Genomic DNA, 236,687 nt, shown 5'->3' on the forward strand with positions numbered 1-236,687 from the left:
CCTACACGTGTAGACAGACACGTCAGTGACAGGGTACAGAGCGGAGGCCTGCACATGTAGACAGACACGTCAGTGACAGGGTACAGAGCGGAGGCCTACACGTGTAGACAGACACGTCAGGGACAGGGTACAGAGCGGAGGCCTGCACATGTAGACAGACACGTCAGTGACAGGGTACAGAGCGGAGGCCTGCACATGTAGACAGACACGTCAGTGACAGGGTACAGAGCAGAGGCCTACACATGTAGACAGACACGTCAGTGACAGGGTACAGAGCGGAGGCCTGCACATGTAGACAGACACGTCAGTGACAGGGTACAGAGCGGAGGCCTGCACATGTAGACAAACACGTCAGTGACAGGGTACAGAGCGGAGGCCTGCATATGTAGACAGACACGTCAGGGACAGGGTACAGAGCGGAGGCCTGCACATGTAGACAGACACGTCAGTGACAGGGTACAGAGCGGAGGCCTGCACATGTAGACAGACACGTCAGTGACAGGGTACAGAGCGGAGGCCTGCACGTGTAAAGAGACACGTCAGTGACAGGGTACAGAGCGGAGGCCTGCACATGTAGACAAACACGTCAGTGACAGGGTACAGAGCGGAGGCCTGCATATGTAGACAGACACGTCAGGGACAGGGTACAGAGCGGAGGCCTGCACATGTAGACAGACACGTCAGTGACAGGGTACAGAGCGGAGGCCTGCACATGTAGACAGACACGTCAGTGACAGGGTACAGAGCGGAGGCCTGCACATGTAGACAAACACGTCAGTGACAGGGTACAGAGCGGAGGCCTGCACGTGTAAAGAGACACGTCAGTGACAGGGTACAGAGCGGAGGCCTGCACATGTAGACAGACACGTCAGTGACAGGGTACAGAGCGGAGGCCTGCACGTGTAAAGAGACACGTCAGTGACAGGGTACAGAGCGGAGGCCTGCACGTGTAGAGAGACAAGTCAGTGACAGGGTACAGAGCGGAGGCCTGCACATGTAGACAAACACGTCAGTGACAGGGTACAGAGCGGAGGCCTGCACGTGTAAAGAGACACGTCAGTGACAGGGTACAGAGCGGAGGCCTGCACGTGTAGACAGACACGTCAGTGACAGGGTACAGAGCGGAGGCCTGCACATGTAGACAGACACGTCAGGGACAGGGTACAGAGCGGAGGCCTGCACGTGTAGACAGACACGTCAGTGACAGGGTACAGAGCGGAGGCCTGCACGTGTAGACAGACACGTCAGTGACAGGGTACAGAGCGGAGGCCTGCACATGTAGACAGACACGTCAGGGACAGGGTACAGAGCGGAGGCCTGCACGTGTAGACAGACACGTCAGTGACAGGGTACAGAGCGGAGGCCTGCACATGTAGACAGACACGTCAGGGACAGGGCACAGAACGGAGACCTGCACGTGTAGACAGACACGTCAGTGACAGGGTACAGAGCGGAGGCCTGCACGTGTAGACAGACACGTCAGGGACAGGGTACAGAGCGGAGGCCTGCACGTGTAGACAGACACGTCAGTGACAGGGTACAGAGCGGAGGCCTGCACATGTAGACAGACACGTCAGTGACAGGGTACAGAGCGGAGGCCTACACATGTAGACAGACACGTCAGTGACAGGGTACAGAGCGGAGGCCTGCACATGTAGACAGACACGTCAGTGACAGGGTACAGAGCGGAGGCCTGCACATGTAGATAGACACGTCAGTGACAGGGTACAGAGCGGAGGCCTGCACATGTAGATAGACACGTCAGTGACAGGGTACAGAGCGGAGGCCTGCACATGTAGACAAACACGTCAGTGACAGGGTACAGAGCGGAGACCTGCACATGTAGATAGACACGTCAGTGACAGGGTACAGAGCGGAGGCCTGCACATGTAGATAGACACGTCAGTGACAGGGTACAGAGCGGAGGCCTGCACGTGTAGACAGACACGTCAGGGACAGGGTACAGAGCGGAGGCCTGCACGTGTAGACAGACACGTCAGTGACAGGGTACAGAGCGGAGGCCTACACATGTAGACAGACACGTCAGTGACAGGGTACAGAGCGGAGGCCTACACATGTAGACAGACATGTCAGGGACAGGGTACAGAGCGGAGGCCTGCACATGTAGACAGACACGTCAGGGACAGGGTACAGAGCGGAGGCCTGCACATGTAGACAGACACGTCAGTGACAGGGTACAGAGCGGAGGCCTGCACATGTAGACAGACACGTCAGTGACAGGGTACAGAGCGGAGGCCTGCACATATAGACAGACACGTCAGGGACAGGGTACAGAGCGGAGGCCTGCACATGTAGACAGACACGTCAGTGACAGGGTACAGAGCGGAGGCCTACACGTGTAGACAGACACGTCAGTGACAGGGTACAGAGCGGAGGCCTACACATGTAGACAGACACGTCAGTGACAGGGTACAGAGCGGAGGCCTACACGTGTAGACAGACACGTCAGGGACAGGGTACAGAGCGGAGGCCTGCACGTGTAGACAGACACGTCAGGGACAGGGTACAGAGCGGAGGCCTACACGTGTAGAGAGACACGTCAGTGACAGGGTACAGAGCGGAGGCCTGCACGTGTCGACAGACACGTCAGTGACAGGGTACAGAGCGGAGGCCTGCACATGTAGACAGACACGTCAGTGACAGGGTACATAGCGGAGGCCTGCACGTGTAGACAGACACGTCAGTGACAGGGTACAGAGCGGAGGCCTACACGTGTAGACAGACACGTCAGTGACAGGGTACAGAGCGGAGGCCTGCACATGTAGACAGACATGTCAGTGACAGGGTACAGAGCGGAGGCCTACACATGTAGACAGACACGTCAGTGACAGGGTACAGAGCGGAGGCCTACATGTGTAGACAGACACGTCAGGGACAGGGTACAGAGCGGAGGCCTACACGTGTAGACAGACACGTCAGTGACAGGGTACAGAGCGGAGGCCTGCACATGTAGACAGACACGTCAGTGACAGGGTACAGAGCGGAGGCCTGCACATGTAGATAGACACGTCAGTGACAGGGTACAGAGCGGAGGCCTGCACATGTAGACAGACACGTCAGTGACAGGGTACAGAGCGGAGGCCTGCACATGTAGACAGACACGTCAGTGACAGGGTACAGAGCGGAGGCCTGCACATGTAGACAGACACGTCAGTGACAGGGTACAGAGCGGAGACCTGCACATGTAGACAGACACGTCAGGGACAGGGTACAGAGCGGAGGCCTGCACATGTAGAGAGACACGTCAGGGACAGGGTACAGAGCGGAGGCCTACACATGTAGACAGACACGTCAGGGACAGGGTACAGAGCGGAGGCCTGCACATGTAGAGAGACACGTCAGGGACAGGGTACAGAGCGGAGGCCTGCACATGTAGATAGACACGTCAGTGACAGGGTACAGAGCGGAGGCCTGCACATGTAGACAGACACGTCAGTGACAGGGTACAGAGCGGAGGCCTACACATGTAGACAGACACGTCAGTGACAGGGTACAGAGCGGAGGCCTGCACATGTAGACAGACACGTCAGTGACAGGGTACAGAGCGGAGGCCTGCACATGTAGACAGACACGTCAGTGACAGGGTACAGAGCGGAGGCCTGCACATGTAGACAGACACGTCAGTGACAGGGTACAGAGCGGAGGCCTGCACGTGTAGACAGACACGTCAGTGACAGGGTACAGAGCGGAGGCCTACACGTGTAGACAGACACGTCAGTGACAGGGTACAGAGCGGAGGCCTGCACATGTAGACAGACACGTCAGGGACAGGGTACAGAGCGGAGGCCTGCACATGTAGACAGACACGTCAGTGACAGGGTACAGAGCGGAGGCCTACACATGTAGACAGACACGTCAGTGACAGGGTACAGAGCGGAGGCCTGCACATGTAGACAGACACGTCAGTGACAGGGTACAGAGCGGAGGCCTGCACATGTAGATAGACACGTCAGGGACAGGGTACAGAGCGGAGGCCTGCACATGTAGACAGACACGTCAGTGACAGGGTACAGAGCGGAGGCCTGCACGTGTAAAGAGACACGTCAGTGACAGGGTACAGAGCGGAGGCCTGCACATGTAGACAAACACGTCAGTGACAGGGTACAGAGCGGAGGCCTGCACATGTAGACAGACACGTCAGTGACAGGGTACAGAGCGGAGGCCTGCACATGTAGACAGACACGTCAGTGACAGGGTACAGAGCGGAGGCCTGCACATGTAGACAGACACGTCAGTGACAGGGTACAGAGCGGAGGCCTGCACGTGTAAAGAGACACGTCAGTGACAGGGTACAGAGCGGAGGCCTGCACATGTAGACAGACACGTCAGTGACATGGTACAGAGCGGAGGCCTGCACATGTACACAGACACGTCAGTGACAGGGTACAGAGCGGAGGCCTACACATGTAGATAGACACGTCAGTGACAGGGTACAGAGCGGAGGCCTGCACGTGTAAAGAGACACGTCAGTGACAGGGTACAGAGCGGAGGCCTACACATGTAGACAAACACGTCAGTGACAGGGTACAGAGCGGAGGCCTGCATATGTAGACAGACACGTCAGGGACAGGGTACAGAGCGGAGGCCTGCACGTGTAAAGAGACACGTCAGTGACAGGGTACAGAGCGGACGCCTGCACGTGTAGACAGACACGTCAGTGACAGGGTACAGAGCGGAGGCCTGCACATGTAGACAAACACGTCAGTGACAGGGTACAGAGCGGAGGCCTGCACATGTAGACAAACACGTCAGTGACAGGGTACAGAGCGGAGGCCTGCATATGTAGACAGACACGTCAGGGACAGGGTACAGAGCGGAGGCCTGCACATGTAGACAGACACGTCAGTGACAGGGTACAGAGCGGAGGCCTGCACATGTAGACAGACACGTCAGTGACAGGGTACAGAGCGGAGGCCTGCACATGTAGACAGACACGTCAGTGACAGGGTACAGAGCGGAGGCCTGCACGTGTAAAGAGACACGTCAGTGACAGGGTACAGAGCGGAGGCCTGCACATGTAGACAAACACGTCAGTGACAGGGTACAGAGCGGAGGCCTGCACGTGTAAAGAGACACGTCAGTGACAGGGTACAGAGCGGAGGCCTGCACGTGTAGACAGACACGTCAGTGACAGGGTACAGAGCGGAGGCCTGCACATGTAGACAGACACGTCAGTGACAGGGTACAGAGCGGAGGCCTGCACATGTAGACAGACACGTCAGTGACAGGGTACAGAGCGGAGGCCTGCACATGTAGACAGACACGTCAGTGACAGGGTACAGAGCGGAGGCCTGCACATGTAGACAGACACGTCAGTGACAGGGTACAGAGCGGAGGCCTGCACGTGTAGACAGACACGTCAGTGACAGGGTACAGAGCGGAGGCCTGCACATGTAGACAGACACGTCAGGGACAGGGTACAGAGCGGAGGCCTGCACATGTAGACAGACACGTCAGTGACAGGGTACAGAGCGGAGGCCTGCACATGTAGACAGACACGTCAGTGACAGGGTACAGAGCGGAGGCCTGCACATGTAGATAGACACGTCAGTGACAGGGTACAGAGCGGAGGCCTACACATGTAGACAGACACGTCAGGGACAGGGTACAGAGCGGAGGCCTGCACATGTAGACAGACACGTCAGGGACAGGGTACAGAGCAGAGGCCTGCACGTGTAGACAGACACGTCAGTGACAGGGTACAGAGCGGAGGCCTGCACATGTAGACAAACACGTCAGTGACAGGGTACAGAGCGGAGGCCTGCACGTGTAAAGAGACACGTCAGTGACAGGGTACAGAGCGGAGGCCTGCACGTGTAGACAGACACGTCAGTGACAGGGTACAGAGTGGAGGCCTGCACATGTAGAGAGACACGTCAGTGACAGGGTACAGAGCGGAGGCCTGCACGTGTAGACAGACACGTCAGTGACAGGGTACAGAGCGGAGGCCTACACGTGTAGACAGACACGTCAGTGACAGGGTACAGAGCGGAGGCCTGCACATGTAGAGAGACACGTCAGTGACAGGGTACAGAGCGGAGGCCTGCACATGTAGACAGACACGTCAGTGACAGGGTACAGAGCGGAGGCCTACACATGTAGACAGACACGTCAGTGACAGGGTACAGAGCGGAGGCCTGCACATGTAGACAGACACGTCAGTGACAGGGTACAGAGCGGAGGCCTGCACATGTAGACAGACACGTCAGTGACAGGGTACAGAGCGGAGGCCTGCACGTGTAAAGAGACACGTCAGTGACAGGGTACAGAGCGGAGGCCTGCACATGTAGACAAACACGTCAGTGACAGGGTTCAGAGCGGAGGCCTGCACATGTAGACAGACACGTCAGGGACAGGGTACAGAGCGGAGGCCTACACGTGTAAAGAGACACGTCAGTGACAGGGTACAGAGCGGAGGCCTGCACATGTAGACAAACACGTCAGTGACAGGGTACAGAGCGGAGGCCTGCACATGTAGATAGACACGTCAGTGACAGGGTACAGAGCGGAGGCGTACACATGTAGACAGACACGTCAGGGACAGGGTACAGAGCGGAGGCCTGCACATGTAGACAGACACGTCAGTGACAGGGTACAGAGCGGAGGCCTGCACATGTAGACAGACACGTCAGTGACAGGGTACAGAGCGGAGGCCTGCACGTGTAGACAGACACGTCAGGGACAGGGTACAGAGCGGAGGCCTGCACATGTAGACAGACACGTCAGTGACAGGGTACAGAGCGGAGGCCTGCACATGTAGATAGACACGTCAGTGACAGGGTACAGAGCGGAGGCCTGCACATGTAGACAGACACGTCAGTGACAGGGTACAGAGCGGAGGCCTACACGTGTAGACAGACACGTCAGTGACAGGGTACAGAGCGGAGGCCTGCACATGTAGACAGACACGTCAGTGACAGGGTACAGAGCGGAGGCCTGCACATGTAGAGAGACACGTCAGTGACAGGGTACAGAGCGGAGGCCTACACATGTAGACAGACACGTCAGTGACAGGGTACAGAGCGGAGGCCTGCACGTGTAGATAGACACGTCAGTGACAGGGTACAGAGCGGAGGCCTGCACATGTAGACAGACACGTCAGTGACAGGGTACAGAGCGGAGGCCTACACGTGTAGACAGACACGTCAGTGACAGGGTACAGAGCGGAGGCCTACACGTGTAGACAGACACGTCAGTGACAGGGTACAGAGCGGAGGCCTACACGTGTAGACAGACACGTCAGTGACAGGGTACAGAGCGGAGGCCTGCACGTGTAGACAGACACGTCAGTGACAGGGTACAGAGCGGAGGCCTGCACATGTAGACAGACACGTCAGTGACAGGGTACAGAGCGGAGGCCTGCACATGTAGAGAGACACGTCAGTGACAGGGTACAGAGCGGAGGCCTACACATGTAGACAGACACGTCAGTGACAGGGTACAGAGCGGAGGCCTGCACGTGTAGATAGACACGTCAGTGACAGGGTACAGAGCGGAGGCCTGCACATGTAGACAGACACGTCAGTGACAGGGTACAGAGCGGAGGCCTACACGTGTAGACAGACACGTCAGTGACAGGGTACAGAGCGGAGGCCTGCACATGTAGATAGACACGTCAGTGACAGGGTACAGAGCGGAGGCCTGCACATGTAGACAGACACGTCAGTGACAGGGTACAGAGCGGAGGCCTACACGTGTAGACAGACACGTCAGTGACAGGGTACAGAGCGGAGGCCTACACGTGTAGACAGACACGTCAGTGACAGGGTACAGAGCGGAGGCCTACACGTGTAGACAGACACGTCAGTGACAGGGTACAGAGCGGAGGCCTGCACATGTAGACAGACACGTCAGTGACAGGGTACAGAGCGGAGGCCTGCACATGTAGAGAGACACGTCTGTGACGAACAGCCCACCGCCGTTCGTCTACTTACGGGCGACGACTAACGGGAGTCCCGCTGCCACCAAAACTCGACGGACAGCGGACCCTGTGTCACCACTATGTCACGATCCCACCACTGACACCGGTGTATCAGCGGACGGAGGGACGTGACACAATGCCGGCACACGGCTATCACAGGCGCAGTGGGGCTTATCTTAGTTATCCCACCACTGGCACCATGTGACAAAAGTATCCAGCAAGCTAATCTCGCTCTACAATTTGCCGCAGGGGGAGTTTAATTTGGATGCCCCACCACTGCTATCAATCTTCCAAGTACTGTGGGGATTTATGTATATCCCACTTTCTCAGTTCCACTTTGGAACTCGCAGCTCTCCGGCGCCCCCCTTACCCTCAGGTCAGTCAGGGAACTGCACCTAGGATAATTAGTCGCCGGACGGGCTGCCTGTTGTGAACCGGCAATTAGGCTTCTGCAGTAAGGGAATTATCAATGCTGTGGCTGAAGCCCCTTACTCAGCAATATAAGACCCTTCTAGACTGCCAGCAAGCCGTAATAGCCGTACACAACGCGCTGCCACCAGTCACGGTTACTTAATTCACAGTGTTAAATTAAGAGGGTCCGTGGCAAACCCCTTGAATTAGTAGCGATTATCTATCAAAGGCGTATAGTTCGATTCTTAGAGCATGGAGACAGATCTAAATAATTTCATTTATTTTCCGAAAGAGGACAGTGATTACAGATAAAAGTTGCTATAAAATTGAGACATAAAATATGTACAGTACAGGTATAAAATAAAAGTGGAGAAAACAAAGAGATTACACTCACAGTTCCATATTGTTCCTTAGGCAGACCATGCGGCTTTAAGGGGGGAGGAGCCACACGTCTCCACTCATCTGGAGTTCTTGTCAGCACGGATTCTGCAGCTGTTCTGACCTGGTTTGCCCAGGAAATGCCTTATAGACTTTCCTATGTGACATCACGGAGAGGTGCATTCTGGGTTGATCCCACCTCTCTTATCCAAGTTATGTTTTGGCTACAAAACTTAGATTAGCTATAACTTTATGGGAGAAGCTGGTATGGACTCATCAGTGGTATCATGTTTCCCAGCGTAATGAGCCCATCAAGAAAACATCAAACATCTATGCGATATGACCGTCCATTTGGGCGCAAATCATATCTCATGTTCTGGGCAGGGTGGAACTTCGAAACATACGCGGTCTCGAAGCTGGGACCGCTCAGGTTACAAAAATATGATTTTCATATCTCTAGGGTATTTGGTTCTTATGGTATAGGCTCTCATAGTTTTATTCGTTTCAAACAAAGAAGTTTTTCCCGCACTTTTTTCTTCTCTTTCAGCCGAGGCACATGAGAAGCCAAATGGGGTGACAGGAAATTGGTTTATGGCACTCGGGGGAAGGGAAGCTGCTGTAGTGTGCAATGTAACTGAGACACTGGCAGGCAGCTTCTCAAAAGAAAATGGAGGGTTTGTTAGCACATTGCAACAGAAAACATATCTTGCACACATTGTACATCACAACGTCAGTGACAGGGTACAGAGCGGAGGCCTACACATGTAGACAGACACGTCAGTGACAGGGTACAGAGCGGAGGCCTGCACGTGTAGATAGACACGTCAGTGACAGGGTACAGAGCGGAGGCCTGCACATGTAGACAGACACGTCAGTGACAGGGTACAGAGCGGAGGCCTACACGTGTAGACAGACACGTCAGTGACAGGGTACAGAGCGGAGGCCTGCACATGTAGACAGACACGTCAGTGACAGGGTACAGAGCGGAGGCCTGCACATGTAGACAGACACGTCAGTGACAGGGTACAGAGCGGAGGCCTGCACATGTAGACAGACACGTCAGTGGCAGGGTACAGAGCGGAGGCCTGCACATGTAGATAGACACGTCAGTGACAGGGTACAGAGCGGAGGCCTGCACATGTAGACAGACACGTCAGTGACAGGGTACAGAGCGGAGGCCTGCACATGTAGACAGACACGTCAGTGTGTAAAATAATGCATATCCTGTAAAATACTCAGGACTAGTTACCAGATAAAAATATAGTGGTTTATTTGGTTTCTTCCATCAAAGAAAGGTTATTACAGAAAAACAGGTGAATAAAAATAGGTGAAAGAGAAATTGTCCATTAGATCATGCTCTGAGATCCCAAATGGCAAAAGCAACATGTATTCTTCTTCTCTCCGAGATCCTGAATAGCAAATGGCTGCTGTGTCTCAGTTCGGCTTCTCACATCGCCGTCAAGTAATATACCAGCTGTTATGTCATGTCATCTTGCGTCTGTTTCTCATGATGGTGAGGGAAGAAGAGGAGCGACCTCTACAGTTAGCCATGAATTATATATGTCTCCTAAAGTACGTGGTCTCTACATATATGGAGCTGTCTTTCTACCAATAGCCTATGTCATGTAAGCTAAAGCATTCTACAGAACTGGGTCTTATAAGAAATTAACGGATTATTAATATTTAACAATTCCCCCTTTTGAGGGAGACAGACATTAATTGGAACCCTCAAATATAACGATCTTTTTTCTTCTTTTCTTCTTCTTTGACAAAATAATTTAATATCAATAATAATAATAATAATAATAATATCAGATTACCGTTATAAGTACTCAATGACATAATTGATGTGAATTCATGTTATGGTAAGTCGTGAACAATATTCATATAAAATATGTATAATTATACTTCCCTAAGTCTAAATTGAAGCATCTCAGGTCCAGTCATCATCATCTGATGTCATCTGGTCTTCATTTTGATGTCTTCTGTCTTCTTCTTGGTTCTTTTAAAAATACAGTTTTCTTATAGCATATAGATGTTGTAGGAATTGTGTGGTGTATCAAATCAAAGTCCATAAATTCAAATGTTGATAAGAAACAAAGTCTATAGATGAAATGCAGCTTTAATATCTGTGCAGTGTCATCTTTAAAAACCTGGGCTTACATTGGCTCGCCTTGGATATTCTGGAATCCTCCATCGGCACTGGTCTTTGAACAGGTGTGACGTCTTTGGTCAGCAAAGCAAGGGTTAAAATGACTCTTCCTTGCTAAACATAGCACCATAACCAGTCCTTGTCCTAATGCACAGGACATATGTCAGGGTTGTAGCTTCCTGACAATTACCTTCATTGTTCACCAGCTTTCATCGAAGCTTTTCAGGTGATTGAAAACCTCTGGAACTTGATAAGAACGTGATAACACCGTTCATCTCAGCATCATAGGATCATCGTCCTCTGGTTGTCAGGTTAGACACTTTAATTGTGACTGTCGGTGGTGGATACTGCACTTGTGACTGTCAGTGGTGGATACTGCATTTGTGACTGTCGGTGGTGGATACTGCACTTGTGACTGTCAGTGGTGGATACTGCACTTGTGACTGTCAGTGGTGGATACTGCATTTGTAATTAACACAGTCTATTACTCAGTAATCACAGCTTTGTTACCTTCTGGGATTTCTGGATCGCGGCATTCTTCTTCTTGCAACTGATAAAAATCAATGAAGTTTATAAATGTGAAAAGTCTTTATTAACATAATTTCAGTATCTTGCTTGAAGTCTTCATTCCCTATTCTATACCAAATCTGGTAATTTCCTATCCTATAATATCACAGCGTACCATAGCAATCAGTAATATCCATATAATTATTATCAGAATTTGTACTGTATATGGATTTCAATGTTTGAAATAATAAACCAATAATAAGTGATAATACATTATTATCCATTTTTTTCATGTGATAGAACATTTTTATGTCATAGGTGTAATTACCTTTTTCAACCCATAGGTGTCACTGTGTTTTATGTAACCAGTGTTTTCATCTTTATTAATAAGGAATATATTTATTATCCTAATAATATGTAGGAATGTATAGCCATGAACCAAAATAAGAATATATGAGTGAGCGAATGAATGAATAAAAGAATTGTTGCATATAACTCAGAAGTGAAACATTTTCCTTAGTAATAGAACCATATAATTGCTATATTTAATGAAGCAATATTCTCAGTAGATATTACTTTACTAAATATTGGTGAAAGAATTAAAAATAATGAAAAATAAGAATAAAAATAAAAATAAGAATAAGGCCTTTATGTTGATGCAGTGTAGTTATGTCTTCAGTAACATACACCCTTAATATTTCCATGATCTGGATTATTTCATAATTGTCATAAACTTGTGTTATCAAAATATTCAAATCATGCAACTTTGCATGTAATTCCTCTTAGTGTAAAGAAATGACTCTTTATAATACTTGTTATTATACCCAATACTTATACCATTGTACCTTATTAATATTTTTTTTTATTAAAATGTGTGAAGAAGAGGTATTAATCAAATGTGACGATGTAGTCAGGATCAAAAACATATTTTCCCCCTTAATACCAAAAAATATTGTTTCATGAAATAATTCATTTATCAAAACCAAAATTAAAAATAATTAATTAATAAATTGTGTAAATATTATACTTGCTTATACCATTATTTGTCTGAAGATGTGTAACCATCAAAATTAATTTGAATATCATAAAATTATCCTTTGGAAAAATTAATTTAAATGTAGTTTAAGATTAACACACTTGGACAGAGAAGGAAGGTCCACTATTCCCAGATGCAGCTGGTGAATACCAGGCTCTGTGCTGGTGCCTGTTTAAAAGAGCTAAAGCTGATAAGGAAAGAATAGATTTTCTTCCTAAACTATTTTCTATTTTGTTGTGCGATTGCACTTATCCACAATTAACTAAATCAAGAAATAATAATTACTATAGAAATATAGAAATATATGTTTGTATAGATAATATTTCATTATGTATCTTAATATTCTAATAATTTCCTAAAGATAAAAGCTTTGGGGGTTTTTTTTTTTTTCTTTCTCTCATGCATTCAGGATCCTGAGGTCTCACAAACGTATCACATTACTCGCTCAGCAGCTGCTCATACACTCAGTCACTGTCACTCAGACTGTGTCACATATTAACTTTATACCTCACATATGAAAGTGTGATGAATACACGTATTTTAACCCAAATTATCCTAATTATCAATGCATTGTAAACTATTTCAATTTAGTCTCTTAATATTTCTTTGAATATTCCCCAAATACACATGACATAAATATATGTATAGCTATACTTGACATTTAGGCCTGGAAAAAAATTCCATTGCTTTGCAAAAGTTGAGACCCCCTTTAAAATTCTTTTCCTAAGGAACAGGGACATAGTATACTGGTATACTTGTATTATTAGAACAAGGTTCAAATTCCCCTGCTGTGGTAGTCATTCAAACCATGCAGTAAAAAAGCACACACCCAGAACATTTTAAAAAGCAATTGGTTATTTCCTTTTAAGGGTTAGATATATAAAATCATGCAATTATTGCAACATCCTGTGTAAATAAAGGCATAAATCCTTGGAAGAGAATTTTCCTCGATTAAGTCCTGCTTTGAAATGAAAATTCTAAGGAAACATAAAAAAAATAAGGTTAATATCATATTCATATTCTAAATATTATTACTGATGTAGATTTTAATTTTCATTAAAAAATACAGTTCTACTATTTCTACTTCTACAAACACTCTATATATATACTGTATGACTATGTATATATCCACAAACCATAAAACTACAGGATTATACTCTATAAAATAATTACATATAACTCACTAATTGTATAACACTGTTACACAATATATATTACTTTTTCTAACCAATTCCTACACCCATACTTATTTCTCTGCAAAAAATATCCTGAAAGGTTCTTGCCATTTTAAAGCTGATAGATTCTTGGAGCAGAGTATTCAGTTTACAGGCCATGATGTCACTCACCACCTGTTTCTGTCTGTTAAATTCGGCCATCTTTGTTACAGAAAGAAAATCAGAACTCATCATTTTTCTTAATTCAATTTGTGTCTTTTCGGTGTTCTTTTGCATCATTCCATATGGTTTATAACAAACATGTGATTTTCTTTGTACTTCATATATTTGGGGAAAACTCATTTTAGAAGGTTTTGCTAATACAGGCTTCTGATAAGATTTTACTCTGCCTGTCTTTCCAAAATTAGCACAATTTACTTTCCTTTCACGATTCTCGTGTTTCCTGGCAAAATCAAGAAATTGCGCACATTCAAATAAAGAATCTTTTTGTGACGCAATAACACGAGATGCAGGATTTAGAAACCAAAATTTGCTTACAAAACTCCTTATGAGGGACGGTGTTTTGACATTCTCACTCAGCATTTTGTACAAACGTTCATATATGGACATGAACGTAAAAATACATTCCTTCCGACCAATCCTTAATTTTTGAAGAATATCAATATCTGGATGATTTTCATTTGATGAACAAAAAATGAGAATTTTTAATCTGTCCTTATCAGTTAAATTCTCATGTGTTTCACCAGATAACTTTAAAGACAATCTCCTTGCAAAATTTACAGGGATCCACATTTTGAACAACTGATTCTTCTCCTCGTTAGATAAATCAAATTTTCCAGAACAACTTTCAAAGATCTCAGAGTTTCTATAAACATCTATTTTGTTGTCATAAGCAGGAATTATTTGGCATATCTTTATCAAATCCTTCCTCACGCTACTTCGGATTTGGGCCTGTGAGTCTTCTATTTTTAGTGGTACGTCTTTCCCTTGTACGTCCTCTACGTCAGTTCTGAAGTCTCCTCCTACTTCTCCATCTTGTTCCACATCTGCAAGGTCACCTTCAATAGCTGCTACTACTTGTAACTGTTTCTCCACATTACAGTGAATCTCGGGAATATCACTATCCTCTACACAATCATTTTTAGATTTCTCTGACACAGATCTATGAAATATATCTACCATCTGTAGAATATTTTTTAATCTCTCTCTTTCTCTATTGAAAAACTTAGAATCTAACCTCTGATTCTCGAGTTCACACTCGGCATATAAACTTAACCATAAAACTTCTGAATTAGAATTGTCTACAGACTTAAATTTCAATTTACTCTGCTTAGCAAGACAATTAATGACATCCATTTTATCTTACCTTGAAATGTCTCAGCTCCTTTGATGGACAACGCTGGGTTCCTGTCTTCACACGTCTGGCTTAGGTCTGGTACTTTTGGCACTTGTAGTACTTCTCAATCTATCTGGTACTTCTTACTTCTAGGTTCTATGTGATTCTTGTAAGTAGTGGAATTCCCGATAACTTGCACATATGATTTGACGTTAGCAAAGTCCAATCCCCCGTGTGTGCAAGTTGAGGGAAATCCGCAAAAAAGTACAAAAATTCAGATCTGGCTGGCTCTCCAATGTAAAATAATGCATATCCTGTAAAATACTCAGGACTAGTTACCAGATAAAAATATAGTGGTTTATTTGGTTTCTTCCATCAAAGAAAGGTTATTACAGAAAAACAGGTGAATAAAAATAGGTGAAAGAGAAATTGTCCATTAGATCATGCTCTGAGATCCCAAATGGCAAAAGCAACATGTATTCTTCTTCTCTCCGAGATCCTGAATAGCAAATGGCTGCTGTGTCTCAGTTCGGCTTCTCACATCGCCGTCAAGTAATATACCAGCTGTTATGTCATGTCATCTTGCGTCTGTTTCTCATGATGGTGAGGGAAGAAGAGGAGCGACCTCTACAGTTAGCCATGAATTATATATGTCTCCTAAAGCACGTGGTCTCTACATATATGGAGCTGTCTTTCTACCATGAGCCAAGCTTAAAAATAGCCTATGTCATGTAAGCTAAAGCATTCTACAGAACTGGGTCTTATAAGAAATTAACGGATTATTAATATTTAACACAGTGACAGGGTACAGAGCGGAGGCCTGCACATGTAGATAGACACGTCAGTGACAGGGTACAGAGCGGAGGCCTACACATGTAGACAGACACGTCAGTGACAGGGTACAGAGCGGAGGCCTGCACATGTAGACAGACACGTCAGTGACAGGGTACAGAGCGGAGGCCTACACGTGTAGACAGACATGTCAGTGACAGGGTACAGAGCGGAGGCCTGCACGTGTAGACAGACACGTCAGTGACAGGGTACAGAGCGGAGGCCTGCACATGTAGATAGACACGTCAGTGACGGTACAGAGCGGAGGCCTGCACATGTAGACAGACACGTCAGTGGCAGGGTACAGAGCGGAGGCCTGCACGTGTAGACAGACACGTCAGGGACAGGGTACAGAGCGGAGGCCTACACATGTAGACAGACACGTCAGTGACAGGGTACAGAGCGGAGGCCTGCACATGTAGACAGACACGTCAGTGACAGGGTACAGAGCGGAGGCCTGCACATGTAGACAGACACGTCAGTGACAGGGTACAGAGCGGAGGCCTGCACATGTAGACAGACACGTCAGTGACAGGGTACAGAGCGGAGGCCTGCACATGTAGACAGACACGTCAGTGACAGGGTACAGAGCGGAGGCCTACACATGTAGACAGACACGTCAGTGACAGGGTACAGAGCGGAGGCCTGCACATGTAGACAGACACGTCAGTGACAGGGTACAGAGCGGAGGCCTGCACGTGTAGACAGACACGTCAGGGACAGGGTACAGAGCGGAGGCCTGCACATGTAGACAGACACGTCAGGGACAGGGTACAGAGCGGAGGCCTACACATGTAGACAGACACGTCAGTGACAGGGTACAGAGCGGAGGCCTGCACATGTAGACAGACACGTCAGTGACGGTACAGAGCGGAGGCCTACACATGTAGACAGACACGTCAGTGACAGGGTACAGAGCGGAGGCCTGCATGCGTAGACAGACACGTCAGGGACAGGGTACAGAGCGGAGGCCTGCACATGTAGACAGACACGTCAGTGACAGGGTACAGAGCGGAGGCCTGCACATGTAGACAGACACGTCAGTGACAGGGTACAGAGCGGAGGCCTGCACATGTAGATAGACACGTCAGTGACAGGGTACAGAGCGGAGGCCTACACATGTAGACAGACAAGTCAGTGACAGGGTACAGAGCAGAGGCCTACACGTGTAGACAGACATGTCAGTGACAGGGTACAGAGCGGAGGCCTGCACGTGTAGACAGACACGTCAGTGACAGGGTACAGAGCGGAGGCCTGCACATGTAGACAGACACGTCAGGGACAGGGTACAGAGCGGAGGCCTGCACATGTAGATAGACACGTCAGTGACAGGGTACAGAGCGGAGGCCTACACATGTAGACAGACACGTCAGGGACAGGGTACAGAGCGGAGGCCTACACGTGTAGACAGACTCGTCAGTGACAGGGTACAGAGCGGAGGCCTGCACGTGTAGACAGACACGTCAGTGACATGGTACAGAGCGGAGGCCTGCACATGTAGACAGACACGTCAGTGACAGGGTACAGAGCGGAGGCCTGCACATGTAGATAGACACGTCAGTGACAGGGTACAGAGCGGAGGCCTGCACATGTAGACAGACACGTCAGTGACAGGGTACAGAGCGGAGGCCTACACGTGTAGACAGACACGTCAGTGACAGGGTACAGAGCGGAGGCCTGCACATGTAGACAGACACGTCAGTGACAGGGTACAGAGCGGAGGCCTGCACATGTAGATAGACACGTCAGTGACAGGGTACAGAGCGGAGGCCTGCACATGTAGACAGACACGTCAGTGACAGGGTACAGAGCGGAGGCCTGCACATGTAGACAGACACGTCAGTGACAGGGTACAGAGCGGAGGCCTGCACATGTAGACAGACACGTCAGTGACAGGGTACAGAGCGGAGGCCTGCACATGTAGACAGACACGTCAGTGACAGGGTACAGAGCGGATGCCTACACATGTAGATAGACACGTCAGTGACAGGGTACAGAGCGGAGGCCTGCACATGTAGACAGACACGTCAGTGACAGGGTACAGAGCGGAGGCTTGCACATGTAGATAGACACGTCAGTGACAGGGTACAGAGCGGAGGCCTGCACATGTAGACAGACACGTCAGTGACAGGGTACAGAGCGGAGGCCTGCACATGTAGATAGACACGTCAGTGACAGGGTACAGAGCGGAGGCCTACACGTGTAGACAGACTCGTCAGTGACAGGGTACAGAGCGGAGGCCTGCACATGTAGACAAACACGTCAGTGACAGGGTACAGAGCGGAGGCCTACACATGTAGACAGACACGTCAGGGACAGGGTACAGATCGGAGGCCTGCACATGTAGACAGACACGTCAGTGACAGGGTACAGAGCGGAGGCCTGCACATGTAGACAGACATGTCAGGGACAGGGTACAGAGCGGAGGCCTGCACATGTAGACAGACACGTCAGTGACATGGTACAGAGCGGAGGCCTACACATGTAGACAGACACGTCAGTGACATGGTACAGAGCGGAGGCCTACACATGTAGACAGACACGTCAGTGACATGGTACAGAGCGGAGGCCTACACATGTAGACAGACACGTCAGTGACATGGTACAGAGCAGAGGCCTGCACGTGTAGACAGACACGTCAGTGACATGGTACAGAGCGGAGGCCTACACGTGTAGACAGACACGTCAGTGACAGGGTGTGACGAACAGCCCACGGCCGTTCGTCCACTTACGGGCGACGACTAACGGGGGTCCCGCTGCCACCAAAACGCGACGGACAGCGGACCCTGTGTCACCACTATGTCACAATCCCACCACTGACACCGGTGTATCAGCGGACGGAGGGACGTGACACAATGCCGGCACACGGCTATCACAGGCGCAGTGGGGCTTATCTTAGTTATCCCACCACTGGCACCATGTGACAAAAATATCCAGCAAGCTAATCTCGCTCTACAATTTGCCGCAGGGGGAGTTTAATTTGGATGCCCCACCACTGCTATCAATCTTCCAAGTACTGCGGGGATTTGTGTATATCCCACTTTCTCAGTTCCACCTTGGAACGCGCAGCTCTCCGGCGCCCCCCTTACCCTCAGGTCAGTCAGGGAACTGCACCTAGGATAATTGGTCGCCGGACGGGCTGCCTGTTGTGAACCGGCAATTAGGCTTCTGCAGTAAGGGAATTATCAATGCTGTGGCCGCAGACCCTTATTCAGCAATATAAGACCCTTCTGTACTGCCAGCAAGCCGTAATAGCCGTACACAACGCGCTGCCACCAGTCACGGTTACTTAATTCACAGTGTTAAATTAAGAGGGTCCGTGGCAAACCCCTTGAATTAGTAGCGATTATCTATCAAAGGCGTATAGTTTGATTCTTAGAGCATGGAGACAGATCTAAATAATTTCATTTATTTTCCGAAAGAGGACAGTGATTACAGATAAAAGTTGCTATAAAATTGAGACATAAAATATGTACAGTACAGGTATAAAATAAAAGTGGAGAAAACAAAGAGATTACACTCACAGTTCCATATTGTTCCTTAGGCAGACCATGCGGCTAAGGTGGGTGGAGGCGGAGCTGCACTTCTCCGCTCATCTGGATCTTTCTAGCACGACGACTTGAGCTGTTCTGAGCTGGTTCTGCCAGGGAATGCCTTATAGACTTTCCTATGTGACATCACAGAGAGGGGCATTCTGGGTTGATCCCACCTCTCTTATCCAAGTTATGTTTTGGCTACAAAACTTAGATTAGAGAAAACCAAAAGCAAAACACAAAACAAATATCCTGGAATAAAAAAGTAAAAAAATTATATTGCAAAAATTGCATGAAGGTAGTAATAATAGTAATAATAAGGGTATTTAGTTAACATAATTTTGATCAAAATAATGTAGAAGCCATCCCGCCACGTCACGGCAACCCTTGTGGGACAGTCCTAACTCTTGTATTTTAAACCTTTCCACTTGTCAAGTGACGTAAATGTGAACGAGGGCAGAGGGACTGAACCACCAGTAATAGTATAGGCCAGACAGGATGGATTTTCCAACTCAGAAACAGGGCGGTCACACCCTTATATGCACAGAATGCACAATGAAACAAATGAGAAACTGGGTCTGAGCAGAAAAAGTAAATTAATGTGCATGCAAAATGTAATTGCATATGAACACATGACCTTTACACAGAGAAAACCAAAAACAAAACACAAAACAAATATCCTGGAATAAAAAAGTAAAAAAATATATTGCAAAAATTGCATGAAGGTAGTAATAATAGTAATAATAAGGGTATTTAGTTAACATAATTTTGATCAAAATAATGTAGAAGCCATCCCGCCACGTCACGGCAACCCTTGTGGGACAGTCCTAACTCTTGTATTTAAAACCTTTCCACTTGTCAAGTGACGTAAATGTGAACGAGGGCAGAGGGACTGAACCACCAGTAATAGTATAGGCCAGACAGGATGGATTTTCCAACTCAGAAACAGGGCGGTCACACCCTTATATGCACAGAATGCGCAATGAAACAAATGAGAAACTGGGTCTGAGCAGAAAAAGTAAATTAATGTGCATGCAAAATGTAATTGCATATGAACACATGACCTTTACACAGAGAAAACCAAAAGCAAAACACAAAACAAATATCCTGGAATAAAAAAGTAAAAAAATTAGATTAGCTATAACTTTATAGGAGAAGCTGGTATGGACTCATCAGTGGTATCATGTTTCCCAGCGTAATGAGCCCATCAAGAAAACATCAAACATCTATGCGATATGACCATCCATTTGGGCGCAAATCCTATCTCATGTTCTGGACAGGGTAGAACTTTGAAACATACGCGGTCTCGAAGCTGGGACCGCTCAGGTTACAAAAATATGATTTTCATATCTCTACTTGGTACGGTTTTCGCAGGGCAGGCTCTTAAAGTTTTATTTCAAACAAAGACCTTTTTACCGCATTTTCTCTTTCAGCTGAGAGAAGCCAAATGGTGTGAGGAAGATGGTCTAGCTAATTAACATTCCTGCTCTTCCAGAGGAAGTGGCAGGGTTGATAAAACCTGGGGGGGAAGGAATTCCTACTACTGACAGTTTACAATGTCCTAGGATGGAGGATTTGTTAGCACATTGCAACAGAAAACATATCTTGCCGACATTATACATCACACCTCCCCCCTTAAGAGGGCGCTAAGGAGGCATTACCTCTCGGTAATCGGCCATGCGCACCTCAGCGGGTTCGCCCCGGCGGGACAACCCATCGGCATTGCCGTTTTCACTGCCCTTCCTGTGTTTTACAGTAAAATCGTACTGTTGAAGGGCAAGGCTCCAGCGGAGCAATCTTCCATTGGTTCCGGACACTGTGTGCAACCAGCTCAGAGGGTTGTGGTCGGTTACCACCGTGAAGGCGCGCCCATACAGGTAGGGCTGCAAACGCTGCAGTGCCCACACCATGGCCAGACACTCCTTCTCGATGGTCGAGTATGCCACTTCCCTCGGCAAAAGTTTCCGGCTCAGGTACAACACGGGGTGCTCTTGGTCCCCCGAGTCGACCTGGCTAAGCACAGCACCGAGGCCAAACTCGCTGGCGTCGGTCTGTACCAGAAACGGGCGACTGCTGTCGACTGCTCTCAACACTGGAGAGTTGCACAGGGCTGCTTTCAAAGCTTGGAAAGCCGCCTCACAGTCATCTGTCCAGTTGACTGTTTGGGGTAGCCTCTGCTTGGTGAGGTCAGTCAAGGGTTTGGCAAGGGCGCTATAGTCCTGTACGAACCGCCTATAGTACCCTGCAGTGCCCAAGAAGGACTTCACCTGTTTCTTGGTCCTGGGGGTGGGCCAGGACACGATTGCGTCCACTTTTCCTGGCTCCGGACTCATGGAACCCCCGCCTACCCGGTGCCCCAGGTAGTGGACCTTGCGCATGCCTATCTGGCACTTCCCCGGCTTGATGGTCAGGCCTGCCTGGTGAAGACGCTTGAGCACCTCCTGGAGGTGCTGAAGGTGTTCCTCCCAGGTGGAACTGAAGACGGCAATATCGTCTAAGTACGCCACGGCGTACTCCTCCAGTCCCCGAAGCAGGTGGTTGACCATCCGCTGGAAAGTGGCAGGGGCATTCTTCATGCCGAAGGGCATGACCGTGGACTCGTACAGTCCAAAGGGGGTGATAAAGGCGGATTTCTCCTGCGCCTCAGGGCTCAGGGGAATCTGCCAGTATCCCCGACTCAAATCCATGATGGATATGTAGTTGGCGTTTGTCAACCGCTCGAGCAGATCCTCGATGCGCGGCATTGGGTGGGCATCAGAGGTTGTGATGGCGTTGAGCCCCCTGTAGTCCACGCAGAACCGGGTGGTTCGATCCTTTTTAGGCACGAGGACTACAGGTGAAGCCCACTCACCTTTTGACCGTCGAATCACTCCCAGCCTTAACATCTCATCGACCTCTTGGCGCATGACTTGTTGCACCGTTTCAGAGATCCGATAAGGTGTTCGCCGTAATGGGGCATGATTCCCGGTGTCCACCTCATGAACCGCTAACTCCGTCCTCCCAGGACGGTTGGTGAACACGGGCCGGAAGAGTTCCAGGGTGGCCATCAACTGCAACCGCTGGGACACGGTGAGCGAACCACTTATCTCCATGTCCTCAATGGACCCATTGGCCTTGGCCTGGGCCAGCATGTCCAGGAGGGAATCTTCCTCCCCATCCTCTGGCAGATTGCAGACCGGTAGGATGCAAGCTTCACGTTCGTAGTGCGCCTTCAGCATGTTGACGTGAAAGGCCTTGCGCCTACCCCGAGCATGGTCAAGCGTGACCACGTAGGTGACCGGGTTGAGCTGTTGGTGGACGACGTACGGGCCTTCCCAGGCTGCCTGAAGCTTATCCGTTGGTACAGGGACCAGCGCCCACACCTTTTGACCCACCTGGTAGGTCCGCTCCCGGGCGTTCTGGTCGTACCAGTGCTTCTGGTCAGCCTGAGCCTGCGTCATGTTGTCATGCACCAACTGCGTCAAGGTCTGCATCTTGTCACGGAAGCGCATGACATAATCCACGATGGACACTTCTGTGGGGTTTGGCTCATCTTCCCAGGATTCTCTTATCAACCCAAGGGGTCCCCGGACTCGCCTGCCATACAGGAGCTCGAAGGGGGAGAACCCGGTCGAGGCCTGCGGAACTTCTCTGTAAGCGAACAGCAGGTGTGGGAGGTACCGCTCCCAGTCGCGCCCTTGGGTCTCAACCAGTATGCGGAGCATCTGTTTGAGGGTACCGTTGAAGCGTTCACACAAACCATTAGTCTGTGGGTGATACGGACTCGATACCAGGTGCGTCACCTGCATTTTCTCACAGAGAGCCTCCATTAGGCGAGACATGAATTGGGGCCCTTGATCGGTAAGCATCTCCCTGGGAAATCCTACTCTTGAAAAGATGGTCACCAGTGCGTCAGCCACCTTATCTGCCCTGGTTGAAGACAGAGCTACTGCCTCTGGGTACCGGGTAGCGTAGTCTACCACGGTGAGAATGTATCGCTTTCCGGAGCTGCTGGGGACGGACAGCGGTCCTACAAGGTCCACCGCGATTCTCTGGAAAGGCTCCTCTATCACCGGCAAAGGAATAAGGGGAGCCTTAAGAGCAGGCCCCGCCTTACCCACTTTTTGACAGGTGGCACAGGAGCGGCAGTAGTGTGTTACATCTGTCCCCATCTGGGGCCAATAGAAGTGTTGAGACAGCCGTGCCTTTGTTTTGCTGATCCCCAAGTGTCCAGCGAGTGGAATCTCATGGGCAATCCGCAACAACTCAGTTCTGAACTGATAGGGGACGACCAGCTGTCTTTCCCTCAACCACTCCTTTTTAGGATCTCCGGGTACTGTCTCCCGGTACAACCTTCCTCGTTCCCAGAACACCCTCTCCTTATCAGACTTGGAGGTGGGCGTCTCGGCGAGACCTCTCAATTTCTCCAGGCTGGCATCTGAGTGCAGAGCAGCCTGGAACTCCATGCTGGAGGCTGCCAGAAGTGACATCAGGGTCCCCTCTTTACTGGGACCCTCTGGAACCGGCTCTGGGTTCACCTCTGGTTCAGTCTCTCCTGTAGCAGCAGAGGGTCCAGAAGACAGTGCGTTACCTGCGATCTGGGCACTCTGACTGCGTGTGACAGCTGCTATGTATGCTGTCTCCCTGGGGATTTCTACAGACCCACCAGCCGGTGCTGCCCTGGGCTCTCCCTCCCCATCCACCCCCAACACTTCAGGAGCAGTGCTACTTATGGGCCAGTTACCTTCCTCGGTGGCACTGGTCAGCTGCATGGCATTACCTTCCTCATGGTCCCCATGCACCTCCCCATTCTCTTGAGCACCGTTGCTTGCTCCTGCCAGGGGTTCCTCAGCCGTCTCACTCCGCAGAGTGACGGGGCTGAGCACCTCGGTACCTGTGGACACATCTACCGTTTCAAAGAAAGGGTTAACGGGTTCAGTCGGCACAGATACATCAACATCATCATTCCTAGGAAAAGAATGGTTATCAGTTTGCTTTGGTACATTCACATCAGCATCAGCATCATACCTGGGGAAAGAATGGTTGTTAGTTGCATCATTACTCATCAAGGCATTAGCAGGTAACACATTCAGTTTCCCATCATCATCATCATCAGGGTTAACGTTACCCTTATTATCAGTTTGGGGAAGGGTGTCAGGGACGTAGTATGCAACCATCCTCCCCAAGTCAGTCCCCAATAAAACATCAGTGGGCAAATTTTCAGACACTCCCACCTCCCTCAACCCGCTCCCGGCACCCCAATCAAGAAAAACTCGTGCCACTGGCAAGGGACAACGGGTGCCTCCAATCCCGGTGACAGTCAGGGTTTTCCCCTCAACAAACTCTTCAGGGGCCGCCAGTCCAGGACGGATGAGGGTTCGTTCAGCCCCGGTGTCCTTGAGGCCTGTAGCAAGACGGGCCCCCACCTGAACAGGTTGAACGTTGTCGTCAGCCCTCCCAACCACACCTCCCACCAAAAGAACAGAGGCGTTGGGCCCGGGGGCCTTGGCTGGGGGGTTCTTCGGCCTATCCGGACAGGTGTAAGAGAAGTGACCAGGCCGCTTGCAGTGGTGACACAGGCGACTGTCAGTAGCCGGCCTGTTGTTGGCAACAGGGACAGGTCCTCCGGAGGGACGGCTAGCTGGGGCATTGGGGTTGGTTGCTGGCTTACCCCCTTTCCAGCTGGTGGCGACTGGCCTCCGCGTCTCGGGCTTCCGGTTGGCCTCGTGGTTGTCGGCGATCTGCGCCGCTTTGTCCGCGTTCGTTGGTTCGCGGTCCAGGATGAACTGTCGGACCTCAGCTGGGCAGAGATGCAGGAACTGGTCTTTGATCATCAGGTCCCGTAGCTGCTCAAAGGTTTCAACGGACAGTCCATGGATCCACTGGTCAAAGTGGGTCCTGAGTCCTTGCACCACATCACTGTAGCTATCGTGTGGGCCACGTTGGAGGTGCCGGAACTTCTTTCGGTATACCTCAGGTGTCAGCCGGTATTTGGCGATCAGCGCCTGCTTTATGGCATCATAGTCGTCATCGGCTTCTGGCGGAAGAGAAGCAAATGCCTCCAGGGCTTTGCCTTTTAGCCCTGGGGTCAAATACCTTGCCCATTGGTCTCTAGGCAGCTGGTACTGTCTGCAGGCTTTCTCAAAGGCTCGCAGAAATGTGTCCAAGTCCCCATCCTTTTCCATCACGGGAAAATGCTCTGGCCGGGGTTTAGGAGTCTGGACGCTGCTGGGCTCACTGCTTCGGGCTGTGGGGGCATTCCCACCCCGCTGGAGTACCTCCAGTTCATGGGCCCTCTGCGCCTGGCGCTCGGCTCTCTCAGCCTCAGCTTGGCGCTCACGTTCGGCTTGGGCCTCCTGCCGATATTGCTGGATCAGCCTCACCCGCCCATCCTTGTCTTCGGCGGGGAGTTCGTCCAAGGCCATTTGCAGATAGGGGTCCACCCCGTTCCGGTTGAATGTGGGGCCAGCGCTCAGGAGTGGAGCCTCTGCTGCAGCCCCATGGCAACTTGGGCCAACTTCTGCGCTCGCTGGATTCTGGTCGTTGTCCAGCTGCACTAGAGCCGCGATCATTTGATCTTTGGTTCCGCCTGCGGCGTCTATGCCTCGGTACGTGCATAACCCAGCAAGGGTGTCCTTTTTCTGCTTCTGATACCACTCCACTGTCATCGCCGCCATGGTTGCCAAATAAAAGATAGAAAAAGAAAAACGAAGAAACGGGAGGGGGATACTTGCAAGTACACACTAATGTCTCAGGACTAGTAACCACTGAGTCTGTTCTCCAAAACCTATGATGCAGGATTCCCGCAGGAACCGTGCAGGTCTTTAGTGAGAGGAATGATTGCTCAAACCAAATCACTAATGCTCTAGGATTATCCCACCGCTCTGCCACCAATATGTGACGAACAGCCCACCGCCGTTCGTCTACTTACGGGCGACACTAACGGGGGTCCCGCTGCCACCAAAACGCGACGGACAGCGGACCCTGTGTCACCACTATGCCACAATCCCACCGCTGCCACCAATATGTGACGAACAGCCCACGGCCGTTCGTCCACTTACGGGCGACGACTAACGGGGGTCCCGCTGCCACCAAAACGCGACGGACAGCGGACCCTGTGTCACCACTATGTCACAATCCCACCACTGACACCGGTGTATCAGCGGACGGAGGGACGTGACACAATGCCGGCACACGGCTATCACAGGCGCAGTGGGGCTTATCTTAGTTATCCCACCACTGGCACCATGTGACAAAAATATCCAGCAAGCTAATCTCGCTCTACAATTTGCCGCAGGGGGAGTTTAATTTGGATGCCCCACCACTGCTATCAATCTTCCAAGTACTGCGGGGATTTGTGTATATCCCACTTTCTCAGTTCCACCTTGGAACGCACAGCTCTCCGGCGCCCCCCTTACCCTCAGGTCAGTCAGGGAACTGCACCTAGGATAATTGGTCGCCGGACGGGCTGCCTGTTGTGAACCGGCAATTAGGCTTCTGCAGTAAGGGAATTATCAATGCTGTGGCCGCAGACCCTTATTCAGCAATATAAGACCCTTCTGTACTGCCAGCAAGCCGTAATAGCCGTACACAACGCGCTGCCACCAGTCACGGTTACTTAATTCACAGTGTTAAATTAAGAGGGTCCGTGGCAAACCCCTTGAATTAGTAGCGATTATCTATCAAAGGCGTATAGTTCGATTCTTAGAGCATGGAGACAGATCTAAATAATTTCATTTATTTTCCGAAAGAGGACAGTGATTACAGATAAAAGTTGCTATAAAATTGAGACATAAAATATGTACAGTACAGGTATAAAATAAAAGTGGAGAAAACAAAGAGATTACACTCACAGTTCCATATTGTTCCTTAGGCAGACCATGCGGCTAAGGTGGGTGGAGGCGGAGCTGCACTTCTCCGCTCATCTGGATCTTTCTAGCACGACGACTTGAGCTGTTCTGAGCTGGTTCTGCCAGGGAATGCCTTATAGACTTTCCTATGTGACATCACAGAGAGGGGCATTCTGGGTTGATCCCACCTCTCTTATCCAAGTTATGTTTTGGCTACAAAACTTAGATTAGCTATAACTTTATAGGAGAAGCTGGTATGGACTCATCAGTGGTATCATGTTTCCCAGCGTAATGAGCCCATCAAGAAAACATCAAACATCTATGCGATATGACCATCCATTTGGGCGCAAATCCTATCTCATGTTCTGGACAGGGTAGAACTTTGAAACATACGCGGTCTCGAAGCTGGGACCGCTCAGGTTACAAAAATATGATTTTCATATCTCTACTTGGTACGGTTTTCGCAGGGCAGGCTCTTAAAGTTTTATTTCAAACAAAGACCTTTTTCCCGCATTTTCTCTTTCAGCTGAGAGAAGCCAAATGGTGTGAGGAAGATGGTCTAGCTAATTAACATTCCTGCTCTTCCAGAGGAAGTGGCAGGGTTGATAAAACCTGGGGGGGAAGGAATTCCTACTACTGACAGTTTACAATGTCCTAGGATGGAGGATTTGTTAGCACATTGCAACAGAAAACATATCTTGCCGACATTATACATCACACAGGGTACAGAGCGGAGGCCTACACATGTAGACAGACACGTCAGTGACAGGGTACAGAGCGGAGGCCTGCACGTGTAGACAGACACGTCAGTGACAGGGTACAGAGCGGAGGCCTGCACGTGTAGACAGACACGTCAGGGACAGGGTACAGAGCGGAGGCCTGCACGTGTAGACAGACACGTCAGTGACAGGGTACAGAGCGGAGGCCTGCACGTGTAGATAGACACGTCAGTGACAGGGTACAGAGCGGAGGCCTGCACATGTAGACAGACACGTCAGTGACAGGGTACAGAGCGGAGGCCTACACATGTAGACAGACATGTCAGTGACAGGGTACAGAGCGGAGGCCTGCACATGTAGACAGACACGTCAGGGACAGGGTACAGAGCGGAGGCTTACACATGTAGACAGACATGTCAGTGACAGGGTACAGAGCGGAGGCCTGCACATGTAGACAGACACGTCAGTGACAGGGTACAGAGCGGAGGCCTGCACATGTAGACAGACACGTCAGTGACAGGGTACAGAGCGGAGGCCTACACATGTAGACAGACACGTCAGTGACAGGGTACAGAGCGGAGGCCTGCACATGTAGACAGACACGTCAGGGACATGGTACAGAGCGGAGGCCTGCACATGTAGACAGACACGTCAGTGACAGGGTACAGAGCGGAGGCCTGCACATGTAGACAGACACGTCAGTGACAGGGTACAGAGCGGAGGCCTGCACATGTAGATAGACACGTCAGTGACAGGGTACAGAGCTGAGGCCTGCACATGTAGACAGACACGTCAGTGACAGGGTACAGAGCGGAGGCCTGCACGTGTCGACAGACACGTCAGGGACAGGGTACAGAGCGGAGGCCTACACATGTAGACAGACACGTCAGGGACAGGGTACAGAGCGGAGGCCTGCACGTGTAGACAGACACGTCAGTGACAGGGTACAGAGCGGAGGCCTACACGTGTAGACAGACACGTCAGTGACAGGGTACAGAGCGGAGGCCTGCACATGTAGACAGACACGTCAGGGACAGGGTACAGAGCGGAGGCCTACACGTGTAGACAGACACGTCAGTGACAGGGTACAGAGCGGAGGCCTACACGTGTAGACAGACACGTCAGTGACAGGGTACAGAGCGGAGGCCTGCACATGTAGACAGACACGTCAGGGACAGGGTACAGAGCGGAGGCCTACACGTGTAGACAGACACGTCAGGGACAGGGTACAGAGCGGAGGCCTACACGTGTAGACAGACACGTCAGGGACAGGGTACAGAGCGGAGGCCTGCACATGTAGACAAACACGTCAGTGACAGGGTACAGAGCGGAGGCCTGCACATGTAGATAGACACGTCAGGGACAGGGTACAGAGCGGAGGCCTGAACATGTAGACAAACACGTCAGTGACAGGGTACAGAGCGGAGGCCTGCACATGTAGATAGACACGTCAGTGACAGGGTACAGAGCGGAGGCCTGCACATGTAGACAGACACGTCAGTGACAGGGTACAGAGCGGAGGCCTACACATGTAGATAGACACGTCAGTGACAGGGTACAGAGCGGAGGCCTGCACATGTAGACAGACACGTCAGTGACAGGGTACAGAGCGGAGGCCTGCACATGTAGACAAACACGTCAGTGACAGGGTACAGAGCGGAGGCCTGCACATGTAGATAGACACGTCAGTGACAGGGTACAGAGCGGAGGCCTGCACATGTAGACAAACACGTCAGTGACAGGGTACAGAGCGGAGGCCTGCACATGTAGATAGACACGTCAGTGACAGGGTACAGAGCGGAGGCCTGCACATGTAGACAGACACGTCAGTGACAGGGTACAGAGCGGAGGCCTACACATGTAGATAGACACGTCAGTGACAGGGTACAGAGCGGAGGCCTGCACATGTAGACAGACACGTCAGTGACAGGGTACAGAGCGGAGGCCTACACGTGTAGACAGACACGTCAGTGACAGGGTACAGAGCGGAGGCCTGCACATGTAGACAGACACGTCAGGGACAGGGTACAGAGCGGAGGCCTGCACATGTAGACAGACACGTCAGTGACAGGGTACAGAGCGGAGGCCTGCACATGTAGACAGACGCGTCAGTGACATGGTACAGAGCGGAGGCCTACACATGTAGACAGACACGTCAGTGACATGGTACAGAGCGGAGGCCTACACATGTAGACAGACACGTCAGTGACATGGTACAGAGCGGAGGCCTACACATGTAGACAGACACGTCAGTGACAGGGTACAGAGCGGAGGCCTGCACATGTAGACAGACACGTCAGTGACAGGGTACAGAGCGGAGGCCTGCACATGTAGACAAAAACGTCAGTGACAGGGTACAGAGCGGAGGCCTGCACATGTAGACAAACACGTCAGTGACAGGGTACAGAGCGGAGGCCTGCACATGTAGACAGACACGTCAGTGACAGGGTACAGAGCGGAGGCCTGCACATGTAGACAGACGCGTCAGTGACATGGTACAGAGCGGAGGCCTACACATGTAGACAGACACGTCAGTGACATGGTACAGAGCGGAGGCCTACACATGTAGACAGACACGTCAGTGACATGGTACAGAGCGGAGGCCTACACATGTAGACAGACACGTCAGTGACATGGTACAGAGCGGAGGCCTGCACGTGTAGACAGACATGTCAGGGACAGGGTACAGAGCGGAGGCCTGCACGTGTAGACAGACACGTCAGTGACAGGGTACAGAGCGGAGGCCTGCACATGTAGACAGACACGTCAGGGACAGGGTACAGAGCGGAGGCCTGCACATGTAGATAGACACGTCAGTGACAGGGTACAGAGCGGAGGCGTACACGTGTAGACAGACACGTCAGGGACAGGGTACAGAGCGGAGGCCTACACGTGTAGACAGACACGTCAGTGACAGGGTACAGAGCGGAGGCCTGCACATGTAGATAGACACGTCAGTGACAGGGTACATAGCGGAGGCCTGCACATGTAGACAGACACGTCAGTGACAGGGTACATAGCGGAGGCCTGCACATGTAGACAGACACGTCAGTGACAGGGTACAGAGCGGAGGCCTACACATGTAGACAGACACGTCAGTGACATGGTACAGAGCGGAGGCCTACACATGTAGATAGACACGTCAGTGACAGGGTACAGAGCGGAGGCCTGCACATGTAGACAGACACGTCAGTGACAGGGTACAGAGCGGAGGCCTGCACATGTAGACAGACACGTCAGGGACAGGGTACAGAGCGGAGGCCTACACATGTAGACAGACACGTCAGTGACATGGTACAGAGCGGAGGCCTACACATGTAGACAGACACGTCAGTGACAGGGTACAGAGCGGAGGCCTACACATGTAGACAGACACGTCAGTGACAGGGTACAGAGCGGAGGCCTACACGTGTAGACAGACACGTCAGTGACAGGGTACAGAGCGGAGGCCTGCACATGTAGACAGACATGTCAGGGACAGGGTACAGAGCGGAGGCCTGCACGTGTAAAGAGACATGTCAGTGACAGGGTACAGAGCGGAGGCCTGCACGTGTAGACAGACACGTCAGTGACAGGGTACAGAGCGGAGGCCTGCACATGTAGACAGACACGTCAGTGACAGGGTACAGAGCGGAGGCCTGCACGTGTAGACAGACACGTCAGTGACAGGGTACAGAGCGGAGGCCTACACATGTAGACAGACACGTCAGTGACAGGGTACAGAGCGGAGGCCTGCACATGTAGACAGACACGTCAGTGACAGGGTACAGAGCGGAGGCCTGCACATGTAGACAGACACGTCAGTGACAGGGTACAGAGCGGAGGCCTGCACGTGTAGACAGACACGTCAGTGACAGGGTACAGAGCGGAGGCCTGCACATGTAGACAGACACGTCAGTGACAGGGTACATAGCGGAGGCCTGCACATGTAGACAGACACGTCAGTGACAGGGTACATAGCGGAGGCCTGCACATGTAGACAGACACGTCAGTGACAGGGTACAGAGCGGAGGCCTACACATGTAGACAGACACGTCAGTGACATGGTACAGAGCGGAGGCCTACACATGTAGACAGACACGTCAGTGACAGGGTACAGAGCGGAGGCCTACACATGTAGACAGACATGTCAGTGACAGGGTACAGAGCGGAGGCCTGCACATGTAGACAGACACGTCAGGGACAGGGTACAGAGCGGAGGCCTACACATGTAGACAGACACGTCAGTGACAGGGTACAGAGCGGAGGCCTGCACATGTAGATAGACACGTCAGTGACAGGGTACAGAGCGGAGGCCTGCACATGTAGACAGACACGTCAGTGACAGGGTACAGAGCGGAGGCCTGCACATGTAGACAGACACGTCAGGGACAGGGTACAGAGCGGAGGCCTGCACGTGTAGACAGACACGTCAGTGACAGGGTACAGAGCGGAGGCCTGCACATGTAGACAGACACGTCAGTGACAGGGTACAGAGCGGAGGCCTACACATGTAGACAGACACGTGAGTGACAGGGTACAGAGCGGAGGCCTGCACATGTAGACAGACACGTCAGTGACAGGGTACAGAGCGGAGGCCTGCACATGTAGACAGACACGTCAGTGACAGGGTACAGAGCGGAGGCCTGCACATGTAGACAGACACGTCAGTGACAGGGTACAGAGCGGAGGCCTGCACGTGTAGACAGACACGTCAGGGACAGGGTACAGAGCGGAGGCCTGCACATGTAGACAGACACGTCAGTGACAGGGTACAGAGCGGAGGCCTACACATGTAGACAGACACGTCAGTGACAGGGTACAGAGCGGAGGCCTGCACATGTAGACAGACACGTCAGTGACAGGGTACAGAGCGGAGGCCTGCACATGTAGATAGACACGTCAGTGACAGGGTACAGAGCGGAGGCCTGCACATGTAGACAGACACGTCAGTGACAGGGTACAGAGCGGAGGCCTACACGTGTAGACAGACATGTCAGTGACAGGGTACAGAGCGGAGGCCTGCACGTGTAGACAGACACGTCAGTGACAGGGTACAGAGCGGAGGCCTACACGTGTAGACAGACACGTCAGTGACAGGGTACAGAGCGGAGGCCTGCACGTGTAGACAGACACGTCAGGGACAGGGTACAGAGCGGAGGCCTGCACGTGTAGACAGACACGTCAGTGACAGGGTACAGAGCGGAGGCCTGCACGTGTAGACAGACACGTCAGTGACAGGGTACAGAGCGGAGGCCTGCACATGTAGACAGACACGTCAGTGACAGGGTACAGAGCGGAGGCCTGCACATGTAGACAGACACGTCAGTGACAGGGTACAGAGCGGAGGCCTACACGTGTAGACAGACACGTCAGTGACAGGGTACAGAGCGGAGGCCTACACGTGTAGACAGACATGTCAGTGACAGGGTACAGAGCGGAGGCCTGCACATGTAGACAGACACGTCAGGGACAGGGTACAGAGCGGAGGCCTACACGTGTAGACAGACATGTCAGTGACAGGGTACAGAGCGGAGGCCTACACGTGTAGACAGACATGTCAGTGACAGGGTACAGAGCGGAGGCCTGCACGTGTAGACAGACACGTCAGTGACAGGGTACAGAGCGGAGGCCTGCACATGTAGACAGACACGTCAGTGACAGGGTACAGAGCGGAGGCCTACACGTGTAGACAGACACGTCAGTGACAGGGTACAGAGCGGAGGCCTACACGTGTAGACAGACACGTCAGTGACAGGGTACAGAGCGGAGGCCTACACGTGTAGACAGACACGTCAGTGACAGGTTACAGAGCGGAGGCCTACACGTGTAGACAGACACGTCAGTGACAGGGTACAGAGCGGAGGCCTGCACATGTAGACAGACACGTCAGTGACAGGGTACAGAGCGGAGGCCTACACGTGTAGACAGACATGTCAGTGACAGGGTACAGAGCGGAGGCCTACACGTGTAGACAGACATGTCAGTGACAGGGTACAGAGCGGAGGCCTGCACGTGTAGACAGACACGTCAGTGACAGGGTACAGAGCGGAGGCCTGCACATGTAGATAGACACGTCAGTGACAGGGTACAGAGCGGAGGCCTACACGTGTAGACAGACACGTCAGTGACAGGGTACAGAGCGGAGGCCTACACGTGTAGACAGACACGTCAGTGACAGGGTACAGAGCGGAGGCCTGCACGTGTAGACAGACACGTCAGTGACAGGGTACAGAGCGGAGGCCTACACGTGTAGACAGACATGTCAGTGACAGGGTACAGAGCGGAGGCCTGCACGTGTAGACAGACACGTCAGGGACAGGGTACAGAGCGGAGGCCTGCACATGTAGATAGACACGTCAGTGACAGGGTACAGAGCGGAGGCGTACACGTGTAGACAGACACGTCAGGGACAGGGTACAGAGCGGAGGCCTACACGTGTAGACAGACTCGTCAGTGACAGGGTACAGAGCGGAGGCCTGCACGTGTACACAGACACGTCAGTGACAGGGTACAGAGCGGAGGCCTGCACGTGTAGACAGACACGTCATGGACAGGGTACAGAGCGGAGGCCTGCACGTGTAGACAGACACGTCAGGGACAGGGTACAGAGCGGAGGCCTGCACATGTAGACAGACACGTCAGTGACAGGGTACAGAGCGGAGGCCTGCACGTGTAGACAGACTCGTCAGTGACAGGGTACAGAGCGGAGGCCTGCACATGTAGATAGACACGTCAGTGACAGGGTACAGAGCGGAGGCCTGCACGTGTAGACAGACACGTCAGGGACAGGGTACAGAGCGGAGGCCTGCACATGTAGACAGACACGTCAGTGACAGGGTACAGAGCGGAGGCCTGCACGTGTAGACAGACTCGTCAGTGACAGGGTACAGAGCGGAGGCCTGCACATGTAGACAGACACGTCAGTGACAGGGTACAGAGCGGAGGCCTACACGTGTAGACAGACACATCAGGGACAGGGTACAGAGCGGAGGCCTACACGTGTAGATAGACACGTCAGTGACAGGGTACAGAGCGGAGGCCTGCACATGTAGATAGACACGTCAGTGACAGGGTACAGAGCGGAGGCCTGCACATGTAGACAGACACGTCAGTGACAGGGTACAGAGCGGAGGCCTGCACATGTAGATAGACACGTCAGTGACAGGGTACAGAGCGGAGGCCTGCACATGTAGATAGACACGTCAGTGACAGGGTACAGAGCGGAGGCCTGCACATGTAGATAGACACGTCAGGGACAGGGTACAGAGCGGAGGCCTGCACTTGTAGACAGACACGTCAGTGACAGGGTACAGAGCGGAGGCCTGCACATGTAGACAGACACGTCAGTGACAGGGTACAGAGCGGAGGCCTGCACATGTAGACAGACACGTCAGTGACAGGGTACAGAGCGGAGGCCTACACGTGTAGACAGACACGTCAGTGACAGGGTACAGAGCGGAGGCCTGCACGTGTAGACAGACACGTCAGTGACAGGGTACAGAGCGGAGGCCTGCACATGTAGACAGACACGTCAGTGACAGGGTACAGAGCGGAGGCCTACACGTGTAGACAGACACGTCAGTGACAGGGTACAGAGCGGAGGCCTACACGTGTAGACAGACACGTCAGTGACAGGGTACAGAGCGGAGGCCTGCACGTGTAGACAGACACGTCAGTGACAGGGTACAGAGCGGAGGCCTGCACGTGTAGACAGACACGTCAGTGACAGGGTACAGAGCGGAGGCCTACACGTGTAGACAGACATGTCAGTGACAGGGTACAGAGCGGAGGCCTGCACGTGTAGACAGACACGTCAGGGACAGGGTACAGAGCGGAGGCCTGCACATGTAGATAGACACGTCAGTGACAGGGTACAGAGCGGAGGCGTACACGTGTAGACAGACACGTCAGGGACAGGGTACAGAGCGGAGGCCTACACGTGTAGACAGACTCGTCAGTGACAGGGTACAGAGCGGAGGCCTGCACGTGTAGACAGACACGTCAGTGACAGGGTACAGAGCGGAGGCCTGCACGTGTAGACAGACACGTCAGTGACAGGGTACAGAGCGGAGGCGTACACGTGTAGACAGACACGTCAGGGACAGGGTACAGAGCGGAGGCCTACACGTGTAGACAGACTCGTCAGTGACAGGGTACAGAGCGGAGGCCTGCACATGTAGACAGACACGTCAGTGACAGGGTACAGAGCGGAGGCCTACACGTGTAGACAGACACATCAGGGACAGGGTACAGAGCGGAGGCCTACACGTGTAGATAGACACGTCAGTGACAGGGTACAGAGCGGAGGCCTGCACATGTAGATAGACACGTCAGTGACAGGGTACAGAGCGGAGGCCTACACGTGTAGACAGACACGTCAGGGACAGGGTACAGAGCGGAGGCCTGCACATGTAGACAGACACGTCAGTGACAGGGTACAGAGCGGAGGCCTGCACATGTAGATAGACACGTCAGTGACAGGGTACAGAGCGGAGGCCTGCACATGTAGATAGACACGTCAGTGACAGGGTACAGAGCGGAGGCCTGCACATGTAGATAGACACGTCAGTGACAGGGTACAGAGCGGAGGCCTGCACATGTAGACAGACACGTCAGTGACAGGGTACAGAGCGGAGGCCTGCACATGTAGACTGACACGTCAGTGACAGGGTACAGAGCGGAGGCCTGCACGTGTAGACAGACACGTCAGGGACAGGGTACAGAGCGGAGGCCTGCACGTGTAGACAGACACGTCAGGGACAGGGTACAGAGCGGAGGCCTACACGTGTAGACAGACACGTCAGTGACAGGGTACAGAGCGGAGGCCTACACGTGTAGACAGACACGTCAGTGACAGGGTACAGAGCGGAGGCCTGCACGTGTAGACAGACACGTCAGTGACAGGGTACAGAGCGGAGGCCTGCACATGTAGACAGACACGTCAGGGACAGGGTACAGAGCGGAGGCCTGCACATGTAGATAGACACGTCAGTGACAGGGTACAGAGCGGAGGCCTACACGTGTAGACAGACACGTCAGTGACAGGGTACAGAGCGGAGGCCTACACATGTAGACAGACACGTCAGTGACAGGGTACAGAGCGGAGGCCTGCACGTGTAGACAGACACGTCAGTGACAGGGTACAGAGCGGAGGCCTGCACATGTAGACAGACACGTCAGTGACAGGGTACAGAGCGGAGGCCTACACGTGTAGACAGACACGTCAGTGACAGGGTACAGAGTGGAGGCCTGCACATGAAGACAGACACGTCAGTGACAGGGTACAGAGCGGAGGCCTGCACGTGTAGACAGACACATCAGTGACAGGGTACAGAGCGGAGGCCTGCACATGTAGACAGACACGTCAGTGACAGGGTACAGAGCGGAGGCCTACACATGTAGACAGACACGTCAGTGACAGGGTACAGAGCGGAGGCCTGCACGTGTAGACAGACACGTCAGTGACAGGGTACAAAGCGGAGGCCTACACATGTAGACAGACACGTCAGTGACAGGGTACAGAGCGGAGGCCTGCACATGTAGATAGACACGTCAGTGACAGGGTACAAAGCGGAGGCCTACACATGTAGACAGACACGTCAGTGACAGGGTACAGAGCGGAGGCCTGCACGTGTAGACAGACACGTCAGTGACAGGGTACAGAGCGGAGGCCTGCACATGTAGACAGACACGTCAGTGACAGGGTACAGAGCGGAGGCCTACACATGTAGACAGACACGTCAGTGACAGGGTACAGAGCGGAGACCTGCACGTGTAGACAGACACGTCAGTGACAGGGTACAGAGCGGAGGCCTGCACATGTAGATAGACACGTCAGTGACAGGGTACAAAGCGGAGGCCTACACATGTAGACAGACACGTCAGTGACAGGGTACAGAGCGGAGGCCTGCACGTGTAGACAGACACGTCAGTGACAGGGTACAGAGCGGAGGCCTGCACATGTAGACAGACACGTCAGTGACAGGGTACAGAGCGGAGGCCTACACATGTAGACAGACACGTCAGTGACAGGGTACAGAGCGGAGGCCTGCACATGTAGATAGACACGTCAGTGACAGGGTACAGAGCGGAGGCCTACACATGTAGACAGACACGTCAGTGACAGGGTACAGAGCGGAGGCCTGCACATGTAGATAGACACGTCAGTGACAGGGTACAGAGCGGAGGCCTACACGTGTAGACAGACACGTCAGTGACAGGGTACAGAGCGGAGGCCTACACATGTAGACAGACACGTCAGTGACAGGGTACAGAGCGGAGGCCTGCACGTGTAGACAGACACGTCAGTGACAGGGTACAGAGCGGAGGCCTGCACATGTAGACAGACACGTCAGGGACAGGGTACAGAGCGGAGGCCTGCACATGTAGATAGACACGTCAGTGACAGGGTACAGAGCGGAGGCCTACACGTGTAGACAGACACGTCAGTGACAGGGTACAGAGCGGAGGCCTACACATGTAGACAGACACGTCAGTGACAGGGTACAGAGCGGAGGCCTGCACGTGTAGACAGACACGTCAGTGACAGGGTACAGAGCGGAGGCCTGCACATGTAGACAGACACGTCAGTGACAGGGTACAGAGCGGAGGCCTACACGTGTAGACAGACACGTCAGTGACAGGGTACAGAGTGGAGGCCTGCACATGAAGACAGACACGTCAGTGACAGGGTACAGAGCGGAGGCCTGCACGTGTAGACAGACACGTCAGTGACAGGGTACAGAGCGGAGGCCTGCACATGTAGACAGACACGTCAGTGACAGGGTACAGAGCGGAGGCCTACACATGTAGACAGACACGTCAGTGACAGGGTACAGAGCGGAGGCCTGCACGTGTAGACAGACACGTCAGTGACAGGGTACAGAGCGGAGGCCTGCACATGTAGATAGACACGTCAGTGACAGGGTACAAAGCGGAGGCCTACACATGTAGACAGACACGTCAGTGACAGGGTACAGAGCGGAGGCCTGCACGTGTAGACAGACACGTCAGTGACAGGGTACAGAGCGGAGGCCTGCACATGTAGACAGACACGTCAGTGACAGGGTACAGAGCGGAGGCCTACACATGTAGACAGACACGTCAGTGACAGGGTACAGAGCGGAGGCCTGCACATGTAGATAGACACGTCAGTGACAGGGTACAGAGCGGAGGCCTACACATGTAGACAGACATGTCAGTGACAGGGTACAGAGCGGAGGCCTGCACATGTAGACAGACACGTCAGTGACAGGGTACAGAGCGGAGGCCTGCACATGTAGATAGACACGTCAGTGACAGGGTACAGAGCGGAGGCCTACACGTGTAGACAGACACGTCAGTGACAGGGTACAGAGCGGAGGCCTGCACATGTAGACAGACACGTCAGTGACAGGGTACAGAGCGGAGGCCTACACGTGTAGACAGACACGTCAGTGACAGGGTACAGAGCGGAGGCCTGCACATGTAGATAGACACGTCAGTGACAGGGTACAGAGCGGAGGCCTGCACATGTAGACAGACACGTCAGTGACAGGGTACAGAGCGGAGGCCTACACGTGTAGACAGACACGTCAGTGACAGGGTACAGAGCGGAGGCCTGCACATGTAGACAGACACGTCAGGGACAGGGTACAGAGCGGAGGCCTGCACATGTAGACAGACACGTCAGTGACAGGGTACAGAGCGGAGGCCTGCACATGTAGACAAACACGTCAGTGACAGGGTACAGAGCGGAGGCCTGCACATGTAGATAGACACGTCAGGGACAGGGTACAGAGCGGAGGCCTGCACATGTAGATAGACACGTCAGTGACAGGGTACAGAGCGGAGGCCTACACATGTAGACAGACTCGTCAGTGACAGGGTACAGAGCGGAGGCCTACACGTGTAGATAGACACGTCAGGGACAGGGTACAGAGCGGAGGCCTGCACATGTAGATAGACTCGTCAGTGACAGGGTACAGAGCGGAGGCCTACACGTGTAGACAGACTCGTCAGTGACAGGGTACAGAGCGGAGGCCTACACGTGTAGACAGACACGTCAGTGACAGGGTACAGAGCGGAGGCCTGCACATGTAGACAGACACGTCAGTGACAGGGTACAGAGCGGAGGCCTGCACATGTAGACAGACACGTCAGTGACAGGGTACAGAGCGGAGGCCTGCACATGTAGACAGACATGTCAGGGACAGGGTACAGAGCGGAGGCCTGCACATGTAGACAGACACGTCAGTGACGGTACAGAGCGGAGGCCTGCACATGTAGACAGACACGTCAGTGACAGGGTACAGAGCGGAGGCCTGCACATGTAGACAGACATGTCAGGGACAGGGTACAGAGCGGAGGACTGCACATGTAGACAGACACGTCAGTGACATGGTACAGAGCGGAGGCCTACACATGTAGACAGACACGTCAGTGACATGGTACAGAGCGGAGGCCTACACATGTAGACAGACACGTCAGTGACATGGTACAGAGCGGAGGCCTACACATGTAGACAGACACGTCAGTGACATGGTACAGAGCGGAGGCCTGCACGTGTAGACAGACACGTCAGTGACATGGTACAGAGCGGAGGCCTACACGTGTAGACAGACACGTCAGTGACAGGGTACAGAGCGGAGGCCTGCACGTGTAGACAGACACGTCAGTGACAGGGTACAGAGCGGAGGCCTGCACGTGTAGACAGACACGTCAGGGACAGGGTACAGAGCGGAGGCCTGCACATGTAGACAGACACGTCAGGGACAGGGTACAGAGCGGAGGCCTACACGTGTAGATAGACACGTCAGTGACAGGGTACAGAGCGGAGGCCTACACGTGTAGACAGACACGTCAGGGACAGGGTACAGATCGGAGGCCTGCACGTGTAGATAGACACGTCAGTGACAGGGTACAGAGCGGAGGCCTGCACATGTAGACAGACACGTCAGGGACAGGGTACAGAGCGGAGGCCTGCACATGTAGACAGACACGTCAGGGACAGGGTACAGAGCGGAGGCCTACACGTGTAGATAGACACGTCAGTGACAGGGTACAGAGCGGAGGCCTGCACATGTAGACAGACACGTCAGGGACAGGGTACAGATCGGAGGCCTGCACATGTAGACAGACACGTCAGTGACAGGGTACAGAGCGGAGGCCTACACGTGTAGATAGACACGTCAGTGACAGGGTACAGAGCGGAGGCCTGCACATGTAGACAGACACGTCAGGGACAGGGTACAGATCGGAGGCCTGCACATGTAGACAGACACGTCAGTGACAGGGTACAGAGCGGAGGCCTGCACATGTAGACAGACATGTCAGGGACAGGGTACAGAGCGGAGGCCTGCACATGTAGACAGACACGTCAGTGACATGGTACAGAGCGGAGGCCTGCACATGTAGACAGACACGTCAGTGACATGGTACAGAGCGGAGGCCTACACATGTAGACAGACACGTCAGTGACATGGTACAGAGCGGAGGCCTGCACGTGTAGACAGACACGTCAGTGACATGGTACAGAGCGGAGGCCTACACGTGTAGACAGACACGTCAGTGACAGGGTACAGAGCGGAGGCCTGCACGTGTAGACAGACACGTCAGTGACAGGGTACAGAGCGGAGGCCTGCACATGTAGACAGACACGTCAGGGACAGGGTACAGAGCGGAGGCCTACACGTGTAGACAGACACGTCAGTGACAGGGTACAGAGCGGAGGCCTGCACATGTAGACAGACACGTCAGTGACAGGGTACAGAGCGGAGGCCTACACATGTAGACAGACACGTCAGTGACAGGGTACAGAGCGGAGGCCTGCACATGTAGACAGACACGTCAGGGACAGGGTACAGAGCGGAGGCCTGCACATGTAGACAGACACGTCAGTGACAGGGTACAGAGCGGAGGCCTGCACATGTAGACAGACACGTCAGTGACAGGGTACAGAGCGGAGGCCTGCACATGTAGACAGACACGTCAGGGACAGGGTACAGAGCGGAGGCCTGCACATGTAGACAGACATGTCAGTGACAGGGTACAGAGCGGAGGCCTGCACATGTAGACAGACACGTCAGTGACAGGGTACAGAGCGGAGGCCTACACGTGTAGACAGACACGTCAGTGACAGGGTACAGAGCGGAGGCCTGCACATGTAGACAGACATGTCAGTGACAGGGTACAGAGCGGAGGCCTGCACATGTAGACAGACACGTCAGGGACAGGGTACAGAGCGGAGGCCTACACATGTAGACAGACACGTCAGTGACATGGTACAGAGCGGAGGCCTACACGTGTAGACAGACACGTCAGTGACAGGGTACAGAGCGGAGGCCTGCACATGTAGACAGACACGTCAGTGACAGGGTACAGAGCGGAGGCCTACACATGTAGACAGACACGTCAGGGACAGGGTACAGAGCGGAGGCCTACACATGTAGACAGACACGTCAGGGACAGGGTACAGAGCGGAGGCCTGCACATGTAGACAGACACGTCAGTGACAGGGTACAGAGCGGAGGCCTACACATGTAGACAGACACGTCAGGGACAGGGTACAGAGCGGAGGCCTACACGTGTAGACAGACACGTCAGTGACAGGGTACAGAGCGGAGGCCTGCACATGTAGACAGACACGTCAGGGACAGGGTACAGAGCGGAGGCCTACACATGTAGACAGACACGTCAGGGACAGGGTACAGAGCGGAGGCCTACACGTGTAGACAGACACGTCAGTGACAGGGTACAGAGCGGAGGCCTGCACATGTAGACAGACACGTCAGTGACAGGGTACAGAGCGGAGGCCTACACATGTAGACAGACACGTCAGTGACAGGGTACAGAGCGGAGGCCTACACATGTAGACAGACACGTCAGTGACAGGGTACAGAGCGGAGGCCTGCACATGTAGACAGACATGTCAGTGACATGGTACAGAGCGGAGGCCTGCACATGTAGACAGACATGTCAGTGACAGGGTACAGAGCGGAGGCCTGCACATGTAGACAGACACGTCAGGGACAGGGTACAGAGCGGAGGCCTACACATGTAGACAGACACGTCAGGGACAGGGTACAGAGCGGAGGCCTACACGTGTAGACAGACACGTCAGTGACAGGGTACAGAGCGGAGGCCTGCACATGTAGACAGACACGTCAGTGACAGGGTACAGAGCGGAGGCCTACACATGTAGACAGACACGTCAGTGACAGGGTACAGAGCGGAGGCCTACACATGTAGACAGACACGTCAGTGACAGGGTACAGAGCGGAGGCCTGCACATGTAGACAGACATGTCAGTGACAGGGTACAGAGCGGAGGCCTGCACATGTAGACAGACACGTCAGGGACAGGGTACAGAGCGGAGGCCTGCACATGTAGACAGACACGTCAGTGACAGGGTACAGAGCGGAGGCCTACACATGTAGACAGACACGTCAGTGACAGGGTACAGAGCGGAGGCCTGCACATGTAGACAGACATGTCAGTGACAGGGTACAGAGCGGAGGCCTGCACATGTAGACAGACACGTCAGGGACAGGGTACAGAGCGGAGGCCTGCACATGTAGACAGACACATCAGTGACAGGGTACAGAGCGGAGGCCTGCACATGTAGACAGACACGTCAGTGACAGGGTACAGAGCGGAGGCCTACACGTGTAGACAGACACGTCAGTGACAGGGTACAGAGCGGAGGCCTGCACATGTAGACAGACACGTCAGTGACAGGGTACAGAGCGGAGGCCTACACATGTAGACAGACACGTCAGTGACAGGGTACAGAGCGGAGGCCTGCACATGTAGACAGACACGTCAGTGACAGGGTACAGAGCAGAGGCCTGCACATGTAGACAGACACGTCAGGGACAGGGTACAGAGCGGAGGCCTGCACATGTAGACAGACACGTCAGTGACATGGTACAGAGCGGAGGCCTGCATATGTAGACAGACACGTCAGGGACAGGGTACAGAGCGGAGGCCTACACATGTAGACAGACACGTCAGTGACAGGGTACAGAGCGGAGGCCTGCACATGTAGACAGACACGTCAGTGACAGGGTACAGAGCTGAGGCCTGCACATGTAGATAGACACGTCAGTGGCAGGGTACAGAGCTGAGGCCTGCACATGTAGACAGACACGTCAGTGACAGGTGTGACGAACAGCCCACCGCCGTTCGTCTACTTACGGGCGACACTAACGGGGGTCCCGCTGCCACCAAAACGTGACGGACAGCGGACCCTGTGTCACCACTATGTCACAGTCCCACCACTGACACGGGTGTATCAGCGGACGGAGGGGCGTGACACAATGCCGGCACACGGCTATCACAGGCGCAGTGGGGCTTATCTTAGTTATCCCAACACTGGCACCATGTGACCGAAAATATCCAGCAAGCTAATCTCGCTCTACAATTTGCTGCAGGGGGAGTTTAATTTGGATGCCCCACCACTGCTATCAATCTTCCAAGTACTGCGGGGATTTATGTATATCCCACTTTCTCAGTTCCACCTTGGAACTCGCAGCTCTCCGGCGCCCCCCTTACCCTCAGGTCAGTCAGGGAACTGCACCTAGGATAATTGGTCGCCGGACGGGCTGCCTGTTGTGAACCGGCAATTAGGCTTCTGCAGTAAGGGAATTATCAATGCTGTGGCCGCAGACCCTTATTCAGCAATATAAGACCCTTCTGTACTGCCAGCAAGCCGTAATAGCCGTACACAATGCGCTGCCACCAGTCACGGTTACTTAATTCACAGTGTTAAATTAAGAGGGTCCGTGGCAAACCCCTTGAATTAGTAGCGATTATCTATCAAAGGCGTATAGTTCGAGTCTTAGAGCATAGAGACAGATCTAAATAATTTCATTTATTTTCCGAAAGAGGACAGTGATTACAGATAAAAGTTGCTATAAAATTGAGACATAAAATATGTACAGTACAGGTATAAAATAAAAGTGGAGAAAACAAAGAGATTACACTCACAGTTCCATATTGTTCCTTAGGCAGACCATGCGGCTAAGGTGGGTGGAGGCGGAGCTGCACTTCTCCGCTCATCTGAGTTCTTGTCAGCACGGATTCTGCAGCTGTTCTGAGCTGGTTTGCCCAGGAAATGCCTTATAGACTTTCCTATGTGACATCACAGAGAGGTGCATTCTGGGTTGATCCCACCTCTCTTATCCAAGTTATGTTTTGGCTACAAAACTTAGATTAGCTATAACTTTATGGGAGAAGCTGGTATGGACTCATCAGTGGTATCATGTTTCCCAGCGTAATGAGCCCATCAAGAAAACATCAAACATCTATGTGATATGACCGTCCATTTGGGCGCAAATCATATCTCAGGTTCTGGACATCCGAGAGTTTTGCAACAGGCACCACAGCGAAGCTGGGTCTGCTCGGATCGCAGAAATATGATTTTTATATTTCTACTGGGTATGGTTTTCGCGGGACAATCCCTTATTGTTTTATTCAAACTCCTGGTTTCAAACAAAGAGTTTAGTTCCCGCACTTTTTTTTCTCTTTCAGCTGAGAGAAGCCAAATGGTGTGAGGAAGATGGTCTAGCTAATTAACATTCCTGCTCTTCCAGAGGAAGTGGCAGGGTTGATAAAACCTGGGGGGAAGGAATTCCTACTACTGACAGTTTACAATGTCCTAGGATGGAGGATTTGTTAGCACATTGCAACAGAAAACATATCTTCGGGCATTGTACATCACACCTCCCCCCTTAAGAGGGCGCTAAGGAGGCATTACCTCTCGGTAATCTGCCATGCGCACCTCAGCGGGTTCGCCCCGGCGGGACAACCCATCGGCATTGCCGTTTTCACTGCCCTTCCTGTGTTTTACAGTAAAATCGTACTGTTGAAGGGCAAGGCTCCAGCGGAGCAATCTTCCATTGGTTCCGGACACTGTGTGCAACCAGCTCAGAGGGTTGTGGTCAGTTACCACCGTGAAGGCGCGCCCGTACAGGTAGGGCTGCAAACGCTGCAGTGCCCACACCATGGCCAGACACTCCTTCTCGATGGTCGAGTATGCCACTTCCCTCGGCAAAAGTTTCTGGCTCAGGTACAACACGGGGTGCTCTTGGTCCCCCGAGTCGACCTGGCTAAGCACAGCACCGAGGCCAAACTCGCTGGCGTCGGTCTGTACCAGAAACGGGCGACTGCTGTCGACTGCTCTCAACACTGGAGAGTTGCACAGGGCTGCTTTCAAAGCTTGGAAAGCCGCCTCACAGTCATCTGTCCAGTTGACTGTTTGGGGTAGCCTCTGCTTGGTGAGGTCAGTCAAGGGTTTGGCAAGGGCGCTATAGTCCTGTACGAACCGCCTATAGTACCCTGCAGTGCCCAAGAAGGACTTCACCTGTTTCTTGGTCCTGGGGGTGGGCCAGGACACGATTGCGTCCACTTTTCCTGGCTCCGGACTCATGGAACCCCCGCCTACCCGGTGCCCCAGGTAGTGGACCTTGCGCATGCCTATCTGGCACTTCCCCGGCTTGATGGTCAGGCCTGCCTGGTGAAGACGCTTGAGCACCTCCTGGAGGTGCTGAAGGTGTTCCTCCCAGGTGGAACTGAAGACGGCAATATCGTCTAAGTACGCCACGGCGTACTCCTCCAGTCCCCGAAGCAGGTGGTTGACCATCCGCTGGAAAGTGGCAGGGGCATTCTTCATGCCGAAGGGCATGACCGTGGACTCGTACAGTCCAAAGGGGGTGATAAAGGTGGATTTCTCCTGCGCCTCAGGGCTCAGGGGAATCTGCCAGTATCCCCGACTCAAATCCATGATGGATATGTAGTTGGCGTTTGTCAACCGCTCGAGCAGATCCTCGATGCGCGGCATTGGGTGGGCATCAGAGGTTGTGATGGCGTTGAGCCCCCTGTAGTCCACGCAGAACCGGGTGGTTCGATCCTTTTTAGGAACGAGGACTACAGGTGAAGCCCACGCACCTTTTGACCGTCGAATCACTCCCAGCCTTAACATCTCATCGATCTCTTGGCGCATGACTTGTTGCACCGTTTCAGAGATCCGATAAGGTGTTCGCCGTAATGGGGCATGATTCCCGGTGTCCACCTCATGAACCGCTAACTCCGTCCTCCCAGGACGGTTGGTGAACACGGGCCGGAAGAGTTCCAGGGTGGCCATCAACTGCAACCGCTGGGACACGGTGAGCGAACCACTTATCTCCATGTCCTCAATGGACCCATTGGCCTTGGCCTGGGCCAGCATGTCCAGGAGGGAATCTTCCTCCCCATCCTCTGGCAGATTGCAGACCGGTAGGATGCAAGCTTCACGTTCGTAGTGCGCCTTCAGCATGTTGACGTGAAAGGCCTTGCGCCTACCCCGAGCATGGTCAAGCGTGACCACGTAGGTGACCGGGTTGAGCTGTTGGTGGACGACGTACGGGCCTTCCCAGGCTGCCTGAAGCTTATCCGTTGGTACAGGGACCAACACCCACACCTTTTGACCCACCTGGTAGGTCCGCTCCCGGGCGTTCTGGTCGTACCAGTGCTTCTGGTCAGCCTGAGCCTGCGTCATGTTGTCATGCACCAACTGCGTCAAGGTCTGCATCTTGTCACGGAAGCGCATGACATAATCCACGATGGACACTTCTGTGGGGTTTGGCTCATCTTCCCAGGATTCTCTTATCAACCCAAGGGGTCCCCGGACTCGCCTGCCATACAGGAGCTCGAAGGGGGAGAACCCGGTCGAGGCCTGCGGAACTTCTCTGTAAGCGAACAGCAGGTGTGGGAGGTACCGCTCCCAGTCGCGCCCTTGGGTCTCAACCAGTATGCGGAGCATCTGTTTGAGGGTACCGTTGAAGCGTTCACACAAACCATTAGTCTGTGGGTGATACGGACTCGATACCAGGTGCGTCACCTGCATTTTCTCACAGAGAGCCTCCATTAGGCGAGACATGAATTGGGGCCCTTGATCGGTAAGCATCTCCCTGGGAAATCCTACTCTTGAAAAGATGGTCACCAGTGCGTCAGCCACCTTATCTGCCCTGGTTGAAGACAGAGCTACTGCCTCTGGGTACCGGGTAGCGTAGTCTACCACGGTGAGAATGTATCGCTTTCCGGAGCTGCTGGGGACGGACAGCGGTCCTACAATGTCCACCGCGATTCTCTGGAAAGGCTCCTCTATCACCGGCAAAGGAATAAGGGGAGCCTTAAGAGCAGGCCCCGCCTTACCCACTTTTTGACAGGTGGCACAGGAGCGGCAGTAGTGTGTTACATCTGTCCCCATCTGGGGCCAATAGAAGTGTTGAGACAGCCGTGCCTTTGTTTTGCTGATCCCCAAGTGTCCAGCGAGTGGAATCTCATGGGCAATCCGCAACAACTCAGTTCTGAACTGATAGGGGACGACCAGCTGTCTTTCCCTCAACCACTCCTTTTTAGGATCTCCGGGTACTGTCTCCCGGTACAACCTTCCTCGTTCCCAGAACACCCTCTCCTTATCAGACTTGGAGGTGGGCGTCTCGGCGAGACCTCTCAATTTCTCCAGGCTGGCATCTGAGTGCAGAGCAGCCTGGAACTCCATGCTGGAGGCTGCCAGAAGTGACGTCAGGGTCCCCTCTTTACTGGGACCCTCTGGAACCGGCTCTGGGTTCACCTCTGGTTCAGTCTCTCCTGTAGCAGCAGAGGGTCCAGAAGACAGTGCGTTACCTGCGATCTGGGCACTCTGACTGCGTGTGACAGCTGCTATGTATGCTGTCTCCCTGGGGATTTCTTCAGACCCACCAGCTGGTGCTTCCCTGGGCTCTACCTCCCCATCCACCCCCAACACTTCAGGAGCAGTGCTACTTATGGGCCAGTTACCTTCCTCGGTGGCACTGGTCAGCTGCATGGCATTACCTTCCTCATGGTCCCCATGCACCTCCCCATTTCCTTGAGCACCGTTGCTTACTCCTGCCAGGGGTTCCTCAGCCGTCTCACTCCGCAGAGTGACGGGGCTGAGCACTTCGGTACCTGTGGACACATCTACCGCTTCAAAGAAAGGGTTAACGGGTTCAGTCGGCACAGATACATCAACATCATCATCATCCTTCCTAGGAGAAGAATGGTTATCAGTTTGCTTTGGTACATTCACATCAGCATCAGCATCGTACCTGGGGAAAGAATGGTTGTTAGTTGCATCATTACTCATCAAGGCATTAGCAGGTAACACATTCAGTTTCCCACCATCAACATCATCAGGGTTAACGTTACCCTCATTATCAGTTTGGGGAAGGGTGTCAGGGACGTAGTATGCAACCATCCTCCCCAAGTCAGTCCCCAATAAAACATCAGTGGGCAAATTTTCAGACACTCCCACCTCCCTCAACCCGCTCCCGGCACCCCAATCAAGAAAAACTCGTGCCACTGGCAAGGGACAACGGGTTCCTCCAATCCCGGTGACAGTCAAGGTTTTCCCCTCAACAAACTCTTCAGGGGCCGCCAGTCCAGGACGGATGAGGGTTCGTTCAGCCCCGGTGTCCTTGAGGCCTGTAGCAAGACGGGCCCCCACCTGAACAGGTTGAACGTTGTCGTCAGCCCTCCCAACCACACCTCCCACCAAAAGAACAGAGGCGTTGGGCCCGGGGGCCTTGGCTGGGGGGTTCTTCGGCCTATCCGGACAGGTGTAAGAGAAGTGACCAGGCCGCTTGCAGTGGTGACACAGGCGACTGTCAGTAGCCGGCCTGTTGTTGGCAACAGGGACAGGGCCTCCGGAGGGACGGCTAGCTGGGGCATTGGGGTTGGTTGCTGGCTTACCCCCTTTCCAGCTGGTGGCGACTGGCCTCCGCGTCTCGGGCTTCCGGTTGGCCTCGTGGTTGTCGGCGATCTGCGCCGCTTTGTCCGCGTTCGTTGGTTCGCGGTCCAGGATGAACTGTCGGACCTCAGCTGGGCAGAGATGCAGGAACTGGTCTTTGATCATCAGGTCCCGTAGCTGCTCAAAGGTTTCAACGGACAGTCCATGGATCCACTGGTCAAAGTGGGTCCTGAGTCCTTGCACCACATCACTGTAGCTATCATGTGAGCCACGTTGGAGGTGCCGGAACTTCTTTCGGCATACCTCAGGTGTCAGCCGGTATTTGGCGATCAGCGCCTGCTTTATGGCGTCATAGTCGTCATCGGCTTCTGGCGGAAGAGAAGCAAATGCCTCCAGGGCTTTGCCTTTTAGCCCTGGGGTCAAGTACCTTGCCCATTGGTCTCTAGGCAGCTGGTACTGTCTGCAGGCTTTCTCAAAGGCTCGCAGAAATGTGTCCAAGTCCCCATCCTTTTCCATCACGGGAAAATGCTCTGGCCGGGGTTTAGGAGTCTGGACGCTGCTGGGCTCACTGCTTCGGGCTGTGGGGGCATTCCCACCCCGCTGGAGTACCTCCAGTTCATGGGCCCTCTGCGCCTGGCGCTCGGCTCTCTCAGCCTCAGCTTGGCGCTCACGTTCGGCTTGGGCCTCCTGCCGATATTGCTGGATCATCCTCACCCGCCCATACCTGTCTTCGGCGGGGAGTTCGTCCAAGGCCATTTGCAGATAGGGGTCCACCCCGTTCTGGTTGAATGTGGGGCCAGCGCTCAGGAGTGGAGCCTCTGCTGCAGCCCCATGGCAACTTGGGCCAACTTCTGCGCTCGCTGGATTCTGGTCATTGTCCAGCTGCACTAGAGCCGCGATCATTTGATCTTTGGTTCCGCCTGCGGCGTCTATGCCTCGGTACGTGCATAACCCAGCAAGGGTGTCCTTTTTCTGCTTCTGATACCACTCCACTGTCATCGCCGCCATGGTTGCCAAATAAAAGATAGAAAAAGAAAAACGAAGAAACGGGAGGGGGATACTTGCAAGTACACACTAATGTCTCAGGACTAGTAACCACTGAGTCTGTTCTCCAAAACCTATGATGCAGGATTCCCGCAGGAACCGTGCAGGTCTTTAGTGAGAGGAATGATTGCTCAAACCAAATCACTAATGCTCTAGGATTATCCCACCGCTCTGCCACCAATATGTGACGAACAGCCCACCGCCGTTCGTCTACTTACGGGCGACACTAACGGGGGTCCCGCTGCCACCAAAACGTGACGGACAGCGGACCCTGTGTCACCACTATGTCACAGTCCCACCACTGACACGGGTGTATCAGCGGACGGAGGGGCGTGACACAATGCCGGCACACGGCTATCACAGGCGCAGTGGGGCTTATCTTAGTTATCCCAACACTGGCACCATGTGACCGAAAATATCCAGCAAGCTAATCTCGCTCTACAATTTGCTGCAGGGGGAGTTTAATTTGGATGCCCCACCACTGCTATCAATCTTCCAAGTACTGCGGGGATTTATGTATATCCCACTTTCTCAGTTCCACCTTGGAACTCGCAGCTCTCCGGCGCCCCCCTTACCCTCAGGTCAGTCAGGGAACTGCACCTAGGATAATTGGTCGCCGGACGGGCTGCCTGTTGTGAACCGGCAATTAGGCTTCTGCAGTAAGGGAATTATCAATGCTGTGGCCGCAGACCCTTATTCAGCAATATAAGACCCTTCTGTACTGCCAGCAAGCCGTAATAGCCGTACACAACGCGCTGCCACCAGTCACGGTTACTTAATTCACAGTGTTAAATTAAGAGGGTCCGTGGCAAACCCCTTGAATTAGTAGCGATTATCTATCAAAGGCGTATAGTTCGAGTCTTAGAGCATAGAGACAGATCTAAATAATTTCATTTATTTTCCGAAAGAGGACAGTGATTACAGATAAAAGTTGCTATAAAATTGAGACATAAAATATGTACAGTACAGGTATAAAATAAAAGTGGAGAAAACAAAGAGATTACACTCACAGTTCCATATTGTTCCTTAGGCAGACCATGCGGCTAAGGTGGGTGGAGGCGGAGCTGCACTTCTCCGCTCATCTGAGTTCTTGTCAGCACGGATTCTGCAGCTGTTCTGAGCTGGTTTGCCCAGGAAATGCCTTATAGACTTTCCTATGTGACATCACAGAGAGGTGCATTCTGGGTTGATCCCACCTCTCTTATCCAAGTTATGTTTTGGCTACAAAACTTAGATTAGCTATAACTTTATGGGAGAAGCTGGTATGGACTCATCAGTGGTATCATGTTTCCCAGCGTAATGAGCCCATCAAGAAAACATCAAACATGTATGCGATATGACCGTCCATTTGGGCGCAAATCATATCTCAGGTTCTGGACATCCGAGAGTTTTGCAACAGGCACCACAGCGAAGCTGGGTCTGCTCGGATCGCAGAAATATGATTTTTATATTTCTACTGGGTATGGTTTTCGCGGGACAATCCCTTATTGTTTTATTCAAACTCCTGGTTTCAAACAAAGAGTTTAGTTCCCGCACTTTTTTTTCTCTTTCAGCTGAGAGAAGCCAAATGGTGTGAGGAAGATGGTCTAGCTAATTAACATTCCTGCTCTTCCAGAGGAAGTGGCAGGGTTGATAAAACCTGGGGGGAAGGAATTCCTACTACTGACAGTTTACAATGTCCTAGGATGGAGGATTTGTTAGCACATTGCAACAGAAAACATATCTTCGGGCATTGTACATCACAACAGGGTACAGAGCGGAGGCCTGCACGTGTCGACAGACACGTCAGGGACAGGGTACAGAGCGGAGGCCTACACATGTAGACAGACACGTCAGGGACAGGGTACAGAGTGGAGGCCTACACGTGTAGACAGACACGTCAGTGACAGGGTACAGAGCGGAGGCCTGCACATGTAGACAGACACGTCAGTGACAGGGTACAGAGCGGAGGCCTACACGTGTAGACAGACACGTCAGTGACAGGGTACAGAGCGGAGGCCTGCACATGTAGACAGACACGTCAGGGACAGGGTACAGAGCGAAGGCCTGCACATGTAGACAGACACGTCAGTGACAGGGTACAGAGCGGAGGCGTACACGTGTAGACAGACACGTCAGTGACAGGGTACAGAGCGGAGGCCTGCACATGTAGACAGACACGTCAGTGACAGGGTACAGAGCGGAGGCCTGCACATGTAGACAGACACGTCAGTGACAGGGTACAGAGCGGAGGCCTGCACATGTAGACAGACACGTCAGTGACAGGGTACAGAGCGGAGGCCTGCACATGTAGATAGACACGTCAGTGACAGGGTACAGAGCGGAGGCCTACACATGTAGACAGACACGTCAGTGACAGGGTACAGAGCGGAGGCCTGCACATGTAGATAGACACGTCAGTGACAGGGTACAGAGCGGAGGCCTGCACGTGTAGACAGACACGTCAGGGACAGGGTACAGAGCGGAGGCCTGCACATGTAGATAGACACGTCAGTGACAGGGTACAGAGCGGAGGCCTACACATGTAGACAGACACGTCAGGGACAGGGTACAGAGCGGAGGCCTACACGTGTAGACAGACACGTCAGTGACAGGGTACAGAGCGGAGGCCTGCACATGTAGACAGACACGTCAGTGACAGGGTACAGAGCGGAGGCCTACACGTGTAGACAGACACGTCAGTGACAGGGTACAGAGCGGAGGCCTGCACATGTAGACAGACACGTCAGGGACAGGGTACAGAGCGGAGGCCTGCACATGTAGACAGACACGTCAGTGACAGGGTACAGAGCGGAGGCCTGCACGTGTAGACAGACACGTCAGTGACAGGGTACAGAGCGGAGGCCTGCACATGTAGATAGACACGTCAGTGACAGGGTACAGAGCGGAGGCCTGCACGTGTAGACAGACACGTCAGTGACAGGGTACAGAGCGGAGGCCTGCACATGTAGATAGACACGTCAGTGACAGGGTACAGAGCGGAGGCCTACACATGTAGACAGACACGTCAGGGACAGGGTACAGAGCGGAGGCCTACACGTGTAGACAGACACGTCAGTGACAGGGTACAGAGCGGAGGCCTGCACATGTAGACAGACACGTCAGTGACAGGGTACAGAGCGGAGGCCTACACATGTAGACAGACACGTCAGGGACAGGGTACAGAGCGGAGGCCTGCACATGTAGACAGACACGTCAGTGACATGGTACAGAGCGGAGGCCTACACATGTAGACAGACACGTCAGTGACATGGTACAGAGCGGAGGCCTACACATGTAGACAGACATGTCAGTGACAGGGTACAGAGCGGAGGCCTACACATGTAGACAGACACGTCAGTGACATGGTACAGAGCGGAGGCCTGCACGTGTAGACAGACACGTCAGTGACATGGTACAGAGCGGAGGCCTACACATGTAGACAGACACGTCAGTGACAGGGTACAGAGCGGAGGCCTGCACATGTAGACAGACACGTCAGTGACAGGGTACAGAGCGGAGGCCTGCACATGTAGACAGACACGTCAGTGACAGGGTACAGAGCGGAGGCCTGCACGTGTAGAGAGACACGTCAGTGACAGGGTACAGAGCGGAGGCCTGCACATGTAGACAGACACGTCAGTGACATGGTACAGAGCGGAGGCCTACACATGTAGACAGACACGTCAGTGACAGGGTACAGAGCGGAGGCCTGCACATGTAGACAGACACGTCAGTGACAGGGTACAGAGCGGAGGCCTGCACATGTAGACAGACACGTCAGTGACAGGGTACAGAGCGGAGGCCTGCACGTGTAGAGAGACACGTCAGTGACAGGGTACAGAGCGGAGGCCTGCACATGTAGATAGACACGTCAGTGACAGGGTACAGAGCGGAGGCCTGCACGTGTAGAGAGACACGTCAGTGACAGGGTACAGATCGGAGGCCTGCACATGTAGATAGACACGTCAGTGACATGGTACAGAGCGGAGGCCTGCACATGTAGACAGACACGTCAGGGACAGGGTACAGAGCGGAGGCCTGCACATGTAGATAGACACGTCAGTGACAGGGTACAGAGCGGAGGCCTGCACATGTAGACAGACACGTCAGGGACAGGGTACAGAGCGGAGGCCTGCACATGTAGATAGACACGTCAGTGACATGGTACAGAGCGGAGGCCTACACATGTAGACAGACACGTCAGTGACAGGGTACAGAGCGGAGGCCTGCACATGTAGACAGACACGTCAGGGACAGGGTACAGAGCGGAGGCCTGCACATGTAGACAGACACGTCAGGGACAGGGTACAGAGCGGAGGCCTACACGTGTAGACAGACACGTCAGGGACAGGGTACAGAGCGGAGGCCTGCACATGTAGACAGACACGTCAGTGACAGGGTACAGAGCGGAGGCCTACACGTGTAGAGAGACACGTCAGGGACAGGGTACAGAGCGGAGGCCTACACGTGTAGACAGACACGTCAGTGACAGGGTACAGAGCGGAGGCCTACACGTGTAGAGAGACACGTCAGTGACAGGGTACAGAGCGGAGGCCTACACATGTAGACAGACACGTCAGTGACAGGGTACAGATCGGAGGCCTGCACATGTAGATAGACACGTCAGTGACATGGTACAGAGCGGAGGCCTGCACATGTAGACAGACACGTCAGTGACAGGGTACAGAGCGGAGGCCTACACGTGTAGAGAGACACGTCAGTGACAGGGTACAGAGCGGAGGCCTACACGTGTAGAGAGACACGTCAGTGACAGGGTACAGAGCGGAGGCCTACACATGTAGACAGACACGTCAGTGACAGGGTACAGATCGGAGGCCTGCACATGTAGATAGACACGTCAGTGACATGGTACAGAGCGGAGGCCTGCACATGTAGACAGACACGTCAGTGACAGGGTACAGAGCGGAGGCCTACACGTGTAGACAGACACGTCAGTGACAGGGTACAGAGCGGAGGCCTACACGTGTAGAGAGACACGTCAGTGACAGGGTACAGAGCGGAGGCCTACACATGTAGACAGACACGTCAGTGACAGGGTACAGATCGGAGGCCTGCACATGTAGATAGACGCGTCAGTGACATGGTACAGAGCGGAGGCCTGCACATGTAGACAGACACGTCAGTGACAGGGTACAGAGCGGAGGCCTACACGTGTAGACAGACACGTCAGTGACAGGGTACAGAGCGGAGGCCTACACATGTAGACAGACACGTCAGTGACAGGGTACAGAGCGGAGGCCTGCACATGTAGACAGACACGTCAGTGACAGGGTACAGAGCGGAGGCCTGCACATGTAGACAGACACGTCAGTGACAGGGTACAGAGCGGAGGCCTGCACGTGTAGACAGACACGTCAGTGACAGGGTACAGAGCAGAGGCCTGCACATGTAGACAGACACGTCAGTGACAGGGTACAGAGCGGAGGCCTGCACATGTAGACAGACACGTCAGTGACAGGGTACAGAGCGGAGGCCTGCACGTGTAGACAGACACGTCAGTGACAGGGTACAGAGCGGAGGCCTGCACGTGTAGACAGACACGTCAGTGACAGGGTACAGAGCGGAGGCCTACACATGTAGACAGACACATCAGTGACAGGGTACAGAGCGGAGGCCTGCACATGTAGACAGACACGTCAGTGACAGGGTACAGAGCGGAGGCCTACACGTGTAGACAGACACGTCAGTGACAGGGTACAGAGCGGAGGCCTGCACGTGTAGACAGACACGTCAGTGACAGGGTACAGAGCGGAGGCCTGCACATGTAGACAGACACGTCAGTGACAGGGTACAGAGCGGAGGCCTGCACATGTAGACAGACACGTCAGTGACAGGGTACAGAGCGGAGGCCTACACGTGTAGACAGACACGTCAGTGACAGGGTACAGAGCGGAGGCCTGCACGTGTAGACAGACACGTCAGTGACAGGGTACAGAGCGGAGGCCTACACGTGTAGAGAGACACGTCAGTGACAGGGTACAGATCGGAGGCCTGCACATGTAGATAGACACGTCAGTGACATGGTACAGAGCGGAGGCCTACACATGTAGACAGACACGTCAGTGACAGGGTACAGAGCGGAGGCCTGCACATGTAGACAGACACGTCAGTGACAGGGTACAGAGCGGAGGCCTACACGTGTAGAGAGACACGTCAGTGACAGGGTACAGATCGGAGGCCTGCACATGTAGATAGACACGTCAGTGACATGGTACAGAGCGGAGGCCTGCACATGTAGACAGACACGTCAGTGACAGGGTACAGAGCGGAGGCCTACACGTGTAGACAGACACGTCAGTGACAGGGTACAGAGCGGAGGCCTACACGTGTAGACAGACACGTCAGTGACAGGGTACAGAGCGGAGGCCTACACATGTAGACAGACACGTCAGTGACAGGGTACAGAGCGGAGGCCTGCACATGTAGACAGACACGTCAGTGACAGGGTAGAGAGCGGAGGCCTGCACATGTAGACAGACACGTCAGGGACAGGGTACAGAGCGGAGGCCTACACATGTAGACAGACACGTCAGTGACAGGGTACAGAGCGGAGGCCTGCACATGTAGACAGACACGTCAGTGACAGGGTACAGAGCGGAGGCCTGCACATGTAGACAGACACGTCAGTGACAGGGTACAGAGCGGAGGCCTGCACATGTAGACAGACACGTCAGTGACAGGGTACAGAGCGGAGGCCTGCACGTGTAGACAGACACGTCAGTGACAGGGTACAGAGCGGAGGCCTGCACATGTAGACAGACACGTCAGTGACAGGGTACAGAGCGGAGGCCTGCACATGTAGACAGACACGTCAGTGACAGGGTACAGAGCGGAGGCCTGCACATGTAGACAGACACGTCAGTGACAGGGTACAGAGCGGAGGCCTACACATGTAGAGAGACACGTCAGTGACAGGGTACAGAGCGGAGGCCTGCACATGTAGACAGACACGTCAGTGACAGGGTACAGAGCGGAGGCCTACACGTGTAGACAGACACGTCAGTGACAGGGTACAGAGCGGAGGCCTGCACGTGTAGACAGACACGTCAGTGACAGGGTACAGAGCGGAGGCCTGCACATGTAGACAGACACGTCAGTGACAGGGTACAGAGCGGAGGCCTGCACATGTAGACAGACACGTCAGTGACAGGGTACAGAGCGGAGGCCTACACGTGTAGACAGACACGTCAGTGACAGGGTACAGAGCGGAGGCCTGCACGTGTAGACAGACACGTCAGTGACAGGGTACAGAGCGGAGGCCTGCACATGTAGACAGACACATCAGTGACAGGGTACAGAGCGGAGGCCTGCACATGTAGACAGACACGTCAGTGACAGGGTACAGAGCGGAGGCCTGCACATGTAGACAGACACGTCAGTGACAGGGTACAGAGCGGAGGCCTGCACATGTAGACAGACACATCAGTGACAGGGTACAGAGCGGAGGCCTGCACATGTAGACAGACACGTCAGTGACAGGGTACAGAGCGGAGGCCTGCACGTGTAGACAGACACGTCAGTGACAGGGTACAGAGCGGAGGCCTGCACATGTAGACAGACACGTCAGTGACAGGGTACAGAGCGGAGGCCTGCACGTGTAGACAGACACGTCAGTGACAGGGTACAGAGCGGAGGCCTGCACGTGTAGACAGACACGTCAATGACAGGGTACAGAGCGGAGGCCTACACGTGTAGACAGACACGTCAGTGACAGGGTACAGAGCGGAGGCCTGCACATGTAGACAGACACGTCAGTGACAGGGTACAGAGCGGAGGCCTACACGTGTAGACAGACACGTCAGTGACAGGGTACAGAGCGGAGGCCTGCACATGTAGACAGACACGTCAGTGACAGGGTACAGAGCGGAGGCCTGCACATGTAGACAGACACGTCAGTGACAGGGTACAGAGCGGAGGCCTACACGTGTAGACAGACACGTCAGTGACAGGGTACAGAGCGGAGGCCTGCACATGTAGACAGACACGTCAGTGACAGGGTACAGAGCGGAGGCCTACACGTGTAGACAGACACGTCAGTGACAGGGTACAGAGCGGAGGCCTGCACATGTAGACAGACACGTCAGTGACAGGGTAGAGAGCGGAGGCCTGCACATGTAGACAGACACGTCAGGGACAGGGTACAGAGCGGAGGCCTGCACATGTAGACAGACACGTCAGTGACAGGGTACAGAGCGGAGGCCTGCACATGTAGACAGACACGTCAGTGACAGGGTACAGAGCGGAGGCCTGCACATGTAGACAGACACGTCAGTGACAGGGTACAGAGCGGAGGCCTGCACGTGTAGACAGACACGTCAGGGACAGGGTACAGAGCGGAGGCCTACACGTGTAGACAGACACGTCAGTGACAGGGTACAGAGCGGAGGCCTGCACATGTAGATAGACACGTCAGTGACAGGGTACAGAGCGGAGGCCTGCACATGTAGACAGACACGTCAGGGACAGGGTACAGAGCGGAGGCCTACACGTGTAGACAGACACGTCAGGGACAGGGTACAGAGCGGAGGCCTGCACATGTAGACAGACACGTCAGTGACAGGGTACAGAGCGGAGGCCTACACGTGTAGACAAACACGTCAGTGACAGGGTACAGAGCGGAGGCCTGCACATGTAGACAGACACGTCAGGGACAGGGTACAGAGCGGAGGCCTGCACGTGTAGACAGACACGTCAGGGACAGGGTACAGAGCGGAGGCCTACACGTGTAGACAGACACGTCAGTGACAGGGTACAGAGCGGAGGCCTGCACATGTAGATAGACACGTCAGTGACAGGGTACAGAGCGGAGGCCTGCACATGTAGACAGACACGTCAGGGACAGGGTACAGAGCGGAGGCCTACACGTGTAGACAGACACGTCAGGGACAGGGTACAGAGCGGAGGCCTGCACATGTAGACAGACACGTCAGTGACAGGGTACAGAGCGGAGGCCTACACGTGTAGACAAACACGTCAGTGACAGGGTACAGAGCGGAGGCCTGCACATGTAGACAGACACGTCAGGGACAGGGTACAGAGCGGAGGCCTGCACATGTAGATAGACACGTCAGTGACAGGGTACAGAGCGGAGGCCTGCACATGTAGACAGACACGTCAGTGACAGGGTACAGAGCGGAGGCCTGCACGTGTAGACAGACACGTCAGTGACAGGGTACAGAGCGGAGGCCTGCACATGTAGACAGACACGTCAGTGACAGGGTACAGAGCGGAGGCCTGCACATGTAGACAGACACGTCAGTGACAGGGTACAGAGCGGAGGCCTGCACATGTAGACAGACACGTCAGTGACAGGGTACAGAGCGGAGGCCTACACGTGTAGACAGACACGTCAGTGACAGGGTACAGAGCGGAGGCCTACACATGTAGACAGACACGTCAGTGACAGGGTACAGAGCGGAGGCCTACACATGTAGACAGACACGTCAGTGACAGGGTACAGAGCGGAGGCCTGCACATGTAGATAGACACGTCAGTGACAGGGTACAGAGCGGAGGCCTGCACATGTAGATAGACACGTCAGTGACAGGGTACAGAGCGGAGGCCTGCACATGTAGACAGACACGTCAGTGACAGGGTACAGAGCGGAGGCCTACACATGTAGACAGACACGTCAGTGACAGGGTACAGAGCGGAGGCCTGCACATGTAGACAGACACGTCAGTGACAGGGTACAGAGCGGAGGCCTGCACATGTAGATAGACACGTCAGTGACAGGGTACAGAGCGGAGGCCTGCACATGTAGACAGACACGTCAGTGACAGGGTACAGAGCGGAGGCCTGCACATGTAGACAAACACGTCAGTGACAGGGTACAGAGCGGAGGCCTACACATGTAGACAGACATGTCAGGGACAGGGTACAGAGCGGAGGCCTGCACATGTAGACAGACACGTCAGTGACAGGGTACAGAGCGGAGGCCTGCACATGTAGACAGACATGTCAGGGACAGGGTACAGAGCGGAGGCCTGCACATGTAGACAGACTCGTCAGGGACAGGGTACAGAGCGGAGGCCTGCACATGTAGACAGACACGTCAGTGACAGGGTACAGAGCGGAGGCCTACACATGTAGACAAACACGTCAGTGACAGGGTACAGAGCGGAGGCCTGCACATGTAGACAAACACGTCAGTGACAGGGTACAGAGCGGAGGCCTACACATGTAGACAGACATGTCAGGGACAGGGTACAGAGCGGAGGCCTACACATGTAGATAGACACGTCAGTGACATGGTACAGAGCGGAGGCCTGCACGTGTAGACAGACACGTCAGGGACAGGGTACAGAGCGGAGGCCTACACGTGTAGACAGACACGTCAGTGACAGGGTACAGAGCGGAGGCCTGCACATGTAGACAGACACGTCAGTGACATGGTACAGAGCGGAGGCCTACACGTGTAGACAGACACGTCAGTGACAGGGTACAGAGCGGAGGCCTGCACATGTAGACAGACACGTCAGTGACATGGTACAGAGCGGAGGCCTACACATGTAGATAGACACGTCAGTGACAGGGTACAGAGCGGAGGCCTGCACGTGTAGACAGACACGTCAGGGACAGGGTACAGAGCGGAGGCCTACACGTGTAGACAGACACGTCAGTGACAGGGTACAGAGCGGAGGCCTGCACATGTAGACAGACACGTCAGTGACATGGTACAGAGCGGAGGCCTACACATGTAGACAGACACGTCAGTGACAGGGTACAGAGCGGAGGCCTACACGTGTAGACAGACACGTCAGGGACAGGGTACAGAGCGGAGGCCTGCACTTGTAGACAGACACGTCAGTGACAGGGTACAGAGCAAACATAACAAGAAGACATAGCGAGGACAAACAGGGCACGGAGGACAACATGAGACAAAGCACAAGACAAGAGACGCAATACGAGCACGGAGCGTGTGCAGAGACGCACTACAGAGCAGAGTGCAAGGGCACAGAATAGAGGGAGCAACCCCACAGACCAAGCAGCCATGCAGAGAAACAATACTCAGGCCCTGAGCATAGGAAGGGGCGGTCTAATGTAGGGCATAGCACCACCACTTCTGGGTCAGGCTAAGGGAAGAACGTCCAGATCAGATCCTCTAGGATCACAGAGCGCGGTCCCATGATCAGGGTTTCAGACATGCAGAGACGATTGCAGAACCAGGCAGTGCAGGATCCTAGGAAAGGTCACATGATCAGGGTTTCAGACATGCAGAGACGATTGCAGAACCAGACAGTGCGGGATCTTAGGAAAGGTCACATGATCAGGGATTCTAGACATGATGAGACGATCACAGAAGGCAGAGCAGAAATGCAGGCAACCTGCAGCTCAACAGTCATGAGGTGAGTGTGCACACTCCTCTAGGGAACACGCAGGATAGCAGACACGAGATGCGCGTGCACACCGCTCCAGGGATTTTTGAGGCAAAACAGACATGGCAGACATAACAGACATGGCGGACATGACATTTAGTCACCATTTTTTTATTTTCCCAAGGGTACCAGGAGAAATTGGATGCCAAAAGTTGTCCAATTTGTCCTGAGTATGCTGATTCCCCATATGTGGGAGAAAACTACTGTATGGGCACACATCAGGGCTCGGAAGGGAAGTAGTGACGTTTTGGAATGCAGACTTTGATGGAATGGTCTGCGGGTGTCATGTTGCATTTGGAGAGCCCCTAATGTACCTAAACAGTGGAAACCGCCCCACAAATGACACCATTTTGGAAACGAGACCCCCTAAGGAACTTATCTAGATGTGAGGTGGGCACTTTGAACCCCCAAGGGCTTCACAGAAGTTTATAATGCCCGGGCATGAAAATAAAAAAATCGTATTTTTTCCACAAACCTGATCATTTAGTCCCCAATTTTTTTATTTTCCCAAGGGTAACAGGAGAAATTGGATGCCAAAAGTTGTTGTCCAATTTGTCCTGAGTACGCTGATACCTCACATGTGGGAGAAAACTATTGTATGGGCACACGTCAGGGCTCGGAAGGGAAGCAGTGACGTTTTGGAATGCAGACTTTGATGGAATGGTCTGCGGGTGTCATGTGCGTTTGGAGAGCCCCTGATGTACCTAAACTATTGAAACTCCCCACAAGTGACCCCATTTTAGAAACTAGACCCCCCACGGAACTTATCTAGATGTGTGGTGAGCACTTTGAACCTCCAAGTGCTTCAAAGAAGTTTATAACGCCCGGGCGTGAAAATAAAAAAATCATTTTTTTCCACAAAAATGATATTTTTGCCCCCAATTTTTTATTTTCCTAAGGGTAACAGGAGAAATTGGACCCCAAAAGTTGTTTTGCAATTTGTCCTGAGTAGACTGATACCCTATATGTGGGGGTAAAACACTGTTTGGGCGCATGGCAGAGCTTGGAAGGGAAGGAGCGCCGTTTGACTTTTTCAACGCAGAATTGGCTGGAATTGAGATCAGACGCCATGTTGCGTTTGGAGAGCACCTGATGTGCCCAAACAGTGGAAATCCCCCAATTATAACTCCAACCCTAACCCCAACACACCCCTAACCCTAATCTCAGCCCTAACCCTAGCCCTAACCCTAATGGGAAAATGGAAATAAATACATTTTCTTTTTATTTTATTATTTTTCCCTAACTAAGGGGGTGATAACGGGGGGTTTGATTTACTATTTATGGCGGTTTTTATGTTTGGCAGCTGTCGCACGCTAAAAGACGCTTTTTATTGTAAAAATAGTTTTTGCATCACCACATATTGAGAGCTATAATTTTTCCGTATTTTGACCCACTGAGTCATGTGAGGTCTTATTTTTTGCGGGAAGAGATGACGTTTTTATTGGTACCATTTTTATTCCTATTTTTGTGACGCAGAATGAGCAAAAACCAGCGTTTCATGAATTTCTTTTGGGGGAGTGCGTTTACACCGTTCCGCGTGCGGTAAAATTAATAATCTTTATTTTTATATAGCGCTAACATATTCCGCAGCGCTTTACAGTTTGCACAAATTATCATCACTGTCCCCGATGGGGCTCACAATCTAAATTGCCTATCAGTATGTCTTTAGAATGTGGGAGGAAACCGGAGTACCCGGAGGAAAACCACGCAAACACGGGGAGAACATACAAACTCCTTGCAGATGTTGTCCTTGGTGGGATTCGAACCCAGGACCCCAGCACTGCAAGGCTGCAGCACTAACCACTGAGCCACCATGCCGCCCTAAAATTGACAAAGCGGTTTTATTCTTCGGGTCAGTACTTTTACAGCGGTACCTCATTTAGGTCGTTTTTTTATGTTTTGTCGGTTTATTGCAATGAAAACTTTTTTATATAAAAAATCGTGTTTGATCACGGTGTGCAAGGGGTTAACGTGTCGGGGCGGTCCGTGACCGCCCCTGACACATTGTGCCGGGTGTCAGCTGTGATAATCAGCTGACACCCGGCCGCGATCAGCGGCGCTCACCACGTGGGCGCCGCTGATCACTGTGACGTACTATCCCGTCCCTGGGAATTAAGTCCCAGGGCACATGGACGGGATAGTACGTCACATGGCAGAAAGGGGTTAAACACGGAGGTATGAATAAGGCCTTATTCAGAGACTGGGCAGTAAAATCCATCCAGTGATCCTCCAATGTCTGCTGGACATGGGATGGGGAGAGTTTCTAGTTCTGTTAGAACATAGACACCAGACTTCTTGCTGTTAACCAGTTAATGCTTTCTTGTCCACCACACTGCAGTGTCCAAAGAGGAAGACAGTGAGACAGGCAGCGACATCGCATCAGAGAGCTCGTGACCTCAGAAGATCCCCAGATCCTGGTATTGTGACATAATATTAAGAGCAATATTCATTCATTGATATTACTCTATAGAAGGGAACCTGTCGCCTGGTTTTGCCGCTGTAAGATGCGGCCACCGCCTTTAGGGGCTTATCTACAGCATTCTATAACGCTGCAGATAAACCCCCGATCTAACCTGAAAGGTGAGAAAAAGAAGTTTTCTTACACTCACCCGGGGGCGGTCCGGTCCGATGGATGCCGCAGAGATTTTTGCCGGCAGTTTTTCCGCCTCTGCCCCGTAACGGATCACTTATGGCCACACTGCGTTCGGCCTCATTCGTTCCCTGTGGGAATTATGAACATGTGCTGCACTTGCGGTTTTGAACTTGCAGTGAAACAAAAAATCACAGCTCGCAGCGTTGTTTTCCGTTGCTGCGAGTACAGCATTTGCCGGATCTGCTGCGAATGGCAAAAATGGCTGATGTGACAGTAGCCTAAGTCCCTGACGACAGTGTCTGCATTAGTCATCCTCATCAATGGGGGGCAGCACTAAAAGTGCCCAGGGCAGCACCAACTCTAAATACGCCCTGAGCAGAGGCTCCTGTTTGGGATAATAAGCCAACATGATCACAGCTGCTCCAAATGAAAAGAAAATGAGTTTATTACAATGAGAGTTCGTTCACATAACTACATGATATGGTGGAGAACTATCCGATGTCTTATCAGATGGCGCTAGACCCAATATTATACCATGGGGCAGAGCAGAGCCGTACTCTGTATCTCATACTAATTCAGCATGAGAAAGAAAATCACAGCCACTGGCCACCTCCTGATGGGCACCATGAAGAATGTGACGTGACCAGATAAAGTCCATCATCACCCTGCACCTTGGCTCAGCCGGACGTGGCTCTTCTCTAGCACATGATGCTCACGAAGGAGTCACAAAAGCATTTTTTTACCAGGCAGATATTCCATATCCTGTTCAAATTGTTTTTATTGAAAATGTCCTAATTATTATACATTCCAGGTAATGACGGTCACAGAGGAGCGCCAGCCGTGCCTTCTCTGGGGAGGTCAATGCAGCTCCAGCCGGGTGCCTCCAAAGAGGAAGGAGGTTGCGATGCTGAATGAACCCGGTCGGACGGAGCGCAAAGAGAGGGGAATGTAGATTTAGAATCATCTTATATTAATCACATTGGACTACATTAATAAAAGAAGATTGTAAATCTACATTCCCCTCTCTTTGCGCTCCGTCCGACCGGGTTCATCCAGCATCGCTAATTATTATACAAGATAGAGTTAAACAAAATAAAAGAAAAGAAAAGGAAAAAAAAGGGGAAACAAGGGAAAATAAAGGAAAATGGGAGAAGGAACTATCGCAAAGCAACAACAGTTATTCTATCTCTGATACATGTACCAAGAGATACTAAGATCAAGGGTAAGACAATGGAGTTATCATTTCTTTCACATTATCTCACCATTGTGATAATGAAACTATCACATATTATGTAAGCTTTGTTCCTGATCAGGGCTGCCAAAAGGAATTTCAGGGCCTCATACTGGCAAAATTTTTGGGCTCCCTTGAAACTCCATCCAGGCTCCACCCCAGTTCTGCCTCCACTCAAGCCCCGCCTATACCCATCAAACTTTCCACAGTCCCACCACCCACTCTTGGAAAAACTCTTCTGCCCCATCCTCACCAATCACACAGTAACTGTTCCCATGGAACCATATCACATACATAACCATCAGCTTTTGTTTTGACCAACGGATTTTTTAAGCCTGCCACCACGACAAGGTAGACTCTTTTGGCAGGGCCCTACTCTACTCTAACCTATTAAATGTTTCTTAAAATATCCAATCATCTTATTAGGAATATTTTCTATTTATTTTTCTTTAAGGGAATGTGTCACATACATTTTTTAAACTAATTGAAATCCTATTGTTATAATCTTTTATATAATCTGTATTTCTGATTGAAGATTATTGTATGCTGTTTCCTGAACATTTATGGAAGCTGCTCTCTTGCCTGTTTGGAGATATGGATATGGGACATATACATGTGTATATATATCATAACACATTATAGAGGACTCTATTTCCTTGGGAGAGTTTTCTATTCATGTTCTTACGTTTAGTGACATTACATGCAGATGTCATTGTGCAGGAAGGGGGAAGAGGTGAGCTGTGACATTACCTACTGGGAATGGTGTACCCTGTTATCTCTCATTGCAATCCTGCTTGTTATGATAATGAGGTGACTGCTAATAAGGGATCTCTTCTGGAAGTGCCAGTCTATTAGAAAAGTCGTTGCTGTTTATTTATTATTTTATGATATAAGGGGTTACATACTTTCTTGCAAAACTTTATTTACTTTGATTAAAAGGATTGGCCATGTTCTGGTTATTGGTCACGAATGTGTTTGAGATGATAGGGCTCTTACTAATATGGCCTTTCTTGAATTACAGCAACAAATATGAAATATGGGAAATAGAAATATAGGCTATGCGGAATTTCTGCACTAAATGCCTTTTAATCATCTCATATAATTGTAGATTGTGAGCCCTCGCGGGCAGGGTCCTCGCTCCTCCTGTGCCAGTCGTGACTTGTATTGTTTAAGACTATTCTACTTGTTTTTATTATGTATACCCCTCTTCACATGTAAAGCGCCATGGAATAAATGGTGCTATAATAATAAATAATAATAATATACTCATTGGTTAATAATAACTAGAGAGTGGACAATGCCCAAAACATAAAAGCTTCATAACACATTCCCACTAAATATTTTGCTAACTAAATCTATTTTCATAAGAGTCATTTAGTTAAATCCTTTGGTCAATTACATAAAGTGCAAAATTACAGTGCCAATAACAAAAGAGAAAACAGACAAAACAAAAACAACACATATAACAATAACATATAACACAATGAAAATAAGGTCATTTTGTGAGATCAGAGAAACATAATATAAAAACAACAAAGAGTATTGCACACAATCTAAGGAACTGAAGCAGGTCCGACCCCCCTCTTTGCTTCTGCTCACCGGGCACCATACACTAGTAAGGGCAGTAATGCCCTGATGGCGGCCCTGTTCCTGCCTACATGAAGTATGTAGATAGTCTACATAGATCATGGGATGTCAGGCATCCATTCCTGGCTACCTACAGTTGCATTTCATCTAAGTATTCAGTCAATCTATATTAAAAGGAAACTGTCACCCCCCCAAGGTCATATATGACCTATTAATATGGGCACACAGGTAATAGGTACTAGTCCTATCTGTATGCCACATATTAACGGTCTTGTTGTGGAGAAATGTTATATTCTGTCTTTACGTTAATGATTTCTTCCAGGCTCCGGGCATTCTCTGCCTGGAAGAAATCCCTGCCCTCTCTCCTCATTACAATACTACCCTCCTCCCATCAGCGCCAGTAATAGCCCCAGAATCCTGCGCCTCAGCCATGCACCTTGTCGGCGCACACACCAGAGATTACTGGAGCGGAAGGTGCCGCCACCTGTGCAGAAGATCCCTGAGTGCAGTACCCATAGAAGGGAGGATGAGATATGTATTTCTGGGGGAGTGCAGGGCGCAGGAGTGGGATTCCAGGGCCAAAACTGCCGTGCATGAGAGGGGGTTAGTATTACAATGAAGAGAGAAGGCAGGGATTTCTTCCAGGCAATGCAAGCCCCAGTGCCTGGAAGAACTCATTAACTTAAAAAAAGTAACTTTTCTCAATAACAAGACCATTAATATGAGGCATACAGGTAGGACTAGCTTAACATTTCTATTACCTGTATGCCCAAATTAATAGGTCATATACGTCTCGGGGGGGTGACAGATTACCTTTAAAGCATAAACACACATAGATAAGAATTAATATATATAATATGATGACGACAGCCGTCCAGACCTGCATCCCACCACAAGAAACAGTCCAGAGTAATCCCTGGAGAATGCTATCATCCTCAGAGACACAGTGAGGGGCTATGCGCCCCCTTCTGATCTCAGGCTATTTACTCATTTAGGAGTGTCTGCTCAAACTGTTGGGGTACAGCTGTGGGACCCTATTTTCAGAGATGATGTCCTCCACCCAAGTCTCAAAAAGCTGAAAGGGTCTTCAGGAGAGGTGGGTAGTCGAGCTAGGCTATCAGACGGTCACCTCTGTAGCTGTAGTCATCCTTCCTATGGTACTATTCAGGGGTGGACAGGGGTGGACATGTTATTGGTACAAATTGTGAAATTGCCCACGGGCCAAGAGGTAAGGGGACCCATTTCCACCTACAAAGCAGATACAATTGTGCATTATGATGAGTTATTGGGCTGATCTTTAGCATAAAGACATAATATATCCACAAGACCATTAATATGAGTCATACAGGTAGGTCTAGCATAACATTTCTATTACCTGTATGCCCATATTAATAGGTCATATACGTCTCGGGGGGTGACAGATTACCTTTAAAGCATAAACACACATATATTAATTCTTATCTATCTAATAGGATGACGACAGCTGTCCAGACCTGCATCCCACCACAAGAAACAGTCCAGAGTAATCCCTGGAGAATGCTATCATCCTCAGTGACACAGTGAGGGGCTATGCGCCCCCTTCTGATCTCAGACTATTTACTCATTTAGGAGTGTCTGCTCAAATTGTTGGGGTGCAGCTGTGGGACCCTATTTTCAGAGATGATGTCCTCCACCCAAGTCTCAAAAAGCTGAAAGGGTCTTCAGGAGAGGTGGGTAGTCGGGCTAGGCTATCAGACGGTCACCTCTGTAGCTGTGGTTCCATTCAGGGGTGGACAGGGTTGGACATGTTATTGGTGCAAATTGTGCAACTGCCCACGGGCCAAGAGGTAAGGGGACCCATTTCCACCTCCAAAGCAGATAAAATTGGGCGCTATGATGAGTTTTTGGGCTGAAAAGGATCCATATATTGTTCATGCACAGTGTCCCTCTTCCGCCTGTGTCTTCCAGTGGCTCCAATATATAATTAATTACCTGCACATTAATAATTTCCAGGCAATCAAGCGCAATACAATCAATCCTATCACTACCAATACTGTGTGGGCTTTTGAAAAGTTGAGAGTAAATTGTTTAACCCAACTCTGATAGACCCCATCCAGAAAAAGGGATTCCATCCCTCCTTGGGTATATCTCCAGCTTTTTGTTGCAGCTCCTTTACTTTATCCATTATTGAATCATGTGCATCTTCTAGGAGCAGCATTGCTCACCTATAACAGCGCAAGTGCCCCCTTCAACTGCTAACAGGCAGTCAAGCGCCATTGTCTTCTGAAGGGCTACTATCCTCATTAGTGACATCACAAGTAGAAGCTAATGGAGGTGACGCCAACAACCAAAACATTTGGTGACATCACAAGTAGTAGCTTATGGGGCAAAACTAACCACCAAAACAGTCCGTGAAATGACAAATAAGAGCTAATGTGGGCGGAGCCAAGAACCTCACTTCCATTGAAGTGCATTGCCCAATATACTAGAGATGAAACGCTATGAATCCTCCAATGTGGGGGAAGATCTGACTAGCTTCACTGCATATGGAGCTAATATGTATATACATCGGTGTTGTACAAGGATTTCCCAATATTGGTTGGATCTATATTTTTGATCTGGACTGTATATTACTATATGTATCAATAACATCCGACAATTACATAGTTATCTTCATGTTACACGTGTTCCCTTTACAGGATATAACTTTAATCTCCCAGATTTGGATGATTCTCTAACAATACATGGTTTAAAAATCGAGAAGTCGTCGTGTTCCAGTTCTGGCTGAGGGGATTCTCTCAATTATAACTAATCTATGGAGCTGATGAGCAAGAAAGTCAGAAGCCAGAATCATATGATGGATAATCGGTAAATCGCTGTCATTTCTGGGCTTGTAGATAAATCCCGTCACACCCTATATATCTCCCTTTACTATTGGTGGAAGAGCTGTAATGCTTGGACAGCTCCTAATCTGAGGGGTTCACTAATTATTTTGGACCTGCTTGTATTATATAGAATAAAGACTCCATAATCAATAAAAAATAAATGAGAAATGGATGATAGAAGAGAATGAAGGACACAACAAGAGATGACATAGAGCCGACTTACCGCTCTCTCCACCGTCTGCAACTGTCAGACGGAATGTTGGCTCTGCAGCTCCATACACAATGTGTGTGATGTCATAAGGCAAGGGGGCGGAGCCAGAAACCTCAACATTCCGTGACATCAGCAGCAGGAGCAGCAGTTATTTACAGAGACCAGAGCAGGCCATACAACCCATTCATTACCATATAAATGAAATTGACTCTAATTATCCATCTTGACCTCTTAAAACTTTCAAAAAATGCCACAATGTCATTATTACCATACATTGTAATTCCGGAGTAGTTTCCACTGATGTGAACAGTGATAAATCAACAATAATAACCCATATATCCCAGTATTACAGAAGATTAGATGATATGGATGGTTGGATGTGGAGGTGGACATGCTGCTGTAGGATAAATGGCCAGTAAATAGGGGAGGACACTATAGACAATGTCACTATATACCAGGATTGGGCTATTAGTTTTCCCAAGTGGCTATATGAGAGACCATAACATATTAATTACAATTATTACTTTATATTAATAATAATTGTGTAACTTAATATTGAGTAGAATTAAATATGCTGACACCCCCTACATCCCATATGAACCCATATACAGCCCCCTTTATACCTCTATATACTGTAAGAGCTCACACCTAGCTTCCTACATACAGTATGAGCCCTTACATAGCCCCTCCACATACATTGTAAGAACCCACCTAGCCTCTCTATATACAGTATGAGCCCCCACATATCCTCTCTATATTCAATATCAGCCCTCACATAGCGCTTTGTATATAGTATGAGACCAACGCTAACAAGAAAAGGGTACACTAATGTCAATAATGATCCCAAATAGAGTGCAACACCTAGCCTATAAACTAATGAAGCCAAAAGACACGGAGAAAAAGAAAAGGCAAATAACACGGTATACACCTCCGTATATAAAAAGTGAAAAAACCTTTATTTCATCATGGACATGGTAACTTTAAAAACATTTAAAATACACAACAAACCAATAGCCCAAAACTCCCCAAAAGGCCCATAAGCCTTAAATACAACCCATGTAATGGGTGAATGGCAGCCCCCAGCATATGCAGAAAGAAAATACATGTGTCATACGGTGATAATGATAAATGAACCTATAACTACAAATATAAACAGAATGGGTGATGGTACATGCAGGATGCGACTAATCATCATCATTTCCCATTGCAGAGGTAAAAAAACAGTCAAAAAATAGAGACTCCCACATATACCAAAGCATGTATGCAAAGAAGTCACCCTAAAATAGTTGTGACAATACAGATGACGTCAAAAAATGGGCATAACTGACTGAGAATGCTATAATGAAATAAAAGTATGATCACCCAAAATGAGAAAGCCAGACACTGACATGGGGGGCGGCAAGAAGTCCCGAGGGGGACAAGAAGGGAGAGTGGGAAGAGGCCCCACGTGTATCGCCGCTTCGTCAGTCAGTTATGACTAAATCCAGTAACTGTTGACTACTAGTGATAGATATGGGTCGCCCTCCCAGGGCTGTGGGGTACTCGGTACCGGGCTGGTGTCGGCGGGATGTGTCACAGCAGCGGGGACCCGGTCCGTGGCCCTGGGCGCCCAATTAATAGGAGGAGTTTGCATGGTAGAATGTAGTGAATGGAATAGTTTGTGACGCCACCTGTGGTGTTCGGCAAGTGAGATGTTAAGCCGACGCTGCTTGCAGACCCTCTGGGGCTGGTGGTGTGTTGCAGCCAAGATGGTGAAGCTCCCCACAGGTGAAGCTATAGCCCCAGGGCAGTGTAGATGTGGAGTTAGAGGAGAGGCTCAAGCAGTGTCGAAGCTGGTACCCAGATGTAGCAGTGCTGGGTGTGTTGACGCAAGAATCAATGGAGGACACCAGGGCTTGTAGTTCCAAAGCTTTACTCACAGTCTGTAGTACACACAGGTGCCTGCCTCCGTACTGTGTCCTCCGGGTCAGAGGCTCAATCAATCTCCAGGTCAGATGGAATGCTCCCTTCCAACACTCCGCCAACATGTACCTTTCTGAACGTCTCCTCTTATAGCGCCTTTAAGTGTGAAGATCTCCTAGTACTGAGTTACACTGGAGTTCCTCCTGACAGATGTTCCCAAGAACTCTACTTGTACGGCAGACAGCTGTAGCCTGCTTCGGGGACTCCTCACTCCTGAGTCCCGGCTCACTATCCAAGTTGCTGTTGTGCCCCCAAGTCTTAGATGGGAGTAGTGCATTTACAGCCCACTACTCCACTGGTGTCTGCTGCAGAACCATTAGTGTCCATACAACCTCGGGGACCGGGCCCCGGCCTTGCGCTTAGAACTTCTAGGCAGGGTTCTTCCTCTAACCCACGTCCTCTCTGTTCCCTTTTACTCCTTCGTTCCGTTCTAATCTCTCTCTCTTATGGAAGATCAGGTTTCTGTTCAATGTCTTTCTCCTTCTTTCCTTTCCCATGGCAGCAGACCCAGGTCACTGAGGTCTGCTGCAGCACCTCCTTCCTCTATTCCTCTCTCAGGGATCTTCTTTCCTCACTCCTCTCTGACTGGCTTCCTCTCCCAGACTGACCTGTAATCCAAAACCTTCCCACTCTTATGTATTCTCAACTCCACCCGCCTCCCAGCACGTTTCGTGTTCCAAGCAGGGAACCATCAAAGGTGCTCTGCTACTCTCTAATCAAGGAGCCGCAATGTGGCTTTGCTGAACTACTCTGTTGTGTGGGGTGCGAGTGCTGGAGCGTGGTCAGGAGTCTCCAACTTACCTGGGTGGTGGGGCACCACACACCTCAGGAGGAGGTGCAGTACCTCTGTGGCGACTGAGCCTCAGGGGCACCACAGATACAAAAGAAGGAAGCGTATCACAGAAGAATATAAAATTCAAGTCACCTTTATTCCATCCAGGTTAAAAATTAGAACATTCATGGTACAAGATTATTTTACGACTAAGGTCTTCAGCCAGAAACGCGTCAGAATGAACATGTTTTTAATCTTGCACCATGGATGTTCTAATATTTACTCTGGAAGGAATAAATACTTGAATTCACATTCTGCTCTGCCCTCCAGTTCTTTAGAAGGAACGTGAAGCAATTTGACAGCCTTTTAGGAAGATAGGTCCAAGTTGCCATCTCCTAGTCTGTGGTTAGGCTAGCTCTGCCCCGTCGGCACCACTAGGGACTACGGTGCCAAGAGATCTATTCTGTACAAGAACCGTCAGGGTCAGTTGCAGCTATTTAGTGTATAACCTATTTTCCCAAGTGAGTTACCACACAGACATAACACCCCGATTTGCCTGAGCGACTTGTGAAGGAACGCCTCGTGTGCGCCCATTTCCACAAGTCAGCTACAGCTGCCGCTGGTCTAGCAGTGCTTCAGCAGCTCTTGCAAGTGCCTGTTCACACACTGGTGTGCGACGTGACCATACTCTGGAACCCCACATTACATATGTTGGCAAGTGTTTGTGAGCAGCAGAGGGCAGTAGTTGAATACGAGCTACAACATGCCTGTCAGTATTCCGATCAGTCTCCGCACATAACAACTGACAAGTTGGCATTACCAATTACCATCGATTACCAATATACAACACTACAGAGAGAGGTTGAGCTTTGTCCTGGGTAACTGTATTCCTGTAGAGACTTGTTATTAACACTATTATTTAGTCCTCTATCTCTTAAATCTGTGTAGTTATATCCTGCAAGTGAATGGTCACTGATACATCTAATATATAAAGCTCAAAGTGTGTATGTGTGTATGTATGTATGTATGTCCGGGATAGGCATCCGCACCGTCGCAGCTACAGCCACAAAATTTGGCCACACGTCTGGACCCCGAGAGCGTCCTAAGCTATGTTGTGAGGTGAAATTTTAACCCTGCGCGTTCCAATTCACCAAACAATTTTGCCCTATCTACATACTGAGGGGAAAAACTGTGTGCGCGTCAAGCCCCACCCCTCATTATGATGTCATAATGCCGCTATCTGCATACTGGGGAAGCAGTGTGTGCGCATCAAGCCCCGCCCCTCATTATGATGTCACAATGGTTGCCATGGTGACGCTGATGTCATCATAGGTTGCAAGCCCTGCCACCGCTCATTATGATGTCATAATGGTTGACTATGGGATGGAGGATGTGTGATGAGTATATGGGCACCGGACTATGGGATGGAGGATATGTATGACGGGTATATGGGCACGGGACTATGGGATGGAGGATATGTATGACGGGTATATGGGTACGGGCCTATGGGTTGGTGGATATGTATGACGGGTATATGGGCACGGGACTATGGGATGGAGGATGTGTGATGGGTATATGGGCACCGGACTGTGGGATGGAGGATATGTATGACGGGTATATGGGCACGGGCCTATGGGTTGGTGGATATGTATGACGGGTATATGGGCACGGGCCTATGGGTTGGTGGATATGTATGACGGGTATATGGGCATGGGACTATGGGATGGACGATATGTATGACTGGTATATGGGCACGGGACTATGGGATGGAGGATGTGTGATGGGTATATGGGCATGGGACTATGGGATGGTGGATATGTATGATGGGTATATGGGCACGGGACTATGGGATGGAGGATATGTATGATGGGTATATGGGCATGGGACTATGAGATGAAGGATGTGTGATGGTTATATGGGCACGGGACTATGGGATGGAGGATATGTATGATGGGTATATGGGCACTCGACTATGGGATGGAGGATATGTATGATGGGTATATGGGCAGAGGCCTATGGGATGGTGGATATGTATGATGGGTATATGGGCACGGGTCTATGGGATGGAGGATAATTATAATTTGCTATAACTAACCACAGTTAGTTACTATGCCCTGGCAGCGCCGGGCTCTTCAGCTAGTTGTCTCTAAATCTGGATAATTGTATCCCATTGGCCAGATAAATACCTTATATTCCAGGACCTGGGAAATTGTATCCCAGTAGTGATAGCTCTACTGCTTTATACAGTATACCTATCCTGCTGGCTAATGGTCTGGCTAAATCTATCCCTCTACTATCAGCAACTATTGTATTTCTAATTGCACTTTAATCTTATCATTATATAATTTTTCAATAAAGGTTATATTTTAGTAGACTTTAGTTAGGATTTATTTGCTGTCTCAGACTTTTCCCTCTCCCCATATTGTATACACATACATCCCTTCCTTGCCCCCCAAGCTGTGTATTCAGATCTTCCCCAACCCCATTACAATAAATCGTCAGTTTCTTCAGTTCCATTGGAGCACTTAGCACCGATGCTGTTTGCGCCTCTGAGGCGCCGTCGAATGACGTCAACAGGGTGATCACAAGACTTGATCACGCTGCTGACATCGCCATATCCCGGTGGTCAGGACTTCAATTGTGCTCAGTCCGTCTGAAAAATGCAAGTACAATTGATCACTGGGATCCGGCGCACTTCATCTTCTCTGAGCTTGACATCCGTCTCAGAGAACAGCCGACTCATAGTCTGCCTGGCCCATAATGCAACCTCCAGGAAATCTCCTCGGACCGCCGGATGAGTCGGCTCAACGGTGTTCCCTTGCCAGCTGATCCGGGGCAGATTCCCCTCCTGCCCTCCCCTAGAACTGCCTCTGGGTTAAGGCTAAATACCTGAAGCAGTTGCTGTTTTCTATAAAATTTATAAAAAGCAGTACATTATAGTAATACCTTGACTAACGAGTGCAACGACTTATGAATTTTGCGAGATGCGAGCCGTCGCTCTGTCAGCTTTATGATGTGAGCCGAGATCTGAGTTACAAGCGAGCGAGCTTACACCACTCACCTCGTGGTTACCCTGCCGTGCAAGCACCTCTGTCATTGCTTCATTCTTCAACTATGGGTCCTAAAAAAGTGAGTTGCCCTGTCAGTTCTTTTTACCTGTTCTTGTGATTCAGGACCTTACCATCTTTTGCTGCACACAGGTTTTTAGTATTACCAACGTTGCCATTTTCCTCAGGTGGACTCTATTTTAAGCACTGCATGCTGTGTGTATTTGACATGGGGCTGTTCATAGCATAATGGTTATTTTTTGGTTCATTCTTCTGCTAATTTTGCTGTTAATGAATCTTTTTTAAAAACTCCTAATAAAATAATTGGTGTGGTTTTGGGGGGGCTGGAAGAACGGATTAATTGCATTTCATTTCATTTTAATGGGGACATTAAATTTGATATACAAGCAAATTGAGTTAAGAGCTCGGCCACAGAACGAATTAAACTTGTAAGTCAATCACTGTATATGGTTTTTAGTGATGAGCGAACATGCTCGGATAACATCTGATCCAAGCATGCTCGGGTGTTATCCAATGCCTTCAGTGTCACCAACTCGCTGCCATCCCCTTGTCCGGTTCCAATACGGAAAGGTTCCAGGAAAGACATCTCAGCTACTCCTGCCTCGGTTGTAGACCCCGGATCCTTCTTGAGACAGTCCTTAAGCTGGTGCTCACCTGCACGATCCTCAGCCTGGGACCCCTTCCTGCTGTAGCAGCTCTATCCCCACAGCCGGCAGACTGTCTCTTTCACTGCTCCTTGCACCTTGCCCTAGGCAAGTCTGCCCGGGCTCTGCTGTCTATCCAGGAAGTGTCCTGACTATATCCCTATGCTCTGCCCTGCTCAACTCTGACTCCTCCCTACTGACAAACCTCTATGCTAACTGTACCTAACTAACACTCCTATTCTATTTTAATCTATTCCTTTTCTCTATGATGACCCCTCTATTCTAATCCCCCTACGGTCCTATACTATCTAAGATCCTATCCTGGCCCTAAGCCTATACATCGTACATGACAGATACATCACATTACAGTACATAACAAGTATAATAACGTTAGTAAACAATGAGGTGCCACACGTAACCATGAGAGCAGCGTCCAGGGAAGAGGAGGAATGTGAGGGTCCCCGCCACCTCCTTACACTCCTCCTTCCTAAAATATGGTCATCCCTGAACATGGCGGCACCTGTAAGCTTAAAATTGTTAGAATTTTTTTAAAATATATATACAGTTAGTACAGCCTATGTCCAATGCTGCTTAGGGTCAAACGTGACTCTGTCTCCACTTGGTTAGAGCCCCCCAACAAAAGAACTCAAGTTCCTTTAGTGTGGGTCTGACTGACCTCGGTCTACTGGCTCCTGGGACCCATCTTAAAGGGAACCTGTCACCCCCCTGGGCGTTCTTCAGTTAAAGAGCCACCTTCAGCAGCACTAAGGATGCATTCTGTGAAGGTGGCTCTTCTTTTTCTGACCCCCAGTAATGCCAAAATATTGACTTTTATAATTAGCTCCTCTTACCTGTAATGTGTCCCATAGGTATGATGTGTCCCCCATATCAGCCGCCTACCATCCGTCAATCATGCCTGAGTGGCGCCTCAGTGCCACCCACCATCTGTCCATCATGATGCCCCATGCGTCGCTACCTCCTCTTGATTTGAATCCTGGTGCCTGCGCTGTGACAAGCATTCTCGGGCATGCGTAGTGTGCGCTGCCCTAGAACCGATATCAGGCGCCTACGCGTTGTGGAGGCCCCAGATCCCGCCCTGCAATGTGTTATGACATATTCACACTGCGAGGCTGGGGCCTCCACAACGCGCAGACGCAATAGCCTGATGTCGTTCTCGGGCAGCGCACACTGCGCATGCCCGAGAACACTTGTCACAGCGCAGGCGCCGGGATTCAAATCAAGAGGAGGCAGCGACACACGGGGCATCATGATGGACAGATGGTGGGTGGCGCCGCACAGGCATGATTGACGGATGGTAGGCAGCTGATAGAGGGGGACACATTATACTTGTGGGACACATTACAGGTATGAGGAGCTAATTATAAAAGTCAATATTTTGGCATTACTGGGGATCAGAAAAAGAAGAGCCACCTTCACAGAATGCAGCCTTAGTGCTGCTGAAGGTGGCTCTTTAAGTGAAAAACGCCCCTGGGGGGTGACAGGTTCCCTTTAACAACAACAGTACATATAGTCCTGACCTGACTTGCTCCTCGGGTCCTCCTGTTCAGATTTTCCCCCCTTCTCCTTTAGCAGAGTACGGACCCTTAACAAAACAAGTGGGCTGCTTTTATCAGAGGACAGTACAGGGTTAAAACAGGAAAAGTTCAGGGTTAAAACAGTCCAGTACATAAAGCAGCCATTACTGTTTCCAAGGGTGATTAACCCCTTCATGTTTTAGTCCCGTAATCCAGCAGGGGGTGTGCAAACGTGCACAAATACAGTTGTGGTCAAAAGTATTGACACCCCTGCAATTCTGTCAGATAATACTCCGTTTCTTCCTGAAAATGATTGCAAACACAAATTCTTTGTTATTATTATCTTCATGTAATTTGTCTTAAATGAAAAAACACAAAAAGAATTGTCCTAAAGCCAAATTGGATATAATTCCACACCAAACATAAAAAAGAGAGTGGACAAAAGTATTGGCACTGTTCGAAAAATCATGTGATGCTTCTCTAATTTGTGTAATTAACAGCACCTGTAACTTACCTGTGGCACCTAACAGGTGTTGGCAATAACTAAATCACACTTGCAGCCAGTTGACATGGATTAAAGTTGACTCAACCTCTGTCCTGTGTCCTTGTGTGTACCACATTGAGCATGGAGAAAAGAAAGAAGACCAAAGAACTGTCTGAGGACTTGAGAAACCAAATTGTGAGGAAGCATGAGCAATCTCAAGGCTACAAGTCCATCTCCAAAGACCTGAATGTTCCTGTGTCTACCGTGCGCAGTGTCATCAAGTAGTTTAAAGCCCATAGCAATTGTGGCTAACCTCCCTAGATGTGGACGGAAAAGAAAATTTGACAAGAGATTTCAACGCAAGATTGTGCGGATGTTGGATAAAGAACCTCGACTAACATCTAAACAAGTTCAAGCTGCCCTGCAGTCCGAGGGTACAACAGCGTCAACCCGTACTATCCGTCGGCGCCTGAATGAAAAGGGACTGTATGGTAGGAGACCCAGGAAGACCCCACTTCTTACCCCGAGACATAAAAAAGCCAGGCTGGAGTTTGCCAAAACTTACCTGAAAAAGCCTAAAACGTTTTGGAAGAATGTTCTCTGGTCAGATGAGACAAAAGTAGAGCTTTTTGGGCAAAGGCATCAACATAGAGTTTACAGGAGAAAAAAAAAGGCATTCAAAGAAAAAAACACGGTCCCTACAGTCAAACATGGCGGAAGTTCCCTGATGTTTTGGGGTTGCTTTGCTGCCTCTGGCACTGGACTGCTTGACCGTGTGCATGGCATTATGAAGTCTGAAGACTACCAACAAATTTTGCAGCATAATGTAGGACCCAGTGTGAGAAAGCTGGGTCTCCCTCAGAGGTCATGGGTCTTCCAGCAGGACAATGACCCAAAACACACTTCAAAAAGCACTAGAAAATGGTTTGAGAGAAAGCACTGGAGACTTCTAAGGTGGCCAGCAATGAGTCCAGACCTGAATCCCATAGAACACCTGTGGAGAGATCTAAAAATCGCAGTTTGGAGAAGGCACCCCTCAAATATCAGGGACCTGGAGCAGTTTGCCAAAGAAGAATGGTCTAAAATTCCAGCAGAGCATTGTAAGAAACTCATTGATGGTTATCGGAAGCGGTTGGTCGCAGTTATTTTGGCTAAAGGGTGTGCAACCAAGTATTAGGCTGAGGGTGCCAATACTTTTGTCTGGCCCATGTTTGGAGTTTTGTGTGTAGTGATCAATGTTTTGCTTTTTGCTTCATTCTCTTTTGTGTTTTTTCATTTAAGACTAATTAAATGAAGATAATAAAAGCAAAGAATTTGTGTTTGCAATCATTTTCAGGAAGAAACTGAGTATTATCTGACAGAATTGCAGGGGTGTCAATACTTTTGGTCACAACTGTAAACTTGGATAAGGGATAGAAGAAAAACAAACAACAGTCCTTCAACTGTGACCATACTGGCCACCACTGACACCAAGTCCTGGTCCCGTCCAGGGCTCACTACCCTTTCACAGATACGGAACAGTCTCTCCTGCACTTCAATCCATGCAACTAGCACATCCAGTTCATTTTAGGGGCTGCCTTCACTCCTTGCTCTACTTGCAACTGGAATAATGGGCCGCATTCTGGTCCTGAATTATTATAAACGTGTTGCCCGAAGACCCGCTGGAGGGGAGGACTCTCCGCTCTTTCTCCTGCTCCTTTCCTCTGTCAGCGGCTGATTCATGGTACCTGGAACTTCCTGCTCCCGTGACCCGATTGTGGCCACCGCTTCCTTTAAGGGCGCCTCTGACTTTCTGTAGGGACTACGATCATTGCAGACGGCTGCACGCAATACTGCGCTTCCTGTGCCTGTCTCTCTTTGATGCTGGAGACCATTTTCACCGCCACAGCATACTGTCCACGTGGCCCTTGTTCTTTAATAAATGTCACTCGGTCCCATTCCTGAAAAGGACCGTCAAAACTAATGGACCCGGCATTCACATAGACCTTGTCCCCAGTCTCGACCTCATGGATGAATCATACAGCCCCTTATATACTATGATGGTCCAACTGTCAGCACCCTGTACATTATAGTGCGATTGTACCCCAGAGCTCCCAAAAAAAAAAAGAATCCCTATACTCACCTAATCGAGATTCCTCATCCTCCGCAGTGTCTGTCTCTTCTTCTATCCATTCTCGCAGTGGATTCTGATGGCATGATGCAGTGACATCTTTGCACTGCCAATGTTCCTTGCTTAGTGCTGGACTCCAGCAGGCCGAAGATAGAAGGGACGCCCACAGCGGGCTGGGGTAAGTGACGAAGCCAGTGACTATGTGCTCCGTCACAACTGTTAAAAGTATGCGCATCTTGAGGAAGCTGATTCTGTTAGCAACATAGCGGATAAGGCAGCCCACAACCAGACAGGCCCTTCTGCCATTTGCCAGAATTGCAAGATGGCCAGTCTAGCCCTGCAAGGTCCTTAATCCTGCAAATCTTCTAGCGCACTTTGGTTCCGCTTGATTTTGGCTGGCCAGCAGATAGCAGTCTTTCCTCATTAATGGCACATCTTGCACTAATTTTCCAGTGGTCTCATCACTTTGTTACTTTCTTCCCCCCCTTTTTGCTCGCCAGTCCTCGGGTGAGTGAATTCTTTTGAGTTTGAGGTTTCCCCACAGGTAGGCCGATGTCAGCCAACAATTGCGTGCATTCCTGGGTCTTCTGGGATCAAACAAATTCATCCTGAGCATACTTGTTAGAGGTAATCCCGGCATTGGCTCGCTCAGTCCTGAGGAGCTCTTCCTGCAGAGGCGCATTTGGGGTACTTGGAGACTCAAGCACTGGGTGTGGTAAGTCGACTCTGAATTTGTTTTGACCCTGTTAACCATTATTCTTCTTCCTCTAAGACTGCCCATTGTGGACCTCAGCCACTTCAGTTGGGGCCCCTGCCTGGTATGGTCTTCTGCTTCAGAAGAGCAGGGTCACAGCATATTCCTGTGCAACACCTGAGGTCTAACCTCATAGACTGGGTTTTTCAGGTGATTCTTCCTCACCACTCGGTAGAGTACCGCCTCCCAATGATGATGCAGCTTGTTTCCGGGTCATTTGACCGGCATCAACACATGGTCCCCTGGCTGAAGTGGTCCATCTGACATCGATTATCGACTTGAATGTTCCACTTCCTGAAGCTTCTGCTCAACCAGCTTCCTTACCGTCTGAAATCTGTGACTGTTCTCGGATCCTGGCACTAGGACTACTGCCCGAACAGGAATCCTCTGCCTCCAGCTCCAGTTCAGTGGTCTCTCCGCCAAACAGTAGCATGTAAGAGGTGTTACTAGCAGTCGCATGGAAACAATTATTGCAAACCCACAACAACTTAGAGGCAAATTCGAGCCGCTTCATCTTCTTGTCCTCTTCCAGGGTCCGCAACATTTGCAACAGGGTTCGGTTGAAGTGCTCACAATCCCCATTTCCCTGTGGATGATATGGTGTGGTTTGGGATCTGTTGATTCCATGGATGCAGTACAGTTTGTTTGTCACTTGCCCCTGGAAGCAGGACCCTGGGTCGTAGTGAATTCACTTTGGGCATCCATATATGCGAATGAAGTCCTGACAAATGGCTCTGGCTGTAGGTTCAGCTGTCTGATCCTGGGTGGGAGTCACCACTGCAGGGTTGCCATTAGGAATTTCGGGGCCCCATATTGGCAAAATTTTCGGATCCCCCTTGAAACTCTGCCCAGGCTCCACCATAGCCCCACCTCCACCCCTCGGACCTTCCACGGTCCCACCAACCTCTCTTTTAAAAAATCCACTTCTGCACCATATAACCCCCCATTATACATCACCAGATCACATACATAGCCAGCAGCTTTTGTTTTGGCCAAAAGATTTTTTAATCCCCCTCCACGACAAAGTAGTCTCTTCTGGCCAGGCTTTACTCGACTGTAACTTATTAAACAATTGTTAAAATATCCAATACAATTTTAGGTATATTTTTATTTCATTTTTTTAAAATGACCATTAACATCACATACAAGGGAAAAATACCACTGCACCATGACCAGATCACATATTACCACCACATAGTGACCAAATATTACCACATACAGGGAATAAATACCACCACAATATAACTAGACAACATATTACCACCACTGTGACCGAATAATAGCACATATAAGGAACAAATACTGCCACACCATGACCTGACCACATATTACCACCACATAGTGACCAAATAATAGCACATACAAGGAACAAATGCCACCACATCATGACCAGATCACATATTACCACCACATAGTGATTGAATATTACAATATTGATCATTAATAAAATAAAAACACAGTACTAATGCCATTATACACAGGGGATATGTACTTAGTATACAGTGTCCGTGTACAGGTAATACAGTGATCACCTGTGACATTATACACAGGAGCTCTGTATATAGTGTCAGTGTACAGGTAATACTGTGATCACTAGTGACATTATGCACAGGAGCTATGTATATAGTATACAGTATATAGTGTCAGTGTACAGGTAACACACTGACTCACCGGTGACATCTCTAGTTAAAGTCCTTCATCTTCGCTTCTCTTCTTCATCCAGTTCAGACCACGATCACTTCTTCCAGTCAGGACTCGTCTCTGCATAAAATAACACAGTAATCTATAGTACATTCCCGGATTTTTGCCCAACTTCTATACTACGCCAGATGAAAAAAGCGACCATGTCGCCATGCATAGTGACAGGACCTCTCCTCCCCCACACTGAAAACTGTAACCTCAAAAATAATATCCCCTATAGTAATAATATCCCACATTCTGGACCCCACGTGTCCACACATTCTGCCTCATGTCTCTGCATATTGCCCCATAGTCATCCCTAATTGTATAATGCATCCCATAGTCATATATAGCAGTATAATGCACCCCCATAGGGGTATAATATAACCCATAGGGGTATTATGCACCCCCATAATGCTCCCCCATAGGGGTATAATGCTCCCCCATAATATAATGCGATAGGTAGAGCTGAGCGAAACGGGTCTGTCAAGTTCATAAGTCGCTGACTTTTGCTAAAGTCGGGTTTCATGAAACAAAATCCAACCATAGCGTGAGGTCGGCCATGAGGTCGGCGACCAGAGCGCCAAAGTCGCATTTCAAATGATGCTTCCAGCACCCTTTTTCACCCAATGATGGAGGACGCACACTGTGGGCAATGCGATGACATGGGCAGCGGTCACCACCATCTTTGAGAAGGGCATGCAAGTGATTGGCTTGCTTTGTGTGGCGTCACAGGGGCTATAAAAGGGCGTGCACGTCAACCGCCATCTTACTTCTGCCGACCTTAGCATAGGGAGGGAGAGGTGGCTGATTCTGAATAAGGGAGAGCGTTAGGCAGGGAAGAAGAACCCAAAAACTGCTTCTGCTGGTAGCGATTTCCAATTACAACACAACACTTTGTGTGCAGTGACAGGGGAGGCTCTATTTTTGTGCATCAGCTCTGTTGGTTATTAGGCTGCCTTATAAGGCTCCCTGATAGCTGCATTGTTGTTTGCACATTGCTGTGCAAACTGCTTTTTTAAAAGCAAAAATACTTTTCTTCCTCTTTTCTGCACAGTTACCAAGCGTTCGTTTTTCCACACTTTTGTGTGCAGCAGTCCTGCTTATTAGGCTGCCTGCGTCCATACTTGGACTGAGAGCATCATTGTCAGCCTCCTAACGTCTCTAGGGAGATTCTCCCCCATACTATATACACCTTGTACTTTGTCATACACCAGCCAATTTCAGCCTGTTAAATTGAGGTGTAATCTATAGTGGGCCTGAGATAATAGTTCAGCCTCCTAAAATCTCTAGGGAGCTTCCAATTCTCCCCAATACTATATACACCTTGTACTTTGTCATACACCAGCCAATTTCAGCCTGTTAAATTGACGTGTAATCTATAGTGGGCCTGAGATAATAGTTCAGCCTCCTAAAATCTGTAGGGAGATTCAAATTCTCCCCAATACTATATACACCTTGTACCTGGTCATACACCTGCATATTTCAGCCTGTTGAATTGAGGTTTAATCTGTAGTGGACCTGAGATAATTGTTCAGCCTCCTAAAATCTCTAGGGGTATTCAAATTCTCTCCAATACTATATACACATTGTACCTTGTTTTACAGTACCATATAGCTGGTGGTATTTTGGGTACATTTTCCCAAAAATGAGGAAGTATGGTGGAAGAGGCCGTGAACGTGGGCGGGGGTTGCCAGCTGGTACTGATGGTGGTGGTGCTGGTGCTGCATCTGCTGGTAGTGGCAAAAGCACAATAGCACCTAAGGCAGGAGGTGTTGAGCCTGCGTCATCGTCTGGCTCCACAAGGCCTCGAAGGCTCCCTTTTCTGGGAGTAGGTAAACCGCTTTTAAAGCCGGAGCTTCAGGAACAAGTTTTGGCTAACATTGCTGACACAGCCTCCAGCTCTATCTCCTCCTCTTCTGAAGTTTCAAAAAATAAAAGCACTGTGTCATCAGTGGAGGCTCCTGGACAGGAACAAACCTTTCCTTGTGTCCTTCACCCCTACCAAAAGTGAAGGATGCGGCAGGCCACACTACAGATTTCTCCATGGAGCTCTTTTCACATACCATGCCTGGGTTATCAAGTCAAATCGTGAATTCCCCAGTCCAAGATGAATCTGACATGCAGTGCACTGATGCACAGCCACTGCTAGATTTTTCTGCTGGTACATTCACTCAGGGCACTACATTGTCCTCGCAGTGTACTGAGCCAGAATCTGACCCTGATGAGACTCAGGTGCCCCTTTCCGCATACTATACCACCTTACACGGTGACACAGAGGAAGGTGCACATGAAATTGAAGAGAAGGTGATGGATGACCCAGTTGTTGACCCAGATTGGCATCCATTGGGGAAAGAGGGTGCCGCTGCCAATAGCTCAGAAGAGGAGGAGGAGGAGGATCCGCAGCAGGCATCGACATCGCAACAGCTGTTATCTGGCAGGCCCGTAGCAGTCCAAAAACGGGTTACAAAAACCAAAAGTGTTGCAGGACAGCTTGGCCAGACGGTCAAATTAGCACAGCGTGCAAGGCTTCAAAATGTTTTCCACAGTAGGAAGTGTGCAGTGTGGCACGTTTTTGAACGAAATCCTAATGATCAGGCAAAGGTTATCTGTAAGAAGTGCGCAAAGACCTTTAGCCGAGGGAAAAATCTGAGAAATTTGAATACCAGTTGCATGCTTAGACACTTAACCACCATGCACTTGCGAGCGTGGACGGACTACCAAACCTCACATACCACATGTGGACCTGCTCCGAATGAAGGTAGTCAGCAACGCTACATCGCTTCCCCCACTGTAAGCCCACCGGTTAGCACACCACCAGCAGCAAATGTTGAGGTGTCGTCGCAAGGCCAAAGCAGTCAGGGAATCACAATATTATTGCTACGAAAGACTGAATCTAGGCCATCAGCAAGACCACCAACACCATCACCAACCCTCTCTCAGTCCGCCATGTCCACCGCTAGTTCCACCATATGCAGCTCTCAAGTCCAGCTCACCCTACCAGAGACTCTGAGTAGGACAAGAAAGTACTCATCCTCTCATCCGCATACACTGTGTTTGAACGCCCACATTGCCAAACTAATCTCGTTAGAGATGATGCCCTACCGGTTGGTTGAAAGTGAAGCTTTCCGTGAGCTCATGGCCTACGCAGTACCACGGTATGACCTACCCAGTCGACATTTCTTTTCTCGAAAAGCCATCCCAGCCCTCCACCTGCATGTGAAAGTCCGCATTGTCCATGCACTCAAGCAATCAGTGAGTGGAAAGGTGCACCTCACAACAGATGCATGGTCCAGTAGGCATGGCCAGGGCCATTACGTGTCCATCACTGCGCACTGGGTTAATGTGGTGGATGCAGGGTCCACAGGGGACAGCGGCGGTGGGACAGTGCTGCCTAGCCCACGGTATAGGAAACGTTGGCTGTAGGCGTTCGACCCTCCTCTTCCTGAAGCGAAAGGTCGTCCACAGAGCGCAGTCGCACGAGCACGCCATCCGCAGCTGCCAGTGTTGCACCCAAGGTGTCCCACTATCGAACAGCTAGTGGTAAGCGTCAGCAGACTGTGCTGAAGATGATGTGTTTGGGTGACAACAGACACACCGCGGAGGTACTGGCCGACTACTTGCAGCGGCAAACTTAGTCATGGCTGGGCAGTCTACATTATGAGGCAGGCAAGGTAGTTAGTGATAACGGCCAGAATTTTGTGGCAGCCATAGCCCTTTCAAAACTCAGACACATACCTTGTCTGGCTCACACCTTGAACCTGGTGGTGCAGTGCTTCCTCAATAATTATCCGGAGTTAACAGCCCTGCTCCATAAGGTGCGAAGACTGTGCTCGCACATCCGCCGGTCGCCCGTACACTCCAGTCATATGCAAAAGCTGCAGCAATTGCTCCACCTTCCCAAGCACTGCCTAATTATCGACGTTGCAACAAGGTGGAACTCCACCCTGCACATGGTTGAGAGGCTGTGCGAACAGAGGCAGACTGTAATGCATTTGTCGGAGAATACACGGGCAGGCAGTTTGAGGGCAGACATGGAGTTGTCTTATGTGCAGTGGTCGAAGCTGAAAGACCTCTGTAAAGTCCTTCAGTGTTTTGAGGAATGCACATGGATGGTAAGCGCAGACGACGCCATCATAAGCATGAGTATCCCACTTATGCGTCTGCTTATGCAATCTTTGACGCACATTAAGGAGCAGGCGTCTGCAGCCAAGGAGGAAGAGGAGGAGGGAAGCCTTGATGACAGTCAGCCATTGTCTGCTCAGGGAACTCTACTGGACGAGGTGGAGGAAGAAGAGGAGAAGGAGGAGGATGATGGGGATGATTATTTAGGGGAGGAGGATGCTTCTCTGGGGGCAAGAGAAAATGTTGGCGTGGCAAGGTCAGGTACAGGGTTTGTGCATTACTGGAGGGATGTGGATTTGCCAGACAGTGCTCCTCCACCCAGTACTCGCAGTGCATCATTGACACCTGGAACATTGGCCCACATGTGTGATTATGCCTTGCAGATCCTAAAAAGGGACCCCCGCATTGCCAAAATGATGAACGATGACGACTACTGGTTGGCCAGCATCCTGGATCCACGCTATAAAGACAAATTCCAAAACATCATGCCACAGGAGAACCTAGAGCTAATATTGGCTAACAAACAAGCAACTCTGGTAAACCATTTGTTTGAGGCATTCCCAGCACACAGCAGCGGTGATGGTTCTCACACGAGCCGTAGGGGCCGGGGGCAACTTGGAAGCGGTGTTGGTGGTGCACACATCAGAAGTGGCGTTGGAGACAGGGGTTTCATGACCATGTTGTGGACCGATTATTCAAATACCGCTCACACGACTGATAATACTGCATCGATTGAAAGTGACAGGAGATAGCAGTTGTCATCTATGGTTACAAACTACTTCTCCTCCCATATCGATGTTCTCCCTCACAGGTCATTCCCCTTTGACTATTGGGCCTGTAAACTGGACACCTGGCCTGAATTGGCACAATTTGCCCTACTGGAGCTTGCTTGCCCTGCTGCTAGTGTGCTATCCGAAAGAGTCTTCAGTGCTGCTGGATCAATCCTGACAGAAAAAAGGACCCGTCTGTCGACCTAAAATATTGATGATCTAACCTGCATTAAAATGAACCATGCATGGGTTTCAAAGGATTTTTTTTTTTGTAAATTCTTTATTTTCGAAATTTAAGCATCACCATTAAACACAACACCAGTTCTCAGATACATTTGGCGAAATATTAATTAAGGGTTGGTTTAGGGCGAAGAGGAAGGAAAAAATAAGGGAAAAGTAGGTAGAGGAGAAAAGGGAAAAAGGAAGGGAAGGGGAAAAAGGGTACATAATCATAAACAGTATCAACAACATTAACATTAACATAATGTGGTTGACGGCATGAGCACAAACATTGAATGGGTGCACTTCAGAAAATAACATAGCACATTACATTAGGGCTATCTAATTGGAACAGTGAGGCCAGGAACCCCAGTGCAGAAGCCGTCAGGTCCAGGTAAACTTATGAGACTCTAAAATGCCCTTAAGGAGGATTGTCTTCTAAATATCTATTCCACGGGGCCCAAGTCAACACATAAGATCTATGATTAAAAATTTCCCAGCTAGACAGCTCCTCTAAGCGAGAGATCTGATTTATTTTAGCATGCCATTCTCCCAACGTGGGAGGAGCTACATCTTTCCAATGGGCAACTATTAACTGTCTCGCCGCACTCAACATCAGTGGGAGAAGACCATGTTTTTTTGGTAAAAAGTCCTTCGACGGACATGAAAGAAGAGCCTCCGTGGCTCTAAGATTAACCTTTATTAGTCTTAATTTTTTGAGAACTAGTTCAACTCCATCCCAAAAAACCCTCAGTCTAGGGCAGTCCCAGAATATATGTGAATGGTGTCCTCTAGAATTGAGGCATCGCCAACAATCGTCATTATCTGTGAGACCCATCTGGAATAATTTAGCTGGAGTTAAATGCCACCTAGTTAATATTTTATAAGAGTTCTCCTGCAGGAGTACACACCTGGAAAAACCCCGAGCATTCGACAGCATTTTAGATATTTGGTCCTCTGTAAACGTGGTATTAAGTTCCATTTCCCAAGAGTATATAAACGAGGGTTTAAAATGTATATTCGGAGAGATGAGATGTGAATAAATGCGGGATAGAATTTTTAGCCGTGGGGGTGGAAGTTTAATCATAATATCTAACCAGGACCAATTAGATTTAGACGGGAATCTCCGTCTAAACTGTAAAAGTGTACGTCTGATGTGTTGTTTTTGGAGAAAATTTGTTGGTTGAGTCAACGCACCCGGTGGCCAAAACCCCTCCTGCAAGATTCTATTACCATAAAAACCATTCAACGATTCTCTAGGGAGGTTGGACCATAAATTATATGGGTCTTGAAAATCTAACTCCAACAGATAGGGTATTGAGCCGATCGGTGTCAATGTCGAGGGGAAGGTGTCTTCTGGGAGCTCTCCCATCACCAATCTTTTAATACGCAATGTAGTTGTGGTTACCTCATCCAACCTAAGAGAGGTTGGCGGTTTAGCTTTAGTCCAGAGATACGGTAAACCCTTCAGGCCCAATAGAGCCAAGTCAATACTATCCCCCTCCTCACTCCCAGCACAGGACACCACCTTTAACCATCTACTGAGATGAATAGCCTTATAGTATAAAAGAGGGTCCGGGACCCCCAATCCTCCAGAAGAGATAGGGCAAGAAAGAAACTTATATGGCAACCTAGCCCTTTTTGATTTCCAAATAAATTTTCCAATAAGGGATTTTAACGTTCCAAAAAAGGTCAGGGGAATCTGAATCGGAACCATGTTCATGGTATACATTATAATAGGCATTATATAAGCCTTAAACACATTAATGCGACCCATCCTGGATAAAGCGGGTAGGTTATATTTTTGCATCAGGCTTTTGACCTTTTGAATTAAAGGAGTGTAGTTATTTTGAAATAAGTTGGCGGGATCTCTAGTTATCGTTATTCCCAACTATCTAATAGAATTAGTAGCCCAAGAGAATGGAATCTGCGTGCGAATAGTGGAGATCTGAGAGTGGGGGAGAACAACGCTTAACACTTCAGATTTTGTTAAATTAATTTTAAAATTAGAGAGGGGACTAAATTGATGAAAGGCTTGAAGGATAATTGGGAATGCTTGGGATGGGTTGGAAATAAGGAAGAGCAGATCATCTGCGAAAGCTAGTTTTAAATGACCTCCGGCCCACCGACAACCCCTCTATGCGTTGGTCTTTTCTGATGCTTTGTATCAAAGTTTCTATAACTAAAATGAACAAAGATGGCGACAAGGGACAACCTTGTCTAGTCCCGTTATTAATCCCAAAACTATTTGACAGGGTGCCGTTGATCCTGACCCTGGCCGTCGGTTGAGAATAAAGCGAGAGAACTGCTGTTATATATTGAGGGGGAAAGCCAAACCTGATCATTACTTGTTCCATGAGCCTCCAGCTCACTCTGTCGAAAGCCTTCTCGGCATCCGTCGACAAGAGCATCAAGGGAACATCTCGAGTCTTAGGCCTCTTTCACACTTCAGTTTTTTAGCATCAGTTCAAATCCGCCAAAAAGTCAGAGAAGCAGATCCGTTCTGAACTGATGCGAACGGATGGCACAGGATCCGTTTTCAGACGGATCCTGAAAATGAGGAAATATAAAGGAACTGCTGGCCGGGAAGGGGGGAGAGAGAGAGAGAGAGAGAGAGAGAATTTTGTCTGGCACCCAGAAAGAATTTCGGGTTAAATCAGTGTCTGGAGGATCCGCCACAGAAAAAAACGTTGCAAGCTCCGTTTTGAAATCTTTGAGGATGGTGACGGACAGCAACTTTTGGCGGATCCTCACAAAAAACGGATGCAACGGACAGCAATCCGTCACAATCCGCCATTAATGCAAGTCAATGGGGAAAAAAACGGATCCTCAAAAGAAAATTGAGGATCCGTTTTTTTCAAAACCTGGCGGATTGTGACTGATTGTAAAAAACGGAAGTGTGAAAGAGGCCTTAGCAAACATTATAGACTGAATGACTTTAGTAGAATTATCCTTCCCTTCCCTGCCTCTCACAAAGCCTGCTTGATCTGTGTGAATTAGCTTAGGTAAGAAATTGCTTATTCTGCCCGCTAATATTTTAGCCCACATTTTAATGTATGCATTAAGCAGTGATATTGGTCTGTAGCTAGCGCACAAATTGGGGTCTTTACCCTCCTTCGGGAGGACTGTGATGTATGCCTCTAAGGATTGTTTAGGGGGGAGCTGGCCTTCTAGATAGGAATTAAACAAAGACACTAGGTGAGGTAACAATGGTTTTATAAACTTTTTGTAATAGATAATGGGGAGACCATCTGGACCCGGTGCCTTTCCATTCGGAATAGTAGAAAGAGTGTCTAGAATTTCTTTGGGGGTAACTGGGGCAGTCAGCAAGGACTGGCCCTCAAGAGTTACTTTAGGGAGATTTAGTGGGGTCAGGAATTCTTTGATTTTTGCTAAGGCTGTGGCTGGCTCTTGCATGCTATCCGGTATATTTAAATTGTATAAATTTTCATAAAAGGTTCTAAACTCCCTGGCAATATCTGCGGTCTCGAAAATTGAAGAGCCATCTAAAGCTCTGAGTTGTCTAATAAACGTCTTTTCTTTTTGTTTCTTAAGTAGGGATGTCATGAGCTTACTACTTTTATTGCCATGAAGATAGAACTTCTGCTTACTTCTCATGTAGGTTTTCGCTGATTGAATGTTTAAAAGGTTTTTTAGTGAAGTTCTCAGATCTGTCAGTTCAGATAATATCTTGTTTACTTGAGATCTCTTATGTAGTCTCTCGAAGGAACTAATTTGATGTAGAATAGACACAACCTTTTTGTTCTTTCTTTTTTCAAATAGGAGCCTAGGGCTATAAATTCCCCTCTCATTACTGCTTTATGTGACTCCCATACCATAGACAAGGGCGGGCCTGAGTGTAAATTAGTTTGAAAAAAGAAGTCAAGAGTGCTTGTCAGTTTTGCAATGTGGGAATCAGAGTCCAGCAATGTCTCATTAAGTGACCATGACCCAGCCGGCCGTGGTAGAGTTTTTATCTCTATGTCAAGAAAAATGGGAGCGTGGTCTGAGAGAGAGATGATATCTATATTTGCATTTTTAACTAATGGGAGATTAGCTGTTTGTATCAATAGGTAGTCAATTCTGTGATAGCTATTATTTGGATGGGAATAAAAAGTATAATCTCTGCCTGAAGGAAAAAGTGTTCTCCAAGGGTCTATCAAATGCAATTTTTGTAATGAAAGGTGTAATTTTCTCAGTGCCCTTTGAGAAAGAGCCGACCTGCCCGACGAAGTATCTAAGGCTGGGTTCAAAGATACATTAAAATCCCCTCCCACCAACAACAGACCCTCAGTAAAGAGTTCTAGAGTGTTCATTGTTTTGCACAGCCAACCTATCTGATTCCTATTTGGGGCATATAAATTACACAGGGTAATCTTAGTGTTAGCCAAAAAACCCTTAATTATAATGTACCTGCCTTCTGAATCTGATAAACAATCACTCAAAACAAAGGGAACATTTTTTTTTATAGCAATGCTCACTCCACTGGACGCCGAACCGCCCGCACTGTGGTACCAGGTCGGGTAGCGAGATCTAGACATATCTGGGACTCTCCTTTTTTAAAATGTGTCTCCTGCAGGAAAACTATACTAGACTTCTTTGAATACAAAAGATTCATTACTTGGCTTCTCTTACTCGGGGAACGTAAGCCCTTTACATTATACGAGGCCACTGTCATAGTGGCAAAGTTCACCTTATCACCCATAGTTTGGTAAGGGAAGTAATAATAAAGATTCCTCTGTCATCAAACCACCGAAATTAAAAAAATACAAAGAAATGAAAAAAAAATACAAAAAACCTAAAAATTACTAAGATAAAACAGCAGAAATATAACAAGAACCAACTACCTGTCTGTAGCAGAGGTAGGAGGTCAAACATACCTCCCATAACAGAGCAGGAAATAACATTTCCGACACACGAGTGGCACATGTTAACTTATACGGCAATTGAATGATATCAACAACACATAAGCAAGTGTCAAACTTAGCAAGCTAAAGTGAGTTAGAACATGTCCGAGTGGACCGAGGGGTCCGGCTCCAGGAGTGGTAAAATGCAACCGAAAGAAACAAGAAAGCTCAGGGGGTATCTCCTTCCCCATTCCAGATTTCTGGTTTCTTTCCTGAGGCCCAGTCACCCTGCCCTCCAGCATAAGCATAGACAGGGGGAGGCGTGCCATGATCCATGTCCAGAGGTAGCCAGGAAGGAATATCAATAGGGGCAATGTCAAAAGTGTCCCATATTTTGGCTAAATCTTCAGGGGTCCGAACCATTATTTGCCTGCCGTCTCCATGTATAGATATACCAAACGGAAACAGCCATTTATATAAAATTTTACGTGAGCGTAACACCTCCAGGAGGGGCCTTAGGACTCTTCTTTTTGCAAGGGTCGACGGCGCAACGTCCTGATAAAAATGAATAGCAGATCCCTCATAAGAAAGATTTTTAATGTCTCTTGAGGCAGACAAAATAGCATTGGTATTCAAATAGCTCAATAAGCCGCAAATCACATCCCTCGGGGGTTCCGTTGGCTTCGGCTTTGGTCTAAGTGATCTATGCACCCTTTCTATTACAATTCGGTCACATTTTTCTTGTGGGATTAAGAGGGCAAAGATCTCCTTCGTAGATTTTTCTAATATTTCTGTAGAAACACTTTCAGGCAAGCCTTTTATCCGTATATTCTTCCTGCGGCTCCGATTTTCCTGGTCCTCCAAGGCCAGAAAAGATTTGTTAAGCTGTGCTCTGTGGTAGTCCAGATGCTCTCTCATGGCATTGGAGTGGCTAATGATAGAGGACTGGGATGACTCCAAGGACTCCACTCTATTACCAATATGTAGCAAATCCGCTCTCATACCAGATATCTCATTAACTAATGGTGCTAATAATTTTTTAAAAAACGATCTAGAAAGTTTCCCAGAGTCCGATTGAGTAACATCGCTGCCTGAAGCATCGTCACTGGAGTCCGAGTCCTCGACATGTTCCTCTTCCACAACCTCTGTAGGGAGCCTTTTAGCATTAGGCCTAGTCGATGCAGATTTATTTTTCAAAAATTTATCCATTTCACCCTGCTTGCCTCGATACGCCTCTGCAGCCAACGGTTTTGCACGCTCTTTGTTAGTTTTGACCATTCTGCTTAATTGAAGCGTGCCCTTAATTCACCACTCGTTCGTCAAGAAAAGTCTAGTAGTGCATTTTTCTATATGTAAATAACCCCATGTAGCTTGGAGGGTGAGGAGCTAATATACAGTGGGGAAAAAAAGTATTTAGTCAGTCAGCAATAGTGCAAGTTCCACCACTTAAAAAGATGAGAGGCGTCTGTAATTTACATCATAGGTAGACCTCAACTATGGGAGACAAACTGAGAAAAAAAAATCTAGAAAATCACATTGTCTGTTTTTTTTTCATTTTATTTGCATATTATGGTGGAAAATAAGTATTTGGTCAGAAACAAGCAATCAAGATTTCTGGCTCTCACAGACCTGTAACTTCTTCTTTAAGAGTCTCCTCTTTCCTCCACTCATTACCTGTAGTAATGGCACCTGTTTAAACTTGTTATCAGTATAAAAAAACACCTGTGCACACCCTCAAACAGTCTGACTCCAAACTCCACTATGGTGAAGACCAAAGAGCTGTCAAAGGACACCAGAAACAAAATTGTAGCCCTGCACCAGGCTGGGAAGACTGAATCTGCAATAGCCAACCAGCTTGGAGTGAAGAAATCAACTGTGGGAGCAATAATTAGAAAATGGAAGACATACAAGACCACTGATAATCTCCCTCGATCTGGTGCTCCACGCAAAATCCCACCCTGTGGGGTCAGAATGATCACAAGAACGGTGAGCAAAAATCCCAGAACCATGCGGGGGGACCTAGTGAATGAACTGCAGAGAGCTGGGACCAATGTAACAAGGCCTACCATAAGTAACACACTACGCCACCATGGACTCAGATCCTGCAGTGCCAGACGTGTCCCACTGCTTAAGCCTGTACATGTCCGGGCCCGTCTGAAGTTTGCTAGAGAGCATTTGGATGATCCAGAGGAGTTTTGGGAGAATGTCCTATGGTCTGATGAAACCAAACTGGAACTGTTTGGTAGAAACACAACTTGTCGTGTTTGGAGGAAAAAGAATACTGAGTTGCATCCATCAAACACCATACCTACTGTAAAGCATGGTGGTGGAAACATCATGCTTTGGGGCTGTTTCTCTGCAAAGGGGCCAGGACGACTGATCCGGGTACATGAAAGAATGAATGGGGCCATGTATCGTGAGATTTTGAGTGCAAACCTCCTTCCATCAGCAAGGGCATTGAAGATGAAACGTGGCTGGGTCTTTCAACATGATAATGATCCAAAGCACACCGCCAGGGCAACGAAGGAGTGGCTTCGTAAGAAGCATTTCAAGGTCCTGGAGTGGCCTAGCCAGTCTCCAGATCTCAACCCTATAGAAAACCTTTGGAGGGAGTTGAAAGTCCGTGTTGCCAAGCGAAAAGCCAAAAACATCACTGCTCTAGAGGAGATCTGCATGGAGGAATGGGCCAACATACCAACAACAGTGTGTGGCAACCTTGTGAAGACTTACAGAAAACGTTTGACCTCTGTCATTGCCAACAAAGGATATATCACAAAGTATTGAGATGAAATTTTGTTTCTGACCAAATACTTATTTTCCACCATAATATGCAAATAAAATGAAAAAAAAAACAGACAATGTGATTTTCTGGATTTTTTTTTCTCAGTTTGTCTCCCATAGTTGAGGTCTACCTATGATGTAAATTACAGACGCTTCTCATCTTTTTAAGTGGTGGAACTTGCACTATTGCTGACTGACAAAATACTTTTTTTCCCCATTGTATGAAAACATCCGTGGAGATCTGCAGGAGTCGGTAGGGACAGGGCAACGCCAACTCCCCCCCGCGGCGCTTCAGAAATGATACAATGTCCTCCTCACCGGTGGCTCAAAGATCTGCAGACAGCAGCACCCCCATGAGGGGAGAGCGATATCCCCCGATCCAAGAGCGTCCCAGTCCCAGGTAAACGTCCCAGCGAGACAGGGGGCCGTCAACAACCCGGCCCCTCGGACACAGAGCCAACGCTCCCTTCCACCGCCAGTAGCAGTAGTATCCCCCGCAGGCCCCACAGACAGCTCACCGGGAGCTCCCCGCGCCACGGCCGCCTCTCACCGCCTTCTGCTCCGACGGGCGAGACCGCTCCTTATTCCGCGGTCTCACGCCTCTGTCGAGGGCCTCCTGTGGTCCGGTTTCCAGGCCTTATCCGCGCCGCAGGGGGATGTAAAGATGGCGCCCTTCTCTCGTTGGCGCCGCAGCACTCTCCACGAGGCCGCTCTGCGCTCCGGTGTCCCAGCGGAGAGCAGCAGCCCCTCTCTTCTCTCCACCGCCCCTCACCTTCTTCTCCAAGCCCGGGACGCTCTGAGATTGATTTTTCCACTTTCGTCCGGGTCAAAATAGGCTAATTTTATGGCTGGAAGCGGGAGCTGCTGCAAGGCACGTCCTCCCTGTGTGAGATCCAAGCCACGGGGTTTCAAAGGATTTTGTCCCACCTTCCCCTGCTGACACATAGGTTGCCAGAAAAATGGCTCGCTTTTGTCCTCCTCTTCCTCGGACTTCTCCAATTCCTCCATTTGCAGCTGCTGAATGTCCAACATCAACAAATGCCATTTTTTCCACCTCCCTAACTGGGCTGCCTCCCCCCCCAGGGCCGGGGTCACCACCTGGCGCATGCACCCGTGGGAGTGCCGTTGCCCTGGACAGGTGGGTGGGCCCACTCTTGGGCGACGGCACTGGCACAGAGTCCCTCATAGTACAATCAAGTGTCTCTGATGGTGGGGGTGCACACCTGCCGTCAGACACACCGGCATACTATGAGGGGCCCTGTGCCAGTACTGCCGCCCACAAGTGGGCCCCTCCTGCTTGCTCAGGGCCCCAGCACTTGCAATACTTACCTCTCCCTGCTCCACCGCTGTGTAGTCTGGGCTGTTAAATCCTTCACTGGGACTGCCACTACAAATTTGGTGAACTGATAGATGATGGTTAAGACGAAGCTATGCCCTGTCCTGCTGGGCTCTATCTTCAGATGATCAATGGCTTCCATTTGTTATGGATGTCGACTCACAATGAGATGTAGTGGTGGTTTATCATCAGCTTTCACAGTTTTCCTACTCACAGACGTGTGACATTCCTGCCCACAATTTTAAATGTGTCCTCTTATGCCAATCCAATAGAATCGCCTACGGCCTGTGGCTTCTGTCTTTTGCACTACAAAGTGACAGATGATAGGAAGTGAGGACCATGTCTACATCTCTCCCTGTGATCACAATTTGATGGAGATAAGTAACGGTGATGGGATCCACGGTACTGCGATACAGCAACCCTTTCTTCACAAAGAACTGTTTTCGCTGTCTCCACAGACAAAGTAATTGCAGAAATTTTGGAATTACGACCCTCAATCACTTGACTTTCTGTCTGTACTTGTATTCATCTCGTTTCCTCTTGAGGAGAGTCTGGACTGTCTTACTGAGACTGAAATATATATGAAGATTTAAAAATGCCCCAACAGTGTATACTGGTGTCGCTTCGAATACATTACCCTTTTTCTACTTTTTAGATTCTTGTCTAATCCATACTGAGGCTGTGAGTGTCTTTGTCGGACTCCGGAAATATACACAGAGATTTTTAATGTTTAAACTATGCTATATATACCTGTTATCCAGTGATACTGTACCCTTTCTCAAGTTTCTACAATCTTGTTGAATCCATACTGGGCCTGAGACCGTGTGAGTCTGACTCCTGATTAGAGATGAGCGGTGTTCGAGTCGAACTGTTCGCCAAGTTCAAATTCGAGCTGTTTTGGGCGATGTTCGAGCCGTTCTTCGAGCTCGAACACTTTACTTAAAATTCGGCTGTTCGAGGTTCCGTTCGAGAACGGTTCGTTCATCAAAAGCGTAACTTTATTTCCACATTAATAATGGTTTTCAATGTTAATAGACAGTTTCATGGCATAGTAGCGGTGTCTGATAGCCAACTGTGTAGTACACCTGTCAGGGAGCTACACCGTGTGTGTTTCTAATAATTTTTTACCGCATCTTGTCCAGAAAATCCTTTTGGGCCTTGTAGCACTGTCTGCTACTCAGCAGAGGAGCCCACCCGTGAACCTAGCTATGCCGCCTGTTTATGAAAGAACCAGTTTTTGACTGCATTTAGCCCAGTTAATACTTTGGGCCTAGTAACTGTGTCTGCTACTCAGCAGAGGAGCCCACCCGTGAACCAAGCTGTGCCACCTGTTTATGTAAGAACCATTTTTTAACTCCATTTAACACTTTGGGCCTAGTACCTGTGTGTACTGCTCAGCAGAGGAGCCCACCCGTGAACCTAGCTATGCCGCCTGTTTATGTAAGCACTGTCTGCTACTCAGCAGAGTTGCCCACCCGTGAACCAAGCTATGCCGCCTATTTATGTAAGAACTGTGTGCTACTCAGCATAGGAGCCCAGCTGTTAAGCAAGCTACAGCACCTGTGGTTTGGACACTTAATTTTTGCACATTCTTTCTGGAATGACGGTTAGGCCTAATTCCGGAATTCCGGTTGACCTGCACTTACTGGGAAATCCTCGTTCACGGGGAAGAATTGGAATCCCAGATCCCCATCACTAACGGGGTTCAGCGGGTTATCCGCACCTGTTAGCGACACACGCTGGTCCTTTCAGTGTAGCATGCGTGCAGCCCCGGACATGTAAGTTCATGACACACCTGTTATTGCTCGATCTCGCGTGCCAGAGCCTCGCGTGTCCCTCTAGTAAGCTGGACGCGGACCACGGGGGCATGCCAGAGTCTCGTTCATTAACGGAATTAAGCTGACAAATCGCTAGCACAACTAAAAACGGCCATACACCACTACCCACAGAATCGAGAAAGCTTGCAATCTGTCCATCCTTTCCGTGGCTGGCATGGTTGAGGTTGCCTGTGTGGAGTCCAATTAAGCCGCAGGCTCCACTCCTTGTGGTGGTGCCCTTCTGGACATTCCTTGTGGTGGTGCCCTTCTGGACATTCCTTTAAGGTTCAGCTTTGCAACCATACTGCCCCCGTAAACCAAACACTTTGCCTTCATGGACGCTGTTCGGAGGGTCATGGGAATAACGCCGCCCGATCGGCAGTTGGCATAATTTATGGTGGGAAGTCCGACAGTATATGATCGTCTTCAATTTTAGAATTTTAGAATTTTTTTTGTATTTTAGATTTTTATTCCAGCCTTTCTTGACTTTATAAGGGCATGACATGCCTATATCTGTGTCTCTTCCTCCTTTTACTCCTCCACCTCTTTTCTATATGTAGTTGCCCTTTTTCATATGTTATTTGTGTCTTCTGAGCATTTTGTCTGCTTTGGGACACCTTTTAAGGTGTTTTGTATGTGTTTGTATTTGCCTGCCATTGTTTTCAATTGGGTTCGACAGTGTTCGTCGAACGTTCGACAAACTTGCCTCCTGTTCGATGAACCGAACTCGAACACTAGCGGGGTGACTCAACACTACTCCTGATATAGATGTACATTTTTAATGTTTAAACTATGCTATATATACCTGGTATCTGGTGATACTGTACCCTTTGTGCCAGAAAGTCCTCCTCCACCCACCACTCTATGTGTATCATTGACACCTGGAACATTGGCCCACATGTGTGATTATTTCTTGCGGATCTTCTTTTTATATTGTGGTGTGATCCTTCCTGAGCGTGTGAGAGTCTGTGGGTTACTCCTGCAATTTATATGTACATTTAAAAATTACCCCAACACTGCATACAGCTCTACGCGTGTGATACATTACCCATTTACTGCTTTTTATATTCTGGTCTAATCCAAACTGACCAAGTGAGAGTCTGTTTCTGACTGTGGAAATAAATACTGAGATTGACAATGACCCCCTACACTGTATACAGCTGTGCGCTTCAGATCCATTACCGTTTTACGGCTTTTTATATTGTGTTGTAATCCATACTGAGCCTGAGAGCGTCTGTGTCTGCCTCCTGAAATATATACAGAGATTTAGAATGTTTAAACTATACTATATATACCTGCTATCTGATGATACTGTACCCTTTTTCTACTTTTTATATTCTTGTCTAATCCATACTGAGCCTGTGAGCGTCTCTGTGTGACTCATGAAATATATACAGAGATTTACAATTATCCTTTGACTGTATACAGCTATACACTTCTGATTCAGTACCATATATCTGATGTTATTTTGGGTACATTTTCTCCAAAATTTGGAAGAATGGTGGAAGAGGCCGTGGACGTGGGTGTGGGGAGGCCAGCTGGTACTGATGGTGGTGGTGCATCTGGTGGTAGTGGCAAAAGCACAATAGCAGCTAAGACAGGAGGTGTTGAGCCTGCGTCATGGTCTGGCTCCGGAAGGCCTGGAAGGCTACCTTTTCTGGGAGTAGGTTAACCGCTTTTAAAGCCGGAGCATCAGGAACTGGTTTTGACTTACATTGCCGAAACAGACTCCAGCTAATATGCCCTCCTCTTCTGAAGTTTCAAAAAATGCAAGCACTGAGTCGTTAGTGCAGGCTTCTGGTCAGGAAGAACCCCTTTCCTTGTGTCCTTCACCCCCACCAAAAGTGAATGATGCAGCAGGCCACACTTCACATTAGTCCATGTAGTTCTTTCTCACATACCATGCCTGGGTTATCAAGTCAAATCGCGAATTCCCCAGTCCAAGATGAATCTGACATGGAGTGTGGGTCGCCAGCCAGGGCAGTGGGGTTAATCGGTACCGGGCCGGTGTCTCAGAGGGATGTGTCATGGTGGTGGTGACCCAGTCCGTGGCCCTGGGCGTCCATGCAAAGGGGTGAATAACGTTTATAGGTGAATGATAGGTGACGCCACCTGTGGTTTCTGATCAGATTGACCAGCGTTGCAGTGTCGCTTCTCTGAGACAGATGTTGTGGTGCAGCTAAGATGTAGAAGCCCTGCACAGGTAGGGCCGTAGTCGCAGGGCAGATGAAAGAGTTGGTAGATGGTGTGCAGTGCAGGATGTAGCAGAGCCCTGCACCAGGCGCAGGAGAAAGATGTCAGACACAGTCGTGCAGTTCCTTTACCTGTACTTGGTAAGTGCCGTCCAGGACCCAGAGTACAAATGGAGAAGGAGTTGGTCAACCTGGAAGCAAATTAGGAATTCTCTCTCTGCAGATAGGTAGTGTGGCCTCCGTTCTAGCGCTTATCTGAGTTAGTCGCAGTACTGAGTTCACTGAAGTTCCCCCTGTTGACTCTCTCTTGGAACTTTCTCGTATGGCAGGCAGCCGTAGCCTTTTCTGTTGTGAGTTCATTCTCTGGTTCACCAGTTGTGAGTTCTCCTTCCAGACTCCCTCTGGTGGTAACAGGAGGTAGTGAGGCTGATTTGATTGGTGGAGATCTGCCATCTGAGAATGAGGATGACGATTGGACTTCAGGAGTCTCAGATTGGATGTTTGTCAGGTCTTGGTTCTCAGCTCTGTTCCAGTCAGCTCAAGCTAAGTTTCTCTGTTAATGTTCACACTTGATTTTGTTGGTCTATTCAGTTTTTTGTGGTCAGCCAGCCCCGGCTTGGGCTGTGCTGTATTTCCACTCTTATTTATCTGTGTTTGCCAATTTGCTTTTTGTCCCTTATTTGGCATCTTTTTGCTCTGTCTCAGAATATTTCAGAGTGCTGATAGAGTGGGAGAAGTCTAGTGACTTCAGGGTTATTTTTGCTATCAGAAGTGTTGGACATTATTTTTGTAGGGTTTTTTGCAGATTGCAGACAGTGTCTTTCCTTTCCTCTCCTTTCTAGTTAGTTTGGGCCCCATCATTTGTTCAGCCTATTTTCCTACCTGTGTTTGTGCTTTCATCTTGTTTCACCATCAATACATGTGTGGGGGCTGTCTATTCCTTTGGGTTCTGCTCTGGGGCAGTTAGTTTTCCCTTTTCTTGCTTAAGGCTTCTTTAGTCCTCCGGCTGTGACGAGGCGTCTAGGTTCATCGTAGGCACGCTCCACGGCTGCTGCTAGTTGTGTGGTAAGATCAGGGATCTGCAATCTGCATAGTTACCAACCTCTCTGGTTTTTCTGGGCTTAGAGTCAGGAACACCGCACTGTACTTGCTCACTGAGCCAGTGCGCGTGTCCTGAGTGTCAGGATCCTGTCAGCGCCGGCATGCAGCCTCCGCTGAGCAGGGACTCACCCGCACTATAGGGGTACCGGGGTCAGGTACAGCCAGAAAGTACCGATGCACAGGACCTGTGGATGCTGAAGTTTAGCAAGCAGACACGGGACCTACGGTCATGTGACTGCAAGGGGGCGGGGCTTAGCATCCTGCTTAGTGAGATGGAAAGACACTATACAGAATTACTCAGAGTCAGGCAAAACGGGGTTCATACACAGAGATAGCCGTAACGTACCAAGGATGAGACAGAGCGGATAGTCAGGGCCAAGCAGCAGTCAAAACCAAACAGACATAGAAGGTACCAAGCAGAATCCAAAGCAATATCCAGAGAACAGATCAAGTCATACACAGATTATCAAGCAACCAGAACACAGCAAAAACACACTCAGGGGTCACCACACTATGCCAAGGGCAAGAATATAACTGAGAAGGATGGGAGCATCCTGAGGCTATAAGAAGCCTCTCCCAGAACCAGGGAGAGGCCAAAATCATAGCCCCAGGTGTGCAGATAAGCCTGCACCGGGATCACAACCTTTAACCCCAGAAATGCCAGTCATCAGCACTGGTTCCAGACATTAACCCCACGTGTGCGAGTCAAACCCGCACTGAGATCATGACAGTACCCCCCTCTCAACGAGGGGCCTCTGGACCCCCAGGCTTGCCCATGTACTTAGCATGGAAAGCCCGCACTAGGCGATCAGCATGCATCAACCGGGCCGGTACCCAGGACCTGTCTTCCGGTCCATACCCCTTCCAATGAACCAGGTACTGTGCCGACCGCCGTACCAACCTGGAATCTACGATATGACCAACCTCATACTCCACCTGCCCCTCGACCAAAACAGGAGAAGCAGCAGACTTGGAGTCTCCACGGACTGCTTCAAAAGGTTTCAGTAGAGATTTGTGGAAGACGTTAGAGATCTTGAAAGAGGTTGGAAGGCACAGCGTATACGCCACTGGATTGATTTTTTCCACAATCTTGTATGGGCCAATGAATTTGGACCCCAACTTGGCTGAAGGAACCTTCAACTTAATGTTTCGAGTGGAGAGCCAAACCTTGTCTCCAACCTGAAACGTGGGCCCTAGTGTTCATATCCTGTCTGCGAAAACTTATACCTGCCCTAAGATCTAGATATACTCCGCTGAACTTCTGCCCACGTATTCTGTAATCGCTGAACAGAGCCCTCAGCCCCGGGACACCCCGAGTCCAGACGAGAAAACTCACCAAAATGAGGACTGAACCCATAATTGATCAAAAAAGGAGTCATACCCGTGGATTGACTCGCCCGACTATTGAAGGCAAATTCAGCCAAAGCAGTGCATCGCACCAGTCATTCTGTCTAGCAGAGGTTAGACACCTGAGGATCTGTTCTAGGGACTGGTTAGTGCGCTCCATCTGACCATTGCTCTCAGGATGGTATGCAGATGAAAAGGACTGAGACATCCCTAATTTTTTGCAGAAAGCACGCCAAAACTTAGCTACAAACTGCACACCACGATCAGACACCACATTCAGGGGTACCCCATGCAACCGGATCACATGCTGCACAAACAACCTGGACAACGTCTCAGCTGACGGTAGTGCGGACAGGGGTACAAAATGAGCCTGCTTAGAAAACCTGTCCACCACTACCTATACCACTGTAATACCCTTAGATGGAGGGTGATTGGTAGCAAAATCCATGGATAAGTGAGTCTTTGGTCTTTCGGGCAGTGCCAAGGGCATCATCTCCCCTGCCAGCTGGCTATGAGAGCTTTTAGAACGAGTGCAGACCCCACAACCAGCAATGAATTTTTTTATGTCCGAACCAAGGGTAGGTCACCAAAAGATCCTAGCCACCGCCAGACGTGTGGCTGAAATACCAGGGTGAGCACTCAGCTTGGATTCATGGAACTCCTGCAAGAGTTTCAGTCGAAGTTGATCTGGGACAAACAACTTCCCATCCGGCTTGGCCACCGGGGCCCGCGACTGGGCCCCCTGAATCTCCCGTTCCAATTCAGATGAGACCTCTGCTATCACAACCCCAGGGTGAAGAATGGAGGACGGTGGCTCAGGGGGTGACACCGGCTGAAAACTGCGCGATAAGGCATCAGCCTTGACATTCTTAGACCCTGGACGAAATGTAATCGTAAACTGAAAACGGGAAAAAAAAAGTGACCAACGGGCCTGTCTGGGCGTTAGTCTTTTAACGGACTCAATGTATGACAAATTTTTGTGATCCGTGATCACCGTAACCGGGTGACTGGCCCCCTCCAAAAAGTGCCTCCATTCTTCAAACGCCAATTTGACCGCAAGAAGCTCTCTATTGCCTACGTCGTAATTTCTTTCCGCAGGAGAGAACTTCTTCGAAAAGAAAGCACATGGCCTGAGGTTGGTTAGAGTGGCAGGCCCTTGGGACAGCACCGCCCTCACCCCCACCTCAGAGGCGTCCACTTACACGACGAATGGTTTGGACGGATCTGGCTGTACTAACACAGGAGCAGACATAAAGCTTCTTTTCAGGGTCTTAAAGGCCTCTTTTGCGAGTGAGGACCAGTTTCTCACATCCGCACCTTTACAAGTAAGATCTGTGAGTGGTTTGACCACCTGTGGAAACCCCCGAATAAATTTGCGGTAATAATTGGCGAACCCCAAGAAGCGCTGAAGACCCTTAAGGTCTCGGGGTTGCACCCAATCCGCAATGGCCTGCACCTTCTTGGGGTCCATGCGAAAACCCTCACAGGACACAATCCCAAAAAAGACAATTCTTGAACAAAAAACACATTTCTCCAATTTGGCATACAGATGATTTTCCCTCAGTCTTTGGAGAACGGTTCGTACATGATTCAGATGAGATTGACTGTCATGTGAGTATATCAGAATACCGTCTAAGTAAATGACAACAAAACGACCAATGAGATCCGAGAATACCACGTTGATGAAATTCTGAAATATGTCTCGGGCATTGGTAAGACCAAATGGCATGACTAAATTTTCAAACAGTCCCTCGGTCGTGAGGAACACGGTTTTCCATTCATCCCCCTCCCGGACCCTTATCAAATTATATGCCCCCCGAAGATCCAGTTTGGAGAACCATTTTGCCCCTGAAAGTTGGTTACACAGTGCCTTTGATCATCTAACCATCCCCTGGTGTGCTGGCCCCAGCTGCCAAATTATACCCAACCAGCTCCCACAATCCCTCTCTCCTGACCCTGTAGTGTGGCCTATATATGTAGTAGTTGCTAAGGGGAAGCACGCAGTGTGGGGTACAGCACGCAAGCATCCCATAAGCAAAGCATCACAGAAGATAAGCATCCAGCAAAATGGCAGTTATACATGGCAGTTAGTCAGGGCAGGAGTCAGGTAACCCACACTTTGCCTTCCCCTTTAACCATGTGCTTTATTTTTATCCTCCTGTGTTCCCTTGCCATCCACATTCATCACCCTATCCCCCCTCCATCACGACTCATACACATCAGCCCCTCTATACTTCCTTCTCCCATGTACAGCTCCCACACACTCCTCACCTTCCTGAGAAACCTCAGCCCATCTTGCCCAAACACATCGCAGAAAAAAACTACTTACAATTCCAACAACTATTGGCTCTTTATCTTCCTTCTCCTACTGATTTCAGGGGACATCTCCCCCAACCCTGGTCCACCATCCCCCAACCTCAACCCTTACCCTACCTCATATCGAAACCACAATAATCTGATTAACATTACTTGCACTCCCTCATCTCAATCTTTTAATTGTGCCCTCTGGAATCCACGGTCTGCTTGTAACAAGCTTCCTTTCCTACACAACTACTTTCTGAACAACTCTCTTAATCTGTTGGCCCTCACTGAAACCTGGATTCAGGATTCTGACACTGTCTCTCCTGCTGCCATTTCCTACGGTGGCTTACAATTCTCTCACTCCCCGAGACCCACAAACAGACCTGGTGGTGGAGTTGGCATACTCCTGTCCCCACAATGCACTTTCCAGGTCATTCCCCCAGTCCCATCACTCTTATTCCCTTCTTTTGAGGTCCACACCATCAGACTCTTCCGTCCCCTCTCCCTCAGGGTAGCGGTCATATACCGGCCCCCAGGCTCACCCACCCACTTCCTTGACCACTTTTCAGCCTGGCTGCCACACTTCATGTCCTCAGAACTACCAACCCTCATCCTGGGAGACTTCAACATCCCCATTAACAGCCCTAATTCCACATCTGCATCCCAGCTTCTATCACTAACCACCTCTCTAGGCCTCTCACAGCTTTCAACCTCTGAGACACATAAGGACGGTAACACCCTTGATCTGGTCTTCTGCCGGCTCTGTTCAATCTCCCACCTAAACAACTCACCGCTTCCACTCTCTGACCACAATATTCTCTCCTTCACGCTCACAAATCCTCGCCCACCCCAGCTCATTCCTACCTACCACACAGTCAGAAATCTACAAGCTATTAACCCTCAGACACTTTCAGATTCCCTACACTCATCTCTGTCCCCAATCTCCTCTCTTTCCTGTCCTAATCTGGCTGTTCATCACTACAATGACATTCTTAGAAGCACCCTTGACCAAGTAGCTCCCCTCACCCTCAGAACCTCCAAACACAGAGTAAAACAGCCCTGGCTCACATCGCAAACTCAACTTCTCCAGCGATGCTCCAGGAGTGCTGAACGCCTATGGAGAAAAACCCGCACACCAGAAGACTTCATCCACTTCAAATTTATGTTAAGAACCTATAACGCTGCCCTTCACCTTGCCAAACAGACCTACTTCACCACCCTGATCTCCTCACTAACCAACAACCCCAAGAAACTTTTTGACACTTTTCACTCCCTCCTCAGGCCAAAAGCACAAGCCCCTATCACAGACATTTGTGCTGATGACCTGGCCTCCCACTTTACAGAAAAAATAGATAATATCCGTCAAGAAATCTGCTCCCAACCACCAAGTGCTGTGACTCCCATCCCTTCCTGCATCTCCCCTGGCTCACTCTCCACATTTGATCCCATCACAGAAGAAGTCTCCAGACTCCTCTCTTCTTCTCGTCCGACTACATGCACTACCGACCCCATTCCCTCACATCTCCTCCAGTCTCTCTCTCCAGTCGTCACAACCCACCTAACGACAATCTTTAATCTCTCCCTCTCCTCGGGCATTTTCCCATCCTCCTTCAAACACGCCATCGTTACTCCATTACTAAAGAAACCTGCTCTCGACCCATCCTGCACAAATAACTACAGACCAGTCTCCAATCTCCCCTTCATCTCTAAACTTTTGGAACGCCTAGTTTACTCCCGCCTTACCCGTTACCTCTCCATTCACTCCCTTCTAGACCCTTCACAGTCTGGCTTCCGCCCCCTACATTCGACTGAAACTGCACTCATCAAAGTGACCAATGACCTTCTGACAGCAAAACGTAACGGTGACCACTCTCTGCTCATTCTTCTTGACCTATCTGCAGCTTTCGATACTGTTGACCACCATCTCCTACTCTCTAGGCTCCAGTCACTAGGCATTAAGGACACTGCACTCTCCTGGTTCTCTTCCTATCTCTCTGACCGCTCCTTCAGTGTTTTGTTCTCTGGCTCCACATCATCTCCTCTTCCTCTTGCTGTCGGGGTACCTCAGGGCTCAGTCCTTGGCCCCCTTCTTTTCTCTCTCTACACGGCCCCAATTGGACAGACCATCAGCAGATTTGGCTTTCAGTACCATCTTTATGCTGATGACACACAACTATACACATCTTCCCCCGACCTTACCCCCGCTGTACTACAGAACGCCAGTGGCTGTCTGTCCGCAGTCTCCAATATCATGTCCGCTCTCTATCTGAAACTCAACCTCTCCAAAACTGAACTTCTTCTGCTCCCGCCGTCTACTACCCTCCCTAAATCTGACATTTCCCTCTCCGTGGGTGGTACCACAATAACACCCCGGCAGCAGGCGCGCTGTCTGGGTGTTATGTTTGACACCAATCTCTCCTTCACATCCCATATACAATCCCTTGCCCGCTCTTGCCGCTTACACCTAAAGAACATCTCTTGAATCCGCCCTTTTCTCACTATGGAAACAACAAAAACCCTCACTGTTGCATTGATCCACTCTCGCCTGGATTACTGCAACGCTCTATTAATTGGCCTCCCCGTCACTCGACTATCCCCTCTCCAGTCCATACTTAATGCAGCGGCCAGGATCGTCCATCTGGGTAATTGGTACTCGGACGCGTCCGCTCTTCGCCAGTCCTTACATTGGCTGCCCATTCATTATAGGATCCAATTCAAAGAACTTGTTCTCACCCACAAAGCTCTCCACAGTGCGGCACCCCCTTACATCTCTTCTCTCATTTCTGTCTATCGGCCTAACCGATCGCTGCGCTCTGCAAACGACTTTCGACTAACCTCTGCACTAATCCGTACCTCCCACTCCCGACTCCAAGACTTCTCCCGTGCTGCTCCTATCCTCTGGAATGCTCTACCCCAAGAAATCAGGACTATCCACAATTTGCATAGTTTTAGGCGCTCCCTCAAAACACACCTGTTCAGAGCGGCCTATCACATTCACTAATCAAAGTCATTCTCTGTGTAAGTGTGCGTGTGTAGCCCATTCACTATCTCCATCCATCCTTCACTCCCGCAAGATGGCTGGACCTTCATTGTAAATACACCATTGTAAATACACACCTGTACTCTGTATCTCCCTCACCTCATTGTAGATTGTAAGCTCTCACGAGTAGGGTCGTCTTATTTCGTCTTATTTTGCTTTAATTATTGTATTGTTAGCGTTGTTACTTATGACTTGTGTTTTGAACTGTTAAACTGTAAAGCGCTGCGGAATATGTTGGCGCTATATAAATAAAGATTATTATTATTATTATTATACAAATCGGGAATCAACGGAAGGGGGTACGTATTTCGTACAGTAATCTTGTTCAGCTCACGAAAATCGAGGCAGGGACGTAAACCACCATCTTTTTTCTTAACAAAAAAAAACCCTGCCGCCACAGGTGAGACTGAGGGACGTGTGTGTCCTTTGCGAAGACTCTCAGCAATGTAATCTTTCATGGCCAAGCGATCAGGGCCATATAAATTAAACAGACAGGCTTTAGGCAATTTAGCCCCCGGGACTAACTCGATAGCGCAGTCAAAGGGTCTATGTGGCAGCAACGTCTCGGCCTCGCTTTCAGAGAACACATCTTCGAATTCTTTCAGGTACTCCGGAATACCTTCCAGCTCGACAGATGACACAGATACAGATTTAACAGGTTCAACCAGCAGTGCAGACTTATCACATAACATCGAATCATTAAACCCCCACTGAACAATCTCCCCCGTTTTCCAGTTAATGACTGGGTTATGGCGTTGTAACCAGGGCATGCCCAACACCAATCCTGCTGGTAGATTGTCCAGAACCAAACAACTTAATTTTTCCACATGGGTAGCGCCCACTTTGAGTGAAAACAAGTCAGACATAAAGAGAATTCCCTCTTTAGTGAGGGGGGAGGAGTCAATGGCCACCACTTTGATTGGAACCTTAAGTCTAACTGTCCCTATCTTACAGCGTGTGACCAATTGGGAGTCAATGAGATTGATGGATGATCCGCAGTCCACGAAAGCTGTAGAGGGAAAACAACAATCGTCCACTAAAAGTTCCACATGAAGCAACACCTTAGAAAATGAGGAAAAGGGTACCTGAGGGTCTGAGTAGTCTCCCCGCTGACTACCCAGACCTAGTCGTTTCCCATCGACCGGGTTGAGGATGGACAATCAGGACACTCCCTTTTCCAATGTCCCGTTTTACCACAGTAGAAGCATAACTGCTTTTCTCTCCGGCGTTGTCTCTCTTTTTCCTTCAGGGAGAGAGCCCCTATGTCCATGGTTACAGAAACAGTCTCTTTTCCACTAGGGAACAATGGAGTCTCCGCCTGCATCACCCCCCTGGCCCACTGCCTGCGGTCCATTCGGACGGCCTGGGTCATGGCGTCCTCGAGTGAGTTAGGTGGGGGATGTAATGCCAAGGCATCCTGTAACCGCTCGGGCAAGCCTCTGCGAAAGAGTCCTCGGAGTGCGTCGTCGTCCCAAGAGATCGCTGCGGCCAGCGGCGGAATTCAGTACAAAAACACTCAGCCGAGTGTTTCCCCTGACAGACACTCATCACCATGTCCTCTGCCAATCGCACTCGGTCTGGCTCATCATATATGTGCCCGAGGGCCTCAAAAAACGCATTCACAGACACTCTCTCAGGGGCAGTGAGAGGAAGGGAAAAAGCCCAAGCTTGTGGGGACCCTCTTAACAGAGACATAATGACCCCTACCTTCTGACTTTCGTCCCCAGAGGAACGTGGCCTCAAACTAAAGAAGAGTTTGCACCCCTCCATGAAGACCCTGAACTCCTTGTTGTTCCCAGAAAAAAAATCAGGCAGTTTAACAGGTGGTTCTGGGGACACCAAAACAACATCACTCACCCCAGCCCCCAGAGACCCAGCAGCTAAAGCCCCCCACACTGTCTCAGAAACCTGCTGCTGAGAATGAGCCAGAGCTTGCTGCTCCAGAGATAGACCCTGAAACATCTGACTCAGACTTTTCATTTGCTCAGCAAGAGATTGTATGGGATCCATATTTCTCAGCAGAGAAAGGAAAAAAACCAAAAAAATTAATGGTCAGTTATAATGTCAGCAACACCGCACTGTACTTGCTCACTGAGGCAGTGCGCGTGTCCTGAGTGTCAGGATCCTGTCAGCGCCGGCGTGCAGCCTCCGCTGAGCAGGGACTCACCCACACTGTACGGGTACCGGGGTCAGGTACAGCCAGAAAGTACCGATGCAGAGGACCTGTGGATGCTGAAGTTTAGCAAGCAGACACGGGACCTACGGTCATGTGACTGCAAGGGGCGGGGCTTAGCATCCTGCTTAGTGAGATGGAAAGACACTATACAGAATTACTCAGAGTCAGGCAAAACGGAGGTCATACACAGAGATAGCAGTAACGTACCAAGGATGAGACAGAGCGGATAGTCAGGGCCAAGCAGCAGTCAAAACCAAACAGACATAGAAGGTACCAAGCAGAATCCAAAGCGATATCCAGAGAACAGACCGAGTCTTACACAGAGAATCAAGCAACCAGAACACAGCAAAAACACACTCAGGGGTCACCACACTATGCCAAGGGCAAGAGTATAACTGACGGGGATGGGAGCGTCCTGAGGCTATAAGAAGCCTCCCCAGAACCAGGGAGAGGCCACAATCATAGCCCCAGGTGTGCAGGTAAGCCTGCACTGGGATCACAACCTTTAACCCCAGAAATGCCAGTCATCAGCACTGGTTCCAGACATTAACCCCACGTGTGCGAGTCAAACCCGCACTGAGATCATGACACTTAGCATGTTTAGATTTTTTCCTCCTCGGTGACCCATTCATAACACTTTTACTTTTGGCTCACACACATTGCTGCTGGGGCCTCCGAGCCTTAGTTAGGAACAGAGCATTTACAGCTGCTGCTTCCTCTGGTTTCTGCTGCAGGACCGTGAGTGTCCCTACAAACTCGGAGACCGGAATACGGACCATGCGCTCCAGCTAGGAGTGAGCCTTAACTCTGCTCATCCTCCAGCTCCCCTTCTCACGTCCACACACTTCCCCTTCCCTTCACAGACTGCCCTAACTTCCCTCCTCCCGACCACAGAGAGCAGCTCCTCAGCAGTCAGGTTCAGAGCTCTGTGGAGTTTAGGCCACACCCATAGCAGTCACGTGCTTCAGGTCCTGCTGGTCTGAAGCACGCATCTTCACTGCTGCTGCCCGCTCCAGAGATATCTTAGAGCACAGTTTGTTTTACTCAGGACACGCGCACTGGCTCAGTGAGCAAGTGCAGTGCAGTGTTCCTGAAAATTATATTCTATGGGGGGCTACATTATATTCTATGGGGGGCTGTATTAGATTTTATGAGGGAGGATTTGATGGTGCTACATTATATTCTATGGGGAGGTGGGCTGTATTCTATTCTATTCGGGGCTACATTATATTCTATGGGGGGCTGTATTATATGTATTATATTCTATGATTGGTGGTTACATCATACTCTATGAGGGGGGCTGCATTATATTCTATGGGGGTTACGTTATACTCTGTGGGGTGGCTGCATTATACTCTATGGGGTGGCTGCATTATACTATATGTGGGCTGCATTATACTGTATCGAGGACTATGGGGGAATACATTATGCTATATGAAGAACTATGGGGTGCATTATACTATGGGAAGTGAATTGAAATGCATGGATGACTATGGTGTCATCCATTGGGCAGCACGGTGTCTCAGTGGATAGCACTGCAGCCTTGCAGCGCTGGAGTCCTGGGTTTGAATCCCACCAAGGACAACATCTGCAAGGAGTTTGTATGTTCTCCTCGTGTTTGCGTGGGTTTCCTCTGGGTTCTCCGTTTTCCTCCCACATTCCAAAGACATACTGATAGGAAATTTAGATTGTGAGCCCCATTGGGGACAGTGATGATGATGTGTGCAAACTGTAAAGCGCTGTGGAATATGTTAGCGCTATATAAAAATAAAGATTATTATTATTATAGTGGTGCGTTATACTATATGGAGCACTATGAGGAGTGTATTATTATTTATTATTATTATAGCGCCATTTATTCCATGTGAGGAGGGGTATACATAATACATACAAAAGAGAAAACTGAGCAGAGCTCCAAAAAAGCGACTATAAGTCCAGAGTAAAGTCAAAAAAGTTTTTATTTTAATTAAGACACATCCAGATACAAATGGGGGGGAGTGGGCGATAAAGTGCGAAACCGCACACCGCATGGATAAAAAAGGATTGCTGTACAACCAGAACCTATGCAGTAACAAAGCATACATAAAGTTACTAAATTATCACAGCGTGCATATAGTGCATGGCAATGTATGGCAATTAGGAATAGACCGCCAAACAGTATATATGTAGATATATATCTCTTTATACCAGCTCCATCCATCAAGTAAACAGCTAGATACACAGATCATTATCAGGTAGCAGGTGACCATTCACCATGGTTAGACAGATATATGATGCCTAAGAAGCATAGTAATAAGAGAGGAAGCATAAATTACCTAATGAAATGGCGGGCAGAGGCTCCAGCAGTCAGCAATCCACCCAGCAGTGGATTGAGCCTCTGCCCGCCATTATATATGTCATCCCCTGAGGAAGAAGTGGTATACACTTTGAAACGCGTTGGGAAATAAAACAGTTAATCTTTTCTCATAACCTGAGTTCGTGAATTTGTCAAGCAGCGCACTGAAGTCCATGAATTTATTCCATAAAAATCTGCAGTTTTCTCTTTAGGTAGTTTGTGATTGTCCTTATCGTCCATTTATTTTCTGTCTGCTATTGAATTATTATGCTGATTTCTTGATATTTAAAATGCAGACACTTGTCAAAGGTATTTTTATTTATTTTTATTTTTATTTATAATACATACAAGTACAGTAATCTTATACAATACAAGTCATGACTGGTCCAGGATGAGAGAGGACCCTGCCCGCGAGGGCTCACAATCTACAAGGGGATGGGTGAGGATACAGTGAGGGTAGAGCTGGTTGTGCGGCGGTTCAGTAGACGGAGGATCACTGCAGGTTGTAGGCTTGTCGGAAGAGGTCGGTCTTCAGGTTCTTTTTGAAGGTTTCCATGGTAGGTGAGAGTCTGAAATGTTGTGGTAGAGAGTTCTAGAGTAGGGGGAATGCGCGGGAGAAATCTTGTATGCGATTGTGGGAAGAGGAGATAAGAGGGGAGTAGAGAAGGAGATCTTGTGAGAATCGGAGGTTTCGTGCAGGAAAGTACCGGGAGACGAGGTCACAGATGTATGGAGGACTCAGGTTGTGGATGACACTGGGGTAAAGCAGGGGGTTAGTTGAAAGACATACCAAGTGAATATTATAAGCAGAGGTAAGAAGTCTGTATGGAAAGCTGGGTGACGTACCTGTAGGGAGAATAGATAGACACGCTGGTTAGAGTGCAATGGTGGCAGATGGCAGTATTATGGTGTATTATACTATTGGGATGACTATAGGGAGTGTATTATACTATATAGAGGACTATGGGGCACATTATATTATATAGAGGACTATGGGGTGTGCATTTTACATTATGGAGGACTGTGGTGCACATTATAAAGTATGGCGGACTATGGGGTGTATTATACTAAACAAGCAAAATGCTGCATATTCATCAAGTGATTGGATTGTTTATGCTGGAAGAAAAATCATTGTTCTCGGCAGCACATCGCCGGTGTAAACTGTAGATGTGCTGCTGATAACATGATACTGTATGGGGACAGATTGATCTAATAGTGATTGTTCTGTTCCCATCATTATTCCTCAGCCGGTGGAAAGAGGCCGGGAAACAAGTGTGGAACGATTTCAATATTGTCGATCACGCTTGTTTAGCGGCCTGAACTCAGCGCATGTAACTACAACCGAAATGCTCCTGTGTGATGTGCAATATGTCAGCATTTGGGCCCCATATTAAACTTTGCCTAAAACCGACCCTGTGTGTGAGGTCTATTTCCCTCCAGAGAAATCACACGTTACATTCCACACATAACACTGTGTAGAGAAGGCGGCGCGGGGTAATTGTGCCAGTAGTGAGGGGCGAATAATGGCGGGAATGTCACTGACTGAGGAGAAGGCTCCATGGAGGTCTGCACTCCGGAGATCATGTGACCCCTGACTCCTCCCCTCCTGTGACCTCATCACAGGTCCTGTGCACAGAGCAGCCATATATGTGGAGTGCGGCTCTGCGGGTGGAGGTATGTGGAGATTCCCCCCATTACTGAGCACATTAATACTAGAAATACTATATATTGCACAGGGGATATCGCAGCCGATTCCCACAAGAAGAAGCCTGGAAACATTGTCTCATCTTCTCATTCAGGTCTCTACAATATCGGATCCTCTCAGTGAAGATCTTCTACAGAAGAGAATTTTCCTGATTTACCCATCAAGGATGGATATGGACAGAGACAAGATGGCGGAGAGGATGTTACACCTCACCCTAGAGATCCTCTTCCATCTCACTGGAGAGGTGAGAGATTTTGATGACGTCACATTACATCATTCTTATCTATGGGAATAACAGATGGACAGAACTGGAGAGGTGAGGACTCTGGAAATGTCTGTAGTGAGGTTTATTAATGTGTCTCTCCATAACCAGGATTACACAGTGGTGAAGAAGACCTGTAGTGATCGCTGTCAGGACCCTGTGTCTGAGGGATGGGGAAGACCCCTGAGCCCAATCACGGGGTCTCCACCTCACCCCCTGATCCATGAGGACATCAATGACCAGAAGATCCTAGACCTCATCTACAAGATGATGGAGCTGCTGACTGGAGAGGTGACACTGCTGGGAATGCTGGGACATTATACAGTAACACTATGAAGGGATCGGGGGATGACAGTATCATTGTATGTGTCAGGTTCCTATAAGGTGTCAGGATGTCGCTGTCTATTTCTCCATGGAGGAGTGGGAGTATTTAGAAGGACACAGAGATCTGTACAAGAACGTCATAATGGAGGTTCCCCAGCCCCTCACATCACCAGGTAATAGACAGGACTAAATACACACGGCCTATAATTATCTGTATGTAGAGAATGAATTCAGTCCCTGTATGTGTTTCCTCCAGATCTATCCAGTAAGAGGACAACACCAGAGAGATGTCCCCATCCTCTTCTTCCACAGGACTGTAACCAAGAAGATCCCAGTGTTCCTCAGGATCATCAGGTAGGAGGAGAGAAGGTGTCAGGAGATCTCCCCTATGATGTGTAGACGGCTGTGAAGGTCTTGTGCTCAGTCTTGTTTTATCCCCCAGTATTATATGTTTTATACTTGTGTAATGAGAACGGTGGAGATGGCAGGATTAGAGCTGATCATAGATGGGACTTCTCCATCTGTCTGTGACTTTTACAATATTTGTTTCAGGGTGAAGATCTGACCCATATTAATACTACAGAGACATATGTGAGAGATGATGAGTGGTGTAAAGAGGAGATTCCCACATATGACTGCCCAGGTGAGTAGTAACCACTGAATGCAGAGAAGTCGCAGATTCCTCTTAGTCACCGGCAGTGGCTGCTTTATCGGTGGTGTAGTCTGGACATATCACAATCGTGTGATCACCATTTTGCCTCTAGACCACAGCATTCTCCTCCACCCAAAACTGTTCTAATGACTTACTGTTAGGAGTGGCAGAAGGCACTAAAAAAAAAAAAATTAAAGTGCCTTCGCCACTCAGGGTCCACCATGCGGTGGATGACAGAACCGCTGCTGAGAGAGGCGGAGCACTAAAGCGGTAATATGCACAGGGTTCTAACTCACCCAGGTGCAAAAAGGCAAGCTCTGTTAAATGACACAGAGCTGCAGGGAAAAATAATACCAAAAGTATCGCTGAGCCTGTTAACAGCACATGATCTCAGCGGCACACGTGCGGTAGCCGGAAACCGGAGTAGTTAAATACAGTCACTACAACCGAGCGGACTTACCATGTACACGTGTGCTTGGCGTTGCAACTGCGCACGCCTGGACAGGCTGCAACCGCAAATATCGCAAGCGCGATGCAGGACGCTAAGCTGCTGGAAAGATGGAGCTTGTGCGCTGGCACTAGCGCAGGTGCTGACAGAATACCACTCACTCACACAGACGTAATAACCGAGGGAAGGGGTTTCTTAATTAGTCAGTCACCAATCCAAGCATCCGTCACCAAACACACAGCTGCAGTATAAAAATACTAGCGCATGGCATAACGGCCATGCGCACTTTTTATAGCGTACGGGACCTGCCGGAAATCTCCAGAGCTCTGAGCTAAGCCAATGAAATCAGGAGCAGGACCTGAGCACCTGACTCCTGAACTCCAATGGGAGCTCGTCCCATGGGCATGCTCAGAAGCTGGGAAAAAGGACTTAGGCTCTGGAGACAAATGTGTGAATCTGGATTCCCGCATAGGCATTATTGAACCCAGATTCCTAACACTTACAACCTGGAGGATCCACCTACCCCCTGGTATTAGGAGACGCTGACCGTTACCAGCCCAGATCTGTAACTATAAAGCCAAATGACAGCGTACGTAGAATGTGCTGACAAGATAGAAAATCACTTGAAGAAAAATCTTATGCTGGGCCTGTAAGAGAAAGTGGAGGGTAATGATGCTGTTGGCTTCCTAGATCCCTGAGATCTTATCGGATGAATCTTCTCTCCCTTCTGTGCCGCTGAATGTCTCATGGTCCCTCCAAGACCAGGTCCAGTCTTTCTGGCCAAACTTCCCTTTTATGATTGACAACATTAATTGTACAGTGAGGCCAAGTGTGAATTTCTGTACAATAACAACAGATCTTCCCCTAGCCTGAGTTTTCAATTTCTTTTTTCTGTTTAAAACCAAATAACTTGAAGCAGGATTTTGATAAACTACATAAAACACATTCCACCTGTGCCATGATATATCTCTACTCTCTGTGTGGTTTATGGCTGTAATATACACGTATAGGGGTTTGTCTACTGTGATGCGGTGTTGTGACACGTGGTGCCCGGCACACAATCAGCGCTGGCGTCACTGTCTCCACCTTCGGACAAACTGAACATGAAGAGGAAGACAGAGCTGCAGCTCATCCCGGACTTCCTCTTCATGTTCAGTTTGTCCAAAGATGGAGACAGTGACGCCAGCGCTGAATGGGTGCCGGGCATCACTTGGCATTCCACCACATCGCAGTCCCAATGTAGTGAGTGCCAACACCGCTGGAAGGGAGTCAGATTGGCAGGTGAGTATAAGCTTTATTATTTTATCAGGGACGAACATTTAGTTTAAGAAGTGCTTGTCCTAGTTCTGGACAACCTCTTTAAGAAATAATAAAAGAAGAAGCGATGCAGCTGAGTGCTCTGGTGATTTATTGAGTGCTGTTCAGACAACATAATGGTTATGATTAAGGGCATCTAGCCAGAAACGCGTAAACAACGTTCTGTTGTTTGAACAGCATTCAATAAATCACCAGAGCACTCAGCTGCATCGCTTCTTCTTTTATTATTGCTGTGCGGCCAGGGCAGGGCCGGATCCGAGTCTGAGGTGCGGTGAGGTCAGACGTGGGTGAGCTGGACTTTTATACAAATCTCTTTAAGAAATACTATAGATATGCGGTAAATACACTAAATGACACTGATATATGCATTACTAAACGTCTATGTGTATGGCTGGGCAGAGTAGTCAGGGGCTCCCATACACTTAAGGCGATGATCAAATCGATAATGAAGCCATACTGTGTCATGGATATATACTGTGTAGGATGATGCCGAGTTAGCAGCGTTCAGGCCGGCTGCGCTGATCCTGCCACCTGCTTGAAAAGGAAAGAGCTGCCGCCCTATGTCTGCGTGATGTCACTACACTGCCGGCTCTCTTCTATTGCAAAACCGAGTGATATTATCCAATGCGTTTCTGAGGCTTCAGTGTCCTTCGTCAGGGATCCCTTCTTTTTTGCAACAGAAGAGAGCCGGCAGTGTAGTGACATCACGCAGACATAGGGCGGCAGCTTTGTCCTTTTCAAGCAGGTGGCAGGATCAGCGCAGCCGGCTGCAACACTGCTGACTCTGCATCATCCAACATAGTACAGATCCAGGACAGAGTGCGGCTTCACAATCAATTTGATCACCTCCTTAAGTGTACGTGTGCCCCAGCCTGCTCTACCCAGCTATACATGGAGACGTTCAGTAATTCATAGATCAGGGTCATCTGTGTATGTAGCGCATATCTACTGTATATATTTACTGCATTTCTACACGTTAAACAAGAGGGCAAGCAGGTGCTGAAGCAGGGAGCAGATAACTTCACCTGGACAGCACCCACACATATATACTGCCAGACTGGACGGTACTACTGGTCCCAGGCACCCTAATCTTAGTGGCTGAACAGTGCCTGTGCCGCCTACAGCTTCTGTTTCTAATGTCGCCTCCATCACCGGTGCAGCCTGCAGAGTGAATAAGATGGCACTTGGTGACAGAAGCAGACGTCACAGGAGCAGATCCCAGAGAAAATGGGACATACCGTTTGCGGAAGTCTCAATATGACAAAATGTCAGAAATCCAGAGCAGTAGAAATCCTCATAAAGTGACTACATTTTGGAAATTATAACCCTCGGTCAATTAATCTATAAGAGTAGTGACTATTTTGACTCCACAGGCACTTTGTGGAAATTAGCACACAGGGGATGTTGGAGAGTGAAGATTAGAAATAGGCCATATTATTGCCCAGCACATAATGTCCGGATTGTGCTCCACTAGACACGCACATAGAAAACTAAGTGGGTCCTTCTCATTGCAGTGATGCCAAATACAGGGATGGTAAATGTGGTTTAGGTACACTGCAAAGCTCAGAAGCGAGGGGGAGAGTTGACTTGGAAAGAGTGCGTTTTGCTGGATTTGTTTATGGAAGCCATGTTGCTTTTCAAGAGTCTTTGAGCCATTAATAATGTGGACATCTGTTTTTTCTCTGACAGATGATGGACCTGAATGGGAACTTGTTTTTTGTGAGATGAGTAGGAGTTGTTATTGGTGGTATTTTCGCCTACATATCATTGATGGGTTGCTTTTTATTTATTATATTTGGGAGGCAGAATGAACAAACAATTGAACACCACACTCTACTGGTTCATCCTCTAACTTTATCTATTAGACTGTGAACTGTCATTGACTTAGACAGTCATTCAATATTTTTACATAACTTGCCATTTTCACTGGCGGTTTAAGCAGCCATTTTCAAAAATACAAAATTCAAGGATATTTTATTTAAAATAATTATCTTTTTTTCTTTGCAGGTGACTCTACCAGGAGATCAGGACAGCTGATATCTTCAATTTTTAAATCAGATGATCTCGAAATCCCACAGGATACAACTGAAGTGACTGCCATTGCTCCAGATATACCAGCATCCCTTTACAGTAAAGATCTGTCATCTGATCCTGTGAAACAGGTCCCATCTTCTGATTCATTACTGACTACTAAGGAAAATGAAAGTAAGAAAATAAGCATCAAAAAAGAAACTGCTCCTAAAGAAGATAAGTCATTTTCACATTCAGAATATAGAAATAGTTTTTCCCTCAAAAAGTCGTTTCTTAATCAACAAAAAAATCACACAACGGAGAAGAGATTTTCATGTTCCAAGTGTGGGAAATGCTTTAACTGGAATTCAAACCTTATTAGGCATGAGAGAACTCACACGGGGGAGAAGCCATTTTCATGTTCAGAATGTGAGAAGTGTTTTAACCAGAAATCACATTTGGTTCAGCACCAGAGAACGCACCCAGGGAAGAAGCCTTTTTCCTGTTCAGAATGTGGGAAATGTTTTAACCAAAAATGTAATCTTGTTAGACACCAGAGAACTCACACAGGGGAGAAGCCTTTTTGCTGTTCAGAATGTGGGAAGTATTTTAACGAGAGATCAACTTTGGTTAAGCACCAGAGAATTCACACAGGGGAGAATCCTTTTTTCTGTTCAGAATGTGGGAAATGTTTTATCCAGAAATCAGATTTTGTTAAACACCAGAGAACTCACACAGGGGAGAAACCTTTTTCCTGTTCAGAATGTGGGAAATGTTTTAACCAGAAATCAGCTTTGGTTAAGCACCAGCGAACCCACACAGGGGAGAAGCCTTTTTCCTGTTCAGAATGTGGGAAGTGTTTTAACCAGAAATCAGATTTGGCTAAGCACCAGCGAACCCACACAGGGGAGAAGCCTTTTTTCTGTTCAGAATGTGGGAAGTGTTTTTACCAGAAATCAGATTTGGTTAATCACCATAGAACTCACACAGGGGAGAAGCCTTTTTCCTGTTCAGAATGTGGGAAATGGTTTACACATAAATCAAATGTTGTTAGGCACCAGAAAACTCACACAAGGGAGAAGCCTTTTTCCTGTTTATAATAATAATAATAATAATAATAATAAAAAACGTTATTTTTATAGCGCCAACATATTCCACAGTGTTGACAGTTTAACAGTTTCAAACACAACAGTCGTAACAACGTTAACAATAATTCAATGAAGCAAAATATAATGACCCTGCTAATGAGAGCTTACAATCTACATGGTGGGCCATTTATATGGATACACCTAAATAAAATGGGAATGGTTGGTGACCAGATCGGCATCATGAATATGCAGAATGGGCAAAACAAAAATTGGAACAGGACCCTCAGTTTACACAGAACATTATGTTTAGTGATGAGGCAAACTTTTTTGGGTGGCCCATTTATATGGATACACCTAAATAAAACGGGAATGGTGACAGATTTCTTGTGTGGGTTTTTTTGCATTGAAATCTGCTGCAATGACCCGGTACTGCGTTCAACAGACATCAACATAATTTTTATCCGCTCCTCACATGTTAACCTCTGTGACACGTCAATGGCTGTAAACAAAGAGAAACTTGTAAATAACTCTTGAAAGAATAAAGTTATGTTAAAACCAAGCACACCATTGTTTTTTTGTGAAAATCTCAATACTTTTGTGTCACATGACCCTCTTTCCATTGAAAAAAATAAAGATAGATCCAAAATGGCCGACTTCAAAATGGCCGACTTCAAAATGGCCACCATGGTCACCACCCATCTTGAAAAGATTTTTTCCCCTCCCATATACTAATGTGCCACAAACAAGAAGCTGATATCACCAACCATTCCCATTTTATTAAGGTGTATCCATATAAATAGCACACCCTGTACAATGAGGTGGGGGAGATACAAAGTACAGGTGTGTATTTACAATGATAGTCCAGCCATCTTGAGGAAGGGATGGATGGAGATAGTGAATGGGCTACACATGCACACTTACACATAAAATGACTTTGATTAGGGAATGTGATAGGCTGCTCTGAACAAATGTGTTTTGAGAGAGCGCCTAAAACTATGCAACTTGTGGCTGATCCTAATTTCTTGTGGTAGAGCATTCCAGAGGATAGGAGCGCAACACGGGAGAAGTCTTTGAGTTGGGAGTGGCAGGTATGGATTAGTGAAGAGGTTAGTCAAAAGTCGTTTCCAGAGCGCAGCGATCGGCTAGGCCGATAGACAGAAATGAGGGAGGAGATGTAGGGGGGTGCCGCACTGTGGGGAGCTTTGAGGGTGAGAACAAGTACTTTGAATTGGATCCTATAATGAATGGAAAGCCAGTGTAACAGCTGGCAAAGAGTGGATGCGTCCGAGTACCTATTAGCCAGATGGACAACCCTGGCTGCTGCAATAAGGATGGACTGGAGAGGGGATAGTCGAGTGAGGGGGAGGCCAATTAATAGAGCATTACATTTAAACATGCAAAAAGAAGGAGTCTATATCCTCATATAAAATCACATGATTATTTTATTGCTAAATAGCTCACAAATATAAGAATCGACAAAATAATGCAATAGTAGTATGGCTGAGTGTCAGAAAGAGACATGGGGGCAACAAAAGTGCTGAGCTAATGACAGCGGGAGGGAATAGTATGTGTATTGCCAGTGCAAATAGATTCAAGAGGCCCCAAGAATGCAAATTAGCAGAGGTATAATAATCCCCTAGTGAGGTGTGAACATAACAATAGTCCCTCGCTAATCGCTCATCAGGTCATAACCCCATGTTTTCATTCCTTACTCATGGCTGCCAAGAGAACCACATGCTGCGCCCCAACATGCGTTATGCATGGGCTTCTTCCGGGGGCTCCTCCTTATATAAAGCACACCCAGGTGCCGGGTAAGCCGCAATTAGTGGCGTGTGTTCCCGGAGCGTGAACCGGAAGTAGCGCCACATCCGGCGCCAGGATGACTATGCATGTCACAGGGAAAGCCCTGATGATGTCAGTGACACGCACAGATCATCCAGTGGCGCCGGTGGGATGCATCCATCCAGTACCGTCCGAGGACATGCACACAAGCGGTCAACGTGATGACACAACTCTCACCAGGGGAATTATACCTACTACTATAAATCGCGATCTCATAAATAGGTCCAATGCATTTATCTTACTTTCCTTTTTTCTATCATACACAAAAGGAACAACCCACAAAACTCTGCCTAAAGAGAATATTTGGCCCATTTGTAAAAAACCTTTAACATGCTAAAAGTGTTTACCAATACCATATATCATATAAAGTGCTAACAGTGACAAGTGCTAAATACACATAAACAGGGTAAGTGGTCCAGGTTACCCATCCTAAACAACATCAAAAAAGTATAAGGCCGGCGTCTCACTAGAGAGAAATACGGAGGAGTGAGAGGCGTTAAAACAACGCATTGCACTCGGACCAATGTTTCTCTATGGGGCAGCTCCCATCAGCAGTACATTTTTTGGCCGTATTTTACGGGCTGAGAAAATAGTAGCATGCTGTGATTGTCAGCATATTATGGGCAAAATACGCCAATGCAAGGCTTTGGGGGCGAGAAAAATACAGATTACCCACGGACCAGATGTGTGACTTACGAGAAATACGCACCCGGTGTCCTTTACCAAAAGCCGGCAATTCATTTTGTGATACAGTAAAATCACACTGACATGTATATTAAAGAAACGAAAGAATAGATATAGACGCATAGAGAATATATATATATATATATATATATATATATATATATAACACATAGAATATATATATAATATACACACACATGTCATTGAGACACATATATTTATATATATTAGCGGCGATAGAGTTCTACATAGCAGAATCGCTGCTAATTCAATTTCAGGCTTCTGTGAAATCATTCTAAAACCCGACATGAAATGACACATGGTTTACATACAGTAAACCATTTCATTTCATTTATTTTTTTATATGTGTTTGGCTAATAATTAGATGAGGGTTTGTGTGTAAAATTTGGGACATGTAGGTGTTAAATGGGTTAATTCGTTGAAAAAAATTGCGTAGGCTCCCGTGGTAAATTCGCAACCAGAGAGGGAAAGCCAGTGAGTGAGGGCAGATATTAATAGCCTTGAGAGGGACCATTGTTTTTGGCCCCTGCCGGCTACAAAAATCTGCCCCCTGACACCTCAGAAAAGGCACATCTATAAGATGTGCCTTTTTTGGCACTTAGCCTCTCTATTCCCATTGCACTGTAGCTGTGGCTAATGGGTTAATAAGAATGGGTTAATGTCACCTTGCTATTGGAAGGTGACATTAAGCTGATTAATAATGGAGCAGTGTTAATTAGACACCTATCCATTGTTAACCCTAGACTAGTAAAGGGTTAAGAAAACACAGTCATTAATTAAAAATTCTTTTAATGAAATAAAGACATCAAGTTTTTGACCATATTAATTCCTCTGCTAATCCATAAATAAACCATGGACCTGTAACAAAAATAAAACAAAAAAGCAACAATATCCTTACCTCTCCGCTGGTCAGTCAGGTCCCCTGCTGCAATCCATCAGAAGGGGTTAACTGGTTTACAACGGGACCGGTGCTAATGCGACCAGCCCTCTGTAAACCACTGCCAGAATGAATTAGTTCATCTCTGCGCAGCCTCCCTGGCTGACCGGAGAAGAACTAATGAGTGTGGGAAAGTTTCTGCTTATTTTCCCACGCTCATCAGTTCACTTCAGGTCAGCCCGGGGACTCCGTGCAGCCTCACATGACGTCCCTGCTTGATCTAGATGCTTAGCTGCTGGGATGCTTTGCTGAGGGGATGTGCACCCCTTAGAATGCTTCTAGATTTATAGGCCACACTACAGGGTCAGGAGAGAGCGATTGTGGGACCTGATTTGGGATAATTTAGCAGTTACTCCAACACCAGGGGGTGGGTAGATGATCAAAACATTAGTCCTGGCTCCATCTCTATGCTATAACACCTTTCACAAGATAATATCTACAATGACTCCAGTCATGGATATACAGCAGTGAGTATTGATTGCAATGCAACAGATGAATTATGTCACGGGGCAGTAGTGGGAAAACAGGGGATGAGGAACCTGGACCCCTGAACTGCCCCTCAGGCTAAGGGGGTTCCCTGACTTTCCTTGGGGGTACACATGATGGTAGTGAGGCCCAAATCACCGACCTGTCCCTATCTCTTGTTTAGCCCTGAACTAAACCCCCAACCCCCCCCAGGAGGTGAGACAGGGAAAAAAGTGAACTGCACAAATAACACAAAAGGAAAGATAAGACAGACACCTCGGGGTTAAATCAACTAAAAAACAAAACTTTGCTTTATCTGCTGCAATGTACCACACAGCAGAGTTAGGCACCAGAACAAGGTTATAGCTGAAGCTCCACTGCACTCAGCCAGCTCCTGACTCCAGCTTGGTTGGTCTACAAAGAGGAAAAGTATCACCAACAGTTAGCTGCAGCACCTGGTGACCTTTTAAAGCAAGGGGGAGTGGTCGCCACCTGCATAGCAAACAGACCAGCCATGCAATTACACCAGCGGCCACCAGGGGGAAAAACTGATATTAACCCCCAATGGCCTGAAAGGAAAAAAGGTTTAATATGAGAATGCAGATCTGAAACAGATCCAAAAATGGATAGTGACAAATTATAGCGATAATTCAGCAAGCAGAATTCTATGTTCTATACCATTAAACAAAATGTTGCAGGATGATAAACAGCCGATGACAGCAGGCAGAGGTTGTAGCCATTAAAATAAATGTTGCAGGATGATAAACCTATGGATACGTCCAGGCGATTTTGCACTCACACGGGCTGTGCGCGCGATCAGCATCGGCAGTCAGCTAATTCTGTCAGCTGACACCCAATACTCAAGGCAAGGAGCAGTCCCACACTGCTCCGAGTACTTTAACACCCTAAGTGATGTGATCAAACATTTCGGGAGCAGGCAGAGGGAAGATAGCCCCTCAGCCCTTGGAGCAGAGACCACGCAACAACATTGCGAGGTCCCGATTGTTGCCATGTTGACCCAATGTCATCACGATGACATCCAGGTCAACAGAGCTAGCAAAGTTGCTTGATCATGCTCAGAGCACAATTGGCAACTTTGTCTGTCAGAGCAGCGCTGACAGTTTGCATAGCATAGGGATGCTCTTGCATCCCCATGCTATTCAAGCAATCATCCTGGGAAAATGAAAGGACCATAGTGGGACAAAGTAAAAAAAAAGTTAAAAAAAAAAAGAAAAAAAAACAAGTTTAAAAAAAATGTAGAAATATCTGAAAAAAATACAAATATGTTGTGCCCATAAATAAATATTTGTATAAAAATATATATAAGCAATAAAAGTACACATATTTGGTATTGCCTCATCCAGAACAATTAGACCTATGAAACTGTCCCACTAGTTAAACCCTGGAGAAGACTGGAGAAGAGCAAATGTTGTTCCTATCTTCAAAAAGGGGAAGAAGGTGGACCCAGGCAACTATAGGCCGGTGAGTCTGACTTCTATACCAGGAAAGATCTTTGAACAAATTATTAAACAACATGTATGTCAGTACCTGGATAAGAATGAAGTGATTAAACAGAGTCAGCATGGGTTTGTAACTAATAAGTCATGTCAGACTAACTTAATTTCCTTCTATGACGGAATCACTGATTGGGTGGATCAAGGAAATGCTGTAGATATAGTATATCTTGACTTCAGCAAAGCATTTGACAAAGTATCTCATACAATCCTTATTGAAAAAATGACTAAGTATGGAATGGACAAGGCAACTGTTAGGTGGATTCTTAACTGGCTTAGTGATCGGACCCAAAGAGTGGTCGTAAATGGCTGCACATCCAGTTGGAAGAATGTCTTAAGTGGGGTACCACAGGGCTCTGTCCTGGGCCCTGTATTGTTCAACATCTTTATCAATGATTTAGATGAAGGAATTGAGGGTAAACTGATTAAATTTGCTGATGACACAAAGCTAGGAGGGATAGCTAATACTAGAGAAGAGAGAGAGAGGATTCAAAAAGATATAAATAAACTGGAGAAGTGGGCAGCAACTAACAGAATGGTTTTTAACGGAAAAATGCAAAGTACTACATCTGGGCAATAAAAATGAAAAAAAGCATATACAGAATGGGAGGAATAGGGCTAAGCAACAGCACATGTGAAAAAGACTTGGGTATACTAATAGATCACAGACTGAATATGAGTCAACAGTGTGATGCAGCAGCAAGAAAGGTAAATGCAATTCTAGGATGTATTAACAGAAGCATACAGTCTAGATCACGTGAAGTCATTATTTCCCTCTACTCCTCTTTGGTCAGACCTCATCTGGAATATTGTGTCCAGTTTTGGGCACCACATTTTAAAAAAGACATCAACAAACTGGAGCAAGTTCAGAAAAGAGCGACCAGAATGGTGACCGGTCTGCAAACCCTGTCTTATGAGGAAAGGTTGCAGGATTTGGGAATGTTTAGTTTGCAAAAGAGAAGACTGAGAGGAGACTTAATAGCTGTCTACAAATATCTAAAGGGCTGTCACATTGTAGAAGGATCAACTTTATTCTCATTTGCACAAGGAAAGACTAGAAGCAATGGGATGAAACTGAATGGGAGGAGACACAGATTAGATATTAGAAAAACTTTTTGACAGTTAGAGTGATCAATGAGTGGAACAGGCTCCCACGAGAAGTGGTGAGTTCTCCTTCAATGGAAGTCTTCAAACAGAGGCTGGACAGACATCTGACTGGGATGATTTAGCGAATCCTGCTTTGAGCAGGGGGTTGGACCAGATGGCCTAGGAGGTCCCTTCCAACTCTACGATTCTATGATTCTTTAGTGAATACCATAAAAAATAAATAAAAAATAAAAAACAATGCTTTATCATCATACTGTCAAAAAGTGGAATAAAATGCATTCAATTAGACAAATACAAATAAGCATGGTACTACTGAAAGCGTCATCTTGCCCGCAAAAAACAAGACATCGCACAGTTCCAGCAACAGAAAAAATAAAAAGGTTATAGCTCTGAAAATAAAGCAATGAAAAGATAATTATTTTTTCTATAAAATAGTTTGTGTAAAAGCGCCAAAACATAAATAAGATAAAACTGTGGTATGATGTAATCATACTCACCCAAAGAATAAAACTGCCTTTTCAATTTTACCACACATGGAACGACATAACAAACACAAATTCCTGAATTGCTGATTTTTGTTCATTCTGCCTCCCAAAAATCAGAATCGAAAGTGATCAAAGGGTGTCATGTGTCTGATAATGGTACTAGTAAAAACGTCAACTCGTCCTGCAAAAAGCAAGCCCTCACATCACTATGTGGGCCGAAATATGGAAAAATTTTTAGCTTTCAAAATTTGGCAATACAAAAACTAGTTTTTGCAATAAAAAGCGTTTTTTTGGTGAGTGACAGCAGCCAAACAAAAAAAAATATAAATCTGTGTAGTGCAGTGGGTTGATTCAGTGTGACAGACAGTGACCACAGGAAAAATTCACAGCAAAACGTGTTTTAATGTCCACACACACAGTGTAAAGCATACGGCATCCTTCGGATCGCAGCCAGGAAACAAAACCGTCAGTGGGAGTTCAGGGGCCGAGGGAGACGGCACCACCGTATCATGCTGTGGGGTGCCAGGAATTCACTCTGTTGGCTCTGTGTTATCTCACACAGACTGAGCTTCTGCAGATCCGACTGCTCTGCAAGTGGCAAATTCCAAACTGGCACACCCAAACTATTGCTGCAGGGGTTTTAACCTGGAATCTGTGGCCATGGGCCACTTGCAAGACCCGGTCTGGAGGAAACGGACTGCTCGCTACCTTCCTGTAGTCCGTTTCAAAAATGAAAGAACATACTGGGTTTTCCTGAACAATGCCTTAACCAAATAGCTTGACCAGCTCCATGCTTACTTTTATTTTGCTTTGTGACTCACAGGTGTCCTGCTGTGACTACAAGGCACTCAAGCAGGTCTAATAGGACTCCATCCGCATCGTATTTACCAGCGATTTCCCCGCCCGATGTTCAATGCTGAGATTAAAATTCTGCTTGGAAAGAAAGCATCTGGTGACCTGAGCATTCCTCTCCTTGGCATTCCTCATCTATACCAAGGGTGAATCATCTTTCACAAAACGAAATAGTCGACTGAGCAAATAATAACGTAGGGGCTCCAAGGCCCACTTAACCCCTTTCTGACGTATGACGTACTATAATGTCCATGTGCCCATGGCCTTAATGCCCATGGAAGGGAATAGTACGTCATACGCGATCAGCCGCGCTCACGGGGGTAGCGAGGCTGATTGTGGCTGGATTTCAGCTGATTATCACAGGTGACACCAGGCACTAAGTGCCAGGAGTGATCACGAACCACTCTTAAAACTTTAACTCCCGGCGCACTGTGATCAAACATGTTTGCAGCGTTCTGGTGGCATAGGGAAGCATCGCGCAGGGAGAGGGCTCCTTGCGTGCTTCCCTGAGACCCTCAGAACAACGCAATGTGATTGCATTGTTCTGAGGGCCTCCTCCCTGCTGGCCCCCGGATCCAAGATGGCCACGGGGTCCTTCAGGGAGGTGGTTTGTCAGTGCCTGCTGAGAGCCTCCTGCACTACCTACTACAAAGTGTTCCGCAAAGTGTCAGATCAGCGATCTGAAACTATATAGTGATGTCCCATCCTGGGACAAAGTAAAAAAAAAAATTATACTGTGTAAAAATATTTTTAAATTCTTAAATAAAGAAAAAATAAATAAATATACTGCTCAAAAAAATAAAGTGTTCCCTATATTTTTTGAGCATTATATTTTTCAAGTAAATATATTTCTTTTTGTAAAAAAATCAGTAAAAGTACACATATTTAGTATCGCCGCATACGTAACGACCCGACCTATAAAACTGTCAGACTAGTTGACCCCTTCAGTGAACACAGTAAAAAATAAATAAAAAACGAGGTAAAAAACAATGCTTTATCATTATACCGCCAAACATAAAGGGGAATAACACACGATCAAAAACATATTTTGTCGGTGAGACAAGATGAAACACAAGCGCAGGCAGAAAAATAGACTGAGCAAATGATGGGACCCACACTGACTAGACAGGACAGAAAAGAAAAGTGAGTATAGCAGATGTGAGTGATCAAGAATAAGCGCACAGTAAAAGTCAATATTACCGGCTTACACAAACAAAAGTCTGTTTTCTTGACCAACCAGAAATCTACAATTAAATTTGAAAGCCAACATACAGATAACATTCTATTCTTCGTCTGCTAAAAATAGTCATCTGGTTAATTAAGATACAATGCTGTATATCTTCACAATGCCAAAAGTAGAAAAAAAATGTTCAGAAAAATATAAGTTTATATTCACACAGCAATATTAGCCACATGTGATCTGTGTCTCTCCCAGAAGAAAAGTCATCACAGAGTCATTCCCCGTAATAACCGTATAGAGGAGTAAATGATCGCGGAGAGAGCGTCCATTGTTAGAATAGTGGGGAGACACAGATGGGATCCAATATTCCTGACTGTCCGGATGTCTAGAGGATCGTCACCATAGGAGAGTAAAGTGCAGATCGGCGATCTTTTGACCATTGTCTTATGAGGAAATAAAAAACAAATAAGACACATTGAAATCAGATAAAACTGTTTTATGTAATAAAGAGTGTAGAGAACGAATTCTACCAAACCCCCTATAGGAAAGGGGAGAAGCTGAGAACTTCATTTACACCATTTGGACGTAAGGTATTTAATTGCCGGATCCATTTAGTCTCTAATTGTGACCAGTAGTGATGGGCGAACTCCCCGATGATCGGGATCGGTGGGTTCCCCCGAGTTTTTTTGTAAAGTTCGAGCTCTGAGCCGGAGAAGATGTGAACTTGCGTCCGAACCCAGAGCTTGGACTTTACAGAAATGGGATGGGGGGGCTGTAAAACAAAGCATAAAATTAATAATAAACATTATAATTATACTTACTGGTCAAGCGATGCATCCTCCCGTCTCGCTGTATTCCGACCGCATCTACTTCCGGGGCCTCTCATTAACATCCGGGTTATTCACTCCACTATTCGGCAATTTTTGGCCGTCGTCGATAGTGTTCATGCGTTGACGTCAGCCATGAACTGGGGTGAACCCTGACGTCACTGCACAAACACTGACGGAAAAAGCCGAAGACTGCTGAGTTTAGTGAATACCGCTGGAAGTTAATGCGCGGCCCCGGAAGCAGATGCGGCCAGGAGACAGTGGGATTGGAGGACGCATCGCAGGACAGGTAAGTATAATGTTTATTATTAGTTTTATGCTATTACAGGCCTTGGACCTGAACTGAAACGCGGGTTAACCATGGAAACCCGTTTTCGGGACCTTGTGAATGAATACTATGTGTTCGGTACGGGTCCAGAACTTTACAGATCAGGTTTGCCCATCCTTAGTGAAAAGATCTTTTTCCAGTCGCCACCCCTATTGGTAACCAGGACTCTATCGATGCCAGAGACACGTAGTAAGCTGGAATCACAGTTATGTGTTGTCTTGAAATGTCTCTCTCTGTTGGAGTCCCCCAAGGCTCTGTTTTAGGACCCCTACTCTTCTCAGTCTATATACTTGGTCTGGGGCAACTCATAAAGTCCCACGGATTCCACTACCACCTTTATGCTGATGACACCCAGATCTACCTCTCTGGCCCAGAAGTCACCTCACTGCTGTCCAGAATCCCAGAGTGTCTATCAGCCATATCCTCCTTCTTCTCTCGCTTCCTCAAGCTCAATGTGGACAAATCTGAACTCATCATCTTTCCTCCATCTCTCAGATCTTCCTTACCCAACCTAGCTATAAAAATTAATGACATCACACTTTCCCCAGTACCGGAAGTCCGCTGCCTCGGCGTAATCATTGACTCTGCCCTGTCCTTCAAACCGCACATCCAAGCTCTTACTACCTCCTGTCGCCTCCAGCTCAAAAATATTTCCAGAATCCGTCCTTTCCTCAACCCTCAGTCTACTAAAATGCTTGTGCATGCCCTCATCATCTCCCGCCTCGACTACTGCAACATCCTTTTCTGTGGTCTCCCTGCTAACACCCTCGCACCTCTCCAGTCCATCCTTAACTCTGCCGCCTGACTAATTCATCTCTCTCCTTGCTACTCCTCCGCTTCTCCCCTCTGCAAATCTCTTCACTGGCTCCCTTTCCCTCAGCGTATCCAGTTAAAATTACTAATACTGACCTACAAGGCCATCTATAACCTGTCTCCCCCATATGTCTCTGAACTAATCTCCCAATACCTTCCCTCACGTAATCTCCGGTCCTCGCAAGACCTCCTTCTCTCCTCCACACTTATTCGCTCCTCACACAACCGCCTCCAAGACTTCTCCCGAATATCCCCTATTCTCTGGAATTCTTTGCCCCAACAAGTCCGACTATCAACCACATTTGGAACCTTCAGACGGAACCTGAAAACCCACCTCTTCAAGAAGGCCTACAGCCTGCAATGACCCCGCTACCTCCTTCTCTCTCACCACTACCGGTGATCTCACCTCAACCAACACCGAAACTGCTGCAACCCACCAACCTACTGTCTCCTTCCCCACCATCCTGTAGCATGTAAGCCCGAAAGGGCAGGGTCCTCTCGCCCCCTGTATCAGTCTGTCAATGTTAGTTTGTTTACTGTAAGTGATATCTGTAATTTGTATGTAACACCTTCTCATGTACAGCACCATGGAATCAATGGTGCTATATAAATAAATAGTAATAATAATAATAAAAATGTCTCGGCAAGGGTTTTAATTGAGTCAGGCCTTCAAACTTTTTAGAATTGTTGATGTTCAAGACATGTTCACTTACTCTGACTGTAAGTTTCCTTGACGTGATATAATGACACCTAAGGTGTCACTGGCGCTGCCTAGGGAATGCTGTCAGGGGGTACATGAATGAGCGCAGGTAGTGCAGGCAGAAGGCATGGATTGCGCAAGGACCTGAGGCTAGTGCAGGAAGCACAGGACCTGGCACTAAGCGATCACGTGACCAGGGGGCAGAGTCACCACACGTGAGTGCAGGGAAGGCAACTGAGCACACAGAGCGCAGGGCAGACAGTAAATGTGGTCAAGGAGAGCCAAGGGTCAAAAGCCAGACGAGTGCGCAGTACCTAGGGACAAGACAAAGAGTAAACAGAGACAAGCCAAGAGGATCAGATAACCAGGAGGGACAGAGCAGTACAAAGCAGAACACAGAGGCAAAAGTCAGGGGACAAAACCGGCCATACACAGTAAAGCACACAAGCACAGAGGCACACGTTTACGGACGAGTAACCTGTAGTGTTGAGCATTCCGATACCGCAAGTATCGGGTATCGGCCGATATTCGCTGTATCGGAATTCCGATACTTAGTTCCGATACTTTTTTCGTATCGAATACCGGAATCGGAAGTTCCCATAATGCTAGGAGCCCGCTCGATTTGATTCAGCCAATGGGGATCCTCAGAAGTGTGGGCACATCCTGTTAGGCATGTAGGCATGTTAACTACTGGCATGGCTGTGATTGGCTGCTGAAATGATGTCATGATGCACTATAAAAACCGCAGCAGCCGCCATTTCGGGTTCACTCAGCTATGAATTCAGTTAGGGACAGGCTGCTGTTGAAGACTGTGAGGGACAGTTAGAAATAGCGATCATCAAACATATCTATTGCTCTACCCAGGCTACATAATCCACCACTGTAGCATTTTTTTAGCCCAGCAGCGCTGTTTTAATAGCTGTCTGCAAGGGCTGTGTGAGTGCAGACCCACGCTGTGTAGTGTGTCCTGCAGGCACGTCTGCTTGTAGGCCGCCCAGCGTGTGTCTCTGCCTCATACACATTTTTCTTTTATTGCTGCTTTTTTTTTCTCCTGTATAGTGTGCTTCCATACGTATCCATATACGTTGGTTGCAAACACTAAAGGAGTGGACAGCGGAGCCTTTCAGCAGCCTTTCAGTGCTATAGCCCATTTCTCTGCACTGTTTTTGGCTGTCTGATAGGTCTCTCTGTGTGTGAGTGCAGCTCACTGTGCAGTGTGTTCTACAGCCACCGCTGGTTGTTGTCCGCTCAGCGTGCGTCACTGCCTCATACATAGTCCTTTTTTTGCAGCTAATTTGTCCAGATTTTTGCTCCTATATTAGTGTGCTTCCATCCGGATCCATTGTCATTGGTTGGTTGCAAACACTATATAGGATTAGATAGAGGAGCCTTTTTGCTGGCTTGTGCCCTTCAGGGCCAGCCAGACTAGTATCACCCTATTTTTTGGAGCCTCATCAATTGCATTGTAGGTTAGCTTCCTGCATTGTAATCGCTCCAAAAAGTTTGTGATACTATAGCTTTCAAACCTTGGTAACATCCTTTTATTTCCCCCCCCCAAAAAAAAAGGAAATAAAGTTCACCAAACACTCCACTTTAGAGTTGTGTAGGCCACATTAGATCATATTAAAGTGTAGTACACACACTCTTAGCCAAATTAGTGTTTCTTATACTGGTTAGCAGGTGTTCAGGAATAAGAACACTAAGCCCCCCTTTTTTACTTTTCTGCCTATCTTTATCAGTCTACCAAGATGAAGAAGGCAGGGAGTAAGGCACGTGGTCGTGGCCGGAGTTTCAGCAGGGAGAGGACGTGGGGATTCGTGTCTGCTGCGGCCACCAGTGACCCGGCACCCCCCACTTTTACCAGGCAACAGTCCTTCATGCACAGCTTTGTAGGACCTCGCCGTACCCCACTGCTGCGTGACTAACAAATTGAAGCCGTTGTCGGATGGATGGCAGCTAACGCATCCACTTCAATGACTTCCGCATCCTCCCAGGGCCAGAGCACGTAAGAGCAACCATCTGTCTCTTCACCACCTGCCAAATTGCCCAGGCAGTCTGAGAGCCCTGGACAGGAGCCATCTCAATCTTTACTTCTGTTCTCAGAATCTGTTGGCTTGGAAAGAGGTGGCCAGCCAAGCAGCATTCTAGAACGTGAAGAAGAGGGAGTATGCAGTGATGCGCAACTGCTTTGTCCCTCTGAATCTGAAGAGGCGGGTGGGCCAGTGCCTATTGTCAGCACACCTCAGTGCTCATCTGATGATGAGACTCAGTTGCCAATTTCTGGTGCATACGGTGCTGGCGAGACAACCCAGGACCAGCCGGTGCTTGAAGAGGGGAGTGGAGATGATGAGGTCCTTGACCCATCATGGCATCAGCCACAGGAAGGTGGTGGGAGCAGCTCTGAGGAAGAGATTCCCCGAACGGCCAAAAGAGGAGGGAGAGGGCGGGGGCAGACTTGGTTGCCTGTAGCCTCCACTTTGGCACCCGTGAGGAGCAATCCTCTTCCAAAACAGAAAACGGGCGCTCCCAGGACTTGCAGTGCGTGGTCTTTTTTTGACACAGTTGCAGATGACATTTGCTTTGTCAAATGCAAGCTCTGTCATCAGAAAGTTAAACGAGGGAAAAATGTGAGCAACCTCAATACCACAAATATGTGGAAACATGTGCGTACCAAGCACGAGGTGGAGTTACACAGACACACTGAAGATGTAGGCCAACCTTCAGCAGCACCTACCACCTCTTCAGCTCGTGTTGGGGCCTCTTCCTCCAGCTCACACACAGCTGGTTCGGCTTCCTCACTGGAACGCCAAGGAAGAACCTCTGCCACTGTTGTCCAGAGACCCAGTGAAATTCCACCCACTGAACCACGTTCTCAGTCATCAGCACATTCCCAGGCCACTCACCAGCAATCGGTAGCACAGGCATGGGAGAAAAAGCGGCCATACTTGGCAAACCATCCCCGAGCACTGGCTCTGAATGCCGGCATTGCCAAACTACTGGCCCTTGAGATGCTATGTCATTCAGGCTGGTGGAGACTGACACCTTCCGGAACTTGATGTCATTGGCAGTTCCACAATACAATGTGCCCAGCCCCTTTTATTTCAGCAGGCAAGCCGTCCCTGCCCTGCAAAAGCATGTGGAGGGAAAAATTAAAAATGCGCTACTAAACGCCGTCAGTAGCAAGGTCCACCTGACCACCGATGCATGGACCAGTAGCCATGGACAGGGACGATACCTTTCCCTCACTGCCCATTGGGTCAATGTTGTGGAGCCGGGTACAGATCTGGAGAGTGGCTCTGTACGTATTCTGCCAACTCCAAGGATTGCAGGAATGCAGTCTGTACATATTGAGTCCTCCTCCTACTCTAGTTCCTCGGAATCAGCACTGCATGAGCCTGTTAGGCCAGATATGAGCACAGGTGTGGCCAAACGTCAACAGGCCGTCCTTAAATTAATTTCTTTGGGGAATCGGAGCCACACAGCACAGGAGCTCTGGAATGCCATCAAGCAGGAGAGCGATGTGTGGTTTGTGCCAGCGAATCTCCAGCCAGGTTTGGTAGTGAGTGACAATGGCCGAAATCTAGTGGCAGCTCTGGGCCTAGGCAACCTCACTCACATACCATGTCTGGCACACGTGCTCAATTTGGTCGTGCAGAGCTTTCTGAGGGACTATCCGGATCTTGATGCACTGCTGCACAAGGTTCGTCTAGAGTGTGCTCACTTGCGGCGTTCCAGCATGGCAAGATCGCGCATTGCATCTCTGCAACGCCGATTCCGTCTGCCAGAACATCGCATCATATGTGACCTCCCCACCAGGTGGAATTCAATGTTACATATGTTGGAGCGGTTGTATGAGCAGCAGGCAGCAGTAATGGAGTACCAGCTGCATCAGGCGCAAACAAGTCGCACTGTGCGCCGGACACACTTCACCACCACTGAGTGGGCCACTATGAGGGACATCTGCCAAGTTTTGCGTGCCTTCGATGACTCCACGCGGATGGCCAGTGCAGATGATGCACTAGTCAGCATGACTGTCCCCCTTATCTGTCTGCTTCAAAAAACCTTGCAAGCACTAAGTGAGGAGGTTTTTGAAGAGGTCGAGGATGAGGAGTCAGAAATGCCATCTGCTTCTGGCAAGTCTGCGCAACGTGCTTCCACACAAAGGCCCAGGCAGGGGACACTTAGTGATGAGGATGACGAGGAGTCAATGGAGGAGGAGGAACACATCTCTCCAGAGGAGGGAGGTACACAAGGCTCTAGTAGTCAGTGTGTACAGCGAGGGTGGGGTGATGCTGAGCAGGCTAAGATGCTGCCTCAAGCTGGGGACAGAGTTTCCGGTCGAGTTGGCAGTCTGCAGCACATGGTTGATTTCATGCTGCAGTGCTTGTTAAATGACCGCCGCATCGCCAACATTCTCCACACGGCTGATTATTGGGTGTACACCCTCTTAGATCCTCGCTACCGGGACAACTTACAAAGCCTCATACCACAGTTGAACCGGGAGCGTAAAATGCGGGAGTACCAAGAAACACTTGTGCAGGCCATCATGTTCTCCATTCCCCCCCGCAAGTGTTGCTGGTAGTGCTTTTCAAAGCAGCCATGTGGGTAGAGGCAGTGGAGGAAGCTCTGCACAAAGAGGTAGCAGAGGCAGTGCCGCAGGACAAGGCAAGGCCAGTATGGCCCAAATGTGGAAAAGTTTTGTGGGACCGCCACAAACGGCTACACCATCACAGACGGCTCCAGTCAGCAGGAGGCAACGTTTCCGTCAGATGGTGACAGACTACTTGTCTTGCCCTGTTAGTGTACTCCCAGACGGCTCTTCCCTGTTCAAGTATTGGGTCTCTAAGCTGGATACATGGCCAGAGCTTAGCCAGTATGCATTGGAGGTGCTGGCTTGCCCTGCTGCCAGTGTATTATCGGAATGTGTCTTTAGTGCTGCAGGTGGTGTGGTAACAGACTGTCGCATGTGACTATCCGCCGATAATGTTGACCGGCTTACTTTTGTGAAAATGAACAAGGCCTGGAACTCACCTGAATTTGCCAGTCCTCTTCCAGAATAAATAATTGGCTGGCAACAGGATCCCGGTCTCCTGTTGCGTTCATGTTTCTATGACCTGAACTTTATTTCCTGGGCTACAGCAACGCCCATTGTTGCTCAGAAGTGCTGTCCACACAGACAAAACACTCGCTCATGTGTAAGTGGGGTTTGGTAACGTCAGCTGATCCCCTACTGTGTGTATGGCAAAGTGTCCTGCTCCCTCCAAACTCAAAGTACCTCAGATTTACACCTGGCTCCAAGTAGGCCTCGGCCTACTACCTGATTTTCCCTGGGCTCCAACACCGCCAGTTGGTGCTTAGAAGTGCTGTACGCACAGACAAAACACTCGCTCATGTGTAAGTGGGGTTCGGTAACGTCAGCTGATCCCCTGCTGTGTGTACGCCAAACTCTCCTGCTGCCTACAACTTCTGACTACCTCTGATTTAATATGTTCTCTGATTTGCCTTCTGTCTCCACTCTGTTTTGAGTATTTCCTCCGGCCTACAACACCGCCTGTTTGTGCTCTCAAGTGCCGTCTGCACAATCAACACTTGTTCCTGTGTTACCTGGGTCCTGTAACATCTGCTCATCTCCAGAGGTGAGTCCGGCAATGTCTCCTGCTTTGTCTACATTCCCACTACTTGTAGTGGAAAAGTGGACAGAGCAGGAGACATTGCCTGACTCACCTCTAGGGAGAAGCTGGTGTTACAGAACCCCAGTAACACAGGAACAAGTGTTGGTTGTGCAGACGGCATTTCAGAGCAGCAACTGGCGTGGTTGGAAGCCAGAGGAAATACTCGAAACAGAGTGAAGCCAGAGGCCTAATTGGAGTACATTGACAGTTAGTAGTAGTGTAGAAACAATCGAAAACTGCCACCAAGTAGGCTTCAGCCTACTACCTGATTTTCCCTGGGCTCCGACACCGCCAGTTGGTGCTCAGAAGTACTGTCCACACAGACAAAACACTCGCTCATGTGTAAGTGGGGTTCGGTAACGTCAGCTGATCCCCTGCTGTGTGTATGGCAAAGTGTACTGCTCCCTCCAAATTCTAACAACGTCTTATCTTAAACTGCCTCCAAGTAGGCCTCAGCCTACAAAATGACTATCCCTGGGCTCCAGCATCGTCAGTTGTTGCTCGGAAGTGCTGTCCACACAGAAAAAAACACTCGTTCATGTGAAAGTGGGGGTCAGTAACGTCAGCTGATCCCCTGCTTTGTGGAGGGCAAACTGCTGCTGCCTCCAAATTGTAACTACTTCAGATTTAAAAATTCTCTGATTTGGCCTCTGTCTCCACTCTGTCTCTAGTATTTCCCCTGACCTCCAACACCGCCAGTTCCTGCTCACAGTTGCCGTCCACTCATTCCACACTTGTTCCTGTGTTCCTGGTGTTCTGTTATGTGAGCAGATCCCCCAATGTGTGTCCGGCACTGTCTCCTGCGCTGTCCACCTTCCCACTGCAAGTGGTGGGAATATGGACAGAGCAGGAGACATTGGCAGACACACATCAGGGGATCTGCTGACATTACAGAACCCCAGTAACACAGGAACACATGTGGATTGGGCAAACGGCTGCTGTACGCATAAACTGGCGGTGTTGGTGGTCACGTGAAATCCTGGAAACAGAGTGGGACAGCTGCCTAATTGGAGCACGTTGACAGTCTGTTGTAGCCTACAAACAATCTAAAACTGCCACCAAGTAGGCCTTGGCCTACACCATGATTGTCCCTGGGCTCCAACAACGCCAGTTGGTGCTCGGAAGTGCTGTCCACACAGAAAAAAACACTTGTTCATGTGAAAGTGGGGTTCGGTAACGTCTGCTGATTCCCTGCTGTGTACGGCAAACTCTCCTGCTGCCTCCAAATTCTAACAACGTCTTATCTTAAACTGCCCCCAAGTAGACCTCAGCCTACAAAATGACTATCCCTGGGCTCCAACATCGTCAGTTGTTGCTCGGAAGTGCTGTCCACACAGAAAAAAACACTCGTTCATGTGAAAGTCGGGGTCAGTAACGTCATCTGATCCCCTGCTGTGTGGAGGGCAAACTGCTGCTGCCTCCAAATTGTAACTACTTCTGATTTAAACATTCTCTGATTTGGCCTCTGTCTCCACTCTGTCTCTAGTATTTCCCCTGACCTCCAACACCGCCAGTTCCTGCTCACAGTTGCCGTCCACGCATTCCACACTTGTTCCTGTGTTCCTGGTGTTCTGTTACGTGAGCAGATCCCCCAATGTGTGTCCGGCACTGTCTCCTGCGCTGTCCACCTTCCCACTGCAAGTGGTGGGAAGGTGGACAGAGCAGGAGACATTGGCAGACACACATCAGGGGATGTGCTGACATTACAGAACCCCAGTAACACAGGAACACGTGTGGATTGGGCAGACGGCTACTGTACGCATAAACTAGCGGTGTTGGTGGTCACGTGAAATCCTGGAAACAGTGGAAACAGATGCCTAATTGGAGCACATTGACAGTCTGTTGTAGCCTACAAACAATCTAAAACTGCCACCAAGTAGGCCTCGGCCTTCACCATGATTTTCCCTGGGTTCCAACAACGCCAGTTGGTGCTCGGCAGTGTCTTTGGCACGGGTACTCCCTGTTGCCCAGCCTGGTTCCAGCACACCAGCTGTTTCCGGGTAGTGTCAAGGTCACTATACCAACAATCCGTTGTCCTGTCGTCTTGCGGCCGGGTTAGCCGACTCTACGGTGCCTGCAGTTTAGGTGACTCCTATGTGGGCTGCGGGAACTGGCACTGAAGGCTGGATCCGTAGTGCCAATGGGACATGGACCCCCTGTAGGACTGTTGGTTTTGGTAACTGCGGCCGGCTTGCGGCCTGGCTACTTTGCTTTGGATGGGTACCTTCTGCTACCCACCCGGGTTCCAGCACTGTCAGCTGGTTCTCGCCAGATCCTTTGGCCTAGGTGCCTCCATCTCGGTATCCGAGGTCAAGCACCGTCAGCTGGTCCTTGGTAGTGCTTTTTAGCACAGGTACCTTCTGCTAAGTAACTGTGGTCCAGCACCGTCAGTTGGTCCTCGGTAGTGCCATTGGCTCTTGTTCCTTCTGCTACCCATCTGGGTGCCAGCACTGACAGCTGGTTCTCGCCAGAGCCTTTGGCCTAGGTGCCTCCATCTCTGTATCCGAGGTCCAGCACTGTCAGCTGGTCCTTGGTAGTGCTTTTTAGCACAGGTACCTTCTGCTTAGTAACCGTGGTCCAGCACCGTCAGTTGGTCCTCAGTAGTGCCATTGGCTCTTGTTCCTTCTGCTACCCATCTGGGTGCCAACACTGTCAGCTGGTTCTCGCCAGAGCCTTTGGCCTAGGTGCCTCCATCTCGGTATACGAGGTCCAGCAAGGTCAGCTGGTCCTTGGTAGTGGTTTCTAGCACAGGTACCTCCTGCATAGTAACCGGGGTCCAGCACCGTCAGCTGTTTCTCAGTAGTACCATTGGCTATTGTTCCTTCTGCTGCCACTAGGGGTTCCAGTACTGTCAGCTGGTTCTCGCCAGTTTCTCAGCCTTCTTGTACCTTCTGCTACATTTCCAAGATCAAGCTTTTTGAAATTGTCTTTGGTAATCCTTATTGATCTCCATGACGACGACCTTGATGACGACGAACCTGAAGACCACACTAAAGAAGACCAGAAATATGACCCTAAATAATATGACCAAGAGGACAAAGAACATGAAGACAACCACCAAGATACAGAACAAAAGACAGAAGAACAAGAAGCAGAAGAAGCAAAAGCAGAAGAACAGAAAGCATAAGACTAAAAATCATCATAGAAGAAATCAAAATTATAAGCAGAAGAAGACTAAGCAGTAAATGGGGGTGAGTCTGTTCCTCCTCGTGGTGCCCCTGGAAAATGCCTGCTGCTGCAGGCCAAACTGAACGTGGACAAATCCTGTTGTAAATCTTTTGTGACAGGCAGAATGTAAGGTGTAATCTTATAACTTTTATAGATAAGTACTACAGGAATGCCTGTCACCATAAGAAAATGAAGAAAAAGAAGAATAGGAAGAAGATGAAGAAATAGCATATGAAAATTAGTAATAGCTGAATAAGAAGAATATGAAGAATGGAAAAAAAAATTAATGGGAAGAAGATGAAGAAGAAGAAGATGAATAAGGTGAAGAAAAAGTTGATGAAAAAAATGGTACTGCTGCAGATCATGAAGGAGAAAGTGTGGGAGAAGTACAAAAGAAGGTGAAGAGCATGGAAGTTGTGAAACATACATACAGTATCTGACAAAATATAAAAAAGGTTAACATAGTCAATATCTTTTTAACTCCGAACGTCTTGAAAAAAAAAAATGGAATTAATGCTATGCCATGTGATTTGAATAAACCACTATGCCTTTAATGTCTCCTCCACCTCCCACAATACATTCTACATGATTCTTATTTGTTTTCAATTATGTAGAATTAGCCAACAAGGAAATAAAGGGCTTTTTTAAATTCTGATACCGGAAGTCCCATTGACTTCAATGGGACTTCCGGTATCGGAATCGGCGATACCCGATATTTTTTTCGTATCGGGCGATACCATCTGATACGATATTTTTGAGTATCGAACGGTATCGCTCAACACTAGTAACCTGCCTAGTAACCAACATTCAGCAGAGTGGTGGGTGGAGCTACCTAATATGCAGTGGGTACAGAATTTAAAAAAATTCATTTTTTTCTCATTAATGTACACTAGGGTGACCGGATCTCATATGGGGGGAAAAAATGTCAGAATTTTGTCCGTCTGGACCCCACAAAACGATTCCCCTTTCCAGATATTGAGAGAGCCAAAATTTGAGCTCGATCAAACGACGTTAACCCTTGCCGCTCGTCGCTCAAAGTTTGAAAAAATCCAAATTGAGGTATTTTAAGATTTAGGTATTTTGCATAGTCTGTTAGACTATAAAGAATGTGACAACAACATTGCAGAAATAGCCCTGACCAAATTTTCGAACCATTTGTGGTATTTGAATGCAGAGTTGGTGGGATTATCGTTTTTTGATCCCACCATTACAGACAATGAAAAGTTGTTAATGGCTAATAAATTGCTCAGTAGCACAGATGAACCATCAGAGCACGCTAGGGTTGTAAATCCAAAAGTTAGGAAAGAAAAATTAAAAGAGGTAGGAAGTAACCGACTTTATCGACCTTCTGACAAAAGATGAAGAACAAAAGCAATATGTCCTGCAAGTTGTAAGCAAATGCCGAGCATTATATTCTGACGTTTCAAAAACTACTTTAACAAAAGCTCTAGAATAGATTAGATAACTATGTAAAATTATCAACTCATGTAGGTTAGCGTGCTCTGATGGTTCATCTGTGCTACTGAGCAATTTATTAGCCATTAACAACTTTTCATTGTAATGGTGGGATCAAAAAACGATAATCCCACCAACTCTGCATTCAAATACCACAAATGGTTCGAGAATTTGGTCAGGGCTATTTCTGCAATGTTGTTGTCACATTCTTTATAGTCTAACAGACTATGCAAAATACCTAAATCTTAAAATACCTCAATTTGGATTTTTTCAAACTTTGAGAGACGAGCGGCACGGGTTAACGTCGTTTGATCGAGCTCAAATTTTGGCTCTCTCAATATCTGGAAAGGGGAATCGTTTTGTGGGGTCCAGACGGACAAAATTCCGACATCGATTTTTTGCGGTCACCCTAATGTACACTCTGCACCCCATCTTGACAGAAATGTAGACATTTTTGCTAATTTATTAAAAAAGAAAAACTGAGATATCACATGGTCATAAGTATTCAGACCCTTTGCTCAGACTCTCTTATCTAAGTCTCATGCTGTTCATTTCCCTGTGATCCTCCTTGAGATGGTTCTACTCCTTCATTGGAGTCCAGCTGTGTTTCTTTTAGGCTGTGTGCACACGCTGCGGATTTTGCTGCGGTTCCGCAGCGGTTTTGGCCGCTGCGGACCCGCAGCAGTTTTTGCTGCGGTGTACAGTACCATGATTCCCTATGGGAATCAAAAACCGCAGTGCAGACGGTGCGGAATTTTCCGCGGTTTTCAATCCGCAGAAAGAATTGACATGTCACTTCTTTCTGCGGATTCTCCTGCGGTTTGCAATCTCCTCCATTGAGGAGATGAAAAACCGCAGGGCAAAACCGCAGAGCAATCCGCAGGTAAAACCGCAGGTCTTTTGACCTGCGGTTTCACCTGCGGATTTTACAAAATCCGCGCGGATGAATCCGCACATAATCCGCAGCGTGTGCACACAGCCTGAATCTTTGTTTTATTTAATGCAAAAAAAATGTTCATACATATATCCATGCAGATAATATTTGAGTCATATGTAACAAAACCTCCTCATTAGAGATCGCATCGGTACACAGAACAATAGATCAAGACAAACCTGAAAATCCGGGGAAGGGAAAAAGGAGAAGGAAGCGGGGGGCATGTCATAACCAAGCATAATGTTTACCCATCAGACACCCAGCATGTGTCCAACCTTAAGTTCAGGACCCACTGACACCAAAGTACACCCCAAACACCCCGAAGTGTCTCTCCGCAGCAGTTCACCCAGAGATATCAGTGGACAGGTGTCTCCCCCAGTAGTAATTGCTCCTGGTACCAGACTGTCGGCTGAAAACAGGTCTTAATATCGCTCTGGATGTGCTGTGGGAGCAGAGAGATGAAGCTTTCCCAAGTTTCAAAAAAGGCCTGCACCCTTCCCTCTTTATGTAAAGAGACCTCAACCCAGTCCATTTGAAGCGAGAACGACAGCTTCTCTAGAAAGATTTTGAAAGGAGGGGCATGGTCGTGGATCCATATCTGTAAAATGGCCTTAGTACTGGCAGCCGCCACCCAATGCAGTAGTTTACAGGCCCCTGGAGAACAGGTGTAATTAAATGGTTTTAGGTATCCAAATATGGCCCATAAGGGTTCATCAGGAACAAAGTTTGTCAGATGTGTGGCAGTGTATTGCCGTATTCTTTCCCAAAATAGTCTAATGACGGGGCATGCCCACAAGCAGTGAAACAGGTTGGCTTCTGGGGAATGGCATGTAAAACATTTAGAAGTCGTGTACAACCCCATTCTATGACCTTCTTGTGGAGTCAGGTAAGAGCCGTGACAGATTTTCTATCTCATTTCTAGGAAACGGGCAGGAGGGAGGAATGTGTAGGCTGGGTCTAGAGCTTTCAGAATAGTGTTGCAGGACCTGCTGGGGTCTTCAGTCTGCCATTTTGTTACTGGAAATTGGAATTGTTCATAATCCAGAGCTGCATGGATGAATTTGTAATTAGTGGCTATTTGGCCAGATGGAGAATTAGATTTCGTGAACCATCTAAGCACGGATGGTCTCCATTCATATTCAGAAAGATGTGCTAATACTTTTGTTCCATAGCTTTTACCTTGCAAGTATTGGAAGGGAGGGAATATGGCAGTGGGATATTTACATTTCAACTCCTCTATTGAGTATATCCGTCGTTCCTCGGGGTGGACTAAGTGCTTAGTAGTTGTTATACCTTAGGAGTACCACTGGTAGAAGACAGGGTGAGAGTGCCCATCCTGAAAGTGGGGGTCGTACACACACGGCTCCGCTCCGTACACCTCGTACACGCGGCTCCACTCCGTACACCTCGTATACAGGCAGCTCCGCTCCGCACACCCCGTACACACATGGCTCCGCTCCGTACACCCCGTACACATGCGGCTCTGCTCCGTACACCTCGTATACAGGCAGCTCTGCTCTGTACACCCCGTACACACCCAGCTCCGCTCCGTACACCTCGTACACACTCGGATCCGCTCCGTACACCTCGTACACACTCGGCTCTGCTCCGTACACCTTGTACACACTCGGCTCTGCTCCGTACACCTCGTACACACACGGCTCCGCTCCGTACACCTCGTACACACGCGGCTCCGCTCCGTACACCCCGTACACACCCAGCTCCGCTCCGTACAACTTGTACACACCCGGCTTCGCTCCGTACACCTCGTACACACTCGGATCCGCTCCGTACACCTTGTACACACTCGGCTCTGCTCCGTACACCTTGTACACACTCGGCTCTGCTCCGTACACCTCGAACACACGCGGCTCTGCTCCGTACACCTCGTACTCACACGGCTCTGCTCCGTACACCTCGTACACACACGGCTCTGCTCCGTACACCTCGTACACACGCGGCTCCGCTCCATACACTCCGTACACACACGGCTCCGCTCCGTACACCTCGTACACACGCGGCTCTGCTACATTCACATGTAAACCCCTCCTGACCCCACATAAACTTCCCCTCATCCAGCACCATGACAACCAGCACAGCAGAGTCCTGCACACACTGAGGCCCCTGATCATGTGACCCCTGACTCCTCCCCTCCTGTGACCTCATCACAGGTCCTGTGCGCACAGAGCAGCTGTAGAAATCTCCGGCCTCGGGGTCTCACCAGACTTCGCTCTTTTCTTGCAGGGGCCGCAGTGGATTTCATCCTGGATCCATAGAGCTGAATAGAGGAGCGATGTTCCTTCACTCTGATGGGAATTGATGGTGACGTTTGTCCAACGTCCACGTTACCGAGTAAATCCCCCCAGGACTGCAGCCGGTAAAGACCCCGATATCCACAGGTGTCCCCTCTAATTGGGGGAAAGGGATAGAAAAGCCTCTTATCCCGAGGGGAAACCCTGTACATGGAGACATCGGCCTCAGATCTCTCCTGTCCTGTTCTTCCAGAAAAGCCTCAAACTTCTGTGTGTGACTCAGAGCTGAGATCTAACGGGAGAGAAGATTCCAGTGCGGGGAAGACGGGAAACCTTCATATAGACGGCCGGTGGGGATGGAGGCAGTGACCGACTCTGGCCACATCTGTCTCTAGAGCCGCAGTAGAAGATGAAGATGTCGTCCTCATCATGAAGGAGTTATTTCTCATGTCGCGTGTAATGAATCTCTCCTGCAGTATTGCTAATGCCGATTCCAGTGTCGGTAATGAGACGAGAATTAGCGTTATGGAAGATGAGTCTATGAGGAACGTGTTCAGCTGCCGACTCCGAGGAGGAAACTGCTTGTTGTCTGTGGCCTAAATATATAGGTTTTATTAGTAGATGTCAGGGAAGAAAACTAAACCCTGTAAGATAATAAATCTCCTCATATGTTTCCCTTATTATCTCCAGTAATTGTATTATTACACAGGATTCTTATGGTGTTACATCAGATCATCTTCTTCTCATTCAGGTCTCTACAATATCAGATCCTCTCAGTGAAGATCTTCTACAGAAGAGAATTTTCCTGATTTACCCATCAAGGATGGATATGGACAGAGACAAGATGGCGGAGAGGATGTTACACCTCACCCTAGAGATCCTCTTCCGTCTCACTGGAGAGGTGAGAGATTCTGATGACGTCACATTACATCATTCTTATCTACGGGAATAACAGATGGACAGAACTGGAGAGGTGAGGACTCTGGAAATGTCTGTAGTGAGATTTATTAATGTGTCTCTCCATAACCAGGATTACACAGTGGTGAAGAAGACCTCTAGTGATCGCTGTCAGGACCCTGTGTCTGAGGGATGTGGAAGACCCCTGAACCCAATCACGGTGCCTCCACCTCACCCCCTGATCCATGAGGACATCAATGACCAGAAGATCCTAGAACTCATCTACAAGATGATTGAGCTGCTGACTGGAGAGGTGACACTGCTGGGAATGCTGGGACATTATACAGTAACACTATGAAGGGATCGGGGGATGACGGTATCATTGTATGTGTCAGGTTCCTATAAGGTGTCAGGATGTCGCTGTCTATTTCTCCATGGAGGAGTGGGAGTATTTAGAAGGACACAGATATCTGTACAAGGACGTCATAATGGAGGTTCCCCAGTCCCTCACATCACCAGGTAATAGACAGGACTAAATACACACGGCCTATAATTATCTGTATGTAGAGAATGAATTCAGTCCCTGTATGTGTTTCCTCCAGATCTATCCAGTAAGAGGACAACACCAGAGAGATGTCCCCGTCCTCTTCTTCCACAGGACTGTAACCAAGAAGATCCCAGTGCTCCTCAGGATCTTCAGGTAGATGGAGAGAAGGTGTCAGGAGATCTCCCCTATGATGTGTAGACGGCTGTGAAGGTCTTGTGCTCAGTCTTGTTTTATCCACCAGTATTATATGTTTTATACTTGTGTAATGAGAGCGGTGGAGATGGCAGGATTAGAGCTGATCATAGATGGGACTTCTCCATCTGTCTGTGACTTTTACAATATTTGTTTCAGGGTGAAGATCTGACCCATATTAATCCTACAGAGACATATGTGAGGGGTGATGAGTGGTGTAAAGAGGAGATTCCCACATATGACTACCCAGGTGAGTAGTGACCACTGAATGTAGAGAAGTCACAGATTCCTCTCAGTCACCGGCTGTGGCTGCTTTATCGGTGGTGTAGTCCGGCCGTATTACCATGATCACCATTTTGCCTCTAGACGACAACATTCTCCTCCACCCAAAACTGTTCAAATGACTTTGGGCATTGAAAGCCCTTTTCTATAGAACTTATGGAAAGTATGTAGTGTATGTCAGATTGGTGTGTGTAGTGTAGTGTATGTCAGGTTGGTGTGTGGTGTTTACTACACCACACAGATCAACCTGATGTACACTACACCACACACCAACCTGACGTACACTACACCACACACCGACCTGACGTACACTACGCTTCACACAACAACCTGACACACTTTGTCAGGTTGGTGTGTGTGGTGTAGTATATGTCAGGTCGGTGTGTGGTGTAGTGTACGTCAGGTTGGTGTGTGGTGTATTGTATGTCAGGTCGGTGCGTGGTGTAGTGTATGTCAGGTCGGTGTGTGCTGTAGTGTACGTCAGATTGGTGTGTATGCCAGGTCGGTGTGTGGTGTAGTGTACGTCAGGATGTTGTGTGTGGTGTAGTGTATGTCAGGTCGGTGTGTGGTGTAGTGTACGTCAGGTTGGTGTGTGTAGTGTATGTCAGGTTGGTGTGTGTGGTGTAGTGTATGTCAGGTTGGTGTGTGTGGTGTTGTGTATGTCAGTTCGGTGTGTGATGTAGTGTATGTCAGGTCGGCGTGTGGTGTAGTGTATGTCAGGTCAGTGTGTGGTGTAGTATATGTCAGGTCGGTGTGTGTGTGTGGTGTAGTGTACGTCAGGTTGGTGTGTGTGGTGTAGTGTACGTCAGGTTGGGTGTGTGGTGTTGTGTACGTCAGGTTGGGTGTGTGGTGTTGTGTATGTCAGGTTGGTGTGTGTGGTGTAGTGTATGTCAGGTCAGTGTGTGGTGTAGTGTACGTCAGGTCGGTGTGTGTGGTGTAGTGTATGTCAGGTCGGTGTGTGTGTGGTGTAGTGTACGTCAGGTCGTGGTGTGTGATGTAGTGCATGTCAGGTTGGGTGTGTGATGTTGTGTATGTCAGCCTGGTGTGGGTGAGTTCTGTAGTGGAGTGTCAGGATGTGTTTAGTCCCTGGACGTGTGATGAATTCTGAAGAGTTCATTCATTCACAGTCCAGGTTTGTCAGGACACGTTTCCCCCTTTTATAGCACACCCGGCACCTTTATTTTTGCTCTCCCCTTAGTGGGAACATGTTGTCCTGGTACCATACGGGAAACTTGAGTTCCAGGGGTGCTGGGACACGCTCCGTCCTCCTCTTCAAAAATCATGGCCTTTATCACTGCCTCCTGGAACTGAAGGAAGGTGTTGTTGGTCTGGCCTGCACATCGTGATAGCACGCATGCGTTATACAGTGCCATTTGTACGATGTGCACAGCCAGTTTTTTATACCACACTTTCGCCTTCTGCATGGCACGATAGGGCTGGAGGACTTTATCACAAAGATCAACTCCCCCATGTGTTTGGTGTACCCCAGGGCACAGTCCGGTTTGTGGACCTGGTCTGGGGTACCTCGAACGGTGGTGGCCGTGGTGCCGGGACCATGGATTGTTGTCAAGAGAAAGACCTCTCTTTTGTCTTTGAACTTGACCACAACCATGTTGCCGCTACATTGGGCTCGGCTCTCACCCTTTGGGAGAGGCTGCTCAATTAGCGACAAAGGGAGACCCCTCTGGTTTCTGCGCACGGTACCGCAAGCGACGGTAGCTCTGGCAGAGAGGGAGTGAAAGAGTGGGATGCTTGTATAAAAGTTATCAACGTACAGATGGTCACCTTTATCAAGCAGAGGGTGGACCAAATCCCACACTATTTTCCCACTCACCCCCAGAGCAGGTGGACATTCTGGGGCTGGATCCTGGTGTCCTTCCCTTGGTAAACTCTAAAGCTGAGTGTGTACCCTGAGGTACTCTCACACAGCTTGTAGAGTATTATCCCGTACCTCGCCCTTTTGCTGGGCAGGTACTGACAGAACTGAAGCCTCCCTTTGAAATGGATGAGGGATTCATCCACACAAATTTCCCTTTGGGGAATGTACACTTCAGAAAACTTGTTGCTGAAGTGTTCGATGACCGGCCGAATTTTGAACACTGTATCAAAATTGGGGTCATCGCGGGGAAGGCTGTCAGTGTTGTCCCTAAAATGGAGAAACTTATGAATCGCCTCAAAACGTCTGTAACTCATAACCATGCCAAATACTGGAGTTTGATATAAAATATCAGTACTCCAGCATTGACAAATTTCTGGTTTCTTCACAATCCCCATATAAAGGACCAGTCCCCAATATTTCATCATTTCTACAGTCAATGGGACTCCAAGTAGAGAATGATGACTTAGGGTTTTCAGCCAAAAATTTCTGGGCATACAAGTTTGTTTGCTCCACCATAAGACTAACAATTGACTCCGAGAAATAGACTTTGAAAAAGTCTATTTCCCTGAAGTTGGCAGTCTCAAACTGGATTCATGATTGGGGAACGAAATCAGGAATCCGTGGAGCAAAATTCTCAGGGACAGGGGTCCATGAGGGGGCACTAGTGCTAGGTTGGGCCAGACTAGCACTAGGTTGGGGGTTACTCATATTTGGCTGTGGGTCTTCTCCCTCGGCCTCCGTCTCTTCCTCCCTGGTCTCCAGACAATTTCTCATCCTGCGACATCTTGGTGGTGGTAAGTCTGTGTCGCTGGAGGAGGAAGAGTGGGAGGAATAGAGAAAAGTGGGGTCCTCTCCCTCACTATCCGCTTCGGAGGCAGTAAAGGCATATGCCTCCTCAGCTGAGTACACCCTTTGAGACTGGGATGACTGTGACGAGTGGGACATTGTGTGTGTTGTGTGTATGTGTATCAAAAGATAAACTTATAGTGTGCGTGTGTATGTGCGAGTGTTTGAAACTTTCTACTACAGGAGGGGGCTGTCAGGTGCCGTGGGTCAGGAGGTAGTAGCAGCAGGGTGGTTATCACCGGGGGCGATCACCGGGGCAGGGGGGCGATCACAGGGACAGGGGGGGCGGAATCAGGCAGCAGAAGGGAGATCTGCGGCGGCAGCAGCAGGGCGTGATCACCGGGGCAGAGAGGCAATCACAGGGCCGGGGGGTGGAATCAGGCAGCAGAGGGGAGCGGAGGACAGCACAGAGGAGAGATCAGCGGCAGCAGGAGTTGATTACTGGGGTAGGGGGTGATTACAGGGCTGAGGGGTGATCACAGGGGCAGGGGGGCGATTACTGTTGCAGGGGGGTGATCACAGGGCCGGAGGGAGTGGAATTGGGCAGCAGAGGGGAGCGGAGGACAGCACAGAGGAGAGATCAGCGGCAGCAGGAGTTGATTACTGGGGCAGGGGGTGATTACAGGGCTGAGGGGTGATCACAGGGGCAGGGGGGCGATTACTGTTGCAGGGGGGTGATCACAGGGCCGGAGGGAGTGGAATTGGGCAGCAGAGGGGAGCGGAGGACAGCACAGAGGGGAGATCAGTGGTGACAGCAGCAGGGGGGTAATTACTGGGGCAGGGGGGTGATTACTGGGCAGGGGGGCGATAACCTGGGCAGGAAGGGGCAATCACCTGGGCAGAGGGGGTGATCACAGGGGCGGGGGGTGTAATGAGGCAACAGAGGGGAGCGGAGCACAGTACCAGAGGGAAGATCGGCAGCAGTGGCAGCAGGCATGGTGATCGGCGACAGCAGCAGCAGGCAGAGACCTGTCAGGTGTGAGGGCAGCAGGCAGCACCTCACTCTTCACCTACCACGGACAGGATGAGGCTGAAGAGCGAGGGCAGCCATACCTGACACCTGCCCCACATCTGATTGGAGGGATAGCGTCACGTGTACGCTAGCTCCAATCAGATCTGGGGGATGACACAGAGGTCACCTAGCTACAGCCAATGACTGATGCTATTGCAGCATCAGCCATTGCTGATTTGTAATAGTTCACCAAGTTTCATTGGTGAAATATTACAATCGCTCTGTTTCGCTGTTTCACTTTCAAAAGCCAATCAGAGCGATCGTAACCACGAGGGGGGGCAAAGCCACCCCCCTGGGGTTAACTACAGGTCCTGGTGCTCTGATTACATATTCATCTGTATTGGCTTATGACAGGTCGCTGACCCCTCACTGACCTGCCCCCATTATTACATAATGCATATAATAGTGTTGATATTATTGGTGATAATGCCTATAATATTGTGGCTATTGTGAGGCTCAGAAAAAAAATTACATCCAGCAAAATGTCACCGGTGATGGCGGCGCCTGCACAGTAGCATCTATATCAACTATATCAACTTTCCATCAGCACAATTTTGAAAACAAAATTTTTTTAGTTAGGAAGATATAAGGGTTAAAAGTTAAACAGCGATTTTTCATTTTTACAAAAAAATTTAGAAAACCATTTTTTAGGGACCACCTCACATTTGAAGTGAGTTTGGGGGGTCAATATGACAGAAAATACCCCAAAGTGACACCATTCTAAAAACTGCACCCCTCAAGGTTCTCAAAACCACATTCAAGAAGTTTGTTAACCCTTCAGGTGCTTCACAGGAATGAATGGAATGTGGAAGGAAAAAAATTAACCTTTACTTCTCTTTCACAAAAATTTTCCTTTAGACCTAATTTTTTTACTTTCACAAGGGTATCGAGAAGGTGGACTATAAATTTTGTTTTGCAATTTCTCATGAGTGTGCCGATACCCCATATATGGGGAAATCTACTGTTTGGGCGCACGGCAGGGCTCGGAAGGGAAGGCGCGCCATTTGACTTTTTAAAAGTAAAATATGCTGGAATAATTAGCGGTTACCATGTCGCGTTTGCAGAGCCCCTGATGTGTCTAAACAGTGGAAACCCACATCAAGCGCAGGTGTCTTCGTTGGCTGCACACAGGAGCAAATCGTCCACGTACTGTAGAAGGACTACTTCTGCATGGTCTGTGATGCAGTTAGCGAGAACGAAAGACTTTGCCTTAGTGAACTGTGAGGGGCTATTCTGAGCCTCCTGGGGCATCACTGTCCATGTGTACTGCACACCTTGGTGCGTGAAGGCGAACAAGAACTGGTCATCCGGGTGGAGAGGAACACTGAAGAAGGCGTTGGCCAGGTCTATCACCGTGAACACTGTTGCTGTGGCGGGCACATTGGAGAGCAGAGTGTGCGGATTTGGCACAATTGGGGTTTCAAAGATGGTGTCTTCGTTCACCGCTCTCAAGTCATGCACCGTTCTGAATTTGGCGGGTTCTCCTTTCGCCGTCTTCTTCCTGACTGGAAAAAGCGGGGTATTGCAGGGCGATGTGCAGGGAACGATGACTCCTATAGCCAGGAAGACCTTCAGTTGGTCAGAGACAGCTTGGCTCTGGACGATGGACAGAGGATACTGGGCCTTGCGTGGGTACGGGGTACCTGGCTTGAGTGTAACCCGCACCGGGGCCACTTGAAGTTTCCCTACGTCCTGGGGCCCTTTGGACCACAGATCTTCTAGTACTACGTCCAGCACCTCCTGGGGTAGGCCTGCATTGGTTGTTTGAGGCTCCTGCAGGGCCGCCAGCATGATTGTGTCCTCTTGGGTCAGGGGTGAGGAGAGCGTCACAGTCCCATCTTCCTGGAACACTATGGTTGCCTTCATCTTCTGCAGTAGGTCCGCTCCCAGCAAGTTGAGTGGGCAGGTTTTTGACACCACAAACTGGGACAGAACAGAGTGTCCTGGCTGTGTCCCCACGCTTAGAGGCTTTGTGAGCTGGGAATGTCTGACTTGACCATCGATCCCCACACAGGACACAGCGGATTCTGACAAACAGGCGGGGTCAGGGAGTTCCACATGTCTCATCACACTTCTGGCTGCACCAGTGTCCACAAGAAAAGATCTGACAACGCCATCCACTTTCAGGGAAATTCGGGGTACTGGTCCTACCGGGGGGTGTCTTGCATGGTAGGAGCGTGGTGTCTTGTGGACCTGGCTTGCCCCTGTCCTATGGACAGGGTTCTTCATTGCTTCCTGTTTTCCGTTCCTGGCCTGTTCCTCTGGGCAAAGTCTTGGCTCGTTGGGGTGCTCTGCAGTGGCTCCGGTAATGGCCAAGTTTTCCACAGTTTTCCTGTCTTTGCGTGGTGGCTGCTCTTCCCCGTCAGTGGCCACCATGAGGGGGGTTGTCTTCCGCACTCCTGGCTGAGATTCGATCCCCTTGGTCACTGTGAGTAGGATGTCCATTGCTATTGACTTGTATTCTGGTCTGGCCACTATTAGTGGTTTCCTGATTGGTTCTCTCAGTCCATGCACAAAGGCCTGTGCCAGCATCTGCCTGTGTATCTGGTCATGTATGGTGAAACCCAGGTCCTGGAAGACTTGCATTACTCTGCCATGAAACTTCTCCACTGACTCTGTCTTGTCTTGACTCATGTCCTGCAGGCTGAGGGCCTGTCCAGCCAATCTGACTTTGGCCCATTCTCTGAGCTGGTCTATTAGCTTCAGTCCCGACTCCCAAGCGTGTGCATTCAGTCCGGCTGGAATTTTGAAGTGTTCCTTCATGATGAGCGGAGCTGGCTGCCCCCTGCTGGGTCTGAGTGTGTGACTGGTCATTGTCTGCATCAGTGTCAACTTGGGGATTTTCAGCGTCATCCCCTGAGTGCATGAGTGACACTGGTTGTGCTGTGTGTGGGACGTAAAAGGTCCCCTGTGCTGTTAGAACGGGATACAGTGATACTGGACCGGGATTGGGCGTTGGCCCAGCTGGTACCACTGAACCATGAGAGTGTGAAGAAAGACGAAGTACAGATGAAAGGCGTGAAGAGAGAGTTTTGGAGCGAGAGCCAGAAGGGAGGGAGGAGACGGGAGGGCTTGAGAGAGCAGCGGAGAAAGAGGTGGGGGGGAGTGAGAGACGTGAAGGAGGAAGCGAGGAAAGAGCAGAGGGAGGAAGGGGAGCTGGGCGCTTCCCCTTTCCAGCATCCAGTGCGGGCATGCTGGGACTTGCAGTACTCGCTCCCTGTAGGGAGGGGCGCGGAGCACCACAGGCAGCACAGGTCTCCTTGTACAATGGATTCTGCTGAGAGCAGACCTCACACACCCAGTATTGCCCTTCACCATAGGGTGGAGGTGCAGATGGTTTCATATGTTTTGCAAAGTTGTACACATAAAAATCATTTCCTGGTGTGTCCACATATCTCTCAGTGGCTCCACACCGATGCAGGTCCGCTGCTACTCGGAACCATGCGGTGGCTTCATTTAGCAGGTTGGCATCAACTAATTTTCCCTTTTTCTGTGTTAATATATCCTGCCATTCTGCTGCTTGCAATCTGCCCTTCTGATGGATTTCACATATTGTCATGAGCAGTCTGTAATTTTTAAAAAATTTAACACCTTCCTGCTCATCCACTACTTGGGTGGCAGTTCTTTCTCCGGGAAGTAAAAGAGCCTCCTGCTTGCCCAACTTATTCCCCATGGTAAAAACTTCAAAAACAGGGGATAAGAATAAAAAAAATTGACACGAGGGGAAAAAGAAAAACTCGAAAACAGGGAATCACTCTTTGAGAAAAAAGAATTGAACTGAAAAGACAAAAAGTAAAAACTAAAACAACTGATAAACTGTCACAAGAAAAGTGGAAGAAAAACTCGGAAGAAAAATTAAAAGGGATAAAAAAGGAAAAAGGAAAAATTTTAAAAAGATTTTTAAAAGGACAATAAACCAAAAACTTGATAAGATCAAAACGTATATAAACTGTAGAAGAACCACTCAGAAAAAAAAACCAAAAACCAATACTATGGAAAATAGAGGGAAAAAGGAAAGAAAAAAAACACAAAAGTTGGTAAACCTTGGTAAAACGCTCCAAAAAGGAAATAAAAGTCCAAAAACTAGTACAGCTTCCAACAATAAAAAGTGTTAATGCAGAATGCAGGCACCCAACTTCCTCTTTTTATGCCTGCGTCTCTGTAAAATCTGAGAACAATGGAAAACCAAAAAGCAGACTATGACTACTGTAATATACTCAAAATGACAATGATCCAGCTTTCCTGAAATTTCTCATACGGCAGTAACAAAAACCACTACCAAAAATGCAAGATAAAATTATGCAAACAGCAGAGTGTAAAACAAAATGTGACAATCTGGAAAATATGTATATCAGGGACACACCCTACAGGCGAAAAGAGGAAGTGCAAAAAAGGCTTTAGACTTTCCAGTCCCGGGTCTACATGGAAAGCAAACGGCACATCATGGGGTAGCAAACACTGAGACGTCCGTCGAGAGAGATCGAAAGCCCTTGTTTTGCGACTCGTATGTGAAACAGCTGCTGGTAACCGATAACTGCCAACCACACTGGGTGCACTGCGCTGGTGACCCGGGAATGATAACACGCTGTACTGCATGTCCTGCCTGGCTCATCGGTATCAGTAATGTGATAACTCCCACAATGTTGCCACCACCTGATACCCGGGCCGGCTTCTCCTGTCCTTTCCTGTGACCAGGTGTGTTGGTGGCAACCTGTCAAATGGTTTAGCCTGCAATATCTCCCCTAAGCTAACACCACCGCGTGGCCTGGCGTGGGCGCTGTTGTCCCTTCCTGTGCATGGGTGTTTGTTGTGATAGCTTGATGTGAGATTTGCCTTGTGATAACTCTGTAAGGCCCCACCACCTGTCCCTGGGCAAGGCTTCTCCTGTCCTCCCCCTGTGTCCAGGTATATTTGTGAGGACCTATCTGAGTGGGTCAAACTCCCCTGTTATCGGTCTCCCATCAACCACAAACACAAATCTGTCACAATTTTCCACCAACTCTCTCACCCGGATCTTAGACACACAGGACCACAGCAGACACTTAGCTTATCCCAGGGTTTAGATAAGGGTGCACTTTTTACACTCTACCTGGGATACGGTGGTGACCACACCTGACCGGCTAGGGGTACAGAGCCGGGCTGGACACGGGACATTCAGGCAAGATGACAGAATTTCCTTACCTTATTTATGGAGCTGCAGCCTCCGTCCCGTGGGCCAGGCCCGTAACGGCACCCCCGTCTTTCCGGTCAGCTGGGTCCCCGTGCGTTTCGTCCACAGCCACACGTTGGGTGCCAGATTGTTGTAGAAATTTATATGGGTAGATTTACCCCTGTGCGTACTGTGGCCTGCCCAAATTAGACAGTCTTATTGAGCGCTCAACTGGAAGAAAAGAACTGTACACAGAGACAGCAATCGATTCTTTCAATGCTCTGTAGCTTTATTAAGCATACCTATATTTATGGATACATGCAGGAAAGGGAGGTTGTTGTGAGTTCATTTTCCCCTTCGTCACTGGGGTCTGGTGAACTCCCTATTCTGGTGAAAGAAGGTAGTGAGCCTGATTATCAGGCACCTGAGTCTAATGAGGATGACTGGCTGAGTGGAGTCACAGACTGGATATAAGGCTGCCGACGCCCTTCTGCCCTGCGGGTGATTTCTCTGTGGACTTCTAGGACACCAGTCTGATTCCTGCTCCCTAAAGCTAAGTTTTCTGTTTTGGCTGTTAGCCTTTTTGTTTTGTTTTTTGTTTTCCTTGCTTTTCAGTATTCTGCCATCCCCTGCTGGGGTGAGCTGAATCTCCTTTTGCCTGTAGCTCTGTCTTCAGTATATTCCTGAGTGCTAATAATAATCTATTCACCGCACACTCAGAGGAGTTTAATGCAAACAAGTGTTCATTTTATTATGTACAAAACATGTCATGTGGGAGCCAAAAAAGAACATATAGCACCAGGTAGAAGCGATATAGATATTACGACGTTTCGGCTCAGTCCGAGCCTTTATCAGTTTATCGCTGAGTCCGGTTTCAAATCTTTGAGTAAAGAGGAGAAGAACTCCCAAGTGAAAGAGGTATGGCTATAGCTGTGGTGCTTTAGAGCGGTGCTCCCGCGCCTGGCTGCAGCGCCGCTCTAAAGCACCACAGCTATAGCCATCTCTCTTTCACTTGGGAGTTCTTCTCCTCTTTACTCAAAGATTTGAAACCGGACTCAGCGATAAACTGATAAAGGCTCGGACTGAGCCGAAACGTCGTAATATCTATATCGCTTCTACCTGGTGCTATATGTTCTTTTTTGGCTCCCACATGTTTTGTACATAATAAAATGAACACTTGTTTGCATTAAACTCCTCTGAGTGTGCGGTGAATAGATTATTATTGGTAATAGGACCTACTGGTCCGTTACACCTGCACCTCACTACTAGGACGTGTGTGCACGCTAACTCTTTAGTTATTCCTGAGTGCTGACATAGCTTTTTGAAGCCTAGCATCTTCAGGGCCTTTTTCACTGTCAGTTTGTTGGCTCTTATTTTCATAGGGTTTTTCACGGATTGCAGACAGCAGCCTTCCTGTCCTTTTCTATCAAGTTAGCTTTGGCCCCTCTTTGCTCAGTCTATCTTTCTGTCTGTGTTAGTATTTTCATCTTGCTTCACCATCATTATATGTTGGGGGCTGCCTGCTGCTTTGGGGTCTGCTCTGGGGCAGTTTAGATTTCCCCTTTCTTTCTTTAGGCCTATTTAATTCTCCAGCTGTGATCGAGGGGTCTAGGGCATCGTAGGAACCCCCCACGGCTACTGCTAGTTGTGTTGATAGGTTCAGTGGTCTGCAATCCGATAGCTGCCAACTTCTCTGGTTTTCTGGACTTAGCTAGCATTTCTGTTTTTGCCTCCTACGGTGACTCAATCATAACAGGAGGTTATCTGATTAACATAAAGGCTGAACTTCTAGTTTAATTGGTCAGTTTGCATACATGAACATATATGGAAGAGTTTACCAAAAAAGCGGATTCTAGCAATATAATTTGCGGCCTATTGTTTTTACAGTGTCAGCATGTTCTGGTATCGGCTGGCACATCTGGCCTTACTTCCCCATTTCCTATGTCTGCTAGATATTTCTCAAGTTGTTTGTCCAGACAGGTTTCATGGGGTCAGGTCAGCTGCAGTAACTAGTAAAAAAGTTCAAGACAGCTATGATTATATCTCTAAGCGAGCATATATGAATATAGAGTGTATATGTGGAGTTTATATGGCGTATATAGCATGCAAGTGAGATCTATATGAAATATACATATATATTCCCATAACACTAACAGTAACCCTAACAGTAACCCAAACTTTAGCCTAACACTAACCCTAACTATAACATTAACTGTAGCCTGGCTTATCTGGTTTTCCATTGACAGATGATGGACCTGAGTGAGGACTTGTTTTTTGTGAGATGAGAATTGGTATTATTTTCGCCTACATAACATTGATTGATTTCTTTTTATTCAATATTTGGGAGGCAGAATGAACAAACAGTTGAACACCACACACTACTGGTTCATCAAACAAGGTTTTCTATTAGACTGTGAACTGTCATTGTCTTGGTAAATAATTAGTTTTTTACATAGCTTGCCATTGTTATGGACAGTTTAAGTTGAAATATTCAAAAATATAAAACTCAAGGATATTTTATTAAAAAAATGTTTTTTATCTTAGCAGATGACTGTACCAGGAGATCAGAGGGACAGCTGACATCTTCAATTTTTAAATCTGATGATCTTGAGATCCTACAAGATACAACTGAAGTGATTGCTGTTACTCCAGATATATCATCATCTATTTACAGCAAAGATCTGTCTGATCCTATGAAACAGGTCCCACCTTCTGTTTCATTACTGACTACTAAGGAAAATCAAAGTCACAAAAGAGGCATTAAAAAACAAACTGGTCCTAAAGCAAAGAAGTCATTTTCATGTTCAGATTGTGGGAAATGTTTTAACAAGAAATCTCATTTTGTTACACACCAGAGAACTCACACAGGGGAGAAGCCTTTTTCCTGTTCAGAATGTGGGAAATGTTTTATAAATACATCAAATCTTATTGCACATCAGAGAACTCACTCAGGGGAGAAGCCTTTTTCATGTTCAGAATGTGGGAAATGTTTTAGCTGGAAAAAACTATTGGTTAATCACCATAGAATTCACACAGGGGAGAAGCCTTTTTCCTGTTCAGAATGTGGGAAATGTTTTACAGATACTGCAAATCTTATTGCACATCAGAGAACTCACACAGGGAAGAAGCCTTTTTCATGTTCAGAATGTGGTAGATGTTTTAGCTGGAAAAAACTATTGGTTAATCACCATAGAATTCACACAGGGGAGAAGCCTTTTTCCTGTTCAGAATGTGGGAAATGTTTTATAAATACATCAAATCTTATTGCACATCAGAGAACTCACACAGGGAAGAAGCCTTTTTCATGTTCAGAATGTGGTAAATGTTTTAGCTGGAAAAAACTATTGGTTAATCACCATAGAATTCACACAGGGGAAAAGCTTTTTTCCTGTTCAGAATGTGGGAAATGTTTTAACCAGAAAGGGAATCTTGATGAACACAAAAGAACCCACACAGGAGAGAAGCTTTTTTCATGTTCAGAATGTGGGAAATGTTTTATTCAGAATTCAAGTCTTGTTACACATGAGAAAATTCACACAGCAGAGAAGCCATGTTCAGAATGTGGGAAATGTTTTACCTGGAAATCACAATTGGTTAATCACCATAGAACTCACACAGGGGAGAAGCCTTTTTCCTGTTCAGAATGTGGGAAATGTTTTAACTGTAAATCACAATTGGTTAATCACCATAGAACTCACACAGGGGAGAAGCCTTTTTCCTGTTCAGAATGTGGAAAATGTTTTAACCAGAAATCAGATTTGGTTAATCACCATAGAACTCACACAGGGGAGAAGCCTTTTTCCTGTTTAGAATGTGGGAAATGTTTTAACTGGAAATCAGATTTGGTTAATCACCATAGAACTCACACAGGGAAGAAGCCTTTTTCCTGTTCAGAATGTGGGAAATGTTTTAACTGGAGATTCTGGCTTGGCTTTTATCCTAAGTCATGTAACTAGGCTCGTTAAAGGGTCAACATTGACTTTTAGGATTGCTACCTCCAATAGGTGGCACTAGAGTTCTAGTCCTCTTCCTCTCTGAAGAGACAATTTGCATAATTAGCATATTTCACAGAGGAGCATTGCGGCTTTAAGTCTCCTCACCTCGACATGCTTAGCATGTCATTCTCCGCAAGGAGAAATGATACTTCTTGGATATCGGTCAGACGCCTCTCTCACAGCCAAACCAGATCTTCTCCCACTTTGCACTGATGAGGGGCAGTACCCCGAAACACAGTGTCTGCAAATGGAGATTCTGGCTTGGCTTTTATCCTAAGTCATGTAACTAGGCTCGTTAAAGGGTCAACATTGACTTTTAGGATTGCTACCTCCAATAGGTGGCACTAGAGTTCTAGTCCTCTTCCTCTCTGAAGAGACAATTTGCATAATTAGCATAATATAAATACACATATTTCACACTGCATTAAAATGTACAGCAAAATGTAAATACCAATTGCATACAAATAAAGCAAAACATAATATGCATTAAATCACAGTGGCCTTGTGTTATTATTCCAGTGATGAGATCTACCTGACTACTAAATCATACCTACATCTACGAGAACAAAAAAAAAAGAAAAAACTATTCTGCAGCCTACTTCCACACACTTAGTTGTTTATTATGTGACATCTACACTCTGCAAAGTAAGGTGAGAGGAATTCCACCTCTCCCAAATCTTGTCAAATTTACCTGGGCACCCTCTATTCTGATATAACGTGCGCTCATATGGAATAATCGAGTTTACCAGGCTGATCCAGGACCCGAGAGAGGGAGATGAACTCCTCATCCACCGCAATGCCAATACCTTTCGTGCCATAAATAGTGTCTCTCTTAGGAATATCCCATCATATTGACCCCGTGTCTCCTCATCCCATACTCCAAGTAGACAGACCAGTGGCTCAAGGGGAACAGGAATTTGTACCAGAGACGTCAGTAGTGATGTCACTTCCCTCCAATATTGTGCAACAACCGGACAACACCAAATCATATGAACAAAGTCTGCATCTATTGAATGACATCTCAAACATTAAGATGGGTATCGGCCCATCTTAAAGAGCCAAGTTGGAGTCAAATATGATTGATTTATAATGTATAACTGTATCATCCTGTTTTTAACAGACAGAGATACCTTGATCGATGACTCTAGAATTTCTTCCCACTCCTCTCCCTGTGTATCTGGGATGAGCCTTTCCCACTTCTTCTTAACGGAGTCTATGGTGGATTCTGTCCCTATTGACAACAGATATGTATATAGAGAGGAGATGAGACCCTGGGGGCCCTGTGATTTAAGGATCCATATCAAGGGTAGAGATGAAATAGCATTATCTGTACCTATACATCTCATATGTGATTGAAACGCTGATCTTAGCTGTAAATAATGAAAGAACTGAGACCTCAGGACACTGCGATTAATTTGTAATTGTTCAAAAGAGATCAAAGTTCCACGGTCATACAGATCGCCTATCGTAGAGACACTATATTGAGCCCAAAACTCAGCAGATGGATGTTCAAGTAACGCCGGAAGGTAACCATTATTCCATAGGGGCATCTCAGCTACAATATCCTCAAATCCAACCACCCTCTTGATCTGTTTCCATATTGATCGTGCCAGACGAAGCAGGGGCAGCAGTCGTGAGACATTTGTTTTCCTCATTTCCAAAAATCCCAACGGGCAACTAGTTTGTGCGGCATGAAGTAAATGGTTTTCAGAATTAGGTAGGTGACCGCTGGGCATCCACGTGCTTATGGCTTTGGCCTGCCCAGACAAATAATACAGGAAGAAATCGGGTAGCGCTGCCCCCCTCCCTTATTGGGCCTCTGCAAAGTGGCTAGCTTAAGTTTGGGCCTAGTTTTCCCCCATATAAAAGATGTGATTTGGGAATTCAAATTAGCGAAAAAGGATCTGGGCACCACTACAGCATTATGTTGAAGAAAGTAGCTAAGTTTGGGGAGTAATATCATTTTAATTAAATTAATACGTCCGGCCACAGACAGTGGAAGATTACCTCAAATTTGACTTTAACCATCTCCTGTAGCGGATATATATTAAGGTGCAAATCAAGTTTACTGTCTTTAGAAATATGGACACCCAGGTATTTAAAACTGGTTACAATGGTTAGCAAGGAGAGAGTCTCAAGTCGTGGCTCGGAGCACGGGGGCGGTCCGGTCCGATGGATGCCGCAGCGATTTTTGCCGGCAGTTTTTCCGCCTCTGCCCCGTAACGGATCACTTATGGCCACACTGCGTTCGGCCTCATTCATTCCCTGTGGGAATTGTGAACATGTGCTGCACTTGCGGTTTTGAACTTGCAGTGAAACAAAAAAATCACAGCTCGCAGCGTTGTTTTCCGTTGCTGCAAGTACAGCATTTGCCGGATCTGCCGCGAATGGCAAAAATGGCTGATGTGACAGTAGCCTAAGTCCCTGATGACAGTGTCTGCATTAGTCATACTCATCAATGGGGGGGCAGCACTAAAAGTGCCCAGGGCAGCACAAACTCTAAATACGGCCCTGAGCGGAGGCTCCTGTTTTGGATAATAAGCCAACATGATCACATCTGCTCCAAATGAAAAGAAAATTAGTTTATTACAATGAGAGTTCGTTCACATAACTACATGATATGGTCGAGAACTATCCGATGTCTTATCAGATGGCGCTAGACCCAATATTATACCATGGGGCAGAGCAGATCTGTACTCTGTATCTCATACTAATTCAGCATGAGAAAGAAAATCACAGCCACTGGCCACCTCCTGATGGGCACCATGAAGAATGTGACGTGACCAGATAAAGTCCATCATCACCCTGCACCTTGGTTCAGCCGGACGTGGCTCTTCTCTAGCACATGATGCTCACAAAGGAGTCACAAAAGCATTTTTTTACCAGGCAGATATTCTATATCCTGTTCAAATTGTTTTTATTGAAAATGTCCTAATTATTATACAATCCAGGTAATGACGGTCACAGAGGAGCGCCAGCCGTGCCTTCTCTGGGGAGATCAATGCAGCTCCTGCCGGGTGCCTCCAAAGAGGAAGGAGGTTGCGATGCTGGATGAACCCGGTCAGACGGAGCGCAAAGAGAGGGGAATGTAGATTTAAAATCTTCTTATATTAATCACATTGGACTACATTAATAAAAGAAGATTGTAAATCTACATTCCCCTCTCTTTGCGCTCCGTCCGACCGGGTTCATCCAGCATCGCTAATTATTATACAAGATAGAGTTAAACAAAATAAAGGAAAAAAAAGGGGAAACAAGGGAAAATAAAGGAAAATGGGAGAAGGAACTATCGCAAAGCAACAACAGTTATTCTATCTCTGATACATGTACCAAGAGATACTAAGATCAAGGGTAAGACAATGGAGTTATCATTTCTTTCACATTATCTCACCATTGTGATAATGAAACTATCACATATTATGGAAGCTATGTTCCTTATCAGGGCTGCCAAAAGGAATTTCAGGGCCCCATACTGGCAAAATTTTTGGGCTCCCATGAGACTCCGTCCAGGCTCCACCCCAGTTCTGCCTCCACTCAAGCCCCGCCTACACCCCTCAAACTTTCCACAGTCCCACCACCCACTCTTGGAAAAACTCTTCTGCCCCATCCTCACCAATCACACAGTAACTGTTCCCATGGAACCGTATCATATACATAACCATCAGCTTTTGTTTTGACCAACGGATTTTTTAAGCCTGCCACCACGACAAGGTAGACTCTTCTGGCAGGGCCCTACTCTACTCTAACCTATTAAACGTTTCTTAAAATATCCAATAATCTTATTAGCAATATTTTCTATTTATTTTTCTTTAAGGGAATGTGTCACATACATTTTTTAAAGTAATTGAGATCCTATTGTTATAATCTTTTGTATAATCTGTATTTCTGATTGCAGATTATTGTATGCTGTTTCCTGAACATTTATGGAAGCTGCTCTCTTGCCTGTTTGGAGATATGGATATTGGACATATACATGTGTATGTATATCATAAGACATTATAGGGGACTCTATTTCCTTGGGAGAGTTTTCTATTCATGTTCTCATGTTTAGTTTCATGCAGATGTCATTGTGCAGGAAGGGGGAAGAGGAGAGCTGTGACATTACCTACTGGGAATGGTGGATTCTGTTATCTCTCATTGTAATCCTGCTTGTTATGATAATGAGGTGACTGCTAATAAGGGATCTCTTCTGGAAGTCCCAGTCTATTAGAAAAGTCGTTTCTGTTTATTATTTTATGATATAAGGGGTTACATACTTTAAACTCAATTCTTGCAAAACTTTTTTAACTATGATTAAAAGGATTGGCCATGTTCTGTTTATTGGTCACGAATGTGTTTGAGATGATAGGGCTCTTACTAATATGGCCTTTCTTGAATTACAGCAACAAATATGAAATATGGGAAATAGAAATATAGGCTATGCTGAATTTCTGCACTAAATGCCTTTTAATCATCTCATATAATTGTAGATCGTGAGCCCTCGCGGGCAGGGTCCTCGCTCCTCCTGTGCCAGTCGTGACTTGTATTGTTTAAGATTATTCTACTTGTTTTTATTATGTATACCCCTCCTCACATGTAAAGTGCCATGGAATAAATGGTGCTATAATAATAGTAATAATAATATACTCATTGGTTAATAATAATAACTACCGTAGAGAGTGGACAATGCCCAAAACATAAAAGCTTCATAACACATTCCCACTAAATATTTTGCTAACTAAATCTATTTTCATAAGAGTCATTTAGTTAAATCCTTTGGTCAATTACATGCAAAATTACAGTGCCAATAACAAAAGAGAAAACAAAGAAAACAGACAAAACAAAAACAACACATATAACAATAACATATAACACAATAAAAATAAGGTCATTTTGTGAGACCAGAGAAACATAATATAAAAACAACAAAGAGTATTGCACACAATCTAAGGAACTGAAGCAGGTCCGACCCCCCTCTTTGCTTCTGCTCACCGGGCACCATACACTAGTACGGGCAGTAATGCCCTGATGGCGGCCCTGTCCCTGCCTACATGAAGTATGTAGCTAGTCTACATAGATCATGGGATGTCAGACATCCATTCCTGGCTACCTACAGTTGCCATTTCATCTAAGTACTCAGTCAATCTATATTAAAAGGAAACTGTCACCCCCCCAAGGTCATATATGACCTATTAATATGGGCACACAGGTAATAGGTACTAGTCCTACCTGTATACCTCTTATTAACGGTCTTGTTGTGGAGAAATGTTATATTCTGTCTTTACGTTAATGATTTCTTCCATGCTCCGGGGCATTCTCTGCCTGGAAGAAATCCCTGCCCTCTCTCCTCATTACAATACTGCCCTCCTCCCATCAGCGCCAGTAATAGCCCCAGAATCCTGCGCCTGAGCCATGCACCTTGTCGGCGCGCACACCAGAGATTACTGGAGCGGAAGGCGCCGGTACCTGTGCAGAAGATCCCTGAGTGCAGTACCCATAGAAGGGAGGATGAGATATGTATTTCTGGGGGAGTGCAGGGCGCAGGCATGGGATTCCAGGGCCAAAACTGCCGTGCATGAGAGGGGGTTAGTATTACAATGAAGAGAGAAGGCAGGGATTTCTTCCAGGCAATGCAAGCCCCAGTGCCTGGAAGAACTCATAAACTTAAAAAAAGAATATAACATTTCTCAATAACAAGACCATTACTATGAGGCATACAGGTAGGTCTAGCGTAACATTTCTATTACCTGTATGCCCAAATTAATAGGTCATATACATCTCGGGGGGTGACAGATTACCGTTAAAGCATAAACACACATAGATAAGAATTAATATATATAATATGATGACGACAGCCGTCCAGACCTGCATCCCACCACAAGAAACAGTCCAGAGTAATCCCTGGAGAATGCTATCATCCTCAATGACACAGTGAGGGGCTATGCGCCCCCTTCTGATCTCAGGCTATTTACTCATCTAGGAGTGTCTGCTCAAACTGTTGGGGTGCAGCTGTGGGACCCTATTTTCAGAGATGATGTCCTCCACTCAAGTCTCAAAAAGCTGAAAGGGTCTTCAGGAGAGGTGGGTAGTCGAGCTAGGCTATCAGACGGTCACCTCTGTAGCTGTAGTCATCCTTCCTATGGTACTATTCAGGGGTGGACATGTTATTAGTGCAAATTGTGAAATTGCACACGGGCCAAGAGGTAAGGGGACCCATTTCCACCTCCAAAGCAGATACAATTGTGCATTATGATGAGTTATTGGGCTGATCTTTCGCATAAAGACATAATATATCCACAAGACCATTAATATGAGTCATACAGGTAGGTCTAACGTAACATTTCTATTACCTGTATGCCCATATTAATAGGTCATATACGTCTCAGGGGGTGACAGATTACTTTTAAAGCATAAACACACATATATTAATTCTTATCTATCTAATAGGATGACGACAGCTGTCCAGACCTGCATCCCACCACAAGAAACAGTCCAGAGTAATCCCTGGAGAATGCTATCATCCTCAGTGACACAGTGAGGGGCTATGCGCCCCCTTCTGATCTCAGGCTATTTACTCATTTAGGAGTGTCTGCTCAAACTGTTGGGGTGCAGCTGTGGGACCCTATTTTCAGAGATGATGTCCTCCACCCAAGTCTCAAAAAGCTGAAAGGGTCTTCAGGAGAGGTGGGAAGTCGAGCTAGGCTATCAGACGGTCACCTCTGTAGCTGTGGTTCCATTCAGGGGTGGACAGGGTGGACATGTTATTGGTGCAAATTGTGCAACTGCCCACGGGCCAAGAGGTAAGGGGACCCATTTCCACCTCCAAAGCAGATAAAATTGTGGATTATGATGAGTTATTGGGCTGATCTTTAGCATAAAGACATAATATATCCACAAGACCATTAATATGAGGCATACAGGTAGGTCTAGCATAACATTTCTATTACCTGTATGCCCATATTAATAGGTCATATACGTCTCGGGGGGGAGGGGTGACAGATTACCTTTAAAGCATAAACACACATATATTAATTCTTATCTATCTAATAGGATGACGACAGCATTCCAAACCTGCATCCCACCACAAGAAACAGTCCAGAGTAATCCCTGGAGAATGCTATCATCCTCAGTGACACAGTGAGGGGCTATGCGCCCCCTTCTGATCTCAGGCTATTTACTCATTTAGGAGTGTCTGCTCAAACTGTTGGGGTGCAGCTGTGGGACCCTATTTTCAGAGATGATGTCCTCCACCCAAGTCTCAAAAAGCTGAAAGGGTCTTCAGGAGAGGTGGGTAGTTGAGCTAGGCTATCAGACGGTCACCTCTGTAGCTGTGGTTCCATTCAGGGGTGGACAGTGTTGGACATGTTATTGGTGCAAATTGTGCAACTGCCCACGAGCCAAGAGGTAAGGGGACCCATTTCCACCTCCAAAGCAGATGAAATTGGGCATTATGATGAGTTATTGGGCTGCAAAGGATCCATATATTGTTCATGCACAGTGTCCCTCTTCCGCCTGTGTCTTCCAGTGGCTCCAATATATAATTAATTTCCTGCAGTGAGAATCACATCACATTAATAATTTCCCAGCAATCAAGCTCAACACCATCAATCCTATCACTACCAATACTGTGTGGGCTTTTGAAAAGTTGAGAGTAAATTATGTAACCCAACTCTGATAGACCCCATCCAGAAAAAGGGATTCCATCCCTCCTTGGATATATCCCCAGCTTTTTGCTGCAGCTCGTTTACTTTATCCATTATTGAATCATGTGCATCTTCTAGGAGCAGCATTGCTCACCTATAACAGCGCAAGTGCCCCCTTCACCTGCTAACAGGCAGACAAGCGCCATTGTCTTCTGAAGGGCTACTATCCTCATTAGTGACATCACAAGTAGAAGCTAATGGAGGTGACGCCAACAACCAAAACATTTGGTAGTAGTAGTAGCTTATGGGGGCAAAACTAAGCACCAAAACATTCCGTGAAATGACAAATAAGAGCTAATGTGGGCGGAGCCAAGAACCTCACTTCCATTGAAGTGCATTGCCCAATATACTAGAGATCAAACGCTATGAATCCTCCAATGTGGGGGAAGATCTGACTAGCTTCACTGCATATGGAGCTAATATGTATATACATCGGTGTTGTACAAGGATTTCCCAATATTGGTTGGATTTATATTTTTGATCTGGACTCTATATTACTATATGTCTCAATAACATCCGACAATTACATAGTTATCTTCATGTTACATGTGTTCCCTTTACAGGATATAACTTTAATCTCCCAGATTTGGATGATTCTCTAACAATACATGGCCTAATAATCGAGAAGTCGTCATGTTCCAGTTCTGGCTGAGGGGATTCTCTCAATTATAACTAATCTATGGAGCTGATCAGCAAGAAAGTCAGAAGCCAGAATCATGTGATGGATAATCGGTAGATCGCTGTCATTTCTGGGCTTGTAGATAAATCCCGTCACACCCTATACATCTCCCTTTACTATTGGTGGAAGAGCTGTAATGCTTGGACAGCTCCTAATCTGAGGGGTTCACTAATTATTATGGACCTGCTTGTATTATATAGAATAAAGACTCCATAATGAATAAAAAATACATGAGAAATAGATGATAGAAGAGAACGAAGGACACAACAAGAGACGACATAGAGCCGACTTACCGCTCTCTCCACCGTCTGCAACTGTCAGACGGAATGTTGGCTCTGCAGCTCCATACACAATGTGTGTGATGTCATAAGGCAAGGGGGCGGAGCCAGAAACCTCAACATTCCGTGACATCAGGAGCAGGAGCAGCAGTTATTTACAGAGACCAGAGCAGGCCATACAACCCATTCATTACCATATAAATGAAATTGACTCTAATTATCCATCTTGACCTCTTAAAACTTTCAAAAAATGCCACAATGTCATTATTACCATACATTGTAATTCCGGAGTAGTTTCCACTGATGTGAACAGTGATAAATCAACAATAATAACCCATATATCCCAGTATTACAGAAGATTAGATTATATGGATGGTTGGATGTGGAGGTGGACATGCTACTGTAGGATAAATGGCCAGTAAATAGGGGAGGACACTATAGACAATGTTACTATATACCGGGATTGGGCTATTAATTTTCCCAAGTGGCTATATGAGAGACCATAACATATTAATTACTATTATTATTTTATATTAATAATAATTGTATAACTTAATATTGAGTAGAATTAAATATGCTGACACCCCCTACATACCATGTGAACCCATATACAGCCCCCTTTATACCTCTATATACTGTAAGAGCTCACACCTAGCTTCCTACATACAGTATGAGCCCTTACATAGCCCCTCCACATACATTGTAAGAACCCCCCTAGCCTCTCTATATATAGTATGAGCCCCCACATATCCTCTCTATATTCAATATCAGCCCTCACATAGCGCTTTGTATATAGTATGAGACCAACGCTAACCAAAAAAGGGTACACTAATGTCAATAATAATCCCAAATAGAGTGCAACACCTAGCCTATAAAGTAATGAAGCCAAAAGACACGGAGAAAGAGAAAAGGCAAATAACCCGGTATACACCTCCGTATATAAAAAAGAGAGAAAACCTTTATTTCATCATGGACATGGTAACTTTAAAAACATTTAAAATACACAACAAACCAATAGCCCAAAACTCCCCAAAAGGCCCATAAGCCTTAAATACAACCCATGTAATGGGTGAATGGCAGCCCCCCAGCATATGCAGAAAGAAAATACATGTGTCATACGGTGATAATGATAAATGAACCTATAACTACAAATATAGACAGAATGGGTGATGGTACATGCAGGATGCGACTAATCAACATCATTTCCCATTGCACAGGTATAAACAGTCAAAAAATAGAGACTCCCACATATACCAAAGCATGTATGCAAAGAAGTCACCCTAAAATAGTTGTAACAATACAGATGACGTCAAAAAATGGGCATAACTGACTGAGAATGCTATAATGAAATAAAAGTATGATCACCCAAAATGAGAAAGCCAGACACTGACATGGGGGCGGCAAGAAGTCCCGAGGGGGACAAGAAGGGAGAGTGGGAAGAGGCCCCACGCGTATCGCCGCTTTGTCAGTCAGTTATGACTAAATCCAGTAACTGCTGACTACTGGTGACAGATACATAAGAAAAGAAGGAAGCGCATCACAGAAGAATATAAAATTCAAGTCACTTTTATTCCATCCAGGTTAAAAATTAGAACATTCATGGTACAAGATTATTTTACGACTAAGGTCTTCAGCCAGAAACGCGTCAGAATGAACATGTTTTTAATCTTGTACCATGGATGTTCTAATATTTAATCTGGAAGGAATAACTACTTGAATTCACATTCTGCTCTGCCCTCCAGTTCTTTAGAAGGAACGTGAAGCAATTTGACAGCCTTTTAGGCAGATAGGTCCAAGTTGCCATCTCCTAGTCTGTGGTTGGGCTAGCTCTGCCCCGTCGGCACCACTAGGGACTGCGGTGCCAAGAGATCTATTCTGTACAAGAACCGTCAGGGTCAGTTGCAGCTATTTAGTGTATAACCTATTTTCCCAAGTGAGTTACCACACAGGCATAACACCCCGATTTGCCTGAGCGACTTGTGAAGGAACGCCTCGTGTGCGCACATTTCCACAAGACAGCTACAGCTGCCGCTGATCTAGCAGTGCTTCAGCAGCTCTTGCAAGTGCCAGTTCACACACTGGTGTGTGACGTGACCATACTCTGGAACCCCACATTACATATGTTGGCAAGTGTTTGTGAGCAGCAGAGGGCAGTAGTTGAATACGAGCTACAACATGCCGGTCAGTATTCCGATCAGTCTCCGCACATAACTACTGACAAGTTGGCATTACCAATTACCATCGATTACCAATATACAACACTACAGAGAGAGGTTGAGCTTTGTCCTGGGTAACTGTATCCCTGTAGAGACTTGTTAATAACACTATTATTTAGTCCTCTATCTCTTAAATCTGTGTAGTTATATCCTGTAAGTGAATGGTCACTGATACATTGTCTCTAAATCTGGATAATTGTATCCCATTGGCCAGATAAATACCTTATATTCCAGTACCTGGGAAATTGTATCCCAGTAGTGATAGCTCTACTGCTTTATACAGTATACCTATCCTGCTGGCTAATGGTCTGGCTAAATTTATCCCTCTACTATCAGCAACTATTGTATTTCTAATTGCACTTTAATCTTATTATTATATAATTTTTCAATAAAGGTTATATTTTAGTAGACTTTAGTTAGGGTTTATTTGCTGTCTCAGATTTTCCCTCTCCCCATATTGTATACACATACATCTCTTCCTTGCCCCCCAAGCTGTGTATTCAAATCTTCCCCAACCCCATTACAATAAATTGTCAGTTTCTTCAGTTCCATTGGAGCACTTAGCACCGATGCTGTTTGCGCCTCTGAGGCGCCGTCAAATGACGTCAACAGGGTGATCACATGACTTGATCACGCTGCTGACATCGCCATATCCCGGTGGTCAGGGCTTCAATTGTGCTCAGTCCGTCTGAAAAAATGCAAGTACAATTGATCACTGGGATCCGGCGCACTTCATCTTCTCTGAGCTTGACATCCGTCTCAGAGAACAGCCGACTCATAGTCTGCCTGGCCCATAATGCAACCTCCGGGAAATCTCCTCGGACCGCCGGATGAGGCGGCTCAACAGTGTTCCCTTGCCAGCTGAACCGGGGGCAGATACCCCTCCTGCCCTCCCCTAGACATGCCTCTGGGTTAAGGCTAAATACCTGAAGCAGTTGCTGTTTTCTATAAAATTTATAAAAAGCAGTACATTATAGTAATGCATTATTTGCAGTATATTTTTTACTTTTTCGTTATATTTGTGTTTTTTGCTTTTTGTTTTCTATGCCCTAAAACTGTCTATTATCATTGAAAACCATTATTAATGTGAAAAAAAAGATACACTTTTGTTTAACAAAACGTTCTCGAACGGAAACTCGAACAGCCGAATTTTAATCAAAGTGTTGTAGTTCGACGAACGGATCTAACACCGCCCAAAACAGCTAGAATTTGAACTTGGCCAACAGTTGCACTCAAACACCACTCATCTGTAATCAGGAGGCAGACTCGGACGGTCTCAGGCACAGTATGGATTCAACAAGATTGCAGAAAGTTGAGAAAGGGTACAGTATCTCCGGATAACAGGTATATATAGCAGAGTTTAAACATTTTAATCTCCGTGTTTATTTCCGGAGTACGACAAAGACACTCACAGCCTCAGTATGGATTAGACAACAATCTAAAAAGTAGAAAAAAGGACCGTGTTTTTTTCTTTGAATGCCTCTTTTTTCTCCTGTAAACTCTATGTTGATGCCTTTGCCCAAAAAGCTCTACTTTTCTCTCATCTGACCAGAGAACATTCTTCCAAAACGTTTTAGGCTTTTTCAGGTAAGTTTTGGCAAACTCCAGCCTGGCTTTTTTATGTCTCGGGGTAAGAAGTGGGGTCTTTCTGGGTCTCCTACCATACAGTCCCTTTTCATTCAGACACCGACGGATAGTACGGGTTGACACTGTTGTACCCTCGGACTGCAGGGCAGCTTGAACTTGTTTGGATGTTAGTTGAAGTTCTTTATCCAACATCCGCACAATCTTGCGTTGAAATCTCTTGTCAATTTTTCTTTTCCGTCCACATCTAGGGAGGTTAGCCACAGTGCCATGGGCTTTAAACTTCTTGATGACACTGCGCACGGTAGACACAGGAACATTCAGGTCTTTGGAGATGGACTTGTAGCCTTGAGATTGCTCATGCTTCCTCACAATTTGATTTCTCAAGTCCTCAGACAGTTCTTTGGACTTCTTTCTTTTCTCCATGCTCAATGTGGTACACACAAGGACACAGGACAGAGGTTGAGTCAACTTTAATCCATGTCAACTGGCTGCAAGTGTGATTTAGTTATTGCCAACACCTGTTAGGTGCCACAGGTAAGTTACAGGTGCTGTTAATTACACAAATTAGAGAAGCATCACATGATTTTTCGAACAGTGCCAATACTTTTGTCCACCCTCTTTTTTATGTTTGGTGTGGAATTATATCCAATTTGGCTTTAGGACAATTCTTTTTCTGTTTTTTCATTTAAGACAAATTAAATGAAGATAATACCAAAGAATTTGTGATTGCAATCATTTTCAGGAAGAAACTGAGTATTATCTGACAGAATTGCAGGGGTGTCAATACTTTTGGCCACAACTGTATTTGTGCACGTTTGCACACCCCCTGCTGGATTACGGGACTAAAACCTGAAGGGGTTAATCACCCTTGGAAACAGTAATGGACTGTGTGTGGCTACTTTATGTACTGGACTGTTTTAACCCTGAACTTTTCCTGTTTTAACCCTGTACTGTCCTCTGATAAAAGCAGCCCACTTGTTTTGTTAAGGGTCCGTACTCTGCTAAAGGAGGAAGGGGGGAAAATCTGAACAGGAGGAACCGAGGAGCAAGTCCGGTCAGGACTATATGTACTGTTGTTGTTAAAGGGAACCTGTCACCCCCCAGGGGCATTTTTCAGTTAAAGAGCCACCTTCAGCGGCGCTAAGGCTGCATTCTGCGAAGGTGGCTCTTCTTTTTCTGATCCCCAGTAATGCCAAAATATTGACTTTTATAATTAGCTCCTCATACCTGTAATGTGTAGGCGCAATAGCCTGATATCGGTTCTAGGACAGCGCGCACTACGCATGCCCAAGAACGCTTGTCACAGCGCAGGCACCAGGATTCAAATCATGAGGAAGCAGCTACGCACGGGGCATCATGATGGACAGATGGTGGGTAGCGCCGAGGCGCCGCTCAGGCATGATTGACGGATGGTAGGCGGCTGATATGGGGGACACATCATACCTATGGGACACATTACAGGTAAGAGGAGCTAATTATAAAAGTCAATATTTTGGCATTACTGGGGGTCAGAAAAAGAAGAGCCACCTTCACAGAATGCAGCCTTAGTGCTGCTGAAGGTGGCTTTTTAACTGAAAAACGCCCCTGGGGGGGTGACAGGTTCCCTTTAAGATGGGTCCCAAGAGCCAGGAGACCGAGGTCAGTCGGACCCACACTAAAGGATGATGGTGATCTTGGAGGTGGATAGTTTCCAGAATCCATGAATTCCCCTAAACAAAAAAAGTCAATGCTGTTATTTTATTGTTTATACAATTTCTGCTTATTGTATACAACACATCACTGCCCCTGCCCCAAAAGGAATATTTGTTTTTCTTCATAACTGTACCAAATGACAGTAACATGCAGTAATAATAAGAAATATAATTTTTCTCACACATGACAGTTCAGTCTTTAGAAATAGGATTCAATAAAAATGTTTACCAACCTGAAGATCCTGCCTGTTCAGAAGTGTTTCTTTGGTAATCTTCATCACCGCACTTCTCATGATGTTGCCTCATTCGCGCCACCAGGCCTTGCATCTCTTTGTTGCATCGTTTGCATTTTGCACGCATGCCTGCCTTACCGATAGGCGAAGGAGCTTCATTAAAATATTCCCAAACTGGGTCTCTTTTACGGCCTGCTGCCATTATAAGGAAAGAATGTAATAAACCTCAGATCGTACACACAAACAGATCCAGACTTGTCTGTCTGTGGCTATGCTGCAGTATTGTGCTCAAAGTTTCACTTTCATTTTCTTGTCTGCTTGCCCTTCCTCCTCCTCACACTTAGATTCACATTCTTCTTGTGTTGTGCAGATCTATTCCACTCCAAACAATCAGAAACATATTGTCTAACTTCTTGGACTTGGCACTGAAGGGGTTGATTCTGTATTCATAGGTTTGTAGAACAATAGGATTAAGGTCTTTTTCTCAACTCTGTTCATGTTGTAACATTTTTGCCTTGAAGAAGAGGCTGGGACCTCTGCGGAGTCAAATTCAGTTTTGAGAACTGCGTAAGTAAAGCGAGCGTCTGTGATAATATAGGAGAGAAACTGCGCACTAATCCTACAGAAACCTCTGGAAGAGCATGGCATTGTGAATGTTACACATAAACAGCCTTTATTCTACTGAGTTAAACAACTCAGCTTTATTTCATGATGGAAGAACCTTTGGATGGTAAAATATTTTCCTCAAAAAGCAGTTTATTGAAAAAAATCCGATTTAAATAAAAAAAATCCGATTTTTTTGATTTTTTAAAAAAAACATTGATTTTTATCCACCCTGCTTGCAGATCCTAAAAAGGGACCCCCGCATTGCCAAAATGATGAACGATGATGACTACTGGTTGGCCTGCATCCTGGATCCACGCTATAAAGGCAAATTCCAAAACATCATGCCACAGGAGAACCTAGAGCTAATATTGGCTAACAAACAAGCAACTCTGGTAAACCATTTGTTTAAGGCATTCCCAGGACACAGCAGCGGTGATGGTTCTCACACGAGCCGTAGGGTGCAACATGGAAGAGGTGCTCATGGTGCACACATCTGAAGTGGCGTTGGAGACGGGTTTCATGACCATGTTGTGGACTGATTTTTCAAGTACCGCTCACACGACTGGTAATACTGCATCAATTGAAAGTGACAGGAGACAGCAGTTGTCATCTATGGTTACAAACTTCTTCTCCCATATCGATGTTCTCCCTCACAGGTCATTCCCCTTTGACTATTGGGCCTGTAAACTGGACACCTGGCCTGAATTGGCACAATATGCCTTACTGGAGCTCGCTTGCCCTGCTGCTAGTGTGCTATCCGAAAGAGTCTTCAGTGCTGCTGGATCAATCCTGACAGAAAAAAGGACCCGTCTGTCGACCCAAAATGTTGATGATCTAACCTTCATTAAAATGAACCATGCATGGGTTTCAAAGGATTTTGTCCCACCTTCCCCTGATGACACATAGGGTGACAGAAAAATGGCTTGCTTTTGTCCTCCTCTTCCTCTGACTTCTCCAATTCCTCCATTTGCAGCTGCTGAATGTCCAACATCAACATATGCCATTTTTTCCACCTCCGTAACTGGGCTGCTTCCCCCCACAGGGCCGGGGTCACAACCTGGTGCACGCACCCATGCGAGTGCCGTTGCCCTGGACAGGTGGGTGGGCACACTCTTGGGTGACGGCACTGGCACAGGGTCCCTCATCGTACAATCAAGTGTCTCTGATGGTGGGGGTGCACACCCGCCGTCAGACACACCGGCATACTATGAGGGGCCCTGTGTCAGTACCGCCGCCCATGAGTGGGCCCCCCCCTGCTGGCTCAGGGCCCCAGCACTTGCAATACTTACCTCTCCCTGCTCCACCGCTGTGTAATCTGGGCTGTTAAATACTTCACTGGGACTTCCACTACAAATTTGGTGAACTGATAGATGATGGTTAAGACGTAGCTATGCCCTGTCCTGCTGGGCTCTATCTTCAGATGATCAATGGCTTCCATTTGTTATGGATGTCGACTCACAATGAGATGCAGTGCCAGTTTATCATCAGCTTTCAGTTTTCCTACTCAGACATGTGACATTCCTGCCCACATTTTTAAATGTGCCCTCTCATGCCAATCCAATAGCATCGCCTACAGCCTGTGGCTTGTGTCTTTTGCACTCCAAAGTTACCTGACAGATCATGATAGGCAGTGAGGACCATCTCTACATCTCTCGTTGTGATCAAAATTTTCAAGGAGATGAGTAACGGTGATGGGATCAACGGTACTGCGATACAGCTACACTTTCTTCACAAAGAACTGTTTTCGCTGTCTCCACACACAAAGTAATTGAGGGTCAGCATCGCCTCTGAGAATTCTCCCGGAAGTTTTTCCCCTGATTAGTAATTCCTAAATTTCTGCAATCACTCGACTTTATGTTTGTACTTTTATCCATCTCGTTTCCTCTTGCGGAGAGTGTGGACTGTCTTACTGGGACAGAAATATATATGAAGATTTAAAAATACCCCAACAGTGTATACTGGTGTATGCTTCAAAAACATTTCCTTTTTTCTACTTTTTAGATTGTTGTCTAATCCATACTGAGGCTGTGAGTGTCTTTGTCGGACTCCGGAAATATACACAGAGATTAAAATGTTTAAACTCTGCTATATATACCTGTTATCCGGAGATACTGTACCCTTTCTCAACTTTCTGCAATCTTGTCGAATCCATACTGTGCCTGAGACCGTCTGAGTCTGCCTCCTGATTACAGTTGAGTGATGTTTGAGTGCAACTGTTGGCCAAGTTCAAATTCTAGCTGTTTTGGGCGGTGTTAGATCCGTTCGTCGAACTACAACACTTTGATTAAAATTCGGCTGTTCGAGTTTCCGTTCGAGAACGTTTCGTTAAACAAAAGTGTATCTTTTTTTCACATTAATAATGGTTTTCAATGATAATAGACAGTTTTAGGGCATAGAAAACAAAAAGCAAAAAACACAAATATAACTAAAAAGTAAAAAATATACTGCAAATAATGCATTATTTGCAGTATATTTTTTACTTTTTAGTTATATTTGTGTTTTTTGCTTTTTGTTTTCTCTTGTTAATGGTCATGTGTTAATATGCACTTACATTGTGCATACACATTAACTTATTTTTCTCAGTTCAGATTTGTCTTTTATTAGTTTTAGGGCATAGTAGCGGTGTCTGGTAGCCAGCGGTGGAGTACACCTGTGAAGGAGCTACACCGTGTGTGTTTCTAATAATTTTATATATAAAGTGCTCTCAGTGAGAGAAACAAAATAGGAATCTTGTGGGTATGATACCTTTTAATGGCTAACAAATAATGCTTACGTCCCTTCATCAGGCTGATATGACAAAATATTTGAAGAAACCTTATTTATATACAGTTTAAAGCACAACATTTCAATTAGCAAACAATGAGCTTGGAGAGAGAATCCTTAATTAGGTAAGATTAGATAGGTAGTGTGAAAGGTTTTTTGACATCAAAGGGCTACTTGGAGGAAATAGCTCAGATATGGTAATGGGTCATAAAACCTTCTGACAAATTGAGTCCTGTGTGAATAGAATCAAAGATTGTAATGAATTTATGCTCCCACACTCTCCTGTGTTTCTGTGATTTAAAATTGCCTTTTAAAATGACAATTTTCATATTGCCTATGTTGTGTCCTGGACCACAGAAATGTTTGGCCACAGGTAAATGGGTTTTTTTGTCTGTAATTGTATGACGATGAGACCTCATCCTTGCTCTCAGTACACCACATTGGAAGAGGAACATGTGAATGTCCCTGGGATCTTATAGTCCTGCTGTGTTGGGAATTTGGATTTTGTCTTTGGTCTCTATGTGAATGCAGGTTTTGCATCTTCGCCCATTGCAAGGATATGTTCCTCTTGGTGAATCTGAGGGCATTGAACTTCGGATAATGATGTTTCTTAGATTGGGAGGTTGTCTGCAACATAGCAAGGGGGGTTTTTGAATAGTGTTTTTAACCGGTCATCCTTGTGTAGGATATGGTGAAGTTTCTTAGCCATTTTTCTGAGTATTTCAAGCTGTGGGTTGTAGGTCACTACCAGTGGTACACGATGATTTTCCTCTTTTTTTCTGTATTGAAGTACTTGACTTCTAGAGATCCTTGTGGCCCTAACGATCTGATCATCAATGGAGGTGGGATGGTAACCTTGATTTAAAAATGACATTTTAAGCTGGGTGTATTTAATTCTATGCAATATATGTCCTGTGGGTGGCCTCTATGTTGGAGAAACAGGACAGAGACTGAGAGCAAGGATGAGGTCTCATCGTCATACAATTACAGACAAAAAAACCCTTTTACCTGTGGCCAAACATTTCTGTCATCCAGGACACAACATAGGCAATATGAAAGTTGTCATTTTAAAAGGCAATTTTAAATCACAGACACATCGGAGAGTGTGGGAGCAGAAATTCATTACAATTTTTGATTCTATTCACACAGGACTCAATTTGTCAGAAGGTTTTATGATCGATTACCATATCTGAGCTATCTCCTCCAAGTAGCCCTTTGATGTCACAAAACCTTTCACACTACCTATCTAATCTTACCTAAATAAGGATTCTCTCTCCAAGCTCATTGTTTGTTTATTGAAATGTTGTGCTTTAAACTGTATATAAATAAGGTTTCTTCACATATTTTGTCATATCAGCCTGATGAAGGGACGTAAGCAGTCCCGAAAGCTTGCTTTGTAACAACATTCACTATTATTTATCAGCCATTAAAAGGTATCATACCCACAAGATTCATATTTTGTTTCTCTCACTGAGAGCACTTTATATATATTTTTTTTTCTACTGGCTAACACGGTACCAACCACTTTTTTCGTTTTTCTAATAATTTTTTACCGCATATTGTAATGAAAATCCCTTTGGGCCTAGTAACTGTGTCTGCTACTCAGAAGAGGAGCCCACCCGTGAACCGAGCTATGCCGCCTGTTTATGAAAGAACCAGTTTTTGACTGCATTTACACCACTTAATACTTTGGGCCTAGTAACTGTGTATGCTACTCAGCAGAGTTGGCCACCCGTGAACCAAGCTATGCCGCCTGTTTATGTAAGAACTGTGTGCTACTCAGCAGAGGAGCCCAGCTGTTAAGCAAGCTACAGCACCTGTGGTTTGGGCACTTAATTTTTTCACATTCTTTCTGGAATGCCGTTTAGGCCTAATTCTGGAATTACGGTTGACCTGCACTTACTGGGAAATGCTTGTTTGTGGGGAAGAATTGTAATCCCAGATCCCCATCACTAACGGGGTTCAGCGTGTTATCCGCACCTGTAAGCGATACACGCTGGTCCTTTCATTGTAGCACGCGTGCAGCCCCGGACATGTAAGGGCATGACAGACCTGTTATTAGCCGATCTCGCGTGCCAGAGCCTTGCGTGTCCCTCTAGTAAGCTGGACGCGGACCGCGGGGGCATGCCTGAGTCTCGTTCGTTAATGGAATTAAGCTTGCAATCTGTGCAGCTTTTTTGTGGATGGCATGGTTGAGGTTGCCCGTGTTGAGTCCAATTAAGCCGCAGGCTCCACTCCTGGTGGTGCCCTTCTGGACATTCCATTAAGGTTCAGCTTTGCAACCATACTGCCCCCGGAAACCAAACACTTTTCCTGACAGTGACATTCTGGTCAAAGAGCGCGATGACATCACGTCTGTACGCCCTCTACCTAAACAGTCCAAGTGCAGAGAGATGGAAGATGGGGCGACGAGGAGTCCAGAGTACAGGGATTCCCTAGCGAGGAGACTTATTTAATTGTTTTAAAGGTTGGGAGCAATTTTTGGGGAGCACTATACTCTGGAGAATGATATCTGGGGCCCACCATACACTGGAGCATTCCAAAGGTGGACATCAGTCACTGGAGCAGCATTTACAGGGCCCATTATACACTGGAGCATTAGAAATGGGGCCCATTATATATGGAGCATTATTTGGGCCCATAAGACACTGGAGCTTCATCCATGGTGAACAACATATACTGTAGCATTATGTGGAGCTCATCATATACTGTATCGAACATTATATGGGACCAATGATTCTGTATGGAGAAATATATGGGCCTCATTACTCTGTATGACGCACTATGCGGTGGCCATAATACTGTATGGAGGAATATACTGTCTGCTTTTGGAGCTATTGGAGAATTTAAAATGGATATCAGTCATGTGATGTAAGAAGTGAAGTATTTTTCAATGTACTATACCGCTATTTCTCTGCCGTGTCAAAGGATCATGAATTGTGGCATGTGTTAAAGGGGCGCACTGACACTCTTTGGCCCTGGGCCCATGAAAATCTGGAGCCAGCACTACACCCCCACAACTTTAGCCAAATAACCCCCAGTTTTCAATGCCTAACTATTATTATAAAGTAAATTAAGGTTGACAAGCTTAAGGAATAAGAATTGATGCTTTTGGCATTAAAATGGGCACTGTAGGTGTGTTTCCTGTCCTCCACTCCCTGCCGACTTTTCTTCCCCATTGACTTGCATTGGGTTTCGTGTTTCAGTCGGCCTTCGACTTTTCACAATAATCGGCCGATTTCGTTCGACCCGACTTTTGCGAAAGTCGGGTTTCGTGAAACCCGACTCGACCCGAAAAAAGGCAAAGTCGCTCATCTCTACTTCTTACCCATGGTCTTTTGAGACATTATACCTTAGTTCATAATAAAGATTTTAATAAGTTACAAATTATTCCTATTGATCATATCCCTACTCATATTCCAAATAGGATTCTGAAATTAAACAGGAAACAGGTGTATTGGATCTATAAATTAAGAAGCCTCAAACCACAGGGTCTTCATGAGATCACAGAGGTTTTTATTTAATTTATTAATGGAGGTTGTTATATGTATTTATTTATATTTTTTTGATATTTATGGAGGCCCTTTGATATTTATTTTCCTATGGGAGTTTATAAGGAATTTCACCATGAAATACCTGATGATTATTTAATTGTTATAAAAGATCTTATTCTTGTTTTATAAGGGAAGCATTTTTAATGTGTTTTTAATATAATTATTTCCATCATACTCCTTTATGTCTAGTAAGCCCTTTAAATTTAGAGACTTATTAACTATAAGCACTCCACAGTAATAGGATTAAACTGATGGTGCTGCGGTTAGAAAATTGGATGAGTAACGCCAAATAAGTGATTGTCCCCCTTGTTAGGTGTTCTTGGTCCTTCCTGATACATTTTACACCATAATTACTAATATAGCGTCACTCTCTCTTTTTCCCGCAAAGCGGGTAAGGGAAAGCCCTAAACACTGTTTTTTTTTCTACTCTATCTCCACTCAGAGAAATAGTAGTTCTACAGAGCATTAACCCTCTCCTCTTTCCGGACTGTCTGTGGACCCCAGTACAATTATAAAAATGATTACTGGTATATATATATATTTTTCTAAGTTTGTTAATATTCCTCTCAGAAATATTTATATAGAACCAATCATTCCTTTGTCCTAAAGAAATCATCCCCTGACATGATTTGCTATCCTCAGGTGGTGTTAATAACGCTGCTGAAGGAGTGAGTTTTTAAACTTTGGGATGTGACTTACACCGGTCGCTGTATAATCTGGCTCTGTGCGGGAGATGTAACAGCCGTGTGGTATTGGGAGAAGCGCCGTGTGCTCCTCCTGCAGTGCGATCCTGAGTGTAATATTGCGGGTGGGGAGCACATCGTCCTTCCCACTCTGCCACTGAGCTTTGGCAGATGAGTGATTCCCTTTTTTTTTATAATAAGCCAAACCTGAGATTTAAAAAAAATGTATATTATTTTTTTATTAATAAAACATTTATTTTTAATTGATTAAAATTTAGATCCTTACAATTTAATGTTTATCTAATGGTTTATTTCATCCTATGTCTCTTCCACATCGGATCCGCTTGCAGGAGCTTGTTAGTATAGCTGAGTGGTCCGATTGTCGGGCGGCAGAGCTGGAGGAAGCTGAGGCAGATCTCTAGGAGTTCGTGTCCGAGATTTGCTTTTCTTGCTCAGTATATATGTGTTTTTTATTTTTCCTTATTTTTTTCCTTTTGTTCACCACCTGTGAAATTATAATAGACGTGAATATAAGAACAGCTTCTAACTCTTACTATGAATATTTATACTGTCTGCTAACTATGAACTTTCACATCTGTCATCTGACTGGAGCTCATTTTTTTAAATCTGTGTGTACTTAATGCATCACCTGTGTATGCTTCATGTGGTAATTCCTGAAGAAGAGGTTCAAAAAACCTTGAAATGCGTAGAATAAACCACTGTCAAACTTTATTACCCTTCTGGAATGTCATCAATTGGGCAGCGCGGATGAAATCCATGTATTCCTTTGCAAAGTTATGGAAACTATTGAAGCAGGCCAAAAGTAAAAAAAAAGTTTTTAAAAATATTAAAGAAATAAAAAAATATAACAGTTCAGATCCCCCCCCTTTCGCACCATTCAAAATAAAACAAAAGAAAAATAAAACATACACAAGTTTGGTATCGCCGCGTTCAGAATCGCCCGATCTATCAATAAAGAAAGGAACAACCCGATCACTAGACGGCGTAGTGAGAAAAAAAGGCAAAATGCCAGAATTAAGGTTTTTTTGTCGCCGCTACATTGCATTAAAATGTAATAACGGATGATCAAAAAATCGTATCTGCACCAAAATGGGATCAATAAAAACATCAGCTGGGCGCACAAACAATAAGCCCTCACCCAACCCCAAATCACGAAAATGGAGCAATTTTTTTCCAACAATTTTTGGATTTTTTTTACCACTTAAATACAAAAGAACTGAGACCTGTCTGGTGTCTATGAACCTGTAATGACTTGGAGAATCATAATGGCAGGGCAGTCTTAGCGTTTGGTGAATATGGTAAAAAGAAAATCCAAAAGAAGTTGTGACATTACACTTTTTTGCAATTTCACTGCCCTTGGAATTTTTTTCCCATTTTTGAGTACACGATATGGTGAAACCAATGATGTCGTTCCAAAGCACAACTTGTCCCGCAAAAAACAAGCCCTAACATGGCCATACTGACGGAAACATAAAAAAGTTATGGCTGTGGGAAGAAGGGGAGCGAAAAACAGAAACGCAAAAACGAAAAAGGGCAAGGTCTCTAAGGGGTTAACAAACCCTATTTTTCCTTCCCCAATCTCCTCCTTAACCCTTTCTCCTCCTTAACCCTTTCTCCCCTTTATTCTGCCTCTCTCTTTCATGACTTTACATTTCTCTTTTTTGCTGTTGTTTGGTTCTTGTCTGTATTACTGGGTATTTATAATCTGTCGCCCCCTTTTTCTTTACCTCATTTATGTAAATAAATCTTTAATAAAAACTACTTTACCATAAAAGGCGCCCGCTGTGCGCCCGAGGACGCGGCTGATCTGTGCCGATTTGGGGCTTTTTCTTCTCTTCTATGTGTCTAAAATTGCAGGTAAAAAACTGCAGAAACTTTATTAAGTGCAGAATCAAAGCTTTTCTGTCCTCTAAAAAGCGCATTATAACCGCGGCTTCACATCTGCACCAAGAACGTATCAAATAAGGGGGAGAAGATCGTTATTGGAGATGGTGCGGATCCTGCAGAAAACAAAAAACACCGTATTTCTGCAATGTGTGAACACGGCCTTACAGGCACAAATAAGCCGGATGTCGTATAGTGACACTACATAAAGAGGAGAACGTTCTGGAGGCTCCGACTGTGAATGACGGCACAAAAAATAATCCCCAGGTCCCACGCACGCTGGACCAGAGAGCCATGAATCCACCTGCTCATCTCTAGTCCCAACTGTCCCGGATACAGCGGTCAGTCCCGGATTTGGGTCTACACCCTGCAGTCTCAGGCGTCTGCTGAATTTCCCACACTACCAGTGTCCTTCTGACAACTCCTCCTGCTGGGGGAGAAAGCAGTGGTAAATGGCCGTGGATTAGGGTGAGGCCAAAATTTGCTGCTATGTGCGTCTCATGATCTGTGCCTCTTTCTGTGCTTCAAAAGTTGTGAGGTGTGCACAGTTACTTGGTGTAACATTGGTGGATGTGGACCCACTGCACCATCTGCCAGGCTTACTCTAGAGAGGTGTAACTAGGTGTCCACCGGGTCTTCACTAGAGCTACTGGTGCAGAGGACAGGCTGGACAGCCGGTAGACACCAGGAACTACTCCAGGGTAGTCCCCAAGACTACCTCAGCTGATTGGTGGGTCAGAGACTCGAGTGTGAGGTACAACAGGGAAAGTGAACTGCCTACGAATCAACATCAAGCAGAGGGCGGATGGTGGAGCTGCCTAATATAGGACCTGCCGGCACGGGATAGTCTGGGGAACCTAATCTGTGAAGGACACAGCGGGGTTAAATTCCTGTACAGACTGGCCAATCCCCCTAAGGCTAAATGGAAACAACATGCTGATGTGGCGCTCCTGAGGCTCAGCCGCCACAGAGGTACTGCACCTCCTCCTGAGGTGTGGTAACTCACCATTCAGGTAAGGTGGAGACTCCTGACCACACTCCAACACCTGCACCCCACACCACAAAGTAGTATAGCAAAGCACCTTCGGCGGCTCCCTGCTTGGAGTGTAGCAAAGCACCCATTGGTGGCTCCCTGCTTGGAACACGAAACGTGCTGGGTGGTGGGTGGAGTTTAGTTTACATTAAAGAGAGCGGGGAGAGTTTGGGAGAGGAGTCAGTTGTTGAGTAAGGAAAGAGAAGAAGATCCCCGGAGAGAGGGATAGATGGATGGAAGTGCTGCAGCAGATCCCAGTGACCTGGGTCTGCTGGCACGGGAAAGGAAGAGAGAGAGAGAAACATAGACTGAAAGCCTGATTTTCCATAGAAAGAAAGATTAGTACGGAACGTGAGGAGTAAAAGAGAACAGAGGACGTGGGTTAGAAGAGAACACTTCCTAGAAGTTCTAAGCGCATGGCCGGGGCCCGGTCCCCGAGGTTGTATGGATACTAATGGTCCTGCAGCAGACACCGGAGGAATAGAAGGAGTGACTGCTTTATTCCCACACAAGACTTGGGGGCACAACAGCAACTGGATAGTGAGCCGGGACTTAGTAGCAAGGAGTCCCCGAAGCAGGCTACAGCTGCCTGCTGTACAAGTAGAGTTCATAAAAACATCGGACAGGAGGCACTCCAGTGTAACTCAGTACTAGGAGTACTTCATTTAAAAGCGCTATAAGAGGAGACGTTTAGAAAGGCACATGTTGGCGGAATCTTGGAAAGGAGTATTCCATCTGGCCTGGAGGTTGACTGAGTCCCAGACCCGGAGGACACGGCACGGAGGCAGGCACCTGTTTGTACCACAGACTGTGAGTAAAGCTTTGGAACTACATGCCCTGGTGTCCTCCACTCATTCCTGCATCACACACACCTGGCACCGCTGCATCCCTGTGCCTACACTGCACCATTCCTGCAACGCGTCTCTACACTGCCCTGGGACTACAACCCTGCCAATGTTTGAATAAAGATGTGAGAATTATTAATAATAATAATAATCTTTATTTATATAGCGCCAACATATTCCGCAGCGCTTTACAGTTTAAAAGTTTCAAAACACAAGCCATAAGTAACAACGTTAACAATACAATAATTAAAGCAAAATAAGACGAAATAAGACAACCCTGCTCGTGAGAGCTTACAATCTACAATGAGGTGAGGGAGATACAAAGTACAGGTGTGTATTTACAATTGTATATTTACAATGAAGATCCAGCCATCTTGAGGGAGTGAAGGATGGATGGAGATAGTGAATGGGCTACACACGCACACTTACACATAGAATGACTTTGATTAGTGAACGTGATAAGCCACTCTGAACAAATGTGTTTTGAGGGAGCGCCTAAAACTATGCAAATTGAGGTTAGTCCTAATTTCTTGGGGTAGAGCATTCCAGAGGATAGGAGCAGCATGGGAGAAGTCTTGGAGTCGGGAATGGGAGGTACGGATTAGTGCAGAGGTTAGTCGAAAGTCATTTGCAGAGCGCAGCGATCGGCTAGGCCGATAGACAGAAATGAGGGAAAAGATGTAGGGGGGTGCCGCACTGTGGAGAGCTTTGTGGGTGAGAACAAGTACTTTGAATTGGATCCTATAATGAATGGGCAGCCAGTGTAATGACTGACGAAGAGAGGACACGTCCGAGTACCGATTAGCCAGATGGACAACCCTGGCTGCTGCATTAAGTATGGACTGGAGAGGGGATAGAGTCGAGTGACGGGGAGGCCAATTAATAGAGCATTGCAGTAATCCAGGCGGGAGTGGATCAATGCTACAGTGAGGGTTTTTGTTGTTTCCATGGTGAGAAAATGGTGGATTCTAGAGATGTTCTTTAGGTGTAAGCGGCAAGAGTGGGAAAGAGATTGTATATGGGATGTGAAGGAGAGATTGGTGTCAAACATAACGCCTAGACAGTGTGCCTGCTGCCGGGTGTTATTGTGGTACCACCCACAGAGAGGGAAATGTCTGATTTAGGGAGGTTAGTAGCTGGTGGGAGAATTGAACAAAAATATGCAGATGATGAACCAGACACCAGCAGTTGTCAATTAAGAGTAAGAAGAAGAAAAGTAGAAAATGTGAAGAATGACAGAAAGCAATGTATTGCTAGAAAATGTGTTACTATTTGCTTCCATGGCACTTTAAATTAGGTAGCATAACTTTAAATATTGATAGACAGTTGAACTGTTTGTAACGTTCAAGAAACAGTGCCTCCCACATTGGGAAGTTTCGTATAAGACATGTTCATTATGCAATATAAAAATTTGTATGTTCCTGTATTGTCAACTTTGTTTCCCTTGCAGCCTGCGGACGTGCTGTGTTTAACGGGGGGGTATGTGGCACCCCTGAGGCTCAGCTGCCACAGAGGTACTGCACCTCCTCCTGAGGTGTGGTACCCCACCATTCAGGTAACTTGGAGACTCCTGACCACACTCCAACACCTGCACCCCACACCACAATGTAGTGTAGAAAAGCACCTTCGGCGGCTCCCTGCTTGGAGTGCAGCAAAGCACCCATTGGTGGCTCCCTGCTTGGAACACGAAACGTGCTGGGTGGTGGGTGGAGTTTAGTTTACATTAAAGAGAGCCGGGAGAGTTTGGGAGAGGAGTCAGTTGTTGAGTAAGGAAAGAGAAGAAGATCCCCGGAGAGAGGGATAGATGGATGGAAGTGCTGCAGCATCTGTTTGTACCACAGACTGTGAGTAAAGCTTTGGAACTACATGCCCTGGTGTCCTCCACTCATTCCTGCATCACACACACCTGGCACCGCTGCATCCCTGTGCCTACACTGCACCATTCCTGCAACGCGTCTCTACACTGCCCTGGGACTACAGCCCTGCCTGTGGAGGGCTATAACATCAATGCTGCACCACACCATCTGTCCCAGAGGATCTGTCTGCAGCGTCGGCTTACATCTCTATTGCCGAACGCCACAGGTGGCATCACGAATCACTCATAAACTTTCATCACTCTAAGCACACTGCAACAACTCCTTTTACAATGGGCACCCAGGGCCACGGGCCGGGTCCCAGCTGCCGTGACATCTCCCATTGAAGCTCATTGGGCCCGGTACCGAGTACCCCACAGCCCTGGGAGGGCGACCCAACTTTGGCGTCACGAACAGGATGACGAGATCCGATGCCATCGGGTTCTGTGTGCCTAAGACTCAAATCTTTTGAAATGTGCAGAAGACCCAATTCAATAGACTGTAAAATGAATGCTAAAAATGGCCACCGGTGTGGTGAAGAAGGGTGTGACAATATGGGTGGTCCTAAGAAAAGAGCGCAGACTGTCCTGGGCCTCCCCTGTCTGAACTTCTATGCGACAGCAACATGGCCCACCCCCCGAGGGGTTCGTATACTGGCTTGGTATGGAGAAGTAGGAAGAAGACGCCGCCCTTAGAAGGAGGGTCGAGAGCCAGTGGCGGGAAAAGAGCCCAGGCAGGAAGAATGCGAGAACGCCATATTGGAAGGAGAAGGGAGGAGGCCTGCGGAGCGCGAGGAGGTTGAGCTGAATCTCCCCGGCGCAATGGCTGAAGGCTCTGACCCGGCTTCCAGGATGAACCGCCAGCAGCTGGAAGACGAGATTGCCCAGCTGACGCACCGTTTACGACTGAGACAGGAAGCCTTATGGACCTTGAATCTGCAGCGTGCCCAGGAGGGGCCTACACCCGCGGTACCCCAGTCACCGGTACCCGCCATCGCTGCACCGGATCTCCCCCAGGCAAACCCTGTAGAGCCTGCGACTGCTGCAATACCACCTGCAGCATCCTTTGCAATCTCTCCATTACCATCGCCGCTGTGTGAGGCTTTGGGAGTTGAAGCGGAGGAAGAGGAGCTCCCGTCTGGACCTGACACGGCCGCGCAGGTCCCACCGGAGGCCCCCGCGGACCGGGAGCTGCCATCTGTTCCACCGCCGTCACTCATATCTACCCGGGCAGCCCTGACTACCACCGTTGCCACCAGGACCCGCACCGTGCCTGCACCGGAGCCGAGACTGCACCGCCGGGAGGCACTAGGTATAGATGCTGGCCCTCCTAACGGGCTACCCCCCGAATTCTCATTGTCGGAGGCTGGCCTGCTGGAGCTTGAAATGGGGGTATTGGACGAGTTGTCCAGGGGCATTAGGCTGACGGAGATGGGAAGGTGGAAGAAATCCCTGCTGAGGAGGGTGCGGTTGGAATAGGCGCGCACCACACGACACCTTCAGGGCTTGGACGAGTCTAGGCTGCTTCGGGACATTGAAACGCATCATGGGTTCTCTTGGCCGCAGCTGCAAAACCCCCGTGTAGCCTCCTACCTACGTCAACAACAGGCCACGGCATCCCTAGATGTTAGACCAAGGACCAGAGCAGCAGTGCCCCCAGAGGATGAAGAACATTATCCATTGATACCAGCTGCCACTCCTACCGACTTACTGATGGCAGAGACATCACCAGCAACAGCTGATATGCCTACCCCTGCTGTACCTCAGGCAGCAGCTGTCTCCAGAATTCCTACCGAGGATCAGCGATTCATCAACCCATCTGGATACCCAGAGCATCTCCCCTGGAAGCAGCCCAAGCAACCAGCTTCCAGAACCCCAGGAGGGGATAACCAGCCATAATGTTGATTTAAACTAACTTTTGTTACCCAGGAGGGTATTTCCACCGTAGTGCTTGTTTTTCTATTTTGGTTATCATGTTTTTGTTTTCTTGTTTTTTCCCATTGGATCCAGTTGTTGCCCAGTTTGATTGGTAGCCGTTACACTTGAACTGTGGAGATCATGGACGCTGAGTGATCCAGAACTGCTAATGTAAATAGTTTGCACCTCTTTAGGTGCTCTCTCTTGGTTTTACATAGGAACCTTCCCTTGGAACAAGGACTACCTCGTTATAAGGACATTTCCAGACATGATGGCCGGTCCAATGTCTACTCTTTGCACTTAGAAATAATGCTTAGTATTTTTGAACAAGAAACTAGAAAGTGATAGTGTGTAGTGAAAGTATTAATGACAGATTTTATAGGGTTTAATTGAGAAAGAAATATAGTGAATGTTTTACAATGTTTGAATAAAGATGTGAGAATTATTAATAATAATAATAATCTTTATTTATATAGCGCCAACATATACCGCAGCGCTTTACAGTTTAACAGTTTCAAAACACAAGCCATAAGTAACAACGTTAACAATACAATAATTAAAGCAAAATAAGACGAAATAAGACGACCCTGCTCGTGAGAGCTTACAATCTACAATGAGGTGGGGGAGATACAAAGTACAGGTGTGTATTTACAATTGTATATTTACAATGAAGATCCAGCCATCTTGAGGGAGTGAAGGATGGATGGAGATAGTGAATGGGCTACACACGCACACTTACACATAGAATGACTTTGATTAGTGAACGTGATAAGCCACTCTGAACAAATGTGTTTTGAGGGAGCGCCTAAAACTATGCAAATTGAGGTTAGTCCTAATTTCTTGGGGTAGAGCATTCCAGAGGATAGGAGCAGCACGGGAGAAGTCTTGGAGTCGGGAGTGGGAGGTACGGATTAGTGCAGAGGTTAGTCGAAAGTCATTTGCAGAGCGCAGCGATCAGCTAGGCCGATAGACAGAAATGAGGGAAAAGATGTAGGGGGGTGCCGCACCGTGGAGAGCTTTGTGGGTGAGAACAAGTACTTTCAATTGGATCCTATAATGAATGGACAGCCAGTGTAATGACTGACGAAGAGAGGACACGTCCGAGTACCGATTAGCCAGATGGACAACCCTGGCTGCTGCATTAAGTATGGACTGGAGAGGGGATAGAGTCGAGTGACGGGGAGGCCAATTAATAGAGCATTGCAGTAATCAAGGCGGGAGTGGATCAATGCTACAGTGAGGGCTTTTGTTGTTTCCATGGTGAGAAAAGGGTGGATTCTAGAGATGTTCTTTAGGTGTAAGCGGCAAGAGTGGGAAAGAGATTGTATATGGGATGTGAAGGAGAGATTGGTGTCAAACATAACGCCTAGACAGCGTGCCTGCTGCCGGGGTGTTATTGTGGTACCACCCACAGAGAGGGAAATGTCTGATTTAGGGAGGTTAGTAGCTGGTGGGAGAATTGAACAAAAATATGCAGATGATGAACCAGACACCAGCAGTTGTCAATTAAGAGTAAGAAGAAGAAAAGTAGAAAATGTGAAGAATGACAGAAAGCAATGTATTGCTAGAAAATGTGTTACTATTTGCTTCCATGGCACTTTAAATTAGGTAGCATAACTTTAAATATTGATAGACAGTTGAACTGTTTGTAACGTTCAAGAAACAGTGCCTCCCACATTGGGAAGTTTCGTATAAGACATGTTCATTATGCAATATAAAAATTTGTATGTTCCTGTATTGTCAACTTTGTTTCCCTTGCAGCCTGCGGACGTGCTGTGTTTAACGGGGGGGTATGTGGCACCCCTGAGGCTCAGCTGCCACAGAGGTACTGCACCTCCTCCTGAGGTGTGGTACCCCACCATTCAGGTAACTTGGAGACTCCTGACCACACTCCAACACCTGCACCCCACACCACAATGTAGTGTAGAAAAGCACCTTCGGCGGCTCCCTGCTTGGAGTGCAGCAAAGCACCCATTGGTGGCTCCCTGCTTGGAACACGAAACGTGCTGGGTGGTGGGTGGAGTTTAGTTTACATTAAAGAGAGCGGGGAGAGTTTGGGAGAGGAGTCAGTTGTTGAGTAAGGAAAGAGAAGAAGATCCCCGGAGAGAGGGATAGATGGATGGAAGTGCTGCAGCATCTGTTTGTACCACAGACTGTGAGTAAAGCTTTGGAACTACATGCCCTGGTGTCCTCTACTCATTCCTGCATCACACACACCTGGCACCGCTGCATCCCTGTGCCTACACTGCACCATTCCTGCAACGCGTCTCTACACTGCCCTGGGACTACAGCCCTGCCTGTGGAGGGCTATAACATCAATGCTGCACCACACCATCTGTCCCAGAGGATCTGTCTGCAGCGTCGGCTTACATCTCTATTGCCGAACGCCACAGGTGGCATCACGAATCACTCATAAACTTTCATCACTCTAAGCACACTGCAACAACTCCTTTTACAATGGGCACCCAGGGCCACGGGCCGGGTCCCAGCTGCCGTGACATCTCCCATTGAAGCTCATTGGGCCCGGTACCGAGTACCCCACAGCCCTGGGAGGGCGACCCAACTTTGGCGTCACGAACAGGATGACGAGATCCGATGCCATCGGGTTCTGTGTGCCTAAGACTCAAATCTTTTGAAATGTGCAGAAGACCCAATTCAATAGACTGTAAAATGAACGCTAAAAATGGCCGCCGGTGTGGTGAAGAAGGGTGTGACAATATGGGTGGTCCTAAGAAAAGAGCGCAGACTGTCCTGGGCCTCCCCTGTCTGAACTTCTATGCGACAGCAACATGGCCCACCCCCCGAGGGGTTCGCATACTGGCTTGGTATGGAGAAGTAGGAAGAAGACGCCACCCTTAGAAGGAGGGTCGAGAGCCAGTGGCGGGAAAAGAGCCCAGGCAGGAAGAATGCGAGAACGCCATATTGGAAGGAGAAGGGAGGAGGCCTGCGGAGCGCGAGGAGGTTGAGCTGAATCTCCCCGGCGCAATGGCTGAAGGCTCTGACCCGGCTTCCAGGATGAACCGCCAGCAGCTGGAAGACGAGATTGCCCAGCTGACGCACCGTTTACGACTGAGACAGGAAGCCTTATGGACCTTGAATCTGCAGCGTGCCCAGGAGGGGCCTACACCCGCGGTACCCCAGTCACCGGTACCCGCCATCGCTGCACCGGATCTCCCCCAGGCAAACCCTGTAGAGCCTGCGACTGCTGCAATACCACCTGCAGCATCCTTTGCAATCTCTCCATTACCATCGCCGCTGTGTGAGGCTTTGGGAGTTGAAGCGGAGGAAGAGGAGCTCCCGTCTGGACCTGACACGGCCGCGCAGGTCCCACCGGAGGCCCCCGCGGACCGGGAGCCGCCATCTGTTCCACCGCCGTCACTCATATCTACGCGGGCAGCCCTGACTACCACCGTTGCCACCAGGACCCGCACCGTGCCTGCACCGGAGCCGAGACTGCACCGCCGGGAGGCACTAGGTATAGATGCTGGCCCTCCTAACGGGCTACCCCCCGAATTCTCATTGTCGGAGGCTGGCCTGCTGGAGCTTGAAATGGGGGTATTGGACGAGTTGTCCAGGGGCATTAGGCTGACGGAGATGGGAAGGTGGAAGAAATCCCTGCTGAGGAGGGTGCGGTTGAAATAGGCGCGCACCACACGACACCTTCAGGGCTTGGACGAGTCTAGGCTGCTTCGGGACATTGAAACGCATCATGGGTTCTCTTGGCCGCAGCTGCAAAACCCCCGTGTAGCCTCCTACCTACGTCAACAACAGGCCACGGCATCCCTAGATGTTAGACCAAGGACCAGAGCAGCAGTGCCCCCAGAGGATGAAGAACATTATCCATTGATACTAGCTGCCACTCCTACCGACTTACTGATGGCAGAGACATCACCAGCAACAGCTGATATGCCTACCCCTGCTGTACCTCAGGCAGCAGCTGTCTCCAGAATTCCTACCGAGGATCAGCGATTCATCAACCCATCTGGATACCCAGAGCATCTCCCCTGGAAGCAGCCCAAGCAACCAGCTTCCAGAACCCCAGGAGGGGATAACCTGCCATAATGTTGATTTAAACTAACTTTTGTTACCCAGGAGGGTATTTCCACCGTAGTGCTTGTTTTTCTATTTTGGTTATCATGTTTTTGTTTTCTTGTTTTTTCCCATTGGATCCAGTTGTTGCCCAGTTTGATTGGTAGCCGTTACACTTGAACTGTGGAGATCATGGACGCTGAGTGATCCAGAACTGCTAATGTAAATAGTTTGCACCTCTTTAGGTGCTCTCTCTTGGTTTTACATAGGAACCTTCCCTTGGAACAAGGACTACCTCGTTATAAGGACATTTCCAGACATGATGGCCGGTCTAATGTCTACTCTTTGCACTTAGAAATAATGCTTAGTATTTTTGAACAAGAAACTAGAAAGTGATAGTGTGTAGTGAAAGTATTAATGACAGATTTTATAGGGTTTAATTGAGAAAGAAATATAGTGAATGTTTTACAATGTTTGAATAAAGATGTGAGAATTATTAATAATAATAATAATCTTTATTTATATAGTGCCAACATATTCCGCAGCGCTTTACAGTTTAACAGTTTCAAAACACAAGCCATAAGTAACAACGTTAACAATACAATAATTAAAGCAAAATAAGACGAAATAAGACGACCCTGCTCGTGAGAGCTTACAATCTACAATGAGGTGAGGGAGATACAAAGTACAGGTGTGTATTTACAATTGTATATTTACAATGAAGATCCAGCCATCTTGAGGGAGTGAAGGATGGATGGAGATAGTGAATGGGCTACACACGCACACTTACACATAGAATGACTTTGATTAGTGAACGTGATAAGCCACTCTGAACAAATGTGTTTTGAGGGAGCGCCTAAAACTATGCAAATTGAGGTTAGTCCTAATTTCTTGGGGTAGAGCATTCCAGAGGATAGGAGCAGCACGGGAGAAGTCTTGGAGTCGGGAGTGGGAGGTACGGATTAGTGCAGAGGTTAGTCGAAAGTTATTTGCAGAGCGTAGCGATCGGCTAGGCCGATAGACAGAAATGAGGGAAAAGATGTAGGGGGGTGCCGCACCGTGGAGAGCTTTGTGGGTGAGAACAAGTACTTTGAATTGGATCCTATAATGAATGGGCAGCCAGTGTAATGACTGACGAAGAGAGGACACGTCCGAGTACCGATTAGCCAGATGGACAACCCTGGCTGCTGCATTAAGTATGGACTGGAGAGGGGATAGAGTCGAGTGACGGGGAGGCCAATTAATAGAGCATTGCAGTAATCCAGGCGGGAGTGGATCAATGCTACAGTGAGGGTTTTTGTTGTTTCCATGGTGAGAAAAGGGTGGATTCTAGAGATGTTCTTTAGGTGTAAGCGGCAAGAGTGGGAAAGAGATTGTATATGGGATGTGAAGGAGAGATTGGTGTCAAACATAACGCCTAGACAGCGTGCCTGCTGCCGGGGTGTTATTGTGGTACCACCCACAGAGAGGGAAATGTCTGATTTAGGGAGGTTAGTAGCTGGTGGGAGAATTGAACAAAAATATGCAGATGATGAACCAGACACCAGCAGTTGTCAATTAAGAGTAAGAAGAAGAAAAGTAGAAAATGTGAAGAATGACAGAAAGCAATGTATTGCTAGAAAAAGTGTTACTATTTGCTTCCATAGCACTTTAAATTAGGTAGCATAACTTTAAATATTGATAGACAGTTGAACTGTTTGTAACATTCAAGAAACAGTGCCTCCCACATTGGGAAGTTTCGTATAAGACATGTTCATTATGCAATATAAAAATTTGTATGTTCCTGTATTTTCAACTTTGTTTCCCTTGCAGCCTGCGGACGTGCTGTGTTTAACGGGGGGTATGTGGCACCCCTGAGGCTCAGCTGCCACAGAGGTACTGCACCTCCTCCTGAGGTGTGGTACCCCACCATTCAGGTAACTTGGAGACTCCTGACCACACTCCAACACCTGCACCCCACACCACAATGTAGTGTAGAAAAGCACCTTCGGCGGCTCCCTGCTTGGAGTGCAGCAAAGCACCCATTGGTGGCTCCCTGCTTGGAACACGAAACGTGCTGGGTGGTGGGTGGAGTTTAGTTTACATTAAAGAGAGCGGGAAGAGTTTGGGAGAGGAGTCAGTTGTTGAGTAAGGAAAGAGAAGAAGATCCCCGGAGAGAGGGGGTTAGATGGATGGAAGTGCTGCAGCAGATCCCAGTGACCTGGGTCTGCTGGCACAGGAAAGGAAGAGAGAGAGAGAGCAACATAGACTGAAAGCCTGATTTTCCAAAGAAAGAAAGATTAGTAAGGAACGTGAGCAGTAAAAGAGAACAGAGGACGTGGGTTAAAAGAGAACCCTTCCTAGAAGTTCTAAGCGCAAGGCCGGAGCCCAATCCCCGAGGTTGTATGGATACTAATGTGTTATGAATGAGTCACCGGAGGAGGAGAAAACAAAAATACAAGCTAAGTCCAGAAAACCGGAGAGGTTGGTAGCTATCAGATTGAAGACCCCAGATCCTATACACCACAACTAACAGTAGCCATGGGGGGTTCCTACGGTGCCCTAGACCCCTCGTCACAGCCGGAGAACTACATAAGCCTAAAGAAGGAAAGGGGAAATCTAAACTGCCCCAGAGCAGACCCCAAAGCAATAGATAGCCCCCAACATATATTGTCGGTGAAATACAGATGAAAACACAAACACAGACAGAAAGACAGACTGAGCAAACGATGGGGCCCAACTAACTAGATAGGACAGGACAGAAAAGATGCTGGCTGCAATCCGCAAAAAACCCTACCAAAAATGTCCCAACCATCTGATAGGGAAAAAGGCCCTGAAGTCGCTAGACTTCAAAATCACTATATCAGCACTCAGGTATATTCTGAAAACAGAGCAAAGAGATAAACTGATCAGAGACAAAAATGGAATTCAGCCAGTCCCAACCAGGACTGGCTGAATATAAACACTAAGGAAACCAGACAAAATCTCATGGAATAATAGCAGGGCAAAAACTTAGCTTTTAGTAGACAGGAACTAAACTGGATGCAAGAGCTCAGAGCAGAAAGGATCACCAGCAGCCCAGCAGGGCGTCGGCTGCCTTATATCCACTCAGAAATTCCAGATGTCCAATCACACTCCGCCTATTCAGATGACAGGTTCTTCCCATCCCAATCAATTTCACTACCTCTCTTCACCAGCAGAGGGAGTTCATCAGACATCAAAGGTGAAGGGGAGAATGAACTCACAAAACTAATGGTCCTGCAGCAGACACCGGAGGAATAGAAGGAGTGACCGCTTTATTCCCACACAAGACTTGGGGGCACAACAGCAACTGGATAGTGAGCCGGGACTTAGTAGCAAGGAGTCCCCGAAGCAGGCTACAGCTGTCTGCCGTACAAGTAGAGTTCATAAGAACATTGGACAGGAGGAACTCCAGTGTAACTCATTACTAGGAGTACTTCATTTAAAGGCGCTATAAGAGGAGACGTTCAGAAAGGTACATGTTGGCGGAGTGTTGGAAAGGAGTATTCCATCTGGCCTGGAGGTTGACTGAGTCCCTGACCTGGAGGACACGGCATGGAGGCAGGCACCTGTTTGTACAACAGACTGTGAGTAAAGCTTTGGAACGACATGCCCTGGTGTCCTCCACTCATTCCCGCCTCACACACACCTGGCACCGCTGCATCCCTGTGCCTACACTGCACCATTCCTGCAACGCGTCTCTACACTGCCCTGGGACTACAGCCCTGCCTGTGGAGGGCTATAACATCACTGCTGCACCACACCATCTGTCCCACAGGATCTGTCTGCAGCGTCGGCTTAAATCTGTATTGCCGAACACCACAGGTGGCGTCACGAATCACTCATAAACTTTCATCACTCTAAGCACACTGCAACAACTCCTTTTACAATGGGCACCCAGGGCCACGGGCCGGGTCCCAGCTGCCGTGACATCTCCCATTGAAGCTCATAGGGCCTGGTTCCGAGTACCCCATAGCCCTGGGAGGTCGACCCACTGAGAAGCTGCAGTGACCATAGTGAGAAGAGAGGCACTGACAAGGCATGTGAGGCACCATCATAACATCTGGTTAGGAGCCCACTCAGATGTCCTTGGGCTGAACCCCTCGCTGCACCTCGGAACACATGTAATATTATCTTCACAGCAAGTAGTAAAGAAATCAGTGACACCTGTAAGATAAAAATGCCCATTACACTCATAGATGACTTCCCTGATGGGTACAGGGTCTGAAATGGGGTAACCTTAGGGGGTCGTATGTTGTCCACAAACATCGGGGGCTTTACAATTGGCCCCCACAAGCTAGGACTGCCAAATTAGTGCTCCAAAAGCAAAACAGTGACTCTCCCCATTGGAACCCGGCCGTGTGCAGTCATTCCTGACCTCAGGTTTATGGAGAAATTTCCGTGTAAATTATGGCTCCATTTTACTCTCTGTGAAATAGAAAAATTTGAGTCTAAAACATTTCACCTCGTACACACACGGCTCCGCTCCGTACACCTCGTACACACACGGCTCCGCTCCGTACACCTCGTACACACACAGCTCCGCTCCGTACACCTCGTACACACACGTCTCCGCTCCGTACACCTCGTACACACGTCTCTGCTCTGTACACCTCGTACACACACGTCTCCGCTCCGTACACCTTGTACACACAGGGCTGTGCTCCTTACACCTCATACACACAGGGCTCCGCACCGTACACCTCATACATGACTCCGCTCCGTACATCTCGTACACACACGGCTCCGCTCCGTACACCTAGTTCACACAGGGCTGTGCTCCTTACACCTCGTACACATGCGGCTCCGCTCCGTACACCTCGTACACACACGGCTCCGCTCTGTACACCTCGTACACAAAGGGCTCCGCACCGCACACCTTGTACACACACAGCTCCACTCCGTACACCTCGTACACACGCGGCTCCGCTCCGTACACCTCGTACACACACGGCTCCGCTCCGTACAACTCGTACACACACGGCTCCGCTCTGTACACCTCGTACACAAAGGGCTCCGCACCTCACACCTTATACACACACGGCTCCGCTCCGTACACCTCGTACACACACGGCTCTGCTCCGTACACCTCGTACACACGCGGCTCCGCTCCGTACACCTCCTACACAAGCGGCTCCGCTCTGTACACCTCGTACACAAGCGGCTCCGCTCCGTGCACCTCGTACACACACGGCTCCGCTCCGTACACCTCGTACACACATGGCTCTGCTCCGTACACCACGTACAAACACGGCTCCGCTCCGTACACCTCGTACGCACACGTCTCCACTCTGTACACCTCGTACACACAGCTGTGCTCCTTACACCTCGTACACACAGGGCTCCGCACCGTACACCTCATACATGACTCCGCTCCGTACATCTCGTACACACACGGCTCCGCTCCGTACACATAGAACACACAGGGCTGCGCTCCTTACACCTCGTACACACGCGGCTCCGCTCTGTACACCTCGTACACAAAGGGCTCCGCACCGCACACCTCGTACACACACGGCTCCGCTCCGTACACCTCGTACACACACGGCTCCGCTCCATACACCTCGTACACACACGGCTCCGCTCTGTACACCTCGTACACAAAGGGCTCCGCACCGCACGCCTTGTACACACACCGCTCCGTACACCTCGTACACACACGGCTCCGCTCCGTACACCTCGTACACACACGGCTCCGCTCTGTACACCTCGTACACAAAGGGCTCCACACCGCACACCTTGTACACACACGGCTCCGCTCCGTACACCTCGTACACACACGGCTCCGCTCCGTTCACCTCGTACACACACGGCTCCGCTCCGTACACCTCGTACACACACGGCTCCGCTCCGTACACCTCGTACACACACGTCTCCGCTCCGTACACCTCGTACACACACGGCTCCGCTCTGTACACCTCGTACACAAAGGGCTCCACAGCGCACACCTTGTACACACACGGCTCCGCTCCGTACACCTCGTACACACATGGCTCCGCTCCGTACACCTCGTACACACACGGCTCCGCTCCGTACACCTCGTACACACACGGCTCCGCTCCGTACACACACGGCTCCGCTCCGTACACCTCGTACACACACGGCTCCGCTCCGTACACCTCGCACACACGCGGCTCCGCTCCGTACACCTCGCACACACGCGGCTCCGCTCCGTACACCTCGCACACACGCGGCTCCGCTCCGTACACCTCGCACACACGCGGCTCCGCTCCGTACACCTCGAACACACACTGTTCCGCTCCGTACACCTCGAACACACACGGCTCCGCTCCGTACACCTCGAACACACACTGTTCCGCTCCGTACACCTCGAACACACACTGTTCCGCTCCGTACACCTTGTACACACACGGCTCCGCTCTGTACACCTCGTACACAAAGGGCTCCACACCGCACACCTTGTACACACACGGCTCCGCTCCGTACACCTCGTACACACACGGCTCCGCTCCGTTCACCTCGTACACACACGGCTCCGCTCCGTACACCTCGTACACACACGGCTCCGCTCCGTACACCTCGTACACACACGTCTCCGCTCCGTACACCTCGTACACACACGGCTCCGCTCTGTACACCTCGTACACAAAGGGCTCCACAGCGCACACCTTGTACACACACGGCTCCGCTCCGTACACCTCGTACACACATGGCTCCGCTCCGTACACCTCGTACACACACGGCTCCGCTCCGTACACCTCGTACACACACGGCTCCGCTCCGTACACACACGGCTCCGCTCCGTACACCTCGTACACACACGGCTCCGCTCCGTACACCTCGCACACACGCGGCTCCGCTCCGTACACCTCGCACACACGCGGCTCCGCTCCGTACACCTCGCACACACGCGGCTCCGCTCCGTACACCTCGCACACACGCGGCTCCGCTCCGTACACCTCGAACACACACTGTTCCGCTCCGTACACCTCGTACACACACGGCTGCGCCCCGTACACCTCATACACACAGGGCTCTGCTACATCCACCCTGTAAACCCCTCCTGACACAGAAACTTCCCCTCATCCAGCACCATGACAACCAGCACAGCAGAGTCCTGCCCACACTGAGGCCCTTGATCATGTGACCCCTGACTCCTCCCCTCCTGTGACCTCATCACAGGTCCTGTGTGCACAGAGCAGCCATATATGTGGAGTGCGGCTCTGCAGGTTAGTGATGGGCAGTCCGGCTCTTCTGGCTCCTTCCCCCACTTTTCTCCCTCCTGTCCCTTCACTATAAAGCCTGGGCCTCATTATACAGCTGTACAGGGGTCTAGTGATAGCTTTTTAGCCCTTTCCTCAGACTGTAGCTCCTGGGCACAGGCCCTCACTCCTGTCCCTTTATTATAAAGTCTGGGCCTCATTATACAGCTGTACAGGGGTCTAGTGAAGGCTTTTTAACCCTTTCCTCAGACTGTAGCTCCTGGGAACAGGCCCTCACTCCTGTCCCTTCACTATAAAGCCTGGGCCTCATTATACAGCTGTACAGGGATCTATTGAAGGCTTTGTAGCCCTTTCCTCAGACTGTAGCTCCTTGGAACAGGCCCTCACTCCTGTCCCTTCACTATAAAGCCTGGGCCTCATTATACAGCTGTACAGGGATCTATTGAAGGCTTTGTAGCCCTTTCCTCAGACTGTAGCTCCTTGGAACAGGCCCTCACTCCTGTCCCTTCACTATAAAGCCTGGGCCTCATTATACAGCTGTACAGGGGTCTAGTGAAGGCTTTTTAGCCCCTTCCTCAGTCTGTAGCTCCTGGGAACAGACCCTCACTCCTGTCCCTTCACTATAAAGCCTGGGCCTCATTATACAGCTGTACAGGGGTCTAGTGAAGGCTTTTTAACCCTTTCCTCAGACTGTAGCTCCTGGGCACAGGCCCTCACTCATGTCCCTTCACTATAAAGCCTGGGCCTCATTATACAGCTGTACAGGGGTCTAGTGAAGGCTTTTTAACCCTTTCCTCAGACTGTAGCTCCTGGGAACAGGCCCTCACTCCTGTCCCTTCACTATAAAGCCTGGGCCTCATTATACAGCTGTACAGGGGTCTAGTGAAGGCTTTTTAACCCTTTCCTCAGACTGTAGCTCCTGGGAACATGCCCTCACTCCTTTCCCTCCACTATAAAGCCTGGGCCTCATTATACAGCTGTACAGGGGTCTAGTGAAGGCTTTTTAGCCCTTTCCTCAGACTGTAGCTCCTTGGAACAGGCCCTCACTCCTGTCCCTTCACTATAAAGCCTGGGCCTCATTATACAGCTGTACAGGGGTCTAGTGAAGGCTTTCTAGCCCTTTCCTCAGACTGTAGCTCCTGGGAACAGACCCTCACTCCTGTCCCTTCATTATAAAGCCTGGGCCTCATTGTACAGCTGTAAAGGGGTCTTGTGAAGGCTTTTTAGCCCTTTCCTCAGACTGTAGCTCCTGGGCACAGGCCCTCACTCATGTCCCTTCACTATAAAGCCTGGGCCTCATTATACAGCTGTACAGGGGTCTAGTGAAGGCTTTTTAGCCCTTTCCTCAGACTGTAGCTCCTGGTAACAGGCCCTCACTCCTTTCCCTCCACTATAAAGCCTGGGCCTCATTATACAGCTGTACAGGGGTCTAGTGAAGGCTTTTTAGCCCTTTCCTCAGACTGTAGCTCCTTGGAACAGGCCCTCACTCCTGTCCCTTCACTATAAAGCCTGGGCCTCATTATACAGCTGTGCAGGGGTCTAGTGAAGGCTTTTTAGCTCTTTCCTCAAACTGTAGCTCCTGGGAACAGACCCTCACTCCTGTCCCTTCACTATAAAGCCTGGGCCTCATTATACAGCTGTACAGGGGTCTAGTGAAGGCTTTTTAGCCCTTTCCTCAGACTGTAGCTCCTGGGAACAGGCCCGTGTGGAGATTTCCTTCTGAACAGCATCTGCGTCCTGCCTAAGGCTTGCCCCTTGCTGACCGGGGGGTTTTGCCCTCCTCTGCTCAAGTTAAGGCAGGGCACATCGTTGAAGTTTCTGTGGAGGACTGCTGCGGGCGCCATCTTCCTCCACCTTCAGTGATGTCCCCAACCGCGACCAGTCAGCGACGCGGGATTTCCGTTACAGACAGACAGAATTAGACGAATATATATATATATATCTGACCCATGAAAGTGCTGTTAGGCCGTCGTCAGAGTTTGCTCACTCCTCTCTTCAGCCTCCCGGCCATGAAGTTTTACACTTTTGCTACAAATAAACTACGGACTTTCAATATGGATCGGTGAGTGCTGCAGTCCTTACTTTCTTTGGTGAAATTATATATATATATAGATAGATATGTGTATGTATATAAATATTTGTCAATCATATCTCCCTACTCTGGAGATTGCTGCTGTCATTGTATTATTACACAGGATTCTTATGATGTTACATCGGATCATCTTCTTCTCATTCAGGTCTCTACAATATCGGATCCTCTCAGTGAAGATCTTCTACAGAAGAGAATTTTCCTGATTTACCCATCAAGGATGGATATGGACAGAGACAAGATGGCGGAGAGGATGTTACACCTCACCCTAGAGGTCCTCTTCTGTCTCACTGGAGAGGTGAGAGATTCTGATGATGTCACATTACATCATTCTTATCTATGGGAATAACAGATGGACAGAACTGGAGAGGTGAGGACTCTGGAAATGTCTGTAGTGAGAGTTATTAATGTGTCTCTCCATAACCAGGATTACACAGTGGTGAAGAAGACCTCTAGTGATCGCTGTCAGGACCCTGTGTCTGAGGGATGGGGAAGACCACTGAGCCCAATCACGGGGCTTCCACCTCACCCCCTGATCCATGAGGACATCAATGACCAGAAGATCCTAGAACTCATCTACAAGATGATTGATCTGCTGACTGGAGAGGTGACACTGCTGGGAATGCTGGGACATTATACAGTAACACTATGAAGGGATCGGGGGATGACGGTATCATTGTATGTGTTAGGTTTCTATAAGGTGTCAGGATGTCGCTGTCTATTTCTCCATGGAGGAGTGGGAGTATTTGGAAGGACACAGAGATCTGTACAAGAACGTCATAATGGAGGTTCCCCAGCCCCTCACATCTCCAGGTAATAGACAGGACTAAATACACACGGCCTATAATTATCTGTATGTAGAGAATGAATTCAGTCCCTGTATGTGTTTCCTCCAGATCTATCCAGTAAGAGGACAACACCAGAGAGATGTCCCCATCCTCTTCTTCCACAGGACTGTAACCAAGACGATCCCAGTGCTCCTCAGGATCATCAGGTAGATGGAGAGAAGGTGTCAGGAGATCTCCCCTATGATGTGTAGACGGCTGTGAAGGTCTTGTGCTCAGTCTTGTTTTATCCACCAGTATTATATGTTTTATACTTGTGTAATGAGAGCGGTGGAGATGGCAGGATTAGAGCTGATCATAGATGGGACTTCTCCATCTGTCGGTGACTTTTACAGTATTTGTTTCAGGGTGAAGATCTGACCCATATTAATCCTACAGAGACATATGTGAGAGATGATGAGTGGTGTAACGAGGAGATTCCCACATATGACTACCCAGGTGAGTAGTAACCACTGAATGCAGAGAAGTCACAGATTCCTCTCAGTCACCGGCTGTGGCTGCTTTATCGGTGGTGTAGTCCGGCCGTATTACCATGATCACCATTTTGCCTCTAGACCACAACATTCTCCTCCACCCAAAACTGTTCAAATGACTTTGGGCATTGAAAGCCCTTTTCTATAGAACTTAAAACCTGGAGGATCCACCTACCCCCTGGTATTAGTGTGAGGGTGATCCCTTAAAGAGAGATCTATATGATTATTTGTACCTGACCCAATATAGGCCGAGTTTGCTCTTAAAGAGTCACACCGAACACAGAGTTAGGCCGGAATCAAACTACCGTGTGTGATGCAAGAAACGCATGAGTCTCTCGCATCAATATCCGGCGCTGCCGCTGGTACTCAGGACCGGAGCTGCGGCTGCATAGAAATACATGGTTGTTGATGCGACAGACTCGTGCGAGTTTCTCACATCACACCCAGTGGTGTGATCCCGACCTTAGATGTCTAATCTTTTCTCAGTAAAGGTTTGCACACAACTGAAGTTTATTCTCAAGACAAAGAGATAGTAACTAGCCATTCTCTCCTTCACATTAGGAGACGCTGACCGTTACCTGCCCAGATCTGTAACTATAAAGCCAAATGACAGCGTACGTAGAATGTGCTGACAAGATAGAAAATCACTTGAAGAAAAATCTTATGCTGGGCCTGTAAGAGAAAGCGGAGGGTAATGATTCTGTTGGCTTCCTAGATCCCTGAGATCTTATCTGATGAATCTTCTCTCCCTTCTGTGCTGCTCAATGTCTCATGGTCCCTACAAGACCAGGTCCAGTCTTTCTGGCCAAACTTCCCTTTTATGAGAGACAACAGTAAATGTGCAGTGAGGCCGAGTGTGAATTTCTGTCCAATAACAGCAGAGTTTCCCTTTATCCTGACTTTTCAATTTGTATTAAAACCAACTAACTTCAAGGAGGATTGTGATAATCTCCAGGACAAACATTCCACCTGTGCCATGATAGATCTCTAAGCTGTGTGTGGCTGATGGCTGTAATATACATTTATTCCCGCCTGCAGGAGATGTGTTGGCTCCAGCCCTGGTGTCATGGATTCACTCCACGTCATACATTACATTGTTTTTGATCCTCAGGAATTCAGATTACTGCACAATCTCTCCTGAAATGGGGAGCAATATTATTATCTCTAATCTTCTGCTCAGGATCCATAGTAGCTCCAATGGTCCACCATAAATGAGGGCAACTCTGGTTTACTGTTGTGTAATCTGTATTTGTAGTTTTCAGTTAATGAGATTCTCGTGCTCTGGGGCGGGGCTGTGGGCGGGGCTTTATGTGGTGCTCTGATTCCATATTCCTCTGTATTGGCTTATGACAGGTCGCTGACCCCTCACTGACCTTCCCCCCATTATTACATAATGCATATAATAGCATTGATATTATTGTTGACTAGAGGTGTGCCCGATGTTATCGCATCGAGAGGGAAGTGTGTGTGTGTGTGTGTACATGTGGGTGTGTGTCCCGCAGCTGCCTGCGCACCCACCTCCGTGCAGTCACAGCCGGCAGGAAAGCGGGTGGTTTGCGGCCTGTGCTGGAGATGTGTGTGAGTACGTGTTTGTGTATGTACATGGTGGGCAGGCAGCGGCGGGGGGGATTCTAGCAGCGGCCAGCTGGCAGGAAAGACCGCGGCCTGTGCTGGAGATGGGGTGCGGTGTCACCAGAGGGCGCCCGCACCCCATCTCCAGCACAGGCCGCAAGCCGCAGTCTTTCCTGCCGGCTGGGACAGAGGTGAGTGGACAGGCAGCGGCGGGTCTGGTGGTGGCGGGAGGGTCCCGGCAGTATCCTGCTGGTGGTACTGTGGAAGGGCCTGGTATCACCAGCGGGTGCCATATTGGAATACCCATCACTTTGGTATTCCAATATGGCAGTTGGCGTACTTTGCGGTGCGGCGCGGTGGATTGTGGGATTCGAGGACATCCAGACGGAAGTGGATGACAGACAATTTAAGGTAAATATATATATATATATATATAGATAATGCCTATAATATTGTGGCTATTGTGAGGCTTAGAAAGAAAATTACATCCAGCAAAATGTCACCGGCGGCCCCTGCCCAGTAGCCTCTATCTCTTACTTATAGATGCTACTGCGCCGGTGGGTCGCCCTCCCAGGGCTGTGGGGTACTCGGTACAGGGCTGGTATCAGCAGGATGTGTCACAGCAGCGGTGATCAGGTCCGTGGCCCTGGGCACCCAAGTAGAAGGGGGGCTGAATGGTGAAATGTAGTTGAGTAGATGAATAGTTCGTGACGCCACCTGTGGTGTTCGGCAAGTGTGATGTTAAGCCGACGCTGCATGCAGATCCTCTGGGACTGGTGATGTGTTGCAGCCAAGATGGTGAAGCTCCCCACAGGTGGAGCTGTAGTTCCAGGGCAGTGTAGATGTAGGGGTAGAGGAGAGGCGCAGGCAGTGTAGAAGCTGGTACCCAGATGTAGCGGTGTGGGGTGTGTTGGCGCAGGAATAAATGTAGGACACTGGGGTATGTAGTTCCAAAGCTTTACTCACAGTCTGTTGTGCAAACAGGTGCCTGCCTCCGTGCTGTGTCCTCCGGGTCAGGGACTCAGTCAACCTCCAGGCAATATAGGATGCTCCCTTCCAACACTCCGCCATCATGTGCCTTTCTGAACGTCTCCTCTTATAGCGCCTGTAAGTGAAGTACTCCCAGTACTGAGTTACACTGGAGTTCCTCCTGTCCGATGTTCTTATGAACTTTCCTCGTACGGCAGACAGCTGTAGCCTGCTTCGGGGACTCCTTGCTTCCTAGTCCCGGCTCACTATCAATGTTGTTGTTGTGCCCCCAAGTCTGAGATGGGAGTAGCGCATTTACAGCCCACTACTCCTCCGGTGTCTGTTGCAGGACCATTAGTATCCGAACAACCTCGGAGACCGGGCCCCGGTCTTGCGCTTAGAACTTCTAGGAAGGGTTCTCCTCTGACCCACATCCTCTGTTCTCTTTTACTCCTCACGTTCCGTGCTAGTCTTTCCTTCTTATGAAAAGTCAGGTTTCCGTTCAATGTCTTTCTCTTTCTTTCCTTTCCCGTGCCAGCAGGCTCAGATCACTGAGGTCTGCTGCAGCACCTCCTTCCTCCATCCCTCTCAGGGATCTTCTCTCTCTCACACTCTCCGACTGAATGCCTCACTGCACTCACTCAGCTCACTGAACTCACTGAACTGAAATTCTTAACCTTCCTGCTCTTTTATGTATTCTAACTCCACCCGCCTCCTAGCACGTTTCTTGTTCCAAGCAGGGAGCCGCAATGTGGCTTTGCTACACTACTGTGTGGTGAGGGGTGCAAGTGTTGGAGTGTGGTCAGGAGCTTCCACCTTACCTGGATGGTGGGGTACCACACCTCAGGAGGAGCTGCAGTACCTCGGTGGCGACTGAACCCTCAGGGGCGCCACACAGGCGCCGCCATCGCCGGTGACATTTTGCTGGATGTAATTTTTTTTCTAAGCCTCACAATAGTCACAATATTATAGGCATTATCACCAATAATATCAATGCTATTATATGCATTATGTAATAATGGGGGGCAGGTCAGTGAGGGATCAGCGACCTGTCATAAGCCAATACAGATGAATATGTAATCAGAGCACCACATAAAGCCCCGCCCACAGCCCCACCCACAGCCCCGCCCCAGAGCACGAGAATCTCATTAACTGAAAACTACTAATACAGATTAAACAACCACAAGACGGATTTCATCACCAGGTATCACTGTAATCAGTATAATGGCGCTGACCTGACAGTGTCTGTAGGTTACTAAGCACAATCCTGCTGACAGGGGCACTTTAAGACATCTCAGCTCTGCACTATTATACACAGTTCTCTATAAATGTGTAATATTTCTTCTTGAAACTCATCTGACAGAAAATATTGGACCTTACAATAGTTTAGATTGTGACGTCACCGAGCCCCATACTCTAATTACCCCAGAGAGGTTTCACCACTAGCTGCTCATTTATTACTGATGGAGACTGTGGAGTTTGATCATTTCAGTAGTTCCTAATCAGGCCCCATTATTAGTATCTGACGTGTGTCACTTTATGTGGTGGTAAGTTTGGAATTCTTCACAAAGGATAATAGAAAACAAATGGATCTTACAGATTATTTTCCAGCTTCGCACTATACCCTATATACGATTGTACACTACTGTCTGGGCACATGGCAGTGTTCAGAAGGGAAGGAGCGCCATTTAGCTATTTGAATGCAGATCTTGCTGGAATAGTTTGCAGACACAATGTATTGGGAGCACTGTTCATGGTCACCTGGCAGCTCAAAAGATGTCCACCATGAGCATGCTTGGCACTATCTTCTCTGCTTTCCATATCCCAAGGATTGCCTTGCTCATGTGAAACATGGAGGAGGCTCTGTTATGTTCTGGGGCTGCTTTGATGCATCTGGCACAGGGTGTCTAGAATCTGTGCACGGTACAATGAAATCTCAAGACTCTCAAGGGATTCTAGAGAGAAATGTGCTGCCCAATGTCAGAAAGCTTGGTCTCAGTCGCAGGTCGTGGGTCTTGCAACAGGATAATGACCCAAATACACAGCTAAAAACACCCAAGAATGGCTAAGAGTAAGACATTGGACTATGCTGAAGTGGTCTTCTATGAGCCCTGACCTAAATCCTATTGAGCAACTTTGGAAAGAGCTGAAACATGCCGTCTGGAAAAGGCGACCTTCAAACATGAGACAACTGGAGCAGTTTGCTCTTGAGTGGCCAAAATACCTGTCGAGAGGTGCAGAAGTCTCAGTGACAGTTGCAGGAATCGTTTGATTGCAGTGATTGCCTCAAAAGGTTGTGCAACAAAATATTAACACTTTAGCGCCAGAAGTCAGTTTTTGCCTTCGTGATCGGGCCAATTTTTTCAACGCTGACCAGTGTCACTTTATGAGGTCATAACTCTAAAACGCTTCAAGGAATCCTGGTGACTCTGTTTTCTTGTGACATATTGTACTTTATGATAGTGGTAACATTTATTTTATGACTTTCATTTATTTGTTAAAAAATGGAAATTTGGCAAAAATTTTTAAAATTTTAATTTTTATGCCCTTATCAAAGAGTCATATCGCACAAAATAGTTAATAAGTAACATTTCCCACATGTCTACTTCACATGAGCACAATTTTGGAAATATTTTTTCATTAGGAAATTATAAGAGTTAAAAGTTGACCAGCGATTTCTCATTTTTGCAACAAAATTTACAAAACCATTTTTTTAGGGACCACTTCACATTTGAAGTGAGTTTGGGGGGTAAATATGACAGAAAATACCCACCACCAAAGTGAAATTCTTTAGCCTAACCCTAACTTTAGAATAAACCCTAACCCTAACTTTAGCCCCAACACGAACCCTAACTATAGCATTAACTGTAATCTGCCTTATCTGTTTTTCCATTGACAGATGATGGACCTGAGTGGGGACTTGTTTTTGTGAGATGAGAATTGGTATTATTTTCACCTACATAACATTGACTGGTTTCTTTTTATTTGATATTTGGGAGGCAGAATGAACAAACAGTTGAACACCACACACTACTGGCTCATCCAACAAGGTTTTCTATTAGACTCTGCACTGTCATTGTCTTGGTAAATAATTAAAGCTTTTACATAGCTTGCCATTTTTATGGACAGTTTAAGTAGAAATGTTCAAAAATATAAAACTCAGGGATATTTTATTAAAAACGAATTGTTTTTTTCTTAGCAGATGACTGTACCAGGAGATCAGAGGGACAGATGACATCTACAATTTTTAAATCTGATGATCTTGAGATCCTACAAGATACAACTGAAGTGATTGCCATTACTCCAGATATACCATCATCCATTCACAGCAAAGATCTGTCATCTGATCCCATGAAGCAGGTCCCATCTTCTGATTCATTACTGACTACTAAGGAAAATCAAAGTCAAAAAAGAGGCATTAAAAAACAAACTGCTCCTACAGCAAAGAAGTCATTTTCATGTTCAGAATGTGGGAAATATTTTAACAAGAAATCAAAATTGGTTAATCACCATAGAACTCACACAGGGGAGAAGCCTTTTTCATGTTCAGAATGTGGGAAATGTTTTAACAAGAAATCAAAATTGGTTACTCACCAGAGAACTCACACGGGGGAGAAGCCTTTTTCATGTTCAGAATGTGGGAAATGTTTTAACCAGAAAGTGAATCTTGTTCAACACCAAAAAACTCACACAGGGGAGAAGCCTTTTTCATGTTCAGAATGTGGGAAATGTTTTAACCTGAAAGGGAATCTTGTTAAGCACCAAAGAACTCACACAGGAGAGAAGCAATATTCATGTTCAGAATGTGGGGAATGTTTTGCAGTTAAATCACTGCTTGTTTCTCACCAGAGAACTCACACAGGGGAGAAGCCTTTTTCATGTTCAGAATGTGAGAAATGTTTTAAACGGAAAACACATCTTGATCGCCATCAAAGAAACCACACAGGGGAGAAGCTTTTTTCCTGTTCAGAATGTGGGTAATGCTTTAACGAGAAATCAAATTTTGTTATTCACTATAGAACCCACACAGGGGAGAAGCCTTTTTCTTGTACAGAATGTGGGAAATGTTTTAACAAGAAATCAGATTTAGTTAAGCACCAGAGAACTCACACAGGGGAGAAGCCTTTTTTCTGTTCAGAATGTGGGAAATGTTTTGCGCACAAATCATATTTTGTAAGACATCAGAGCAGTCACACAGAGGAGAAGCCTTTTTCATTTTCTTAATGTGGGAAATATTTTACTTGGAAATCAACTGTTAATAAACATCAGAGACGTCACATAGGGGAGAAGCCTTTTTCATTTTCTTAATGTGGGAAATATTTTACTTGGAAATCAACTGTTAATAAACATCAGAGATGTCACATAGGGGAGAAGCCTTTTTTTATATTCATAATGTTGGAATAGTTTTAACCAAAATTGAATCTTCTTAAATGGGTTGTCTCTTGTCATTCCTCATGTTTGCTGACAAAAGGATAAAACTAAACTTTATTAATTTCAAATGTAAAATTATACAAATAATTCACCCCCTGAAGGTTAGTCAGTAGGTGACTGAGGCTATGTGCACATGGTGCGAATTCTGCTGCAGATCCGCAGCGCATTTGGCCCTGCGGAATCGCAGCAGAACTGCATGTGATGTACAGTAGCATTAAAGGCTATGTAAAACAAAATCCGCAGTGCACATGCTGCGTTTTTTTCCGTGCAGATTTGGTGTGGAATGAAAAATGCAGCATGTCACTTCTTTTGTGCGGGTTTTCTGCAGTTTTCCACCTGCTCCATTCTAGAAATCTGCAGGTGGAAAACTGAAGGGGAAAAGCGCACAAAATATGCAGTAAAATCGCACAAAAAATGCACTAAATCTGCAGGAAAAATGCAGGTCATTTGACCTGCGGATTTAGAAAATTTTGCGTGGAAAATTCCAAAGCAGAATACGCACCGTGTGCACATAGCTTAATAGAAAAAACATGTATCCCACATTTCCAAGCCTCTCATTTCTACGGGTTTCATCGTCCTCACCAAAGGCGACTCATCAAGAGACTATTTAATATTGACCTATATTCAAGCGGGACTAAATGAAAAAAACAACAAATCATGTATCATGTTATCCGAAACAGTCAGAAAACTAGCCCCATATTGGCAGACCCCAGACCGCAAACTATATACTGTGTAAGTTAACAATATCGTTATAGAGACTAGGGATATGTGCAGTCATAATGTCTGGGAGATCTGTGCCATTATTTAGTATGAATATGGAAATGATCTCTAACAGGTAAGTGTTCCCTGAGCGGTATATACGGTATTTTCACATACTATCTATTCCTGACACTGGAGTGGCTTATAAACTTCTGAAGTATATAGTTTGAGGTCTGGGATCTGCCAATATGGGGCTAGTTTTCTGACTGTTTTGGATAACATGATACATGATTTTAGGGTTTTCTTCATCTAGTCCAGCTTGAATACAGGTCAATATTGAATAGTCTCCTGATGACGCCTTTGGTGAGGATGATGAAACCCGTAGAAATGAGAGGCTTGGAGAGTGAGTGTGTATACATCACCTCACCCTATACACTGAACTGTGGGGTACATGTTTTTTCTATTAGTCACCTACTGACTAACCTTCAGGGAGTGAATTATGGGTATAGTTTTACATTTGGAATTAATAAAGTTTAGTTTTATCATTTTGTCAGTGAATCTTCTAATCAAGGAATAGTTACGTGTGTGTGTGTGTGTATATATATATATATATATATATATATATATATATATATATATATATATATATATATAATGTATATACACTACCGCTCAAAAGTTTGGGGTCACCCAGACAATTTTGTGTTTTCCATGAACACTCATACTTTTATTAATCAAATGAGTTGCCAAATGAATTTAAAATCTCATCCAGACATTGAGAAGGCTAGAAAAAGATTTTTATTTGAAATAATAATTTTCTCCTTCAGACTTTGCTTTCATCACAGAATGCCCCCTTTGCAGCAATTCCAGCATTGCAGACCTTTGACATGCGCACCATACGGTCAAGCTGCTCCCACAACAGCTCAGTGGGGTTAAGATCTGGTGACTGCGCTGGCCACTCCATTACAGATAGAATACCAGCTGCCTGCTTCTTCCCTAAATAGTTCTTGCATAATTTGGGTCATTGTCCTGTTGTAGGATGAAATTGGCTCCAATCATGCGCTGTCCACAGGGTATGGCATGGCGTTGCAAAATGGAGTGAGAGCCTTCCTTATTCAAAGTCCCTTTTACCTTGTACAAATCTCCCACTTTAGCAGCACCAAAGCAACCCCAGACATCACATTACCTCCACCATGCTTGACAGATGGCGTCAGGCACTCTTCCAGCATCTTTTCAGTTGTTCTGCGTCTCACAAATGTTCTTCTGTGTGATCCAAACACCTCAAACTTGGATTCGTCTGTTCATAACACTTTTTTCCAATCTTCCTCTGTCCTATATCTGTGTTCTTTGGCCCATATTAATCTTTTCCTTTTATTAGCCAGTCTCAGATATGGCTTTTTCTTTGCCACTCTGCCCTGAAGGCCAGCATCCCGGAGTCGCCTCTTCACTGTAGACGTTGACACTGGCGTTTTGCGTGTACTATTTAATGAAGCTGCCAGTTGAGGACCTGTGAGGCGACAATTTCTCAAACTACAGACTCTAATGTACTTGTCTTGTTGCTAAGTTGTGCAGCGGGGCCTCCCACTTCTCTTTCTACTCTGGTTAGAGCCTGTTTGTGCTCTCCTCTGAAGGGAGTAGTACACACCATTGTAGGAAATCTTCAGTTTCTTGTCAATTTCTCGCATGGAATAGTCTTCCTTTCTAAGAACAAGAATAAACTGTAGAGTTTCACATGAAAGTTCTTTTTTTTCTGGCCATTTTGAGAGTTTAATGGAACCAACAAATGTATTGCTCCAGATTCTCAACTAGCTCAATATTATATGGGAGTTTTATAGGATAAATTCAAGGTCAGAATATTATATGGGAGTTTTATAGGATAAATTCAAGGTCAGAATATTATATGGGAGTTTTATAGGATAAATTCAAGGTGAGAATATTATATGGGAGTTTTATAGGATAAATTCAAGGTGAGAATATTATATGGGAGTTTTATAGAATAAATTCAAGGTCAGAATATTATATGGGAGTTTTATAGGATAAATTCAAGGTGAGAATCATAGAATCGTAGAGTTGGATGGGACCTCCTGGGCCATCTGGTCCAACCTCCTGCTCAAAGCAGGATTCGCTAAATCATCCCAGTCAGATGTCTGTCCAGCCTCTGTTTGAAGACTTCCATTGAAGGAGAACTCACCACTTCTCGTGGCAGCTTGTTCCACTCATTGATCACTCTGTCAAAAAAAATTTTCTAATATCTAATCTGTGTTTCCTCCCATTCAATTTCATCCCATTGTGTCTAGTCTTTCCTTGTGCAAATGAGGATAAAGTTGATCCTTCTACAATGTGACAGCCCTTTAGATATTTGTAGACAGCTATTAAGTCTCCTCAGTCTTCTCTTTTGCAAACTAAACATTCCCAAATCCTGCAACCTTTCCTCATAAGACAGGGTTTGCAGACCGGTCACCATTCTGGTCGTTCTTTTCTGAACTTGCTCCAGTTTGTTGATGTCTTTTTTAAAATGTGGTGCCCAAAACTGGACACAATATTCCAGATGAGGTCTGACCAAAGAGGAGTAGAGGGAAATAATGACTTCACGTGATCTAGACTGTATGCTTCTGTTAATACATCCTAGAATTGCATTTGCCTTTTTTGCTGCTGCATCACACTGTTGACTCATATTCAGTCTGTGATCTATTAGTATACCCAAGTCTTTTTCACATGTGCTGTTGCTTAGCCCTATTCCTCCCATTCTGTATATGCTTTTTTCATTTTTATTGCCCAGATGTAGTACTTTGCATTTTTCCCTGTTAAAAAAAAATCTGTTAGTTGCTGCCCACTTCTCCAGTTTATTTATATCTTTTTGAATCCTCTCTCTCTTCTCTAGTATTAGCTATCCCTCCTAGCTTTGTGTCATCAGCAAATTTAATCAGTTTACCCTCAATTCCTTCATCTAAATCGTTTTATGGGAGTTTTATAGAATAAACCAAATACCAACAGAAAATAAATGACCCAAAACAAACATTTATCAGTAAAAATAACTCCTCTTTATTAGGTAAAGTATAAAAAAAATTGCGCCATTTTCCGATACCCGTCGCATCCCCATTTTTCATGATCTTGGGTTGGGTGAAGGCTTATTTTTTGTGTGCCGAGCTGACGTTTTTAATGGATACCATTTTGGTGCAGATACGATCTTCTGATCGCCCGTTATTGCATTTTAACGCAACATTGCAGCGACCAAAAAACGTAATTCTGGCGTTTTGACTTGTTTCTCGTTACGCCATTTAGCGATCGGGTTAATTCTTTTTTTATATTGATAAATCGGGCGATTCTGAACGCGGCGATACCAAATAAGTGTATGTTTGATTTTTTTTAATTTATTTTGAATGGGGTGAAAGGGGGGTGATTTGAATTTTTATATATATTTTTAATAGTTTTAAAAACCTTTTTTTTTTTACTTTTGGCATTGTGAAGACATACAGCATTGTATCTTAATTAACCAGACGACTATTTTTAGCAGACAAAGAATAATAGAATGTTATCTGTATGTTGGCTTACAAATGTAAGTGTTGATTTCTGGTTGGTCAAGAAAACAGACTTTTGTTTGTGTAAGCTGGTAATATTGACTTTTATTGTGCACTTATCCTTGATCACTGGTGATGTTTGCTGATATGCTAATTATGCATTGTATTATGGAGCCCATTTGTTGACTTCTAAAGCAGAGAGGGAAAAACTATGCAAATAGTTTAAATAATCAAGTAATGCTATAATAATCTCATCTTCATTCTTACCCTTTGTGTAAATACTGAATGAGGGACACTTGTTTAGTATAAAAATAGGTTACATGCCTCTGTATAAAGAGTAAAGAGACAGAGAGAAACAGTCAGAGAGATTCTGCCAAGACATCTATACATCCCAAAAGGACCAGACACAGGACAGAAGCTATTTCACATCATGGCTCCATCACGAGGGACACGGATCTATCATTCTACAGGAAACAACCTAGGGGTATTCAGCCTCGGTTGGAAGAATACAGATCTGCTCCATTGACCATCACTGAAACATGGATACGTTTGGAGAAGCTAAGTTATGATTCTCGGATCAATTGGCCTTGTACCTTGTATGGACTCAATGGACTGTTGTTTTCCTACGCTTGTCGTTACCTCCTTTCTGTGTGCGTGCCACAGGTGACGTAGTCAACCCTGGAAGATGAAGCCAGGTTGCTATCCTCAGATCAACTGGCCTTGTACCTTGTATGGACTCAATGGACTGTCATTTTCCTACGCTTGTCGTTACCTCCTTTCTGTGTGTGTGCCACAGGTGGGGTAGCGACCCTGGAAGATTTGAAGTCACAGCAGAAGGGTGAGACTGTAATATGCACCATCTGGGTACTGTGCTGGGACTGTTCTGTGTGCTACCTGCCTGTTTTGTGGTACAGTAAAGCATTGCCACACTGTTTTTCCATCACCCTGTGTTTTCTGAGTAGCATTTTGCCCATGTTAAAAGGAGAGTGGGAGTTTGGCGGGATGATCCCTGGTTCATGTGATTTCAGCTAGCGGGCAGCGCTCATAGCAATCCAGCAATGACAACTATAGAGGTCTGCTAGAGACCTCTGATTTTCATACCAACCCATCGGTGACCCACGATCATGTGACAGGGTCATTGATGGGCTTGATTTCCGGTGCTGTCCGGAAGTGTGAGTTAAATGCTGCTGTCAAAGGCTGTTAGGGGCACATGTCAGCTGTTCAAAACAACTGACGTGCCGGAATAGATGTGTTCTCACCGCCGGAGCCCACATCAAAGGGAGAGAGTCCGACATCAGCGTACATTTACGCCTGATGTCAGAAAGGGGTTCAAGGAGTTTGTTTTTACAGAGACTGAAGTGGAAATGAATCATGTATAGAAAAATAGGCTGAAATCCTCAGCCAGCTCACCGACAGCCACAGGTGCACAGAACGTTGTCTTGACAGGACGTGGAGTATCCAAGAAAAAGAAAAGGGCGCTCCAGCTCCTTAAAATTGAAAACTTTATTAATCCGTTAAAATAAATGTAGTTGGCAGCAATTCTCAAATTAAGTGGACATATGTCAAGGGGGGAAGGGTCTAGCGACGCGTTTCGATCTGTAAATAGATCTTTTTCACAGCTAAACCATGTAACACAGCAAAAGATACATATAGTGTTTTCAGACCAATCAAATCTATTACAAATGTCAGGTGACAGAATACTAAGGTCCTGATAGGTTAAAACTGATAATTAAGCAAACAGCCTGAAACATTGTAACAAAATGCTGTGAACATGAAATATAAAACTAGACTAATGCATGCAGAATAAAATAAAACAAGTGTTAATAGTTCACCATTAATAATGAAACCTGATTTTGCTTCTTCTATTTAGGACAGTAGGAAATCTAGTTGCTAAGTTATAGATCCAAAAAGCCTCGCGCCTGAGGAGACGTCTTTTGACCTCTCCCCCACGGCGGGGATTCCTGACCCGTTCTGTGCCCGGTATCTTGAGGGAGGATGTGTTACATGCATGATCCATTATAGAATGTTTTGCCGCCATAGAGACATTACGATTCCTGATCCTAGTGTTACTTATGTCTCTAATATGCTCAGATGTGCAAGGTTTTCATTTAATTTATTTTGCTCCCATAGAAACGCCTGTTTTTGTAAGTACACATCACTGTTAAAAGATAACAAATTATACATTAGCAAAAAAGAACCTGTAATAAAAAATCAATAAGATCATCTGAGTAGTTACTGGAGTTTTTCAGATGAAAATGAAGAGCTCGTACAGCTAGTTCATGAGGGATACAAGTGTACAGTGACACAACGTCACAACATAGCCATGAAAAATTATTGAGGCCTTTTTTTTTAAAAAAACCTCTCAGAACGTCTTTAGAATCTTTTAAGTAGCCTGGTAGTTTTTGTACCAAAGATTGTAATAAGGAATTGGCCCATTCACAAAAATGTTCATTTATTGATCCAATTCCAGAGACAATGGGTTTCATTGGAGGGATTCCAGTGCTTTTATGGACTTTCGGTAAACCATATAAGATCGCGAGGACAGGATTCGGTACAAACAATAAGTCAGCTTGTTTTTTTTACTAAGAACACCCAAACTTAGTCCTTCAAAAATAATTTTACTAATTTCTTCATTGAACTTTTCAGTTGGATTATTTTTGAGTTTTTCATATGTGGAAGTATCTGATAACAATTCCAACATTTGATTTTTGTAGTCTTCCACATTCAAGACAACAATCATAATAATAATAATAATAATAATTTTTATTTATATAGCGCCAACATATTCCGCAGCACTTTACAATTAAGCGGGGACATGTACAGACAATAAATTCAATACAAGTTAAGACAATTCAAACAATGACATTAGGAGTGAGGTCCCTGCTCGCAAGCTTACAATCTACAAGGAAATGGGGGGACACAGTAGGTGAGAAATGCTTGTTAATTCAGGTCTGGCAATTATAATAGGGATTTTCATATAAAGCTGCATGATCCGGTCATCAGCCCGTGTGTTTAAGTGCAATAGACAAGTATCAAGTGCAGTTATGTGCATGAAGGGTGTGGAGACAGATGAATAGTAGGGTGCAGATTCAGAATAATATTTGGAAGGGGGGAACAGGGCAAAGTTAGCTTGCTGAGTAGTTGATGTGATAGGCTTCTTTGAAGAGATGGGTTTTCAAAGCGCGCTTGAATAGGTCAGGGCTAGGTATCAGTCTGATCGTCTGGGGAAGTGCATTCCAGAGAGCTGGAGCAGCACGAGAGAAGTCTTGGAGACGGAGGTGCGAGGTTCGGATTACGGGGGATGTTAGTCTTAGGTCATTTGTAGAACGGAGGGCACGTGTAGGGCGATAGACAGAGATGAGAGAGGAGATATAAGGCGGTGCAGAACAGTGGAGAGCTTTATGGGTGAGAGAGATGAGTTTATACTGGACCCTGTAGCGAATAGGTAGCCAGTGTAATGACTGGCATAAGATGGAGGCATCAGTGAAGCGGCTGGACAGAAATATGACCCTGGCTGCCGCATTCAAGATGGATTGGAGAGGAGAAAGTTTGGTAAGAGGGAGACCGATCAGAAGAGAGTTGCAGTAGTCCAGACGAGAATGAATAAGAGCGACAGTAAGAGTCTTAGCAGTTTCAAAGGTGAGAAAAGGTCGGATTCTGGAGATGTTTTTAAGATGCAGGTGACAAGAGCGACTGAGTGATCGGATGTACGGAGTAAAGGAAAGTTCAGTGTCGAATATGACCCCAAGACAGCGGGCATGCTGCTTGGGAGTTATGGTTGAACCCTCCAGGGTTATTTCGATGTTAGGTAGAGTGAGGTTAGTAGAGGGGAGAAACACAAGAAGTTCAGTTTTAGAGAGATTTAGTTTCAGATAGAGGGAGGACATGATGCTAGAGACAGCAGACAGACAATCCTTGGTATTTTGAATTAGGGTAGGGGTGATGTCAGGGGAAGAAGTGTATAATTGGGTGTCATCAGCATAGAGATGATACTGGAACCCAAATCTGCTGATTGTTTGTCCAATAGGGGCAGTGTATAAAGAGAAGAGGAGAGGGCCTAGGACTGAGCCCTGTGGGACCCCGATAGTAAGGGGACGAGAAGAGGAAGAGGAGCCGGAAAAAGATACAGTGAAGGAGCGGTCAGAGAGGTAGGAGGAGAACCAGGAGAGGGCTGTGTCCTTGAGGCCTATAGAGCGGAGCATAGTGAGGAGGAGCTGGTGATCCACAGTGTCAAATGCAGCAGAGAGATCCAGGAGAATCAGCAGGGAGCAATGACCTTTCGATTTAGCTGTTATTAAATCATTAGAGACTTTAGTGAGGGCAGTTTCAGTAGAGTGTAAAGAGCGGAAACCAGATTGTAAGGGGTCGAGAAGAGAGTTATCCGAGAGATAGCGGATTAGACGGGAGTGGACCAGGCGTTCCAGGAGTTTAGAGATGAAGGGAAGGTTAGAGACAGGTCTGTAGTTAGCAGTGCAGTTCTGGTCCAGGGATGGCTTTTTAAGTAAAGGGGTTATGATGGCATGTTTAAATGAGGAGGGAAATATACCTGAAGAAAGAGAGAGGTTAAATATTTTAGTCAGGTGAGTGGTGACCACTGGTGAGAGAGACTGCAGGAGCTGTGAAGGAATAGGGTCACTGTTGCAGGTTGTAGGCCGAGCAGAAGCGAGGAGCTTGGAAACTTCTTCTTCTGAAACAGGCTCAAAGATGTCTAGTGAGCTTGAGGTGCGGCAGAGAAGGGGATCCAGGCACTGAGGAGATAGGGCTGAGATATCCTGATGGATGTGGTTGATTTTTTCTAGGAAATAAGTGGCCAGATCCTCACCGCTGAGGTTGGTGATGGGGGCCTGTACTTTAGGTTTCAGGAGGGAGTTTAAGGTTTCAAAAAGTCGTCTTGGGTTGTTGGATAGTGAGGTGATGAGGGTGGTGAAGTAGGATTGTTTGGCCAGATGAAGGGCAGAGTTATAGGTTTTGAGCATGAACTTATAGTGGATGAAGTCTTCTGCTAAGAGAGATTTTCTCCACTGCCGCTCTGCACACCTCGAGCAGCGCTGAAGAGAGCGTGTTTGCGTTGTGTGCCAGGGCTGCCTTTGTCTGTGTCGGGTCTTTCTGCGTATAGAAGGTGCTGCTTCATCTAGGGCATTCTTCAGTGTATTATTGAAGTGTGACAATGCTATGTCTGGACAGGAGAGGGTGGAGATGGGGGCTAAAGATGTGTGGAGATTGTCCCTAAGCTGTTGGGTATTAATGGTACGTGTATACCGATAAGTGTGGTAAGTGGGGGTGTCCCGGGTGAGGAGACAATTCTTGACAGAGAAGGAAAGAAGGTTGTGGTCCGAGAGCGGGAGAGGTGAATTAGTAAAGTCGTGCAGCGAGCCGGGGCGGGAGAAAACCAGGTCCAGAGTATTCCCGTCCTCATGTGTAGGAGAATAAGTAAACTGTGAGAGGCCGAATGAAGAAGTTAGAGAAAGAAGATGAGAGGCAGACTGGGAGAGCGGATCATTGATGGGGATGTTAAAGTCTCCCATGATGAGGGTGGGGATGTCACAGGACAGAAAGTGAGTAAGCCAGGTGGTGAAGTGGTCTAGAAACTGGCGGGAGGAGCCTGGAGGGCGATAAACGACCGCCACTCGTAAGGAGAAGGGCTTAAAGAGTCTGATGGCGTGGACTTCAAAGGAAGGAAATGTAAGTGATGGAACCGGGGGGATGACCTGGAAAGCACATTGTGATGAAAGGAGCAAACCAACACCTCCACCCTGTCTGTTCTCAGGTCTGGGGGTATGTGAAAATTTCAGCCCACCAAACGAGAGAGAGGCAGCAGCGGTGGTGTCTGAATGCTGGATCCAGGTTTCTGTAATAGCCAGAAGGTTAAGGGAATTAGAGAGAAAAAGATCGTGAATGTAAGTCAGTTTGTTACACACAGACCGTGCATTCCAGAGAGCACATTGGAAAGTGAGAGGAGAAGGCATGCACTGAATGTTAATAAGATTAGCAGGGTTTCTATATGCAGCTGGAGGAGAGTAATGTATGCTGGTGGAGGGAGGCCCAGGGTTGGGGGAGATGTCACCTGCAACTATTAAAAGGAGAAAAAACAGAAAAAGCAGGTGGTGGGATGATTTGTATGAACGTTTTGAGTGCTGCATGGAGGTTTTGGATGGTTTGGTGTGGGTAAGAAATGTCAATAGAGCCTCAGAGTTAAACATGGGAGAGGGGAAAAGGGAGGGGTGGATATGCAGAGAGTGCACAGAATGTGTAAAAGGGCAGGCGAGTTGTTAAAAAGCAGAAGTGAAGACAAATAAGCAGCAGGTTAATATGATCAATGCATATTTAGTACGACTGACCAAGAAGCAAGCATGCATGAAAAACTTATGCACCTTACCTGTCTCCTGCCCAACTGCATTGTCTAACTGCAAAACACTTTATCCTGTTGCACTTAATCTGTTGCACGCGTAAGCCCGCACGCGTGCTATCCCAGCCAGAGCTAAATATATATGAAATGAAATGTCTGCTAGCTTGAGCCACCAAAAGGCCACAATCAGTAATTAACCAATTAGCACAAGGCCAGAGCAGGCATTACTATGCAGGGTAAATAACTAACGCTGGACAAGGCCATCAAACTGAGAAAGGGAGAAAAAAAAAAAAAAAAAAAAAAAAAACACCTTTCTACACTTCAAAGCAGAAACCAAATAGATAAAAAATAAAGACCCACCACAGGAGTGATGGAATGAAATACCATAAAAATATCTGGCACTATATGATGCAGTTCACACTTGTCAGACAGCACACATGGATGATGGAATGAAATACCATAAAAATATCTGGCACTATATGATGCAGTTCACACTTGTCAGACAGCATACATGGATGATGGAATGAAATACCATAAAAATATCTGGCACTATATGATGCAGTTCACACTTGTCAGACAGCATACATGGATGATGGAATGAAATACCATAAAAATATCTGGCACTATATGATGCAGTTCACACTTGTCAGACAGCATACATGGATGATGGCATGAAATACCATAAAAATATCTGGCACTATATGATGCCTAATCATACCACCTTTATCACTCTGTTTATAGAGGAAGAGAGAAGTGTAGGAAAAGCTGGGGAGTGGAGCTGTGACCAAGCTCACCCCAGAACAGAGCGCTAGAACCGGATGCCGGAGTTCATGGCTGCACGGGTACAACAGTCCCAGCAGCTAAATCTGGAGGGCAGGGAACTGCAGGTCCCCTGGCCCATCAGACACTTGGGGCACAGAAGCATATCAGAGTCCGGAGCCGCCACAAAGGAGCGACACCAGCTATAGGCTCGAGCTGCCTGCCATACGGGCAAGAAAGGGGACCATAAGGAACAGAGGCTCGAGCATAGCTTTAAGCAGCAAGGACCTCAGAGAACAGCGCAGCAAGGAGGCCTCCAACTCCATCTGGCTTAGGGGACCCTAAATTGCTTCCAGGCTGTCCGGAACTCCAGAGCAGAGTGCATCACCGATTTTCCTGTGGCCATCTTCCTGAAGCCATGGTCCACTGGAAGCTTCCGGAAAATGGCTGCCGTAGGCCACGCGTGCACAGATTAAGAACTCGGCAACCATTTTTCTGAAGCCAAGTGCCACCAAAATCTCAATTTACGCACACGCGGCCTCCGGCAGCCATTGTCCTGAAGCCTCCAGTGGCCCACGACTTCAGGAAGATGGCCGCAGGGAAACCGGTGATGCACTCTGCTCACCGTGGACACCGGGCTGTGACGTGGACACATTTCTGCCGTTGGCATCCTGAGGAAGGAACCCTGCTCAGGTGCTCTCTGCACCGCCACAGTATCACCACACCTCTGCCACCACTGGTTCCGCTGCTAGACCACTGTTGCAACCCCCCAGTAAGACTGTGTTTGCACTATAAGACACCCCCCCATTTTCCTCCCAAATTTTTTTGGGAAAAAGTGCGTCTTATAGTCCAAAAAATACGGTAAATAGGGAGTCGTAGTGGATATTCAAATTACAGACAAGGATTCCGCAGGGTCTGAACGTGCGACAAGATCTCATACTTCAGTAAGATCTATAATTTTTTTTCTGTTTAATGTGTTTTTTTCGTGTTTGATTTTTATCAGTCTGAATCTGCATTGGAATAAGAGTCTGTCTCATCCATGGTAGTAATTATCCTGTGTGTGCATAGAGTTTCCCTTCCGTTTGCCTTTTCCGTGTCTGATTTCTCATCAGTTTGGCTATACATGGTAATAAGATTCTGTCTCATCCATGGTAGTAATTATCTTGTGTCTGCATAGAGTTTTCCCTCCGTTTGCCTTTTCCGTGTCTGATTTCTCATCAGTTTGGCTATACATGGTAATAAGAGTCCGTCTCATCCATGGTAGTAATTATCTTGTGTCTGCATAGAGTTTCCCCTCCGTTTGCCTTTTCCGTGTCTGATTTCCCATCAGTTTGGCTATACATGGTAATAAGAGTCTGTCTCATCCATGGTAGTAATTATCTTGTGTCTGCATAGAGTTTCCCCTCCGTTTGCCTTTTCCGTGTCTGATTTCTCATCAGTTTGGCTATACATGGTAATAAGAGTCTGTCTCATCCATGGTAGTAATTATCTTGTGTCTGCATAGAGTTTTCCCTCCGTTTGCCTTTTCCGTGTCTGATTTCTCATCAGTTTGGCTATACATGGTAATAAGAGTCTGTCTCATCCATGGTAGTAATTATCTTGTGTCTGCATAGAGTTTCCCCTCCGTTTGCCTTTTCCGTGTCTGATTTCTCATCAGTTTGGCTATACATGGTAATAAGAGTCTGTCTCATCCATGGTAGTAATTATCTTGTGTCTGCATAGAGTTTTCCCTCCGTTTGCCTTTTCCGTGTCTGATTTCTCATCAGTTTGGCTATACATAGTAATAAGAGTCTGTCTCATCCATGGTAGTAATTATCTTGTGTCTGCATAGAGTTTCCCCTCCGTTTGCCTTTTCCGTGTCTGATTTCTCATGAGTTTGGCTATACATGGTAATAAGAGTCTGTCTCATCCATGGTAGTAATTATCCTGTGTCTGCATAGAGTTTTCCCTCCGTTTGCCTTTTCCGTGTCTGATTTCCCATCAGTTTGGCTATACATGGTAATAAGAGTCTGTCTCATCCATGGTAGTAATTATCTTGTGTCTGCATAGAGTTTTCCCTCCGTTTGCCTTTTCCGTGTCTGATTTCCCATCAGTTTGGCTATACATGGTAATAAGAGTCTGTCTCATCCATGGTAGTAATTATCTTGTGTCTGCATAGAGTTTTCCCTCCGTTTGCCTTTTCCGTGTCTGATTTCTCATCAGTTTGGCTATACATGGTAATAAGAGTCTGTCTCATCCATGGTAGTAATTATCCTGTGTGTGCATAGAGTTTCCCTCCGTTTGCCTTTTCAGTGTCTGATTTCTCATCAGTTTGGCTATACATGGTAATAAGAGTCTGTCTCATCCATGGTAGTAATTATCTTGTGTCTGCATAGAGTTTTCCCTCCGTTTGCCTTTTCCGTGTCTGATTTCTCATCAGTTTGGCTATACATGGTAATAAGAGTCTGTCTCATCCATGGTAGTAATTATCTTGTGTCTGCATAGAGTTTCCCCTCCGTTTGCCTTTTCCGTGTCTGATTTCTCATCAGTTTGGCTATACATGGTAATAAGAGTCTGTCTCATCCATGGTAGTAATTATCTTGTGTCTGCATAGAGTTTCCCCTCCGTTTGCCTTTTCCGTGTCTGATTTCTCATCAGTTTGGCTATACATGGTAATAAGAGTCTGTCTCATCCATGGTAGTAATTATCTTGTGTCTGCATAGAGTTTTCCCTCCGTTTGCCTTTTCCGTGTCTGATTTCCCATCAGTTTGGCTATACATGGTAATAAGAGTCTGTCTCATCCATGGTAGTAATTATCCTGTGGTTGCATAGAGTTTCCCCTCCGTTTGCCTTTTCAGTGTCTGATTTCTCATCAGTTTGGCTATACATGGTAATAAGAGTCTGTCTCATCCATGGTAGTAATTATCTTGTGTCTGCATAGAGTTTTCCCTCCGTTTGCCTTTTCAGTGTCTGATTTCCCATCAGTTTGGCTATACATGGTAATAAGAGTCTGTCTCATCCATGGTAGTAATTATCTTGTGTCTGCATAGAGTTTTCCCTCCGTTTGCCTTTTCAGTGTCTGATTTCTCATCAGTTTGGCTATACATGGTAATAAGAGTCTGTCTCATCCATGGTAGTAATTATCTTGTGTCTGCATAGAGTTTCCCCTCCGTTTGCCTTTTCAGTGTCTGATTTCTCATCAGTTTGGCTATACATGGTAATAAGAGTCCGTCTCATCCATGGTAGTAATTATCTTGTGTCTGCATAGAGTTTCCCCTCCGTTTGCCTTTTCAGTGTCTGATTTCTCATCAGTTTGGCTATACATGGTAATAAGAGTCTGTCTCATCCATGGTAGTAATTATCCTGTGTCTGCATAGAGTTTCCCCTCCGTTTGCCTTTTCCGTGTCTGATTTCTCATCAGTTTGGCTATACATGGTAATAAGAGTCTGTCTCATCCATGGTAGTAATTATCTTGTGTCTGCATAGAGTTTTCCCTCCGTTTGCCTTTTCAGTGTCTGATTTCTCATCAGTTTGGCTATACACGGTAATAAGAGTCTGTCTCATCCATGGTAGTAATTATCTTGTGTCTGCATAGAGTTTCCCCTCCGTTTGCCTTTTCCGTGTCTGATTTCTCATCAGTTTGGCTATACATGGTAATAAGAGTCCGTCTCATCCATGGTAGTAATTATCTTGTGTTTGCATAGAGTTTCCCCTCCGTTTGCCTTTTCCGTGTCTGATTTCTCATCAGTTTGGCTATACATGGTAATAAGAGTCTGTCTCATCCATGGTAGTAATTATCCTGTGGTTGCATAGAGTTTCCCCTCCGTTTGCCTTTTCCGTGTCTGATTTCTCATCAGTTTGGCTATACATGGTAATAAGAGTCTGTCTCATCCATGGTAGTAATTATCTTGTGTCTGCATAGAGTTTTCCCTCCGTTTGCCTTTTCAGTGTCTGATTTCCCATCAGTTTGGCTATACATGGTAATAAGAGTCTGTCTCATCCATGGTAGTAATTATCTTGTGTCTGCATAGAGTTTTCCCTCCGTTTGCCTTTTCAGTGTCTGATTTCTCATCAGTTTGGCTATACATGGTAATAAGAGTCTGTCTCATCCATGGTAGTAATTATCTTGTGTCTGCATAGAGTTTTCCCTCCGTTTGCCTTTTCAGTGTCTGATTTCTCATCAGTTTGGCTATACATGGTAATAAGAGTCCGTCTCATCCATGGTAGTAATTATCTTGTGTCTGCATAGAGTTTTCCCTCCGTTTGCCTTTTCCGTGTCTGATTTCTCATCAGTTTGGCTATACATGGTAATAAGAGTCCGTCTCATCCATGGTAGTAATTATCTTGTGTCTGCATAGAGTTTCCCCTCCGTTTGCCTTTTCCGTGTCTGATTTCTCATCAGTTTGGCTATACATGGTAATAAGAGTCTGTCTCATCCATGGTAGTAATTATCCTGTGGTTGCATAGAGTTTCCCCTCCGTTTGCCTTTTCCGTGTCTGATTTCTCATCAGTTTGGCTATACATGGTAATAAGAGTCTGTCTCATCCATGGTAGTAATTATCCTGTGGTTGCATAGAGTTTCCCCTCCGTTTGCCTTTTCCGTGTCTGATTTCTCATCAGTTTGGCTATACATGGTAATAAGAGTCTGTCTCATCCATGGTAGTAATTATCTTGTGTCTGCATAGAGTTTCCCCTCCGTTTGCCTTTTCCTTGTCTGATTTCTCATCAGTTTGGCTATACATGGTAATAAGAGTCTGTCTCATCCATGGTAGTAATTATCCTGTGTCTGCATAGAGTTTTCCCTCCGTTTGCCTTTTCCGTGTCTGATTTCTCATCAGTTTGGCTATACATGGTAATAAGAGTCTGTCTCATCCATGGTAGTAATTATCTTGTGTCTGCATAGAGTTTCCCCTCCGTTTGCCTTTTCCGTGTCTGATTTCTCATCAGTTTGGCTATACATGGTAATAAGAGTCTGTCTCATCCATGGTAGTAATTATCTTGTGTCTGCATAGAGTTTCCCCTCCGTTTGCCTTTTCCTTGTCTGATTTCTCATCAGTTTGGCTATACATGGTAATAAGAGTCTGTCTCATCCATGGTAGTAATTATCTTGTGTCTGCATAGAGTTTCCCCTCCGTTTGCCTTTTCCGTGTCTGATTTCCCATCAGTTTGGCTATACATGGTAATAAGAGTCTGTCTCATCCATGGTAGTAATTATCTTGTGTCTGCATAGAGTTTCCCCTCCGTTTGCCTTTTCAGTGTCTGATTTCTCATCAGTTTGGCTATACATGGTAATAAGAGTCTGTCTCATCCATGGTAGTAATTATCTTGTGTCTGCATAGAGTTTCCCCTCCGTTTGCCTTTTCAGTGTCTGATTTCTCATCAGTTTGGCTATACATGGTAATAAGAGTCTGTCTCATCCATGGTAGTAATTATCCTGTGTCTGCATAGAGTTTTCCCTCCGTTTGCCTTTTCCGTGTCTGATTTCCCATCAGTTTGGCTATACATGGTAATAAGAGTCTGTCTCATCCATGGTAGTAATTATCTTGTGTCTGCATAGAGTTTCCCCTCCGTTTGCCTTTTCCGTGTCTGATTTCCCATCAGTTTGGCTATACATGGTAATAAGAGTCTGTCTCATCCATGGTAGTAATTATCTTGTGTCTGCATAGAGTTTTCCCTCCGTTTGCCTTTTCCGTGTCTGATTTCCCATCAGTTTGGCTATACATGGTAATAAGAGTCCGTCTCATCCATGGTAGTAATTATCTTGTGTCTGCATAGAGTTTCCCCTCCGTTTGCCTTTTCCGTGTCTGATTTCCCATCAGTTTGGCTATACATGGTAATAAGAGTCTGTCTCATCCATGGTAGTAATTATCTTGTGTCTGCATAGAGTTTCCCCTCCGTTTGCCTTTTCAGTGTCTGATTTCTCATCAGTTTGGCTATACATGGTAATAAGAGTCTGTCTCATCCATGGTAGTAATTATCTTGTGTCTGCATAGAGTTTTCCCTCCGTTTGCCTTTTCCGTGTCTGATTTCCCATCAGTTTGGCTATACATGGTAATAAGAGTCCGTCTCATCCATGGTAGTAATTATCTTGTGTCTGCATAGAGTTTCCCCTCCGTTTGCCTTTTCCGTGTCTGATTTCCCATCAGTTTGGCTATACATGGTAATAAGAGTCTGTCTCATCCATGGTAGTAATTATCCTGTGGTTGCATAGAGTTTTCCCTCCGTTTGCCTTTTCCGTGTCTGATTTCTCATCAGTTTGGCTATACATGGTAATAAGAGTCTGTCTCATCCATGGTAGTAATTATCCTGTGGTTGCATAGAGTTTCCCCTCCGTTTGCCTTTTCCGTGTCTGATTTCTCATCAGTTTGGCTATACATGGTAATAAGAGTCTGTCTCATCCATGGTAGTAATTATCCTGTGTCTGCATAGAGTTTCCCCTCCGTTTGCCTTTTCCGTGTCTGATTTCTCATCAGTTTGGCTATACATGGTAATAAGAGTCTGTCTCATCCATGGTAGTAATTATCCTGTGGTTGCATAGAGTTTCCCCTCCGTTTGCCTTTTCCGTGTCTGATTTCTCATCAGTTTGGCTATACATGGTAATAAGAGTCTGTCTCATCCATGGTAGTAATTATCCTGTGGTTGCATAGAGTTTCCCCTCCGTTTGCCTTTTCCGTGTCTGATTTCTCATCAGTTTGGCTATACATGGTAATAAGAGTCTGTCTCATCCATGGTAGTAATTATCTTGTGTCTGCATAGAGTTTCCCCTCCGTTTGCCTTTTCCGTGTCTGATTTCTCATCAGTTTGGCTATACATGGTAATAAGAGTCCGTCTCATCCATGGTAGTAATTATCTTGTGTCTGCATAGAGTTTCCCCTCCGTTTGCCTTTTCCGTGTCTGATTTCTCATCAGTTTGGCTATACATGGTAATAAGAGTCTGTCTCATCCATGGTAGTAATTATCCTGTGGTTGCATAGAGTTTCCCCTCCGTTTGCCTTTTCCGTGTCTGATTTCTCATCAGTTTGGCTATACATGGTAATAAGAGTCTGTCTCATCCATGGTAGTAATTATCTTGTGTCTGCATAGAGTTTCCCCTCCGTTTGCCTTTTCCGTGTCTGATTTCTCATCAGTTTGGCTATACATGGTAATAAGAGTCCGTCTCATCCATGGTAGTAATTATCTTGTGTCTGCATAGAGTTTCCCCTCCGTTTGCCTTTTCCGTGTCTGATTTCTCATCAGTTTGGCTATACATGGTAATAAGAGTCCGTCTCATCCATGGTAGTAATTATCTTGTGTCTGCATAGAGTTTCCCTTCCGTTTGCCTTTTCCGTGTCTGATTTCCCATCAGTTTGGCTATACATGGTAATAAGAGTCTGTCTCATCCATGGTAGTAATTATCTTGTGTCTGCATAGAGTTTCCCCTCCGTTTGCCTTTTCAGTGTCTGATTTCTCATCAGTTTGGCTATACATGGTAATAAGAGTCTGTCTCATCCATGGTAGTAATTATCTTGTGTCTGCATAGAGTTTCCCCTCCGTTTGCCTTTTCAGTGTCTGATTTCTCATCAGTTTGGCTATACATGGTAATAAGAGTCTGTCCCATCCATGGTAGTAATTATCTTGTGTCTGCATAGAGTTTCCCCTCCGTTTGCCTTTTCAGTGTCTGATTTCTCATCAGTTTGGCTATACATGGTAATAAGAGTCTGTCTCATCCATGGTAGTAATTATCTTGTGTCTGCATAGAGTTTTCCCTCCGTTTGCCTTTTCCGTGTCTGATTTCTCATCAGTTTGGCTATACATGGTAATAAGAGTCTGTCTCATCCATGGTAGTAATTATCTTGTGTCTGCATAGAGTTTCCCCTCCGTTTGCCTTTTCCGTGTCTGATTTCCCATCAGTTTGGCTATACATGGTAATAAGAGTCTGTCTCATCCATGGTAGTAATTATCTTGTGTCTGCATAGAGTTTTCCCTCCGTTTGCCTTTTCCGTGTCTGATTTCCCATCAGTTTGGCTATACATGGTAATAAGAGTCTGTCTCATCCATGGTAGTAATTATCTTGTGTCTGCATAGAGTTTCCCCTCCGTTTGCCTTTTCCGTGTCTGATTTCTCATCAGTTTGGCTATACATGGTAATAAGAGTCTGTCTCATCCATGGTAGTAATTATCCTGTGTCTGCATAGAGTTTCCCCTCCGTTTGCCTTTTCAGTGTCTGATTTCTCATCAGTTTGGCTATACATGGTAATAAGAGTCTGTCTCATCCATGGTAGTAATTATCTTGTGTCTGCATAGAGTTTCCCCTCTGTTTGCCTTTTCCGTGTCTGATTTCCCATCAGTTTGGCTATACATGGTAATAAGAGTCTGTCTCATCCATGGTAGTAATTATCTTGTGTCTGCATAGAGTTTTCCCTCCGTTTGCCTTTTCAGTGTCTGATTTCTCATCAGTTTGGCTATACATGGTAATAAGAGTCTGTCTCATCCATGGTAGTAATTATCTTGTGTCTGCATAGAGTTTTCCCTCCGTTTGCCTTTTCCGTGTCTGATTTCTCATCAGTTTGGCTATACACGGTAATAAGAGTCTGTCTCATCCATGGTAGTAATTATCTTGTGTCTGCATAGAGTTTTCCCTCCGTTTGCCTTTTCCGTGTCTGATTTCTCATCAGTTTGGCTATACATGGTAATAAGAGTCCGTCTCATCCATGGTAGTAATTATCTTGTGTCTGCATAGAGTTTCCCCTCCGTTTGCCTTTTCCGTGTCTGATTTCTCATCAGTTTGGCTATACATGGTAATAAGAGTCTGTCTCATCCATGGTAGTAATTATCCTGTGGTTGCATAGAGTTTCCCCTCCGTTTGCCTTTTCCGTGTCTGATTTCTCATCAGTTTGGCTATACATGGTAATAAGAGTCTGTCTCATCCATGGTAGTAATTATCTTGTGTCTGCATAGAGTTTCCCCTCCGTTTGCCTTTTCCTTGTCTGATTTCTCATCAGTTTGGCTATACATGGTAATAAGAGTCTGTCTCATCCATGGTAGTAATTATCTTGTGTCTGCATAGAGTTTTCCCTCCGTTTGCCTTTTCCGTGTCTGATTTCTCATCAGTTTGGCTATACATGGTAATAAGAGTCTGTCTCATCCATGGTAGTAATTATCTTGTGTCTGCATAGAGTTTCCCCTCCGTTTGCCTTTTCCGTGTCTGATTTCTCATCAGTTTGGCTATACATGGTAATAAGAGTCTGTCTCATCCATGGTAGTAATTATCTTGTGTCTGCATAGAGTTTCCCCTCCGTTTGCCTTTTCCTTGTCTGATTTCTCATCAGTTTGGCTATACATGGTAATAAGAGTCTGTCTCATCCATGGTAGTAATTATCTTGTGTCTGCATAGAGTTTTCCCTCCGTTTGCCTTTTCCGTGTCTGATTTCCCATCAGTTTGGCTATACATGGTAATAAGAGTCTGTCTCATCCATGGTAGTAATTATCTTGTGTCTGCATAGAGTTTCCCCTCCGTTTGCCTTTTCCGTGTCTGATTTCCCATCAGTTTGGCTATACACGGTAATAAGAGTCTGTCTCATCCATGGTAGTAATTATCCTGTGTCTGCATAGAGTTTCCCCTCCGTTTGCCTTTTCCGTGTCTGATTTCCCATCAGTTTGGCTATACATGGTAATAAGAGTCTGTCTCATCCATGGTAGTAATTATCTTGTGTCTGCATAGAGTTTTCCCTCCGTTTGCCTTTTCCGTGTCTGATTTCCCATCAGTTTGGCTATACATGGTAATAAGAGTCTGTCTCATCCATGGTAGTAATTATCTTGTGTCTGCATAGAGTTTCCCCTCCGTTTGCCTTTTCAGTGTCTGATTTCTCATCAGTTTGGCTATACATGGTAATAAGAGTCTGTCTCATCCATGGTAGTAATTATCTTGTGTCTGCATAGAGTTTTCCCTCCGTTTGCCTTTTCCGTGTCTGATTTCCCATCAGTTTGGCTATACATGGTAATAAGAGTCCGTCTCATCCATGGTAGTAATTATCTTGTGTCTGCATAGAGTTTCCCCTCCGTTTGCCTTTTCCGTGTCTGATTTCCCATCAGTTTGGCTATACATGGTAATAAGAGTCTGTCTCATCCATGGTAGTAATTATCTTGTGTCTGCATAGAGTTTCCCCTCCGTTTGCCTTTTCAGTGTCTGATTTCTCATCAGTTTGGCTATACATGGTAATAAGAGTCTGTCTCATCCATGGTAGTAATTATCTTGTGTCTGCATAGAGTTTCCCCTCCGTTTGCCTTTTCCGTGTCTGATTTCCCATCAGTTTGGCTATACATGGTAATAAGAGTCCGTCTCATCCATGGTAGTAATTATCTTGTGTCTGCATAGAGTTTCCCTCCGTTTGCCTTTTCCGTGTCTGATTTCTCATCAGTTTGGCTATACATGGTAATAAGAGTCTGTCTCATCCATGGTAGTAATTATCTTGTGTCTGCATAGAGTTTCCCCTCCGTTTGCCTTTTCCGTGTCTGATTTCCCATCAGTTTGGCTATACATGGTAATAAGAGTCTGTCTCATCCATGGTAGTAATTATCTTGTGTGTGCATAGAGTTTTCCCTCCGTTTGCCTTTTCCGTGTCTGATTTCTCATCAGTTTGGCTATACATGGTAATAAGAGTCTGTCTCATCCATGGTAGTAATTATCCTGTGTCTGCATAGAGTTTCCCCTCCGTTTGCCTTTTCAGTGTCTGATTTCTCATCAGTTTGGCTATACATGGTAATAAGAGTCTGTCTCATCCATGGTAGTAATTATCTTGTGTCTGCATAGAGTTTTCCCTCCGTTTGCCTTTTCCGTGTCTGATTTCCCATCAGTTTGGCTATACATGGTAATAAGAGTCCGTCTCATCCATGGTAGTAATTATCTTGTGTCTGCATAGAGTTTCCCCTCCGTTTGCCTTTTCCGTGTCTGATTTCCCATCAGTTTGGCTATACATGGTAATAAGAGTCTGTCTCATCCATGGTAGTAATTATCTTGTGTCTGCATAGAGTTTCCCCTCCGTTTGCCTTTTCCGTGTCTGATTTCTCATCAGTTTGGCTATACATGGTAATAAGAGTCTGTCTCATCCATGGTAGTAATTATCCTGTGTCTGCATAGAGTTTCCCCTCCGTTTGCCTTTTCCGTGTCTGATTTCTCATCAGTTTGGCTATACATGGTAATAAGAGTCCGTCTCATCCATGGTAGTAATTATCTTGTGTCTGCATAGAGTTTCCCCTCCGTTTGCCTTTTCCATGTCTGATTTCTCATCAGTTTGGCTATACATGGTAATAAGAGTCTGTCTCATCCATGGTAGTAATTATCTTGTGTCTGCATAGAGTTTCCCCTCCGTTTGCCTTTTCCGTGTCTGATTTCTCATCAGTTTGGCTATACATGGTAATAAGAGTCTGTCTCATCCATGGTAGTAATTATCCTGTGTCTGCATAGAGTTTCCCCTCCGTTTGCCTTTTCCGTGTCTGATTTCTCATCAGTTTGGCTATACATGGTAATAAGAGTCTGTCTCATCCATGGTAGTAATTATCCTGTGGTTGCATAGAGTTTCCCCTCCGTTTGCCTTTTCCGTGTCTGATTTCTCATCAGTTTGGCTATACATGGTAATAAGAGTCTGTCTCATCCATGGTAGTAATTATCTTGTGTCTGCATAGAGTTTCCCCTCCGTTTGCCTTTTCCGTGTCTGATTTCCCATCAGTTTGGCTATACATGGTAATAAGAGTCTGTCTCATCCATGGTAGTAATTATCCTGTGTCTGCATAGAGTTTCCCCTCCGTTTGCCTTTTCCGTGTCTGATTTCCCATCAGTTTGGCTATACATGGTAATAAGAGTCTGTCTCATCCATGGTAGTAATTATCCTGTGTCTGCATAGAGTTTCCCCTCCGTTTGCCTTTTCCGTGTCTGATTTCTCATCAGTTTGGCTATACATGGTAATAAGAGTCTGTCTCATCCATGGTAGTAATTATCCTGTGTCTGCATAGAGTTTCCCCTCCGTTTGCCTTTTCCGTGTCTGATTTCTCATCAGTTTGGCTATACATGGTAATAAGAGTCCGTCTCATCCATGGTAGTAATTATCCTGTGGTTGCATAGAGTTTCCCCTCCGTTTGCCTTTTCCGTGTCTGATTTCTCATCAGTTTGGCTATACATGGTAATAAGAGTCTGTCTCATCCATGGTAGTAATTATCCTGTGGTTGCATAGAGTTTCCCCTCCGTTTGCCTTTTCCGTGTCTGATTTCTCATCAGTTTGGCTATACATGGTAATAAGAGTCTGTCTCATCCATGGTAGTAATTATCCTGTGGTTGCATAGAGTTTCCCCTCCGTTTGCCTTTTCCGTGTCTGATTTCTCATCAGTTTGGCTATACATGGTAATAAGAGTCTGTCTCATCCATGGTAGTAATTATCTTGTGTCTGCATAGAGTTTCCCCTCCGTTTGCCTTTTCCGTGTCTGATTTCTCATCAGTTTGGCTATACATGGTAATAAGAGTCTGTCTCATCCATGGTAGTAATTATCTTGTGTCTGCATAGAGTTTCCCCTCCGTTTGCCTTTTCCGTGT

At 47.4% G+C, this 236,687-nt stretch overlaps 2 protein-coding genes and 1 long non-coding RNA gene across 3 annotated transcripts; all 3 read left to right on the forward strand.

The window, feature by feature from the left end:
- Positions 1-61,845: 61,845 nt before the first annotated feature.
- Positions 61,846-66,407, forward strand: LOC141079251 (uncharacterized). Its single transcript, XR_012228256.1, has 3 exons — positions 61,846-61,956; positions 64,325-64,403; positions 66,346-66,407. It is a non-coding gene; the product is annotated as an uncharacterized lncRNA (long non-coding RNA).
- A 49,158-nt stretch (positions 66,408-115,565) lies between these two features.
- Positions 115,566-212,755, forward strand: LOC141079253 (uncharacterized). Its single transcript, XM_073565295.1, is given in 12 exon segments — positions 115,566-115,817; positions 115,947-116,126; positions 116,209-116,332; positions 116,416-116,513; positions 148,706-148,796; positions 160,262-161,667; positions 204,687-204,833; positions 204,963-205,142; positions 205,225-205,348; positions 205,432-205,529; positions 205,728-205,818; positions 211,594-212,755. Coding segments are annotated over 12 exon segments (3,642 nt in total). The 5' UTR covers positions 115,566-115,739; the 3' UTR covers positions 212,619-212,755.
- On the forward strand, positions 120,574-122,233 carry LOC141079252 (uncharacterized; the record flags this gene model as incomplete). The annotated part of the gene is made up of 1 exon (XM_073565294.1): positions 120,574-122,233. A coding segment is annotated over one exon (1,113 nt), but the record flags the coding sequence as incomplete, so codon positions are not given.
- Positions 212,756-236,687: the final 23,932 nt, after the last annotated feature.

Source organism: Dendrobates tinctorius, unplaced genomic scaffold (assembly GCF_039654945.1).
Source record: "Dendrobates tinctorius isolate UK_male_01 unplaced genomic scaffold, ASM3965494v1 ptg000641l, whole genome shotgun sequence".
NCBI lineage: Eukaryota > Metazoa > Chordata > Amphibia > Anura > Dendrobatidae > Dendrobates > Dendrobates tinctorius.